Source organism: Triturus cristatus, chromosome 11 (genome assembly GCF_964204655.1).
Source record: "Triturus cristatus chromosome 11, aTriCri1.1, whole genome shotgun sequence".
NCBI classification, from domain to species: Eukaryota; Metazoa; Chordata; class Amphibia; order Caudata; family Salamandridae; genus Triturus; species Triturus cristatus.
Genome location: NC_140594.1, coordinates 828,495,677 through 828,784,034, shown reverse-complemented (window position 1 = coordinate 828,784,034; position 288,358 = coordinate 828,495,677). Strand labels below are relative to the sequence as shown.

At 45.3% G+C, this 288,358-nt stretch overlaps 1 protein-coding gene across 1 annotated transcript; it reads right to left on the bottom strand.

Moving 5' to 3' along the window:
- Window positions 1-81,218: 81,218 nt before the first annotated feature.
- On the bottom strand, window positions 81,219-228,833 carry EPHA4 (EPH receptor A4). Its single transcript, XM_085634582.1, has 18 exons — window positions 228,683-228,833; window positions 221,762-221,829; window positions 216,988-217,651; window positions 168,298-168,453; window positions 148,691-149,026; window positions 121,041-121,165; window positions 118,268-118,427; window positions 114,597-114,708; window positions 108,620-108,678; window positions 106,761-106,874; window positions 105,887-106,072; window positions 102,067-102,128; window positions 101,440-101,649; window positions 97,887-98,036; window positions 93,769-93,962; window positions 91,427-91,582; window positions 90,330-91,176; window positions 81,219-84,752 (listed from the first exon to the last, which is right to left on the bottom strand). The coding sequence occupies exons 1-17, from the start codon at window positions 228,774-228,776 to the stop codon at window positions 91,062-91,064; spliced, it is 2,961 nt and encodes a 986-aa protein (XP_085490708.1). The 5' UTR covers window positions 228,777-228,833; the 3' UTR covers window positions 81,219-84,752; window positions 90,330-91,061.
- Between the last annotated feature and the right edge of the window lie 59,525 nt (window positions 228,834-288,358).

Sequence of the window (288,358 nt, the reverse complement as noted above, 5' to 3'; positions counted from 1 at the left end):
TTACGAAATTTTGTATAGTTTGTCTCGTTCCGGAGTGATGTGGGTAAAGAGTTCCAGGACATAGGGCCGAGGTAAGAAAAGGATCTGCCGCCCATCGGAGCTAATTTGAATCTTGGGATGACAAACCTTGCTTGGGTGGCAGAGCGGAGATTTCGGGAGGGAAGATAAGGACTGACTAAGGACTGAAGATAGCTAGGAGCACAACAAGATTTGATTATATGACTGCTGCCCATGATGTGCCTGTGTTGTCTGTAAGTGAAGCTCAGTGAACCTTTTTACTATGCAAAATGCAAATCAATCGGCACTATCAGCCAAAGGTGCAAAGGGAGGGGCAGCATAGGGTGGAGTAGAAGGGGCAGCAAAGGATGGCCGAGGGGTAATGCAGTATGCAAATGGAAGCAGAACCGCAGAAAATACAGAAGCAGTGCATAGTGGAGTGCAGTGCAGGGGGCCCGGTGCAGGGTGCAAGCTGAGAGCAGCATAGAGAGGAAGATTTCATTGCACACTAACACAGGCAAGGAGCAGGCAGCAGTGTGTTAAACAGGCCTCCAAGTAAAGACACTATTAAGCAAATTCTGACCACTTCTGGGCTTCTTCAAGAGAAGGTCTGTTAGAAGCAAGACAATGGCAGGGTTAATTTACTAGACCGCACAGCTACATATATTAACCACAATGGCAGATAAAGGGCATCGCGAGATGCTGTTGGCACGAGCACTCGGGAGGCCATGGGTCCTTGATAATGCCAGCAGAACCCAAAGATGCAATATTTACACACAAGGTAGGGGTGCTCTCTCACCTGCAGTATGCCTACATTTCGTCCTTCTTGCCCCGGTCGGTTTTCAGGGGTGGTTGGAAGTGGGGGAATGCTAATACGGGCTTTCCAATCTTTCAAGCTAAAAAAAGAAGGAGTAATATGCCCCTCTTGGCAAAACAGAGACAATTGTGAAAATGAAGTACAGCAAGCATGCACAAATGACATGGGTCACAATGGGCGATGGGCAGGCACAGGGTCACACAGTGCTGCCTCCGCGCTAGAAGCAGACGAGCCTTAGGCGTTCATCTAATTTACATAGACCCACTCACTCACTCTGCCCACCACCCCAGACTTTTCTGGCAGATTCAATTGCCAAGCACGTGGCTCACTAGTCTCTTATGAAACCACCACAACCCAGGACGTGACGTTTGCACCAAGGTGCGGTGAAGTTGGTTTAATTTCAAGCTGATAATCTCTTTCCTCCACTATATATAACATCTCTTAGTTATGGATGTTTATGCTAACTTCTTTGTTCAGCTCATTTACTGAACTCAGTCTCTAATAGGATTTTGGGGAAGAGCGCAATGTAGCCCAGATGTCCTCTCACTGGTGGTAGATTCAGCCTGGTGCTCAAGCTAGGGGTCTTAGTCCTTAAAGGGGCTTTTGATCTGAGGACGTTGTCTCAGATTCTTCCTTGAGCACCATGTTGAATCTACCACCGGTGAGGGGTTCCTTGAGCACCATGCTGAATCTACCACCGGTGAGGGGACACCATAAATGTGGGAACTGTTCTACTTGCGAGAGCAGGATTGAAGGAGAGGAGTTCATTTACAGAGAATTCAGGATCCAGCATAAGGGAATTTGCAAATTGTAATTCAAAGAATGTTGTATACTGTGTTACTTGCCCATGTGAAAAGGCCTACATCAGGAAAACAAACCAAGAGATGCCCGCAGCCATGGCGCGTGCAGCTAAGAGCAGTGGGGCCCGGTGGGGGGGATTTTGACAGACGAGGGAAAATTACAGAAATAATTAATTTTCCCTCCCCCTCATCTGTCAAAATCCCCCCTGACCTGGCCCCACCGCTCGTACCTGCACGAGCCGTGGCTGAGATACGTAAGCGTATCGTTCAACACAAGTCGCATATCTGGTGCAAGATCTTGAATGCACCCATGGTACAACATTATACGGAGATGAACCACTCCTTATCAGATCTAAAATGGACAGTACTAAGGGCCATATGTATCAACACATTTCCCCATAGGCACATTTGATACATCTGGCTTTAAGACACTTGGGGGCATATCAACAAGGGCTTTATCTCTGCTTTTTTGGCTTTAGAAGCCAAAAAAGGAGAGATAAAACTAGCGCACTATCAACAACAGGGTGCTAACATGCAAATTTGCATGTTAGCACCCTTTTACTCTACGCTTCCCCTTGCATCTCTAATGAGATGCAAAGGGGGCGTTCCAGAGTAAAATAATAGGAGAAATGTCGCTAAGCGACATTTCTCCTATTATCAAGAAGGTCGCTAACCCTGTTAGAGACAAAAAAAGCAGCGCTTACCGCGGTTAACGCTGCTTTTTTACGTCTAGTATTTTTCTGACTTAGCCATGATATCCTATGGAAGGAGGATATCATGGCTAAGTTTGCCTGTCCCTATCAACAAGGTAACGTGAGATTATCGCTGGGTTTCCAGCGATAATCTCACGTTAGCCTGTTAGCGTGAGGATTTTTATCGCTATTGAGATAAGCGTTGCTAATAGCACGCTATCTAAGCGATAAAAATTCACGCTAGCCGGCGATAATTATCCTAGCGCTAAGTGCGTTTAGAGATAATTATCGCCGGTTGTTGTTGATATGCCCCTTGAGAACCACAAATTCAGAACCAATATTTCTAAGATTACGGGAACAAATGAAACTCCGCTTATGCACATAAGAGAATGGCTTAAACGTACTGTCAGAAATAGGGAATTTATTTGCACAGTAAACATATTTAAATGAGCAAGAACATAAGGGGCGCGCATACCACACAGCAGAAGAGGCAACAATGCACCTACACATTAGATAGGAAACACTGCTATTAGTTCATAAACAGACAGAGAATAGCTTAAACGAACTGTCAGAAACAGGGAATTTTTTTTCCACAGTAAACATATTCGAATGAGCAAGTACATAAGGGGCGCGCATACCATACAGCAGAAGAGACAACAATGCACCCACACATTAGGTAGGAAATGTTAAACATATGTTTCAACGCGGAAGATGATCCATAACTGTCTAAAACTGAACAAGCCATATCATCTTAGAAATTAGTCTTTTTAAATTAATGTGCTGTATATTCAATGAAACGTAAAATATTCATGAAACATGGTGAAGCACAAGTAATAACAGTATGACAAAAAATAATAATGTGGTAAGATCAGGACCCCATTATCTAGTATATGCACAATTATTATGTCTAAAAGAATCTTCAAAATTTGATCGCGATGAAAAGCTGATCAAATGTCGAATGGCGCACCAGGGAGCATTATTGAAACACCAATATGTTAAACTGGAGCAGAATGCAAAAATTAGGACTACATCACCCATAATACCTCATCTTTGAAGTATCGCCATCACACTGCCGAAGAGAGGAGTTGGCCTAATGGCTACGGCTGTCGACCTCGAATCTGGGGAACTGGGTTCGAGCTTCGGCAATGACGCCGAACATCCTGTGATTCATTCTGGGCAGAGGCGCAACTAGAGCCAAATTTTTCGGGGGGGGCTGAATCTTTAAGCAATAGGCAGAGTGGAGCTGATTTCGGGGGGGGGGAGCTGAATCTTTAAGCAGAGTGGAGCTGCAGGGGCTCTTGGAAGGGGTGAAACAACAGCAAGGCCTCATTAACATGCAAATGGTCTTTTAAAGACCTGTGCAGTGCTTGGGTGCGGCTGTGTGTGTGCCCGGGAAGCTGTCTCATCCGGGCTGCCACACACGACGGGGGGGCTGAAGCCCTTTGAGTCCAATGGGTGTTGCGCGCCTGATTCTGGGCAAATCACTTAATCTCCCCATGCCTAACAAAAATGAAAGTGTCCTCATGTAACGCAACTGGTGCTATGTAAAGCGATCTGATACCCGGTACCTTCAAGTTCCCGCTATATAAAACTTCGTAAAAAAAAAAGAGAACACACTGTTGCGATACACAACGCCAGGGGATTTAAAACATACTTCCTATACATGCCCTGCATGAAACCAGCATTAGGCTCTTCCCACATGAAACAGAAATGTTCAATGTACACTCCCATACACTTAGGGGCATACGTATCAAGAAGCCGTTTTGCGAGTCCTTAATACTGAATTTTAGCGAATCACTATTAAGGACTTGCGAAATGCAATGTATGTAGGTTTCGCAATAATAATTGTGATTCCTACATATCTCTTAATTGCGAATTGCAATTCCTTAAATGTATTCGCAAAATAGGGAATCGCAAATTTTGTGATTCTCTATTTTCGAGGGCCTTTTGGGATGATACATCCCAAAAGGCTTTTTCCCATTCGCAAACGGGCCAATTCTGAGAATCGGCCCATGTGCGAAAGGGAAAAAAGCTTCATACATCTGGCCCTAGGAGTCTAGTGGTACATTTTATTTATTTATTTTTTTAAACTACACTTGCCATGATGCTTGGAAAGGCCGTGCAAACCCCAACAGTAAAAATCTCTGCATGTAAAAAGTCCAGAGTCACTCGCAAGCACCACGACATGTTCCTTACAAAAGTGTACCTTGCAGATCTAGCTACCCCTCAATTATGTTAACAGGCGCATCATATCCCCTATGCTCAGGGTCCGAATTTATTGCACATGAGCGGCTAAACTACATCTCCCATGATTCATGGGATGGTCTCCCGGCTGAGCACCTAACGACAAAAGAGAAACAAGGCGTCTGAGTCACACGGGACCAGCTGAACCAGGAGGGAGGCTGCTAGACAAGTAGCAGGTGGGTTTACTGCCAGACAGTAACGCCAACAAGCATTTGCAATGCAATAGGTCTCGCATTTGCAAGAGTTTAAGCTATTGGCATTGTAAATGACAATGCCTTTTATTTATCTGTTATGATAATTAACACGTAAACAAAAGGCATTGTCATTCACAATGCCAATAGCTCAAACTCTTGTAAATGCAAGACCTATTTCATTTCAAAGAAGTGGCCGCCCTTGTCCTGGGCTGCTTGGAAAGTGAAAACGTAATTGACATGCTGAATGTTGCATCTTGTGCCTGAAGTAGAAGAACTTCATTAAAGAAAATAGTGCTTACAGACTAAATAAGACATATCGTGTAACAACGGAAGTAAAAGTGGCAGTCCTCATGGCAGGTTACAAATGAAGACAAGGCGGTACTAAGGAGGGACTAACAAGCCTATTAACGAATCAGAAGCCAGCATTTACCAGGGACAATGACACAAGCCAATGACAAATATGGGCGGAGAGTGGGCGGAGCTTCAAGTCCATACTCGAAAACAGCATGCCTGGCAGAGCAGCGCATGCAATGCCCAGGCTTGACCTAAAAACGGCCCTTTTGGACCTATATGAGCTATGCATCAGAGGCTCGTGACACGAGCTCTGTGAATGCACTGATCTCTTGTATACCATTCCTTCCTTAGTAGTCATGAGAGCGGTATCAGATTAGGACCTCAGATCGCTCATTACAGTGATTCACCCAGCACCTGACCCCAAAATCATTTTACATGAATACACCAGGTATGAAGAAAGTTTCCTTACTGTATGCATGAGATAAGTTATATACTGAGATATACCCACATATCATTCTCTCCTCACCAGCACCGGGCACTTACTGATCCCCAAACCAGGGTATCCCTACCCAGGGGTGAGCTTTATACAGGAGGACACACGCCTACAGTGCACAACGTAAGACCCAATTTCCAATCAGTTTTTTAATTATATGCACTGCAAAAAGCTATGGATGGCTAACAGAGCCCATTAATTCCTCTTTTTCTTTTTTCTTTCACTCGAACCAGAGTTTGAACTTATGCCAGCACCGCCTGCAGTTTGTGATCACCCATGAGGTGGCATTTATTAAACCAAAAAGAACACAGATAAGGTACATTTTTAAAGTAGGGCAACCATTGGTTACAAAACGCCATGGCATACACTTTGTTAAAACTACCCCTCCCCCTTTTTTATGCTCCACCTACAGTGTCCCCAATAACACAAAGCCCAAAAAAGACCTTCATTAAAGTGTTAGGCCTACCAAGAAGGTCGAAACATGCCAGTGAAGTGAAGGATCTGAGGGCACACAGTATCTACACAATGTGAATAACAACCACGGGATGGACTGAGAGGATTCATACCTCCCAATCCTATGGACATTTAAAGCATTTTGTGCCCCAATTCCATAGGTCCACTTAGTACCTAAAGCACTATGCACTGAAGGGTAATGATATATACCACCTGTGATATTAGTACAATATTGTGACATTAAATTCAACTAAATATAGAACACTTTAATTAAATGTTTTTCTTTTGGTCATTAAGAAAAGAGCACTGTGTATGTTGGACACTTATGTATGTTGTTTTTGTAATATAACCTAAGAAAATGTATCAATATATATATTCACTGAAAAAACCATAGGTTTCAGGGGCGTTATAGTTAGCTGGACATTTCCCTCGTACAAAACCCTAGAAATTCATCTGTTATAGTTAAGTCAACTAACTATAACTCGCGCCCCCGCAATGCACTGCTGATGACGTTACATATTACATCACTCATGACATGGTCAGTGACATCACTGATGACATCTCAACTGACATCACTGATGACATCACTGATGACATCATCCATGTGATAAATTAGAGCATCTTCTCACACCCTAATATAACCTTTGATACACCGACTCAAAATTTCAGACGGCCATTTTGAAAACCATAGATACTCCAATACCAATAACTACATACCCACTCATTAACTCTTAGGTCTACATACACCTCCACTCACTCACCTGTACAGTCACTCATACTTACAGTCACTCCGTACAAGACTATCATATGCATTTATACACCTATATAGACACTCACACACCGCCAATCATCCATTGAGGTACTGACACACCTAGTCAGTCGTGCAAGTAATTAAACACAGTCCAATTTACTCACCTATACAGTTAAACACACTCAAGTTCACTTACTCATAAAAATAGTACCACATTCTTACGCTCTTATACAATCATTGGTACAAGCACACACTCATCCATACAGCCACTCTCACAATCAAACACTCTCACATATACCCACTTATATACTCTTACACACATATATACTGCCTTTCACATATGTAGTTAGTCACACATGTACCTCTGAGATATACATTCAATCCCTAACACACCCACACATACACTCACCCAACCATACAGTCCATCACAGATGCACTCTTAAAACCATGCACCCATAGAATCACCCACTCACCCATCTATGCATAGAGTCACACACACCCTACCCACACAAACACTCAGGCACCCATACAGATACTCAGACAACCAATCAATAAGCCATATAGACACTCATATAGCTATTCACAAAACCATGCAGCCACTTATACACCTACACACAGACACATACAGACATTCACACAGTTTAGTCACTAGTCTGCAGTAAGATACATTTAATGACTCACTTATAGAGTCAGTTACGCACCTAGAAAATCATCCATTCACACACTTGTACACCCACTTATTCTTCAACAGACCTTTCCCTATATATATTAAACATATTAAAACTGTACAGAAACACATACTCACTTGATGATGTCATGAGTGATGTCACTGACCATGTCATGAGTGATGTAATATGTGACGTCATCAGCAGTGCATTGCGGGGGCGCAAGTTATAGTTAGCTGAACTAACTATAACAGGGGAATTTCTAGGGTTTTGTACGAGGGAAATGTCCAGCTAACTATAACGCCCCTGAAACCTATAGTTTTTTCTGTGATTTTCTAAGGTTTTTTAAATGCCAATTCCTAACTATAACGCCCCTGAAACCTTTGGTTTTTTTCAGTGAATTTCAAAGGTTTTTTAAATGCCAATTCCTAACTATAACGTGCATGAAACCTATGGTTTTTTCAGTGAATTTCAAAGGTTTTTTAAATGCTAATTCCTATCTATAACTCATCTCTAAAGATATCATGTTTTATGATTTTGATTGGATTTGTATATTTTTCAAATTCAGTGTGTCAATTTCATTAATTACATTTAAAAAAAAAAAAAACTTTTTTATCACCATTTTTTAAACGTATTTTTTCAATTAATTCTTTTAAAAATTACAAATTATTATTTGAACTTAATGGGTTTTTCAAACATATTTTTTTATATTTTTCAAAATATTTTTTTAACTATATGTTCAAAACTTTATTTTATATATATTTTTTCCATGTTTTTGGATCCGCGCACCCAACACGAGAGGAACCGTGCACCCAACGCGATAGGATGCGCGCACCCTGCGTGTATTTTGCTGTTTTTTTGTTTTTTTTAAAAGGGGGCCCCAGGGGGTCCTTCTGGGACCCCCTAAGCACCTCTAGAGGGTCAGAGTATTTCCACTCTGCCCCCTTTATATGTTTTACACACTTATTTCCCTTGCTTCTTCAGCCTCGCTTCTACCGAGGCAGAAAATGGCCGCCAACAGTTCATGGTTTCGAATGTAGAGAGACACTCGACAGCCAATTAGCATTCAGCGCGCGATCGGGAGGGTGCGCGCTCGGTTCTGAGAGGGTGCGCTTACGGTGCGTGTAGGGTCCGCGGATCCTCCCCGGCCATAGATATTTATGTACTTTTAACTCTAATTGTCTCAGGAACTACTGAACGGATTCACACCATTTATGCAAAAGGCACAAGTCTGAACTGATGACTACCTCTTTGCCAAATTTGGTGTCATTCCGTTCAGCGGTTCGGGCTGTAGCTGCAATGACAGATCCTATGGGAAATTGCATGGGGAAAACGCGTTTTGGGACCCCCCTTTTTCCTCGGCCCCCGCTTGACAAATCACCACAAAACTTTCAGGGTAGGAGCGGAGCGGAGCTGGCCAAAAGTGTGGTGTAAGGGGTCCCTTGTACGTACTTTACTTTTAGAAAGTTGGCATTTTGCCATAACCATTTGGAGCCTGCAGTCTGTATCTTGAGTCACATGGCTAGGTGTAGTTGGCAGATGGCCTTTGTGCATTCCTGCCAGACAGTATCACAAGAGAGGGTCTGGGTGTTGACAGGATGGGCCATCCCCACTTGATGGAGGAAGGAGCTGTCACCTATTACACTTCAAAGGCACTAGCCCAACTCACACACAAAGGACTTCACACTAGTCCATTGTGCCCCCGGATATTCTGAGACCAGGGCAGGGAGACAGGAAAAAACTGTAGGGCAAAAAACTCTAGAAGCTTCTCCAATCTCACAAGGGGCAATAGGTATAAAACTGAAACCCACTCTTCACTACACTCCTGGACTTGTGGATACTACAGAAGGACTGCCCTGCTGTCAGAGGACTGGCCTGCTGCTTAAGGCCTGACTTGCTGTCTAAGAAGGATGACTGGACCTGCACCCTTCATCCCAGGCTGGAGATACGCCAAGTGTCAGCTACAGGGACAGAGCAAGCTCCAATGGCCTCTCAGCAACTGACCAGCTAATCTGCTGTAACTGTACCTGCAAGGGCCTGCACCTGGACCTATTTGAGCCCTGCTGGCCTCTGCTGGAGTGAGTTCCTGATCCCCAAAAGGAGCACCCCAGGGCCTGGAACCTTGGTGTGGCATCCGTTGAGCTCACCCTTGAAGAAAAGGAGAAATCAAGAGCTTTGGGCTCTTTGCGACTGTTAGTGGTTCTTGACAAAGATTGTGGCTATTGCTTGAGAAGGGCTTACACCGCCTTGACCAACAACACTCCTTCTCACAGTTGCGTTATACTGCAGTTATTGCGTTAACATAACATGGCATATTACGAACAAATAGTTCTGTAATATTTTGTTGTGATATGCCATGTTACATTTGAAATGTGTTCTGTCATTTAGTGCATGGTATTATGTGATATTATGCCGTGTAATGTAGGAATGTCAACAAATGTGCCTATATTTAAGGCAAAAGAAGCACAAGGTGAAAGTGCGCTAAGAGAGAGTAGGAAACTGGGTTATTATTTGAGAATGATGAGTACCCACCTCAAATAATAACCACAATTCTTGTGTGGGTTGACCCACTAAAATTACTAAATTAACCTGAGATCAACCCTCTGGTAGCTGCGGCGCAGAGCAGACAAGCTTAACTTAGAGGCAATGTGTAAAATATTTATGCAGTACTCAAACAATAATAAAATCAAAACACAATATTAGAAAATTCTCAAACTAATTTAGAACAATAGAGTAAGTTGTACCAAATACGATGACACCAAAATAGCAAAATTCCAATTTGTAGAACTGGAGTTATGAATTTTTAAAGTTTAAGAGTCAAAATTGTGCAATAAGGCTCTTTGTGCCATGTGCAATCATCTGGTTGCGAAAGACCAGTGCAAGAGTAAGGTTTAAGACTGCAGTGCAGGTTGGATACAAGGACCAGGTGAAGATTTTGCCCTTTGAACTTAGGGCCTGATTTAGATCTGGGCGGACCTGGTCCATCACAGGGAATGTTCACCCGTGTCCATGGCGCAATAGGCAAAAGTGGCTGTCAGAGGGAGGACTGCCAGTTTATCTGTCAGGCCAATCATGTTGTGCCTTCCCGTTGACGTGACTGTGGCGATAAAAACTCCACACCTGAGTTGGTGGATTGGAAGGGATATAAGGCAGAAACTCACCCTTTCTCACTTTGACCCTTCCTTTTCCGCCATTGACCCATTCTTCCAAGTTCTGCCGCTGCTGCTTGATGATGAACAAAATTAATACCATTGTGGATCAACGGTAAGCTCCACTTTTACCTGTTATATTTTGACTTGTCTGTTAACATTTGCACTGGCCTAGTGCATTTTTAAATCTATCTTACAAATAATAGATTATCAATGTGTAATGCATATATCTGAAATGTTGACGTTTAAAAACTTTATAGAAACACACCTGTATGATCACATTGTATGTATACATTTGGTGCAAGCTGGCTTCAAACAAATGGACATGCAAAAAACAGGATATCAAGAAAAAAAAGAAAAAAGTCACCTACATGTGTGTTTAAATATATTTTGAAAATTTCAAGATGAAGAACATATGAATTACACATCATTGGGATAAATGCACTGTAACATGATGTAGAAATGGCATTAGACAAGGTGTAACCTTTTCTTTATTAATTACCTTTCAAATCAATGTCAGTCCCATATGTGAATCATTCAACACATTCATCCATGTAACATTTCCCCTTGTCTAGTGCAAGTCTTGTATTGTATCCATTTTCAATTGTTACATTATTTTATAAGGTGTAATGCATTATGTGTTCATTCTTATCAGTATTCTAGGTGAAACAAACGCACTGGAAGTAACCCTTTTTAAAATTAAACGTAAACATCTATTTGTTGGTGCAAGTGTCCATTATCATGATGAATGTCTGCACCTAAATTCAAATTACCATCACATACTATTATAACTAGTGTATGCACTTAACAAAGTAGACATTAAAACATGTTGCATTTACTGCCATAATGGTAAATAAACATTTGTCCCTCACATTTTAGTCAGAAACATTTCTAGGAATCAAATAATTGCAAAGGAAAATTAATGCCAGGACAAACTTGGTGAAAAGGAAATAAGAGATGTATTAACCCCTTAAGCGCGGCGCGGATTACCGCGCTGTGCTGAAGGGTTCGTGCGCCGGCGGGGCCATGACGGAGCGGTTCCGCCACCCGCACAGCGCAACCGATGCGCATGACAGAACCGCTCCGTCATGCGCATCGAAGGGGTTAAAATACTGAGAAACATCTCTCAAATTAGATCTTAAACACATAGCAGTCCATGCCAATAGAAAAAGGTCCAGTGCACTGTTGTGCTCTGGTACTAACCTTGCCTCCTATCTCACTGCCAAGGAGAATCTCCTCAGCAAGGGGCATCTAGTGGGCACAGAACAGGCACCCCAATTATCTTTCTTGGGGTGTGGGCTTCAGAGGAGTGGATTTTGGTTTGGGAGGAGTAGTTTTGGATTTGGAAGGGGTGGCTTGGCGTTTGGAGGGGCGGGGTGGGCTGTGGAAGGGTTGGCTTGGCATTTGAGAGGGGTGGGTTGGGGTCTGGAAGGGGTCGGGGCAAGGGCAAAAAGGGCATCTTCATGGGGAAAATGGGTTTGATGGTCGGCAGGGAGTTGGGTTTGGGAGGTAGAGGGCATGGCAGTGAGTGATGTGCATGTGTCTGTTGAGGCTGCTGGTGACTGTGGGTCTGGTGAATATGTGGTGCATGTTTGAGTGAGTGTTTTTTCCTAGGTGTATGTTGTTTGGGTGAGTGTTGGCATTTGAGTTTTGTGGGTGTGGTTTCTAATGTATGTGTAGATGGGTGTGCTGTTGAGGTGCTGGGTGTGGTTGTGGTGCTTGTGGATGTGGTGGTACATGTGGATGTGTTGGTGGGTGTGGCTCTGTGGGTGTGCTGTGATGGTGCATGTGGGTGAGGTGGTGGGTGTGGGGTCTGTGGGTGTGCTGGTAGTGCAAGTGAGAGTGGTGATATGTGCGGTATCTGTGGATGTCCTGGTGGTGGTGCATGTGGGTTGGTTGTGTGGTGGTGGTGGTTGTGGGGGTGTTTGTAGGGGTGGTGGGTGTTGGTGTGGTGGTGAGTGTGGTGGGTGTGATGGTGGGGGTGGCAGTGGTGGTGGGGAGGTGGTGTCTGAATGTTGTTTGCCTTGTTTATTGTGACATTTGTGCTTCTGTGTGGCTGTGCTCCTTATGTCTGTTTGAGTGGGTGCATGCAAAGGTGTTAGTGTGCTTGGGACAGGCCTGGGTATAGGGAATTGGGATGGGTAAGGTGCGTGAGGTGGGGTACAAGTTTGGCATGGTTGGGAGGCTGTGGCCAGTGAGGAGGCTAGACCTTAAAAAGACCTCTGAAGGCCAGACATAGGTTTTTTTGTTTTTACGATACAAGGATAGCGCAAATAGTGGATAGCATAGCATACATTTAAGGACATAATGTCATATAAACAATAAAGGATGTTGCAACATGCAAATAGGATCACTAACTTAGTTCGGCTACAATAGGAGACAGGCACGAATAAGCCCGGAAAGGAAGGTGGGCACGAAAGACTCACCCTGGATTATGTTACCTGCCTAAACGTTACATCGCTGTACATTTGAAAGGATAGCTGTATATTAACCTCTGTAATTAAGCAACAGAGGCAGTACATCAGGTGAATCATTGATAATATTAGTAGCAGATTCCTTTCTTATAGCCAATAGTATAACAGTAACAACTCTAAAGTAAGAACATGTGAAACCACTTGACTCAGTGCTCCCCTCCGATTCTCTTACCCACCACAACCAACATCTGTATTGCTTATGCCCCACAAGGGAGAAGTACTGGGAACATGTGGGTACAGGGCTTTCATAGTTAACAAGAGAGACAAACCACAGCTAGAAACCCTAGACTCCATGCCCAGAGTCTGCGCCATTGTCTGTCTCGTGTGAGAGGTTAAACTGCAGGTCTGATAAGATAGTGTCCTAGTAGCAAGCAATGGGATACTTCCTCAGTCCGAGTGTGTCCACTTTCCGCAGGTGCCCAGTTGAGCATCGAGCATGACCAGGCTACAAACGGTGGGAGCTCAGAGGATTTCCACTTACGAGTAATGAGGTGATTAGCCACTATGAATCCCAGGTGTAAGAAGCGGGAAGTGCCACTATGGGGCTTATATAAAAAAAATGTGGGAGCGCAGAGCTGTGCCAAATTTGGCAGCATCACGCTCTGACATTTTTAAAATGCATGAATGCACCATATTCAGAAGAATACGGCACAACCCTGTGTTTCCCCTAGCACTGGCGCAAAAAAAACAGCCTAGCGCCAGCACAGGTACCCTACCACCATGTGGCAAGGGTGCTTGCGCTCCTGCTCTGCAGGGAACACCTTCCTGCACATAAACAATCAGTAATGGTAATTTTCTCTTTCGAGTGTCCTGCAGAATGCAGCACACATGGAAAGAGCAAAAAGCGAGGAGAAATTATTAATTTCTCCTCGTATCGCCATTCTAAGCCTTGGTAATCCATGACATTAGTTTCTGATGCTGCATAAGCCTTGTAAATCTGGGGCAGTGTCAAGAAGCAATGGTTGTTGCAGTGGAACGCCCAGAGCAACACCCATTGCATGCCCCTTTGCCGCAGAGAACTGCAGCAGAATGGGCATATTTACAAATTGGTGTTAAGCCAAGTTAAGTGGCTTAATGCCACCTTGTAAATATGGAAAATGGCAGTACGCCACCAGAGCGTCAAAAAAGTGAGATGGTGTTATGTGGATGAGTCACTAGTCCACAACATCTAGTGGCTGGGCCGGAACAGCCCATATGGGTCTTTGGCCTTTGTCAGGACCAGAAGAAGGAAGGTCTTTGAATATAGGCCTTAACGTGAATTATGAGGGTGGATGGGTTCACTCACCCATCTTTGTCAAAGGGCACATTTTGCCCGAGACAGAGTGTGGTTATAGACGCCGTGTTTGGTCTATAACTTATGCAGGTATAAAAAAACATCATGGTATAGAGGGTGAAGGACAAAAGGTCTTAGCTTGGCTTAAAACAGTAATTTGTATCATTGCTGTGAGTGTTTCTGCATGACTCACTCCATCTATTCTGAACACCAAACCACACTAAGTGGAGATTATATACACCGCATACTGAGACCATGTGATTGAGGGTCTCAAACACAACATTCTTGAGACTCTGGCATTAAGACTGTTGTGGTTCATTCTCCACTCCTGTTTAATAAAACAATAGTACCTCCTGGAAGCTGAATGAACCTCTGCTTCTTCCTCCCTCCATTTCAGATTTTTGTAAACAGTTGGGTAGATATGGACAGGGCCATTGCATGTGTAGCAAGTCTGCGTCTATCTGGGCACAGTGAGGGCAAGCGGCATCCGCTACATGCTAATACCAATTTATATTGTCAGGAGTAAGATAAGCTCTATGTAAGATGTAAAGTTGGATAAGCTTGAACCTGGCACTACGTGGCATGTGTCTTGGGCCCTCTAGCAAAGTGGCCCAGTCCTTATCAGTGCAAGGGCATGTTAAGTCAGCCTTCCAGCCTTGTTTTAGTGTTATAAACTGTGGAATAGTGTGGGTATGAAGTGGATCAGCAAACCATCATGTTAGATGGCTACCCCTTCCCATCACGTGTAGATAATGTACCATAAGATGGATGAGTAGTTCAGTGGTTATGTCCTCCCATTGGTTCCCCAGTGTGGCAATCATAGAGTTGTGAAGTAGGAACTGACCCCGGGGTAGGCCATTCTCCTCAATCAGCGTCTTGTATGGTGCCATTGTACCGCCCTGGTATACATCCCCCAGTGTGCGCAAGCCAGCAGCATGCCATGTTGCCAGCTCACCTGACGATGTGGGTCCTCCACCCCTTGGCGTGCCAAGCAGTGCTGACCCTAGTGCGTAAGGAATCAAGTGTTTACTAAGGCCGAGGCACCTGTGATAGCAGCGATTAGCCACTGTCTGGCACACAAGCTTGTGTATAGGGGTGAAACAGATGCAGAATAGAGTGCAAACTCCAATTGGGTGAGGATTTGGCTGTATCTGATAGGCGCAAGCCCTCCAGCTGCTTAGTAATCCATTGGATTTGAGAGATGCGGTAGTACTGCTCATAATGCAGTGTGGCTAGTCCTCACCGATCTGTGGGTGAGCAGAGCTTTGTTAAATCTACCCCACACCTGGACTTGTTCCAGATAAATTCTCATATCTGCGGATCAAACGCACAAGAGAACACAGCTGGGATATAAAGAGAGAGGTTGGTAAAGAAATATAGGAGGCGAGTTAAAACCACCATTTATAATAATGCCACCCGACCCATGACAGCCGGTGGTAGCGTACACAAAAAAAAGGACATTTGGACCCACAATGATGTGACTGCACAGGTAACATTTCCATCAAAAAGATCAACCGTAGAAAGAAAAAACTCCACTCCTAGGTATTAGAATTTGTGCTGCTGCCAATCTAGTTGCGCCCCTCCAAGGACAAATCATGGATTGTGGACATCTAAGAGAAAGGGAAATAGGCAGGATTTTTCCCAATTGACTCTCAGCCCAGAGAGGGATGCAAAGTGATCGAGAGTTAAAGCAATCATGGCTGAGATGTTGTGCATATCTCTAAGATAGAGCAGCATGTTGTCCACATCTAAAGATATTGTATGCGCCCCATCACCTAAGGCAAGTGCCAGTAGTTCAATTGCCAGGGAAAACAATGAAGGAGATCGCTGGCAGCCCTACCTTCTCCCTCTGTGTATGGGAATTGATCCTGATACATGGGTTCCCGCCTTGACCCTGATTAGAGGGTTAGTGTATAGCAGTTTAACTAATCGGGGAAATCGGTGGCCGACACTGTAGCAGGGCAACATTTTAAAGAGATAGTCCATTCCAAAGAATCAAAGGCATCTTCCAGGTCTAAGACCATGCATCTGGCACGGGGCCAGTTTTGCAGGGCGTAAGTCATAACTCAAAACAATCGGCGTAGGTACAGGGAAGTGCTGCGGGCAGGGATGAACCCATTTCGATGTGAGTGAATCAGGGCAGCAACCAGTGGTGCAAGGCGGTCTGAAAGAATTCTGGCTAGGACCTTATAATTGGTGTTAAGTAGGTTTAATGGTTTGTAGGAGCTGTCGAGTAACTGGTCTTTATTTGGTTTAGGGAGCGAGTTGACAGTTGCCTCTTCTTGGAGGCTGAGAGACTGCTGATGGAGAGGGCCTCTTCATACATTGCCAGTAGGTGAGGGGCTAATTGAGGTGTGTATGTTTTGTGGAGCACTGCTGGCAAACCGTCAGGCCCTGGGGACTTGCCAGGGCTAGCGCCTTGATTGCATCTTTAATTTCAAGAAGCTTAATTGGACAATCAAGCTCCTCTCACTGGTATGGGGTGACACAAGACAGTTTCAATGTGGTAAAAAAGGAATCTGAGTCATCCAGACTTGCATCTGTAACTGACTGATACATCTGTGTGTGTTGTCATGTCAGCTCTTCATGTATGGCGAGTTGTGTGTAGAGGACTGAGCCTGGAACAGATCGAAATGCCATTATAGGCTGTTGAGGCTGGACCTGATGGATGAGCCATGCCAAGAGCCACCCTGATCTGTCGACCATGGCATGTGCACGGGCCAAGTGTGCAGCATAGTTATGACCCTGCAGTCTTTCTAACATAACATGCTTGCGCCCGCATCTGCAAGTTCACTGGCACCACTGGGATCATCTGCTCTCCGGGTTTCAAGGTTTAGGAGCAAGCACTCTATTCTAGAAATGTCCCTTGTGAATAGGTACCTCATAGTCCCCTGTGTTACCAGTGTCCCCGTGTTGTCACATTGATGGCTCCCTAGACTATACATTTTGTGCTGGCCGTGTCTGTGCTTTTGAAAAAATATTCAGTTTTCCCCAAACCAAATGAGGCTCGGAAGGGGGGTGGGGGTCTTCCAGCAGTGCTGGTTGTAAGCACCAGATGGGAATGGGAGATGGATCAACCACACATCGCAGTTGTGATCAGAGTGTGTGCAGCCCAAATAGTCTACTTGTGTGATAGAGGGGAGAAACAATGGCACACCTACCAGTCTGTCAATCTGTACATGTAGTTGATATGGAGTGGAGAAAATCAAACAGTCAATCAATCAGGGACTTCTATAGCCTGGCTGCTCACCTGTGAGGGTCTCAAGGCGCTGGGGGAGGGGGGCTGCTGGGTGGGTTTGGTGGAGGATCATTCAAAGAGCCAGGTCTTCAGGTCCTTCCTGAATTGGGTCAGTGATGCTGATTGCCTGAGGTGCAGGGGCAGGGTGTTCCAGGTCTTGGTGGTGAGGCAGGAGAATGATCTTCCTCCGGTTCCGGTCTTGTGGATCCTGGAGGCGAGGGCGAGTTGAGAGGATTGGAGTTGTCTGGTGGGTACGTGAATGTTAGGATGTTGTTCAGGTACGCTGGTCCTTTGTTTTGTAGGGCTTTGTAGGTGTGAGTGAGGAGCTCGAAGGTGACTCTCTTGTTGACTGGGAGTCAGTGGAGTTGTGAGAGGTATTGCATGATGGAATACACCTTTGGAGGTGTTGCGTGAAGGAATGCACATTCCCCTCCATGTTACAAAATCACCATATGTCGACTAGCTGCCAGTGGTGGAGCCAGTCTTTTAAGAGCAGTGTGTTGGTGGTCACAGGAGTGCAGTGAAGTGGGGGAAAGGAGCGATCGAGGATGGTGTTTAAGACAGTGTTAAAGTCCCCCCAGAAGCCACAGAATACCACTCCATCGAGATAATGTGCTCAAAAGAGCATGTAAAAAGGTGGACTGTTCAGAGTTTGGGGTATAGCTAGAGCCTATTAGTATGAAGTGGCCGTCAAGCTGGCCCGTTACTATGATATAGCGGCCTTCTGAGTCTAGTATAGTCTTGTCTGCCACAAAGGAAGTCACGGGTCTAACCACAGAAGCTCTCCACTGGCGTAAGTAGAAGAGTTGGTGACGAATACCTGTCCGTGTCAGCATCTGCAGCTTAGTGATTTCTGCATGAATTAAATGAGTCTCCTGTAACAATGCAATAGGTGTGGAGCGATGTTTCAGGCAGGACTAAATTGAGTAATGGCGTGAAGGCGTGTGCATGCCCCTCATGTTCCATGTAAGTATATTAAAGTTGGTCATGCTTGTGAAGACGTGGAGCCTGATAACTGGGCATTGCCCATACATTGGGGAGGGTATAGTGGGGTACATTGATCATAGAAATGGCTGGTGCTGGAGGGCTGAGCCATAGTCAAGGGCAGTAACTGAAAATAAATTAACATAAAAGCCTGAATACCAGTAGAGCAGAGGTACAACATGTTTCCGCACAAATAGCTGAGCAACGAAAACTGGCAAGAGTCAACCAGTTGAGGAACTGGTGGGGAAAAGCTGGGCAGCCAATGAGAAGGTGTCCCGTTCAATTAAGGCTGTACTTTCGAGAAACACTACGCTTATTAGAGCTTGACATGGCTTTATGTTGAGACAAAAAGAGTTAATGTTAAAACATACTTGAATCGGGCCTGGCGGCGGCCACGTGATGATGATCCCCACCCCTACAATAGAAAGGTAAGTGAATTACTTATAATCCAGGGAGGACATGTCAGGGTGTGACCAACTGTCCTGATTGATCTGTCAAATAGTAAGAATCAGGCAGTATAGGTATCAGATAATGTCCTCAGCCGTTTGCAGCGTTACTTCAGGTGGGGCCAGTGAGCTCGCCACAGAGGGCCACGTTGTCAAGGATCCTTCATCGCTGATTGATTCATCTAAGTTGTCTTCCAGCTCAGAGCCTGGAATAGTTTCACTTATCGCTGCAGCATTCTGCAAAGCCTGGTCTCTCTATAAGATGACTTGTTCTAAATCAGATGCGCTCTTCGACTCAGAGGAGTGAATTTACTGGAGTCGTTAGTTGTGCCATAGGCAGCGTGGCCCACTCGCACCACCCAGTCCACCGTCAACAGACCCACCAACTCCAGCCAATCCCAGGCATCTTCAGGGGCGCCGAAGAAGTGTGGTTCGCCACCAGACGCCACTCTCAGGCTTTGGGAACAGGAGTGCATAACGAATAGCAAGATTGTAAAAGCTACGCTTGACCGCTAAAAAGGAGGATATCTGCATCTGAACTGTTACAGTGTAATCCTGGAAGAACAATATCTTTACGTTCTCCACCATATTCTCTCGCATCTTCCTTGTCTCATGTAAGAAGTAGTCCTTATCACAATGGTGCAGTAGGCAGGAAAAACAACGGCCCGGGGTTTGATGCCAGCGGCATGCAGAAACATGATGGGCACTGAGAAGAACAGCAAAACAGTCTCCGGCGGTAACAGCTTCCTCAGCCATTGTTCCACGTAAGTGACAGCATTTTATCCCACCCCCACCTCCAGTAGGCCCACCAGACATACATTGTTTCTCCACTAATGGCCCTAAGCATCTTCTGCAAGGCGCTCCAGAAATTCCATTTGCTCCACCACGGTGCGCATCAGGATTCCAGTTCCGAGCCCTTGGTTGAAGTTCCGTGATGGCCAGCTCAGAGATGTGGACTTAGTCCGCTAGCTTGTTGTGATCCCGTGTAGCAGCTTCAGGTCAGCCGTCACAGCATCTAATTTGCTTTCCAGTGACGCACACGGGGTCTCAAGAGTAGTACCAATCCTCTTGATGGCTACAAGAACTGAGTCCATTTCAAGCTAATTGAGAGTGGTAGAGCAGCACTATATGAGAAGCCAGCACCACCAGTCAGTCGATAGTGGCCCGTGACGGACTTGTGGATGCATCCTGTATGATAGCACGTTGGCTCTGCACTGGGCTTGGCAGTAGAGATACTGCGTCGCCGCACAAGGCATGCTTACCAATGCCCAAGAAAGTGAGGGGCATGGCAGCATGAGCAGCCCCACCGTCTGGGAGTGAGTCAGTGTCTCTGAATCATGCAAGCTGTCTCAGGGTCAGGGAAGCTTCATTTTGGACAATAGTTCGTGCTATGTCTTTTTAATGGAGTAGCTTCAGGTCAGCAGCACTTCAATGATGCAACAGCCAGCGAGTTTTTCAGGAGTGGGGCCTGCTTACCAGTGCCAGGCAAGTCCTGAAAACGCGGCAGCACAAGCAGTCCCGTAGACGAATGAATGGGCCAATTGTTCTTGGTTCTCCAAATAGGTAGCTCAGGGGGTGGCAGCAGGCATGATGTGGGGCACTCGTGTGCAACTTCCCATATGCGGACCTCAGGGGACCGCAGAAGTTGCCAGCGAGAACGCACTGTCATTCCCCACGTGCATCCGGATATAGCAGCCAACAGACATCTGGATGTTTAGCTCATGCACCTTCATATAACTGGCTGGAGGGTCTCTTTAACTGTATTATCTACTGTCACATTGGTCAGTACTCCCATCCAGTAGTTTGACACATTTCATACCTCAAGCCTCATAGCGTCCTGCCTCTCGGTGGGCCACTGCTATTCCTTATCACGACTCACATCCATGCAGACAAGTAACATCCACTGGTGGCAGAACACCATAGGGGCCAGCACACCCCAGCACAGGTCCGATCAGCAAAACCCAGCTACAGCGAACCGGGGGCCGCACAAAGGCCTACCGCCACTCAGTAATACAGTGCGGCAAGCACACCGTGCGCTAGGCAGCCCCAACCATCCCTCCATCAGCAGTAGCATGGGTTGGGGAAAAATCCCCATCTCTTGGAGAGGGGAGCTCTGAGACCTGCCGCTCATTCCCAGCAGCGTCGCTCACACCCCCAGGCTTCATCAGCGTGTTCAGACTCTAAGTCACTCCAGGGCACCGTGGTCCGCCTTGTCTCAGGATTGCCCAACTACAGGGCGCTCCCACGGCATCTCTTTCCTGCTCCCTTCAGGGATGGCTCTACCACGGATTGGTGGCTGGAGAGATCAGGAGCGACAGATACAGGTCACAGGCGGTGATGGCGGGTTCCCAGTAGGATAACGGTCGGATTGTATTGTATTGTATTGTAATTGCATTTATATAGTGCTTAATACCCCTGACGAGGTGTCGAAGCGCTTTTTCGGCAAGTAGCACACTACTCCAGGACCCATAGAGGATTAGTGTTGAATTAGTATAGTGAAACATGCAAGTAAATTTTAAGTGGTGGATAGGTTAGTCAGTTATTTGGATTCGGAAGGATAGCAGAAGGATAGAAGAGGGAAAAAAAGGGTTGTATTTATATAGCGCTTGTTACCCCTGATGGGGTGTTGAAGCACGCTACTCTGGAAACCCATAAAGGATTAGTGCTGAATTAGTGTGGTGAAATATTAAAGTAGCACCTGTTACCCCTGATGGGTGTTGAAGCGCTTTTCTGGCGCTTTTCTGGCGAGTAGGACGCTACTCCGGTACCCATAAAGAATTAGTGTTGAAAATAAGTATAGTGAAGTATGAAGTCATTTGAGTGGTGGATATGTTATTCAGTTATTTAGATAGAGAAGGGTAGGTTGCGGGATAGAAGAGGGGGAGAGTTTTGTATTTATATAGCGCTTGCTACCCCTTGATGGGGTTTTGAAGCACTTTATTGGCGAGTAGCACGCTACTCTGGAACCCATAAGGATTACAGTTGAATTAGTATGTCGAAACATGAAAGTAATTTGAGTGGTATATATTTTAGTCAGTTATTTGGATTGAGAAGGGTTGGGGAGGGGTAGAAAAGGGAAAAAGGTTTGCATTTATATAGCGCTGGTAACCCTGATGTGGTGTTGGAACGCTTCACTGGCGAGTAGCGCGCTACTCTGGAACCCATAAAGGATTAGTGGTGAATTAGTATAGTGGAATATGGTAATTGAGAAGTGAATATGTTAGTCTGTTATTTTGATTGAAAAGGATAGTGGAGGGACAGAAGAGTGAGATTTTTTTTTTTTTAGGTCATAGCAGTAGGAGGAGGCTTTGGGATGAGTTAAAAGGGGTTTTTGAGGGTAAGAGTCAGAGGGCAGTGTTTATAAAGGTTTGTTTGGGGGGATCGGTATAGTAAATAAGAGTTGTCAGATGATGCAAGGAGGGGTAGAGTAGGAGAGAGTCTAGAAAGGGTTATTTTGGGGATCATAGTAGTGGTATGGGGTTTGGGATAAATGAGAGTGGATGTAGAGGATATATTGATAGATGTATAGGATGAGAGATGGGTAGTGCAGTGAAAAGAGTAGTAGAAAGAAGTTTGAGATGAGTCAGAAGGTTCGGCCAGAGGATACATTGAGAGAAGTACAGGCTAAGAAATAGGGTAGTGCATTTGAAATGCTAAATTAGAAGAAAGTGATAAATATATAGCTCCATAAGTACATTGAAAGTATATAGATGCATAAAGGAGGTAAGTATATATAGATTAAAGATATTAATAGAGGTACAGGATGAGAAATAGGGTACTGCATTGGATATGCTTTTTCAGGAGAAAGGTAACAGACACAAAGATCCAAGTACATGGAAGGTACATAGATGCACAATGGAAGTAAATACATATAGACCAAAGATGATTTTTATTTATTTATTTATTTACAACAACATAATTATTCTACATGTTTATACAAAGCAATACACAAAGATAGGTACATATCTATAGTGTAAATAAATGCTTAAATACAGAGGAATATGCTGTAAATTTCTGTTTGCGTATGGTGCTTATGTGGGGAAGAGAACATTCTTGAGTAGTTTTCTGAAGATAAGGTGGTTGCCGGTGGATATTATGTTGGAGGGTAAAGAGTTCCATAGTTTGGCTGCTTGAACAGAGAAGGATGTGCCACCCATGGTTTTTTTCTTGTATCTTGGAATTTTGAGGCGAGATGCCCCTTTAGAGCGTAGGTTCCTTTGTTGAATGTGTTTGGTGATTTTATTCCTGATGAAGAGCGGTCCCATTCCATGTATTGCTTTGTGGGTGATACAAAGTAGCTTGAACATGGATCTTCTGGCAACCGGTAACCAATGCAGGGCTTTCATCAAGGCAGGTGAGATGTGGTCTCGCGGTTTGATATGCAACAGTAGTCTGACAGCCGAGTTCTGAATCCGTTGTCGTCTTTTCATGGTCGTTAAAGGCGATCCATGGTAGAGGCTATTGGCGTAATCGAGTTTGGATAGAACAAGGGAGATAGTAGCTTGGACCTTGTGTGAAAATCCCAAATGAGGGAAAATTAGTTGCAGCGTTTTTGTAGTGACAAAGCTTGATCTTGCTAGTTTGTCCACTTGGGCATTCATCAACAGCTTGGAGTCCATGGTCATTCTGAGGTTTCTTACTTCCTTCGATAATTTAGTTGGTGATCCCAGTTCATCAGGCCAGGCGGCAAGCGGGTCATAATGTTCCAATCGCCACACGTGAGTATTTCTGTTTTTAAAGCATTCAATTTGAGATGGATAAGTCATCCACTGATCCACGGCTCTAAGACAACTGAAAATTGGGGATTTTTCAATATCTTTGGGGCATTCCAGTTGAATGAGTATTTGCGTGTCATCTGCATAGTTATAGCACGTGAGGTGAAATTGATTGATCAGTACCGGTAATTACTTCATGTAGATGTTGAAAAGCATGGGTGAGATGATAGAACCTTGAGGGACCCCTACTTTTGTGGAGTATGGTTTGGACCAGAAAGGTGGGGTAAGGATGACATTAGTTCTGTTTCAAAGGTAGGACGCGATCCAGTCTAGAGCAGTTCCCTCTATGCCGGCTTCATAGAGTCTTTGTTTTAGAGTTTCATGGTCAACCGTGTCAAAGACAGCCGAAAGATCCAAGAGGAAGAGCGCAGCAACCCCGCTGTGGTCAACTGTATTCTTCAGGTTATCCCAGGTGGCAAGGAGGGTATATTCAGTGCCTCTTCCCAGACGGAATCCTGTTTGGAAGTCTGAGAGTATGTCATTCTCTTCAATGAATTGTGACATCTGGGCGAACACTGCTCTTTCTATCAGTTTGCCCAGGAAAGGTCCATTTTTAATGGGTCTATAGTTGTCAGGGTTCAGCGGTTCCAAGTTTGTTTTCTTCAGTAAAGGGCGTATGTGTGATTTTTTGAGTTCTTCTGGAAATATTCCGGTAGTTAAGGAATCATTGATGATTCTTCTTACTGGAGTGGCAGCAGAGGTTGTTAAAAGAATTGTCTTGACAGTTTGTGGTGGACAGGGGTCAGAAGGGCTGCCGGCAAGCCTGCTTGCTATGACCAGGTCCATAAATTCATCGTGTGAGATGTGTTGGAAGGAACGGAGAGGCTGGGTTAGAGTATTCTTGGATTGTTGTTTTGTACAGGGGTTAGTGCTGGTGCTTTGTTTCTGTTTTAAGTACGAGTCCAATGTTTTCTGCTTTGTCTGTGTAATGATTTGCCAATTTGTCTGTGAAATCTTGAGTAACAGGATGAGTTCCTTCTAGCCAATTTTGTTTGCGAAATTCATTGAGTATTTTATAGAATTCTTTATTTGCACATTTAGCATTTTGAATTCTGTCTGAATAGTACCTTTTCATAGCTTTTTTGATAGCTGACTTGTATAATCTATTAATTTATTGTAGGTGAAGTTTGTCTTGTTTGGTGTTTGTTTTGTTTTGAGCCGGGTACGTTGCAGCTTTCTAATTTGTTGTTTTACGTCTTTTATTTCTAAGTTTCTCCAAGGCGCTTTTTTTTCTTCTGTGCTGTTGTGTGGTTTTTGATGTCAAAAGCATCATTTAGCCACTCATATTGATTTTGAACCAAAGTTATTGTTCACAGATTTGTACTTGATGTGAGCTGTGTTTCCCAGTATTCCAAACTGAGTTTGTTCCACGGCTGATAGGTGGATGGATGTAAGCTAGTTTTAGGTGAGTCCCTTTGTGTTGTTTTATGTTGGAAAGCAAGCAAGTGGTGGTCTGACCAAGTGACTGGAGTTATAGTTTGAAAGGTAACTAGTTCAGGACTAGCAAAAATGACATCTAGCATATGTCTAGCAATGTGTGTGGGTTTGTGGACAATCTGATGCAGGTTCAGTGCCTCTAGGCCAGTGATTATTGTTTTTGGACGGGTCATATTGGGTTTGTCAAACCAAATGTTGAGGTCACCCAGAATGCATAAGTTGGAGCGCATAGTTATCAGGTTTGAAACTGTGTCTAGAAGTGCATCTGGGAATGTCGCCTTGCTAGGTGGAGGTCTGTAAAGGAGCAGGAAGTTATAGGATGTAGTATTGCATCTTGTTAGAAGAGCCTCACAATTCTTTATGGAGATGTCGTCAACTTTAGTGATATGTAATGTTTGCCTGAACACAACAGTTAGACCACCTCCTTTTTTGCCTATACGATTTTGGGTGATCGTTTGATAGCCTAGAGGAATGGCTTCATGCAGGACTGGAGCCATATCCTCTCCCAACCATGATTCAATTATGAATAGTATGTTTGGTTTTGCATCTGTGAGAAGGTCGTAGATGTGATGTTTGTTTTTAGAGAGGGATCGAGCATTTATTAGTAGACAGTTTAGAGAATGGCCTTTGGTGATAGTGAGACTTTGTTTTGTAGTAGAGTGAACAATATTGTATGTGTTTGTAGCAGGTGTGTTTTTAGTGCTGGCATTAGCTGTATTAGGATAGCAATTGTGTAGCTGTTCTATATCATATTACTCATCCAGCATGCTAAGAAGGCATTTTGTTGGGTCTGCGTGTGTATGTGGTGGAGACGGTGTTTGAGAGTGAGTTGGTGTGCTGTGTTGTTTTCGTGGTGTAACATTGTCGTGCAGTAGACATGGGGAAGCAAAGTTGTGAGGTGTGGCACGTCGCTTATGTTGTTTGCGTGTGTTTATGGCATAAGGTGTATGAGTCAGGGGTGGTGGTGCAGCATGTGGGTCATGTAGTAAGGTTCTAAATTGTCCAATGGATGAGAGGCGGTTAGAAGAGAGTTGCTGTGTTGCTGTATCTGTGTTAGGTGTGGTGGAAGAGAGAAAGCCTGGCATTGGAGTTTGTTCCTTTGTGTGGTTTGAAAGGTGGGTGTGTGTTTGTATTTTGTGATGGTAAGTATTTTGACGTGTTGGGCTTTGAAGATCTTGTTGTGCTGGTGTGTGTGATATGTTTTGTTTTTTGAGGAGTAGTGAAAAGGGGTGATGGTGTATTTGTTTCATACAATGGATTTGGTTGTATAGTATTGTTTGTGAGAGAAGGTTGTATGGTAGAGGGGGTGGTGATGTGCTTATGAGTAGAGTGGATGTTGTGTGTAGGAAGGAATTGATTAGAGGTAAGAGTGTTTGTCTTAGACTGGTTTGTTGCATGAGTTAAAAAGTGTGATGGTGTGCAGTGTATGTGTTGTGTGTTAGTGTTATTATGGCAGTAGGGAGAGGAGGGTGTTGGTTGGACAAATGATGGAAGGATGAATATATGTTTGTTAGTGATAAAAGGTGGTCTGTTAGGTGTAATTAGAGCAGGGAGCGTGTGTCTGCATGGGATGTAGTTATGTATGGTGTTGAATGGGGTTGTGTTAGTGATGAGTGGATTGGTTAGTGGTATAGGATAGAGTTGTGTACTGTTTGTAGGTGATGGTGGGTATGTGTGGTAGTTGGGATAGAAGGGTGTATAGATGTGGTTTGGTTGGGTTTGTAGTGCATGCTGGTACATTGGTCTGTGCATAGGGTTGTGTGTGGTGTACAATTGGTCTGAATGTGTTACTATGTTTGTGGATGGTGTGGGTTAGCTATTACTGAATGTGAACATGGGCAGCATTTCTGGCCCTAGTCGCGACCAGTTTCGAACAGGCTCAAACAGGTAATTGCCCTTGTCCTCTCCGCCCTTAGCCTCTCCGCCCGAGCTGAGACATCCTAAGCCTTGGACTTTTATAGACCTAGTAATCAGGTGACCCCTTCAGCCAATGGGAATCCTAGACCTAACCCTATCCAATCACAGCTCTAGCCCTAAAATCTAGAACCAATACGAGACCAGGACCTTGCAGCCAATCTCAGCCCTAGTCCAAGCACCCAATAACTTTCAAAAACCCTGATCTCTACGTCCCATAGAGGCCCTTGCCCTACCAGTAGTCCCAACCCAAGTCCAAGCAACCTATGGCACAGTAAGCCCTAGTCCCTACTCCCAATAGAAAGCCCAACCCTACTCTTAGTACCACACCTAGTCCAGCAACCAATCACACCAGAAGACCTAATCGCTACTTCCAATTAAAGGCCTAACCCTAGCCCTAGTCCCAACCCTACATTGATTGAATCACAGACCCAGAAACCAATCAGAACCCTCATAAGAAGCTGGTAAGCTTATTATGGAACTTACCAGCTTATTATGGATAAGCTGGTACGAGCAATGCAGCTTACTCAAAGCACGCCCGCCATATTGGACACTCAAGCCACAGGCCTCCGCCTACTTCTGATGATGCTGAAATGACATATACCATAGTTTTATTGAATCTGTGTAGACAGAACAGATCAGGAACTTTGATCAGAAAACAGTTTTCAAGTTTTCCTATTTCACCTGCTTCAAGGCTCTCAAACTTTGGTTCTACATTAGCATAAGCTCATGTATGTAGGCAACATTTTCAGAAACCATTTGGTCACAGTTTTGTAACTCCCCATGATAGCTCCTACATCATGTCTGATCTTGTTTCTTATCCATTTTTGTGTCTCTCCGGGAACTGTTTAACACCTCTGAATGGTTGACCTTTGTTGTTTCAAATGGTGGCCCTATGTCACCAAAAAGAATATAAACTAAAAATACCTTTTACAGTGTGTTCACATGGCCCAGAAATCTGCATTATTTTCATTCTCAAAAAGTAAAATATGAATCAATATGTATCAACAAATACTGTAATATTTTAACAATAATTGTATAACCTGACAGCCTTTTTCCCTAATGTTTGGGCATTTCACAAGTAACTAAAGTATATGTCAAATGTAATAAATAGTATATGGATTCTGTAATGAAGTAGCTTATCAATGTATCAAGCACTATGTAGATACCTATGCTGTTGAAATATTAAGAACATATTGTTTGGTGGATTGAGAAATGACTTCTACAGCATAATTAAAACATAGCCTTGATACATTTCTATTGCACTTCAGTACAGAGCAAAACATTTTCACTTCTGACTCCTAAATATCTCTAGTTAGTTGAACTTTGTTTTACCATTGTGAAATTGTTTAACAAAATATGCTGGCTTTCACTTTAGCCAAATATTGGTACAACCTCACAGTAAATATTACATACACTGATTCATATATAATTTATACATCAAATATTCAAATGTATTACACAATATGCAACATAGTACACCCTGATGTGGTCTTACATTTGCCTAATGAGTCATGATTTGGGCCTGACTTGGAGTTTTCCAGATGGGATACTCCAACATATATCTGAAGGAACATTCCATCTGCAAAGTTCCCTTTAAGTATCCTCCTTTTCTACGTCATTTCTTTATCATCTGGACATAACAAAGGACATTGAACAATGTGTATACATTCCTGTCTGTGTTTCTACAAAATGTGTATGCTTATCACAATTATTTGTCTAAAAACAGATTGGCTTACATACAAATTTGTGAAGGAGTAAGACATGATGCAAATCTGTCACTGTTTACATGTGTGAAACAGTATTTTGAATTCACACACATATGAGATATGTGTTGTATCCAAAATGTAGTGATTAATTCTGATGTAACTAGCAATTTTGGCTCAAATGCTCAGTCTTGTTTGTGTAGAATCCCAACTTACCAATGAGACGTTTGGAACATCCACTGTATCATAATTCCATATTATACTATTTTACATGTAATAGGTTCTAACCATACATCATCCATAATAGTGAAGGGGCATCACACATGACATAATAAAGATTTTTGGAATGTTTAGGACAACTGCTCTTATTGACATCAAACAACCTGATATTTATTTCTGGTTTAGGCAGCTATGTGTCCACTCAGAACAGTCCTTTGGTAGTGAACAAAACTCAGGTGGTATCCTTTTCCCAAAATTAATTTACGAAGCGCATCATCATACACCCCATGCAAAAATTACACCTTCAAGAACTCTTCTACTGTTTTGGACATTTGTCAACCTTTATGTTAATGGCTAAATTAGTTGGTGTACTAAAAGAATAGTTATTTAACACGTGGAACTCACACTAGAACTTACCCTCTTGCTGCTGCTGTTGGAATCTCAACTGCCCATCAAGGTCTGGATAGCCCACAGCAAGTATACGGGCCAATAGTCGGGTCAGGGTGTGGCACACACGCTTCCCACACTGTGAGGGCTTGCTTAGGTGAACTTCTCATGACTTCTTGGTTCAGTGTCAGAGGACCTCCCACCTCTTGAAGCAATGGATATTTTTCCACTTGTAGACCCCTCAGGGTCCACACCTTCTTGAGTAGGCCTTTCATATCTCTTTTTTCTGATGGGTGGAGACCTGTATGAATACAACAAAAAGAAAGAAAAAATATGTTTTGTGACTTGTTTATCTGTATTGATGTAACACAATTGTACTAAATTGATCAAAGCAAACACAAGTAGATGATGGACGGAGCACTGAAACTTTTCAGACATTCACCCCCAGTCACAGATCTGGATTGAATTTATCATCGTTCTTTAGCTCACTTCCCCACCCCAGTTCAGACCAAGCCATATACAAATCAGTCTTAACCCTATTCCTCATGGGAAAACTCCAGCCTGAACTGCCAAGCCAGGTCTTCCTTGGACCAGAAACAGCATCCTGGGATTGGTTTCAGGGTAACACCCCTTATCAGCCAGGCCAGCTTGAATACAGTGGTAAAGTGAGCAAGGGGCACACGTCTGGGCATACTCTTCCAACTTAGGGTGAACAAAGCAAACACAAGGAGATGATGGTCCGAGCACTGAAACTTTTCAGACACTCACCCACAGTCACAGATCTGGGTTGAATCCATCATCGTTCTTTAGCTCACTTCCCCACCCCAGTTCAAACCCAGCCACATGCAAATCAGTCTTGACCCTGTTCCTCATGGGAACAGTCCAGCCCGAACTGCCAAGCTAGGTCTTCCCTGTACTGGAAACAAGCATCCTGAAACCGGTTTCGGGGTAAAATCCTCATCAACCAGGCTGGCTTAACTCCAGTGGCAAAGTGAGCAAGGGACCTATGTCTGCGCATACCCTGCCAACTTAGGCCAAGCAAAGCAAACACAAGAGGATGATGGACGGCGCACTGAATCTTTTCAGATACTCATCCCCAGTAACAGATCTGGGTTGAATCCATCATCGTTCTTTAGCTCACTTTCTCACCCCAGTTCAGACCCAGCCGTATGCAAATCAGTCTTGACCCTGTCCCTCATGGGAACAGTCCAGCCCAAACTGCCAAGCCAGGCCTTCCCTGGGACCAGTTTTGGGGTAACACCCCTAATCAGCCAGACTAGCTTGAATCCAGTGGCAAAGTGAGCAAGGGGCCCACATCTCGGCATAACCTGGCAACTTAGGGTGAACAAAGCAAGCACAAGGAGATGATGGACGGAGCACTGAATCTTTTCAGATAATCATCCCCAGTAACAGATCTGGGTTGAATCCATCATCGTTCTTTAGCTCACTTTCTCACCCCAGTTCAGACCCAGCCGTATGCAAATCAGTCTTGACCCTGTCCCTCATGGGAACAGTCCAGCCCAAACTGCCAAGCCAGGCCTTCCCTGGGACCGGTTTTGGGGTAACACCCCTAATCAGCCAGGCTAGCTTGAATCCAGTGGCAAAGTGAGCAAGGGGCCCACATCTCGGCATAACCTGGCAACTTAGGGTGAACAAAGCAAGCACAAGGAGATGATGGACGGAGCACTGACACTTTTCAGACACTCACCCCCAGTCACAGATCTGAGTTGAATCCATCATTGTTCTTTAGCTCACTTCCTCACCCCAGTTCAGACCCAGCCATATGCAAATCAGTCTTGACCCTTTTCCTCATAGGAACTGTCCAGCCCAAACTGCCAAGCCACGTCTTTGCTGGACTGGAAACAAGCATCCTGGGACCGGTTTTGGGGTAGTCCCCCTCATCAGCCAGGCTAGCTTGCCTCCAGTGGCAAAGTGAGCAAGGGACCCACATCTGGGCATACCATGCCAATTTAGGGCGAACAAAACAAACACAAGGAGATGATGGGCAGAGCACTGAAACTTTTCAGACACTCACTCTTAGTCACAGATCTGGGTCGAATCCATCATCATTCTTTAGCTCACCTCCCCACCCCAGTTCAGACCCAGTCATATGCAAATCAGTCTTGTCCCTGTTCCTCATGGGAACAGACCAGTCCAAACTACCAAGACAGGTCTTCCCTGGATCGAAACAAGGATCCTGGGACGGGTTTTGGGGTAACACCCCTCATCAGCCAGGCTAGCTTGAATCCAGTTGCAAAGTGAACAAGTGACCCACGTCTGGGCATACCCTGCCAACTTAGGGCGAACAAAGCAAACACAGGGAGATGATGGACAAAGCACTGAAATTTTCAGACATCCCCCACCCCAGTCACAGATGTGGGTTGAAGCCATCATAATATCATAATTAGGACTTTTGCTGTAACGTGTTGACTATCCTTAGCCCTTGTCATTTACTTCATCGAACTTACCAGGCTAGTGACATCACCTAGCCCAGAGGGCTCTAACCTTTCATGCAGGGGCGTAGCTTCAGGGGCGGTGTTTGGGGTGTTACATTCCCCTAACAAATATATTTTCAGATGAATGGTTTGGTGCAGGTGCTTACAGTCCAGTATGGTGAGGTGCCTTGTCGGATTTCACATGGGATTGACATGTATACACTGACAAAACCACCCACACTCTCTCTCATCTCTGTTTTGAAAGCCCTAAAAAATATTGATGATTTTGCAAAATATTGTGTTTCCCTTACATAGTACTCCTACCAATCTGCATTTCTCTCCCTTTTCAGTGCCTCTTAAGGACCTCTCATGTGCCCTGCTTGTCATATAATGTATTTTAAAATTATTTGTCAGCGTGATTGTCGGGAAATCTGAAGCTCGCACCCCCCCAATATTACTGACCAAGCTACGCCCCAGATTTTATGTAATAGGAGCCTTTTCTCATCAATGATTCCCATTGCGGCATACTGAAGACAACACAAATTACGCATTGTAACCAGAACCCCTCATGCCCAGCTAAATTGATTTGAATACTAATGTCAATAGAGCCACATACTATGGTTTGAACTACATACTATGATTAAGGGCACTAGGAAAGGGCTGCCATGTGTGTCAGCGAGAGTGTGGTCTTTGGGAATAAATGAACATGTGTGCCTATAAAGGGGATATATAGTGTATGGGTAACTGATATCCTGTGAAATTTGAACTGTTTGTGTAATTAGTAACTCTCCATTTCATTTTTCTTCCATTAAAACACATTCAAAACTCCAATTCTGAGTTGACAAGGAAGTTTTTCTAAGAGTCCAATACATCAGTGCTTCAGTTGTACACCTCTGTGACTCAGCCCCAGCCTGGCCCACAAAACTGACTGAGCACTGCTGATTGTCAGGCCCTGTTATCTGCAGCCCGATGATCATGATGCCACATAAACACAGCATTTCCTTAACTTTGAAATGAGAATATGACATTGTGTTCATTTGGAAAATAACTCAAGGGGATGTATGACGTTACAACGCACACTTTTACAACGCATGCACTTACAACGCATTTTTTACAACGCATAATCCATTACAACGCATGACATTACAACGCAGGACACTACAACGCATTTAAAAAAAATACCTTTACAACGCATTACCATTACAACGCATACTACCTTTACAACGCATACCATTACAACGCATAATATTAAATTACATTTAAGGTAAGTATTAGATAGTATAGGGGTAAAAATTACTAATCTAACTCCAGGGGGTGCAACAGTAGGTTAAGTGTTGGATAGTATAGGGGTAAAAATTACTAATCTAACTCCAGGGGGTGCATCAGTAGGGTAAGTGTTGGATAGTATAGGGGTAAAAATTACTATTCTAACTCCAGGGGGTGCATCAGTAGGGTAAGTGTTGGATAGTATAGGGGTAAAAATTACTATTCTAACTCCAGGGGGTGCATCAGTAGGGTAAGTGTTGGATAGTATAGGGGTAAAAATTACTATTCTAACTCCAGGGGGTGCATCAGTAGGGTAAGTGTTGGATAGTATAGGGGTAAAAATTACTATTCTAACTCCAGGGGGTGCATCAGTAGGGTAAGTGTTGGATAGTATAGGGGTAAAAATTACTATTCTAACTCCAGGGGGTGCATCAGTAGGGTAAGTGTTGGATAGTATAGGGGTAAAAATTACTATTCTAACTCCAGGGGGTGCATCAGTAGGGTAAGTGTTGGATAGTATAGGGGTAAAAATTACTATTCTAACTCCAGGGGGTGCATCAGTAGGGTAAGTGTTGGATAGTATAGGGGTAAAAATTACTATTCTAACTCCAGGGGGTGCATCAGTAGGGTAAGTGTTGGATAGTATAGGGGTAAAAATTACTATTCTAACTCCAGGGGGTGCAACAGTAGGGTAAGTGTTGGATAGTGTAGTGTAATATTATGCGTTGTAATGGTATGCGTTGTAATGGTAGTATGCGTTGTAATGGAATGCGTTGTAAAGGTAGTTTTTAAAAATGCGTTGTAATGGTATGCGTTGTAATGTCATGCGTTGTAATGGATTATGCGTTGTAAAAAATGCGTTGTAAAGGTAGTGCGTTGTAAAAGTTGCGTTGTAAAGGTTGTTCCCCAACTCAAGGCCGTGATCTACTCTAAACGTGTCTGGGGGCTACTGGTAGCTCCCAAACAACTTGTTGGAGATACCTGATCTAGGCTGAGTGATAATTGGGGTACTACACAAAGCAAACATCATTTTCATTTGGTATGAAATACATTATATATATGGACAGTTGTAAGTGAGATATAAATATTCTCTATTTTTACATGATGTGAAATTTCTACATTTCACATGAAATGCGTACATACTAATTTATATCTTATAATGCACACCAAATAAAATATAGGGATTAAAACACACACCTTATACTAATGTTGTTGTTTTCTCTATTCATAAAGTGCCTAAACTTTCACATAATCATTTCTTAAGGTAATGTAAAAAATAAATGACACCACGGCCATCACTACACTTCACTCAGGAACTCAAAGGGACATTGTAGGCTGTTTTGGAAAAAAAACAAGTTAGATAGATTTACAAATACATTTTAAACATGCACCTGTTCTTCTGGTGAGCCATAGAGCTGGCTGTAGAGGAACAGGGCCTCAGTTGCCAGCAACAAAAACTCTTCTGGCGAGAAGGCTGGGCCCTGTCGCCTGCTCTTCCTGGCATCCTGGCTCCCAGAGGTCGGAAACAGCAGCAACAGTTGAATAGGTCTTTTGGCTGCAGTGTTAGTAGGCAAGTGAGCTTTTTCCAAAATGCTGCACACATGTCTACGGCGTTCACAATTGTCAATGGCGACAGACAAAGGCATTGGCTTTCCTACACTGCTTTCACACACGTTAGCCTACGGCAGTGTCCATCGCTGAGTTTGCCACTCACTACCTGGTCAACTTCCTCCGTAGCCTTCTGATTCCAAATGTCCTGATAGCTATGTATGTGAATGTTAAGTGTGTCATCACCACTGAAAATGGTGGTTACTGTGTTTACACAAACAAATTGCTAATGTTAAAGAATTTTAAAAAAAAAAGACATTTATCTGTAGTGTGTTACTGGGGTTTAATGCGATGTTATTTGTATGTTAGTTGGTACTTTTTATGACAGAATGAAAATATTATGCAAATAATACATTTGAAATGTATTATTTACACATTAATTTTTTTAATCAATAGACGTTAAAAAATTATGATTGTAAAAACTACAACGAAATGTACATGTTGTGTTAAGCTATGTAAAGCATCCATATATATTTTTGGCTAAACATGACATTTCTGTCCTTTAGCTACAAAGAACTTTGTACGTTTTAAAATGTTCCAACCATTTTCAGACCTTGCTACCATGGAAGAAAGGGATATGATCAAAAATTTCAGATTGAATTGAATTGGTTTTATGTGATCAGCTGGAGCCAGATCTGCTGCCTTATAATAGAAATCCCACATCTATTATAGCAATTGTCAAACTGATGGCAGTACTTCATTTTATAGCCATAGTATCATTCCAATACACAGTGGCAGTATCTGGTGGAATGTCACCACATTTCAGTGGTTTGCTACAAGACGTTCTTTCTTCAATGATGAGATACATCAACAGCTTCATCCAGTTCCCACGACATGAGGATTTTGCGAATGTGAAGGGCAGTTTCTATGGTTTGGGTCACCACATGTGGATGGAGCGATTGATGTCACACATATTTCTTTAGTGCCACCACACTCCAGGGAACAAGTCTACCAGAATCGGAAGCACTTCCATTCAACCAACGTGCATGTCGTCTGTTTAGCTGATTCGCACATCACAAGTGTCTGTGCACGTTTCCCTGGATCAACCCATAATTTCCTTTGTATTTCGGAACAGGAACATCCCCTTGCAAATGTCATAACTTGGACCTGAGAGGGCCTGGCTTATTGGTTAATAGAATCTTACATAATATTGTTTGGGTAATTTGAAGGTGAATAATCTGAAATTAGGTTACATATTATTTTTTTCTGTTTAGGAGGCTCAGCTTATCCTAACCGATCATGGTTGTTGGTATCGCAGAGAAATCCAACAACGCCAGGGAAGTCCACTTCAATGAGGCCATGGAAGAACAAGGAGGCAAGTGGAGTGGGCTTTTGGGCTCCTAAAGGCCAGATTTCTCTGCATGGACAAGACTGGTGGAGCCCTCCTCTACTCACCCGAAAAAGGTTTCCAAATCACCATTGTAATATTCCCGGGTTAGGCCCATGTAGCCAAGTAGCTTATTTCTTACATTGTTCTCACAATAACATTTCAGCTGGAGACCTTTTGCACATATTTGAGTGCATGACAATGTTGGATTAGTTTCCCTGAAACTAAACTTGTTTACACATCTAACTTCACACAACATTATCACAATGCCCTGAACATCATGTACAAGGTCTCGTTTCGCACTATGTACAAATGTCATCTCTATCTTCATCCATGGGTCGACAGGGCTATCTACATATCCATAACATCACTAATCTATAAGCAAATCGGAAGACTGCTTTCTATTATAAAAGATGAGCAGCCCAATAGATTAATAGAGGAGGCACTTCTGCTGACACCGAGCATCCCTGCGTGCTGAGACTTCAACTTGCATCTCCTGGGGGGGGGGCCGGTTCATGACCAAGACATGGCCCTTCATTAACCCTGGGCATAGGACTACGCTACGCTCACGTAGTTTGCGTAGTTTGCGCAACTACGCACTAAGCGAATTGCACGTAGCACATTGCAAAATCTCATAGCATAGTGGGCATTTTTTGCTTGCTTGCGGTCCTCAACGTCAAGTTGGCAACCGCTAGCGAGCAAAATGACATCCCGGGGAGACTTCTCCCTCGTTCGTGATCAGCAACATCAAGTTGCTGATCACGAGCGTGGAAAATAACCCTCCCAGCGAGATTCTCAACGCAGTGAGGTCAGGTTTCAAATTGCGAGTGGGCGCGTATGCTCGCGATGAGAAACTACCAGTCCGCGTTGAGAAAACTGTCACTCAAGTACAAATCTACTTGAGCGGCAGAAAACGGCCGATTGCGCTGTGCAAGATGCCGTTTGCAGTGATTGCACAGTGCGGACCAGCATCCGGCACTGTGCAATCAGTGTGAACAGCATTTTCCCTACCGCACTACGCAGCTTGCATAGCTACGCGTAGCTTGCGTAGTGCGAAGTGCACTTCGCATAGCTACGCGTAGCATTATTACGCAAACTACACCCAGGGTTACCCTTCATTCTATCTTATCAGGTAATGGGGTTGGATCGTCCCTTGGGGGTATTCTTAGCTTTACACGTACACACACTCTAGGTACTCTTAAAGAAGGGTTCGCATAGTAAGAGTACTCTTGATTACTTCCTTGTTTTATATGCCTACATATATACACCATGGCAGAACTATATCTACTATTTACGCTTTTGGTACTTGTAATCACGTTTATCTGCTTCTGTCTATTTATCATTGCAGCACACATATTTTATGCAAGAAAAACGTTGGTTCAATAAACTTTTTGAAAAGGTTCCACTGTGTATTTTCTATATACTTCTCTGAGAGAAAGTGAGCATGAGTGACTGAGCGAAAGGATCTGTGTGTGCTGTTTCCGCGATCCCTGAGGAGTCAGGGTTGTCATGTTCAGTGGTTGCCAAAAACCATTTGCTTCCTGGTAGGTTGGGGAGCTTACAGTAGCACTGTGAGCTAGATGGTCTATAAGCCAACATATCCTGCGGGTGTCTGGAATCAGTCTTGGCACCAAGCCCCTAGTTTATGTTGTCCAAACACATGCACAGATCCTACAGATTAGTAGGAACTACACAACATCATGGGCTGCTTCATGCTGCACGACATAGGCCTGCAACGGAACATCCCTTACATCACAGAGGTTGGAGACCATAAAGAGCCACCGAGTGAGGATCCTGAAATGCCAAATGAAGTTGATAGTAGTGAGGAGGAAGCAGTTGACTTACATCAGAATGTTAATAACAACAACTTCACATGAGTGTAGTACCTCTTTGCATATTATCACATTAACTGTTAAACCAACTATTGATGTAATGAGGAAAAGTGTAGAAGTTGAAAATGTTTACAAAAATTTTACCTCATAACAATGTAAAAATGTGCCTTAATGTCAACAAAGAAAATGCGTGCCAATATAGTGGTTAGAGAAAATGTGTCTTGATTTAATGTGTAAATAGAAAAATGCTACTTTTTTCTGCAGAAAACTCCAATTCCTATTGTTCTTTTACTGCTAAGCGTCAATATATTTCTTTATTCTTTCCCTTTAGTAAAACAAATGTCTTTTTGTAAATGTTGATATAGCATTATACTAGAACTGCAGAACATGACATCTTCGTAAATTGTGCTGTTTGCTTCAAAAGTTCTTTCTTTCTTTCCTCACACTATATGAGGATAGTTTCCTCTGCCACATGCTTATAAAGAACAAGTATACTGAAGAAAAAAATGCTTGCTATTGATTTGAATTACATGATCTAAACAGGAAATGCTAGATATTAATGTTTCATTTCATAGAGTAGTCCATTGTTACACAATGGGACACTAAACAGCTAACAGAGTAGGTTTGCAAAGGTTCTCAGGGGAACCTTCCTAGATGTATTCTTTGTAATCCGCTGTAGCCGCATTCAAATAACATCACGTCAACATGGACATTTACAAGAGGAGACGACGGACCATCAGAAGATTCTTCTTCTTTGGCTCGAAATTACTTAAGCACCTGTTTTTGCAACATATGTTTTGTTCCTAGTTAGAGAGTTGTGGCAGTTGATGCATTTTATGCACATCCTTTCCCTGCCATGCCCTCCAGCACTTGACTGTGCTACTCTTATTATTATGAGCTACTGCTAACAGTGATTTTCTGTTATTCTGAACTCTTTTTGGAGACTTTCTCTTTGCTGATCATAGCTTCTGCTGTGATTATTTCCTTCTACCTGTTTTAACAGTTTCTACTGCAGCTGTTAGGGAACTCGTTTGAGTTTCCAGAACTACTCTTTATGAGGAGTCGACCTTTCATAGTTATGGGCTTGTTGCTCCACATTTTACTTTCTCTAATCCAAAAGAACTCTTTATGGGTTCTTGCTAGGATAGGTTAGGTCCTTTAGATTAAGACATGAACTAATTCTTTATGGAACATGCTGTTATTTTGTATGCTTGTTCTAACCAAATTTGTCTTGATATTTCTGTGAACTGATTTATCTGACTAACATGAATAAAAAAGACAAAAAATACAGACTAATATCTTAATGAGAAAATAAAACTTTAAGACTTCACCAAACCTCTCATCATTGACTGAACATTATAACTCTGCAAGTTAATGATTTATTTAAAAATGTACTTGGGTTGTGCTCCATTCTACCTGGGAGGCAAAGGTTCATCAACCAGAAGAAGAAATTGGCGTGGACATTAGCGACTAGCTTAGTAATGTTTCAAGATGGAGCTATTTATAAGGTTTTTTATGAGATTTTCTCACTCGCAAAAGTATGTGCTGAAGAATTTTTAGGAAGGACAAGTTCAGGGAAATCCGGTCCACAGGCCTTTATGGTCAAAGTTTTTACATACAGACTTTTGTGTTCATTTTCATTGTTTATCTCTGATTGTATTTTTTTAAATGTGTACTCAAGAAGATGACTTTGTAATGGGTCTATTTTATTATGTTTCATTACTCATCTTTTTGATTTATTCAGTTTTATGTATCTTCACCATGTCATCTTCATTTGGACATTTCAAAGTTGCAACATTTGCAGTTCAATGGTGCTGTTTCGAAATACAAAGGAACCATGAGTTGATACTGGGAAAGACACACACACACACACAGACTTTGGGTAAGCATAATTCGCACCAGGACAACTTGCACAGTGATTGAATAGAAGTTTTGAAGATTGCATTGGACTCAAACTCTGTTGTGTGTTGGCACTAAGGCAATATGTGAGCCTTCACTTGCTCCAACCCCATGTGGTAGTGGAATCAAAGCATACTAATCTCCTTTCACAATGGCTAAATTCTCATTTAGTGTAAAGTGTATGAAGCTGTTCATGTCTCATCAATGTAGAACAAACGTCTTGTAGCACACCGCTTAAACTTGGTTGTGACATTCCACCAGATAGTTGAACAGTGTATTGGAATGATCCTGTGTGCATGAAATGTAGTACTGCCATGATTTTGTCTATTGGTGTTGTTGATGTAGGATTCCTAATGTGAGACAGATGATCTAACGCCAGCTGATGACATTAATCAATAATAATTTGCCTATTGACTCTGATTGTTTTTTTTTATATCCCCTTCTTCCTTGGTGGTAAGGTCTGGAATTGGCAAAGAGAAAATGGTACTGAGTATTTATGTTATGTATGGATTGTTATGTTTGTGAAAATGTTGAGAGACAAATCTTCGTCAAGTGTGATTAATTACTAGTGCTGTGTTATTGGCATTTGTATTTTGTTGTCATGGTTGAGAACTTGAGAGAAACATTACCTACTTTCGATTCATATATGATGACACATTCATTTGCTGTTTGACATGGTAAATTACGATGGAAGGAAACAATTGAATTAATTGAGTTGATAAATACAACTATCAAATCACAAGGGGGAGAGTAGAAGTAGAAGAGGTAGGGATTCGTCCTCCACGAAACTCAATAAATAACCAAAAAGGAGTCCCTTCTATATCAAAAGGAAAAGGCATCTCTTACTCGGACTGTTGAGAAAGAAAAACTTTTCCTTTCAGATAACCCTCACATACCCGGGTTTCCCCTTGGTGGCATGCTTCATCATAGGGTCCATCCCTGCCCTCTATGGACAGGGGCGTGCTACTATCTGTGAATAAGTGGGTACACTTAATAGAAAAATAAAGGTGTCCCTGTACACCTATACACCTATGTGGTCTTATTATGAAGATGGAGTGGGTTTTTTAAGAGTGAATTTTTTTAAAAAAATATCAAATTAGGTGGCACAAAAACAACTTTATTTTCTACCCCTAAAATGATATGCTAAAATCTGGGAATATGCGGGAAAAAGCTCGAGGTGTGATTACCTACTGTGTCCCTGGTAGGTCAACTAGTTTCAAGCCCTACCCCAAAGCTTTTCGTCTGGACCTCAAAGGAGAAATGATACTCCCATTCCTGATATTGCTGTAAACACAATTATTGTGATAAACAAAAATACAAAAACAAATATACAGCACCTAATTGGTCTGTTGTAAATATCAAAAATCATGATTTAAGACCATTATTGGGCCCCATGAGTCCTTCGAGTAGTTTGAAGGGACACCTGTAATCAAACCTTCGTCAAGGCTACTACCTCTCGGCAAACCTGACTGCTCACTCGAGGCTCCGACGTATTTTTTCCTGCTGTGGCAGCTTTGCGGTGCGGACGGGGCTGCTCTGCTCACAGAGCAGGGGGAGGAGTGGATGCCACTCTGTAAGTGCGCATGAATGTTTGGTGGGCCGTCTTGGGCCGGCCAAACAGTCATGTGCACATTGCGTATTCTCCACCCAGGCTGCATTACAGCCTGGGTGGAGAACATGCCCAAGCTTCAAGGCCCCGTCTGAGCAACGAACCAAGGCGCTCAGATCAATCACAACGCTGCATTGCAGCGTTGTGATTGGCTTAGGGGAACCCAGGTGTTTCCTGTTCCGGCCCGACGCAGAGGAGAGACGCGACACTAAGGTATGTTTATTTTTCTTTATTTACACCCCCTTAGCCCTCCCCCACCACACCGATCCATGCCTGCCGCCAACCAACAAACCTTTCTGCATTACCACTTGTCATTTGCGGGTGGACTTGCTCTCTCCTGGTGCTCTTCATTCCTGCCAATTTCAAAACACTGGGGAGTTCCATATGACGGCACTCAAGCATTGCCTCTTAAACATTTATCTGGCACCACAGGGGCATTATTGCAGGAAGGGTTCACTGCATTGACCGGCATTGCGGCACACCTTTAATTAGGTGTACCATGCGCAGACCGACTCAGTGCACCCTATCACAATGAATGCACTGTCCCTACTGCAGCCACAAACTCACACCTCTCTTGGAAGTAGGTCATTAGTGAAAGGAGGACTAGTTATTTAAAGCCGACAGTCCACTTCTCATTGTGCAGAGGACGATGATTTAGCCTTTGAAAGGAGGCATTGATTTGACTGCAGACTGGTGCAGTGAGTTACTGTACCCACTTGCAGGGCTATGCATTTTCTCTGTTCAATGGTTCATTAAGATGCTATGATCATGTGTCACCTCTATGTTGCGCAGTTTGTGTGCCTCCTGACATGCTCCGAGACAAAGTATTTTCTCATTTGCATGGGGCCAAACCCACATGGAAATTCGTATAGACCCATAGAGATTGTGCCAGTGCTATATGTGGTCCAGCTCAATCACAGAAGGTGCCACGCAAATATATGTGGCCCTTTCTATAATACCAAAGCGCTCCAGGGGTGAAAACAGCAGGCGCACACGCCGATTGCACCGCCATGTCAATTTTGATATTATGGCCTCTAATGTACTTATTAGAAGCACATGATATTGGATACCAAGTGTAAGCAGATAAAACATAGATCTCCTTGAAAGTGGTTGAGGAAATCGAATCATCACCAAGATAGCGACTACCTGAAACAAGTCCCAACTGGATGCAGCACAACTGACTCTGTCTAATCTTACTTATGGGACAGGTCGATACTTCACTACTTTCTTTTTTCATGCCTGATTTCACAAGTGCTAATCCAGAAGATTTTGTGACCTATGAGGCTCCTTTGCCTCGTGAACTACAAATACTGACAAATACTTCTGGGAGTCTGTTGTAAATTCTACCAATATTCCATCAAGATCTGTGGCTTTCCCACTATCCTGTCTCATTAAAGGCTCATACATCGATTCACTTGTTAATGGTGCATTCGAAAGAGGGGTTTGATCATCAGCCATCTTAGCTCTGTCCAGTCATGATAACTATGTATTAATAATATTCTCAGATTTTTCCCTGTTTCCTATAGTTTATTAAAACATCTTCAAACTTTACAACAAGCATTTGCAATGCAATAGGTCTTGCATTATTAAAGTTTGAGATATTGGCATTGCTAAATAATGCAACACCAATAGCGCAAACTTTAATAATGCGAGACCTATTGCATTGCAAATGCTTGTTTTTAATACAAATGAAGCACTGAGTGCAGCCATTCCTCACAAAATAGCTGCTGCAGGCCACACTCTGTGCTAAAGGTGAACAGCCGATGAGAGAGAGGGACAGAAGAGAAAGGGGCAATCACAAAGAGAGACTGAGAGAGACAAAGAGACTGAGAGTAAGTAATCGAGCGACGGGGACATAGAAAGAGAGCAGGAGAGACATCGATAGTGAAATAGGGAGATACGTAGAAGGAGAGCGTCATGGAGAGAGAACGAGAGAGAAGCAGACGTGGCAGCCTCTGGGTTTCTCCACACTCCTCGAGCCCTACACAGCCCCTGGGAAATTACCGCAGCAGTGACACTGATACATCTCTGTTGCTGTCAGAGAACGTCGAACTGCTCTCAGTGCAGATGAGAACCACATCGGTAGGGCACCAGAACAAGGGGCAACACCTCAACTCGAAGACGACAGGCCATCACCGCAGGCCCTTATCCCAAGGGCCCACACCATAGGCGACGACAGCAGATGAGTGTGGACCACTCCACGGGGCCGGGGCCTGACCACGGAGCCCCTTTTTGAAGGAGCTTCATTCCTGCGACCAAAGCTTTAAGTTGAATTACAAAACTGGGAAAGGATGGGGCTCGCAAAGGGGCGTGGCCGATGTTATTAAGGGCGTGACTTAAAAACACTTCATCGGGCTCAGCTTAAGTCCTGCTTCACTTCATAGTGGTCTTCAGTTTAGGCACTTGAACACCTCACTCCCCAGGCCGCAGTGTTTTGTTCTCATTTTCGCATGTCCTCCATTTTGTCACTGCATGCATCTGCTTGCAGAGAGACACTCGGACGCTTCTCCACCAGCAACATTAAAACTGACATTTTGAAAGTTTGTAGCTGTAGGGTGAGGGAGGACAGTGCCCATGCAGCCCACACAGCTGGTTTTGCCAGGCAGGTGCTGCCGTTAACCGTGTGCGATGCCGCGGTCGCTGTTGCACCGTGAGGGCGGGCGCGGGGCCCCGCCGGGGTGCGGGTGACTAGGGCGCACCCCACTTCATTGCCTTCCCCTCTCAGTGCGAGCAGCCCTGCTTATCCGCAGACTCTGCTCGCTGGATGTGCTCAAATAAAAGGCCCCTTTTTTCGACGCTAAAGTTTTACCACCTGCCTCCCTAATTTGATTTCCATCATCTGCGCAGCTTGCTCGCTACCATTCAAACCCGAGCGGCGGGCCGTGGGCACGCTTCCTTCTGTCTGAGGCACGCCCCTGGCGCTTCCTGGCACAGATCCTTTTCCCAGACTCTCCTTATGCAGCCCACGAGGCGGCACGTCCATAGCAGGTTCGGCTATACTCGAGCCTCGTGCTATCCTGGAACTGAGGAGTCAAACTAACATCTCCAATAGGGCCGGCGCATAATCAAACTCCTGTCGTAAATGCCTGCAGCGCGGGTGGACACTCAATACCGCATCACCCACGTATTTTTTTAAATGTATTCTTTGGCTCACGTATCCTTTCATTCGCACACTTGCTCATTTATAGATTCACCCACTTAGGTATCCAGAACAAATCACATACAGAGCCCAACAAGCATATACAGGATAAAATTAAAGTAATAGAAACAGAAAATGAAAAAACTAGAAAATTGCTTTCTTTTCATGACATCTGCTTGGGCTGTGAGCGCAATTGTGATTTTATTCACGGGATGGCCCTCTTAAGAAACAGTGTAACAGAATAAAAAATCTTGTGAAAATAATTATAAACCGTGATAGAAGGCAAAATCTTTGTCATTTGTAAGTTTCCCAGGTCCGCGACTTACATCACTAGTAACGTCAGGCATTCATTTTATGTGCATTCCGGGACATTTCTCTGTGGTTTAAGAAACGAGAGGTGCGCACGCGCGCGCCACAGAAAGCAATCTATTTTCAATTTTCGCGCCCGTCTGGGCACGATAATTGAAAACAGATGTCGGCAGTGCGGGTAACAGACACCAATAGGCCATGGGCGGAGCAACGTGCCCGCCTTTGGCCTATTGCGTGCTGTCTTTCTGAAAAAGACGACCGCCAAGGCCAATACCGTGGACCAAAAGGAATCACACACGCACGAGCGTGTGCGATTCCAGGCTCCGTTTTTGGAATCCCCTACAAAAGGACTCTCGCCACGTGAGCAGGGCTGCGCACTGCATCGCTAGGCGCGTGACCTAACAAATTAACTAATGCCTGATAGTATTCGCAAAGCTGTCAGTTGTATTACTAATTACTGCCCTAGCTGTCATAAATTTTTCTCTCTATAATCAAAACGTCGAATGACTCTGGGCTGCCACACAAAAGTGACAGAAACTACTTGAAAATCTGTACCTAGGTGTTGCATTGATGCCACGCGATAGTATTTTAAAATTGATAATTTCTCACCTTGCATTATAAACCTTGGATAGTTCCTGTACCTGGATTAATCAGGCTGTGGAACTGTGCATCCTTCAAGTCGATTGTTGCTAGATAGCCTTCTCTATCTACCAATTTATGGAGCATGCTTATTTGAAAATGTTCAGTCTTTGCTCATTGATCTCACATCTAGTATAGGTATTAAGGTCAATTTTTGAAGTGGTTTCTGGAAATATGCAGAGACTTTTCACATATACCTTTCCTGTTGGTGTGACTTCTTCTATTGCTCCTTTTCCTGCAGGTGAACCCCTTTGTATGTCTGCCTATTTTGCTGTAGTGTTTGGAAGCCTTTTTGATGCATTCGTAGCAAATCTTTTTATTATTGAGTGCTAACCCCAGTTACCTTTGGTTATCAACTGTCTTTCCTGCAAAAAGTCATTCAATCTGCCCTGTATTGATGTTTTGTGTAGTGGGGCAGACCTAGGGGCATATGTATCAAGCGTTTTTTTACTCGCAAACGCTGAGAATCGCAAAAAACAACGTTTGCGAACAAAAAATCGCTAAACGGTATGTATGAGCCATGTTTCAGTGCTAATTTAAGGAATCGCTAATTTTGCGATTTCCAAACTTTTCGCAAGCATTTAAGAAATCGCAAATTGCGATTTCTTAAATGACATGTAAAAAGCACCCAAGTTGTGCGAATTATCCTTAAGAAATCGCAAATTACCACCAACTTCCAGTTGGTGGTAATTTGCGATTTCCTTTCAAAATGCACTTTTTTTAATTTTACAAAGTGCCACATGGCGCTCATACATGCCCTTAGGGCATGTATGTGCGCCATATGCACACACATGCTAATTTCAGGGGTGCATCAGGGTGTCATCATGACACCCTTGCACCTTTGAAATTATTCTCAAATAGCGATTAGCAAATTGCGATTCGCTATTTGAGAATTACTTCCCATTCATTCCTATGGGTCTCCTGGCCCATAGACATGAATGGGCAGGTATTCCTTAATTGCGATTTCGCAATTTGCTAATCGCAATTAAGGAATTTTAAGAAATCGCAAAAAGTTTGCAATTTTTTAAATACATCCCGTTTTGCAATTCTCAAATAGCGATTCTTTAAAAATCGCTATTTGAGAATCGCAAATGGTGATGTTGATTCATATGCCCCCTAGTGAGTCATTAGCTTGGAACTGTGGAGCATATCATCAACGATCAGCGATACTTAACGCAGAGCGCGCTTAGCGCGATTTTGCTTAACGCCGGCTATCACCGGATTTGATCGCCAAGATATTGCGTTATTTACAACGCTTATCTCCAGGTCAATGAAAAATCTGGCGATAGCGGCGAAATGCAGGTGTATCGCTGTGAATCCAGCGATAAACCTGCATCGATAGGGGAATCCTTAGTGATAGGGAGATGTGGATTTAGCCGTACAATCCACCTCCCAAGTAAAAGATAGTAAAGTCAGGATTTTCACAGACATAAAATACCGGCGATAACTGCGGTTAGCGCGGCTTTCAATATCGCTATATGTGTCCTGGGCGGGCTTGTAAATACCACGAAGGACAAATAGCGATATTTTTAATGTTGTTTTGCTAGGGAACGCCTACTTTGCATCTCATTAGAGATGTGATGCAAGGCGTAAGGAAAACCGGTGCTAAGACAAGGAAACACGCACTAGCGTGTCCTTGCTAATACTGCTTGATAATATGCCCCTGTATTCTCTAGAGCTTGTCCTCTTCCTCGCTCTTTTTTTTTTTTTTATATATTTTTATTTGCATTTTCGTTTTTTTCTTTATCACCAAAGAAGAACAACCAAACAGACAGATCAGCACTGGTCAGCACACCCACTTCACTTCTCGGCCACCCCCCCCCCCTCCCCCTTCCCACGAGGAGCCCGTTCAATAACTGCTCTGCTGAATGTACCATCATCCTTATTGTTCACATCCGCCCACACTCTTGACATTTATGCTAGGGTATTGTAGGTTGCTGCCACTGACTATTGTCTAAAGTTGCTAAATCTCAAGAATGGCTTTGAAGCTGTGCTGTTTGAAACTGATGATGACCTTGAATCCATCTATTGCTTGGAGTACCTCTCCCGAAGAACCCTTGTGACAGGGCAGCTCCGATGGCCCTTTTCAACTGCTTTGGGCTCCATTTTTAGAAATACATTCGCATTTGGGTCAAATAAGCGCGCTTCAATAAAAAGAGCATGTCAAAGACATATGCCGAACTTCTGGTATGGAACCTGAAGTAGAGGGCCGGCTTTAGAGATTGTGGCGCCCTGTGCGACAATCTTTGTTGGCGCCCCCCCCCAGCAAACATTTTTTGTGTTGAGTTGTATGGTTTCTCAACCGCATATTAAATATATACAGGATACGTTTTATAATATATAAAATGTATGCTCAAATGTCATGTAAATTAAATAGGGATTAGATGGGGAACAGATATTACGACACCATCAGTCAATTATAGCTTATTTTATAGCCCACAACAATATACATATCTTGTTGATGTAATTATTAACATTTTCTAACTGTTAATTTTGTAAAAACAATTTGCAAATTTCAAGAAAATGTAACTTTACGGGCTCGATTTGTTGCATATATGGCTAGGCAGGCCTGCTTCAGGGCCCTCCTTTATCTCTTCTTAGTCTTACAAGGCCCAGTAAAACGCACTCTTTTCCAAATCTCTTTCTAAATATTATCACTCTCAAAAAGTGTTTTTTCCATGTAATGTTCCTTTGATGGGAAGAGGAGGTTTCTGAGGTGGGAGTATCAGGCAACTGACACTTCTCGGGCTCCCTCTGTGCGAGCCTTCAGGGAGAATCCCTCTTCATTACTACCTCCACCTGACCCCGGACTCTGCAACTCACTCCCTTACAGGCTTGATTATCCACCACTCCTCTCCAGTGCACCTTATCTCACAGCTGACCTTGGGCCCCAGCCCCATATCAGGCACCATCGGGCTCCACTTTCATTTTTCCCGGGAAAAAAATTAGTAAAATCACCTTCAAACTTTAAACATTGGAAATAGCAGTAAATAAAATTAGCACGCACTTTAAAGTATGCTCCACAGTAGCCCTTATGACCCGACTGCTAATTAAACAAAAACAGAAAGGCCATGACAGGGCCGGCTTCAGCGCTGATGCAAAAGTCTTTTTTGGCGCCGCACCAATAACCTCTTTCTCCGTAAATAACCTTTACTACCACCTTCCAACAGTGCCCTTCATCCCTCCATGGACCCCCCTATTGATCTCCTCCTCGGATTCTCTAACTGCCACACGTGCCCCTCATCTCCCCATAGCCCCTCCCCCTCATAACCTCCTCCTCGGATTCCCTCACTGCCACCCTCCAGCAGTGCCCCTCATCGCTCCATAGCCTCTCCCCCTATTGACCTCCTGCTCGGATTCCCTCACTGCCACCCTCCAACAGAGCCCCTCATCTTTAAGTAGCCCCTCTCTCATATGTATTTCATTTGTTGTACAGCGCTACTCATATCAGTGTAGTGTGTGTCAGTACTTTACACCACGCACACATTATACAGAGACAATGAATCATACAAGTATATAAATCAGTATACAGGGAATGCCACATAAGCAAATGAGGATTACAAGGTGTATGAATCACATGTCATCCATGCTGGTGGGCCGGATATTTTAAGAGGGTTTGGTCTGGGGAAACACAACCTTAGGATTTAAAGAGTATTCCATGGTGTCGGTTCAGCTTTACTGATAAAAATGTATATCTGCCCAAACATACTCATTTTAGCAAAATTAGAATAATGAAAGACTGGGGAAGTTCCAACTATATCACAAAAAAAGAAAGCGAAGTTCTAACTATACCATTCATGTTTGTGTGCAGCTCTTTGATGACAGTTCATTGGTCACTGTCCTATGTTTGGATTGTAACTTCTGAACTGCAAGTAACAACAAGCATTTACAATACAATGGTCTCGGCATTGGTAAAGTTAGAGCTATTGGCATTGCTCATGACATTATTTTTGTTTATGTTTTTGTTTTTAAAACATGTAAAGAAACGGCATTGTCATGAGCAATGCCAATAGCTCTAACTTTACCAATGCCGAGACCATTGCATTGTAAATGCTTGTTCTTCTGAGTACCGGAACTTCTCCAGGCCTGAGGAGAGTGCCCGTACTCACCCGGGCCTGTCAGGTTTTGGGCACAACGGTCACGTGAGCGTGCACACGCGGCCAGCGAGCAGGGACTGCTTCAAATGTGGTGTGGCGTCACCCTCCACCCTGCAGGGTGGCAGACACAAATGGAATTACCTGTAAAGCATTAGTCATTGTATATTTTCCCTGATAGAGCCAGTTTTGCTTTTGCTCTGAAGACCCTAAATAATTCTTAATCCATTTTTTAAAATAAGTTTTCTTTAATTTATTTTTAGCGTGGGTGATGTATTGGAGTCTGTTGCAGACATGGCACAAAAGTGTTTGTTTTTCAACCCCATGTGACAGCCATAAAACCAGTTTCTTTTAGACCAAAACAGGACCTCACATATCAGCAATCGCAGGAGGTCTCACAGATTATAAACAATCATGTTAGTGAACTGCTGCTGAATTATAATCCTGAAAGCACACGTCACTGTTCATGAATATTAGATGTAAATACATTTTGAATTTCGAGGTGTGCCTGTGCACTGTGAGTAACATGGCCAAGGACGGCATTAAAGTGCTGAAATTATATCATACGTTTCAAAACTTACAAACGAGGCCTCACAAAATACGAGTGGGCCAGGACCCCCGAAAATTTAAAATGTCCCTGGGTGCAAGCGAACATCTCGAGGCCCGCTCGCCACTGCTAAAGGAAAGCCAGGCCCGTACTCACTGGTTCCTGCAGCTGCTGCTCCCCAGCCATGGCAGGGTCCAGAGACAGGCCCCTCAGCTCAATAGCGACTGGAAAGCTTCAACGTGGCGGAGTGCATGGGGCCTCGCTGCCGGACAAGATGCTGCGCCGGCTTCGGAAATGAGCAGCATCTCCCCATGGCCATATATATGATCGTGCCCATATATATGCTCGTGCCCTGGCACTGATGGAGCACCGATTAAGCTGATTAAACTGCAGTCAGTCATTTGAGACATCTGATGCTTCATGCGAGAATAAACTCCAGGAAAGCTTGTGTTATGTTTCACTGTGAAACATTTTCCTCTCCCCCAGCATGGCAGTAGCCCCAACTTTCCTTACCTGAGGATGGTGACGCTACCCCTCTGCACAGGCAAAAACACCACTGGCTCGGACACCCGGATCGGCTTGAACTGGAACTTGCAGCCGAAGCACAGCGCCGAGTCGCTGAAGACGGACACAGAAACGATGGGCCTTTCGAAGATGTGGATGGGGTCCAGGTGCGAGACGATGCAGCCTCCGGGCTGGTAATCGTTGATGACGAAGGAGATCAGGTGAGGGAGCAACGCCGGGACACCACCGCCTTTCTCCGAGGCACAGCAGAAAATGCCTCGGAGAAACGCCACGTCCTTTTCGGATTTGGGGGCGTGTTTTGCTGTTGTCTCCTCCCTGAGACTTCTCGCAAAAAACACGCCCCCCGATCCGAAAAGGACGGGGCTTCAACGGAGTGACTGGACCTCTTCTCCAGTGGCTGGCCAGCATTTAAGAGGCCAGCCAATGGAGAACAGGAGAGAAGAGGGGCGGGTGCAAGCCCCTCTTCTCAAAGTCATTTAATCTCGGAGCGAGACTGCGCAAGCGCAGCCTTCGCAGCCGAGACCTAAAAAGGATCTCTGTGACAAAGGCAGTAACCCACTGAGCTTCCACATAAAATACAGTTCATCTGCATTTAAAAACTACTAACAGACAAATGATTGCTTTCCAACAGGATCATTAATCACCAGCGTTATCTGGGCATCTTTTATTGTCTTATTGTTCACACACGAAGTATGTGCCCTGCTGGGCCTGCGCATATTTTAAAAAGAAAAACATATTAGTAACACATTCTCTTACCTACTCCGTTAGTCAAACTTTGTGTCACAGCCTGATGTGATAAGCAGCTGCAGGGGTCAGGAAAGGTGAATAGGAATAAACAAACTTATTTTCTCCTGCGCTGCATAGAAAAAGAAATATCCACGCAGCAGAACATTGTGGCCATTGCCATGTGGAGATGAAGGGGTGAACAAAATAAACAAAGCCTCGTTAACATGTAAATGGTCTTTTAAAGACCTGTGAAGTACTCGGGTGCGGCTGCGATAATCTCTAAAACGTTGTGTGTGTGTGTGTGCGCCCGGGAAGCTGTCTCTGCCCGGGCTGTCGGGCTGACACACACGACGTGTGCTTTGCGCGCCTGCCTTCAAGCCCTCACTGCGAGGGCCAAGGCTCATGTTTGGGTGGGCCTGGCCCACCCAGCTCACCCGCTAGAACCGGGCCTGATCTTACTCCGTGTTTGTGAAAGAGAACAATGTCCCAGGAACTCACATATTTACGGTATCCGCCATCGACGCGGATCTGAAGGAAAACGGATACCTCACCTATTCCCTTGCAGCAAACAAAACCATCGATAGCTTTGTCTCCATAAACTCCGAAAACGGCAAAATCTACGCCCTGAAGTCGTTTGATTACGAAGAACTAATGCGGCTTCAGTTCCACGTGCAGTCCAAGGATTCTGGGGTCCCCTCCCTCAGCAGCAGGGTGCCCGTGGAGCCGAGGTGTTCATTCTAGATCAATATGACAACGCCCCCTCCATCTTATCTCCTTACCCGCACAAAGATTATTTTGGCGCACACTCAATCCCTCCTTCTGTGGACGGCGGATACCTCGTGACAAAGATCCGAGCAGTTGATGGGGACAGCGGATACAATGCGTGGCTGAGTTATCACACTTGGGTCGCTAAAACCGGGCCTAAGAAGGAGGGGAGGTCACCACCCTATATTGTTTGTTTGTGCACAGTGCACATTTAAATTATTGATTGATTTTAAAAAAAGTTGACCGTCACCTAACTCACTTTATGTTGCTGCAGAGAGGAGGCTCAGTCTCTGTGCCACTGCCACTGCCAAAAATCCCGTGGACTGTCGAAGAGCGCGCGCAACCACCAGTACATAACATTAGCCGCCGGAAGAGTATCTGCGAGTTTTCCAAGGCCCGCCCCCGCCCGCATCCCGCGATGTAGGTAACGGTTTCAGTTACAGGCCAATCAAACGTTCAACACTTAGTTAGAGGCAGTCAGGCAGAGCAACTCATGGGCGGGCAAAACAAAAGCGTGCCTCCTGATTTGGTAACACGGTTTTCCTCTCTTTCCATTTCTACGAAGATACATCGTAGAAAAGAAAGAGGGGACAACCGTTTAACAGTGCAGGCAGGCTCAGCTCAGTGACTGCTGATTTAAGAGTAAGAGACGCAGGTGGCGGCCGACGCCCACCTGACCTTGGCACCCGGTGCGGTCGCACCGCTCGCACCGCCCAAAAGCCGGCCCTGAGAGAGCCATTCATGTATGCAAATTACAGTTCCAGTAGATAGTTGCTCACTGTTGAATCAGCAAGTTTCGGTGATTATTTTAAACGTGTTTGATTATGTTCTTGTCCTCTTCTTACTATGTTTCACTCTTCTGGTACTCCTCCAGTAAATGCCAAACCAGATCTTCATTTTCCTTCCACTCTACAGGCCATATATGTTTAGGAGTGAATTTGGATTTGCAATACTCCTTTGAGAAGTGGCAGCCCTTTTCTGCTAACTGGCTCAAAACATTTGCTTTCTTTATCTGAGAATGGTCCTATGCTCTCTTCTTAGCAGTCACGTTTGACATTTTAGTAGATAGAGGGTAATGTGTGAGATGCATGCAATATATAATTGCTCTTGCTGCTACCGTTTATTGAAGACCTATTCACACTGTTGTAATACACTAGGGGCCAGATGTACAACCCTTTTTTGCGGTCGCAAATGGGAGATCGGCCCCTTTGCGACTGCAAAAAAGGTTCCAGGCATGTACAAATGCTATTTTGCGAGTCACTGACTCGCAAAATAGCATTTGCCTCTCTCTTTGTTAGGAAGGGGTGTCCCTTCCTAGCAGCGAGTCACCATGCCATGTACTGTTGTTTTGCGACCTCATTTGCGGCCACAAAGCACTCACAGTTTACCACCTACTTCAAGTAGGTGGTAACCCACTTGCAAACGGGAAGGGGTCCCCAGAGGACCCCTTCCCCTTTGTGAATGTGTGTGTAAATATTTTTTACGAGCAGGCAGTGGTCCCAGGGACCACTGCCTGCCCTTAAAAAATTAAACTGAAAAGTAAAATTTTTCTTTTTTAAATGCATCTTTTCCTGCATTAAAAAAAACTGCTTTATTTAAAAGCAGTCTCAGGCATGGTGGTCTGCTGACCCCAGCAGGCCACCATCCCTGGGAGTGCTAGCGATTCGCAATGAGGTCACACATTGCGACAGCCTCATTAATATTTATGAGCCATGCAATTTGCAAGCCCATTGGGAATCGCAAACAGTGTCTGAGACACTGTTGTACATTAAGTTTAGCGAGTCGCAAATTTCGAATCGCAATTTTGCACAATTTGCAAATCACTAAACTTACTGGTCGTACAGCTTGCCCTAGGCAATTTATGTAGTAATTTATTGATTATATGTGTTGAGTTTAATATTTCCATTAAAACATGAATCTTGAGGTTCTTTTAACGTGTCATCAGTCTGCATCTTCTTGTCTTCTGTCTGCTAAATATTAATATCTGATGAAGGAATTGATCTTGAGGATATATTTCAACTTCCATGTCTGGCGAGTCGGTGTTTAGTTCTCTCAGACTGAGTCCTCCTCTTCAAGAAATTGTTTTACGTCCTGAATAATGTGTGGCATGTGTGTGAAAACACTTCTGTTACAGAATTACCCCCTTGAACCTCATTCTCCTCTTATAATGGAGATCTAGGTGGCCTATTTTCCTTCTTTGTTTACAGGGCTTAGTATTTTCCCTTAGTATTTTCTGCACTATTGGTCTTGGGTACTGGTAGAAGGCAAAAGCCTATTCAAATTATTTTTTTTATTTCAATGTATTTTTAAACTTAGGATCCCTTGAAGTCTTTTCCTTGCATGCATCTTTTGGTTCTTACCTTTGAACTTGATTACTTGTGATGAAGATGCTGGTGCTTTAACGTTTCTGTCCTCTGACATCGCTGTCTGTCAGACCCTGTTAGCGGGGCCACAAGGCAGATAGATAGATAGATAGATAGATAGATAGATAGATAGATAGATAGATAGATAGATAGATAGATAGATAGATAGATAGATAGATAGATAGATAGATAGATAGATAGATAGATAGATAGATAGATAGATAGATAGATAGATAGACATATATATAAATATATTAGGGAAAGTTTTTTTTAAAGGGTTTAGGATGGGCATTTTTAGGGTGGGTATGTTTTTTTTTGTTTTAAACATATTTTATTGGTTTTCTTAATATTACAACTTTCGCAGTTATTCGTATACATCATAACATATCAATACCAACTGATTCAACAGAGAAGCACAGAAATAATAATCAGTGAGACAAATAGCTGTGAGTTACCAGTGGCCTAATCCAGCAATTGTAACATTTATGTTTTCGGTGTGTTTAGGGTGGGTATGGGTTGGTTTAATATATAAATGATTTATTTATTTTAAGGGAATGTTTGGGGTTTAGGGTGGGTATAGGTTTTGCGGTGGCAAGGGTAATTTTACAGTTTAGGGTGTGTATGGGTTTTGGGGTGGCAAGGGTAATTTTAGGGTTCAGGATGGCTATGGGTTTTGGGGTGGCACGGGTAATTTGGGGGTTTAGGGTGGGTATGAGTTTTGGGGTTGCAAGGGTAATTTTAGGGTTTAGGGTGGGAATAGGTTTTGACGTGACCAGGGAGTTTTAAGGGTTTAGGGTGGGTATGGGTTTTTAATCAATCAATCAAGCAGTACATATAGCGCTGCTTATCACCCGAGAGGGTATCCAGGCACTGTGCTGCAGTGTCAGTCGAAGAGTCAGGTCTTGAGTCCCTTCCTTAAGCGAATCAATGAGGGTAAAGTATGGAGTTGGAGGTAAATGGTGTTCCAGGAGTTAGCGGTGAGGTGGGAGAAGGAGCGTCTTCCGGTGCTGCAACAACGGATGTGTGGTATCTGTGAAGGGCAAGATGAGCGGAGTGGAGTTTTCTGGGATGAAGGTGGAAATTTAGACGGTGGTTCATGTAGGCGGGTCGATGGTCATGGAGGGTTTTGTAGGCGTGGGTCAAGAGCTCAAATTGCCATATTTGTGGATGGGGAGACAGTGGAGGTCTTTCAGGTGCTGGGTGATATGGGTCCTCTTTGGGAGGTTGAGGATTAGTCTGGCTGCTGCGTTCTGGATCATCGCTGGTGGTGCCTGCATAGAGTGCGTTGCGGTAGTCCCACTGACTCGTGATAAGGGCCTGTGCCACAGTTTTCCTGGTATTGATGGAGAGCCACTTGAAGACATTGTGGAGCATGTGGAGAGTGTGGAAGCAAGGTGAAGAGACAGTGTTGACCTGGCATTTCATGGAGAGTATGCTGTCCTAGATGATGCTGAGGTTGCGGGTGTGGTCTTTCGGAGTGGGGGGTGGGTCCGAGTTCTGATAGCCACCGGAGTCGTACCAGAGGGAGGTGTGTCTGCCGAAGATCTGTACTTCAGTTTTGTTCATGTTGACCTTCCGGCAATTGTTCATCATCCAGGCTGAGACGTCTTTCATACAGTTGTGGAAGTTGGTCTTCGTCATGGTGGGGTCTGCTGAGAGCAAGAGGATGAGCTAGGTGTCGTCGGCGTAGGAGACAACGTGTTGTGGGCTCTGACGATGTCCATGAGTGGTGTCATGTAGATGCTGAAGAGGGTTGGACTGAGCGAAGAACCTTGAGAGATGCTGCATATGGTGCGCTTGAGTTGGGAGGTGAAGGGAGGGAGACGGATTCTCTGGGTTAGCCCCCTTAGACAGGATGCCATCCATTTAAGATCGTCTGTGATTTTGATCTGTCGCAGTTGATCCATGAGTGTGTGATGTGAGATGGTGTTGCTATGATTACTTACCGGTAATCCCCATTACTCTTAGTCCTACTCGTCCTCGACCCAGTCATCACTAATGAGGTATTCCACAAGACAGGAAACAAAACAGGAAACGCTTTTTAGGCTCCACCCACCCTCCCGTCAGGGGCTATAAGAACCCAGCCAACCAAATGCACATCCTGACATACCAAGCAACAAAGGCCTGGACAGGGAGGGCGGGCGGGAAGTATGACTGGGTCGAGGACGAGTAGGACTAAGAGTAATGGGGATTACCGGTAAGTAATCATAGCATTACCTCTACGTCCCTCGTCCTCGACCCAGTCATCACTAATGAGGCATACCAAAGCACCCCCAACAACAGGCCTTTGGCAAACCACACAGAAAACAGAGACCGAACACAAAGAGGCGTGCAGTAAAATACAGTTTAATGAAAAAAAAACACAGAATCAGGGAGGCGGAACAACCTCCACAGCACGCAACACACCACTACCGAAATTGGTCCGGTCAGACAGAGCACAATTCAAGCGATAGTGCCTCACAAAAGTAGACTCAGAGGCCCAAGTCCCAGCCCGACAGATTTCATCAAGGGAAACCCCATGAAAAGCAGCCCAGGAAGCAGAAACACCCCTAGTGGAACGGGCCTGAACACCAGAAGGGCAAGGCAAACCAGATCCCTGATAAGCCAAAGAAATAACAGACTTGATCCAGCGACCAAGAGTAAGCCGAGACGCAGCTTTACCCTGACCAGCCAAACCAAAAGTCACAAAAAGGGAGTCCGAGGAACGGAACCCCGCAGACCTTGCAACATAAAGGGACAAAGCACGCCGCACATCCAAAGAGTGAAGCAACAACTCAGCAGGGGAAGAAGGAGAAGGACAGAAAGAAGGAAGAATCAACTCCTGAGAGCAATGAAACCTAGAACGAATCTTGGGAACAAAACCAGGATCCAAAGAAAGGACCACCGCGTCATCCAAGAAACGCAAAAAGGGAGGAGAACAACGCAAAGCAGTGAGTTCACCCAACCGCCTGGCAGAAGTCACAGCAACCAAAAACGCCACTTTAAAAGAGAGAAACTTAAGGTCCACCGACTCCAATGGCTCAAAAGGAGCAGACTGCAGAGCACCCAAGACCAAAGAGAGATCCCAAGGAGGAACCGGGGAGCGAGAAGAAGGAGATGACAGAGAGAAACTTCGGAACAAACGGGAAACCAACAAACCATCCGCAGGAGTAAGAGAAGCCGATCCCGGAAAGCCCGAAGAGCAGCCCACTGGCCCCTCAGAGTAGACAAGGCATATTTCTTCTGAAAACCATCCAAGAAAAACTGCAGAACGGAAGCGATAGGACAAGAGACAGGAGAGAGACCAAGCCCCGCACACCAAGAGGAGAAAGAAGCCCAATGTTTAGAGTAGGAGGACAAAGTGGAACCCCTACGAGACCCTTGCATCACAGTGATGAGGTGATCAGGCAAACCCCGGACCCCAAGCGACAGCCGTTCAACCTCCAAACCGCCAAGGTGAGAGGGACCAGGAGGGAAGGGGAGGGGGACCTCAGGGGAGATGGATAACGTGGCAGAATCCAAGGAGGGCCCACCGCCAGGCTCAACAACAAAGGGAACCAGGACCTCCGCGGCCAGTGAGGTAAGACCGCTACCACCTGGGCACCCAACCTCAGGACCTTCAGCAAGAAGGCAGGAATCAGGGGGAAGGGGGGGAAGGCGTACAGCAACCAAGGGGGCCACTGAAGAGACAACGCCTCCACCCCCCAAGCACCCAACTCCGGGGCCCGAGACCAAAACAGGGGGAGTTGAGCATTCGCCCGGGAGGCAAACAAGTCCATCAGGGGAGTCCCGAACCTCCGACAGATCAACCGGAACACCCTGGGGGAGAGACACAGGGAGAGGGAAGATGGAAACCTGCGACTCAAGGCGTCCGCCACCACATTGTCCACCCCCCGGATATGCTGAGCCGAGAGAGCCAGAAGATGACGCTCCGCCCAACCTGCAATCGCACAAGCCACCAAATTCAAGGAAGGGCTGCGAGTACTGCCCTGGTGGTTGATGTAAGCCACAGTCACGGTGTTGTCCGACCTCACCAGGACATTGCACCCCAGCAGACGGGAATGGAAGAAACGAAGAGCCCTGGCCACAGCAGACAGTTCCCTCCAATTGGACGAGCGACGGGACTCCATCCGGAGCCAGCGAGCCTGAACAGACCACTGCCCCAACGTGGCCCCCCAACCGGCCGCACTGGCATCCGTCGTCAACACCAAAGGGGGCGGCAGGTGAATCCACATCCCCTTCGAGAGATTCGCGGAATCCAGCCACCACTGGAGATCCGACACCACCCCCAAGGACACAGGCACAGACAGAGCATAGTCCTGAACTGGAAACAGCACCCAACGCTGAACATGCCACAGCAGAGGCCGCAGATGAACCCTGGCCCAGGGCACCGTGAAGACAGTAGCGGCCATATGACCCTGAACCTCGAGCCACTGAAGAAGGGGGGCCGCAGCCTGGGACAACAAGATCCGCAACAGGGACTGAAGGCGCCGAATCCGAGAATCCGGCAGGAACACCTTGCCCAGGACGGAGTCGAAGATGGCCCCAATGAAAGTCCGTCGAGTGGCAGGAAGAAGCTGGCACTTTGGAAAGTTCAAAAAACCAAGAGAGGAATCCGAGGTCTAATCTACAACCCTTGATCAGAGATTCAAGAGAGTTGGCTAATAGCAATTTTTATGCCAATAGTAATATAGGTAAACATAACAGTTGAAAGGTGCAGAAGGTGAAGCAAAAAAGCTTGATCTAAGGATAATCAGCATCGTTTGCTGCCCACTGATTGGTGACCAATCAGTGGGCAGCAAACGTTGGTTACCTGCCTTCCTTTTTCTTTTTCTCACTATTTTAGATAGAAACACGATTGATGGGGCACAGTTCAGTACTTACGTATATCTAGTACATATCAATTGTGTATTCCGTTTTATGAGCACTGGTAAAATACAAAAACATTTGTTTATTTTCTTTGCACTCTTCTACAGACTTTCGCTTTTTTTCCTCTTCTTTTGGATGTTTCTTGAGAAGAGGATACAACTCATTCATTCAGCCTCGATACATTATGAGGACCTTGCGAAGAGTTGTTTGGTAACCCAGATGATGACACTGGGCACTTTAAGAGTGTAATGATGGGATGCTGATTATCCTTAGATCAAGCTTTTTTGCTTCACCTTCTGCACCTTTCAACTGTTATGTTTACCTATATTACTATTGGCATAAAAATTGCTATTAGCCAACTCTCTTGAATCTCTGATCAAGGGTTGTAGATTAGACCTCGGATTCCTCTCTTGGTTTTTTGAAGTATCTAGAAAGGGGGCTTAGGTATCTTTGTAGGTCTTTAAATATTTGCCCTCAGACCCTATCTGTTTTGATTTTTTTTTGACTTTGGAAAGTTCACCAGAAAACCATGACTTTCTAGCGTAAGGATGGTCAATGAAAGGTGCTGAGACATGACCCCTGGGGAGGGAGCCTGGAGCAGCCAATCGTCCAGGTAGGGGAACACAGACACCCCCCGGAGGTGAATAAGGGCCACCAAAGGAGCAACCACCTTGGTGAACACTCGGGGAGCGGACCGGAGACCAAACGGAAGGACACAGAACTGCCAATGATGACCCTCCAGGCAGAAACGCAGGAACATCTGATCCTCCCGGGCCACCGGCACATGAAGGTAGGCGTCCTGGAGATCCAGAGTAGTAAACACCCATCCGGCCTGAATCAGCGGGACCACTCGCTGCAAGGTCTCCATCTTGAACGGGATCTTCTTCACAAATAGGTTCAGACTCCGGAGATTGATGACAAGCCGGAACCCCCCCGTGACCTTCGGCACCAGGAAAACAATCGAATAGGTCCCCAGACCCCACTCCAACCTGGGAACGGGAACAATAGCCTTCTTGAAAAACAGGGCCTGAACACCGTCCCTCAAGGATTGGCGACGGGAGTGGCACAAGGGAGTCGGAGTCCGCACTACACCCGAGGGAGGCGGAGGGGACAGAAACTCGATCCGATACCCCCGGTCCAGGACATCCAGCACCCACTGATCCGAGGTCGACAGACGCCAGGCTGGAAGGAACAACCTCAATCTCCCACCAACCACGGGCGTCACTCCAGTGGGATCCACGAACGGAGGGGCATAGTCAGGAACGCTGCGGCCCAGGACCAGCATCACGAGGAGGCTTCTTCTGGAACTTCCGAGGGAAACCACGACCGGCTCCACGAGAACCTTTAAAGGAGGATTGCTGAAACCGGGAAGGTTGACGAAAAGACTTGGCCTGCGAAGAGGAAAAATCTTTATGGGAAGGTTGCCTCCGGAAGGAAAAGGAATGTTTACGTTCTTTAAACACTTTATGCAGTTTGTCTTCCAAGGCATCCCCAAAGAGACGAGGGCCAGTAAAAGGTAAACGTAAGGCCATGGACCTCTGGGCGGCATCAGTATTCCAACCCTTCAACAGCAGATTCCTACGGGCAGCGATAGAGGAACCACAAGACAGAGCAGAGGCACGCACAGAATCAAAAGCAATATCCGAAAGGAATTCAGCCTGACGATCCATAGATTCCAGCAAATCAGGACAGCAGCCACCCTCCTGCATAGTTGAAAACAAAGTCTTAAAGTCAGTCAGGAGCGATTGAGCCACATAAGCACCGTAGATACCGGAACGTATGGCAAGGTGAGAACCAGCATAGGATTTACGCAAAGCAGAGCCAATCTTCTTATCCACCACATCGCGAAGAATGTTATCATCAGCCATGGAAGAATGGCCAACCAAACTAGCGACAATGGAGTCCACCTGCACAGACTCAGGAAAAGAATCCTCCATGCCCTGCAACGGGTAAAGCTTCGACATGAAGCGCGGCAACATAATATGATCAGGGTCTTTCCACTCATTCAATAGCACATCCATCACAAACGGATGAATAGGAAGTGAAGTCGCAACAGGTTTCCGAAACTGCGGTAGAACAGCATCCGACGAAGTACTGGCCACAGCGTCCTCAGGAAACCCCATGTTCTCACGAACATGAGAAAGCAGGTCCGGCAACAACTCCCTGGAGACATACTTCCCCTTAAGATCCACCGCACTCAAAGAAGCATCATCAGAGGACCCAGAAGATGAAATGTCAGAATAAATGGCCACACCCCCACCAGAACGACCGGCAGCTGAGTGTTTGGAGGATTGAATGTCAGACAAAGTCTTTAGTATCAGAAGCTTCAACCGGTCCTCATCCAACCTGGGACGCTTCACCGCAGGCGCAGGATCCTCACTATCCGGAGGAGAAGAAGAAGAGGACACAGGAGACACATGCCTCCGCTTTCTATGATGTTTCCCCATTATAAACAGCAGCAAACCAGGAGCAGTAACCGAAGGTAAGACCAACACGGAAGTATAGAAATTGAGAAAGGACCAACCCCATCCTTTTGAAGAAAACGACCAAGACAAACCCCGCCCCCCCCAGCAGAACCGAAAGAGAGGTAAAGGGGGCGTGGCTAGCACAGGAGAACAGAAAACAACGCTGAGTTCGGCCGCCGAAGGCAGAACAAGCCAGCAACTCAACCGGAGCCCACCCGTCGTCACCAACATCGTTAAAGAAACGGGAACACGGACCCAGGAACAGCGAGCGCCCGGACCCCAACCTGGGCGCTCCAATGAAAAACAAGCCCGGAAGAACACCGAGCGCCCGGACCCCATCCCGGGCGCTCGAAACGAAAAGGCGGGCCCAGAAAGCACGAGCATCCGGACCCCATCCCGGGCGCTCGTAATAGAAGCGGGCGCAAGATTAAACGAGCGCCCGGACCCCATCCCGGGCGCTCGCAACCAAAAGCAGGCAAAAGAGAACACGAGCGCCCGGAGCCAACCCGGGAGCCCAACAGAAGCTGGTTTAGGACACACACGAGCGCCCGGATCCCAACCCGGGCGCCCGAGACTGAAAGCGGCCAAAGAGACACGAGCGCCCGGACCCCAACCCGGGCGCTCAAAACAGAAGGCGGGCCCAAGGCAACAAAGGACCCGCCCTGGACAACAAACCTGGCGTCAAATCCGGCGCAGCAGGAGCAGGAACCAGAGGAAGCCAACACAGCCCAGCAGGATCAGCAACCAGGAACCTGAAGAGTCCAGGAAGCCCAGCAGCCCGACTCAAGAAGTCCCACGGAGGTCCAGCAGCGCCCCCAAAGCCCAGCAGAGGAGGAGACCACAGGACAACAGCAACTTGTAGCAGGTAAGTGCCCGGCACCTACCCCAGCGTCCCCGTCAGGTCCACTGACAGGAAACAAAACAGGATGTGCTTTTGGTTGGCTGGGTTCTTATAGCCCCTGACGGGAGGGAGGGTGGACCCTAAAAAGCGTTTCCTGTTTTGTTTCCTGTCTTGTGGAATACCTCATTAGTGATGACTGGGTCGAGGACGAGGGACGTAGAGGTAATGAAGGCTGTAGAGAGGTCCAGCAGGATCAGGTCGGCTGATTCTCCTCTGTCGAGTAGGGTGTGGATGTCGTCTGGTACAGTGATCATGACTGTCTTGGTGCTGTGGTTGACTCTGAATCCTGACTGGGAGGGGTCCAGCAGGTTGTTTCTCTCCAGGTGCTCAGTGATTTTGAGGTTGATGGCCTTCTCCAGGACTTTGATAGGAAACGGGAGCAGTGAGATGGGACAGTAGTTCTGGAGTTTGCTGGGGTCTGCCGAGGGTTTCTTGAGGAGAAGTCTGACCTCTTCATGTTCCCAGGTGTCAGGAAGGTGGCTGTGGCGATGGAGGTGTTGAAGATGATGGTGCGCTGGTGGCTGATCTTGTCTATTCCCAGCTTCAAAAGTCAGTGTAGGCATGGGTCGGTGGGTGCTCCAGAGTGGATGGAGTTCATAAGAGTATTTGATTTTGGTGCACTGATCTGTACCCATATGGTAAGCGAGTGGTTGGCAGCAGTTGTCAATGGAAGGCTGAGGAGGTCGGTCGGTCGGTTGGGGATCGAAGTTTCTGTAGATGGTTACTATCTTGTGGAAGTGGTCAGTGAGGGCGTCGCTGAGTGCCTCTGAGTAGGTGATTGAGTTTTCAGTTGCTGACAGGTAGGTGAACTCTTTGATGATGGTGAAGAGTTCCTTGGTTTGGTTGATTCTGGTCTTGATACAGTGTGTCAGAGGCGGGGCTCCTTTTTCAAAGCTTTGAGCTGTTGGTAGTTATTGAGGGCAGATTTTAAGGTGGCTCGGTCCGTGTTGTTCCTGCTGGTTCACCACTTTCTTTTGGCGTGGCAAGGGGAATTTTTACGATCTTAGGTGGGTATGGGTTTTGGGGTGGCATGGGTAATTTTTAGGGTTTAGGGCAGGTATGGGTTTTGGGAAGGCAGGGGTAATTTTAGGGTTTAAGGTGGGTAACGGTTGAGGGGTTTAACCCCTTCGACGCTCATGACGGAACGGTTCCGTCATGAGCGTCGGTTGAGCTGTGCTCATGACGGAACCGTTCCGTCATGACCACGCCCGCGCAAGCAGCAGTCAGCACCGCGGGGGAATCCGCCCCGCATGGAAGGGGTTAAAGGATATACATATATATATATATATATATTCACTGAAAAAAACATTGATTTCAGGTGCATTATAGTTAGTTGGACATTTCTCTCGTACAAAACCATTGAAATTCCCCGTTATAGTTAGTTCAGCTAACTATAACTCGCGTGCCCGCAATGCACTGCTGATGACATCACATATTACATTAGTCATGACATGGTCAGTGACATCACTCATGACATCACTGATGACATCTCAAATGACATCACTGATGACATCACTGATGACATCATCCAGTGAATATGTGTTTTTCTGAAAATCAAATATGAGGGTCCCTGAGGACCAAACAGCCCAACAGGTATCTCCAGTATGCGCCAGGGAGCTGCGTTGCAGACAGGTGTTCAGAGGCCATGCCCCTTTTTACACCTCTCTGTAATGCAGCTCCCTGGCGCATACTGGAGGTACCTGCTGGGCTAGTTGGCCCCCAGGGACCCCTCAAGATGGAAGAGGAATAAATTCCTCAACTTAAAACGCACCACAGGGCACGTTTGCACAATGGTAAAGGAAGGGGGCTGGGGCTGGGCCTGAGGTGACATGTGTGCAAACACGCCCTGTGGCACGTTTTAAAATGGGGAACTAATTCCTCTTCAATCATGAGGTGCCCTGGGGGCCAACTAGCCCAGCAGGTACCTCCCTTCACCACTGTGTAAACGCGCCCTGTGGCCGTTCTAAGTTCAGAGATTAAGTCCCCTTGAATCCTAAGGGTCCCTAGGGTCAAACTAGTCCACTAGGTACCTCCAGTAAGCGCCACAGAGCTGCTTTGCAGAGAGGTGTAAAAAGGGGCGTGGCCTCAGTACACCTGTCTGCAACGCAGCTCCCTGGCGCATACTGGAGATACCAGTCGGGCTAGATGGCCCACAGGGACCCTCAGTATTGAAGGGGAATTAATTCCCCAACTTACAACTTGCCAGGGGGCGCGTTTGCAGAGTGCTGCAAGGAGGGGGCGTGGCCTCCGGCGCGATGCCGGTCTTTTATTTATTTTATTTTTTTAAGAAGGGGGGTTGTGTGGCCCCCCTTCTTTTTCTAATGTATTGGCCCTGGGGACCCCATCCCCCAGGGCCAGCCAATTTTGTTTTTATTTATTTATTTTTATTTGGAAGGGGGCCGCGTGGTCCCCCTCCCAAGGCCTTAATCGGCCCCAGGGACCCCAACCCCAGAGGCATGGCCTTTTTTTTAAAAAATTCTTTAGGAGGGGGGCTGCGTTGCCCCCCTTCTCAGGCCACTTATGGCCCCGAGGACCCCATTCCCCGGGGCCGGCCATTGTTTTTTATTATTTTTAGAAATTATATATTTATAGAAACACCTAGGACATGCTGGGCAAACCGTACGTACCTATCACCATGACGATTTGCGTGATATTCATCAAAAGGCGACTATGCATACAATGAATCCACGTGGAATGTATTTACACAGCTAGTGAAGCTCTGACGTGTCTGACGCCCTACCGTGCCTAATCCCGGCGCCCCCGCCGGTGGGTACTCTCCAAGTAGACACCCTTGTCGTCTATTTATACAAACATGGGTAGCTATTGCCGGGCACATTTAATACACACCAAGCCATTCAAAGGGGATTCAACAAAAATTAGACCAAAACAATGCAAGAAACTCCCCTCATGGTTAATAAAACACATCCACCGCCGGATGTGTAATACTTTTTATTTTACTCTCTGGAAAGGAGACAAACCTCACTTGAGAGTCACAGCGCGCTCCTGGCTGAGCCCAATGCTGTGTTACACCCACCAGTGCCCGCCGAGTGCCACACACCTCTGTGTTGTATTCCACCAGCTAGTGCATATGCTATGACATTCTCTAGCCCATGTGCACTGTAACACCACCTGTGAATATGTCATGCCACACTTGCCTTCGCACGGGTTATATTGCCCCATCTAACGTGCCTTCCTCGATGCCTATGTTATAACGCACAGCGCAATGCCATACATATTACAATCTGGGATCCATATCTTTGTCACAGTGCATATGCAACGTTACACTCCCCAGCACATATTTTATATTACAACTTTAGAGACTAGTTAGGTTACACAACACTGCCCTGTGCATATTACACTCCAAGGTGCATATCGCAGAGCACGTGCTAGTGCCTGTGCTATCTCGCGCTCTCCAATGATTCTGTCATTGCGCACAATGTATTGCATATTATATTTCACACCCGGTTCATCTTATATCACACTTTTTGGTGCATAGTTTATACCATACACTATATCTAGTTTTCATTATCAATCGTGCTCTCAGGACTATGTTCTATATAACACTGCGTTCACCTACCCTTTTCAGGGGCATTACATTTTGCGATGGGGGTGGAGGGTCAGAGGGTGTTTCTGCCAAGTGAGCCCCGAGTCATAGTCACAAACGTCCTCTTCTTCCTAAATAAAAGTGAGATTATGCTGCATACTTGTTCATATTTTAAGTAGTTTGCACAGACACACATTTTACAAACAAAACGTTCCTAATACCCACCTTCTCTGAACAGTTAGTTTGCTGCCCCATCCCCCTCCTCCCTATCCTCTGTTGTCTGAATCCATGGACTAGCCTCCTACCTCCTGCCATGCATGGTCTGATCTGCTGCCACTGACCTCCATTTAGCATGATGTACCAGTCCACTCCTCCTGCCCTCCATTGCCCAATTCTATGCCCCATCATTGACCTCCTGCTTAGCCTCTGTGCTTAGCTTGCTGCTCCTATTCTCCTTCCCCCTGCCCTCCGATGTCTTTGTGCATGCCCCTGCTCCATCCTTTTTGACCACCATGTTCCATGGACCTGCTACTCCTATCTACTCTGAGTGTTCTGTTGAGCTGCCACTCCCCTCCCACCTGCCTAGCATTGTCAGATGACTGTAACCTGTCCCTGCCACCTCCACCTTGCCTGTCCACATGCCATGCCCCTATCCCCTTCCTTCTGTCCTCCATGGTCCATTTTACTGCCACACCCTTCTGCCCTCCCTGGTCTGTTGTGCTGCAACTGCTCCTCCTGCCTGCCCCGCGCGGTCTGTTGTGAGGCCCCTTCCCCTGAACTCTCTTGTCTGTGCCCAGGTCCTGACCCTCCCTTCTATCCTCCATGGTCCTTTGTGCATGCCCCTGCACCCTCCTTCTTGCCATCATAGCCATTGTTCTGCCACTAACCCTCCCGCTTGCCATGCATGGTCTTCTGTGCTGCCCCTGACCCCCTCCCACCTTGCCTCCATGGTCTGTGTGTATGCCATCATAGTCTCACTGTTGCTCTCCATGGTGTGTCTTGCTTCTAGTGCCCATCCTGCCTGAACTCCATGCTCATCTTGCTGCTCCTGCCCTGCCCCCTTGCCCCGAGCCCTCTGTTTCCATGTGCAGACCCCTATTCCCTCCCTCCTGGCTTGTCTGTTTCATTGTAATGCCCCTGATCCGTCCCTCCTGCCCTTTATAGTCTGTTATGCTGCAGCTTTCTCTCCTGTCTGTCCATTATGGTCACCTAGCTACCATTGCCTCTTTCCCCTCTGTTCTCTGTTGTCCATGTGCATGGTCCTGTCCCCTCCCTATTGCTTTCTATGGATTGTTGTGCTGCACTCACGTCCCGCATGCCCTGTGTGGTGTATTGTGCTGCTGCAAACCCTGATGCTTGCCCTGCAGGGTCAGTTTGGTGCACCTCTCCATGTCCCTCCTGTCCTCTGTTATCCAAGTCCATGTCCCTACCCCAATTCCTCCTGCCTTCCATGATCCAATGTACCATACTTGCGAACATTTTAAACTTTGTAAAAGGGAGATTTTGAAAAAAAACTGGGGTATTGATTTTCCCCTTTGAGTTACATTGAAAAAGAGGAGATTGTAGACAGGAGACAGATCAAATAAAGCCCATTTGAGCTTAAAAACATAGGACATTTCCTGGCTGAATCGGGTCTGTTGGCATGTATGGTTGTACTACCACTGCCTCTTCCTTCTGCCCACAATGGTCTATTATATTGTCACAGCCTCTCTTGCCAGTCCTGTATTGTTGGTTTGTTGCCCCTGCCCCCCTTTCCACTGCCGTCCATAGTCTGTGGTGCTGCCACAGCCCTTCCTGCCTGCTCAGTGTGGTCAAATTGTTGCCTCTGCACCCTCCTATCTGCCTTCAATTTTCAGAGTCCGTGCCCCTGGCCTCTGCCTCTCAACAGTATCCTAATGAACAACTAGATTGCTAACATTCTATATTTATTACAAAAGTGTGGAACGCCTGACGTCATCTTGATGTAATCAAAACTGTAATACCAAGAGCATTTCCTTTAGAAATTACATATATGAGAGGGTCTTATTTGCATCACAATTATGGGTAGTGCTCTAAAAAACTAAAATGAGGACATATTTTCTGAGTTTTCAAATAGCGACAAAGCACTTTTAAATTATTTGTTATCTTTATGTTTTTTTATCCAGTTGACCACTTGATTAAATGTTGCACTTAGGGGAGAGGATGTGGTGTTACTTCCAGAGCTGCAGACTTTGCAACTGGGGAAACAGGTTGGAGTTTCTGCTTCAGCTCGACATTCTGTGATTCTGGTCAAATCGCTTAATCTCCCCATGTCTACAACCAAAATGAATTTGTTCTTGTGTGATGTAACCAATGCTCATGTAAAGCACTCCAATACCTGACAAGTCTGCACTATAATAAACTGCAAAAACACAATAATAAGTGTTTTGCACACTTCTGTCATTGGGCTATACTTGGGCTACAGCTGGGTGATATGTGTGCTACATTTGGGCTCTTTTGTCTCTGGTGGCCATCTTGGGAGACTTATTTGTTATGAAGTTTCCTCATTTACTACAGTCTCCTCAGTAGGAATACTTTCAGTTTTTTACTTTGATTCCATCAAGAAGGCATTCAGATGTGTCACACATTTGCCATAAATTCAGAATGTTAGCACTCTAGTTACTCATTAGATCACTGTAGTAAAGCTACTGCTCACCAGGGAAGTCTGCTGCTGGTATTGAAAGGGCATGTTTCAATCTGCATGTCAGAATTTTTTATTGAAATAGAAGAGGATTTGAGAAGTCACTCAAAATGTGCCCTAATTTTTCTTTCTGCAGCACTAATCATACTTTCTATGGCAAAATGAACCCCCTCATTTTGTTCCTTTTTAAATTAAATGTTTTAAGATATACCACTTTATTCAAATCAGGATGGCTTCAGGTGTGCCATACGTTTATCATAATTAGGACTGTTAGCGCTCTAGTTGTTCTTTGGAACACTCTGGGAAGCTGCAGTAGAACACAAAGGAATCAACTGACAGACTCTGCCCTTGTTGGATGTACATATTTTACTGAGAATGTCAGACTTCATTCTCACATGACTGAAAAAGATGATGTGAATTTACAGAAAATATGCTCTCAGTTTAGCTTATAGATCACCTTCCAAACCTCTGTGGAAAAAGCATGAGAAAATATTTTTCTCTCAATCATGATTCATAATATCCCAGCAAAAGGCTTTTTCACATGGTAAAATCACCTTAGAACATACCACAATTCCTAAAATGAGTATGGTACCATCAACAAATGATTTATAATGTAACTAAGGTCTTAAAACCTTCTATTAACTGCAATGCTTTTTAATGAGGTGCTATCATGTATATTTGTCCCAAGATGGCTGCCAACACTTCTTGGATGAAGTGCTGACAGCCAATCAGATCTCACGATGAGATGTGTGGTTAGGCTCCGCCCAGATATATATGTGATTTTACTTTTGTTTTTCTCAGGAACTACTGAACGGATTTACACTATTTAAGCAAAAAGCACAACTCTGAACCAAGGTCTACCTTTCTGCCAAATTTGGTGTAATTCCGTTAGGCAGTTCGGGCTGTAGCTGCAGCTAAAGGTCCTATGGCAAATTGCATGGGGAAAACACGTTTTGGGACCCCCTTTTATCTCAGCCCCCGCTCCACAAATCATCCCGAGACTTTCAGGATAGGAGCGGACTGGAGCTGGCCAAAAGTTTTGAAAATTTCGCAAAGATTCGTCTACGGGCGCCAAAGTTATTCCAAATAGAATGTTGCGGGTTTCCTAGGGAGAATAGGTCCTAACTATAACTACCTACTGGCGACTGCCAGTAGGTAATATATAAATATATATGTGTGTATTTACTTTACCGTGCATGCTTTTATTACAAAAATGCAAGTATTTTACAGGAAAATATACACCCTTTTATATATATATATAAAGGGTTTCTCCTCATCTGTAAAATACTTATAATTGCTTGTAAAACCTTACCACGCATATGCCCTTACCATTCATGCTTTTACAATGAAATTCGTTGTAAAGGCATGTGTGGTAAAGGCATATGCATTGTAAAGGCCAGCGGCAGCTGGCAACATTACAATATGGTGAGGCGCGATGCTCAAAACAATTATCATATATACCGGCCGCAGGGTCTAAATGTGGTCTCATTCTTGGCGTACTGGCACTCTCCTCCTCTGTACTGCCTCGGGCGGAAAGGGAGGGACTTCCTCCACTGTACAACCCGAAACCAACCAGCTCAGGATTGGTTGGAGCAGGCTCACCCAGCGCTCATTTTGAGGCTGGGTGCCTGTGGCTGCAATCCCTTGACTGTTTCCCAGCCCTGGGACTGCAGGCTCTGAAGTGCGCAAGTCAGATTGGCCTGCTCTAGACAGTAGGCCAATCTGACATGCGCACTGGCGGGGGCTGCAATAATAGTGCAATTGCACTAATCAGCCCCACCCCCTGCCCTCGCACTATAACAGTGCAAGCCTGGGACAATACAATGGTATTTAGTACATTTTAATAGTGTGTGTGCATGCTGTACTCGCAGCAGGCGAGGCGACTCATCCTGCCATGACGGAGGATCCGCCACTGGTAAAGGCATGCGTGGTGAAGGTTATGCGTGGTAATGGCATTCGCGTTGTAACGGGATGCGTTACAACGGAATGTGTGGTTCTTTCGTACATCCGTTTTGAGTCCTCCTGCTTGGAGGCAACCCCATTGCCATTTGTTATGCGACACATCATTTTGCACTAAAGATGTGTCTGGAGAGCAGCCAGTAAATGATATTACCTTGTATGGTGCCCCACGATGGGTAGAGGTACCACCAACATGGCCCAAAAGAGTTGTGGGGGGCTGTAGGAAGTGCAGAAGCCCTGCACAAGATGGTTCACAAACGTCACCCTACCTCTCCCAAGAGAGTGAATCCCTTTTATTAACAAAGCAAGGTTTTATACTGTAGTGTATGCTATTGACTGTTGATACTATTTTTATTGACTTTAATGGTGGGTGTCCCCATTGACTATAATGGCTTAACATGTAATTGCTTTTATTGATTTGGTGACACAGCTGACAAAGCCAATAGGCCTGCCTTATTGATACTGACACCCACTTATATTGTGATATTGCATCTACTATAGGAGGGGGTACAGTGATTATAGAGTTCAAACCCCGCTAGGAGGGTGTAACATGATATGAGGGTGCCACAAATGGTGTTTCCATCTATCTGAATGTATTTTTTTGTAATTTAATGTGTAGTAGTTAGTCGTGTTTTTAAAAGAAAAAACACTGACTGGGATTTATTTATTGATTGTTGTTGAGTACCAGAGATCTGGGGTTGCTAGCCCACACTACCTACCTTGAGCAAACGTTAACCATGCAGGGGATTTCCCGTTCCGCAGTTTTTGACGTCGACTTGAATGCACCATATTTGAGTCATTTTGATTCACGTTAGGTAGATGTGTTTTTGACTTCTTCACAAGAATATTTCCTGGGACAAAATCTGAAATTTTAACTACAAGAGGTAATTTCTTCAAACTGAGTCACCATATTGTACCCCTTGGCCTTTTCTGCTGCAATAGCATCTGTTGAGGACTCACATTTTTTCAACATCGATGGCTGTCATTTTTTTTTTCTTGCTGTGTACTCTTTTGTTTCTTTCTTTGTCCAGTGCGCTGGGTTTAGCGCTTTTATATTTGATAGCCTCAGGCTCAATAAAGAACAAGAGTAACAGCTGTGAGACTGAGGATCCTTAGGCAAACATAGAAAGCCAAATGATGCTGTCAGTTAATATGAGTTGTCAGTGGCAATCCGGGCATATTTAAATAAACAACTCGTCATCTTTGTGTAATTAGATGAAATTGAAAATCTCACAAAGAAAGATTTTAGAACTCGTTCGACTACCCATGAAAAAAGCATACTCCTCGAAGTCTGTCTAAAGTTGATCATATGTAACTTTCTGCGATGTGTCAGTGATTCAGCTACTCTGAAGTGAAACATTTGCCTAAACTGTGTTAACTTGTGTAAAAATGACAAAATAAGAAAGTAATACTATCTCAAAAGTGTGCCACATCACGCTGCATAATTTGCCTTTTCTTGCCACATAAGAGAACGGTGGGGCCGGCATCGGCCACGCCAAAAGTATGGCAGTCGTGCCGGCCCCCTCCGGACATGGAGACAAGCTGTTGCGCACGTTGGTGACGCGACAGGCGCGCCTCCCTATCGATTGGTCTTAGGCCCGGGGGCGTGACCCGGAAGTGATTAGAATCACTTCCGGGTCACGCGATGGGCTAACGCCAGGCTGGTTAGAACCGTTCTGGCATAAAACCCTGATAAAAGGCTGGGGCGCGCAGGAGTCTCTTCGCTCCTTGCTCCCCAGCCTGCCACACCAGCCTCGCTAGGAGGCTGTAATTTGACTTTCTCTTTGTTTTTACAGGTTCATCGGAGGATCGTCGTTTGGAGTTCGTCGCCGTCGGGGAGCCGTGTTTTGTCTCCCTTCTTTTTGTGCAGGTTAACTGGGAATCAGGACGGAGGACATCGGAGATCGGCAGGCGGGACAATCGCTGAGGGTTTCCGTCGGTGTACAGGCGATCGGAGCACAACGCAGCGGAGGACGTCAGAGAGCGAGACGCGGTAGCGGGTGAATCGTGGACGACCTACGTTGGTGAGCTGGGGGAACGCGACAACCATCCTGTGCAGGTACCCGGTAGAGGTGGCGCCTGTTTTGTTAGAGCGCTCACCCCTCCGGTATTCACCGGCTTTGTGTGCTGCGCGCATCGTTAGCATCGTGCGCGCAGCTGTTAGTGTGCAGGGAGTAGCTGTGGCCTAAAGGTTAAGGTCAGGGCCCCTTGTTCCCAATTCAAGGAGGGTTTTCTCCTCTGCTAAATTACACTGGAGCCTGCATTGCCTTGTTTGGGTTCGTGGGCTTTGCCACTATCGCTCAGTGGTTGAAGTAGTGAGTTTTAAAGCGCGATCGGCACTCCGGGTGATTAGACTCAGTCGTGGTAGCGAGCGATCACCTCATTTAGGCTGTGTTAGTTCAGTTAATTAATGATACCTGTGCCGCATATTGTTCAGAAATAAGAAACATTTATGGGTGATCACAGAGTTAGATGAGTGTTAAGTGTAAGTGCCTGGCAGCGTGTACTTAGCGCAATAGAGACAGCGCGAGTCCCATATTTGCATAGCCTCACGGGGGGTCCACACTTGATCTGTTTCTTCATGTTACAGATCCCAAGCAACATCAGTGATCACTGAGAGGACCGCAAAGTCTTCATCGGGTTTTGGACAACCGGTGCAGCACACAGACAGGCCCGCATTCCAGCGCTTCCGGGAGCCGCACAGGTTTGAGCTTCACCTGACCCACTGGATTCGCTGGTGGTGGGCACTGGTTGCGTCGATGCTTACGGCTGGTTTGTGTACCTCCAGTGTGTTAAGGTAAGGGCCTGGACCGTGGTCCAAGTCATTGCAGTACGTGGGAGTGCGTAAGTCAGGCTAGTACACGGTTTTCGCCTTTTGGCTTATTATAAGAGGCCATTGTATAGATTTGGGGTGATAGCCTGCACATTTCAATAATACTGCAGTACATTTAGAGTAATGGCTGGGAAAGCAAAGAGGGGTGACCAGCGTTCTTGTATGGAGAGGCTGATGGAGGCGATGATGAAGAAAGTGGACGAATTGGGGCATGGTCTCGCTGATCTCAGGGAGAATGTAGAGGGGTAGGAGGGGACAGAAGAGGGGGCTAGGCGCAGCACTGTGCCCCCCAAGGTAGCATTTCCTCCCCTCCCAAAAAGAGTTAGGGCAAAGAAGCGGGTGGAGAATGAACCAGTTATGCCCGTGGCCCCTGTTCCTTTAGGGGAAGTCCCACCTGTACCTCTGGGAGATGTCTCACCTGCCCCAGTACCAGTCCATCCGGTTACACCAGTTGCCCCTGTGCCAGCTCCCCAGCCAGGAGAGGAACCAGTGGTCCCTGCGCCAGCAGGGGAGGCCCCATTAGGGGGAAGCCCACAGCTCCCGGTAGTCCCTCCAGCGGGGGGGAACGCGATCCCGCAGGATATAGTTTCCCATTTGGCAGCAATCCTTCCATGGTTGGGGAAGGCAGGCATCCTGTCGTCAACAGTGGGGGCAAGAGACATAGGTACTGATTCACTAGCAGAGGCAAAGCGCATAGTTGCTCAGTTTCATACTGCACCGGTGGAAAAAACTGTTGAGGGGTCGGGTGCACCTTTCCCTGTCATTCCAGCGGGTGGTGTCAGCACACTTGAAACCAGCAAGGGATTACCGGGGAGCAGCCTGACAAAAGAGAAGCAGTCGGGTGTCAGCTGGGGCCACTCCAGTAGGTAAGCAGCTGACATTGACAATGCTGGATGTAGGGGAGTCCCGCTCAGAGCGGGAGCATTTGGGGAGACATGTCACGCAGGAGGTAAAAGGCAGGATTTGGTCTGGGGAGTACGTTAATACGTTCTCCTTGCTTATTTGCAAAATGGATAGGGAAGATGCCAGAAAAAATAAAGACTGGATGCTCCCTAGGGAATGGGCAAATAAACTCCAGAAGTACAGGGTGGAGGAAAACTTGATTAATTGGATCAGAGGTTTTTCCATATTCATGGCAGTTATGGCCGAGCGTTTCCCTAACATACAGGCGCAGATGGCTTGTTACCAGAACAGGATTGGCCGGGCACATGATAAATTTGCGCGGGGGGGGGATGGATGGAATATGACAAAAGTTTCAGGAGAACTAAGGCATCTGACCCATCTCTATCTTGGGACTGCATCGACACCATTGCATGGATAGATCTATTTGGTGGAGGATCACAAACTATTGCCAAAAGCCAGTCCCCCCAGCCATTTCAGTCCTTTCGGTCGCAGGCAACCACAGGTTCCGCCAATAATACAAATGGTGGTGGGGGAAGGAAGGGGACATGTTGGGATTGCAATAGACGGACTTGCACTAGACCCCAAGGCATGTGCAGGTTCAAACATGCATGTTCCATTTGTGCCAACCCGTCTCACCCGAGTCTAAATGTCTCAAGAAATCAAGGGATAAGGGTAAGAAGAAACAGGAGTGAGGCGGCTGCACCCCTCAAAGCAGGGTCACCCATTGATGTAACGGCACTGACACCCTGGCTCAACAAGTATCCTTGCCATCCCACTGCTAAAACCCTGCTGGACGGTTTCAGGTACGGTTTTAGGATACCAGCACTTGATTATGTGGGAACACCAGAGTGCAAGAATCAACTCTCGGTGCGGGCCAACCCCAGTGTAGCAGCAACAAAAATTGACAAAGAATTGCGACTGTGCAGATTAGCTGGCCTATTTGATTCCATCCCTGCGGAGAACTTTGTCTGCTCCCCTTTGGGGGTGGTCCCCAAGAAAGAAGAGGGTGAATTCAGACTCATCCATAACCTGTCAGCGCCATAGGGCAATTCATTAAATGACGCAATTAATGATGAGATTTGCAGTGTGAAGTATGCTTCCTTTGACCAAGCAGTAGAGATGCTCAGGTATTTTGGCCCAGGAGCCCTGATGGCTAAATCAGACATAGAATCCGCTTTTCGTTTGTTGCCAGTCCACCCTTCTGATTTTCACCCACTTGGCTTTCAGTTTCAAGGGAAATTCTATACGGACATGTGTATGCCAATGGGCTGCTCGGTGTCCTGCGCATATTTTGAAAAATTCAGTTCATTTTTGCAATGGATTTTTAGACAGGAGACAGGGAATCAATTTATCATGCACTACCTGGATGGCTTTCTTATCTTGGGGTCAACGGGTTCCCGGGAGTGCGTGTGGGCGCTGCAGGAATTTTGCACACTCATGCGGGCTTTTGGGGTCCCCTTGGACCCGGGAAAGACGGTTGGACCAGCAACAACAATAGAGTTCCTAGGGATTTAGTTAGATTCCATTCAGGGGTGTTTCAGGTTGCCTGCGGACAAAATCACCAAGTTTGGGGCAGCGTTACAGCAATGCTTGGGTAGGGAGAAGGTCACATTGCACCAGTTACAACAGACTGTAGGACAATTGAATTTTGCTCTGAGGGTCATACTGATGGTAAGGCCATTTTCCAGATCCATCTCACAGGCCATGGCTGGTCTCAATGAGAAACACCACCACACCAGGCTGTCAGCTGAGGTTAGGCAGGACATGCGGATTTGGATGGCATTTCAGCAGGACTTCAATGGCAGGGTAGTGTGGCCCGGTCTGCCCACTACTTCCGCGGAGTTAGGCTTAATGACTGACGCTGTGGGTAGTGAGGGATTTGGTGCCATACTCGGTGCCGAGTGAGTGGCACAGCGGTGGCCAGCATGGTGGGTGGAGACTGGCTTGACGGGTAACATCGGTTTCCTAGAACTGCTTCCCATCTGGGTAGCATTGACGGTATGACCAGAACAACTGCGTAATCAATCAGTGGTGTTCTGGTCAGACAACATGACTGTGGTCGAATGCATCAATCAACAAGCTGCACGGTGTAAAATGATTCTCTGTCTATTGAAAGAACTTGGGGGCATATTTACAAGGGCATTATCGCCACTTTAGCGGCACTTTTTTGCCGCCAAAGCGGCGATAATTTAATCGCCCTAATAACAAGGCGGTGCTAACATGCATTTGCGCATGTTAGCTGCCGTTTTAGTAACGCCACGTACCTTACCGTAACACCATGAAAAAAGGTCCCGAACAGGACATCACGTTATTTACAATATGGCCCCTGAACCATGAAGCAATGATGAAAGCCGCGCTAACCGCGGTTTACGCGGGATCCTTACGCCTGGTCAAAACTTGACTTAGGCATGTTTTGAATGGGAGGTGGATTCTTTGGTTACGTCCACACTCCCCTATTATCAAGCTTTTCATTAGCGTGTGAAATCATCGCTTGATTTCACACGCTAATGATGAATATCGCCGTCTATCGCAGGTTTGTACATCGCCTGTGAGCAAGGCATTGTAAATATGCCGCTAACACGGCGATGTAAACCTGCGATAGGCGGCGATATTCCAAATCGCGCTAAGCGGGATTTGCAATGTTTAACGCGATTCGTTGTTAATATCCCCCTTGTCCTTTTATGCATGAAGCTAAATATGCAATTTAGAGCCAAAGGTGTTTTAAACCATGCTGCTGATACACTTTCTCGCTTTAAGATGCAGGTTTTCAGGGCACACCTACCGGCTGCGGCGGCATATGCCACCCCCTTCCCAGAACTACTTTGGCAGATTGGTGCCCCCAACTACCGGACCTCGTGGCAGCTAGCCTAGCACCCAGGACCAGGAAAGCATATGAAGGGGCGTTTTGGGCATATTGTTCCTTCTTGGGAAGGGAGTGGGCTGACAAGTGGCATGACACGGGATCACTCCTTCATTACTTGGGTTTCTTGAAGGGGGAAGGACGTTCAGCAGCAACAGCCAAACGGCATGTGGCGGCGATCTCTTTCTTTGCCAAAATTAGAAATAGAGGGGATCCCACCAACAACTTTACAGTTCGGAAGGCATTGAAAGGCTGGCAACGCCTCCAAGGGTCTGCCCCAGATATGATACAGCCAATCGGGGTAGAGCTGTTGACATCCCTACTAGGAACCCTCCCCTTGATCTGCACTACCTCAGGGGAAGTGCTGTTGTTCACCGGCGCCTTTTCATTGGCCTTTTATGGTGCTTTCACGATTTGGGAATTGGTGGCCCAAAACAAACAAGATGTACACGGCGGCCTGCAGTTTGACCGCGTGAAGGTTCAAGGGGATGCTCTATTGATATCAATTAGGAAATCCAAGACGGACCAAGAAGCACGTGGGGACGGGGTAGTACTGCATCGGGAACAGGGTAATCCTTGCTGCCCCCTCTCACATGTGGAAGCTTACCTACAGTGTAGACCCAGTGACAAAGGGGGGCCTTTACTAGTACATGCAGATGGTATTCCACTCGCACGTTTTCAGTTTAAGAGGTTCCTGGACATGGCAATTCAGAGGGCAGGTTTGAACCCAAGCTGTTTTGGTACTCACTCTTTTAGGATAGGGGCTGCCACTGAAGTAACGGCTAGAGGCTTACCTAGCAACAACGTCCAAAGGATTAAGAGGTGGTCCTGGAATTCTTATAAGCGCTATGTGCGGCTACATATGTTGTGAATGTGATATTTTGCCAGACGCTGATGCATGTGTCCTTCTCTGCTTTCATTTACAGTTTCTCAAACCTGTCACGCAGGGGGGAAACTGGAAACGCCACGACAACATCAGGCAACTCAAGGACTATCATCGCCAGATAAAGGATTACATGTCGTTTGGATTATGGGCCATTCATATGTAAGGCGTTTGTCTAACTTTTTCCTTCCAGGAAATTATACATCTAGGAGACCGCAGGCTGGTTTTAAGATATCATTTCATGGGAAGGGGGGCCTCCGCTTTAGTCAGTTTAGGGGTTTCATACTAGATCTATTGAATAAGGGGGGGGCTCTTCTCAATATTATTATTCTGCACCTGGGAGGGAACGATCTGGCAAGCCTGGGAGGAAGGGGGTTAGTGGAAACCATAATCTCAGAAGTAGGTTGGTTAGCCGGGACATGCCACGGGTGCACTATTGTGTCGTCGCAGATGATGCCGCGATTCCAAAGGAGGGGAGGGGAATCTGTGAGAGCACTGAATCACTCTGCGAGGAGAATAAATAATAAAATAGAGAGGCTCTTCAGGGCTCCTCATCTGCAGACCATCGCCCATGGGTGCATCAGGGGAGAACCGTGCTTCTTAAAAGACGGTGTCCACTTGTCAAAGGTAGGCAATGAAGTGTTCCTAGAGAATCTGCTAACTTGGTTGGGTGACTTCAGAAGCAGGGCATGACCTCCTAGTGAACGAAAGGGGGGCCAGATAGTCGGTTAACTATGCTGGCCTGTGGCGGTAAGGTCATGATTGGTGAGCAGTAAATTTAAGATCCTTAGAGGGCAGCGCCATTCTTGAATCGGGTCACCCAAGTGGGAGGGACAAGTGGTCTCTCCGAGAACTCCAGGGGCAGTTGGGTGCAGGGGAGGAGGGAGTCACGCTTTCTCTAGGCTGGTGGGCCACCCCACACGTGCACAACGGCGCCAGTAAATGGCACAGAACTGCAAGGGCCCCTTTTATGGAGATAAGATACAGAGCGTACGGGGGTAACCGGGGGGGAAGTACCCTCACGGTAAACAGGCCCTGTGTGCATGCGCACTCCGGCAGGAGGGCGTGGTTAAGTTGATAAGGATCTGACACCAGTTAGTGACCTTGCCGTAGGCCCATATAGGATACGCAGAAAAGTAAATGCTGTGATGATTATTAAAAATATGTTAGATTTGGATAGGAAACCTTTGTATTAGAGTTATGTTAAGGTTAGCCATCTGACATCTGTACATATCAATTGTAATCAATGTAATGCACAATTTTCTGTGTAACTTTTTAAAATATTGTATATATTAATAATGTTTATTAATTTGGTTTAATAAATACGGCCGGGGGGTTTTACGCCCCTCACATCCAAAACTCCTCTCATGTCAATTTTCTGGGTCTGGTTAAGGGAGGAGGGGGTGTAGGTAGTACCTGGCCATAGAGAACGGCGGGGCCGGCATCGGCCACGCCAAAAATATGGTGGTCGTGCCGGCCCCCTCCGGACATGGAAACAAGCCTGTCGCGCACATTGGTGACGCGACAGGCGCGCCTCCCTATCGATTGGTCTTGGGCCCGGGGGCATGACCCGGAAGTGATTAGAATCACTTCCGGGTCACACGATAGGCTAACGCCAGGCCGGTTAGAACCGGTCTGGCATGAAACCCTGATAAAAGGCTGGGGAGCGCAGGAGTCAGTCTCTTCGCTCCTTGCTCCCCAGCCTGCCATACCAGCCTCGCTAGGAGACTGTAATTTGACTTTCCCACCCACTATCCCCTAAAAGCAATGTTTGTTTTCATATGTTAAGTATATGTTATGTTTATATGATGTATATCATGATTGTGTTTATACCAACTGGTTAAGTTCACAGGTCATCAATCGTCGTATTTAGTGATATTCCTTGGTCAGGCGGTAAGGTCATGATTGGTGGGCAGTAAATTTAAGGTCCTTAGAGAGTGGCGCCATTCTTGATTGGGGTCGCCCAAGTGGGAGGGACAAGTGGTCTCTCCTAGAACTCCAGGGGCAGTTGGGTGCAGGGGAGGAGGGAGTCACGCTATCTCTAGGCTGGTTGGCCACCCCGCATGTGCACAACGGCGCCAGTAAATGGTGCAGAACTGCAAGGGCCCCTTTTATGGAGATAAGATACAGAGCGTACGGGGGTAACCGGGGGGGGGGGGGGGGGGGGAAGTACCCTCATGGTAAACGGGCCCTCTGCACATGCGCACTCCGGCAGGAGGGCGTGGTTAAGTTGATAAGGATCTGACACCAGTTAGTGACCTTGCCGTAGGCATCAATAGGATACGCAGAAAAGTAAATGCTGTGATGATTATTAAAGATATGTTAGATTTGGATAGAAAACCTCTATATTAGAGTTATGTTAAGGTTAGCCATCTGTACTTATCAATTGTAATCAATGTAATGCATAATTTTCTGTGTAACTTTTGTAAATATTGTATATATTAATAATGTTTATTAATTTTGTTTAATAAATACGTCCGGGGGGTTTACGCCCCCCCACATCCAAAACTCCTCTCATGTCAGTGAAGGAGTGCTGAAATACATGGGCATTGAAAGCAAGAAGGCTCATGTGCGAATTCGGTTCCATTTAAATGCAGGAAAGCACTGGTAGGTGGTAAGTGTAGGTGGTGTGAGTGGGTGAGGGCCAGAGATATGTTCAGATAATACTCGAACAAGCGAGGTGCAGCACTTGAGTGAGGCGAGAAAGTTCTTGCAATGACTTGTGTCCAAGAAATTAAAGCGAAGAGCGCTAGCAGCCAAAAGGCAGCATATCAGCATGCAAGCAAATGTGAGCACAATTTTCTAAAAATTGCAGAATTCAACCAGTTTTAGTTGATGCCCCATAGATGCAAAGAAATTAAACAAGCAAAGAACCAGCTTCTTGTTTTTACAGCAACTACTTTATTATTTTTTAAATGCAAATGCTTGCATTTAGTTTTCTATTTTACAATTTTACAAACTAGGTATAAAAGACCATAAATAAATGACATAAGTTATGTGTACCTAAAATTCAAGGAGGGGAAAATTACAAATTAAAACAAAATAGAAAATCTATATGTCTAACTCACAGAGGAGTCCACACATGAGCGAAGAAATGCTCTGTTAGATTTTTTTCCAGTATGAACTAAATTATAATAAGCTTCATACATTCTAATTTTATCCACAGACCTTGCATATTCCAACATACTTGCAGTGATACAAAAAATAAATGCACTCTTTTATTTGTTAGCGCTCAGGTGGTTGTTTCCTGGCTATGAAATTATTATGTAAGGGAAAGTCCTGCTCATTTTAGAAAACTGGTAAGACCTAACCTTTTCCTTTTTACATGTATACATATGTAAATTTGCTTTCAATACATATACACATCGCATACAGAACACAGCAAAAACAAAAATAAAAACACTTGTGTAATAAAAAATATTTGTGAATGCAAAGAAGGCATTGAGCAAGAGAAGTTTCATCAATGGTATCTTCTGTAACTAGGAGACTATGGAAGCAAACATTGTGGTAAACTATTTTTTAATCGAAATTTAAGTTCCATCTATTGCCATACACTCATTTAATTATCTGAAGGTCCGTTGTGTCCTTTCTATAGGTGTTTTCAGTAAGCCTGGGCAAAGCACTACGCTACGCTCGCGTAGTTTGCGAAGTTCGCGCTACTTCGCACTACGTGAACTGCACGTAGCACAGTGCGAACACGCGTAGTGTAGTGTTGCGTAGTGCTGCGGTCATTTTTTGCTTGCTCGCCGTCCTCAACGTCAAGTTGGCGACCGCGAGCAAGCAAAATAACATCCCGGCGAGACTTTTTCCTTGTTCGCGATCAGCAACATCAAGTTGGCGATCGCGAACATGGAAAATAAACCTCCCGGCGAGATTCCCAACGCGAGGAGGTCAGGTTTCTCATTGCGAGTGGTCGCGTATGCTCGTAACCGCTCGCGATGAGAAACTACCAGTTCGCGTTGAGAAAGCTGCCGCTCGAGTAAAAATCTACTCGAGCAGCAGAAAACTACAGCTCGCACTGTGCAAGATGCCATTTTCAATGATTGCACAGTGCCGGTTGCTTGTCCGCACTGTGCAATCATTGAAAACGACATCTGGCACAGTGCGAACAAGGTACTACGCAGTTCGCGAAGTGCTACGCGTAGCTCGCGTAGTGCGAACTGCACTTTGCGTAGCTTCGCGAAGTGCTACTTCGCGAACTACGCCCAGGGTTAGTTTTCAGACGCAGTACATTCATCTTTCATTTTATTTCTCAAATAGCAAATATATCCAGGGCATTGAGGATGGAGTTGAGATTTAGGTAAGCATGGAATAATTAAGTGTACAATAGGATTACAAAATAAAGTCTGCTAGCACGGATGTGAAACTTGGACATGGTCAGGTAAGTATTATATATATTTAACTCCACATCGTGGCAGGGCAACACTCTGTAACCATCCATTTTGTAAAGAAGAGTGATAACGAAACAATTGTGACCCCACCCCTGAAGAGATCAATAAATATAGTGTTGGAGTATGCCGTGCCAATGCTCTCCTCAAATGCAGGGTGTGGACTGTATCCTTTGACACACACAGGGTTAACACTTCAAAATACCGGCAATAGTGCAATTTGTGGGCCAGATAATGCCCTCAGCTTGTTCCACAATTAAAGGCAATTAACAACTGTTGAAATCAGACAGCATGCAGGGATTAAAGCTATTAGTACCCGTCGCCTAACCTCACCCAACAGAGGTGAATAAATACGCCCACTTTCTCCATTTGGATCATGGCCATGACAAACCCTAGAGTGCAGGGAAGCATCATTAGTTGGGAACAGTTTTCCTTTCTATTCTGTTTTCAGAAAAAAGGGCAACGTGTACAAACTCTTACACATACCATCTCCTGAAACGCCGGCTTACTTTCAAATGACGCAATTGGAGTGTCTCTTCCGTTTCAGCATGTATGTACGACAGCACATCAATCTCCACCAACCCCACCCATCATTACCAGAAATTATATTTAGGGTTACAGCACAAAAAGTCCATGTAGCCCCCAAAAAAAGCTCGCTTAGGAATCAGCTCTACACTTATTTAAAATGTCTCAATCAGAAACTTACAATAAACTGAGAAGTGGGGTCTGGCCTACAGAAGGGACAGCCAAGGTACACTTACAATAGTCAGCCATATAGCTATGTGTACACACAATTATGCTTATCCTCTTGTTGATAGAATTTAATGCAACGCATGGTTTGGGCCAGTATCTTTAGAATAGAACCATGCTTGGTTAATTGTTACAGGACACACATTTCCTCAGGTTGGCATATCAACCACTGAGCTGCTGTGATTTAATAAGATTTGCATATACTGTTCACATTCGCAAGTATTTTAATGTCTTAGGGCCATATGTATGAACCCATTTCCCCATAGACACAGAATGGGCAAAACCCTTTGATACATCTGGCCCTTAGTCTACAGAAAGGCCACTTTAACTACTGCTAAAAATGGCAGCAGAAATAGCAGGTGTTGCCTTTCATTCGAGGGGTTGTAGTTTTCCTGGTTCTGAGCAGGCGATAATGGAAAGGAGCGATAGCAAAAGGAAATGAAGCCTTCCTCACAGATATTATCCACTACAATGCCACAGCTTCAAGGGAAATGTGGATTTACGCAGCAGCAGAAAACTCCATCACTTTAAGGTATTTTGGCAGTTTAAAAATAAAACTATAACGTTTCAGAAGTGAGATCATTTCTATTAAACATTTTCTCTGTTTTAGGGATCACATACAGGCTGACAACACTTTCCGTTTTATCTTGGAACTTTACAGCACATTAGTCGAGAGCCCATAACACTGTTGTCCGAAGATGACTGATAGGAACTCAAATGTACACCCAAAGCACGTCTTAGGTTATCTGAGAAAACACACCTCTGCAACGATAGACTCGGCACAACAATGGCACATTTTGTGTAGAAACTGACACGAGCTCCTGCAGGTAGCCGACATGCATAAGAATCTGCACTGTGGGCCTGGGTCTGGTGTAGACGGGCACAAGAACAATGTTCTGTTTCTTAAAGGTAATATACAGATGAAGCAGTGGCACACAGTAATAGAAATGCAATGTTCATCAAGAAAAATCATAAAGAACCAGAAAAAAAAGAAAATAATATAAAGTAGGGCGAACTGTTTTGATACAGAACATTCATCAAACAACAATTTGAGAACTAGATGCCTTCATGTTGAGTCTTCATTCCATGTGGCAGAAGAGGAGCAGTCTGGAGCCCTTCAGTTGCCCAATGAATGTCAATGTCTCTGCCAACCCTCTTGATGAAGAGTTAGACTTATCCAACTTCAAGTCCGGCTCCTGCTATGTCTTCCGGATTTTAACAAAATCCCCTTGTGAGGAGGTGAGAAGTGGGTGAGGAAAAAGCAGACTTTGAATCTACAACAAGAAAACCAGAGCAGAATATTAGGTGGGATGAAGTCTTGGTAATAGCAGAACAATGCATTTGACTGTTTTATTCAGCACGGTTAAACTTCTTTACAATTTGGTCATATGGTATGCGGTGCTAAAGGGCAAACAATACAGTTTTAAGCACAGACAGACATCTAGTGCCTTCTCAGGTAATGTTGTTTATGCTGAAAGTAAATAGTGCCACCTAGACCAATTGCAGTTAAGAATGTTTGTAATTGCAGGCAGAAAGTGGTATATGCTTCAACGCCTCAAATGATTACTCATTCTATTTGTACATATCCCTAACACATTCTGTGGGAAATTAGAAAAGGGACTCGTTATTGTGGAAAGAAAGTTTAATGAAATGTTACGTGTGGCGGGACTTGTTTCTCATTAAGGAATTAGTTATATGGGTGGAAAATAGAAAGTGGCATTAATGACGTTGTTGACCTAAATGCCGAAAAGGCACAACTACAAAGGTTGGTATGGAGCTGCAAGGAGAATGAGGGTCCAACATTACATGCGCCTGGGTGAGAACGAAGCTTGAAGAAATGAGTTGAGAGGCTGTTCTAGGCAAACGTCTTTATGCTGGCTTTAAATCTTGAAGACACATCTAATGGCTCTGGATATGGAACCGCTCATACAACTTGGACATAATCCCTCCAGGTGTGGGATGGAATTGTTCGTGAATGCACTTTTGGAGGCAGCATTCTGGTGGCATAAGTATTTTGTGTGTTCTTGGTAACATTATTCTTTAATCAACTCTTTGTAAAGTCATACCTGTAGGTACTCTTGGTGATATTATTTCCGTCAGCCCTCATAATGTCAACATTCCTTCCTACCCACTTTTTGTGTTCAACGAGGAAGAAGTGTGGCGCCACGGCCAGGGCGACTGACTCTGGGACCACGGTTCGATCGCCAGCGGCAGATTAGCCCAGCACCATGTGACTATGGGCAATAGCTTGCTTAATCTTCCCAACGGCCCCCAGCCCCCAGCGCCTAGAGACCCTTACAGGTGATTGTTCGCGCTTTACAAATGTGGGTTATTATTATTTTTTAATGTATGTGACTTCTATGGTGTGTTGTATATGATGGGTGCTTACAGTGCAGAAGAAGAGGGTGAGGAGTGGGGATACACCAAGGGGGTTTTAGTGTGCAGAAGAAAACGTGGGGGGTGGAGCTTACTGCAAGTGTGGGTAGTGGGGTGTGTGACGCAGTTAGAGATGTCACCAGTTCCGCAGATACCCTTGGTGGGATAATTCCTGCAGACACTCTCCTGGCATTAGACCGTCAACCAATGCTGATGACATAAGCCGCGGCCAGTGCAGGTAAGAGAGGTGGGGGGGAGATTTCAACGGACGATGACGAGGGAAAATTAAATAAATTATTTTCCCTAGTCATCGTCTGTCGAAATCCCCCCCACCACCTGGCCCCACTGTCGCACCACTCTTCTTACCTGCTCGGGCCGCGGCTGGATGACATACATTCTCGAGTACCTAATTTCAGCATTCAATCATTTAAGCAAACACATGTAAAAACATCACTTCAGCGTACACTCTTGCAGACATCATTTCAGCATACACAAGTGAAGGCATAATTTCGGCAGACACTCTTGGAAACACCATTTAACACAGAGCATAGAATAAGCATACTGCCTTAAAGGCATCATTTCAGCATCTGCTCCTGTGAGCGTCATTGAAGCACAGGGCATGAATAAGGCAAACATTACATTGGAATGATTGGAAGGTAACATTTCCTCTGAGATCTTCCTTTCAGAAAAAGCATATACTGAATTGAAAAGAAAGTACCTAGAATACATGTTCATATCACTGGTAAAGCGGAGTGTAATGTGATCTGACTGCCAGAGGACAGTCCGTAACTGTGAATGAGGTACTAGAAATTTGTCGGATCATTCACGAGTGAGCCATAAAAGATTAATAGAGAAGGGAAAAGTAAACAGTGCAGTCTTTGAAAAACCAGCGAGTAACACACACTGTTCTTTTCTGGGCCTGTTTACACTGGACAAACATCTCCACTTGATTACGGAATTTATATTATGTAGGCTCAAAGGAAGGGATGCATTAAACCTTTATGCCGCCAATGGAGCGAACACTTTCTGAACATTAGACAGCAAACTGCTGGTAAAGTCATTCAAGAAGATGAAGGTAAATGCAAGGTCCCAATCCGCAACTGCACGCAATATCTTTTTTTTAGAAAGCATAAATATATAAAATAATTATTAAACACTGATTAACCACACATATTTGCTTTGAACTCATCAACGGACTACAAACACTTAGCTAATCATTGAAACACAAACGTATCTGACCAATGCTCGGAACTAAACCTCCGCCACCAAAACCACTGAGAAAAATAAACAGACTGAAAGCAAAGCTCTATACTGGGTCTGTGTTATTTGTGCAACAGAAATCAATTGTGAAGAGGAGGAGGTGGGGCTAAGTATTCAATTAGGTTGAAAATTGGCCTATAAAGAAGTTTTTAAAGCCCAAGGGAAATGGAAATGCCTATAATGTGTCTCAAAATAAATTATATCTACCTACAAAAGATAAATAAAAAAATATTGTATTTGATGGTAGAAAGAAGAATTGAAAGATGGGTGGCAGGTTAGGCGAGGGGGGGAATTAGGACTTTACATAGGGATTTCATCATTGTCGTTCATGAAGATTTTAATATTTTATTAATCGCAATTATTTATTCTTCTTTATGTTCCTCACCAACGTTTGGCTTCTTGTTGAAGAGATCCTGATTTAGTGCAGTTTCACTAGTAAGGCCTGCACTTCTAGACTGAGTAGGTGAACGGGCAAAAGACTTACGATCTAATTAGAAGTGGGAAGTTGTCTACCGACTCCTCTTTAAACTTCTGTTTGCTCAGGGGTCGGAACTACGAGTTTGATTGTACTCAAAGCATCCAATAGCTATCTGATGCATTAAATACCTCAACCTTCATTACATTTTGGCAGGTAAAACTTGCAGACATTTAACGGGAGAAAAGCATACAGTATTTACCATATCATGTGTTTTAGGGTGCATTAAACACCAAAATCTGCATGCTATTAGACAGAAACTCCTAACAGGTGCTATTTATAATGTGCCATGAATAGCACCTATACTCAGAATCAGGGCTCAACAATTTATCTGCTGTCCAGTTCTACATGTTCTGCATTGCTAAACATGTACACAAATGTTAAACCTACAGCACAGGGACAATGTTATTTCTATTTGACAAGCAACACACGACCCCTTACACATGTGAACAAAATCAAGAACTCGGGAAATATCAATGTGAGCCCTCATCAAAGGGTTAGTTCCACAGAGAATAATCCTATCAGTCTGGTGAGAGGTCTCTTTCCTGAATTTGATTTAAATGTTAAAATGTATCTCTTTAAGAATTCTTAGAGCTGTCTTTCAAAAGCACATAGATAGCGCAGAGCATGGTAAATTCCTCTGCCTACATTTCTTTGCCCTTGTGTTTCTTGAATCTCTCAGAGAGGATGCATGCCACAAGGACTGGCAGAGCATTCTCATGAACACAGATCTGGCTGCACACAAGCACCAGGTACTATTGTCGTTAAAGTGAAAAGGCCACCTGACAACGTGGATCCATCAATTTGGCACAGTTAGAAGATAGCACTGAGAATGCCACCTGCTATCCAGAACGCCGACTTCCAAGAGGGAGTACTCTGCGTGAGATGGATATTTCTCTTGTTTGCGAGCACTGAATATATAACGTCTCTGCAATACACTGACAAGATTGTCGTTGCTGGAACGTCCGGATTGGTTTCCATAAGATTGATAATTCTTTTTGGGTTTTAACTAAGATTTTTTAAGAAGCTGTAGTTCTTCTAAAACAGATAGCCCCGTTTTCTGATTTATGTGGATAATAACTGACCTTGCCCTGAGGAAGTGTTGGGTGAAAGCCCATATAAGACGAAACATGTGTTGGCTGTGTGTGGCTATCAGTTGTGAAAACAGAGAATATGGAAACTGAAATACTCATCTGATTTGAAAAATAAACTGAGAAGAACACTGAAGAAGACCATTGTGGACTTATTGTTGGTGCTAAAACGAATTTTTGCTCAGGGCATTGATCTTGTTTGACTGCTATCCAGAGTTCCCTCAAGAAACCTCTTTCGAGATGGAAGGAAGATGCCTGCAAGGCAAAATCCTACAGGTTCCTCTTTAAGACTTTTTTCTACAGATGCATTTAAGAAATCGATTTGGAGATATTACTGATGAAGAAAACAACATCCGGGGAACGGTTGAGGCTGTGAAACAGGGCTCGGTAGCCTAACATGAAGCAAGGAAAAATGTACAATGTAAATATATATCTCGAACTGATGAAGCTTCCTAAAAATACCTCCACGTATGTTTCATATGAGAAACCAGTTAGTTGCAGGGGAGCCTGAAGAGGAAAGGAACTTTGGGTGGGTTTGTGAGGTTTAACTGAATCGTATCCTTTGCATTAGTGAGCAAATGCATCTGTAATTTCTTCATACTTGTGACAATACTAATTATCCATACAGACAACATTTTATTTAGATGGGGAAAGGGAGAAAAAAACGCATAGCCGAAACCCTCAAGCTTTTTAAAACTGAATCGACTTGGTACTACCTTTCAGGAATTATTATTTCGTGAGAGCCCCAGAACTTAGTGATCAATTCTACGAACTTTCACCAGCTCCCATTATATGAGGTCTGCTTATTTTCTACAGCTGAGATAAAAAGGCCTTAGGGAAAAACATCCTCCAAAATATCCAAAGACAAAAATACAAAAACGTGTACACTGGTAATTTTTTTGCAATTAAAAAAGATGGATTTTATATGGTCTTTTTGCTTTTCCAAATAAATCATAAAAAACGTGCAGGTCAGAATCTGCTTGAAAAATGAAGACAGATAACTGTTCTCTGGACAGGATACGTATGACTACTGTATGCCATCAGCTCGGAAGCACACTAAGCCATCAGCTCGGAAGCACACTAAGCCAGCAGAGTGCACGCACGCACACGCACACACACACACACACACACACACACGCACACGCACCGCCCCCCCCCCCCCCCCCCCCCCCCCCCCGCCAGCAGCTCACAAGCACACCAAGCAAGCAGCTCTGGGTTCTTAAGCAGTAAGAACGGGCTCCAGTTTCTCCAGATCAGGCTCCAGCAGTGACTCTTTTAAGTGCTGCCAGAAGCGGTGAGTAAGCAACTCCTGCATCACAGCGCGCCATCACAACATGTCTAAGTGTCAGCAATATTTGGACGCTTCTAATTCAAAATCATCAAATGTCTTGGCCAGACACCCCATGCTCAATGCCAAAAAGCAATGGTGCAATCCCCGAAAGAACAAAATGGGTCAAGGAAATGAATGTTTCACCCTCCACACTCACTCTGACTTTTCTCAACACTTTTTGTTGCCCTGAATAGAAATTTTAACAGAACCAGCACCTGAATTAAGACAGCACATTTTGTGACAGACCTATAAGTCAGTGAAAACATTACAGATACATTGGTAATAAGAATTTCCTGAAAGACTGTTCACTCCCACTTACCCTTCTGGATTTCCCAACCAGCGAAACTTCTTCGAATGGAAAAACAGAGGTTCCTGGCAGTTCTGCAGTTGACAATTGATTTTTCACAGCCCACTTTCTCCAATGGGTGGACATTGTCTACAGTGAGTCTTGGAAAGATGCATCCATGGTCAGCGGAAAAAGCCCCAGTGACCTTTCCGTTCACTGCCTTACAGAGCAACCCAAAAAGAAGTCACTGATTGGGGGGCACCGATAAACAGAGTATGTTGTCCATGAGTTTTCCTCGCGGTTATGCCAGCATTACTTTTTGAGCAGCGCCCAAGTCTCCATAATGTATCCTACCCCGATTTTTGATTCAAGTGAGGCATCCCTGGACATATACCCCAGTAAAAAAAAAAAGATTTGATCCTTGTAATCCAGGGAGGCGGGATCGTAACAGAAGAATGTATTTGAAAGCACAGAATCTGGCAGCGAATATTTTTGTGGCATTATGTGTTTATTGACACAGTTGGGTTTGGCAGAGCAGATCGACTGGGAAGAACTTTGTAACAAAACATCGTGCTCCAAGTATGGCTGAAAATGTTGTTGGTCATTTCGATCCCCTCTGCCAGCAGTCTAGCAATCTGTACAATGAGCGACGCTGCAGGTCTTCATTCCAACAAGGCGAGGATGATGTAAAAAAGTGCAGTTCTTCAATTAAAGTGCATGGATGAGGTAAACTAAGTTCGAGTCTTGAGTTTATTTAACACTGGCTCAGACGGGGACCATCCTGCCCTGCATCTGTTGCATTTGGGTCCGCATGCCTTGGACGCTGTTCAAGATCTTGTTCTGATGCGCGGCAGAAGCGATACCAATCCGCGATAGATCACTACGTCAAATGGGAAATAAAAGAAAGAATGAGAACTCACGTTTCAGTGGTGGATGGAGTAAAGCATTACTTAACCATGATGCACCATATACAAAGTACATTTGATGAAAAAATGCAATGACATGCTGTAGGAGTAATTCAAAATACTCCTTACATCAGAATGAAAAGTATGCACCTTGTCTAAAGCAAAAGAAAACAACTAACTCCAAAGTGCTTTACTAATGTTTAAGTGAAATAGCCAATGACTTACTCCTGGTTCATATGTACCACCGCTTCCAGAGAAGTGAAACCAGCAGCAGTGAAGTTATCCCTATACCGTTCCATCTTGATAGCTTGTAACCAATCAACAACCGTTACCACAGGAGAGAAGTCTGGGGAGCCAGGGTCCAGTAAGGCAGTGTTTGGTCTGTTTGAAAAACATTTAAAGACAAACATGAGTCTCATATTTAAGAAATGGGAGAAGAGCCAAGAAAAACACATGCACGCCTAGCATGAAAACCAAACTGTCATACAAAGCCAACTTTCAGTGTATGCAATGAAATTAAAATACAGCATGCATTAGAACTCCTAAACAAGTGGGAAACACATTTTTATATTATTTCTCAACTCAAAAATAGCACAGCCTATGGATCTGATCATGAGATCAGTAAACAATGTCATATCAGTGAATGATTTTAGACCATCTTGTTCCCTTTTTCTAACATTGTAATTGTCATCCTTGTTTTACCTCAGTTGGACGGTGGTAATATCAATCCAGCTCGCTTTACTGTAACTGGACTGTATACACTATAACTGTTAGTGTACTGGACTATGCCACTTTCTCCACTGTAAGGTCAGCAATTTAAGAATAAATTATCCTACACTTTATTCTTCCAGTTGGCTAGCTGTCAGCTGGAGGTATTTTTAAAGACCATGGTTCAGCAACGCGTCTTTTAATTTGATATCTTGATGCAGACTGTGAAAATATTCTGTAAGAATCCCCTCACTCTCACATACTGCCTAGTGCCCCCTATAGGCGGGTTGTAGCTTTGCAGGGTGAAAAGACTGCTCTTTGATGACCTGCTCTTGGCTAAGCAATGGTTTTCCAACAGATACCAGAAGTTCAGGGCACCACTGGAGACCTGCTGGTTTTGTTTTCAAAAATATTGATTTAAGTGCTCAGACTCTACCTTAACTCTTCTTTCGGCACTTCATCAAATGGATAAAATCCGGCACATAAATAAACAAAATCCAATTGCGCCACGAGGCAGGGGATCACATTTTGCACCTTTTTAAAATATGAGTGAGGAATCTAAGGGAGCACCTTGTCGCTGTTGCGAGCTTTACCAATAATTTTAGCTGAACCCCGATCTATGGTCTTCTACTAGTTATGTACCCCGGCACATTCTTTATGCATTGAGATTTCACAAGAGCATCCCGCATGGATAAAAATGGATTTTGTGCGAGTGAAGCTCCAAGGGGGATTCGACTGGAAAATATTAAACAATGAGCTCTCTGACTTTCCGCTTCTGAGAGAATTGAACCCCCGCCGATGGTAACACCCGCCAGACCGCAACTGCAATTAAGAGCAATCTGGAGAAACGTGATTAGATGTGCCTCAGAGGGCTCATAACCTGTCTATAGAATGTAAGCAGTGAGCAATAGTCACTGAGGGATATGCTAGCTGAAAAGAATCACAGCCTGCACAGAGATGTTGGCCTGTCCCCAGCAACGGCGTGAGCTGCCTCTTTAATAACTGTTCTGAGTTTGTGTGAGTGAGGGGAAGGAGAAGAGTGTCGTGCTGTCGCGAAGCCGGGTTTGGTTATGCTCAACTCATCATTTCAATCTTATTTTTTCAGCCTTAGCCTGAAAACGTGCAGATTTTATTCTTGCCCTGTCACCTAATGGTCTGGTTCAACACAAGGAGATTTAATTAGAGTTGGAAGCGGCCAGAAACCTGCCAAAAAGAGGTGGATGTCCCATCCGCTGTATTTAGTGCACTACTGACATCAAAACACTCTTAATAATTGTCCGCACCAGCTCATCTCTAAAGAAGGCTCTATATCTTTGAACCTTGGCACAAATATGTACACACACTTACACACACTCGAAAACACACACACCCTTATGTAACAGGATACTGAGGAATGCCTCAAATTGGCATTATTGGCAGGAGAATTAGTCAAAAATGAGATTCGCCTTTCAGGATGCAATCTGTATTACAGCTACAGCAAATTAGCATTTAGTTGCCTGCATCAAGCGTAGAATCAGAGCTTACTGTCACAAAAATACATTTGCACCCTGAGGTAATTTTATCATGTTCAATATATAGTAACAAGAGAGATTCAAAGTGCCAGAAATGACACAGGAGCATCAGAAATAATTTATGAAAGCTGTTTCCTGAAAATTGCAAACTTCTCACTCCAACTGGGTTTTCAGATGAGTCACCCTCAAGGGATGAAAGCGCAACATGTGCTGCGAAGAGAATCTGTTCGGTCTCGCCAGCGCTGTGACGCATGCTGCAATATGTGTCGAGAAGAGGCGATGGGACTGCGGCATGTCTGTTGCCTCCGAATCCTCATCGCCAACATCAATGCGAGAAGATGAACTCACCTGGGGCCCTCGAGACCTGTCCTCTTCAAACTGTTGGGGTTGCGGATGAGCTTGTCCAGCATGTTGACAATCTGTCCGAACTTCGGCCTGTCGCTGCGCTCCTTCTGCCAACAGTCCAGCATAAGCTGATGGAGGGAAATGGGGCAGTCCATAGGAGGGGGTAACCGGTAGCCTTCTTCGATGGCTTTAATGACCTATAAAGGGGAACAAACGCAGGAGGTTAACAAATTATTGTACACTGAATGAGGGACTCAAAATACTCTTCGACGTTGTCAGAAGAAAGCTTTTACAATGCGCGGCTGAATATAAAAAATATGAATATTTACATTTGCGTTAAAAGGCAGGAACCATATTGCAGCATGAAAGAGAAGACTGCTACAGACTCTGCACAATCGGGGAATGTGTACTCCATGGCTGTTTGCAAATGTGGCTATTGCGGTCACTACCCTACCAACGTACACTAGTGCAATACGTATTACTTACACCGCCACTCATATTTTCACACTTGTCAATTGAAAAGCAGAAGCAGTAGAGAAAATCTGCAGGTTATATAGTACTAAAGTCTTACACTTACAAACGCAAAATACAAACATAATTCTTTCCATAGGAAAACGCGTCCTTTTCTAAAAAATATGCTCCAGTTAATTGACCGGGTGATAGTAACCGTGTGTTAGGAAACAACTCCGTAAATCATATTTTGTCATGCCGTATTATTAATGTGCGTTATTATTACTGCTACACACAGTACTCATTTAATTGAACTTAGAAGGATCAAATTCAAAGCCCGATATGAATATGAACCTCTGACCTGCAAATTTTAGAACGATCTATGTAGGCTCATTTAACCCAGTGTGCTCCCTTGCAGCCTACGATGACTGTTATTCAGGGCCACTGGAATTATGCGGCAGGAGAGGGCCAAATTCTGAGGCACATTTTGGGATAGTATTTATTGATTATGTTATCATTTTTAAAATTGATGACACTCTCTGGGCATTGGTTGCAACTCACTAGTACCAATTTAACCCCCAAACACAGCAACAAGCTACAGAAAGATGACTGGTCAACCTTTGCAAAAGGCCTTCCACTGTAAGGCAACGCGTGTCGCTAAGTTTTTAGTAACTTTTGAACCATTTGATCTAGAAATTAAAAAAAATTCTGATAAAATCTGCAGATTATGCAGCAGATGATGGTTTATGTGGCAAATGCGGCAAATCTATAAGTATGCAAAAATCGCCACAGCCGCACAATCGCAAAATTCCAGTGGCCCTGCTGTTATCCAAGCAATCTAATGCTTCTGAGTTAACACAATGATCACAGAGGTCTCCTAATCAAGAGAAAAGTATGCAACATATGACATTAAAAAACATTGTAGGAGTTTGTAATCTTTAGGCCTTGTCAAGGTTGTAGATGTCTAGTTTAGGAGATACTAGGCAGAAGTTTCAACAGTGCCACAAAGAAAAGAAGAAAAGAGTTAACATGACACTGTGCAGTGCTCCGCGTACGCAGACCCCTTGCTGGTTGCCACTGAGTAATTGATGTTCTGTTCTACCTAAATTCAGGGGAGAGAGGCCTCTGCAAAAACCCACTTAGGGAAAGTACTCCATACTTCTGGTTGCACCTGGCTCTGATGTGCAAGCCTGGATGACTTCCTGTTGATACAGGAGGACAAGAAGGCAGGTTGCCAAATGAGGCATTCTATCTCAGCAGGAAATTAAATGTAAAGCCTGGAAAAAAGGATTAAATGACTGCCACATGTACACATGTTTGGATGAGTTCCAATACACATAAAGCCCAGAAAAATCTGTAAAATATTAAAGAGATATTTGTTATAATTCAGGAACCTGTCTTTCCTTCAGATCTCAGCATGGAGTAGATTTATTTTTCAGCGCTACATATGCGTGGAAGGAAACCGAAGTATTTTCAGAATCTTTTAACAAAGGGAAGTATGATCCAGGAAGGAGCCACTTTAACTTGAATGCATGTTCTGTTCTATCTCTTATTAGCCCTCCATCATAATTGATTCGTCTGACTGTAAGAGGCTCTTCAGAAATGACAGGGAAAGCGCGTACTCCCTCGTGGAGTCGAACGAAGGAGCCCAGATGGTACAGTTAAGGGGATATGAATAATTTAAAGGGGGTCATTTAGTGAATCCTTCCTCTAAGGGTCCTCAAGGGACAGTTGTCTATTGACTTGAGTTATAATTACAGTTGTTCAAGCATTAAACCATTTCATCTTGAAAATGTCTTCACCGCAAAGGTTTTAACAAGTGCAGCATAACACAAAATTCATATTCTCCTGGTGTCGCACATTTGCACTTTGCTCTATGAAAGAAAACAGAAGAATGAGTGCTCTCGCCATCCAATGATGGAATTCTCTGAGGAACCGCAGACTGTGTAAGTGAGACGGGAGCCATTGTTTTTTAAATTACTATATAATTTTAAGGTGTTTGCAGAGTGGGTACAGCACATTAAATTTCCAGAAAGTAAAGAGTTTCTTATCCGTCCAGGTTACAGTCCTGTTAGTTAGAGCTGAACGGCATACCAGGGATTAACTTTAATGGATATTCAGTTTGGTTACCAGCAGTAGTATCAGGGTGTTAAAGCTGCCAGAGAAATGCTACCCTCTTTGGAGGTGAGATGTCCTGCAGGGGTCTCAAGAAAGGGCAGAAAAGCAAAGAGGAGGACCAGAAGGAAGTGGGAGAGCTGGAGAGCGCCTCTGATGTCAAATAATTTTTTCATAGACTCATCAGATTTCTGACAACCGGTAGATCGTAGGTTCTTGTGGCAAATTGAGGTGGAGTGCTAACTCTAGCAGATGAAGACCATTTAGAGTTTGACAGCCGGGTTACTCCCTCACAAATGTGACAGATATCCTGCCCGCCATATTATCTGTGTCATAGGATATAATGCACTAGCAGTAAGGGGGAGAGGATATCCAACGCGTTCGTGATGGAGTAACCCGTCTGTTAACCCCTTGGCTGCGGCAGGAATTCCGCCGCAGCGCTGGGGGGGGTTTGGGGGCAGCGCGGTGGGGCTGTGCTCATGACGGAGCCACTCCGTCATGAGTCACGGTTGAGCTGTGCTCATGACGGAGTGGTTTCGTCATGACTCCGCCCACGGCGCTAATCGCCCGCACAGGCGGGGAATTAGTGCCGCGTGGGAGGACCGGCCGCCAACGGCCGCGGCATGACAGAACCACTCCGTCATGAGCACAGCGCAACCGTGGCTCATGACGGAGTGGTTCCGTCATGAGCGGGGAAGGGGTTAATGTCTCAATCCTGAAAAAAAACATACACAGCATGTGCGGTCCCATAGCAGAAGAGGGTTTCTTTTCCCTGAAATGCCCTTAAGTGAGAATACCAGACAACAAGGTTACAATTCTGGTATTGGAAAGAGGTACTAAAAGGTAGTGCACTGATAAATATTATTTTATTTGTGTTTTTCATAAAGTGGTACATTCCATCTTCGAAAGAACTCGGGATGCTTTGGGGTATAGGTACATAAAAAAGAAGAATAGTTCAAAGAAAATAAATGAAAATGGTCAGGAGGAAGAAGAAACAGACAGTCACTAGCGCGGGTCCTACATAGCCCATGATAGTAATGGCAAAGCCAATCGTAGGCATCTGAAACATCATGCGAGGAATGACTGTCAGCCAACAAGACAGTGACAGGAGCTCCAAGAACCCCTCGCCTGTAAGCAGAGAAGAAAGAGGCAAAAGAGACTTGTGTTCTACCGTAATGATGGAGCTGACTCTCTGCAGACTCAATATAAGCATAATAAGTGTAAGCCTCTTACACAGATGAAAGAAACAGAAACAATTAATTAGCATACATTTTTTAAGAGGTACAGGCCGCTCAAAAGCATTTTTACCAATAGCTGGCAGAAGGAAGCCAACCTCTGAAACAGAAAGAGCACCTTTCAAGGTGTGCAACCTTTTTTAAACGTTTTTAAAAATAATGCATAATCTCTTATAATGAGCACTGTCAATGTTTCCAATTCCATATATCAAAAATTGTTTTCCAAGCAAAGCAGACAGAATATGATACTCAGATGCACAAGAAAACTTTTACATTTAACTGAAAACTGGAGAAAAAATGTGCCATGTAGGTTAAACTTACATCCTGATTAGACATGTCCCAGTACGGCCTCTCGCCGTATGACATCACCTCCCACATCACAATGCCGTAGCTCCAGGCGTCGCTGGCAGACGTGAATTTGCGGTAGGCGATGGCTTCTGGCGCAGTCCACCTGATCGGAATCTTCCCGCCCTTAGAAAAGAAACAAATAATTGAGGCATTACGACAGAGGGTTACCGCAATCCTGGCAGATACACATTTCATTTCACAAACCCGTTTTAGATTTAGCCTTGCAAATCTTCAAGCGCAATCATCTGCTTATGCCTCCACGCTTGAAAAATCAAGATGGCTGTTTGATTTCAGACATCTGGATATGTCCTGCTTGTCTCCCTAACATCTCATTTACTTTGCATTTTTCTTTTATCCCTTCGAAAGCCAGCTACGAAAATTTCACAAGTAAACCCATCGTAGGAGGAGTTCTGTAACAGTGTCTCATAAACCTGCCATGCCCAATTCACGCGCAGATCAGAGTACTGTTACCCATCTGTTTCCTTTAGTCATAGTGAAGTGAACCAGTAAATTGTAAAGTGTATTTTCTCTTCTCTCGACGAGAAGCATGGGGAGAGCCCACAGGCTGTGTGTGCTCAAAAACATAACTTCATGCTGCCTACGCAATACCTTGATTATTGTCATGCTTAGCTTCTGGGACCTGCCAATCCGGCTTCGTGAAGGCAATGCCATAAACACTGGGGTTTGAAACAACTTTGACAGGTAATGCGGTCCCTTTGTGCTTGCTTTTCTTCTCTTACAATAAGTCCTACACCAAGAAAAGGTGCACCTAAGGTCATAAATACCAGGGGAAAGGAGTGCACGTGCCCCAGCCTCCAGGCTGTCTGCAGCTCTGGGGAGGAAAGAGGATCCGCTGGAACAAGATGGCGGCTGATAGCCTGCCCTCGAGGCCGGGGTTCCTAGCAGCTACGACCTGTGCTGGTGCGGGCAGCACCTATGCTTGCTGCCAGTTTACAAGCAGCTCCTTTGATGTTTATCTAATCTGATATGCCTTCAGTACAGCTGTGCCAAAGGGCATTCAAGAATTTATGGCGACGGATAATGTGTTTTTATTTCAATGGCTGCCCCTTCCCAGGGCGAAGGGGAGTGGGGACCAGAAGGGGTAGGGAGTTCATGTTTGAATTGAGAGAGTGTTACTAATGTAGGAATGACTCAAGCAGATTCCATCCCCTGCTGACGCCCCGTTGCTCAACACTGCTTTTGTGCACAGAGTGAGCAACTTTTAAGAGTTTATTAAAGCAGAATTAGCAGCGGGCGCCTGCGGCTTGCGTTGCAACGAGTGGCGGGTTTACTCATGTGAGGCAAATGAATGTTAACGGCTGAAACTGCACAAAGTTACCACAAAGAATGTATACATCTCCAAACACCAGTGAATTAATAACAAAGAAAGGGGAGATATTATGTTCTTCATGATCTAAGGGCAAAGTATGTACTTTTTATTTGGCCACGTAAAACTTGCCTTACGTCACTGTGAGGTTTTTTTAATCTATAATGTACACAGACAAGTATTCTTTAGAAGTTGAAAATTCCTTTAAAATTACCATTCGCCCATTGAACTTTATGCTATTGGATCACTGCAATGCTGTTTAGGTCTTGCCTGACCCAGCGCATGCGCTGGTCTGGCGAGACATTTTGTGAGGGCTCCAAAAAGTGCTACCAGGCCAGCCTAGAGCCACAGTGCATGTGCGCGGGCGCGCGCGTCGCGCTTTACCGCGATTACTTTCACTTTCGCGGCCGCTTTGATGTTTGATCGCGATCACTTTCACGGCCACACGGCCGCTTTGATGTTCTCCGTGAGGCTTCAATAGATTGCAGCAGTTAAAACAAGCATTGGCATAGCCAATAGGTCTCGCTTTTGGGACCTTATTAGTGTTTAGTTATGCAACTGTTGCATGGCTAAACACTTATAAGGTCCCAAAGGCGAGACCTATTGGCAATGCCAATGCCAATGCTTGTTTTACTTGCAGGCCGGTGGGGGTAATGTGCACAGGGGCAGAGGAAGTGTTCATTACCTTAAATACTAATGGAGGCCAATATTCTTTGAGTGCCTCTATCAGAAGTGTTTCTACTCTACAAAGGCTTAATGATGGGGATTTTGCTAATACGATAGTGTTTGTACTACGTGGTGGAAAGACATGAGAGGCAGGGGTATGCCCCGAGAGAGGCCAGTGCTCTTCAGACTCCTATTGGATGCCCCCGTTATCTTCAACGTGGCCTCTTGCCACCTGAACGCACCTGCAGAAGGTGCGAGATACAGCTTGGAAAATAATGCACTTTTAAGGGAAGAGTGGCACCTCTGACTGGCATATCTCTATCTTCTTATTTTGTCAGGGCCTATGGTTAAGGATCAGGGCCGGCTTTAGTACTGGTGATGCCCTGTGCGACAATATTTGTTGGCGCCCCCCCATGACCACCTCGCCACAGATTCCCTCACTACCACCATTTGACAATGCCCCCCAAGTCTCCATAACCACTGTCTCTTAGATTCATTTAGTGTTATAGCACCCCTCATACCAGATTAGGGTCTCAGAACATTTTACATCACACATACGTTTCACGGAGACAATCATGCGTGTGCAAATCAGTGTATAGGAACTGTTACCTAAGACAGAGGACTACAATGTGTCGGAGTCACGTCATCTACACTGATAGGCAGTATCATTTGAAAAGTCCTTGGTCTGGAAAAGTACAAATTCAGAATTTTACATGTAACATCATTGTTAGGGGTTTTCTTTAATAATAAGAATTGATTTCTACCCAAATGAAACCTTTTTGCAATATTAGGATAAGGAAAGACTGGGCAAAAACATGTAGCTGTAATATATTTCTTGTAGTTTGCATGAGCTCTTTGATGGCAGTTAATAGCTCACTGTTCTTATATTCAGATTTTAACTTTTAAACTGCAAGCAACAAAAGGTTCTTGCTGACAAAAGCGATAACCCTAAGACCTATTTATAGTATATGCAGAATGGGACATGTTCTTTGCAGCAGGCATAAAACCCTTCTTCGCAATGAAGAGTCAAGATTTTCACCAGACAAAGCTCCGGTCTCTCTCCAGGAACAATATTAATCACCCGAGTTATCGTCACATTTTTAATGATGGTTGTAAATTGCTGGGACAAGGAACGTGGCATCTGGAGCTTTTAAAACAATAAACATGGCGCCCCCACCCCAAGTCAGCGCCCGGTGCAGTGGCACCGATTGCACCGCCCTAGAGCCGGCCCTGTTAAGGATGTGTACCATCCTCACCCTCCCAAAAAGTCTAAAATTATTCTTAAGGCAAAACTGCTTTTGACATTCTGACATGTAACGATCCCCATTTACTGGCACACACGACCATGGCAAACATACATTTCAAAAGCAGCACACTTCAGTGAAGACGTGATGGGTGGAAAATGGACGGCACATGTGGTTTGGTTATTTTTTATATATTAATAATTATCTTGATTCCTTGATGTTCGATTTGGAACAAATGATCATAATTTTGCTGTGAATGCTTTCAGCAGCACGTCCTTCCTATACCTACCCTGGTGGTGTATGCTGCTTCGGGGTCGTCTTCCAGCACGCGGGACATCCCAAAGTCGGACACCTTGCACACCAGGTTGCTGTTGACCAGAATGTTGCGGGCTGCCAGGTCACGGTGCACATAGCTCATGTCGGACAAATACTTCATTCCCGAGCCAATGCCTCGCAACATTCCCACCAGCTGGATTACCGTAAATCTGCCGTCATTCTTCTGCGGAGAAGAGAACGGGAAGGAAAAGCAGCATTTAGCTCTGAACACACCTGAATCTCTTCACCATCCATTGCTTTTTTTAAATGAAATTCGCTGTCGTTCCCCCAACCTTTCCAACCAGAAGCAATAACTCATGGCTACGGTATGTGCTCAGAACCAAACTGTGGCTTCCTGTGATATATGGGATTCATTCAATTTTAATAAGACTGCGACATTACAACGTGCTCAGAATGGATTGCATAAATCACACGTCCCCGAGCGCACAGGAATTGCATTATATTATACCTCTTCCAACAGTTGAAGTCATGCACGTGTGCTTTATAAGAAACTTTATATATTTGGACGACATGGAATAAAACAAGTAATCGGGGGCCGGGGCTCTGCCATACACATATTATTTATTGAGTGTTCACCTACCCTGAGGAACGCGTCCAAGGAGCCATTCTCCATGTACTCAGTTATGATCATTACAGGTTTACCTGGAGTTTTCAGGGAGAAAAAAGCACAATTACAAGCTGTGTGACACCATTAGTGAGTAAAAAAAATAGATTGCACATTATTTTATCGCAGAGACATCTGTCTTGAACCATCTAATTTAATTAAACACGCCATGGTGGAGCCTCAGCTGTAGGGAACGGGAAATTAAATATTAAAGGACAACTTCAGATTCCATCTGGAAGATTAACCTCTTGATTGACTTGTTTACAAGGTCATCTGAAAAATGGTTGAGGGTCTCCTGAGAAACCAGACATGGATAAATGCTTTCGGGAGAACGAGAGACCAGTGTATTGCGGGGTCTTTTGACACCAGCCATTTTAACCATAAGAAAATTGTTAAATATAAGTACTTTAGATACAGAACTGAGATGGGCATTTGGCAGCCGTTGGGAGCAGACAACAGATATGTTTAGATTGACATAGTAGCCGAAAAAGCTAGCTACCAAGGTTCAATCCCTTAGTTCTCCTAACAGTACAGCAGGCTAGCACCATTACCATATGGAAATGAGATTTAACCGCAAACTGATTATTCGGATTACAGTAGCAAACAGAAACATTACAGAGAAATAATTAATAGTTAAAGCAATCATAACACTTATAGGTAATTTACTTTCCCTTGGGGAGATCCACTAGCTGATTTTCACTCACATTGTGGTTAGTAAAAATGATGTTTCTTCAAGATCTTAAAATAAAACGAAGCTGATACCTCATTTCCCCACCCCCCCAAGAATATGGAGTTCTGTACCCCATACCTTGGAATATCACTCTTTCATCCCACAGTAAGCCAAGAAGAGTGTAAATTACACAATTTTGAACCCGTTGCCACAATACATCATTAAAACAAAATCTAGGCCATTTTAATTTTCTGAATCAAAGCTGGGGTGTAATCTTTCTATAATAGTGCCCAGTACTTGTGTCTCAGCAGACAAGAAAGACCCACATTTTGGGAATCTTATATGACAATATTTAAAAATGTATTTATTCTGGAGACGATTGATATAGCAAGAAAGTGTTTTTAACTAAAGATGGTGCTACCTAAACTGAAAGCAAGGGCACATATGCAATATTGCATTTTAAGAAATTTCTCCTCACATTCTGTACATTAAAGAAGCTCCATAAACATTTTTTCTTTAATATTACTTAATAAATTAGCAATTTTTGTACTTTTAAATTGGAGGGGGGGGGGGTGATGGCGTGGGGAGGCACATATGTGTTGTATTTTCAAATGTAAAATTAGACTTTGTTTTCCCTCAAAACTCATATGCCACCTGACAGTCCCTAGGAAGCAAATTTGCCTAGAATGATACAAACGGAAAAAAAAGGTATTTTTTAATAGGGTGGAGGAAGGACTCCAATAAATTTACTAAAGAAGGCCAGAGCCCAGTCTGCCTCTGTACCACTAACTAGTAATTTACGTGAGTTACGTGTTATTTTAGGATTCTGGTAAGAGATGCAAGGCTACTATTTCAAAATGTTCGACTTCACCTAGGAGTTTCAGATCAATTTTAAAAATAATGAGTGAACCTGATTTAAGGAAACATCAAGAACCACGAAAAAAGGACAACGATGCCAAAAATAAAAACGATAATTAGGCAAAAATATTCAGATATGAAACAAAAAAAATAAGGTGCTTGTGACCATGATTTCCAACACAATTATTTTTTTTTGTTGGATATTCTTTCTACAAATATTTTTCTGTTGGGGCAAATCTCCTTTAAATTAGTAGGTTTTGCAGTTTTATTCCCTATGAAACCTATCTTTAGCAACATTTTTAACCATCATTTTTTCAAACTTTTCTATCTTTAGGAAGATGGTGAAGTTGTATATCGGTAATTTGTTCATCAGAAGTTGTTTTAATTCTTGCAATCCAGACTGTGGTCATACAACCAAAGTAGAGCAGCCCCAAGCATGTTAATCCACTTCCTTATTTTAAAAAAATTGCCTATGTGGGAGCTATGTCTCAGTAACGAAACACACGCCCAAAGGGGAAAAGGATCATCAACTTTTGAGAACTCAGAAGAGAAATAAAGAACAGGTTGTTCCCAAGTTTTTTACTCAAATTAACCCATCCTGGTACCATGGGTGGTGTGTACATGCTGCTTGCGATCCTATCCTCATAATCCTTTGGTTACAACCACAAGTATAAACCTCACATTCATGCTGCTTCACCAAGCATGGAGCACTCTCTCCAGGCCTTACGTATGACATCAAAACACAACACTGACTGATGTGTCTACTGCCAAAACCCTTCTCCCATCCATTCATTACAGATGCAGTTATTGAGCATCTTAGGGGCTCGACATGAGGTAGCAAAATGCTATCGACATGCAACAGTACCATACATTTTCTTTTTGTTAATTAATTGTTTTCTGTAGGATATTTTCCTATTCTGGTTGTATTCATATCCTCAAGCTATTGCATTTTCCCCATTGTTTCCCGACGTTTTGAGGGGAAACCCCTGTTTTGCATCTTTTTCTCCTTTTCTGCCCCTTAATCTGTCTTTTCTGTTTTCTTTTTACCTTCATTTCATATGCTAGCACAAATCCTATGTTTGTGAAGTAACTTTTCTTCCAAATTTATTTATTGAGATGTGTCACATGCTAAGTGTTTGTAAAACAAATAGACAGATTGCGGAGATGAATTATTTGAGACAGAAGAGACGCATATTTTTGCACCTAAACCAGATACAGCAATATGTAGACAACACCACATGGCCATAACAGTTTTAAAATGAGCTGTAGCGTGATTTGCTTCTTTTTACACAGTGCTTGTCTCATAAAGAATGCTGAAGCAGCCGCTCTTCGATTTAAGAAAAGATGATAGTCTGAGAATAGTGAGGAAAACAAAGGGCCATTCAACAGCATATTAGAATATGACACGAACAGAAATCTTATCGAATTTTAAATTTAGAGTACATTATCAGAGAAATGTCAGCTTTGCTACAAAAGTACTATAAAGACCTTCTCCTAACGGTAGTTATCTTTTTTGGAATTCCAACTAAACTCCACTTATTATCCCTGGAAAATATTTGGAAATAGTCCCGGTTACTACATGTAGGGGAGGCTGGATCACTGCCATGGCAGAGGCCTTTACAGAAGCACCATTAGCGTAGCTCTGCGGGAGGACACCACCGCGATGCAAACTTGGAACCGCCTCCCTTCATCTTAGCCACCTCACAGTGGAGGGCGGTTCGTCATGATTAGGAGCAGCATTTTGGCCCCATGTATCATTTAATGTGTCACTGAAAATGGACTCTGCAAACAGCAGCGAAGGGACGTCCAAAACAGCATGCTGAGGACAGCGCAGGAGAAAAGGCGGCTGTATCCTAAGAGCCGAAGCATCACTTGCACAAGTCACCCTTTGCAGTTCTCGTCCTAAAGCAGGGGATATTGACTTCCTTGCTAAGTGTTTAAAAATCTGTGACCATCTGCTGTCGCCTCCCTCTGACAAGCGGCTCACTCTAGCACACACTTGCAAGATGGCCTGGTGTACACAGAATAACCCGTCAGTATTCATTTTTACACAAAATCTTGAGCAAGCTGCCAGGAGATAGGGTATCAGTGGAAACCATAAACCCATTTAAAGCTGCCAACAAGATTAATGACCTGCAGTGCACTGATGTTCTTCTATTAGCTGTCAGTGCATCAAGGCCATCTGTCACTTCACAATAGAAACATGCGGAGCGAGAGTCCTCGGTGCTGAAATAAGGGAGGCTCCGCTACCAGACAACTATGACTTACATTTGGTGACCACGCCTTCTAGGTGGATGATGTTGGGATGATCGAACTGCCCCATGATGCTGGCCTCACTCAGAAAGTCTCTTCTCTGCTTGTCTGTGTATCCTGCTTTCAGCGTTTTAATGGCAACGCAGATCTCTCGCTTGCCAGGCACTTTCAAACGTCCACTGCAGACTTCACCAAATTCCCCTGCAAAGCAAATGGAGCACAATGTGGTCACAAACATGAACTTTCCAGGTTTCATCAAATGTTTTCAAAATTATGACAAGCCCACCATGCGCTTCTACAGAAAAAAAGCAGCGCTGCAAGAAAGCATTAACATTTCATCTTAATTCTTAGAAACTTCTTAGTTACAAGATTCCACTTAGCTTCATGCCCAAATAAAGTTCTTGATCACAAGAGAGGTGAAATCTATTTGGCCACATGCCTTATCTTTCATGACATTTCCATGACAGGGGTCTTCAGTAAAATGGAAAACTGGAGTTTTAAACTCTCTTTTCTCGTCAATTTCAACAATTAAGATGGGCCTCCCATTTTGGCACTGTGATATTTCTGGGTGGGAACTCAGGAGGCCTTTTCTAGATGAGCAAGGAGATGCTGACCAAGGTCACAAAGAGAAGATGAAGCAAGATGGTGTAAGGGGGGCCCGAGGCATTATGGGAGGCTATGGTGTGAAGCAGTGGCCCAAGGGGTGCTTGATGGGTACATCCATTTCTGTGTTATATTTGCAAAAATGGATGTCAATTCAGGGACATGCACAATAAATGTCAATAAAACTTTACAATCTATAGTAAGAAATGCCGAGCTAGTTGAGCATGCACGTGATGTCCAAGATCATACAGCAGAACTTAGTGGTCATTCTGTCTCATTCACTTACCAACACCAATGACTTTCTCAATCTTGATACAAGAAGCATCAATTTCTTTGGCAAATTCCCGAACTGCTTGGTTGGGATCCTCATACATAAATGGGTCGACGTATGTTTTTACACCTGTCAAGAAAATCATGCTCTCCATTTCAATTATTTCAATAAGAAGAAAAACAGCTGGACACAAACTTTGTAAACTCAAAAGAGTCTTACGCCACACATGGACTACCCTTCCATTGTCCTATACAAACATCAAGGTGACTGAAGCGAGGAGGCGGGCAAGAAGCAGGGCGAAACCAACCCTAATGTTCTGTGAAGGCATTAAACTCATGCTACAAGGCCCTCAACACCAACAGTCAATGTACTGCAGAAGGGTTATGAAGTCTGGAGGGCATGAGAACTCTTAAGTCACTCACTCATCAGCACTGCTTATGTATGGGAAGAAGCTCTGGCTGTGTTTGTTATCCCATGTGTGATCAGTCAAAATAGAGAAGAGTTGTTTTTTTATGTGTTTGGAAAAAAAATATGTACACAGTACACAGTGTCTCATTAATAGTTATTTTAATATTACTGACGGCAGGAATGACAGTAGAAGAAAAAGTGAACTCTTCACTATGAAGACATACTCAATACTCCTGTCTCCTATGGAGCAAAAATGTATTTGGCTTTTTAATATCCATCCAAGTTGACAGAATTAAGTAAGGCTCACAACATGGGTGTATTTCGCTCGTGGGCCATTTGACCTCGTTTCAATGGCTGTATAAACTATCGACACTCTGTGGAACAAGGGCTCTCAGTCGGCCAAGATCCTCCAGGCCTCACCCTCCTAGTAATTAAATACAAATATTGAAACGGGTCCCTATATTTATGTCCTTATCTTTACTGGCAGATAACACTGATAGCTTTCTGAACATTTAATGTAAACAATGTTAAGGTGATCCATGTCAGCTATTTTGTTTCTGTTTATATTTCACATGGTTTACTTACTCTTGTACCAAAATACCGGCCAGGTGGCACACAGTAGCGATCACAAAAATGTAGCTTATATGTTTAACCCACGCCTTTACTTACGAAGGCAATGCCCCTTTTAAAAACTCCCCCACTTTTTGCATCCCACTTGAATAGCTGAGTGGAACCTCTTATACTCACAGCAAAACACAAGCATCAATCCACCGCCCTACTACAATGCCAAGAATTTACAAAGCAAAGTCAACTGTGCAGGGAAGGTGTGCATGAGTGCAGGGGCAATCACAACCAGAGTCCCTGAACTCACAGGTAAGAAGCCACCATTATTGACTACGGTCAGGGCCACTGGAATTATGGGAGTCTGAGGCCACTGCTTTTTTCGCATAATTGGGGATTTGCCGCATTTGGAACATAACCTATCCACCTGCTGCATAATCTGCTAATTTTTACCCCCAAAAAATTGTTTTTAGCTAAAACGGATCAAAAGATACTAGAAATGTGGCAACATGTGTCCGCGTGCAGTGAAAGGCCGTTCCCATATGTTAACTGGTCATCTTTAACGTACTTATTTCTATATTTAGTTATTAAACTGACACTAATGAGATGAAATCTTTGCCTAAGCCCTAGACAGTATTACTGTGTGTAAAAACTATAGAATGATGAATTAATATTATCAAAAACTGTGCTACATTATGCCGCAAAATGTTCCTTCTCTTGCCGTATAATTTAGTCAACCTTGCTGCTCAATTTGATGCTCCCTTGCCGCATAATTTCAGTGGCCCTGACTATGATGCCAAAAGCTGCATGGGGCGAGTGCTTCAAGTCATTCACTGCAGCTTTGATCAGATAACTCAGGAGACAGAGATAAGGGCCGCTGTACTGAGAGCTCTGCGGCGACCTACCTTGACTCATGTGCTTCTCTTCATCCGCTTCCTGCTTCGCCTTGCTGTACTTGCTGCGCCTGTGAACAGCAAAAGTACATCGATTTAAAATCCCTTAAATGAATGATACGCATGAGAGTCAAACCATACCTGGCTCAATTTGCTTATACATTTCCGAATTTCAGTTTCTCTTGAGGGAAGTTGTCATATTATCAAGAGAGAGGCCTAGAGAAGATGGCGGGCAGAGAAAGCCTGAACCATCACCAAAAGCAGTGTGACAAGGCGCGATTCACCGGAGTACAGATAAAAGACAGACAACACGCTGAGACACTGGCAGAGTGTGGAATACAATTGTTTTCTTTCTGTGACAAAACCCAGAATGAGTTTGAAAATCAGTCTGCGGAAAGTAACCCACTAATGACTGTCCTTATACCCATTCTGCTTATTAGCCTTTAATAACACCTTCCCCGTGAAACGCTGGCCTGTAATTGCCCCCTTTGTCCCCTGCTGCTGCCCCTCCCACCGCTCAGCGAGGGCACTGGGGCTTGCATTGTCCCGGGCAGAGGATGCTCGGAGGGCCTTTATTCTCCGCATAGACGGCAGGGGGTGGGCATTGTCCCCGTCCAGCAGAGCGGCACTGTCCTCCCCGGGAGGCTCACCTGCCCTCAGAAGGAAACCTTTGTGGCAGGTTGGGCGGCGAGGAGGTGTGGAGGGAGGGAGGGGCGCTGAGGGCCAGTGATGCGTTCACAGCTCCAGGTGAGGCTGGGAGATGCTGGCCGGCGCGAGCTTCTCCTCGAGGCGTCCCCTGCACCGCCACAAAGGGAGGTATGCGCGCGCATTGTTGTGGCGCAGTGTGCGCGCGCTGCTCCCTTTACACAAGCACGCACAAAAGGAAGAATGACGAACGCGAGCTGTGAGCACACACAGGCTTTTAGAGTGTTGGGCTCTGCCAGTCACAGTGGAGGGGGGGGGGGGGGGGGATAGGCAATATGTTAAAGATAAAGTAAGTTGGGGAAAAAAGGTAAGGCCTTGTAGGAATTCAGCCTTCACTTAAGCAGCGGAAAGCAATTCACTAAAGCGATCTGATTCCATTCCGTCTAATCCCTTCAAAAAAGTGTCCAACGTTTGTTCTACAAGCTGCCACCGAGGCAAAGAGCATGAAGAGATCATATCGGTAACCGGGACCCTGGTCAGAGAGCGCAGGAGTGTAAACTGCTGAGGAAACAGACCTGAGGCAGAGAAAAGCGGCCCAAGCATTAGTTCCTGGGCTGAGATCCCGCTTCGGTCCTGCATGTGAGGAGACCGAGACCCTCTGCGTTTCACCCAGTGCTTACATTGTAAAATACTAAGGGTCTTATTTACAAGTCCCTTGCGCTGCCGGCTCGTCACTTTTAATATGGGAAAAAGTGACGTACCGGTGGCACAAGGGGCCTGTAAATAAGCCCCTAAGTGCACAGAAGCCCACAGACGACGCTAGGAATATCAGAGGTGCAGACTAAAAAGACTGTAGTTTTCATTTCATGTCAAGCCTCTTTTATCCACCACTAGACACTCCCTACGTTTATATCACTTTTGCTGTTCCGTCATCACTGCTTTTTAGGTTTTGCGTGCACAGTGCTGACCCTGTGCTTGTAAACTCTCGTTTAAAGAGAAAAAAAATATTAAATGGGTCTTAGAGCCAGCACATTACTTACCTTTACTTCCCATTTTTTGGCACCCACGTAACTCTTGTTTCATTGCTTCCCATTGGTCAGCACCTCCTCCTCGCCTCCGAAATTCTCTTAGGCTTTGAGATTTTCCTTGCTGTGGAGCATGAACCAAGTACAATATCCTCTCTGCGGCCAGTGTCCTTCCACTGGCCACAGACTCCTGCACGTATTCCTTTGCTACTTTTCGACATGCACTTTCATTGAGTGCATGTCTCTGCCGTCCCTCTACTTAACTCCTGCTCTTTGTTATGTTTCCCTCACCAGCTTCCGCTGGCCGCTGTGCAACGCTCTGCAACATGTAAAAAAACATTGATAAAGCCAACGGATTTTGCATAAGCAAAAACTATTGGCTTTGCTAATGCTTGTTTACTTTGTTGCTGTTTTGATATCTTTCTCTTCGTCTCTTCCCCTTTTGTGCTTTTCTTTCTGTTGCCCTGGGCGAAAGTCTGATGAAGATGAATAAGTGCCGGTCCCCAAAAGTGAGTCCCGGTGGGCTCCACCTGCAACCATCGTCTCAAATTAAACACACTGCCATAGTAATCAAGGGCAATGAAGGGTACTACTTTGTGTGTAGACGTGCTCTTATGAAAGGGAGAATGACGTCACTCAGACTGAAGTTAGCCAATTCCTGCAGTGGGTTGACCCATTTCCTAATGCTGTAGTGGGTAGAAGACAAATGTGAATGACACAACAATAGACCGATGGATGAAGAGGGCTGGGCGAAAGCCTCTATATGTAAATATATCATATGTATAATTTTGGTAAAATGTAAAGAAGAGGCAAATATGGCCTAATCCGGTAAATTACAGTGGGTTTGTTTGGATATCTGAATTTGAATTTCAGTTTTTTGCACAATTTTGGCTTTTTGCAGTATGGGGGAAGGATACCCACAACAATCCAATCCACACCTGTGACAACTCAAGTGCACATTTTGAAGCATCCACCTAATTTCTTACACCCACTTTTATTAATTTATGTATCATAGATGGCTCAGTGAGATAACACTCATCACTGACATCTGTTGTGATCTGGAAGTCACAAGTTTGACTCCGAACAAAGACAACTGAGCATTTCATTCTTCCGAGCCTAGTAAACTGAGTTCTATTAGTCTGGGTAATTTAAAATCCTATTGTTCACAACACTTAGTGATTGCAGGAGTGCATTTGCATATGGCATTTAAAAGGAAATTATTAGTCAAAGCATTCATTAAAACAAAATTTCTTGTAAATGGGTGCAATAAGAACAGTCTAAAAAAAAGTCTGTTCAGTGACCACATACTTGTTTTGAAGGTTGGCTAAAGAGGCCAGCTAAGAAAGTACAGCAGAGAGATCCGACCCAGAGCAACGCATGTCTAAGCAAAGTACCTTCATTGGGGTCGCTTCGCAGGTAATATGGCCCGATGGCCTATGCTGTCATTTGATTTCCCAGGCCCAAAGCTTTTTACCAAGAGCACAATGAACATTAACTACGATTGGAAGTGGTGCCGACTGGACCCAAGGGTGTGGGACAGAATCCTACTTATGTCGGCATCACAAGAGCAGTCGATGGTAAGAAGGTAAAATGCACAACTCCTTGCATTCTGCCTGCTCAAACTGCACCTTGCTGTGTGAGCGTTTGTATATCACAAGATAAAGCTAAGAGGAAATTAGAAATTTCTCGCTTTTTTTAAGACATTCTATCTCGAAGAAACTAGTTTCTTTTCAGAGTGGATGCATTTGAACCCATCAACGCCTCGATAACCTTTACCTCAGTTCCCAGAAGCACAGTGGCCCTCCCCATCTCCTTCTCCCGCCCACATGCTTTCCCATCTGTTCCTGATCTGTCCAATTTGAACACCTTCACAGTGTGATAACTAAGCAGGCAGCCAGTGTTGGCCATAGCAGCCTACCTGGCTCAGGGCGCACATCTCTGACAGCTTTATAGCCAGTGCTAAAGTCGAATCAATGCTAGGGCAAAGGGCTGACACTTCATTTTCTGAAAAGTGATCCATGGAGGGCCAATCAGCAGGCAGTGTTTATCAGCCACGGGAAGTGACATTCTCGTTATGGGGGAAGCCGGGCGGGAGGACGGTCTGCCCCGGACCACACAGCCACTCAGTTCTCTACGGTGGCAACTCCTAATTACAAATCCGATGCTTCCTGCTATTCATGCCATGCTAAATGATCAGGCAATCGATAAAAGTAGAGAGGAAATTAAGTCACGGCGCCTGACGAGGCTATTTTCTGCTGCAATCACTTTTCATATGCCTGTCTTCCAGTACTGCTGTTCCATATGGGCTCTTTCTTCCCGCCAGCTGGAGCGCATGCAGCACATCGCCCCCAGAAAGTCCCTAGAGCAAATGTCATAACTGTGCTGATGATTGTGCTGTTTCCTGTTGTCTTGAATGCACACTGATGTGGGGAGGCAAATATCAAAAAGCAAACGTCACAACTTCTGCTAGGGTCTGTACAGTATCACCTGTTGGGTGGAAACAATCCCTGTGTTTCTGGCCCCCAAATACAAGTGAGGGTGCTGTACTCACTTAACCCCTTCAGTGCCCCGCCCTTTCTCCCTCCTGTGCCGGGCATTGTATTAGCGGGCGGGGTCCTTGACGAGATAGTCTCGTCATGGGCACAGCGCAACCGCGCTCCATGACGAGACTATCTCGTCATGGGCATAGAAGAGGTTAAAACATGGGTTGTATGCTAGAATACATCATCAAACAGAAATCTCATGACCTAACTATCGTTTACAAATATATCACTCTGTTGGGTGTACATTTTATTAGTTATTAACTTCAAGAGGGATATATGCTTGTAATCTGTCAGACAATATTTAGTTGATATTCAGGTACAATACCAAAAAATAGGTGTATTCTGAGCTGGTAAATTGCTTGGTCCAGTCCACTAAATGCCAACCACTAGGCACAAAGCATCCTTGCTGCATACTATCGAGTGCCAAGACGCAGAGTCCATCAAGCACTCGCATGGTACAAATTTATGGAGAGATGTCAACGGAGGTTCCAATGGAGGAATCAAGGCAGGCACCCAGGTGGGAAAGCAAACAGGTGAATCCCACGCAGTATCCACAGAGGCACTGATGCCAAGCGGTGCAAACTCTGAGGTCACAGTGCTGGCTTTGCTCATCGGTGGCAACTGGAAAGAAGAATTCAGATCTCCAACGTGTCTCTCCCTGCTGCTGCTAGAACCCCCAAACTATACTGAGTCACAAGCGGCTAGGAGGGGCACTGGTAAACATGGCGAAGACATTTAAATATATTTTAACTCTGGGAAAAACATCTGAACTATTGAGTTCCTACCTAAAAATATAACTCACTGTGAATTCTTCTGCCCGAATTACATTTGTGTAATCAGATAACACCGGGAATTTTCTAAAACCGGGGAAAGGCAGCGATCTCTTTATCTTGCTAACACCCGATACCTGAAAGCTTTTTAGGTCTCGCCTGACCCAGCGCATGCGCTGGTCTGGCGAGACTTATTGAGAGGGCTCCAAAAAGTGCTACCAGGCCAGCCTAGGGCTACAGTGCATGTGCGCCGGCGCGCGCGCTGCGTTTTACTGCGATTACTTTCACTTTCCTTTGCATAGCAAATAGGTCTCGCTTTTGGGACCTTATAAGTATTTAGTTATGCAACTGTTGCATGGCTAAACACTTATAAGGTCCCAAAGGCGAGACCTATTGGCTATGCCAATGCTTGTTTTACTAGTAAGTGTAACTAATTTGAACTTTTTTTTTCTATTAGTACGTTTGAGTTACTCTTGCAAATTCAAATATAAGTCAGACCCAAATCTGGGGAATATAAGAAACAAATGTGAATCATGCATACTGCCTTTTTACAAACCTGGGCGATGTCAGGAAACAAACATACCCTTTGTGGCAAGTCATTATACTGTATTTACACCAAATATTGAATGGGAGAACACGTGAGAGATTTCAAGATGGAAGTCAGTGGTAATAAAGCAAACACAGTCAAGGCACAGTCAATAGAGATGCATGCTTTGACTTCCATAGGAACGTGCTAGTTTCGAAGGACACAGTGAAGACAAAGTTATCAACCAATGAGCGTAGCTCTCTGTGTTTATCGTCAACTTAACATGTGAATGTGAGTCCTGCAGGCGCTATCTTCAGCGCTTTATAGGCGTCGTGGTAACAGCCCGGGGAAGATCAAAGGCCCGAGGCCTGGGTCTTGTCATGCAAACGCTGGTGTTAGATGCTAATCAAAGAATTTGGCATTGTCGGGCGGAGACAAAAAAAAGCGAGCATGAAAGGACGTGAGCAGGAAGACTCTTACCTCCTGCTGATGACGAAGGCGGCGATGAGAATGACCACGAGGACAACACTGCCAGCCACCGAGACCAGGAGCACCGTGGGATTGGCACCGTCGCCAATCATGGCGGAGGGAACTGCAAGCGGAGGCAAAGTCAGTCAGTCATCATATCAATCGTCATCGTGGCTACAGGTTTTAGGCTATGCAATTCCCAACATTTCCCTCTGAGTCCATTTTTATTTTTCGGTCACCCCTTATTCATATGCATTCTGGGGTTTGTGGAAAAGCGAAGGTGCAAACTGCAACGTTTCATATATAGTTAACAAATGTCAACTCCCAGACGGCGTCTTTCTAGCCTAAAACCATAAGCAGCTATATATATTACAAAAATGACTCAACCATTACAGGTTGGCATGGCAGAACCCACAAGCGAGCATGTGTGCTGATATGTAACCCTTTTTTTAGACATGGCAGTCATGATTGACAGCAAAGAGAGAAACTCTTCTTCCTGCATATTTCGATTTTTAACATTAAATACTGACAAAAGAATGCAGAGTTGCTGTCTGTGTTTAAGTGCAAAAATCAACAAAAGCTGGGAGTTGTAGCATGCACCTTCCAGGACTGCAGTCATTTCCAAGCTTCACCTGATGCAGGGCACCCCAATCTATCCCCTGAGTGGCTGTTAAATACAAGTGCCTCACAGATCATCACTTGGGGCCATTCAACATGTTTGATGGGGTGCATACACATGACATTCAAGGCATGTTCAATGAGCCTCAGGTGAATGAGCCGTGTTACGCACTGCGGCACAGTTTTGACTGATAATCGCGCAAAGCACGCTTCAAACCATACGCGCCCTTCCTTCAGCATGAGTAATGGGGATTATTAAAGAGTAATATTCGCAGCAGGTTCCCTGGTGCTCACTGTGTTCTGCCGCAGTGCTTCCTTGCGCAATGAAAAGCTTTGCTGGAACAGTGAGAGGGAGTGTTGCCATACAACAACAACCTATCATGAAGGGCCCTGACAATGTCTTCAGTCCCCTAAGGGGCACTGGCAGCTTCCAAACACAACTTTACAAACCGGTGCCACCAAATATGGAGACTAAATGCTAGTAACTTTGTTAAGATTCCCTTTCTGTCAAGAGAAAGTGGCTGCAGATAAAAAGTAAGCTATCTTGGGCTAGGAGTCTATCTCTAGCCCAGATGTGCATTTCTCCACCTCTCCTCAAAGGGGATTCACTTCTGGATATAGTGTCAGCATCCTGGATTCATCATAGGCTTTGTCCTGGAAATATTCAAGACTAAGAGGACACTTGTCTCCTACTAACCGACCCACGGGGTTGAAAAGCACATCCATGGCCCACGACGGCACCACTTGGTTGCAAGCACAACCGAGTTAGTACAATTTATCTATCACATTTTAGGTGCCACTGGAACTCACACATCCTGATTCCTTGATCCAATCACAACCTTGTGGGTACCCTTCAAAGTTGTATAAAAGAATTCCAGGTGAACTACTGTTTTGGGTATATACCGAATGCCCAGGTTCTGCTGGCGTAAGGGCTGCTCTTGCCATATATAGTGTGGAGACATTAGAAGCCAAATATTCTGCAGCTGAAAGCCACCATGTCCCGGGTGTGAGCGTGTGCTTTCCAATGGCTTCCTCTGTCGAAGGAGTGGCACTGTTTTGTGTTTTGTCACTCCAGATTATGCCTGAGGGAAGGTGACACAGGATGTACAGTGACCTGATTCCCATGGACAGGACTTACGTGGCTGTTGCCATTCCCTGAATTGTGACAACAGCATTTGTGAGGATCACTTGCAAGAAGACAACACTGTGTGCAGGCCATTGGACGCTCCACAATATATATGTTTAAACTTTTTGAAAATTAGACGAAGGAGGCAACACTGCACCCCTGCAGCGAGCCCTGTATCCCCTATAGGTCCACAAACTGTGGCAATCTCCACAACCAGGAAGAGACAGCACAATGGAGGTGCCCTATTGGTGCAACTTCTGTAAGCCGTTGTAAACATGCAGAAAGCACTTCTAATTACTGGTATCCATTGAAAGCGCGGTGCGTTAAGGGAAACCATGCACCACAATTTGAATGAGACCATCTACAAGGAAGCTGCATAAAACTGCGGCACAGCATGTTGTGCAGTATTGTGGATGGTCAAGTTGTATGAGATTGGCATCCTATATGAGAGGGCGCAGTTTCTTTTCTTTCAATTCACCAGCTAAGTTGTACATTTGAGTGTAAATGTTAGGAAGCTATTAAGTGTATGCCTGGCTACATTTCGAAGACTGAATGAAAAGATCCCTCTCAAATGATCATGAAGGATGCTGCTGGGCCAAAATCTGCAAAGAAATTTGATGATCAGTGTTACTCAATTGTATTAAGCTAGAATTACCTAGACAGAAATATTATCCATCGTAAATATCATGTGTGAAATTTTGTTTACAAAAATTCACCCCATTGGGCGCAGTATTTCAATTATGAACTCTAAAGGAGAGAGTTTTTTGTAGATAACATTTAGGACACAATATAGGGCCCAATTAAGATGTCGGGAGGATTTACATCCACCCGACACTGTTGCAGAAAGGAACTGCCCGAACATAGGTCGGCGGTTCCGACCGCAGTATTATGATGCGACCGCCCATGGGGCGGTCCCAAACATTCATTTGGAAAAGGCCCGCAGCACAAGCTTCTATTGACAAATGGATGTTTGTAAACATCACTTCACTGTGTGGCAGGCACCTCATGGTGTAGGGGTGTTAAGAGGGCACTATAAGTGCCCCCAAGGCCTCATTGTTGAGGGCCAGGGGTGAAGGGGGCTCTGCTCTGCTAGGGGCCCCCAAAGACACTCCCCACAGCCCTTTAGGGTGACATGAAATGGCTGTTGGAAAGTGCCATCATAATCCAGATGGCGGAGCCGAGCCTGGCTCCTCCGTCATTAGGAGATTATGGTGCCTTCTGCCGTCGAAAGCTCCGCAGATGGTCCCTTCACCCGATATCTGCACCCGCCGCATCGTAATGCGGCAGGCGGGCCGTAGGGGCAGATGTCGGAAGCACAGCAACTTACCGTCGGTCGGTTGCGGTCCTTTCGATATCATAATTAGTCCCATTATGTAAGACGATATTCTGGTACCATATCTACCTAATGAACCTTAGAGATCTTATTCTGCGTGACAAACGATTCTTTCAATCTAACAACTTCAAGCCTTCGCCAATCTTCTGGGATGAATAAAAAATGATAGACTTTTAAGTAAAAGTGCTTACTCCCTCAGAGGGCTCTGTGGTCAGCTTTTCCTACTTGCTAGTTTTCAGACTGCAACCAAGCCAAGTGCTTCTTTTTTTCCATTCAGTGCTCTGCTGACTGTCAAATGATTGCTCTTTCTCTTTTTGCTTCATTTAATTTCATCCCAGAGCTTTGCTGCATATTTATTTGCAGAGTTGCTATGTTTTATGCTTGTCACACTCTTGTAAACAACAATAAACAGGCAATCCACACCTTAGTATTAGCAAAGCTGTCATGTAGGAGGAAGGATCTGGGCAGAATACATCTGCATAACTCTAATTAACATATGAAGAGACAGGAACAGGAGTCTGTTTCAATTCAGTGGAAAGGTTCTGCATACTCCAGTGGAAAAGCGCAAAATGTATGTATGGAAAAAATGAATAGTAAGTGACTTACCTGTATTTGTTGAAAACTCAAAAGGTGCACTGAACTCCCCATATCCTGCTGCAGTCCTGGCCCGCACGTGAAAGACGTAGGTCGTTAGTGGGTTGAGACCTTTGATATCTGCGCCGCGGGATGTCGTTTTAACAATTCGATAGCTTCGCTCATTCTGATCCTGTAAAAAGATGAACAGAGAAAGAAATAAGCTCTATAATGGCATGAACGTTCCCATGCAGGTACATAATGAAAGCCATACTTCATATTTTACCACTGATGACAGCTCTGAATTAATGACCCTCAACTTAAAGTGATATTATATGGGAGCAATGCAGACAGAAGAACTAACTATTTTGCCCAAACGACAAAAGTGTCTATTATGGAGAACATACCGAAAGGTTGTTTTTTCAGAATTATGCAGCATGTCTGCACAGAAATATATTTTGATATTGTAATTGCATTTATATAGCACTTACTACCCCAGACGAGATATCGAAGTGCTTTTCGGTGAGTGGGAGGGGAGTATGGAGAGGACAAGTCCATGAACTAAGACTTGAACACTTAAAACACTGCTGCCTTCCCTTCTTCGATCGACCCCCCTTCAATGACGGCCTGAGACCAAATTGTCTTGCTTTGGTTAGAGATTTAGATTTCAGGCCGTATTTATTTAAACATGCCTGACGTTGGGTTAACGAGGGGGGCATCACTGCAGGACTAGCTACTATAATGTCTAAAGTGCTGCTCTGAATGTGTAAGCTAAGTGCAGCTAGGGCTAAAGACCTCCATAGAGTAAATGAACTTGTGGATACAGGACGAATGACTTCAGAAGGACTTGGGCAGAGGGTCCTCACATGTTGATATTGACCACAGTCCAACTTGTATTCCTTTATTTTTCAACTCTGTAAACATCTTGGCAACTGGATACATTTGGCTAAGAACTTGGGAGTTTGAATAAGATCATTAGGGTGGGGACAGTCAGCATGTAATCTCATTTTGGGAGGGTGAAGCACTTCTTTGACACAAAGGAGATAGGTTTTTCGTGTATTATATTGTATTGCATTGTAATTGCATTTATATAGCACTTGCTACCTCTGGCGAGGCGTCAAAGCGTTTTTTTCGGTGAGTAGCCCGCTACTCCGAAACCCAAAAAAGATTAGTGGTATGTGGAAAATGGGTTGTTTGCTCTAATGGGCAGCAGGTATACACGCAATAAACACTGTGGTTCATCTTTAATGGGAGAAGGCTGCTTTTGTGGGAGATGGCTTCGCGGGTTTTGATTTCTCTGCTGAAATGAGAAGTTGTAGTGTTTGTTTATATCAGTGATACACTGGTCACTCATTCAAGATTTGATGTGTCTACTTTTGAATGAGAAGGATGGATGACTTGGTTTTTTTGCTGTGCTGTTTGCACAACACATGGATTGTTTACTCCTGCAGGTGTTCTAAAGGAGATTTATTTATCTGTGATGGGCTAGTTGCTCATGTTGGAAATGTGTTTATGAGTTGTGTGTTTCTTTTGGGAGACTAATTTTTTGCTTTTATAGGCAAGTAGCTTGCTTGCACATAATAAATGTAGGCTGTTTACTCTATGGGAAAAGTCTCATGTGTTCCTATGGAAAAAAGACTTCTCGCCCATTGATTGGTTGTTATCCAGTGCTTAATTTGGGCAGGTGCCGGCACTGAATTATCAACACCAGCACTTTTGATAGCCTGCCACATGGTGGCGCTGTTTGTCTAATTTAGAAATAATCATAACAACAGTTGTTTATTAATTCAATATACAATATAAATAATACCTGGCACCCAAGCCATTCCTCTAGCTGTGGGGACTGAAATAGTCTGCATTGTTACACTTGTAGGAGTGTGATGTTAGTAATTGTGTTGGTACTTTCATTTGGCTGTTCAGGCAGGGGCATTGGGCAGTGCCAGCTGCAGTGGCCTTCTGACGAGGGCCCGGGCATTCATTTATTTGCAAATTAAGCATTGTGTTAGCCTATGCAGAAGGTGGGCTGTTTACTACAGGGAAAAAGAGTACCTTGTTCTCATGAAGGACATTTTTGTTTCGTATGTGCTTGGGTTTTGTTAAATTGCATTTAAGGGATGCTGGAAACAGTCCAATACAGGAAAAGAAAGAGATGACCAAAGTGACATTTCTTGTGTAGCGTTCTTCGGTCACAGTGTGAAGCCCTTGAGAAATGTTGGGTTGGAAGACCACGCCTGAAAATGTTTCTCTTTACATTACTTCGGGAAAATGTTTCACGCGGAGAAGCAAACTGTGCTCTGCGATGATCCTGTACTTTTTTCTGTCCTTATTATTATACAAGAAAGTAGCAGATCATCTTCGAAAAAAGAGAAGGTAATTACTACTTGATAGGGGTATTTTTCTGCTATTCCAGAATACAAATAGCTCTATTTTGCAGCCTAGTACATGAAATTGGAATGTGATTTGAAGAAATTATGCATTTACTGCCCGCGATGCAAGGGCGTGCAATTTTCCTTTCGGAAATATCCTCTTTTACAGGCAGTCTATTAACACCAATCAAGCCACACTAGCATAGTCAGAGAAAGCAGTTATTGTGGATGCTGTATCATAGGTAGCACAGAATGGATATGGAAATGATAAGTCGCCTTGTACTATGTTGTGTTCCAGGTTCTATTTGGTATCTCTGCACTCTGATAGCATACCCTGCACTGAAATTAAAATCAATATAATTGAGCACATGCTTGAAAAGTTGTGACAAGTAAGTGAGAAAGAAAGAAGTTATAACTGTGTTTTTGTGTAGATCGCTTACCTTCTCGTAATATTTAACTTCATATTCCAGGATGACTCCGTTGGGCCGCTCAGGCTCTGGCCAAGCCAGGGACACGCTGTGCCTCGTAATCTCCTTCGACTGGAGCAGGGTGACCGGAGAAGGAGCTGCCAAAACACAAGTTTACAACATTCTAGGTCACTTCTGGCATTGGTGGAAAGTTTCCAGGTAATATCAGTAGCACTGTTTATCCCAAACAAAAAGTCAGTATGTCACTGAGCCAGCTGTTATGGAAATAGGTAAGAAATACTGTCAGCACAAGAGAGGAGGATGGAGGGGTTTTGGAGCTGGGTGTGAAACAACACAACTGATGGGGGAACACAATGCTTTCGCAAGGAGGAGTGATTTCTTGACAGAGATGCATGTGCGTCGAAGATCTAAAGCTGGAGAAATGGGTTCAAGGGTTTAGGTTGTGAAGTGATCATTTTATGCTACAGCTCAACCTCATCCTGCCACCCGAGAACTCTGGAGTCCTTTTTCACATGCAACTCATGTGCCAATGCCTCAGCAGGCCCTTGCTTGAGACAACCATTTTACTGAACAAAACTAAAAAGTTAATTCTGTCTGTGATTTTATGACTACACTTGCATTCATAACCGAAATTGGTAACTTGATCAAAAGGCAAAGGCAGGCAAAGACTTAAATGGTAACAGGTCACAGAACATGGACGTTTTTTCCATTAAGTGCATTTAAAAGACTGCTTACTAATAATCATAACGGGCCAGATGTACAACCATTTTTAGCGGTTGCAAACGGAAAATCGGTCTATTTGCGACCACTAAAAAGGTTTGTAGTATGTACAAACCCTATTTTGCGAGTTAGTAACCTATTACCGACGCACAAAATAGAGTTTACGAGTCGCTATTAGGAAGGGGTGTGCCAAGGGCATCCCTTCCTAACAGCAAGTCGCAGGGGGATGTACGATTGTTTTGCGACCAAACAATCGCAGTTTTCCCCCTACTGAAAGTAGGTGGTAAGCCAGTCGCAAACGGGAAAGGCTCCCCAGGGGACCACTTCCCCTTTGTGAATGTATGAACAAATATTTTTTAAGAGGAGCAGTGGTCTCACGGACCACTGCCTGCCCTTAAAACAAGAAAAGCAATCTTTTCATTTTTTTCTTTTGAAAGCATCCCCTTTTCCATTAAGCAAACACAGACATGTTCTGCTGTCCCCAGCAGGCCACCATCCCTGTGATTGTGGCCCATTCCTAATGGATTGCAAATTGCGACCTGCTTCGTGAATATTGATGAGGCAGGTCACTGGCAAACCCATTGGGAATCGCTAAATGTGTCTGAGACACATTAGTACGTTCCGTTTTGTGAGTCGCACAAAATCGCAATTTGCGACTCGCAAAATGGAGGGGTCGTACATCTGGCCCAAATTGCTGTGGTATAATACTCAACATTCTTTACAGCAATCAAAATGTGTGCACAAACTAGTTATGCCAACAACAGGGACCCATATGATATTTAATCTGTTTTCATCAGAGACTTTTTGGAAACATGTTTACGTGGCCTACTCACACATGTTGCTTCAATATTCTCCTGAGAGAGTTCTGCTATCATTGCTATAGTGTGAAAAAAGAGTAGCATGGAGATAAGAAGCTAAAGGAATACTGTGAAGACTATCTTTAGCCATGCGATACGTTGAAGAAAATTAAAACATAAATCCTTTAAACTATTGAATAGCAGACCTGCAGTCAAAATCGGCCAAGTCAAAATCGTGGCTTGCGTACTGTGATGAGACAAGAGAGAACATCCTTGGTGGCCTTGATTTATTAGGACACAAGGTTGGCGAGCGAAGCTCAGAACACCAAAGCTAGGTTTGACGCCTGCCCAGAACAGAGATCTTCAGGACCAAAAAAGTTCATCCATAGGAAAGATGGGCTTCTTTCCAAAAAGGTTCTGCAAGATTCTAAGGAGGACTACAATGGGTCAGAATCACAACTGTCCTTTCACTTTGTCTTGTAATACTCTTGGCTTAGACATGAATTCCAGAAGTAAGCAATTAGTACTCCTAGCTTACTCTTACTCCTGGAACTCAGGTGTAAGCCAGGAATAGCAAACACAATAAGATGATGGATGGAGCACTGAAACTTTTCAGACACTCACCCCCAGTCAAAGATCTGGGTTTAATCCATCATCATTCTTCTGCTCACTAAGCCACCCCAGTTTAGACCCAGTCATATGCAAATCAGTCTTGACCCTATGCCTCATGGGAACAGTCCAGCGCGAATTTCCATTCCAGGTCCTCCCTGGACCAAAACCAAGCATCCTGGGACCGGTTTAGGAGTTTCACTCCTCATCAGCCAGGCTAGCTTGAATCCAGTGGCAAAGTGAGCAAGGGATCCACATCTGGGCATACACCGGCCACTTAGGGCGAACATATCAATTGTTCTTTTTGGGTAAGCCAGGAATAGTATAAAACTATGGCACACCTACTTATATCAAAAGTTTGGGAAATCAGTCCCACTATGTTTATTCTAGTGCGCCACCATGCCATGGAATCAGTGCGGGTTTTAACACTCCACACATCATATGTGGACAAAAAAATCAATGCCATAAATGTACTTTTCCCCACAAAATCGACACACAGATACTTATGAATGTCTGTAGTTTATTTACTGCCTTGGAATGGCTGCAGATAGGTAGGAAAAAATTGCTATGGGAGCAGGAGTTACAAAAGAAGGAATCAATCAAAAGGTAATGAAGAGCAGATAAATGAGTTTGGGGGTGTATCAACATATAGTAGCGTGGAGAAAATGGCCGCCATTTTTGTAGCGATCATAAAAAAACTGTGTTTCGCCAAACCAAATTGAGACAATTTGGAGTTAGCAAAGAGCAGTGGGAAAATGCAGTTTAAATGGTTACAAATGTGGATAACTGTAGTTTGTGGGCTCTAGCTTACAATTAATTGAGAAATGAGAGCCACTGACGCTTAGCGCTCATAAGTGTTGACTCATCCTTTTTTGTTTTCACGACAGATAATTTAGTTTGAATCTGCACACACACTAAAATCTTCAAATCGCTGTATTCATTAAACAGGTTGGTATGGTATTTGAATAATACGAATTTGCAAAACTACTACGAAAAGTATGTACAAGTTTGAACACCTTGAAAAATGCATGCGCAATATTATGCTGCCTACTTTCAGACGAGGAAGTGGCTTGCGCCAAGTTGGCACATGGTACATGGCTGGCTTGTTAAGATTTAGAACAAGGAACTGTGACACACAAGCTAGAGGCTGAACCCTATACTCTAAATCAGTGCAAAAAAGAGAGAGAACTGTCACCATGGTATTTTCATGTGTATTATTACGCCGTCAGGGTCCGTTTAATGGTAAGCCACTGAAGGCAAACCCTCATGCACCACCAGGAGGGACATCAAGTAGCCATAGCAACATTTCCAAAGACTAGGACAGTAAAATGTCACAAATCCTTGCACCGACACTGACTAAAGGACCACTGTAATCATACCTTTTTTGATCCAAAATGGAGGAGAGTTTAAGTGAACACTTTTAAATCACCAGGGACGGACCAATTGGCCCGATGCATCGGAGGGTTTTTGCCCTACCTGCGTCTAGGGGCACATACTTTGATACAGAAGGGCCAATATTTGAAACTCATTTTGGGGCATGGCTGAGTTAAGGATGGGCCACTTGATGGTCAAACCGATTGATAGAGAAATAGATAGAACGTATACTAAATATACAATAAAGACTGAACTAAAGAAAAGAGCGGGAGCAGCTTAGTTGCTGAGTGCAGTGCTTTCGGCAGGGGAAGGCGGGCTCATAGAGGTGTTTCAAGTTTAATTATTGGCTGGTAGGACACTATGCTCCACCTTCGTCTGCACGGCACAATGGGTTGCCTGCACCGCTCAGCAGACAAGCCTGTGGAGATGTACGAAGAAGGCTGTCCCGTTCCTGATGCCGAGCTGCTGTGTGGTCACGTCTGCAGCCAGCTGTTATCGAGCCTGCCAAGGCTTCCCGTCGCTGCTATAAACGTGGGGGATGAAAATGGACAAGCAGGGAATTTATAATCTTATCTAACTAGGCTGCCTAATTGAAGGCGCTCTTTCTTGTTGTGAACAGGCTGAACATCCTGCAGAAGAGTAGGGCACTTTAAAGACCGATGAATAATGTCCCGGGAGAATAAGCCAAGTGAGGGGAACAGCTGGAACAGTAACACAAAATCTTGTGACTAAGACATCACAAAAGAAGCGATATTGGAAACATGTAGCAGCCAAGTAGTTTCAAGTTCATGACTGACACCATGATCCGGTCTGCATGATGCTCTCTGGGACTTGTAGTTTCTCCTTCAATTATGTAAACGTGGGCAAAAAAATACAAATGTTTCGGCTAAAAAAACATGACAAGGCGATATTTTGGGAGACATTGTTTACTACGAATGCACTACAACACATTCCATTACAACGTGGTTATTACAACGACGATGTTGTCTCACCGTGAACCATTACATCGCAAGTCGTTTCCTTAACTTCCTGTAGGGGGTACGCTGAAGTTGGATTTACAATCCAACACCTTCCCTGCTGTTGCACAAACTGGAGTAGGAATAGTAAATAATACTATTCCTCAGTCCAGCATGCCCCCTAAAGCAAATTGTTGTAACCACTTGCGATGTAATGGTTCACGTTGAAACAACGCGGTCGTTGTAATGACTGTGTTATAATGGAGTGCGTAGTAGCTCATTCGTAGTAAAGAGACATATTCAGTATTTTGGCACCTGGCACAGCATTTTGGCAGATGGATTCTTGAACAAGCCAGAACCCTTCTCACCCCCTCACCTTTAACATGCTTCTCCATTTTTCTCTTCTTATTGCATTTCCCACATAAAATGTATCATTCTAGATGTTTTTCAACTTGTATTTAAAATTTAAATATAAGCATCTGCTATTGGTACCATATTTTCATTCATTCAGTTTGCATGCTAAAGGTGACTCTCTTTGGCTGAAAAGCCCATCATTAAATGTATATCTATGGAGAGAGTACATTTCTTTACGTTTTCCATTCTGAAGAAATTTGAAAAGGACTTTGCATGTTTTCATAAGAGTTGGACTACTCTATCGGTGAGTGGTATCAGATGTACTTTAGGATGAAAAACCATTATTTTGGGAAAATGTCTCAGGAGATGCTAAGAACATACACTTACCGTTGCCTCACAAGCATTACAAATATGGCAAACATTTGTTTAGTTGTGTATATGGGATCAAACCGTTACTTTATGACAAATTTTGCAGCACAAATGTTCTATGAATACCCAACTAAGCACCCTTTTTAAATTTATATTAAACAACTAAAATCTGATAGTAACAGGTGATTTTTAAAAAAATATAATTATACATTATTAACTATAAATATTAACAATAATAACTATGATACTCAGAAATGCTCCATCCATCTGTTGCATAACACTCCTTCTTTCAATATCCAACTTCATAAATGTGCTCTCCCACGTTAGTTTCCTTACTATCAGTATGTCTGCTGGGTCCTGAGCAGCAAACAAGACAAGCAAGACCGTGATAGTGGAACATGTTTGAGAACTAAAGATCTTGTGATTCGCATCTGAAATGTTATTTCTTTGGATATTGGCATTATTCTATACATTTGTTTAGAGTGTTTGAAGCAATAAAGTGCCAATTATCCTGTGAGAATTTTCAAAGGCGCTAATTCTTGACTGTGCAGTGAGTCCCGGGGAAACCTCTAGATAAATTATATAAGGGAAATATGTGATTTGAAGATTTTCATGGGCTGGGTTGGAGGGTATATCTTATCTACTGCACAGAATTGACTTTAAAATGAGGCATAGAGTCATGTAGTTCCCCGCTTTCCAGTAAGAACTGCACATTTGTTGGGCAACATAAAGTAGGGATTGTGCCAGACTGATTATGTGCCGCCCTGCAGGATATGTCGTCCTAGAGGCCAGCTAGCTCACAGTGCCGCCACATGCCCCTTAACCTAGACAGACAGAGCATGGTTTAGGGAACCACCGAACATGACAACTGTGAGTACCCCTAGGAACTGTGGTAACAGATCTAGACCCCTTCGCTCAGTCACTTGTGCTGTCTTTTGCTCCTAAAAAAAATATACAAGGAGTACATAAAAGGGTATTATCAATATTTATTGAACCATGGTGATTCTTGTATAGGATTTATGTGCTGCAATGATCAGTAGCAAAAGGAATACATGATGAACAGAATGCTGAACAATGCAAACATCACACAGATCTGTGACTGGGGGTGAATATTTAACAATGTTCAACATTCCGTCCATCATCTTTATATGCTACAATGATCAATAGACAGAAGCAGATGAAAGTGATTAGCAATATAAGGACAATGAACAGAATGAAGATTTCCACCATCTTGCTCAAACAATCTATATTTTATAACAAAAAGCATCCTTCTGTTCGAGCCAAAACCTTAGTCAGGCTGACATTGTTATGATCTATTGATAGCTGTGTCACCTTATGGATGAAAACAAATAACGACATTTGCACAATGTGTGTCGAGGCCTTGTACGTGATGGTCAAGGTGTCGTGATAATGTTCTTACTCAGTGGAATTTGTAAGCAACATAGATTCAGAGAAACTAATCCTGCATTGTCACGTATGCAAATGTGTATCAAAGGTCATTGTGCGAAAGAGAAGGCAACTTAGGAATCGTGTACATGGCAAAAATGGCATCGTTGTCCCCTGGGCCTACCTAAGAAACCTGACAACAGTTGCTGCGGATTTGGTACAAAGTTAGAAATTTCAAGTTCTGTTGGTATTGGCTTTTCTCTTCACACACTTTATGTTACTTTTACCAAACTCATATCACCAGTTGCATGCAAGTCAATGGTCCGAAACAGCATAATGTTGCCTGTCCTGCTCAGCTCAGCTCAGCCGAAGCAAAAGCTTCAGTATTCTGCTAAGCAGCAACTACAACTTCTTCAGTAGTGGATGCAAACTTGAATAAATGATGTAAGAGCCTCCAGGAGTCAGTACTAGTTCAATATAAATGCAAATCATTACTGATATTGAGGTCTCCAGTCGCCGACCTTTGTGGCTGTTGAAGATGATTCGAAGAGTGGATTGGAAATACCCACCAGAGCACACAACAGGGTGTCTCTGCTATACACACGATTTGATGCCTGGTTTCGATGTCTTCAACTACAATCTCCCTGACACCAGTTGTTTACCAACGTCACTATCACAGACAAGTGACCAATGAGACACACGGAATCAGCGCAAGGAAGCAGGATGGTCAAGGTGCTGAGCCAGGTTGCTCGACATGGCCCCGGCTCCTAATTGCAAATCTTGTCCCACCTGCCTGCAGAATGTCTCTCTTCAGCCGCGGTGACCTCACTGCTTGATGTAGCTCACAGAAATCTTCTCCCTCAAGCACAGCAGAATGTGCCTAGCACGCCCAATGCGGAACCGCTTGGTTAATCAGTGCCATTCTGGGCAGACAGGCAATTTTCTCACAAGGGAATCTGTCAATTACCAGGATCTGACCCCGAGAACAGCGGATTAAAGAAAAGTTAATTGCATGTGTCCCCTTCCATTTCTACCCCTTCTCAATACTCGCTCCATACACCAGATAAATGGCATTGCACGTGGTAGGTTGGTAGGGGTCAGTGCACTAATACATAACATATCAACCGCGGGGTGGCCGAGTGCATCGAATCAGATATGTATCTTGATTGTATCGCTCTCATTAATTCAACATTAGTAGTCAGAAGTCTATAATGATTTTTTTCTCCCACTAATACGAACGAGCCAGAAGGTACGAACACAACTGGAAACACTTGAAGATCCTGGATGTTGATTGAATAAACGACATCTGTTTAACTTCTGAGATTATTAATAGTTAAAAAAAAAAATCACAAAATTCGGTCCTAATTATGAGTTTCTAATGTTAAAGAGTCTCGAGTGCGCAAGCACACTCTTTAGTCTTAACATAGATTGCAAATTAAAAAAGAAAGCATTTCGTCAAATAAAAAGAAACTACGTGTTTGGTGGCAACATTATTCTTCAGCCAGGCAAACTGCTTTTGAGAGTAAGACCCCCGAACATCGCACAAGTCAAGAACAGCATCTCCTACCTCTCCACACTCACACCTCAGGCGCATGACTTGTTTGCTTTTCGTGAGTGTTCTCTTCAAAGAATAATTTATTTTACAAAGGGGATAGAGGAGGCAGCATATGAGACGAAAAAAAATCCTTTCTTCCCTGCCTCTCCATTCATAGGAGGGCGGCCATTTTCTTTCTGTTCACTTCCTCAATAACCTGCTATTAAACACCTAAGACTGGATTTATGGCCGCACTTCGACGAGCTTTGTGGCTGCCATACTGGGAGAACAGATGCGCCGTAAAAAGACCCTACAGACGCCATAAACTGGAGCCAAGGACCGACACAAGCAGTGACTGGGGACAATGGTGGGGGGAGCTTAGAGTAAAAGAGCTGTGTGTGCATGATGTCTTTACTGGCTTAAATTAAGATGGTTGAAAAAAACAGGAAATAAACAAATGCAATTTAAAAAAGCCTGCGGGCAACCGTGAGTGAAAACAGCTACTGCACAATGGCACGGGTTTCAAAGGAGATGCCTTTACTATATACAGCGGCAGGGTGGACTTCGCTCAGACCCCCACCAATATTCAAATTAAACGAATTAGAGTTGCACAGAGGACATTCCCTCACCGGAAAATTAGATCCACAATTTGTAGCTGACCTCCAACAAATGGAAGCCAGCGGCCTGGGATGTTCTCCTTTCATGCTTTCCTTCTGCACTCGCCTTTAATTTGAGACTCTGCTTCTGGCCTTTAAATGAAATGGTTGAAGTCACCATTGGGGGTTGAAGCTAAGTACTTGTCCCCCAGGCCAGGTGATTAAATTGTTTCCCTTCATTCAAGCTAATTCAAAAGAAAACAGTTTTAATAACAGTGTCTGCTACTAGAAAGGACTTTGAACATTTCGAAACTTTTTTTTTTTTTTATAAATCAAGCTCGCCTCAGATATCCAGTTATGGCAAATCAAGATGTGCAGCAGTCTGTTTCTGTGTGTCCCTTCCTAAAAGCTAAATGATAATTAAAAAATCGAGTTGGTCCTCCTCCGTGGAGATTGTTTTGGAGTTAGAAACTGAGGCAAACCATCAACAACCATAGGCGGTCCCAAGGCCTACAAGAAAGCAGGGGAGGCTATGGATTGCGCCATTTACTACCAGACATTATTGGAGCGTATGCACGAGGAGGTATACACCAAAGATAAAGGTAGGGAGTAAAAACGTTGTTCTACGTGAGTTCCTTTGTGCGGGTCAGCCTGTTTCTGAACCATCATATGTTTGTGGCTCAGTTCACTTGTAGTGCTCTCATGTAGCGCCACGCGGCAAATGGCGCTGTGTGCAGAACAATAAAAACAAAAAGAAGCCACAAAATACCAATAAAGGACTTGATGCATTTATAAATGTCTACATTTTATAACTGCAATAGCCAGAAAAAATCAGCCTTAAATATGCCTGGTTTGTGTTCTGAGCACAGAGCCCTGATGCTGAATCTTGTTCATTTTCCAGTGTATCCTTGTTCAAAGACTTCCCGTGTCTCTGTTTAGGCCTCCAACTCGAATTATCATTTTACCCCACAAGTGATGGCAGAGTTTTCAGATTCTCGACTGGAGGCAGCATAAAGCCTCAAATCCCACACAAAATCTATTTAAGGAGATGTGGGGCAAGTTATAGGATCCATGCCAGGACTGATGGATGGCACTGGTGACTTATCTGAGTGACTGCTGTTGCTTGGAGCTGCTCAGTACCAACATGTATGCCATGCTCTTTTAAAGTAATCACAATTCTTCCCTAGAACTCAAACTTTTCCTAATTCCAAGACATGATTGTACCAATGCCCGACTTGGATCTTCCCTGGAATAGAGTTTAAACATTTTAAAGGCACAGATCATGCATGAGAGGCAATCACACCGCTTTTGTTGACCTTACCCTGAACAGGCAGGATTGGCCATTGCGCACACCTGTGACATTCCTCTCAACTACTTAAACAGGCATAATAGAGCCACTCTCCGCCTCATATTAGGCTTGTTTCTGCCCCTGGACATCTTCTCTAAACTTGTTTTCTTTCAATCACATTCCAGGGTGTTTCGCTTCTTGTAATCCTGTTTTTTCTTCTGTTTTAGGACGTGCACTACACCTCTGCTGGCAAGGGATTAGCAAAATCACATCTTAAGAAAGCATCTCCCAGCTTTAAGCCCTAAATGCCTGGTTAGAGCACAGGATGATTTGGGGAGGTTTGTTGTGTGACCGGTTTTAATGACTATGGAGGCTAGGCTGGGGTGTGTGTGCGCTTGACTCCAAGGATTCACCCTTCAAATTGGTGTCTGCAGACACACTTTCATCTCTGCCCTGCCACATCCCTTCATGCTTGAAATGCAGTTCTAATTTGACAACGTGGCAATTTGGAAACAAGGGTACAGCAGATGCAGGCAAATGACATATTATTTTCATGACTGATTTGCGGGCAGCAGCACAACAGGTCTTAGTGTTGCCAGGTTATTTTGTAAACATGAATCAAAAAGAGCAAAGGACTTCTAGGAAAACAATGCATAAATGCAACAGGAAACACCACTTTATGGTGTTTGCAAACATGCTACTCTAATATTTATTAATGAAATGTAACGTTCTTATTATGCTCTAAGAGTACTTCCGAGGAGGCAGAGTCCATCTATCGCTTCGCTTGTTGGCACAGTTTAAGGGAGGGGGAATAACATCTGCACTATACAGATATATCGATGAGTGGACTCTCAGTGACATAAATATGGCAATTTCCACCAAGGGGTTCTTGAAACATCTTGTAGGCAAGAAAGTCTCATGCTGCCTGCGATGTCACTGCAACACACCTCATAGAGCAGTCATCTATGTTTCTTATTCGCTACCAGTCTGTGAGTGACTGCAAACGCTATTCTTTGGACGCTCTTTGCACACTGCTTGTCCCAGCAATGCCTTAGGTCATGCCGCACACAGCCCTTCATGTCAACTTCAACCGGTCTGCCCTTCTGCATATAAAATGGTGACTACAGCTGTGATTTTTGAGCATGCTTACAATGCTTCCCTGTTGCATGCAGCGTCTTTAGGCCGATTAACGGACAGCTTTGATCTTAGCCCTTAGTGATGTAAAGCAAAATAATGGTGGCCTTTTAAACACTTTCATGAGGGGGCCTGAGACTCTCAACACAACTGGATTACCAACCAATCCACAAGGTGCTACGCGACCTTCTCTCTCCCCAAATAGCAGTTGAAACCACACTGTGGTTTCTGTTGCCTGTGTCAGGGTCATTCGTGAAGGGGAGTTTCAATATTGCTCCCCATATGGTGGGAGACTATCTGGAGCACAGGGACTGCTGGCACTTGTGTTATGCTTATACTAAAGCTTTTCTGAAACCATGTTTTGCGACACATTTAGTCATGCAGCAAGGCCGGGTGCGTTTCTGATGAGAGAGCAACTACAGACATATCCTTGAAAGTTTTTAGGTACTTCCACATCTACTTTGTGAAATGAAAATAGTGGTGATTAACACTTTGCATACAATTTCATAGTAGACACCGTGATTTACCAGGGTACCAAAGTACATTGCCCTTTACCTATGCACCAAGCATTACGCTTAATCATGACCAAACACAAAGTATAACTTCCCCAGGTCAGTCAAACTAGAAAACAAGAAGCCAACTGACCAAGGTCCACATCTAAATTTACTACCCGTGTGACTGTTAATGAATGAGAAGTGCAATCAGAGAACACAAAGGCAGAGAGGGATCTCAGCACCCATCCAGCTTGTAGTCTGTCTTCACTTTCACTGAACGTGAAGCGAACCTGCTGTTCAGTGTAAAGGCTGCAACAGTAACAAGCCCAGAGACAAGAAAAGCAGAAACCTGAGAAACGAGATGATCAACGACATTGATGAAAACATGGCACAAATTATTTACATAGAGTGGGCCTTGGCTCCACCCAGAGAATTATTTCACTCTCACCTCATGCGACTGGCTGGTTGGTGTATCATTCTACTGACTATGGAGAGCTTGCCTTACATTGCATGATACACTATTTAACATCTTAAACAGTACACTGATTCATCACACGACTTATTGGCTTTCCCAATGCTTGTTAAATAACCTGTCTCTATATTGAAAAGGGGAGTGGGTGTTATCGTTTTTGAGGCACTGTAGCTACTTTCTAAATATCCTACTAGCATAGGATCAGGGTCAGTCAGTTCACAATGGCCAGGCACAGACCCATACTCGGGGAGGGCAGGCAGCGTACGCCCGCACAGCTTGTTTTCTTTCTGATTATCGCAGATCCTGTTTTGTTTCACACACATGATAAATACCTACTAAAAAAGGAAAAATACCAGGAAACGGTGGATGCTTCCTGAATGAAAGAATACACTGCAAAACAACGTCGAAAAAAGGCTATTCAGGAATGCGGCTGCATGTAAAATGGAAACATTCTTTCCACAACTACAACAAAGAGAGAAGCCACTCCCACGATTACCAGAGGCTTTTTCTACAGTTAATACGTTGAAGACCATATTCTCTCTGCCAATGAACTAGAAAGCTCACATGTAAGTGCAATTACAAGGAGGAAGTTCAATGACACACAAGCAGTTGCTATAAGTAACCAGGAGGAAAACAGCAGCCATTACACACATCTCCGCAGCCACCTTTTGACTAGTAGAAATTGAATGGTTTGTGTTTGCAAAATCAGCTACTATGTCACTAATCAGAACCAATGGCGGAGACACAGAGTTGCCACGTGACAAGCAGCCATGATACAGGTGTCCAGGACTAAAAGCGAATAAATATTCCAGAGACGCAGAGAGTCCTGCTTAATCTGCGGGCTGGGGCGGGGTTTCTGCTAATCCTCAAATGGCCGCCTTAAATTGTGGCTTCAGGTAAATGCTGCCTTGCTGGCAGTAAAGAAGAATGCTACAGGAGTTTGCTAAAAAGCAATAATGAGCTTTCAGACAGCCACGGGGCCTGTCCCATGGCCTCTACGGGACCCAGAAGCGGCTTGTAAAGGCCCTGCTCTGTCTGAAACGGCCTCCTTTGTACTTTCTATTGGACTTTAATGGCTTCCTGAGGGGTTGGCGGTGAAATGATGGGGTCTGCTTCCTGTGTTTTATGAATGCAGGGCTATTTTTGTGAAAAATCTCTACAATATGTGATATTTGCTGTAGCCTTTGACATGGACTAACACTTCCAAAGGAGTGTGCGAGTCTGGAAAATAGAGGTAATTCTCAAGGAACATTGAGGTAACTCTTGTTCTACAGCACGGTTTACCACAAGTAAAAGTACTAGAGTGCCCAAATAAACCCGGGTACTCCTCGTAATCCATCTTTATTCAACACAGCGAAAGCGCAACCCCCGAAATCTGGAAATACCAAGAAGGAGGAAATTAAGGAATTAAAACATCATCTAAAGAGATGGGTGTGTCAACAGCTGTAAAAAACTGTTCTTAAGCACGTGACACGTTTCAGAGCTATCACCAGACAAAACTAGATGATCGGTTTGTATTATTTATTTCTAAGGTGGGAAACAAAAAACAGCGCGATCTGTTCAATGCAGAGTCGAAATTCTCCAGTTTTTTCTAACTGGGTCCATCTGCCATTCTGAAGAATACTAATAAGGTGAAAGTTGTTCTCTAATGACTCATCAACTTTCCAAGTGGCAAAGACCATTGTCTATCTAACAGCTCTTTTTACAAAAGTGTGGGGACTCCTCTGCTCATTTCAAAATGATATATAAGTATTTGTGATTCTACAATTTATCAGATCCTCTTTAACAGCAACATTTTGCTCTACTCTGACTTTGTGCATAAAGTACAGAATGCTGTTACACGGATCAAAGAGAGAGCATCAGCCTCATTCCTTCCCCTTCCCTGCAGTCTGCTGGTTCAATTTTCAAAGATTTTCCAAGGATACTGAAGCACAAAACTGGCATAAAATTCAGAACAGCAACACTCAAAGCCATCTCATCAACAAAAGTCAATTTCATCCATCCAAAAAGGATTTTATAGATGCAACTGAAGAAATACTGCCACTGCTACCTGTGTGTGGGTGTCTGCTATGATCTGCCACCAAAATAACTTGCACATTAAGAAGGAAGATGGAGGGCATTGGTCTACCAGACAAAATGACTTCTTTATTTCATAAAATTGATATGGTTCTGCTGTGTCACCCTGATTGCTCAAGTGTTATGCTGTACCCTGATGCTTGTTTTTCTGAACATTTTCTGAAATCTCCTAATGTAAACCATGGATTAGGTGACCGCCTTCAATGAGGGCCAAGCCAATACAATCCTGTCACTCGGAGGATCAGGAGCACAGACTGGACTTCACTCACAAGGCGAAAATGGCTGAGCCATTCTCCGAGAAGACTGCCACTAAGACACAGCTCCCTTCATCTAGTAATTTCCATCTTTAGTCAGGAAATGGTAGCATTCGGGGGTAGACTGAGTGACAGAGAAAGAAACCAGAAACGGAAAATTCCACTTAACTACCTCTGCCAAGCCCTAGACTGAAATTTCAAGAAGTTATCATGAGACCGTTTATCTCATGTTATCATGGCATTAAACGCAATTAGATTCCCATCATGCAGCTGGGGTCATTTAGGCAATCCCTATTGACAGCAGCATGCAATCAAGGGCACGCAACTTAATTCTAATGTGTTGTAAAAAGGAGGACGGCTACAAAACGGACAAATATTCAGATAAATCAGGACAGGTGGCATCAGCTAAGTGCATTTTGGTTCACTTGATCGCTGCTTTTGGTTATGTACACAATTAGCTGAAAAGAAAGGAAAGGAAAGCGCTAAAAAAGTGAGGAACATATGGATCAATGATGAACAGGGGAGCCAGGGAGAAGTTATCTGCTGGAGTAGGATACACCTCCAGGAGCATTGCTTCTTTTTGGAGCTGGTTATATCGCATGCGTTTTGTGAAGAGCAATGGCAACCCAGGGACAGCTTCCATATAACAGAGTGTAAAAACTGTAATCTGAACCTGCGATATCTATAGGCAAATGTCCACTGGGAAAACACAGGGTCGCCAACCACAACATGGCTACCTGGAGGGAGTACTGATTAACATTGCCACTTACTAACTCCCATCATTCTCCAAGCTTTATGCCAAGCGCTTATACAAAGTGATTTGCAGCAAAGTTGTTCGATTTTAATGGTATTGTTCAATTTAAATTGACAAAGATTATATTATAAAAGCGTCTCTTAAGTAAATAAGGTTTGCACAGTTCATAACAAGGGAAATCACCCTTTTCTTCATTAAAAAATGGATGGGACTTTTAAGCATCAGGCCACCATCTTAGGCTGGTAAATACATTAAAATATCTCCAAGTGGCACCTTTGGGAAAAGGAGAGCGGAGTAGCTTTCAATGTGCAATATCAAGCGAGAGCTTATGTCTATTTTGTGTCTTTTAGAAAATCGCTCAATATGTGAGCGTCTTTTCCAAAACCATACGTTGCTGTGCAAATCGAAGGTGTGTAAAATATACAATGGAATGTTGTGGTAGCTTTTACCTTTACAAATGATGTGAATGAGATGCAAGGCCAAAACACAGAACACATCGCGCATGTCAATTTTAGCCCCTGAATATAGAACAGGGGTATGGCATTTTTGGGGGACTATTGAGACACCTAAGCAGAAAACAAGCCTTTGTTTTTATCAACATTTGCAGGAGTATTTTCTTAGTATTTTAGCATGGTTGGAAGTGGGCTGAAGAGGTCTGGGGTACAGAATATTTCGTTCTTCTCCATAACAGTAGTAACGTGGGTAGATAGGCTCCTCTGAAGATAACCCATCTGACCTTAAATCAACACGTGCTTGTTCCCATGTACGATATTTGAACCTACTCCTGCAGCATACGTAAAAAGCTGGATGACCTTACAGTGTGTGTTTGCAGCCTTTCGACTTCAAAAGCAATACACAGCCAAAGACATTTCATGCTCTGATTAGCTGTCACCTTCTCAGCACAAATTGTCCTTGGTGTATTAAACGAGTGTGAGTGGGCGCCATTCTGAAACTCTCTTTCACGGCGATAAGCTTGCACTGTAGATTGTTCTAGATAAATAATATTAGTCAACGTTATCAAAACAAGTGCTTTCAGAGACTACACGCCATAGCCCAACATCACTACTTGAGTAAAAGTTGTGCTAATTATTGAATGGCTAGTCCAATAAAGTGATTTTGTTACAGGATCCAAGGCAGTGTCCTCACAAGACACAACAAGGCTAAAAAAATCGAATTCACCTGCTTAGACTGAAGAGTACCAGGACCTCAATGTTCTCTCACACAACCATATGAGGCCCAAACTCCAAGATGCAGCACTAAGAAACCAAACTGTCAAGCAATAGATGTGGCAATAATAACAGGAGAATGCTGGGTGTGCATAGGAAGACTGATTACCAGAACAAAAAAAAAGAGATTTGTTGGTACCGCTATACATATCACTGGTGGGAAATCAGCACAAGCATAGGATCCAGTTCTGGACCCAAGAACTCCAGAAGGAGAAAAACTGATTTTACATGTGGCTCAGGGTTGAAGAACAAAAACTGGGCGTTGTATAAAAAACACAAGTCATTCAAGAATCACATACATACGTATGCATTTAGGAGGGGAAGGAAGCAGTGAATTTGACAATAAGGATTGACATTGCAAAAGGGAATGAACAATACAAGAGGCATACATTCTAGATCTGCATATTATTCCTAGAAGTAGAGGTCATGTTTTAATATTCCTGAATGGCCCAGATAACATTAGAAAATATTGTTTCATGGAAAGGGTGCGGATTTGAGAGACAGCAACTTGCAATGAAAGATCTAATAGTAAATGATAATAATAGGCGTCGGGTAAATGCAGTAAAAGAGCAGAGAAAGACCAGTCGGACTCTTGGCCAACTGCAGGCACGGCAGCGGTCTGCTCCGATTAGCACTACAGCGTGTACCCGTCATCAAACCCCATGTTCATTTTGTGTAAACTGAGTTATCGCCTTCAATACCTACTAACACAAGATATGATTGTATTTTTCTCCATTAGCAATTTGTATGCTCCTGCAAATGTCTACATCCAAGTACAAACTTGTGTAACACGCACAGTAAGGTCATTTATGGCATACTACCAGGCACACTTCATATATAATAAATCAGCATACCACTATTTAATGAATTTAACAAAGAATTCGGCAAACTTGACTCACCACATTTACTCATAGCCTGTTACCACTTTGAAATATTTGAAAACATCAATTTGATCCAATCTTTATTTGGCGAAACAAAGGCACAGTCAATGCGCCCACAAATGCAGAATCATAAACAAAAAACACGCAGGAGGTTTTCCAAATTAATTTTCCCACATTAGTCCCAGGAGCAATGTGCAGCGCTCCTGCTTTGGAGATCTACACGCCCCATCACCCCTAGGCAGGAACTTGAGTGATGTTTTCTGAGGTAATCTTCCAAAATTCTGCTTCCGTCTTACCTGTCGCTTTTGATCAGCGGCGCGTAGCATTGAAACTGCACTCGGCGAGCAGGAGCCATCAAGAGAACGAATTGTTCTTTGAACACAGCTGAGTGGCAAGGTAATAGCATCTCAAGCACAAACACCTCAGCGCAAGCACCTCAAGGCCAAGATAAAAGCTGGATCGCTGAATGTACGACTGGCCACTAGGGACTCAGAAACGATGAGAAATTGCTTACAGCTGGCGAAATGTCCACGGTATGGGATGTGAGGGGGTCGAGCAGCGGCTGCCATGCTACTTTCCCAATTTGGATTTGCCATTTTATTTTCTACCCAGCGATGGCCACAAACCTCAGGATCTCTGTGCGTGTCGCATGCTCTGATCCCAATCCCCCCGCTACGTTATCTTGTTTTTCTATTAGAAGGCAGCAAACCCTATTGATGCCTAAGACAAAACATGGAATTGTATCCTCTCAAACTGCAACTTCCATTGTGAGGAGAAAGATAAATCAAGGGCGTTTCACAAGACAGGGTCTTTCTAAAAAAAAAAAATCCAATATGTTATTCAGACAAGTGCATTCTTCCCAGGGAGCCATTGTGTTTCACGTCAGCCTTCAGAAGGTCTCCATTTTATGTTTTTTTTATGGGAAAGAAAAATGATTGCATGAACCAAACAAATGAGCCACAAGCAGACAGCACTTCTGTCACACTGTGAGGAACCGTGCATGTCTGCTCCCGCGCGGTCAGCCAAGCAGAGTGAGCGGCTTTTCAACCACCATCTGTTAGTGCAATACAAGGCTCAGCTGAAAGGTGCAAGGCCGACGGTCGCCTCCAGCGGCCGGACTACTTAGATTGCAATTTTTGCACCAAAATGTCCAGACTTCATAGACCGCACAAACACTGAATCAATTCTGCACTGTTGCTGGACTATTCTACAAGGCAATGTAGTTTATGCACCTCTCAACAGGTGTAAATGTCTGAGTACAGCAGCACAGGCACTGGTGCAATCCATTTTAAAGGGAAATGTGCGTGCACAATTATACCAGTACAATCTATGTAATCTGGCCCCTGGCTCATGGTATTGATAAATACCTTCATTATTAAATCAACATAAATTCTCTGGGCTCAGTAAAGGTGACACTACTTTCACATAAAATGGTTCTGACCTGTGCTTGGAAACACCGAAACTAAAATTAAGTGGCCGTTGATCAGTGAAAATTTGCATACGCCCGCCTTTGGTCTGTGTTTTGGTACGGAGGTGAATTCCTTGATAAATGGGTCCACAGGGACGCATAGCATGCCAGATCACCCCGTGGAATATCTGACTTATACTGCATATATCAGAGGATGGTTACTCCCCAATATTGTTTCTCTCACCATATTATTGAGAGTGTTTTGCATTAGCTACCTGAATTGGAGAAAAAAACTCAATCCACTTTGCACAGTTTATTGCCCTGCATGTTCTTCTGTGCCTTAGAAGTGGCTTTACACAGTAAGTGAATGCTGCAGATTTCCCAAGCAAGGGAAGCGCTGACATGTCAAGCAGAATTTCATCTCCTTGAAGGGACTCATGCAGGCGAGAGTGAGCTGAATGCATTCCCTCTTTGCGGTTCAATAGTACCTGAGTTCAAAGGAAACGTCCGCCATATTTCCGATGCATATGGATGAGAAAATGCCCACCTCCTGTCACGGTGGATGCGAAGTGACAGCTAAATCCATGAGCGGCAACAGCATGGGGCGCGGACCGTGGCCGAAATGGATAGAATTTGATTTGATAGGAAAAAAATGGTGTTATATTATCCTCAGCACAGGATTGTAGACCAGTCAGTGATAGAGTGAGTTTTCTTAGGAAGTTAAGTGTAGCCTACGTGGCACAAGGGGACACATATTCTTTTCCGTAATGTCTACGTTCATATCATTGGCACTTGGCACGCATCTGCGGCTACAGTTAAACAACCTAGGCGGCGGTTACTTAAAAAAATGAGACAGGAACTCCATTCCCACTTGCCCCTGATCAGCTTACGCACTGCTACGAGACTTACTTTGTGGTCTGGAAATTGTGAGAAATCCTCTAAATTGCGCCACAAGGGCCTATGTGTGTGTGCGTGTGCTGTGCTGCAGTCCAACTGGCAATCCCGCCTTTTCCCTTTTCAGTACGCGCGCAAGGCCCATTCAGAAGCCACGTCTTTGTGCTACTGCGCTTGGAACAATCCTGTTTGGGGACATCAGCGGGGGGCTAATAGAAGCTTTGATACAGCTCCCTAAATCCTATAATGGCGGCTCTGCTGGCAGTCCAGCTCTGGTGTCTTTCTGGCATCTCTCAGTGTACACCGATTAATTTGGCCACTTAAGGAAGATGGATGTATCGCTCAAAATTGTAGACCGCCCAAAGCAACATTTGTGATCTGTGCTTAGAGGCAAGCTGGCCAATGGGGAGATTTCCCAGCAGGCTTGTGCCTCTCAAAAGGCTCCGGCCTTCTGGGAAACGGCACAATTGTTGTGAAGGCCGATCCGCTTCCAACTTCAGACTTCTTCACATGCATTGAGTTTGCTTCCTCATTTTGGTCTTAATTATAAAATCCTCACTCAAAATAATGTGAATAAGCTTTCTAGCAACACTGTTGAAATCTCTGCTCACAAAATTAACCGTTCAGCTGGTTGGGTAACTAAGTGCTTGATATGAGGTCACCAGGCGGATGCACCACTGTGCACTGAGTACCAAAGCCTTTCGTGTAGATAGTGAACACAATTAATTCCTACCAGAAGGTTTGGTTTTGGAGCTGCTATTGTATCTACATTTCCACCCTGTCCCTCAAAATCAATACCACAAAACCTTCTGATGGTCTTGCACGTCATATACATCGATAATACAAGATGATAATTTCACTATTGGTCTCCGTTGTTTTCTCAGCAATGGCAGGAGTTTACAGCATAAAGACACTCCTACAAGGTAGGCACGAATTAACAACGTTCTTACCAGTCTCGGAGCAGAAGCCTGGAGGTGAAAGAGCATTTATACTACATTTGCACCAGTAAGTCTAGGTAAGTACACCCAGGAAGGCAGAATCAGAGGCTCCTATGCTGCACAGGAGGCCAGTTTGCAGTGTTTGCCATCCAGCTCCTTTCAAGAATACAAACTTCACAGACATGCCGGGAGCTCATAGTGTGCGCCATCCAAAGACACACACTCGCAGACATCTGCTTGAATGGTACAAAGAGGTGCAAGCATCTTATAGGTATGGTTTCACGTTATCACCTTCTGCTTTTTTTTTCCAAACCAGTCTATTTTTTGTAGGACCAGGAATGATTTGCAATCTTTTACTAACTTAAGGATTAGCTTGGGTGGGGTCTTTGATGATGTCGAAAAAGTTATTTAAGTAATTCCAGCATTCTATACGTCAATAGCCCACACCCCAGAAGGGAGTGTGTTTGTGGTATGCTTTTTTCCCCCAGTGACAACTACGTCAGTTGCTCTTTGACTCCATTTTTTCTGCTTCTCCTTTTGGCCTCTATCCTTCTCCACTGTTGCACAGTCCCTAAAAGGAACAGCAGAGGCCTTATAGTAGTGCTAGTGTGTCACTGTCTCCCAGTTTCTCATAGAAGCGTAACTCAAGTGTGGAGCTGAAATGACAACCTTCCTAGCACCAACTTGCAATGACACATGAATCCATTTTGAAACTGAAATATCTTGAACCATTCCATATTTACCTATATTCTACCCCTTTACCCGGTCTATTATATTTCCTTTGAATCTCCTTGTGAATGGCACTGGAATATGAAAGCAGGCGAAGAGCAAGAACAGGGCCATACTGTCAGAAGGCCTCACAATGTGCAATCAAACTCAGAAGAGAAACAGAGTTCTGCATTTATCAGCAAGCCCCACTCAGCCCTTAGTAATAACAGTCGGTTGCTGAGTATTAGGGTCGCAATTTGCTGTGCACGGTACGGAATAGCTTCAAATTCTGGCAGGGCTGACTGTTTATGTCTCCTGGAAGGGAAAACACGCCCAAACTTTTATTAAAATACTGCGATTACTTCTTGGCACTCTTTGACATGCTTACTGCGCGAGCGGCCTGCTGAACCGTGAAGCTGGTTATATACTGACTTCTCTGTAAAAAGCTTTTCTCTCTCCCCTGACTTGGACTCAGGGCGCACACCATGCATACAAATTCACCAAAGTGGGTGTCTCGTTGGCCTCGGCTTGGAAGAAAGCTGGTTATTTTATACCTTTTTCTGCAATGCTGCAATTACCTCTCAGAAGCAGCTGTCAAAGCTCGCTCCACCTTCCACATTTTTGAAGAGGTGGTGAACTGAGATATATATTTGGTTGTAAGTCACCGACAGCGGCCCTCCTGAAGACGCCTTTCGATTTGTTAATCAGACGTGAGGACGTAACAAAACATGTCAGTCTCCAGGATCAGTCCAACACGGCATTAAGAGGGGCCATCTTGGCTAGGTACCATGAGTCTTATGGACGGCCTCTTTTGGGGAGTGACTGTGACTTCTTATCTGCACTCTGGCATTTGATTCCATTGATCGAACATTTACAACTAAATTGCTATTTAGTGCTTATATAGTAGAAGGTATTACGTAGTTCAAATTTAACATTTGTATTAACTCAAAAGGATGGAAAGCTGTGTTGACTCGCTGAAGAGTGGAAAGTGTGACTATCAGGTCAAACGCAGATTTCACTGAGGATGTTGAAATTGCTGTGCTTACCACTTGTTTGGTTTTCACACTGTCTTGGCCCAAAGTAAAAAAAAGTTTGTTTAAAAATAGCATCTCCTTCATCGGAGTTGTTATTTCTAAACTAGTTTTCCACTGCGGCCGCAGGGATACCTGCTTACGCAGACAATCAGAAGCAACTTTGAAAGTTGACATCTATCCTTTTGCTGTGTTCTGTAGCAAGGGTAAATCCGCAGTTTGTGGGAACCTGTTCCTTTGAGTGCAGGACCGCACAATGGCGGCGCCCAGAGCTTTTGTTGGCGTATGGCCCAGAGATGCACCTCTGCTCGAAGTAGGGGACTCTTTCCAGCTGAGCTGGTACATCTCTGAATATCAAATCAAGCTTTTCTTTAATTCAAAGATGCTGAAGGAAACTCCATTATCTAATGACATGGAATACAACTGGCTGAAACATGAAGGCAGATGACGCCCATGATTTCAACTTTCCGGAACCGCGATCCAATAATCAGAACCCTCAGCATGTGCTCGGAATTTATATTCCATTTATCTGCCTTGTAAAATTAGAAAGGGAAAAATATCAACTACGGTTTCATTGTGTATGCTTAATAACAGTTAATTATCCAAACTAGCTCACTTATGAAAAATCTTTCCCATGGTTGAGACTGCCTTACTTTGTAGAAAGTTTGAGTTGTGACAAGAAGTCCGCGCAGCACGTTCTCACTGCAGAGCCAACGTGGACTCCCACGAGGCACCCTCACTCAAGAGTGTTCTGCCAATCTTTTGAACATTCCCACCCCACCGCTCACTCACAGGCCAATGCTCCGAGACTCCCGTGATCAGCTTGAAGATTTTCAATAAAACTCTACATGACATGTACTAATGCTTCCTACACGTCACACATGTAGTATGAGTTGATCATGGCCAATGTTTTCCTAGAATTCTTGGATTGGGAAGTAAACAAGACACAATCGTGAAATTGAGAAAAAAATTCCGTAAGGCCAAAACATCACCTAATAAATAGTGCGAGATATTGCAAGGCACTTGAAAAAATATTGAAGCATAATTTCGTACTATATTGCCAGATGTGTGATGCTATGGACTCCCGCACATTCTGCAATAAGTTTGTTCTACATCCATTAAAGAACCCGAAGATTCCCCTTAACCAGCATGACTGGACACATTCAGCAGAACCAGCGCACCCAATCAGGATCAGGTCTCTTTTCTCCGCGAGACATACTACAACTGAAGGGCCACAAATGGTCCCCGCACGACACACAGCTCATCTATGTGCCCAAGGGTGATCGAACCAAAACTTTTTCAAGTTCTGAAATGACCTGAAGAAAAATGGTAGCTTCTTACAAAAATGTTTTAAAAAATGCACACAACTCAAACTCTTTCTCTAGAAAGTCGCTGGGATGTCCTCATTCATGAGGTGCCTCTGAGATGGCACACGTTTCTTGACTGACATTAGCGGGCGGCCTATCAGGATGGGTGGTGGACAGCGGGCGGTTAGGGTTCTGCTCTCTGCTACGGGCAGCTGCACAGTACAGCTTTCAACAGAGCAAGGTGGCGCTACCTTCATTTATTTACACAGTGTTACTGGTCTAATTGGCGTATTCCGTGCCCAACCAGCTCCAATGGGCCACTCAAGCCAAATTTGGGTCTGGAAAGTTAACAAGCCCACAAATCACCGGCCCGGTCTATTTACGTCTGCTTACAGGCTGGCTCCTGTAATGCCTCATTCTAACAAAAAGGCAAACATTTAAAGGAGGAAAAAAACACTTTCTTTTGACCTACAAAATATGAAAGAGAAAAGGGGGAGAAGGGTGACGCGAAATAAAGATCTTTTCATTTGCGGGCCTGTCTGGCTTTCTTCTTCGCGTCTCTCGCGTGAAGTCTTTTGACGAGAACACACAAACACCCTTTGCTTGCCTCAGCGCCGCACACACAGGGCCCTGTTCCTCACACATGGTTCCCGTGGGACGGGCAGTGTCAGAGGCGCTTTCAAACGAGGGCTGGCGGGGTCCATATCCATCTTAACTGTCACAACCACAGCTCCAAGCTCCTCTGTCTGCCTTACATCTTCCCTAAAGATAAGATTCTACATCCGGCTCTCAGTAAGGCAGCATGACTAAGCACTCTCACCCGAGAGGTCGATTTATTAAATCATTTGATTTAAACCTCGGAAAATCTCTGCAGCGAAATTTTGATCTTTTGGAGCTGAAAATAAGGACGCGATGATTCTGCTCTGTTCAGCAAACTTCCCAGCTGGACGGCACAGCGACGGGCTCATTAGCACAGTTTGGTGCAGAGAGGAAATGTGCAGCCCCCCTCCTCCCCACTGGCTCCTCGACTTCAGGCTGAAAGAATGAGTGTAGGTGTCGGGGAGAGTGGGCATAGAATAATGATGGCTGCTGAAGCTGGGGGCCGAGGGATGCGAAGACAGAGGGGAGGAAGGGGGAAGAAAGAGCGAATGGTGGAGAGAGGTGATCAGGCAGGAGTGACGAGGGCGAGGAGAATGCGCGAGAAAGATGGGAAAGGGAAGGGCGATGAGCAAGAGAGAGGTACAGAGAGTAGGTGGGGTGAGAAGAAAAAAGAGGAAAAAGGGAGAGTAAGAGTGAGAGAAGTAAAGATATGGAGGAAAAGAGATGGGGAATGGAATTTGACAAGCAAAGGAAAAGGGTGACGAGTTCTACAAGAGAGCAACAGAGAGCAATAGGGAACAGAGGGGATGCAGGGGAGAGAGGAAGAGAGTAGAGGTGTTGTGACATTGAAAGAGACAGGGAATTAGAGAAGGAAGAGGAGGGAATATGGAAGAGAAAGAAGAGATGGAGAGAAAGGAAAGAAGAGGTTAGGGAGAGAATGGAGTGAGAAAGGTAGGGAATAGAAATAAAAGACAAGCATCATGGAAAGAGTGATCTAGGACAAGAGGTCTGAGAAGGAGAGAGGGTTACAGAAAAGAAACGGAAAGAGAGGGCGATGGGGGGAAACTTAGGGAGCGAAAGAGAGGGAGACGGGGAAGCGTGAATGAGTGAGAAGGAAAGACAGATGGAGGCAAAGGTAAAATGAGGGACAGAGGCGATTAAGTAGAGGGAGTATGACAAAGCAAGTGGTAGAAAGTATCTGTGTGTGCGTGAGCGAGTGTGTGCACGCGTGTGTGCACCCTCACCGAAAGAGGGGCAGGGCTGATCCGTCATTCAACAAACCACCTAGTCTTACATTTATTTAGATACATTTGACACGTGGTACTATTGATTCAAACCAATGGGACCTGCTGCTCTGGCAGACTTTCACTGGCCCAGTGAGGTCAGGAGAACCACAATGGCTGCTATGGCGAGTGCCATACTGAGTGGACTCTTTCCTGGGGCCCTCTTGAGAAACCTTGTTGTACAGCCCATATACACAGTGGGCTTGGCGATTATAAAAGTGGACATTTTGTCCATAAGAAACGTGGGCTTTTGTTTCCTACACCTCAAATAACAAAAACAAATGTAGCTAAGCTGATCTCACATAGGTGTAGAAAAGCATAAATGTTAGTGTTTTGACAGTATGTTTACAACCTTCATCTTTTAAACTGTTGGATTTTTGGGGTATGATTGTAGCATTTTTTCAATGCATTGTATCACAGTTCCTCCAGAGTCTTTCACGAGCCAAATACCTATATTGACAAGTGCCAGCATGGCCTACGCACCAGTGGTACGACTCATACCGCACCTATGCCTGGGAAGAAATGATCAGGTTTGAGAGGCGAGCACTGTCCGAGGGACTACAGGACAGCAAACTAGCTCAGGCTCAATTTACATATTCAAATGAGCTCTTGGGTTTGCATATGAAATCAGAACTGAATAAATATTCACACGGTGGATGCACTATTATTAGGTCCACCACCCATGCACGCTTTCAGCTGCCTCTCAATTATTCAAAAACTTGTCACTTTGCCAGGCAACATACTTGCCTCATTCATCCTCACTGAGGCTGGTATTTAAATCACAGGGCGGAAGGCTTTCACACGGTGAGTGTGCTGTGCGTCCCCACCCAGGCGAAATCCACTGTCCTACATACACAGCCATGTTTAGATCCAAAACGTGCATAGTGTGCCTGAGTCAAGCTGATGGGTAAACTTAGGCCAACGCCTGCCGTGCATTCTCTGAGGCTGTCACAACCAAACACTGCTTCTCAAAGCCACGATTCACAGCCCTCATTGGAACGGGCTCTCTGTTTTGAGGTTGTGTGGACAAATTATAGCAGTGAGCGCTCAACCTTTAATCCAGAAAAATAAATTAGGGATCCTGATTACTGAGGCAGGGGCGAGACACAAGAATTGCTTAGCAAAGACATCTCATACTCTAAGAGTGGATACAGAAAAAAATTGAAGGGCACTACCTGCATGTTGCAGGTCAAACAAATCAACCAAGGGTGATTTGTTCTTCCATAACTGATCACGGGACTCCATGATTTATTTAGAAGTGATCACAGGGAGCCACTCCACCACCAGAATGTGTTCCACCAAAGTCCCTTCTCCTGGGAGAAATAAGCATCCATCCGTTCCAACCAAGATGCTGATGATGGTACACGTTATAGCAGTCAAAATATCGACCTACACATCTTCTGTGACCATATTATCGACTCTCCAACAGCGTGATGAAGGAGTGAATAATAGCTAATATAGCTACACTTACCATTGACGATATTTTGGGAGTGGATGCCATGGTTAGCATATATGTGTAGGTTGATACTTTGGAAAGTGATAATGTGAGATACAATGCTTCTGAATCACTGGAGCATGAAGGCCAAATTCCTACCCAGGTCAATTCTGCCCTTGAAAAACCCAAGCCAGATCAATTTAAAGACCTCAATGGAGGCTGCAGAGGGAGGTTTAGTATGCAAGGGTCAGCATGCACCATTGCTTTTTGAAGGAGTTTACCACTCTCCTATTGAGGTACTATTGCACAATAAACCTACAAAGCCAATAGATCCCATCTTCTGTCCAAGTGCCTCATTCACAGTCATAATGTATCTGTTTAGGTACAAGGGCTCTTGCCTTTAATCCTTTTACGACAGAAGCCAATGTCAATAGCACCTTAAAATTGATTCATATACAATATAGAATGAGTGAGTGAGTGTATGCATTTATACTACCACACACTAAACTGCATTTATGATCTTCTAATCTGAGCAGAATGGAGAAGTTTGTTCGTGACCGAGCTTAATCATGGGCATCACTATTCTAACACGCCACCAATTTTGGTACATTAAGTTTTAAGATTTCCCACACCAGTAATTGTGCCATCATCTCTCTAACTGACTATAAGCATTTGTTTCAAACAAAGCTGATTAACATTTAGTACACTTCACACTATTGCACACGTAACAGATACAATAACGGTAGCCCCCTACTGCAGACGAGAATGTGGCGGGATTTCTTACCTGCTTGATTTGTCGTGACAGTGACAGAGACAGCTTGCTCCTTGCTAGGATTCTGCTTGGACACGCCATTCACCGCCCAGATCTCGAACGTGTAGTTGGTGTGGGCCTGGAGGTCAGTGATGGACACCTTGGTGCTTGTGAGGCTGCTCTGTTGAGGTGTGTAGTGCACACCACTGCCGCATGGCCGGCAGTGGCTCAGGTCAGCCCCACACCTCTTGCACACCACATTGTATGAGATGTCGTGGCGGCCCCCTGTGTTTTGGGGGGTGCTCCACTCCAGGTTCACAGATGTCTCGTTGACATTGGAAATCAGATTCAGTGGCGAGGATGGGGGTCCTTAAAAAAACCACAAAAAAACACAGCGTTTTACCAACAGAAAAATGTTGTCAATGCAGATGTGTTAAGAATGCAAGACCTAAGCATACATATTCAAAACAACACACACTTATTACAAAAATCTGCTGGCTCCAGGCCTACGTGGCAGACAGCAGTAATTCCATAATGCCAAGCACACTGAGTAAGTAGCACTCCTCCCATGTACCAATAATTTTACAGTGTATCCAGGCCCTTCATTAAGAATGTACCTGAACCATTTCCACCTGGATCGTAAACTATAATTTTGCTCTGGCTCCAGTTAAACTAATATAAAAAAGTGAATAAGTCTTGCAAAAGTTTATAGGCGAAGCTTTAGCTAAACATTCACATGGCAGGCTATACTTGGTTTTCAGGAAATTTCACATTTATTTTTAATACTGTATGCTCAAGTTGGAACGCACTATATATCCACTCAAGCATTAAGTCTTCCTAAAGGCACAAAAATACTAGCTCTCCAGAGACACTATGTTATGTAAGAGCTTACTGTTTGTTACATTCTAGGCACTATACTAATTTTAGGGCGTCTCTCTTAAATGTTTTTTCAATTTTTGATATAGATGGAAAAACATAAATGGATTCTGGCTCATATGTTCCCGACTGTTATTTTCAAAAAGAAAAACAAAGTTTAAAACTGCAGAATCACGTTTAATAGAGGGCAAATATTAAATCATGCACTTCTTTAATGTGTCTGCAATTTCTGCCGGAAATTAAGGGCGTTATTAATAAGCAAACTGCAAGGTCAGCATCGACGGGAACTACATTCGCAGATGCCTTTCATTAAAAAGACATAAGGATTCTAGTATTTCACTGTGACTGAGAAGTAAAACTGGCATCTATGCAATACTTTTCTTTTCATGTTGGGAAAAACCAACAGAAGTTTGCTACTAAGACAACAAATTGAAGGAAATATCTTTAAAATACATCCACAGTGAGACCTACTCGGATTATGCCATTCAGATGTGTTTCCTAAATAACTAGATTTATTGCACTTGCCACATAATACATAATCTTCTGCATAAGTTTCAAATTTCACCTCTAATGAATCAAAAACTACTGAAAAAAGTACCACAAACGGTGCCCTGCTGTGCCAAATCATAAACCAAAGGCTGCTCTAGATGTTAAACTTGCACTATTTAGGTTACTTTTTTGCTTATTAAATGTGTGTACTAATGATGGAATAACGAAATAATACTGCCACGACTGTGCCACATTATGCCGCATAATTTCACTTTTCTTGTTGCATATATTCAGCCAAACGTACAAAAACCGACAATCGCGTTATTTGTTTCACATTAATTCCCTGCTTTGGTGAAATGCTGAGCCCTGACACAAGTTGCACAAGACACATAATCTTTCTTTAGTTTCCATCAAAAAGCGGCCCGCAGTTATGGAACTGAGTTTTCCTGCTAACAGCATTTCTTGGTATTATTTTCTTCTCCGCACATTCTAGAATGAAGGTTTGAGTCAGTCTAGGGTTTCTTGGATTTATTAAATCACTATTTAGTGGTTTCGTCTGCCGCTTCACGTGGGAAACGGGCGGCAGCGACTCAAGGTCCCTGGAAGCAAAGCCACTAATCAGTATGTGGGACGATCCTGGCAGTGTCCACACAGGGAAGCAGCCGAGTGGAAAACTAGGCAGGGAGGGCGCAGATGCGGGCGGGTCAGCGAGATGATCCGCCGCCGCCTCCCGCCTGAAAGGGATGAGGATTCCGGGGCACCCGCGGCCAGGCAGGGCCAAGGCAGTGTCCCTTCCTAGAGGCAGGGGGCCCGGGGGCAAAGCGGGGAGGAGAGGGCAACACCAGCCTTGGCATCTCCAAGTCTACTCCAATTATGTAAAAGTGACAACTCTGCCATCCCCTGCGATGAGCGGCACCGATCGAGACAAGCAGGAAGTCCCCTAGGGAAGAGGGGACAAAAAGAGAGATGGAAGGGGGGTGAGTGGGAGAGGGGCTCAGCCCAGTGTCCACGGTGTACCACACTGAACTGGTGCTTAACGCAGACGCCCATCCCATTAACACTCTACCGAAACACAACTATTTCACCAGAAGTTTCACTTCCAAGGGATTGATAAATAAAAACCTATATCCAGATAAAATGTGTGCCGAATAAAAGTATCAATTTTATACAACAAACGCCACGAGAGAGGAGGTGAGTATTTTTTATCCGCTGAGCATCAGTGTAGCTCCTACCCTTGCACGCGACCCAAGAGCAAAAACTATATATTCCACCAGATGCCTCCTACACATAAAATAAAACAACATAGGCCCACATTTACTAAACTTCACACCGTGTCGCATGAAAAACAACAGGGCTGTGTTCTGCATATGGTAAAAAACCATGAGGTCATTGCTGTGTTTGGTCTAGAAAGTCATTTCAGTGTTGGGTTACAGAGGAATGGCAATTTAGCCCTGTCTTACATGAGATTTGTACTTTCCCCCTCCAGAGAAAATTTCGAAATAAGGAAAATCATCCAATGATAAGGCACGTGTAATGTGTCATAATTACCCATTTCATGCCTAGGAGCATCAAGAAGGGTTCCACCTGCCCCTTGTTTGAATCTGTTTCCTGTGGTGTTAGGCTTTCACGCAACACCCCACCAGGTCATTCTCCTTTAATATATCTGGCTCTGCATGTGAAGGGATGGTTTTGTGCAATTTCCGCAATGTTTCTCCGCTAAATATACCATCGCATGAGCGCCCGCGCTAAATGGGAGTAAATCTGGACAGCGATGAGAGATACTTTCTCCTCTGTAAAATTCCCTGCTGGTGCGTGTGACTTTTTTACACGAGATATAGTATACCCCTGTTTGAAAATTTCACACAACTTCCAATCAACTCACCACCAAACAGAGGGCCGGCCTTGCAGACCCGCCCCGCCCTACCCATCGTGCAACAGCAAATGCTGATTTGTGCTGATTCCCAAGCTCAGGAGCGGCCCTGTTCAGGAGTCGCTGCCCATGCTCGTCACCTGCTTAGTCAGGTCGTCTCCTGTGCATTCTTGGCTGGCTGTAGGAGAGAGAGGAGACTATTGCTGTTTCCCTGAGCTGGCCAGTTATACAAGTTTTGACTGAGACAAACTCAGTTCAACTGTAGATCAAGGGTGTTATTAAAAGTTATGGAAGAAAAAAATAAGTGGAGGTGAAAGTTTCGGATACGTAAAAGCTCCATTGGCGGCAGGGAGGCTTTTGCTCATCAGAGGCGCGCAACTGCCAGTTCGGGGAAGAGAACACCAGTTGCACTGCAGAAAAGCTGATTTCGGTTTACTCGAATTATTGTAATCAATTAGTGTTTGTGTTCATTATCCTGTTGTGGCCACGATTGCTTTCAAATGTATGGTTTATAAACTTACTTCCAATAAACTTTAGAACTTAAATACTACTCACAAAATCTAAGAATCTCATGCTAAATTTTGAATTACGAAATGTTCTGTTTCGTTTTTCAGAAGACTGGTTGGACCAGAAAACAACATAAAGATTTTCTGCTCTAACAAGTCCCCTGAAGGCATTGCGGGGATTTTTTTACATGAGGTATGACATTGTGTGAACATTTTATTCCAGGTGCAAACAATTTTCGTAAAACTTTCCAGGACAAGAAGACACAATTGTGCACACCCTTACCTTCAGTGTCATAACAAAATTAGTAACAACTACTATTAATATAAGCAACAACACTGCTCCCACGCCATACTTCTGAGAATGATCTCAAACCATTCGGCACCTACAGTGACAACACAGCACTGTTTTGTTCCCTAGTCAGCAACATGTCAGTGTACCATTTTTTTTTACCCTTTTCATAACCCACTTTTTCTGTTATGCAGAGGCACAGCACTGTTAATAAAAGGTCTATTAATATATAGCTTAATGGTACAGAGCAAGGCCACTGAGTTTTAAACGGCTTCCTTAAGGGCTAACAAGAAGGTTGAGGGCCCATCACACACTCCTGTGGGCCTATACATTGCTTCCTATAGTGAGTGGCCACAATGGCATTGGGTAAGGTAGTTATAGATACCTTCCCTGCCAGGCAGCGCACATGATAAGCCGCCGAGATACTGCACTTTATGTTCGATGGCACTTATGCTTTGTTGTGACCTGTAAGCAGGACCTGGTATTTGATACAGTCACATGGGCCTGTGTAATGTCTGCCTATATCTAAGCATAAACAAATACCAAGTTACTGCAGCCACTGTTACGGTCAGGAATATATACACCAGAAAATGGTACAAAACTTAAAAGTAGCCAGCAACTCCAATACCATCTATCTGTTAATAACTACATCTAGCACTTAATGATTCATTGCTGGTATAATCTCTATGGCAGCGCTAGAAACGCTGCTAGGGCTCGCTGGTTGAGCGCGAGCACCTATTGGAACACGGAAAAGTCCTGCAGTTGGAAAGTGACTCCCACACTGATTGGCCAACTTACTATGACAGAAAACCGTCTTTAACAAGGTTGGGATTTCCAATTAAGCGACTCAGCTAAGGATCTTGGGTGATCTGCCCCAGTTAACACAGTGGGAACCAGGATATCAGCTTGGAGTTCTTCACTCGCACCAGACGCCTTAGTCACAGGCTCACGCCACCTCCCTAAACCACTTGATTGCAAAACGTGCTTTCCTCCAGTTGCAGCATCACTGCGTCAGGATATTTTTAATTCATCGTCTTATATAGGAGTGTAAGGCAGCATTCAGTTTCCAGCTGTCAGAAAGTCTTATACATGTCAACAATAACCTTTATCAGTGTCAGCCTCCCTTAATTCCTCCATTGTGGGGATCAATTTCATAGCTTGGGCTGGGCACGACTGGGGTTAGCTTAAATATGGGCAATGATCGATGCAAAAGCACCAATGATGTGTCTTCAGGTGCCAAGCACAGTAAATTAGAAGACAACACAAGTGTCAGACTTCATAAGAGCAGAGGACGGTGAACAAATAGTTTTTTAAAAACTCACAAAAAGGGTTAATGTTGCTTGTCTGTATATGTAATTTGTGCATGGTACTGCCTCCATGCAGAAGCCTTGACCACATTAACTGAATTCAAGAACCCCGGGGAACAGACAAACAGTGTGTTGTAATACTGGGAAATTAAGGGAAAGCTGGAAACTGAGCAAGGTCTCTGAGTGACCAGGCAGAAGGTGGGTAGGCCAGATAGGTCCCGTATCGTATAAGCGGTATTCCTTAACGTCTGCCACATGATGTTTGCATGCATGCATGCGTTCCAGCTCAAATGTGGATCAATTTTGCACTAAAACTACAGTGAATTGAGAAGATTGTTAACAGAGATTGCTGCTGCACTGAAAAGAGCTGACAAGTTTCCCGCACTAGATTACACATAAATGATACCTTCGGAGATATGGCTTTCTTTGGTTTTTCTTGCAATTGTCTACTTCCACCAAAATTGCAAGTGCCCTGAAATACATTAGGTCTCGCATTGTGCAACTCCATTTAAAATGACATCAGATCTTTAAATTGCCTATACACCTGTATGTTTCCTAAATGCTCCTTGTTCTTGGGTCCCACTCACTTTCTATATTCTTCCACTTCGATGTCTTTACCTTAGTTACTATATTTACTGTTTTTCGACAGTCTCGTGTCAGTGCTAAAGGGCTCGCAGATGTACGCAGGATCAAGGGGCCTGTGGCCTGTTCATCACATTAGTTTTTATAAATGAAGCACAGAGAAAACTTCAAGTGTAGAGAAACAGAATGGGAACATGGCAAGCTGGTGCACCCGCTCTTGGTCTCAGTTCAGCAGAGAAGGTTCTGCTTTTGAAGAATCTGATATGTCCAACAGCTGAGTCACTCAGGCTTCTTGGGGATCATGGGGGAGGGGACAGAGCACCACACACCAACTCCATAGCCATGGAGTAAACTCAGGGTCTGGTGGTCACCAACCAATAGGCTGGTGAGGTTGGTCTTGGCAAGAATTGTAGAGGACCATTTTTTCGCTTAAGGTTGACTGTCGTCTACAAACTTCTGGCAACAAAAAAAGCTTCGCTTATGTGAATATTCAATTCTATAGAAGATATACGGTGAAAGCAGAAACTCAGACACAATTTGGAAACTGAATTTCTAGGTGACCATGGAGGGGGGTCACTAGCTCACTCATGCCATTACCTTTGCCAAAAATTAGTCTCACCATCCCAACGAGTGATGCATTTGAACGGGTGGAGGTTTATAGTATCTAGCGCAGATACATGTTGGGTAACTTCTATTAATTTAAAAGTATATTGGGCTTAAAATCTCATTATGCTTTGGAAGCACTTTTTGGGTGAACAAAAGGGAGACTAATCTACTTTCAGCACAACTTGCTCGAGTTCAGGCTGTCTCAGGCAGTCCCGGGCTGCTCCCGCTTCACCCTGTTAAAGATTAATTCTAATGTTTTCAAATACAGAGCTTTATGCCACCGTACTGCAAACGTGTGGAGGATATAAAACAAGTTTTATGGCTGTAGTTTCCAGTAAGAATCATTTATCATCCTTAGAAGGATGAACGTCTTACCTCGATTTCCCAAAACACAAAACATGTGCATGAGCCAGGAATGTGCAACACATACCACCATTTTCTAATCATTTTAAAGAAACAAACCCCTGCACTGACAGGCGCATTGATGCACTTTCTAGAGCCATTAACATTTAAATACAATATATATAATGCTAAAAAATTAGTTGTATTAGAAAGTAAAATGTATGTGTATATGGCCCTATACTACTAATCGAATACAATATAAATAATATCACAGTCACACTGGCTATAATCACATTTACTCAATGACTTAAAACACGTGTCAACCGCTTGGCTCTGGAATGAGGCTGGGTCAAAGTGTTGAAGAGGGTGATACCATTACAGGGAATGGAGAAAAATACTTTAGAGGGGATGCAGGTTTAAAAAGAGGGTAGCGGTATTGAAATATATGGAGGCACGTTACTTTTTAGGGAGGGTGGGTTTCACTGGAACGCGCATGGCACCCGCAAAATGAGGGTGAGTTGACAGGTACATGGTATATGGCCTAACACACTCAACTGCATGAGTCCATTTTACCACACAGCCACGACCCACCTAAGCAGCCTGCTCATGCATACTTCTCACTACATGCCACAACATGTGCGACTCAAATGTAACAACAGATAAACGGAAGTGCGCGGCCTCACAAATACAACTCACACACATGAAATGGAGGCCGGCGGTTCCCGCGCTGCCTCCTCAGCTCACCGGGGCCACGCGCGCATCCAGGTCCCCGAGCACGCGGGCCCGAGGCGCGTGACCCTGAGTCCCGGATGCTTCATTAATCATGGGCATCTCCGGGCCTGTCAATGCGGCTTCACGTGCGGGGCGGTGAGGCCTTCGCGCGAGGGCCTTCCGCGCTAATCTCTCCTCCGCTGAAAGACAGGTCAGCGGCGGAGTAAACACGGGGGATGTGCACGGGGTTGACTCGGAAATAAAGCCCGCGCTTTCCCCTGACATTTGTGCGCTGCTGACGCCACTAATTGCTTTCGTTCAGCGGCCCGGCCCTCCCTCGCTCCCCGCTGCAGGCTGGTTTACATAAGTCCTTGCATCTTCCAGGCTGGGTCGCCTGTGTGTCCAATCGAGGTCGTTTATCATCGTAGCTGATGTGTTTTTACAACTGTCAGCTCCAAAATCAACAGTCCCGTTAAATGCAGCAGCCACTTGAAATACCAGTCATCTGTACACTACATCTGTTCCTTCCCTTTCCCTCAGTGTCTGACTCGGAGAGATTGAACAACCCGTTCCAAGATGGATTCAGTGTTCGGCCGGTAACACGAGTTACCGCCACATTGGGGCTGGTGAGTGATGCAGCGTTGACGAGGGCGGTAACACCTCAGGATTTCCAAGACATATTCACCTGGGCAAGCACTGCTAAATTTGTCCATGAAAAAGGCCTAATAGCGGGGAATTACTTGTGGAAAAATATGCGTGGGAAAACTGATTTCCACGGTAATTCCCCATTCCTGAAGGAATAACTCAGATCTAATAAGCAAGCATCCCAAAATGACTGAAGCCCGTCGGTGCAAAAATTACCAGATCGGAAATTTGGAAGCACTTGTAAGGAGGGCTTAACTGCAAGCTTCTGTGCAGGTCAACAGGACAGTAGCAACTGCCAATGTAGTATTCTTTGCGGTCTCTTCACCTCCTCGGTATGTTACACGGTAATAACACCCTAGACTGGCGGTCAGTGCATGGCTCTACCTCAGTCAGTACTTTTTCACTTCCTTTTTTCGATACTGAAGACTTCTGTCATCGGGCCACTAATTGTGCCTCCTTGATCCCCGCAGCCCCAGGAGACCTCGACCTTCTGCAGACTTGGTAGGCCCATGTTCTAAAAAAAGACACGCATCCTTCTCATTTTTAACCTCCCCTCCCACAGCCAGTAGCCAACTGTTACCAGTTCGAATTGGGGAAATAATATTTACATAGTCGTCTGTCAATGCACAGCTCTTGGTGTCTGCACAGAGCCCTCTAATGAGGCTCATTACTGGCTGCACTTGTTGTGGCTGTTGGGGCTCAGAGGCTTAAGAATTTTACTACAACTGGCAAAGTGTGGAATCATATTTACAGCCGAGCGGACGTTTCTAGTTCCCAAAACATACATAAAAGCTATAACTTTTCGTCTGGTACTTTCGTCTTGTCACTTGAGGGCTTTGTGGAATCTCTGTGTGAAGAAAAAGGCCTGGTACTAAACACTGAGCAAGGGCAAAAAAGGCAAGCCAGGAATCTGAGAACAGGAAAGTACCAGCCAGATGCATTACACACAGTCGACTCTCACTACACAGATCTGTTTAGTCTCCAACTTTGACCTAGTTCCCTTACAATCACTTCCCAGTTGTCCATCCCTGACCTTTCTGAATTCAATTACAGTATCTCTTCCCCCACTCATGCCACGAGGCAGTACCACTCACGCTGACCCTTTTCCAAAGCAAAGGAAAGTAATTTGCGAACAAGAGCAACAGTAACAACACATAAGCTGTCAAGATTTAGAGGACTAATGTACCTCATGGAACTTCAGGACAAACGCTCCATTGTGTGATTCGTGAGTCAAGGGAATCGGAGGAATTGGGGTGCATACTCACCCATTTCCTTTTCTTCTCTTCAGTTTCCCACGAGGATTCCTTCCTCCAGGCCCCCCTTCACAGCAGCATCTCCCCCCGGAAGAAAATGACCCTGTTAGCACTGAAATCCAGGTGAGTCCATTGTGCAATATTTATCCATTGAATGGACTGGGAGCAAATGGTCCAGACTCCAGCAATGGGAAAGTACTCGTAGTAAGATTTTTTTCATGTGTCATGCATATATGTACATATAACACTTGTGCAGTCGAATATACACACATGCATCGACACCAGAAAAAACATTCACCGCCATCAGAAACACTGCTGCGGGGTCAGCAGTGACATCATAATATGGCAGGCGGGAGACTGCCTAGTCGGTGGTCTTTTTGGGACCACTGCCGCGGTGGTACAATGGTAAGAACACCAAACTCGTAATCAGACCCTTATTGTGATGACTGTGGAATCATATTTTATACCTTGGGTTAGTGTGAGTTTGGAGAACTCTGCTTTGTCCTCCAGAAGCCATAATGAATCTAGTAAAGTGTTACTACACTTCGCAACAGCCCGTGGGAGTATGCTAATGCAGATCTCTATCCCACTGTGTAAGGAGTCATTGCAAATCTATTGCTTTCTGCGGGGAGTGATGGTGAACCCGGAGCATTCTCCTCTACCCCATCAAAACTATGGAGAACAAGCCAAACTCATCTCTGGTTGTTTGCTCTGTTCCTTTAGACTCGAAAGGAAGATTGTACACCCTTCTGCAATCCATTGAATCGACTGTCCAACCATAGGTTCAGGAGCACCAGGCCCATGCTCTACTTTCACTATATATGGCCACATTTCTGATTTGGAAATTCTGTACACCGGCTCTCCTGGATCTACATTGATTACCTGCGGTTTTGTTCCTCTTAAGTTTGAAAGAATCTGAAGAATTCTTGTCTACTCTGAGGAGTCAAATGTATGCAGGCATAGTCAAAGTGCTCCATGTCAATCCTTGGCATTGTGTGGCATCCCGGAAATAGCTGTGGACACACCTGGCATATGTTCGGCTTCTTTAGCATATGAGGGAAATACATGTGCACGCAATGCCAAGATCGTTATGTGTGTACTTGATAAAAATTAGAAATGGTACTTCCTAAAAAACGGAAATGGTTGTATTTCATGACAAAAATCTTTTTTTTCTTGAAAATTACAAGTTTTTGGCACAATGAGTATATTTATAAAAAATGAATCAATTGTATTTAAAAGCAAAATGTGCGTATTTTCATTATCCGTGAAGAGGAAGCTTTTTATGGCATTATCACTCAAGCTGTTTGATCTCCAATCCTTTAAGTTGAGACCGGCTGCTGTGCCTGCAGGGTGTCTGTAAGCTACGCAGTAACAGTCTGTATCCTCCTCTAATAAATGTCTAGCGCTGTTGTCTGTGTAAGGTTTATGTTGTCCACCCCTCCCCTTTCCAAGAAGATTCTCCACCCTAAAACGACTAACAATCGACTCGTAAAGGCAAGTATGAAAAAATGAGGTGGCATATTTTAATGGTAGGATAACAGTACAAGAAAATATGGACATGTATTGGAAGAATTCTGTGGATGCTACAGAGGCAAGGTTAAGTATGATGCTGGTTAGTAAAGAGACATATTGTGTGGACCCTGTTCTTTCCAGTGGGGTAGGGGCACCTTGTATCCGAATAAACTCATATCATACAAATGTGTTTTTTTCTGCAGGGCACCCATTTTTAGAACTGGGCACACAATTTTGAAAAATGCACATACATTGGCCCGTTATCGAGAAACAGTATTCCATGTCCCTGAGGGAGAATCTATAGTAATTGCTCTGTAGGTCTTTCTCAAAAGTGCCATGAAATCCATTGCACTGTTGCCTATTTATTTGTGAATAATTACTGTTAAATTCAGCGTTTTACCACATGTTTACATCTTTCTTGGGAGGGTAACTCCAGCAAAGCCCCCTAGAGGTGGGGACTGGCATGACGGTTTTTGGAATGGCTTATTCAGACTTTCAGTCTTGTCCTGTCAGGGTGGAGGGGGGACTTGTCGCAGTGTCAGGCGCATAACAAAACAAGCATTGAAAATGCAATAGGTCTCACCTTTAAGTTGAAACCATTTGCGTTGCTAATGGTATTGTATAGCAAACCAAATGGCTTTAACTTAATAAAAGGCGAGACCTATTGCATTTTCAATGCTTGTTATAAAGGGTGTTACAAAAATGCTTCTTGCACTAGGGAGATAAACAGCTTGACTTCCTGAAAGCTATTGGTGGTTAGAAGGGCAACCAAGAACTGTGGCTTGGTGAAACTACAGCAAGTGTGCACGGTGGAGGCGTGTTTTTTTCCTCTTTCTTTCGTTGGGGATCTAACATAAACCAGTTGACGAAAGCCATCCCCGGTGGCAATGGAGACAACACGAAGATTTACTAAAAGCCTCCGGTGACCGGGTACTGCAGCGGAGAACAGACACACCGCATCTATGGCTGTTATACCCCTGCAGCAACCGGTAAGAACGTCTGCTAATTCGAATAACCTCTCCATGTGATAAAAGCGTTCGGGAGCACTTTCCACTGTCGTTGGATAGGCTTCAGTTCTGTGCAGTAAATATGGATTTTCTTCTGAGTTTCAAAAAAGAGGAATGTTATATTTTTGAACAGTGCTTTCTTCAGCATTTTTCTGTGAAAATTCTTAGGAGATACAGATGCTGCAATCGCGTTCCACTGGCACTAGAATGTTGTGGCTTTGGCAAAAATAGTAAAAAAGAACTTAGCAAAGCCACACATACTACCTGGAGCGCCAGTACACCTCCGGGTAATTTCAGCGCTTTAAAAAATTCAATAACATAACATAACATAATACACACATGCCAGCATCTGTCAACAGTAGGGAAATTTTAAAAAAAACACAGAGATAGTAATGTTCTCATCAATTTACAGCGAAGTCACGACTTTGTAAGAAGGAGAAACCTAAAACATCACAATATTGTGCTGAAAAGTCAGATGTAGTGGCATGTGTGCTTAAACAAAGCATTTTCAGTTCCACGGGGAGCCCCCAGCTAAACAAGCGATGATGTGCACGCGGGGACTGCCTTTACTGGCAGCGAAATATAGTGCCTCCATCTCACGCCGCGAGTAAAGGGGCCAATCCCCGCATGCACATCTTCTGTCTTGTCTCCCCGCATGTACGCTGGAATCGTATCGATTCCAAAAGGCCTCTGCATGGCAGAGCAACGCATGCGCTGCTTTCGCCAGGGCGAGACCTAAAAACAGCCACATGAAGGTATGAAGTTAACAGGATTAAAGCTTTTATTAACAGAAAAGTGTCTCTTTAATCTTTGACCTTCGAAAGGGTAAACCGTGGTGTTCTGATCATTTGCATTCTACTTTTAACAGCACAGCAGCACTGAGCCACCACCGCTTCCACCCCACAATGCTCATCATTTCATTAGGGTTCATTATGTGGATAACTGTCAGAAAGCATTAGAGCCAGAGACCTTGAGCGATAGGGCAGAAATGGTAATTCAAAAACAATATACTTTCTGGAGGAAATACGGCTGAGCAGTAAATCCAATTAGAAAAGCCCTATATACAGACAGAGTAAGTGAGGCCCATTGCGTGGATTAAGCTTGTCTGGTTTTTTGTTTTGTGAAATTTGAAAGCTGAAGAAAAACCTCTTATAAATCTTCGGCCACTTTCCTCCCATCATCTCGTTATTTTGTGCTTTTAATAACTGTAGCCTTTTTCTGTATTAAAGATCTTAAAAGGTGCATGTTTTCCAATGGCCTTCCACCTAATTATGTTTGTGTGGCAGAGGAGACTAATTAATTCGTGTCTTTTAATCGGAGTGAAACGAAGCACTTTTCAGGCAGCCAATCAGAACTAAGCAACTTGCGGATATTGCAGTAGTTCCTGCCAGGCACAAGCGATCAACCTACAGAGAGAAAATAAGTTAATATGAAATGATTTAATTTGGAAATGTTGTGGCATAACTGTGTTAGTCTGCTCTCTAGTGGGTTTTCTCAATATGCTGTGCCTACAGAATTTATTTCAGTATTTATAATCATTCATTATTTCTGTTTTACGCAGTCTACATTTTGGAAAAATAGCGATCTTGATATGCTTGTCAGCCCTACACAATACGCAACTCTCTAGAAATCACTGCGGCAAGTTAGCGATTACGGTCCCCCGCAGAGAATTTTTCACATATTATAAATGACCCTTTCACAGCGTTTGAAAAACACTAAGATTCACAAACCTCAATGTAGACTCACAAAAGGTTTAATATGATTTTAAAAGATATGGGTCCTTTTTAAATAACATTTACAAAAAGTAATCCCTCCCGATTTAGAAGGGTAGGACAAAGGAAAAATCTCCCTTCCCTCACACATAACACCATTTCCACTCAGTGCTCCACAGGAAAATTACTCAGCTCTGGTGAGGGGAGTGCGCGATATCCGCTCCTATGTTATGTTATTTGAGTCTTGATACAGCGCACGACTCATCCCCGTACGGGTATCTCAACGCTCCTACCACAGCAAGGGGTCCACATGGCTGTCCCCATAAGAGTGGATTGCATCCTGGCCTTTTTGGAAGTCTCTGCTTTCCACGAGACACCACTAAGATTAAAACTAGGTACATGTTTATCTTAATTTGGGCAACGTTTGCTCACATAGTGCTACAGAGCATTTTCTTCTGTTCAATGCTTGCTTTATAAGGAGACAGGCTGCATCCTAATATGGGCGCGTCCCTGAGCAAATGTGCCAGACACAGCTCCAATGCGAGCTGAGCTGTGCACAGTCGCCTCAGCCAAGCTCACCAGTCCTCTGTCCCGGAAGTGGTACCATGTGCGGAAGACTGGCTAGTGCATGGCGGTGGGCATCACGTATTTGTGTAATGTTAGAAGCACTGAGGGATCAGACACAGCAAGTTTTTCAAACTTTATTACAAGTAATATTTCCACTTATATATGTATTTCCAACGTGCACATGAACACATAACCCACATTAAAACCTCATTTTCACACTAAATAAGCAAATGTTCAATGAATAAGGCTTATTTTCGAACGTAACATAATTTAAAGTTATTTTGGATGCTTGGAAATTCTGTCTTTTTCCTGCCCCTACCTTTTAGGGTTGATAGCTTACTGTCCGGTCAATCCGTGGTTACTAGGAACTGTTCTAGTAATCGGAGGAACACACTAATTCCACCCACATGAGCCTCCAGGAGACACAAGTTGTGCTGTCCCCTTCAGACTAGTCTTGTTACTACAAAGCATTCGATGAGAGACAGCATGTGAAACAGTACTGTGGGTAGCGCGCCTGTTGCAAAGGCATCTGGTCAGCTGCAAGTCATAGGATTTGAATTCTGAGTGGCTGACTTAGGGCCTGATTATGGCTTTGGCGGTGCTGCACCGGCTTTGCGCTAGCACAGCACCGCCAAAGCCGTGCATGGTCCGCCCGCCAGATTACGAGTTCAACTTGTGTCCGGCGGGCCTTTCTTTTGCGGTTCCCACGGCGGTGCCCTGAAAATGGGCACTGAAATGGGAATGTAAAAGCAGTTCCAGCATGGCATGGACTGCGAAGTCCATGCCGTGCTGGAACTTGGGGTGCATGCAAACAGGGGGGCACATGTTGTGCCCACCTGAATACATCCCCATGGCGGCGGGGGCATGGGGGCCCTGTAGAACCCTCTTTGTTTCCTCACCGCTAGCCTTTTCATGATGGGCTCACCGCCATGGAAAGGGTGGCGGTGGACCGCAGTGGTCACGCCTTGCATATTGGATACCCCTGTTTGCTGTGCCACCGCTAGGGAATGGTGGTTTCCTGGCACAGCGGTGGTGGTCTGAAAGGCCACCTCCTAATACGGCGACCACAGGACTGCCACCGCGAGTCTGAAGGACAAAGACCACCAGACTCGTAATTTGGCCTTTAGTCATCATTTTTCTGAAGTCCAAAACATGTTCACCAATGTATTACTTGTCTATAAATTACAAAAGTATACTAAGACATATCACTGTGTGGGATGTTCCATATAAAAGATCAATATTGTATTGAAAATCATCTCAGATCATCTGATGGTTCTCACAGCAAAACCAAAGAAAAAAGCTATCACTAAAAGGGTTTATTGGAGCCACTGCAGCTAATCAGAACAATGAAACCAGTGTCTTCAACGACATTCAGCTTTAGGACGTATTGTTTACGGGAACTTACCTGACACGCATTTAACAGCGTTAGCATATTTTACTGAATTACATTTAAAAATATTTTTTTTTTGCAGCCAGGGTTTTATTTCCAAATTCAGTCTCTTGTTTAGATCCTAACCCATTGCATGCAGGACTTGCAGTTCTGCTTAAGAAAGTATATTTTGCAAATGAGTCCCTAAACGTGATATTCAATCTTTGCCTGTTTCTTTGTTGGGACAGCACTTGAAAAGGAAGCACTGGCGTGCATGTACCTAGTATCCCTGTGTATCTGCTACTGAGAGGAGACACAGTACGCTCCCACTAAATGGACTGCACCAGTGACGAGAAGTGCAGGTACCACCCCCACCCCCCTTCAACTTAAGGAAGCACAGGTCCTCAGTGCCCGAAAGCACCTGTCCACTCGAAGCACTTGTTGGAAAGGGAAGACGGGTTTGCGTACAGAACCGACCAGATCCTGGCTGTTCCTCTGTTAGCCTTGCCGTGATTGGACGTTAAACCGGATGCCACGAATCCGCGGAGACTACAGCAATGGCGCCCGAGTTCTCGCCTGACACACTTCCACTGCAGTCAAAGAACAATTGTGGGAAATCAAAGCTACAAAAGGAACTCAGGGCGCCAGCAAAGCAGCACAGCACAACGAAGGGCTCAGGTAGCAGGGAGAGACAGGCCTCAATCATGGCAGTGCAACATTTCTTTGTTTAAACGGCTTCACATCGAAGTCTTTATCTTTGGAAACAATGAGCGGGGACAAGCGGCCAGTCTTCCCTCGCAGGTGGCGGGCCCCAAACCTCCAAATGATACTTTCGTTCATCTGGACTAATAACAGGTCTCCTGGTAAACAGAAATCTGATTTTACAGGCCACTGGAGCAGAGAGTATCTCTGGCGAGAAGAATGGATCTCCAAAGCTGTGTTTTATTTCTTCATTAGCGCGCCGTCACGCTGGCCGGGTACTAAACGCAGGGCTGGCTGGGAACTGCGGGGCTAAAGAGGGCATAATGAAGAGGGGCGGGGCCGCCTAATGAAGGCCCCCGGGGCAGTGGAATGGAGACGGTCACCTGGTTTAGGCAACTGGCAAGAATTGATGGCCGCCTGCGAGGGTGCCGGAAAGAGGCCCCTGTTGTTTATGGCACTGCCAGATACGTCAGTGGCAGCATGGCTCAGCGAGCTGAACGTTCCCTACTGCAGCAGGTGACGAGTGCAGCATGGCTCAGCGAGCTGAATGTTCCCTACGGCAGCAGGTGACGAGCGCGACCCGGCCTGCCACTTTAAAAGGTCATTAAACTAAGCCAATTGGGTAATAGTAACAGCTGATGGTTACTGCACACTGCAGAGGTGAATTAATGTACGTTAAATAAAAAGGTTAATTAATCTTATCGAGAGTCACTGACAACTTCTGAGCTTCCTTAGACATTGGTATCTATTTCTCCTCCTCGGAATATTCCCCGTTCATGTGACTTATTGACTGAGAATACAACATTATTAGATTTGTCAATGGGGAAGGAGGTGGGTCTGAAAACGGAATTAATTTTATTATTTAGAGAGTTTTATAAAGTGAGAACAGGATCCAGAGGTATCAGAGCACTGTACAGAAAAAAAGACCGATACAACATGAGCAAAAATAGAGTCTGACATCACCAGTGTGGGTACCGCGAAAATGCACCTACTCCTAGCATCACTGAATTCTATACACAAACTGAGCCGCACTTCTGCCAGGACGTCACTCATGATGTGCAAAGGGCTGGTTAGGCCATCAAGATGCCTTTGCTTGCTCTTGGCAGGATCTATTGCATGGTCAACACACAGCCTGGCACATCCTGCTGAATAAACACCGGTGATGGACAAAGACAAGGCTTGGCCACACCGCGGGAGGGCAGGGGAGGGCAGGCCTCCGTTTTCAGCTGCATGTTTGTGTGTGAGAGAGAGGAGGGGGTTAAACAGACAAATCAAACGGTAAATGAGGAAAACCAATCTCGAGGCCACCTCATGTTTCAAAACTCCTCAGCTGGCAAGACAAGCAACAGTAACCCCCTGCGAGCACACTGCTGTGACAATCAAAGCTGGCCTCAAGGGCATCCAGCGAAATCCTAACACCCCATCCCATGAACACAACTTCCTAATGATGGCCGTGCTAGCTAGTAAGCTGCTGGGACGTCTAGCCATCATCGACAAAAATGACAAAATACAGATTTTAATCTACAAATAAAGGCAACACCTGTATGCAACTTTAGGAAGGCATCATTTATACAAATTCTACACAACTACAGAAAGGCCCTTTACCGGGGAACCTGATGAGCGATTCAGAAAGTGGTAAACTCTCTGCCCTCAAACCTCACATCGAGGAGTCATGTCTTAACTCGGCATAATCTTTCCTGGAGTTCATGATTTCAACACTTGATTATTTTTTTGTCATTTTTGTAAGAAAGTAGTATGAAACCTGATGAAAGTTGATGGAAACTAGGGCTGGTTTAAGGGTGAAAACAGAATAAGCCCCCATGTTTTGGTGCTCACAATGTGTTTATAATTAATGAATATATTCCCCATGAATATCCCCAAATGTCAACTTTTCGCATTTGTAGTCTTCATTCTTTTTTTTAAACTAAACACGTTTTTCAGCGTTTTCTATTTTGTTTCCAGTGAGAAAAGATTCTGCTGGAGATATTACAAAAGGTAGCTGGGCACTGTTCCTCAGCTTGCCACAGAAAGGCCAACTTCTCACTGCTGTAAACTCTGCAGATATGGCTCAGTGAGAACTGCCATTTTCATCACAATTACTTTATACCAGCCAAAATGAGAGCATGCCACTTGACATCAGCACTGCAGTGCTGAAGCTAACCTAAACGAATTATGTAACCATTTGCAATGTTGGCAAGAACTTCAAAGAAGAATTGTTTCCAGATATTTTACACCCACGAGTGTGCCAAAATGACCAACAAGAGAAAAAAGTAACAGTGTTCTGAAACATTGAAGAATTGTGTATAAGAGAGGCTCAGGAGTCTAACCATGCTTCCGCTTTGGGGTTAAAGTACACATTTTAATTTATTTGAAATACCAGGAACAACATGGATAATTTTAACATTAAAATATAATTTGTTTGCATAAAAATACGCCGATTGCGAATGAGAATTACTATTGGATGTATGACGTAACAACGCGAGTCATTACAACGCGTGCAGTTACATCGAGGTCGTTACAACGACTGCGATGTTACTACGCTATGCCATTACAACGCAAGTCTCTACATCGATTTGCGCTAGATGGCGTGCTAACATTAGAAAAGCGTAATTTACTATTCCAACTCCACTCCACTTAACAGTAGGGAAGGTGTTGGGATAGTAAACTACACTATTTGTAATGTAAGCACGCCATCTAGCGCAAGTCGATGTAAAGACTTGCGTTGTAATGGCATCGCGTGGTTACATCGCGTTCGTTGTAACGACCGCGATGTAACAGCATCGCGGTGTACTGACTGCGATGTTAACGATGTTTCCCCCGTGGTCTTACTTCTAACAAGAGAAAAAAGTAACAGTGTTCTGAAACATTGAAGAATTGTGTATAAGAGAGGCTCAGGAGTCTAACCATGCTTCTGCTTTGGGGTTAAAGTACACATTTTAATTTATTTGAAATACCAGGAACAACATGGATAATTTTAACATTAAAATATAATTTGTTTGCATAAAAATACGCCGATTGCGAATGAGAATTACCATTTTGCCAGTTGCCACTTCTTGGGGTCACACTGATGAATTTAAATGAAAGCTGCCTTTACACACAGCTTGAAATGGTCTCAAAGTCCTTGTTAGGCCCTATGGCAAGTCAAACAAAAAAGTAAGGGACATTGCACACAAAAGGAGACATCCCTCACTAAGGATTGATTCTGTGAAATTAGTTGTTAGTTAGTGCAGCAAAGTCTGGTTCTCAGGATTAGAACCCACAGGTTTATCCCTTGTAAATATAAAGGAAAACTTACGAGTGCAAGGCATGGAAGCAGGGTCGTTTTCGGCTCTGAAATAGCCGCGGTCACAGGTGCAGGACTTCGAGCCTTCGCGGATGGAGTAGCTGTGTGGAGGGCATTTGGCACAGATGGTGTCTGCTGAGTGGGCCTTGTAGTATCCAATTTTACAGGCTGGAAAGAGAAAAGGAATGGAAGCCGTTATTTACACAGCACACAGTAATAAAATCAGACCTTGCAATATCAACTAAAGCAAGAGGAGACACAACCACATTTATAACAATCAGGGTCCTTTTAATAAGGAAGGAGAAATGGGCCTACTACAAACAAATCGCTAAGTGTCTTTGTTCTGCTTCAAGAGCTTCAGACACTCAGTTGAACAAATCCATAGCTTTGTGTGCAGGGACATGAGTAGCTACGAGCAATAGATGCAAACAGCAAAATGGTTTCTACTGACTCCTATTTCCATCCTATATCAAGCCGCTATACAACTCGGAAAATGGATTTCTGTTATGGAGCAAAGCCCAAGGAGAAATAGAAGCTACATATGCTTCCAAGGAAAACAATATGCTCCTTTCCTGGCATCGCATCTAGGAAAGTGTGCACACCCACGCCCACACAGAAAAAAAGGCAAATATACATATGTCAAGCAAACAGCACATCTTCCACCTGAAGACTGACTACACCAAGCTGAATCACCTGACGTTCTGTCTTTGTCCTTTTTGTACATGGTCTTAACAAAGATCTAACATGATTTTATGTCAGTGTTCATAAGGCCCACAATGCACAAATGTTGATGAACGATTCGGAGAGCGCAAGGGAAGCACTGGTTAAGAGCTCAAGAGTATCGCCTTTGGTGTGCCATGACACAATGTGTGAGAAACAAATTTGGCAAGGATAGAAAATATATCATGCAAATTTTGACATTTTATAGGATAACATGCAAATACTGAAGAAGGCAAGAAAGGATATCCACAGTGGCCGAAACATGTCATTTGCAATTTTTATTTCTGCTGAAAATTATGACTCAGTGTGGTTCCCCTTTCATGAACTGAGAAGCCACACTTTCATCTGGTGTGTTATCTGCCATTAAACAAATAGTGCGGCAAAACTGAGCATGCTATCAAGGAAAATAAAATTGAGCCTGAGCCACTCCCGCTTGAGGTTTACCTTTAATTTACTAAGCTGGAAAAACATTCCCTGCAATATTTGTAGGCTCAATGGATCTACTTCTCTCAAAGTGGAAATTAGAAGGTAACATGAGTAATACATGCTTACTGTCAAGACTAAAGAGCTTTCAGTTAAAATGTGACTGCAGCCCCTTTGCCTCCTCTGCTATAAGTTTAGTTTGGTCTGTTATCGTTTTGCTGAGTGCCTTCCATACCTCGCTGATCCTTTAGAAAGCTCTGGAACCGTTGCTTTGCTGACAATCCCCTGTTTTATAAGCATGTGTCTCTATGTGGGACCTCTCTGCCTTCCTGACCATGTTTGTTGATTCATCAAAGTACTTTGATACTGGGGTAGAGGAAGTGAAAACATCTCCCTTCAGAATCCCAGGGACATTCCAGGATTGAACCCTAGTCGCACTTTTAGCTCCTCCATAGCCCCAAATTTGCTGTTAAGGGGCCTGGAAGAAGGGCACGGAGTCTAAAACCAAATGAAGCAAACATGGCTCATTGAGCCCTTCCCACTTTATGAGCCTGATGGTGACTTCGCGCCCCCTGAGGATAGATGGTAGCAAGGACAGTGTCACAGTACCCCATAATAGACAATCATATTCCCGACATTGCCTCAGTGGCTCTGCTTTCAGATTCAGATAGGACGGGCCCTACCAACTGTAGTCTGTTTTCAAAAAGCAGCAGCGCGCCTAAACCATCTGTGGCAAACATGTACTAACGTAATATTGGTGTATTAGGCAGCAAACATAGACACGCAGACTACCCGTCTCTCCTTATATAACTGGATGGTCCAACAGAGAAGAGGGAAACTGGGGTTACAGAACCTTCATCTCACCTCCCTACCACCTACCTTTAGGGTGGATGGTACAGTACACAGGAGCTACAAAGCCCCGCTGCCCTATTCCGGCTGCTACACTCATTTCAGCTGTAGCAGAAACGTGTCTGCAGTGATTGAGTGATTCCCTGCTGGAGGCCAGGATGCTCCACTGCGAGAACATGTGGCTTGCAGGACATTCTTCACAGCCTCTATCCATTACCAGAAGCATAGGCCTCAGATGTGAGCTGCACTAACCACATGCTCAGCAACCAGATCAGATGACAGAGAAAGAAGAGCCGTCAACACAGCAGGAACAATTCTGAGACTAAGTGTCCACGATAAAACAGCTGGCGAGCCAGGCAATTATTCAGGAGCAGAAGACAGTCATTGATGTCAAGCACCGAAACATGTCTACCCTGTTTTCTACATACTACCCTCTTAGACGACAAGGCGGTATTGATTAGACTGGACAGCAACCATCTCATTCATTCAGTTTGTCTTAATGACACATACACTGAAATATAACAAGTACGTGGCATCCTTAGATCACAACTCTCAGCTTCATCTATCAAAGGCAGTTCGTCAATACCAGTGCTCTACCACAATATTGTGTTCGAAATATTGCCCTACAGAAAAATTGCTTCCACTACATTGACTAGCACTATATTGTCATGGTAACTGGCTAGTGAGTTAAATATAGTAAATATATTCTTACCTTGAGACCTAGTGGTAGACCAATGTAGTGGTTGCGATCTTTTGGTGGGTCAATATTTCCACCATGGTATAAGGACATACAACTGTCAAAGCCAATTTGTCCTCCATTGTTGCCTCGCTACCCAACCATTGAAGATCTTTCAGCACAGCTCGTACTTTCTTAAATACGGATATCACTTTGCATATTCCTCAAACCAAGGCCCAACCATTTCCCTGCCGTGCTTTACCCTTACCCCAACACCAGCTCAGAGTCAAAGGATGACGTGGCGTCCAACACCCTCTTTTTAACTTCCAGCTGATTGATCAGTGGCGGACTATTTCTAATATTATTATAAAGTTTAATATCATTACAAGGTGTCACCCAACCATGCTATATCTCACCCGCTCTTTCTTCTCCATCTTAGGTTCCACCCCTGTGTGTGGTTATTTCAAAGGCACACCCTCCCTCCACAGTGGCCTTCTTCCCGACTCAGCATATGGCTTGCCAGACACGGCCCCTGTGACTGAGAACAAACCCATAACCAGGATCACGGCTATATGGGCTGTACAGCCGACGCCTCAGAGCCCTGTGGTGTAAATGATCTTACACCAACCAATAACTGTTTGGGAAAAGCAGATATTTTCGAAAATCCAATGTAAATGTGACAACAGTGCAAAAGCATTAACAGCGTAAGTGTTGAAACGTGTGCAAACTGCATTTTCACCCACTTAACACTTATTTCAATTAGGCGATGAACATTAACTGTGGTCACTCCTCTGTTTTCAGGGCACTTACCACCAAATTTGCCCAACTTCCTAGTCAAAACATGAGCAAAATCTATTTCTGTACGCTATTCCCCATTTTTTAGCGAAGATGTGTTAACCGTGCACTAAAACACACCTGATAAACATTGCAAACTTTATTTGTTCGGTTGTGTTTTTGCACGTTAATACACAACGTTCTAAATGGCCAAATAATGGCCTTATTTACTCTGTGCAGGCACAAGCGGGCCTATAGGAAATGTACTTGCTGTACAGTGTTTACACTGCCTTATATACTAAAGGAAATATGAGGTGGAACCGTGTATCCCACAAACATATAGCCACTCCACAATGTGCATGTTAGAAAAAATGTTGTACGAACTATAACTTGTGAACAATCAGTTCTGACCAGAAGAATGCCTGTCCCTGTGCAAGCCTTGTGCAGTTCGCACAAGAACCTCCACTCTCACTTTCCCCTCACTGTACATATGAATCTTAAAGTGAACACGTTTTTGCTAATATTTATGGACAGCATGTGAATCCAGAAAAGATTTAACACTGCAAAACACACAATTAGATTAGGTTCCGCTTGCAAGGTGCTGCCCGGCTTCACTTGCAGCAGCCTCGGGGGGTGCGATTAAAACCAGACACCGAAGCACAGCAGAAAAGACACGCTCGGTTCAAGCCCAGAAGCCCCTGCAGCAAACCCAACTAGTCCCTTAACACAAATACTAATTCTCTCGATGCAGCTTGCAACTCCTGTCAGCAACAGCGAAGAACAGCTTGTGTACAATGGGCAATTCTGCCGGCACGCAGGCCAAAAGCAGCAGAAGGGTCCCCTGCATCTGCGTCGCAGAACTCAAAGAAGAGCTCAGCAAACGCCTTATGCGCCGGAGTCTGAAACATGTTTTGTTTTATAAAAATGCACAAACTGCCAATCTTCAAAAGAAAAGAAAAAATAGTAACTATAGGAGCCGCTTCAAAGGTGAGGTGTCCGCAGCAGCAGGTTTTAGATCAGAAACGCATGGAAAGATGGACAATCTGCTAAAAAGAAAAGGTTTCAGCTGGAACTCATTCTGTTCAAATGAATAGATAATTTGTATCAAAGAGGGACAAAACATGTTTGTCGGTTTATAACATTCCTAATATTGTCTAAAGGGGAACACATGAGGGGGTAACAACAATGTTTGATGTCTGATCAAAGTCTGGTGTCCTCGCCAGCAGTGTCAGATAAGCCCTCTGTATCTGGCCTTCAAAAGAGCAACGTCTGATCCGTGCCAACCCTTGCGTCATCCAACGCGCAATGGCGGATTGGATACACCGCTCTTGTAACCACCCACGCAATGTATGACTGCGTCTTCTTATAAATCACCAGCAGGTGTGTTCATCAGGAAACCTTTCCCATCATCTCTTCGTGCGCACGACTGCTGCTAGGAGTAGTTGGGTTTACGTCCTTCACCTTTAGGGTGCTTTGACCGCAACAAATCCAATGCCTGGTGGACTTGATTTTGAATCATGTGGCGTGAACGAGAACCACGTATATATCTGCTACTATTAAGTGAAAGCAGGAAGAAGGAAAAAGAAGAAGTGAGCTGGCAGGGGGCAAAGGTCGAGCTTGGCTCTGTGTCACTCCACACTTTGTCATGAAGAGGCTGAGACAGGCTCTTCTGCGAGCCCTCTAATAAGCACATCTTTCAACCAGCTGCTGCTGCGTCCTGGTGGACCTCAGACACGCCCCCTGGAGCCTCTCAAACATAGAACTCCTGTGAGCATGCAGCAAACAAGAAGGTGATGGAAAGACTGAAAGAGTTCATCTCAGCCACTACCGTCACTCAGGGTCCAGCCAATCCAGACTGAGACGCCCATACGCAAAGCAGCCTTGGTCCTGTCGCAGTACGAACAGTCTAGACCAGGTCCCCTCCAGCGGGGAACATAAGTGACCCAGACAGGGCTCAGGCCGCATCAGCGAGGTGCAGCTCGAGACCTGTGCCACAGTGCGGTCTGGACCCTTGTCTCCCTCCCTCTGTCGACTATGCAGCAGATTTTAATTATGCTCTGTAAATATTCACTCAAAACCTCCAACCTCAGACCTCTGTGCGTTTTGTAAGCACAATATTTCCTTCACTGACACGTTTTGTACAGTGGCACCTGTGTGGCCCTTCTCTGTACTGACTTTTCTTCCCTGACATAAGTTATGGAGTTGACCAGAAACTCGGGCATAACTTTAAACTCTAGTGAGAAGAATTTAAAAAAATGCGCACGTGCAATTTAGGCTTGAAAAGTTGAAGGTCCGAGCCCATGAATATTCCCCTAGATACCAACTTTAGAGAGTGGAAATACAAGCTGAGATAAAAATGAATCAAGAAGTATGTGGGTAGGGAGTGGGGTTCTTCAACAGAATTGTCAAGATGGAATTCTGATGCCCCCGCCCCTCCCCCCTCACAGGGCAGTCTTTGCAGCATACTTAAAGCAATCCTCGCTTCTCCTCTTCTGGAGGGGATTTGTTGGAGGGATGCGATGTGAATAGCGCTCCTGCGCCGCTTTAGAAAGATGCCATTGTCGGAAGATTAGTTCACATGTGCAATATCGCCTTTGAATCGAGTTTCTTCAGCGTCGCTTTAATTAGTTCTTTTTTTAAGTGCCTCGCCTTCTTTTCAGCCTGCTCGGATCACGCACACACGCGGGTGTCTCGTTATTCAACCGACCAACAAAAAGTGCGTGTCCGCAAAACTCGGCTTCAGGTTGATGCTGTCTTTGTCTGGCAGGAGAGAGTTCTTGTCCGTCGACTCGGCTGCGTCCTTCGCCTCCTGGCCTGTCGTCTCCATTGTTAAAGTTTCTCTCAGTTTCACACAGAAGACAATTTTGCGCTGGTATGCGCTCGCTTTACACCAAGAATTTGCATGTTGAAATGGTCTGCACAGGCAACTTTTTACATTCTTATACTTTCTGGTTATTCCTTTAATTATATACGTGGATGAGCAGTTTACTGCCATTTACAGTAACTTTGACCCACAGAGTCATTCCACGCTGACCCTCTGCTCCCAGGACACTGTGGGAAAAGCACTGGCAGCGACAACAATAACACTTCTACATTCCTGGCTGTTTCCTTCCTTTTGATGTCGCTGTGGTTTCTTTGCGACGGGAGTTCATGTGATAATTATAGTTTGGAAACATGTGCACGGGCATTTTGTTGAGCACTCTGACCCCCAGGCCGTGACCACACCAATGTCTCTGCGTCTGCAGACCTTCCTTGCTCCAAATGTTGGTCCGGCTTGTCTGGTGGTTGGTTCTGAGCTGGGAGTTGCACACAGAGGACGCTCCTTTCTCTGAGCCGTGAACAGAGTAAAGCCGACCCTGGGCTCTCGGTCTCGAGGCGGACAATGCAATTCCGGATCACTGCTGGAACAAGTGGAATTGCTTTGCCGGGCAAAGGGAGGGGGACATAATAGGATTTTAAAACAGAAATAAAGACGAGGCTTCTTCTGAAATTAAATTCCTCCGTCCCAGTGTAATTATTCACGTCCGTGTCCCCTAACGGGTCACAAAGTACAAGCAGGTCCCAGAAACTGGAATACTGGGGAAGGGGGGGGGGGGGCAAACCTTCTCCCCACCCGTTCAATAATTTATCAGAATCCCGTGAAACACTTGGACCTCACAGTGTGAAGTGTTGTGTGGTTCTGATTAATGTGCATTTGGGCACATGGCCCACCCTCTCCCTCTTTTGCCCGCCTCAAACAGGCCTCCCTGGAAAGTCAAAGCACCCCTCGCTTTCGGGCCATGTTTCTGACCCCCACTAAAGATGATTCAACAGTGAACCGAAGTCTTGCTCTAAGGTTTTTTTTATTTTTTTTATTTATTTGAGTTTTATATAGCGCTGGCTAGACCCAAGGCTATCAAAGTGCTTTACATGTTTTGCGAATAAATTTACAAAAAGTACTTGATGAAAGTCAAGTGGGATACGCAAACAGTGATATAGAATTTTTTTTACGTGTGGATAACTCGGATGTTGTAATGTATTTCGGGGAGTTTTTCTGCTCACTCTATTAAGAATTTGTTCAGGCAAATCAAGGTATGGGGGATCCTGCAAGAGATGGACAGCTTAACTCTTTTAAAGGATATTTTAGTCCTCACTGTCCATGCTCTTATTAAATAAAAAACAAAGTAACGGTAACTCGAAAATGAAAAATGTATATTGGCATTCCATCGACACACTTGATGCTGTCAGCAACACAAATACACCAGGCCTCTAAAAACAGGCACAGAGAATACCCCAAGGAGGCAGCAGTGTCTTTTGAAAAGACTGGGTTCACGTCAGGGCCAAACAGGGCCATTGAGTCGCCGACAGCATCGAGCCCGCCTCCAGGCGTGCCACACATCGACAAGGGGCAAAGCACGGCTATCTCGACCGAATAATGTCGCTATTTGTTTTCGAATCACAATTCTGAAATACCTGTTGAACGGGCCTGTCAGTGTCTGCAGAAGCGTGCTGTGCGAACTGATCCGGGATCCGCAGGGCCACACAACCAAATCACATAGCCCGAGGCCAGCCACCACAAACACTCCCGGAGCTACGGAAAGCGCTGACGGACACACAGATCGGTATCTTAACTCTGCTGCTCGGTGCGAGCTGTCTACATGAATGCACAACTTGCTTCATACAGCAGTTCTGAGATGTTTCAGTGCTGGAGATAACGGAAGGTACTCGTATCCAATTTAATGGGACTCAGTATACCCACCTCGGAAGGATGAAAGGCTGCATTGGCCCTACCATGATTCGGCTCGTGACCTGCAGATGACTGCATATCTTTAACTCACTGAGCCATTCTGCCAGCATAAGAATACCGACATTCTGCTTCCCAGGCTTGCGTGTGGGGGAGGGAGTGGGAACTAAAGTCGCCCGACAACTCTGTCTGTACCCCAGAAACAACAAGAAGGGTACAAAGGCAACGTGATGAACCCAAGTTGTCCTTCAATTATAAAAGGGATTTACCTGCACAACCCAACAGTGCAGCCACCACCCGCTGCACCCCAGTGGCATCGCTGCCGCTCTAACAGGCTCATGCCCAAGCACACCACTCGCTAAACCTGGCATTATGAAGTTTAATATCATTATACGGTGTCCCCCAACGGCTGGCATCAGCCCAGGCTTCAGGGAAAAATCCCTTCACCACATGCCACCAGCATGAAACTGGCAGCAGATAAACATTGCTATATAATTCTTTCTGCAGTAGTGTTTGCACTGCACTTGCTGGTATCAGTAAACACTTTAAACACCAGAGGAGTGCATAGACTATGCCATGCCTCTACATTGTTGATCCCTTGCAAAGGGCGTTTCTGTGGCCTTTCACTTCACTGCAAAACTACCACGTGGTTTCTCAGCCTAAGCAAAGTCTATTGATACTCTAGTGTTTGGAGCCCAGTTGCCTCCTAGTGAAAAGCATTACTCAATACAATTTACAACAGCTTTGCATTTCCTGGGGATGCCTCTTTCCTCCTCCTCTTTCAACGCGCCACACACTGAGAAGGCCTTGTGAAATTGGGTGGTCTTTCAGGGGGCGACCTGGGCGCGGGCAGGCCTCATAATTCAGGATGGCGTTTTTATGGTGGTCGTTTGCTTATTGATTACAAGCTTCCAAAAACGTCTACAACTGCCCACCCTGGCAACCTGGCTTCAGGAGCAAAAAGGCACACTAGTAGAAGGATTGCACAGGACCAAAGTCCAGCTAAGACAAAAAACACATACCCACTGACTGCTGCGAAAAAAGCACCCGGGATAGCAGCCAAAGTAGAGTACAGCCTTGTTGAAAAGTAATTTCAGGTAATAGCTCAGCATATCTGCAAATAGTTCCAGCTCAGCATCTCTACAACAATCATTAACCCGCCTGGGAGTTTATTAATCAGAACTGGCTCCCAGAAACCAGTCTGCATTACAGCAGGGATGTTAATTACCTCTGACAATTAGGTGCGGGCAATACCTTTTGGATAAGTTGCTTCCATCTGAGCTGGCCTCTGATGCAGCAGACAAGGTAGTCTACATAAAGTATTGATTCATTACACATTAGAGGATTATAAGCAATATCACAACTTGGTGTACAACCAGAAAAAATTATCTGCTATTTCGCACTTTTACGTTTCTATAAACTGCGGCATATATATACACACATGGGTATATATATAAAAAATACAAAAAAAGTGAATCTGACCTTGTGTAATGTAATCTGGTGCTCATGTAAAGCTCTCTAATGCCCTTGAGCCAAGTTCACGCTATATGAAAACAACGAAAAAAATACAATACACAGATACACGTCTGTGTATGTGAGTGTGTGTGTGTGTGTGTGTGTGTGTATTGTGTTTTTTTTTTCGAAGTTTTCATATAGCATGAACTTGGCTCAAAGGCATTGGAGAGTTTTCCATGAAGACCAGATTATGTTACACAAGGTCAGGTTCAGTTTTTATCTTTATTTTTTGGGTTCAGGCAGATTAAGTGATTTGCCCAGAATCTCAGGATGTTGAGTTGATGCCCGTACTCAAACGTGGTTTCTCAGTTCCTAAGTCAGTAGCTCTGGCCTTTAGGCCACACCCCTCCCCCTGTACATGGCCAGACCCAACAGTGTGCTAGTTAAGTATTCATGAATCATGATGCATTGTCTTTACTACATATTCATACAATGTTGTTTTAGGCTTGAATGAATGGTTGACCATAAAAGTATGCATTTCTTGATCAGGCATTAAAAACAAATTGAATGGGATTCTGTAATAGAGCGTGGCTATTCCGTCAGTTGTCGCGTGTCGGTGGAATCCCTGCACTTTCATAGCTGATTCCGCGCCACCCACAAAACCCATGTTGCCTCCTCCAGAATCACCTTAAGGAGGGCCAGGACTTGGAGAGTGGGAAGTCTGGCTACTGGGAGGGTTCAACGGGATGTAGCTTTGAGAATGGGGGACGACGAAAGACAGTGACAAGGAGTAGATGGGTAACCTGCAACTGGAAAGAAGGAATATTCTGACATCATAGTAGGAACGGGTTTATCTTAATGGAATGAGGACCAAGGAGCTAGAGGTCCAGATCTGGGATTATTAAGGAAGATTTGAAGATGAATGAGATGGCGACGGGATGGAGGTGCTTGGAGATTATAATACGTGTCGCTTCGAAGCAAAACGTAAGAGAACTTTTTATCATTGTGTAAAACAGACGGTTGGGCATGAGTAGGAGGGATGTTGTAATGGAGGCTAGGCATAGGCGGAAGTCTGTGGTTCTGGAATAGAAAGAGACTGATACTGTGGGACATGCTGGACCGCTTCGAGGAGTTCTAAGATGCAATAGAGAAAGTTTCACTTTCCAATGGAAGGTGATCACAATACGTACATTTATTTATTTGTAAGTTATATATAGCGCTAGCTAGGCCCGAAGGTGTCAGAGTGTTTACATGGTGGTGAGCGAATCCAGTGAATCAGCAACAACATAAACATATGAGGCGAGACTCAATAGACAATAGTACAGAACAGCAGCACAGTAACAGAAACCATGATGACAGATTCAATACATTAAGAAGACTGTGCAAATGTGACTTTTTTGAGGGTCAGATATAGAATGAGAAAAGCAATGAGGCGTGGACTGACCTCAGTGCCACTGAAGAAAACAGCAAGGAATACGGAAAAGGTCTTCTGTCTAACTACCAATCACATCACAGTTAACATGGTAAAGACACCAATGGGGGCAGGGGCTACAGCACCCATTTCCAGAGAACTAGCTCGAGTACCTATCATTTAGCAAGTTCCTAACCTAATTTACCAAAATGGCTTCCATCCCAAGGCTGTTCAGCGTGTTTACAAGTCTTCTGTGCGGAAGAGTAACAAAGGCTGCACTGAAGTCTATGCAGATCCCATCCATCACTCTTTCATTATCTGCTCCCCTGGTCAATCAGTCAAAAGATTCAATTTGATTTGTCTGGCGTGACTTTCCCCTTGTGCCACCACGTACATGAAAGGTTGGACAAGTACAATACAGTGATAAATCATTATCCTTATTTACAGACTACACCCACATTAATGTTCTGTGCTGCAGTTTAGAGATGACTTTCTCAACTAATCACAGGCCTGCCTTGCTGGAGTACACCCGTGTCTGGCAGGGAGAGAGCCTCAGGGCACCCACCCTGTTTTGCATTGCATTGCCCTGCTGGACATAACCCATTCTAATGAATAAAGCACTGCAGTCATTTTAATGATCAGAATTTGGCAGGTCACACATAGCACGTGACCTACAGACTCATGCATCCTCTGTGATCACTAACGTCTCAGGACTTATAATGTATGACTAGTGACAATTCCTGGAGTCATAAATTCACAGAAGGCATTTGTGCGTAAACTGAAGGCAAACATTTTGCATCCCTGACATTCCACGGAGCACCTCAACCGTCTGTAGTTGATGAACTGAGTAACTACAAATTTTGCACAATAACAACACTCACTTCGCACAGGGAGATTTGCGTGTGCAGTACATTGTTATTTGTTCCATACTCTGGTTTCTCTTCAAACCGAATAAATCTTTCGCCTTTTACATTGTTATTTGTTCCGTAGACGCCATAACACTTTGCTTCTACAATAAGGAGTTAGTGGGGCTTTTTTTGTTGCTGAAAATTGTAAATCAGAAATACAAAGACGCACTCTTGTCTGAAACACCAGGTCCGCACCAGGATGCGCTCTACAAAGAGTGATGCCGAGCTTTGGCATTTCCAAGGCAATAATATAGAGCTAGAAAGAACACAGAGCTGGAGGGAGCTGTCAAAAGAGGAAGTAAAGTAAGAAATCAGATGTGCGTCCATATTCATGAGCCGGATATGAGCCCTGACAGTGTCGAATCCCCGCGAGGCGGCATGTCTGGTTCGCTTCTCAGAGGGCGCGGGCACTCTATCACGGAGACATTAAACTGCCCACCTCGGGGTGCAGTGCTCGGTTACAGGTTCGGTGTACTTTGGCAGCCCTCTGCCTTCTGTGTCAAGCTTCCGTTGCTTGGGAAAAGGCAGTGTGCCAGAAAGGCTCGCAGGTAAAGTCCGCCACCCTTTCAAGTCCGCCTGATTTACACTGACGACTTGTGCGAGGGTGAATCTCTCTGCTGGTGACATCATGAATGAGGTCAGTGAATCCTCTTGCACGGCCGCCTTATAACTCACCTTTCGTGGAGCTGATGGGTGAGCATGCCTCATGAGAGGACCCTCATTTCCTGTTGACAATACTGGGTGTCAAATAAACACAATGGATGCTGTGCGTTATTCAGGGGGATATGTATCTCTGATGTCGTGAGACACAACCCATCATGAGAGGAAACAAGCAAGAACGAAAATCTGCAGGCGAACCATATTCCGCTCCAGAATTAGAGGAACGGAGACGGAATGGGTCTCGCCCCCAAATACGAGCAAGTCAACACTAGTTGACATAACTAACATTCCTTGCATCATGGAGACCTTCACATTGGGTTCTTTTATGCTGAAGAACCAGTTCCGTTGAACGCTTTGACAGAATATGTCCACTGCACCTCGCTTCTGCCTGTGAGGCATGCTTTGACTGATTTTCTTCCGACTGTGCTCTATAAAAATGACAATGATGATGAAATGAAATCTGCACTAAAGTTACTGAACCGACGCCTCTCAACTTTTCAGTATCCTATGCCTGCAAGTTCTATTCAGACAGGGTTAAATCAAAATAACAATGGCAGTGAAATCTGAAAAATAAATTGCGAGGATTATAGGTGGAGGCCAGTGGCGGCTGGTATCTATGTAGAGTGGTTGGGCGGACAAATGGGTGGTAGGTAAAAATAAAAACAACTTACCTGCGACAAACCCGACTGTGACCCCTTCCTCGCTGCACGTCTTCCTCCTGCAGCATGAGCCCATGAGAAGTGTCTTAACCAATCCTGGTGCTGCTTTCATGATGTGAGAGCAGTGCCATGATTGGAGGGAGTGGCCTTACTCGCCACTCCTAAGGACACTGGAGCCCTGCACTTACTCTTTCTAACCTAGTATTCTTAAGAAAGCCGGGTTAGAGGTTTCAAAATGCGGATGCATAAGCTGGAACCAACTTTATTACAATTTTATTTTTCAATTCTGGGGCATTTTAACCAGTTGGGTGATGATGCTCCTCTGCTCAAACGGAGGGGCCGCCCCTGGTAGGGGCTTGAGGGAAGACAACAGTCCAAGCAAAATCTAAAGAAAAAAAAGTAATTTTAAATATGGCGTGTGAAATAGTGTGTACACTTTGTGCCAGACTGAAGCAAACTGGTGCTGCAGCAAATGCCTCAATGTGGTCAATGCCTACAGAGAGCTAGGTGTGACAAGCTTGTTGGTTTCCAAGGAGCTACAGTTTTCAAAGGCTGGCATGGTCACAACAACACAAGAAGCCTTTCTTTAAATGAATTGGAAATTAAACATTGGTGCTCGATTAACCATTTTTTTGAGACGTGCTGTGCCAGGGAGATTGCTTCCTGAACTTTCCACTAACATTTAGTGCCTAGCGCACGGAGAACCAAATGATAAACGTTTTTCTTTTTAGTTTGTAAGTCAATTTCCAGACTTGCAAGATAGCGGTCATGTTGCGAAACACACCATGCACTATTTTTATATCGTTTTGGGTCTCCTGTAAGAAATCTGCCCTCCATATCAGCAAACACAGCGAACGCTGCTGTGTAATTGACTCAAGACCAGCTTGGCCAAACACTGTGCTGGAAAACGTTTATTTGTCCTTCTGTGAAGGATTTGGCCTTCATCTGCTTCCTCAGACTACACCCCAGATAGGTATGAGAGAAGGAAGGTGAAGAGGGACTCTACAGACTGCACTGCAAATGTGTGCACCTTCGAACAGTTAAACGGACTCCGCTATCCTATCCACATTGGACATCATTTTAAGAAACACAAACCTGCTGGCGCATGGTCTGTCCCAAGTAAACAACACACAGCAATGGTAAGTCTTGCTGCAGAAACATGGGGTGCCGAGTTCTTGCAATCGACTCAGTGGTTCTACTAATAAGATCCAAGCAGTGGCTCCTACAGAGCTGGAAGCAGTGCTTAATTTGTAAAATAATCAGTGGCACGGCTCTTGTTAGGAGCCCACTGCAGCTTGCACTGCCCATTGCTTCTACCAGCGCTGCCAATGACAGTACCAACACAACTACTAACCACCATACACCTAGCAGTGTGACAATTCATACTACTGTAGGCCCCTATAGCTATAAGAATGGCCTGTGCCATAGGTATTAGTCATTTTTAATGTATTTCGAATGAATAAACCAATGTTGTTGTGCTGATCTCTAAATTAGGGAAATCTGCTGCATGATGGTGCGGTCTGTTTGAGTACCGTGGTGACAATTAAGCGCTGTTGCTGACAAGTGCAGGTGCTCAGCACCAGAAACCACCGGCTCAAATTAAGCACAGTCTGAAAGTGCCCAGGGTGGTTACCGGATGTGAAATAGCTCAAAAGAAGGCAGAGTGGGTTCATTCAACCATTCAGAAACTGGGCAACCTAAACAGAAGCAGGGATGCAACCATACATGCTGGGTCATATTCAGGTCTTTAAGTGAGATGAAAAAGTGAGGGGGATCTCTAAAAGGGGTGTGGCCTACGTGATTAAGGGCGTGACTGAAACACGTAAACTAAATGTCAGTGCTTCCCATAGTGTGCCACACAAGCAGTATTTTGGTGCCTCTATAAGCTTTCTATTATTGCATATTGCTATTCAACACACCAAGTGCCGTACCCCTAAAACCAGCCAGGACTATTGGCTTTGTTAGTCATCGTTAGCTGTTTAAGATAAACTGCTGTACAAGAGTAATGTGCTACATGGAAAAAAAAATACAAAAAAGCAACATCCTGGAAATAGCTAACACTCTTAGGGAATGCAAGATTATGTAAACATGTGACATATAAACAGGAGCTGACATGGATTACCTTAATGTTTTTAACATACATTGTTCAGAAATCGATCGGTGTTTACCAGTAGTGTTAAGGACAAAAATATCGAGCCCGACAGTAACCCATTTAAATGTCCATTTTTAATTACTACCGAGTCTGAGACCGGAAGGACCCGGCCTACTTAAAGCTTGGTCGTATTTCTTTACCAGACTTTTGCAAGCTCCAGTGGGACCAATCCACCTTAGGGAACTCGTTGCAGTTAACTTTTTTACTTGCCTGCTGAAACCTTTCATTAGGCTCGCGCTAGTTGTTGAGTTAATGTTACGACAAAGGCATACATATTCAAATATTACTCAGCCTTCATCTAAAACGCGATTGTAGGTGGTCATTTTACCTACATGTTGCAACAACATATGTATGCGCAGACATTCATAATTTCCCAACACTGCCACAACAGGGATTTGTGGAAAGCCACTGTTCTGCTTTTATAAAGTGATAGGGTTGTAGCTGATCTAGCTATAATTTATTCTGCCCGGTCTTCATACATTTTCAGGCCATCTCAGAAAATGGTTTAATTTAGAAAAAAACATGTCAAACCGTTTTTTGCCCATTTTTTTAAGAGTTCGATACTAAAAAATTCGTGAAGGGGGGGGTGCCTGTAGATTAAGTTTTCTCAGGAATGTCGCTGGACTACAAGACAAAAGATACAAAGGGGTCATTCATGTGCACTAGCAGCTCTGTGGAACCTGTTTACACCACACTCTCCCTTATCTCCAACTTAAAATGGACTAGGACACCCTCCTTTAGATGCCCTCTACCCCCACCCCCAGTATCCTCCCAGAGTGAAAAGAGAGCCCCGGAGGCAAATGCTGTGATCCTCGGCAAACCCGGGCTAAACTATTCCAGATAAGAGTGTAAGCACACAAGACTCCGAAACAGGCCGCCGTTTGGGTAAATCGAGCTACAACACTGCTGGCAAGGGCAGCCTCATGGCGGCACACTTGCCAGACATGTTAGTAAACCAGCTCTGGTATATTTCACACCCTCACAATATACGGGCGTGCGTGTGCCGCCCAAAGTTTTGTGTCAGCTTTTTTTATGTGAAACACCGCCTACGAAACCAGACAGCACAATTAGGACAGTGTACTGGTGCAAAAACCTAGGGGGGTTGGTTTCAAACTTTCAATCCGAGGCCGTCTCCCAAATGTGACACGTTATTCCATTAAGATGGCGGATCATTAGACTTGACCCTGGTGTCTCCGTCTCAAAGGCATTCACTTATTTTACGCCACATTACAGCCACCAGGCACCACAAGCTCACGGCATTTACATGTGCGACAAGAACCTCCCCCAGACTGCGATCACAATTTTGATGCAAAGAACTGAGTATTGCTGACAATCAAGGACGATAATGTGTACTGCCACGCGGTAGGGCTGGAACGCAAATTTGCAAATAAACACAATTTTGAAAGTTGCTGAAATCGTTTTAAAATGAATTATGTGTTTATCAATACGGCACAGCAAGATCCGTGGGTAACATAAGTAATACCTGATTTTCATTTGGAAGCATAGAGAAAATAGGGAGTGAACGGACACTTAATAAAAGAATAGCTGCTGCTTTCAAAAAGTTAAAAGAATACAAGCAGATAACATGGGGTACTTGTATACTGAGTTTCACCTGTCAGTTTCCAACTTTTCAAGTTTTCCTTTCTTTTTAATTTTTTTTTTTTTAATTAGAAAGGACAAAATATTGTTGCACACATGAACTAGAAGTTCTTTCCTTGGGGCGCCATTTTCCCGACAATCTTGCCCTCGCCCTTGCAATAGTAACAGTGAAGAAGGTGGATGGCCACAGAACTCTCACAGGTGGTTATCTAACAGGTGCAGGGGCGTAGCTAACAATAGTGCAGAAGGTACAGTGGCACCAGGGACAAGGGCATGGAGAGGCCCACTTCACCTCAATTAGTGACTGTCTTTTACTACCAAATCAGTGGATGGGGGCCCTATGCCCTAGCTGGCATTAGGACTTGTGGCACCCTTGCCATGTCACCAAACAGCAGTAAAAGAAATGATCAACGCCAGAACTTGAAGGAAACTGTGTAAAAAGACTTGAGAACATAAACTCAAACTATAACCACCCCCCCTCACTCTACCCTGTATTTATATCAAAAACATTTTATGGGGATTCATTTTAAAGAATATATTCCCGTTTCGGATAACAGAAGGACAGAACGGGTGCGGGCACCATTATTGTTTTTAATAAAATAACTGTTCTCATTATTTTCTTGACAAAACCAACCATTTATATATGCTTGATGGAATAGGTGCCTGTTTGCGGATACAGACTCAAACCTGGCAACTAGAAAGGTGTGCCCAGATGTCTGAGCATCTCACACAGGTACCTGAATATATTCTCTCTTGCGCGGGGGAGTATTGACACAGAAAAGTGAAATCATGTGAGCTGTTACGTTAATTAAATAAGAGATTAAAGTAAACACCAGCATCGTGTAATTCTGCATGGATACATAATTAAGAGTGAAACTGGATGGAACTGGCTTGATTTAAAGAGAGAGAGTCAAGAAAAGGGAAGAATAAAGCAAATAGATTATTAGCTAACATAGCACGCCAATAGCTGCGCAGCCGTAAAGCTCTGTAGGCTGGCCTGCTGCACACAGTAAGTGAGCGTACCTCTTTAGTTTTCAGCCTTTCTTAAGCAACTTCTTCTAAATTAAATTGCCCTAATCTCCTTTAATATTATTGGTTGGCTTATCTACGCTATCTTTCGGAATGCGTGGCCCGAGAGAGCGAGAAGCACTGGTTCCACATGGATCATGCCGTGGCCTGTAGACCCCTTTGGGACTTGTTGTGGCTTCTTAAACACGCTCGACCCCAGAGCACCTACATAGCCATCCCCACCAAAAGAGTCCTTGAAATCGGGCACAAAATTGCTCTCAAGAGAGGCCTTACCACCTTCCCCTCTCCCAACACCGCACAAGTTCACACCCCGGAGTTCACTCTGGCGCTAGAGACCCATCCTTCGTAGATTAGAGGGAGGAGGGCTGTCACACTCTCCGAGATTTATTTGAAGACAACTGGATCAAAACTATTGAGCAATGTAAGCATGACTTCCGGGTCCCGGAGTCATCTAGACTACAATACTACCAACTGAGACACTGGGTGCCCCTACCCTCCAATAACCAAGGGACCGCACATTCACTCATGTCCTTTGGGACTTTGGTTCGGTCCTTCAGTGGAACAAGGGGCTTGATCGCCTGCACCTACAAAGTTCTCCAACACTCAACACCATCCAAGACTCATTCCTATCAAACTCAATGGTACGTTGATATTACAGAGGGAATCTTGCCGAAGCAGCAGAACCAGCTCTGGCAGGATATCCCCAAACTGCATAGAATCATATCCTAACACGTGACGGCATATAAACTGATGGCGCGGTGGTATTATACCCCGGAGAGCTTGCGCACTATTTAACCAACCGCTTGTCCGCTATATTGGAGATGCAATTCAGCAATGGGCGATTTCCTTCTCATCTGGTGATCCTGCCCCCTCATAGCAACCTACTGGAAAGAGGTCCTGAGCCACATCAAAGGGGTGGTGGACTACCCACTCCCTGACTCGTTCAACACAGTGATTCTGGGCATTCGATCTCTGACACTACAATGACAGATGCCAACTGGCGACTCATAATGACCCACATGTTAGATGCAACTTGGCAACTATTTTGCCTCCACCAGAAGAACGCCTCAGCCGCATCGATTACCCAGTGGTTCCAATGCCTTTTGCACATAATTACCATAGAGCTTCTTTCCCACGGGGTATCCCACACCGACAAGAAATCCCCACACAACATGGCAACCTCTGATAATCTACTTCACCCGCTTAGAACACTCTTGCTTTAACCCCTTCGCTGCGGCGCGAATTACGCCGCGGCGCTGGAGGGTTCGGGGTGAGCGCGGTGCCGCCATGCTCGTGACGGAACCACGCCGTCATGAGTCACGGACGAGCTGTGCTCATGACGGCGTGGTTCCGTCACGACTCCGCCCACTCAGTACTTCGCCCGCACAGGCGGGGAAATAGTGCCGCGTGGGCGGAGCGGCTGCAGCATGACGGAACCACGTCGTCATGAGCACACGCCGCCCGTGACTCATGACGGCGTGGTTCCGTCATGAGCGTGGAAGGGGTTAAGTCTCCTAGACTCAAAGCCCTATTTGACTACCACCATCAACGAGATGCCCACTTGCATGCAAAGCAGATGAGCCTACCCAACCGACTAGCACAATCTCAGCCACACGCATAATCTCCCCAATACCTTATCCCGAGAAGGATCTGCACACTGACTTCCTGACAAGGTATCACCAACACATACCTTACGATGACCCTTCCTAAGCTTAGATTTGTTATGTTCCTATCTTACTTTGTTCATCGGATTGGGCATTCCTCCCCTCTTATTTCGTGGTGTATTCAATTGCCAATATTTTTTATAAGTCCAGCCCTAATGTGGCCTTATCGAGGGGCCTGACTTGTATACTTGAGATGGTGCATGTTTGTTATAATGCCCTGCGGATTTCTTTACTCTTGCATCATTTTGAACCATTGTTATGGACCGGATGCATACATGTGTGAAGGCTTTGTTCTTCATGTCTTGGTTTGTTCTCAAAATGTCAATAAAGTGATTTCAAACAAAAAAAGAGGCACATTCAAAAACTTAATATATGGTTTAACTACAAATATGCATACCATTAACTCTTGATTTAAACTTCCATCATTTACCAGTTTTCGAAAAACTTGCGAAAATGGGCCAGATCTTCTACCTTCTAAAGCTGGCAGCCTTTTCTGCAGTTGGGCAGTCTTATGTTTCCCACTCTACAAATTAGAAGAAGCTAACTTTGCTTAAGTGACTGTGGGTGCGGGGTCATATTTGACATGGTTTCTTGACTCTGATCGTCTTCCAAGCATTGCGAAGAGCACTGCTTATGGTGAAGTGCGAACCAGTGATCTAATATGTTTCCTGCCATTTGCCAACCACCCAACGTGATGCATCCCGCTAGTCTAAAGGCCTGAAGCAGCCATCTCCCCTTTAAAGCCATAATTTTGCGATTTAATAGAAGTAAAGCTTTTGGATTCCCCATTCCTAGATTTAAGCCTATACTCCATTTGCCTTCCTACACATCCCATACCTGTAGCCATTCGTGCCCTTGTGATAAATGCTGATCTGGAGGAGTGCCACCTCATTTTGAATGCTTCGGCATTCCTAGCACCTAAAGGCCATACCACATGCGGCCAAGTACCCACAGACAATGCGAGACCACAGCTCCTTGTTAAATTGGCATCAGCTACCCATCATGAGCCAGCAGCGCCAACAAGGGCAGCATGGGACATCTGCGGGTTAATATGTTTCAGTCTCATTGCAGCTCTCTAAAATGAGAGGTGGTATGAAATCCATTCAAATTATTCTCACCCTCTAACTGCTAATGCGCTTCATTGCTAGTGTATTTTATGATAATTGCAGAGTTTTCAAACAGGCAATTAACTTCTGAAATCCAATTTCAATTTACATTTTCGAATAAGTATGGTGAGCCTCCAGCATTGCCGCAGACGCATGGAGGTGGGGATCACTCTGGAAAACATTCATATTTTTCCCAATCTGCCAGCGTTTGAAGATGTCACGCATGAAATTCTAAAGTTCACGTTATTCTGTAAGGTTGGCTGAACTTTCATTGTACGGTAGACTGTGATAGCTACTACGTCATACCACTGCTTTTAACAATGTTGGATCACTTCTGTATACCTTACACCAATTTTTGCTAGAGTGTACAGAAATGTAACAATTAAAAAAAAAGAATTGCGACTAATGGACCCGTTGTATACATCCTTGGGGCAGCACACAGTGGGCATACCAATGGACAATGCGGCAATGCCACAAATGTGAGCGGAGCCTGTTTCACTCGGTGCTGGCCTGACCTTTGAAAATGCAAGCAATGTGTACGCCTTAAACAGGTACCCTCCCAGGGGCCAGATGAACAATCCCAGTGTGTTCGCTAGGTGGACTCCGAACACTGCCCGATTGTCTGCCCCGATCTGAATGGTCCTCTTGAAAGATGGAACAAAGTGATGGACTCGGATTCGAGAATCCTACCCCGCCATCAGATGCCTCGCGCTGTCTGCCATGATCTCTTAACCTCCCAGCTACGGTTGGCACACAGGAATGCTTTAAAAATTAACTGGAGTCTTTGTGGACGTCAATCACCAAGTAACTTCATTTTCCACTGCAGGAATGAAGCGGCCCTGCTTTCTCCCACACTGGAGTCTTGGGTCCTGCTCCTGTTTCTGAAATCAAGGTAATTCCCGGCCTTCGCTTCCACCACCACGGATCCACATTTAACCATCAGCACATTCTGCTTCTTACCCAGGATGTCAACTGCATTTCTAGTGTGAGCAAAATTGGGATATAACAATCACGCAGGCATGAAATTGACATGGCCTCCGGTGCATACCAGGCTTTAATTCACTTGTACAAAATGCAGCCAGCATCTCAGCCCTTAAATGGACTCCCTACCCATTTGCAGTGGCGGCTAGCATGTCCCGAGGGTGGTGAGGCGGGTGAGACATAAAAAATAAAAATTAAAGTTACTTACCTGCGAGCGCAACGTCCTCCTCGATGGTCTTCTCTCCTCGAGGCGGGCGGGCGGGCTCCAAACTCCCAAGCCAATCCTGGGGCTGCTTTCACCAGCATGAGAGCAGCGCCGGATTGGTTGGAGCGGCCTCCATCAGTGCTCAAAAGAGCGTTGGAGGCTTTTGCTTTCTCTAACCCAGCTGTCTTAAGATAGCTGGGTTAGAGAGGTTTACAGTGCGCATGTGTGGCTGGCTGTCGCAAGACGGCCAGCCAAAAGGACATGCACACTTTAAACTGAAAGTGCCCTGCTCTCTCTGCTGCTGCCAGTCAGCACCAGTCCTGCCCCCGTCCTGACGCTCCGTTTGGGACAGGGTACCGAAAAATAAAATGGTAAGATTAACTTCATTACCATTTTATTTTTTGTTTCTGGCGGCATTTCAGTGGGGTGACGTTCGTCCGCTCAAACGGAGGAGCCGCCCCTGTCCAGTTGCCTGTCTAGATCCAGGCTGCTCTCAGGCTTACACTTGGTGTGCATCCAGGCGCCTGGGCACACACTAAAATGCTTGCGAAGAGCAAGCGCATGTGTGCACAAATGACTCCTGTTACAAGACATAAACGCAGTGAATGCAGCAGGGCCTTTTATATATTATTCTCCTGGCCATACTTTGCAGAAAGTCCTTACTGTAATATTGCAATATGGGAAGATGGCTTATGGTTTAAAGGTCACTGTCATGAATCACCATAAACCCTGTATCCGTGGTACCCTCAAGCCTCACCCGAAACTCCCTTCCCTTTAGAGTCAGTTTCAGAAACTCAAATGTAGAATGTGTTGGATCTGCAGCTAGAAAGAAGGCAGCTGTTGTTCTTTGGGAGTAGAGAGTCAGTATATTTTTCATACTGAAAGCAAACATTAGTTCACAAACACTTCCTCGGTGCAAAAGACTGTCTGTGGTCGTTAGTTCCCATGGCTGGCTAATTTCTTTAGCTGGCTCAGTGTCTCTGGAGGCTCTGTTGAACAAGACGTATTTGAAAACGTGTTAAATTCTCATGAGTGTGCTTTGGTTAAAAAATACACATGATTGTGTTCCAGAGCCACACAACTATGCAGAACATGTGCTCATGGTATAACAGTGTAAAGTCATTAAAGTGCAGTACAAATATATCTAGTAGCGGGTCTACAGAATCCCCCCTCCCCTGAATGCATCTCTAGTGTCACGAATGAACAAGGTAAGCAAAGATATATTTTGCATCTACAAACAACCAGGAATGGGCATTTTTTGTCTTTCTTGTTTGTGGTGCACAGATGCAAATCACAACTCAAATCCACCATTTTACTCGGATCCACTTCTGCCTACAACAGGAAAAAAGAGTCAAATGTAGATGCTTATTTACTAGTAGTCAACAAACCGCTGCAAAATGACTGGATTGTGGCCGCTCAGGCACTTAGTGTAGTTCGTGCTAGAAATTCGCACATTTCTCCTGCTCATCTGAGGAGCATCTTTGGGTGGAGGTTTTTTTAGCACAATCTTGCTCCACGGGTGGACTAAAAACCCCTAAGGCTAATTTCTTCACCCAACCCAAAAAAGAACTTGTGATAAACCTCCCCCATACTCCATCTGAATCAGCACCCTTGTATTTTCAGTGAGTGGTGTAGGCGTATTGCAAAGATTACTTCAATTATGCGTATTCTTGTTGCACACTCACTAGATCCAGGTTCTCAAACATATCTGCAGCTCATACAACTGGGAGCGAACATGGCCGTCTGTGATTACGCGATTCCACTTCTCAGGGAAGTAAGAACAAACCTTTGCACTAATATTGTCTGGCACTGGTCAATCAGGTGGGATATCCAGAAATGTCAGAGATTTAGGCCTGGTTAATTGAATAATCCATTGGACTTGTCAGTGCAAAGAAAACATAACCAAAACACTGTTCACCAAATCCTCAAGACAGATATAATTAATCTTGTTTCTTGCCTCTTGCTAAAACCCTTGACGCAGAAAATGATGGGGGGTGCAAGTTGGCACATTTCATCTGGTTTAATAGCTCCTTGGAGAGTACACGGAGCTGTAATAAGGCAGTGACAAAACACAGCTCACTGCAGGAAAATGTACATTGACAGCATGTGTGGGGAATCAATGTGGTGTATGTGGTTATGGGAAAGATATAATGGCTGCATGGCTTTATGCATTAGGCCTCAAAACAGCTCAATATCATGGACCCGGCTGTCGAGATAAAGTACCACTTCTTGTGCTTCCATAGCAAATTGTGTTAGGTTCACCACAATGTTTACTCCTGAAAAACCATTGTACAATGTGGACTTCTGACCAAGGCATTCAGTGCTTTATCGTGAAACAACTGGTGATTCAATCCCATCAATGAACAGCAAATTAGCATTGTGAGTTTCAAACATTAAAGGGGATGTTATCATTCTTTAAAGAATAGCAGGGACATTTCACCACAGATGGTTGAGCCAAGGCAAGGCAAGGCAAGCTTGCCTTCGGCCAGACTTGGGGTTCTGGCCCAACTAAAGGATGATGCACAAATTCCCCAGGGCACCGCCCCCTCCATTATGCATCTTGGTCAGGGCCACTGCAATTGTGCCATTTTGCAGCTGCAGGGTTTTTTGCATAATTATGGATCCACCGCATTTGTCAAATAATGCATAATATGCTGTATAATTTCGAGATTTTAACAAATAAATATTTGTTTCTATCTCAAACGGATCAAAAGTTGATCAAAAACGCAGCATTTTGCCGCGCAGTGGAAGGCCCTTCGTGAGGGTAGACTGGTCAGGTTTCAGTAGTGTATTGCTGTGTTTGAGTGTTAAAGTGGTATTAATGAGGCAAATCTTTCGCCAAAATTGTATTAACTTGAGTAAAACGAATACAATTAGGGAATAATACTGTCACAATATGTGATGTATTGTGCCACATAATCTGCCTTTTCTTGCTGCATAATTGAGTCAAGTCTGCCACAGAATCTGTTCCTCCCGTGCCACCTAATTGCAGTGGGCATACACAATAGTGATGGATAGAATGCTTGAATTAATCTCGGCAATCACTTGGGAGGCATCCCAATCCATCCTTATTTTGCACCCCACCCCACCTCAGTTTGGACCCAGATATATGCAAATCAGAATGCTCCAATATGAACAATCCAGCCCGAACTGCCAAGCCAGGTCTTCTCTGAACCGGATCACAAGCAGCCCAGGACCGGTCCTTGGTTGCTTGTAGGTTGCTGGGTTGAGGTGGTATGGTGGGCAAAAAGCAATGGCTATGGATGAGACCCTGAGTGATTGCCAGTGGCTGAGATGTCAAGCATTCCATCCATCACCCTGTTGTTGTTGCAGTTAATGGCTTAATTCCATTGGCCTGGTCTTGGTGCAAGAGAAAATTAAATACATACAGAACAAGAAAGTGAAAGTAGGTCTAGCAGACGTGAAAGTGCTATTGGTGGCTCACATTGTGTTATGGCTCTTGGGGTCATCCCAGACGCCATGGCTTGGCTCTTCACAGATTTACTAGTGTGCGCACCTTTACCACTTATATATGGAATGTTATGCCATCTACATTTAATTGTGTAGTTTTGGCAGTGGCTAAACACTCTAAAAAGGTGTTGCTATTAATCAATTTACTTATACTCAACTAAGTTACAGTGAAAACATGGAAGGCTGAGCTGGCCTTATTATCATGCAAACGTGTGAATTCACAGAGACACATTACAGGCATGAGCTTTATGGTGACCATCACAGAATTCACATACAAGTAAAAACACATGCATTGGCAAGCTTTTTAGCCTTGCATGACCAAGCAGTGATGACAGTGATCCAATGTGGCTGTCTTCCCTGCAGAGTAGAGATTAGCCCTGGAACAGTAGGTACACTGCCTTAAAAATCTGGAAAGGGCTCTCGGTTATCAGATCCTAGACACATTACGTGTTCTCCTTTTCCCACGTATTGAACACAAAACAATTCACAAGATGGGTGATTACTGCAGTATTCATAAACAGCTATTATTTTACATACAATTCTCTCAGTTCAAATCTTAAAACACCAAACCAGAGCAAAAACCTTACATCCAGATCTATACCCATGAGAATATAGGAGTAAAACACATTTGTTGTCCTGCAAAGCGAACTGCGCAGTTGACGTCTCAAAAAGCAAGTCATAGGCTGCGCTGTTATCGCTACAGAATCATGGTGATGAGTTTGTTGAAGTTGTGATGGGTCTTTTAGGATGCTATTAGCAACGGGAATGGACGGATTGTTGTGAAAAAGGCTTTTCAACCCTCGAAACATGACCATAATTTCATTGAGCACAGGGAACAGGTGCCAGTCTACGGTGCCTTTGTACCTCTCGCTTTCCGAAGCAGGCCTGCTGTGAAAACGCCGCGCTCGTCTCTAACAGTCGAATCAAGGGACCGACTGCTTAATCCCGTTAAGCTTGTTTTGCTCTTGTATAGTCAAGCCATCTCTCGTTGCCCGACTCTCACTGTGATCTACCTTTTAATTGCGCAGCTGGAGCCCTTGGTGCTGCGCACATCTGTCACGCAAAGATCAGCTGGACCGTAACAGTCTGGGAATCCTGACTAGAGAGTCCATACACCTATTTATACCAGCGTTTGATACAATGTTTGCATTTGGCTCGACCATTCCAAAGTAATCCTGGAATGTGCATAGGCTGCCACGTGCTCTAATGAGCATGTTTCGGTCGCCTAGTACTTCGTCAGTGAGTAATAGTCGAGCTTGTCTAGGCCTTTACTGAAGACCCAAGACCAATTACATCTTTTGACTGGAGTCAGTGTGTACGAGGGACCAATACAGAGCAACGACTGCTGTGCTTAATAGAGATCGAAGGCCCTCCCTTATCGCAGCAGGAGAATGACACCCCCTCTTACTCACTGAGAGCTTTCGATGCGGCTGAGATCTGTTTGCTAGACATGCTTGGAGCCTGCTTTCACAGTTGGCAAGGGATTTTGACAAGAAAGATGTAAAGCCTGTACAGCGCCAAGCCAACGGGAGTTCAGATTAAGCGCTACAAACCCAACATCTGCCATATAGATGCTATTTTTAAATTATTATTGGCGAAGCAGCCTTTGTTCAATCCACATTGATTACAAAGGACGATTCCCTTTAGCAACAGATAAGACACATGAAAATATAAACCTTTGTTGCACAGCAGTACAATGTGCTGCCATCTTTGATCCCGGCTAATCAGGCTCTGGCGCACGTCCACGATTAAGGATTTATTAGGGGTCCAAGAATGGAACTGTGTTTGATTATGTCTGTCTCTTTCCCCTAGTACTGCGGTTATGACTATAGCATGGTTCATTTCGCAGTCCGTCCCAGCACTCGAGCCGGCAGCCAGACTGCCAACTGGCTGCCGGACAAGTTGCCGTCACTCAGTGCCGCACAAGTACTCAGTCAACAAAGCAGTGATTAATCAACAGACCCCTTTGCATCGGGGTCCTCGCTTTTTAATAAAGGAGTAACCACATCATCTCCAGGGGTCATCCAGAAATTAGAACAGGAGCCATGAAAAAGACTCCAAATGTATTTGATCTAAGATGGACAAATAAGGCTCGCTGTTCAGAAGGTGGCCGGAACCCAGGGTTTTCTACGCTGCGAGAAAAGAGTTTAATAAATAATGCTGGCTGTTCAATGGTTCCTTTGCTTAAAGGCTACAGAGCTAAGTAAAAATTAGAATATCCTTCGTATGGGAGGCGACTATCCATGCCAATTTGATTTCATTGCTGGTGTTTTCACTATGTCTCTTTGTATTATCTTTTCCTGCTGTATAGTCTATATTTTGCTCCTTGTATATTTGATGCTATTTATTAGGTTGTACAGCGCTCTGACACCAAAATTGTGGTCATGTTCGCGCTTTATAAAACTTCATTAATAAATAAAATAAAATATATGTTTTGTAGTATTCAGTGCTGCATGCCCCAAAGGCTCTTTTATTCAGAGAGTATGATGGAGAGATGCACTGTGCCATGGCTTAAGGGGGAGGCCTATCGACGCTATCGCTTTAGTGTCAGAGAGGCGGAAGGCCTCAGCTAGGCCTACCCTCGAAGTGAAATGTTGCTATCCGTGAACTGGCGGTCGATATTTTTCTCACCTAGACTCTCATTAACCGCAACACTTCTACTAATGAGCTTACTGCCTGGAACACGAATCGCCGGCTAATGACTTGAAGGATATGCGTGCTGGAACATGTTCTTTGTTAAGAACTGTACAGGAAATGACGAAGCACACTGCTGTCAATGAGAGAAAAAAGAGCCAACGTATCTGCTAGCGATACATTGGAAAATAAACCTTTCCGGCCCCCTTCAAATGTGAGTAAAGGCCTGGGAAGGAGTGTCAGAGCAGGAGGATTATGCTGCACTCTGGGTCACTTGTTGCAGAAGCTCTTCTAGGGCAGGGTCCATACCACGGATCACATACTCAGTGTTAAGCCTGAATCAGGTAGAAAGACGTGTTATCTGCCTGTAAGGGCAGGGATCTGAAACGGATGAAACCTCGAGCAGGAAACAGTGTCCTCTGTCTGCAAATGCAGGGACCTCGTGGTGAAACAACATAATCTGACTGTAAATGCAGAGATCTGGGAAAAAAGGGACCCGATACATGGAAAGTGTAATCTGGCTACAAGTGTAGGGATCTGAGACAAAGGAGATCTCATGCAGCGAAAGGTGTAATCTGACTACAAGTGCGAGGGTCTGAGACAAAGAGGATCTCATGCAGCGAAAGGTGTAATCCGGCCATAATTGCAGGGATCTGAGACAGAGGTGACCTCATCCAAGGAAAGTGTAATCTGATTACGAGTGGAGTGATCCCATGGCAGAGGGAATCTCATGCAGTTGAGAGTGTAATCTGGCTACAAGTGTGGGGATCTGGGACAAGGGGGACCCCATGCAGTGGAAGGTGTAAACTGGCTAAAAGTGCAGGGATCTTAGACAGAGGTAACCTTGTGGAGCGAAATGTGAGCTCTGGCTGTAAAGTGAAGGGATCTAAGACAGAGGGGTCCTGATGCAGTGAAAGTGACCACAAGCTGTAAGTGAGGGGATCGGTGCCAGACGGAACATCATTCAGAAGCCAAACTAGAACCTTGTGAAGTGTTACATCTGAAAGATCCTTTTCTCTTTATGTATTCAGACATGATGGTCCAGAAGCCCTCAGCAACTTTCAGAGCCATGCTGTGTTAAATCACTGAGGACCAATCGTCCATTAAGCTTATAGCTAGTGACCAGAGGTACAATACAAGCATAGCAAGGACTTACGATCATTTTACACAAAGTATCATGTTCTGAATGTAGCTTTAAAAAATTCTGCCCCACTGAAGTTAGTAATTGAAATTCTAAACACAATGGAATGATATTTTTGTAAACAAAATTTAGGACACATTATTTAGATCAGACGATATTTTTGTCAACGATAGCCACAGATACAACCCGACTGGGAGATTCTTGCTATCTTTGTAAAAGGCTGTGGTGTCCTGCCCTTAGAGGGAAGCACTGAAGTGTGTTGCCCAAAGCACCGCACCACAAATGGAAACAAGCATTGGCATAGCCAATAGGTCTCGCCTTTGGGACCTTATAAGTGTTTAGCCATGCAACAGTTGCATAACTAAATACTTATAAGGTCCCAAAAGCGAGACCTATTGGCTGTGCAAAGCAGCTGTGCAAAGCAGCCGTGCGGCCGCGAAAGTGAAAGTGATCGCGATCAAACATCAAAGCGGCCGCGAAAGTGAAAGTGATCGCGATCACGATCAAACATCAAAGCGGCCGCGAAAGTGAAAGTAATCGTGGTAAAGCACGACGCGCGCGCACATGCACTGTAGCTCTATGCTGGCCTGGTAGCACTTTTTGGAGCCCTCTCAATAAGTCTCGCCAGACCAGCGCATGCGCTGGGTCAGGCGAGACCTAAAAACGAATGTTTCAAGGGGTTTTGCAAAATGTATGAACAGGCTGAACCAGCGGATGTCACAACCATACAGAGTTTCTAATACTAGAGCCCAAGATAAGATTGGGATGCAGGTAGCGGGTCGTCCATCAATGTAATCACATGAGCTCAGCCTAAATGAATGAGACAGAGCTATACATTGATTATGCACTTTCTGTAATTGTGCACTCTTGCATGGGATACCGATTAAATGTAGCCATCGACAAACGTCAGTGAGTGGAGATATCCAGTGTTCAAAGAAGCATCTCAGAATTGAAGAAAGGCACGGAGGGAGGAGGCTCTGACTTGAAAGGCCTTCTTAAACTGTGCTGAAGAATGCAGACAGGAATGTGCAGGTATGGAAGAGGCTGCGGCAAGAAAGCAGCGGAAGCATAATTATAGCATATTAATGCGCTCAGCTTTATCATCTAGCAGAGCAAAAAAAACACAAGATGCTGGCTGGAAAGCCAATCCCCTTCCTTCGCTATTAAAAATCAATCAAGCCTCACACCTCCACACACAGGTTATAAATAAATGTTATGTGCTGAACCAGTGTTATAAGTATCAAGGCAGCAGATACCTTTGATGTTTGAAATCTCGCCCTATTTTTTTGTTGCTTGGAAGTCTAGGTGCCACAGAATACTTTTGAGAAGCTAGAAACTTAGAATTGACCTTTTTTGTTGCTGTTATTCTGATTTTCAGGCAAAGCAGCATTCATGTGCGTAGCGCAGTATTCCGCAGACACGCTTATTCCACACCTACTCTCATATTGATCTACATTCCTTCTAATCCTCTCTGTAATTATGTAAACTGTCAAGCTTTTCATATCAGTCAAATGCCTTTAAGGCCATTTTTGGAGGCAAAGAAGCAAGCTATGCTTCTGATGAAGCTGTTCTGGCGACCGACATAACAAACAGCACGCCTCCCCGGCTCGGCGGCGTGGATAGCAGGATAGAGGCAAGAGCTGGAGAGAGGAAGACAAGGGGGATATAAAGCAAGTCTTGACCCAAATCCTTTAACATGCTAATGTGCCGGGTAGCTGCTTCAATCACTGCCTGGCAGGCACACTTCAAAAGAGACTGCTTTCAAACAGAGATGTCTTGTTTCAGCCCTAGAACACACTTAGCACATGACAAATGAATTCAGGCTTCCAGTTCACAGAGGCCGGGACAACACATTTCTGCTACGCTTGAGCCAGATATGTTTTATTTATGGGTGGCAGAAGACCCATTAATTAATGGCTGTTACAATCAGCCCTGGCAGGATCTCTGTGGGAAGAACAGGTTTTTGTCAGTGCCCTCAAATTTCTAGAAAACCACAAGAGGGAGCAGAGAGAGTGGCTTCTGTTAGTTCCCATCTGGCTGAAGTGTCCCACTAATCTTCACCCAACCACCTGTTCCTAAAGGACAAAGAATGTAAATGAGCTGCAATTAAGCTCCTGCAATGTATTGGTAGACTCAGCCACCAATCCCACAGAAGCTGCTCATAGGTGTGCTGAGAAAAATGCAACCGTCCATTCCAAATATTTATTTTAACCACGTTATGAATGGCAGGTATATTTCTGCACCAGAGATGTGTCAATTCTCTACGCAAACTACCTAAGATTTTAAGCTCATCTTTTTTGGCCAACAACAGTTTGCATTGCCATGTAAGTCGGCATCGGTGGTGCTACTCTTCGAGCCACAGCTACATCAAATGCTTCATCTGACCAGTTTGAGGGGTCTCTTTTAACTTCCCATGCTACTTTTACATCAATATAACAAAGTTTTCACAAAGAAAGGTCTCTAGAAATACACCTATTGAAACATTCTTCACCCTCCAGTATGAGATGTCAAATTTTGTGAACTTAGGTGCCCTCTGTCAGTCTTGCGATATCTTACTATCGCCAATAAGGTACCCATCCAGACACACACACCTCAGTAGAAAGCGTGCACTCTTATTCGCTAAGAGTTCTTGGAACATTTGTCACTTCGGCCAATCAGCTGGATATTGTCATTTGCAGTTTGCAAGTAAGCATGGAAACAGCACCATATCAACAAGCACAAATTGGACTTTAACTACATCTTCATTAAGGTGGATTAAATGATAGTGACTCCACTTGGGTAAAACTGCCAGACAGAGCAGCCATGGAAAAAAACTCCTTATTTGATGGCGATGACAGTTTCATGAGGAACTACCATGGCGACTGCGTCTATGATGCCGAAAGCGCAACCCAACAACATTTCTGGGGTTAGCAAAAGCCCCTTCATGAAGCACTCAGTCAGAGCTATTAAACGATCTTAAGGGGACACCAGTAAATCGACTATGCTCAAAAGACACCCAACTGATATTGTATCCCTTCAAACCTACAGTCTAAATCTTTCATTTTTCTCTCTTAGACAAAATCATGGTAGGTCTGGGTATACCTGACACCTCCCACAATAAATATCCACATTTGCTACAATGACCTGTTACAGGTTATGTGGGGAGATGAGTATTCTGTTGACCTTTGGCTCGTCTCCCTACCACACACTTTCGAACGAGGAAGACAAAGAGGCCAATCCGGAGGCTAGCTGGGCGTAGCCAAACAAAAACCACGGGGGACCAATTGTGAAGGAACCTCTTTGCTGAGAGAGAGACATTTTCCATGGGCCTCACTGTTGTGCTCGGAAAAGAGCCATGGAGACATAACACCATAAAATATCAACAAAATGGAAGTTGCTTCCTCGCCATTAAATTGTTAACTTTATGGGACTTCATGCTGAACAGCCTGAATAAAATCCAATTTGCTTTGAGGTGCATTAGTCTGTCTAACATACTGATTATTGTTTACTCGTTCGTCGCCTGTTAAGAATGGAATAAATCGCCTGGTGTTTCATAGCTTAGGAATACAATTAAGTATTGCATATGTGAGTGACACTACCAAACAAGATTATTTGGGAATTTGCAGGGGGTCTTTGTTTGGGTGCTGCGGGAAAATTCTGTACACATTAGGGAAGGATTGTTGTCAATGAGCCCGCTCCAAAGTCTGTTGTTAAAATCAACTAAAAATGCATAATTTGGTAAAGAGGATGGGGCCGTTTTCAAAGCTATTTTTGGTTACGTATGAAAATACTTCCATTTATATGTGTAAAGAGTTCACAAAAAGGATTTCTGGCAGACGTAAATGCCTTTATACTGTGGATTTCTCAAGTGTGTAGAAATGTCTAGTAGTAAATCCCAGGGAAAGGCAGGAAAGTGGGCAGTACAAGACGTGGTATGTTGGTGGGTGCAGGGCCGGGTTTAGCGCTGATGGCACCCTGTGCGACAATCACTTTTGGCCCCCCCACATCCCATGACCACCTCTTCGGATTCTCTCCCTAGCACCTGCAAAAGTGCACCTTATCCCTCCCATCATAGGATATTACTAAACACACTGCCCCCCTGAGGTCACAGCGCCCCCCCTCCACAGGTCAGTGCCCAGTGCGACCGCACCAGTCGCACTGCCCTAAAGCCGGCCCTGGGTGGGTTTTCCCAAGCTCTGAACAGACATCTTCCCAGCCTGAAAATGGTCAGAAATGTACTCCATTCGAAGATCATCGCCAAATTTATTTGGGCCGCAGGGCAAGGGGCTCCAAGTGGGGAAATGTTATACCCCAGGCAAAAACGTGAGTGTTTGCATATTGGACTGCATAACACTACACTATACAGAATTAGGTACAAGAGGAGCAGGAACCCAGTGGATTTGTCGCATGACATTCCCAGCAGTATGTCTGGTAACCTGCTCCTGGTGCAGCTTTCCAAGCTCAGGACCAGGCATGTACGCGAAACGTAGAAGTAGTAAATATGCACTTAGGAGTAGGCATGCCTCTAAGGGTGCATATTTACTTTATCTTGAATTGACCCCCATGTTGTCAAGAGGCTTTGGAGATTTACTTGATAAGTTAAGAAGTTTAGCGAAGAGACTACATAGAGGTAAAAAGTTGTTGCTTCTCAGTGACCTGCTCACAGACTGCCCGCATACATACCAAGAAACCAGTCCCTTCCGCTCTTATCCGATCAAGACAGTCCACCCCTATCAGACTTTGAACCGCTGCATCGGCTGCTGTCAGATGTTGCACAAGGGTACACACTCACCCTATCAGTGTGGCCTGAAACACAGTGACTTGAATTACAGGGCCAAACTTGGCAATCCGCGAGTCCAGTTACAAGCAGCGTTGCTGAACTACAGATTTAGAAGAGAGGTACAGCAAGTAGCTGACAAAACACACTTCTGACCATCTCTGAGAATCCCAATAGACCTATGCACAAAATCGAAAGCGTGCCCTGATGCTTTCTGTTTGAATGTTTCAAAACCACACTAAAAAACTGCAGACAAGCGTAAAGTATTAGCAAAAATACCTATTTTACGCAATTTCCTTGCTGTGGAATAACCAATATTAGAGTGAAACGAAACATGCCATGGTACCGATGTGAACATCCTAATAATCTAGAAAACATACAAGCCTCTCATCCCCTGTTATAAGCTGCACACCAGAAAACCGCCAGCCCCCTTAATAATCAGCACTCAACACAATCCCAGCCAATAGAAAATCAACATATACAATCACCAGCCACGCCCCTATCATATAAAATCTAAACATCTCCACCTTGCCGGTAATCAACTTGACAAGCAACTGCCAACACAACTACCCATTCATAATCTACACAATGTATAACACACCTTATTTAAAAAAGTACACACTCTACAGATACTATGCTAATCAGATAATCCAGAAACACACCATGCACACACATCCCTTTGATAATCTATATGCCTATACAGCCACCTCTCCTCCCTTAATATTAATATATATCTGCACTGCTGTGATAACATACACGCTGCACTATCATCAAACACCACTGTATAATATCCTACACACTCTATAGCGCTACCGAAACTTTGTGATAATCTGCACCCTTTACAGCCAGAAGAAAACTACATCAGGGTATTCGGATCCAGGAAACTTTAGCCGCAAGCGAGGTTGTTACAGTTTGTCTAATAAGAAAACCTCTGCCTTTACCCTCCACAACATGAGCTGACTTTCAATTTAGGGATTTTCTGTAAACTGTGCACTTCCCTTTCTAGCTAATGCACTTGACTTATGGTATTTCAAGAGTACATTTTCCATGCCTTCCCCCACGTGAGGGGAAACTGGAAGCCACCTCTAAGGGTAGGCAACATGTCTGTAAAAACTCTGCTAGGAACTAAAGGAACGCTAAAAGCCGGCAACCTCCTCCACAAAGAAAGCAGTCAAAGGCGGAATTCTGAGGGGCTGTAGACTGCGGCCAGCAGGGCTCCAGCAGAAACAGTCCGACTCCATTTTGAAAACTTAGGATCAGGGACAAAAAGGGTAGTATGCAGATCCGGCCACTTCTGTGTCTCTTAAACAAAAGCCTAAATCAAAACAGAAATAATTTGCATGGACTCGAAATCAGCAGGCTGTGCATAAACAGAAGGGGATTTGGCCTGGGCCTCCAAATAGGAAGCTCCTGCGTGCTTTGTGCCACGGGGAAGTGGGTGTGCTATTTTGCATGAGGGTGTATACAAGATATGCAAATGAGGATGCTGCTGCCGGCAGAAAGGGAAGCGAGCCAGACAGCTGACAATCCCCATTCATGGAGGAAAGCCTGACTGGCTCCAGAGGGAGAGGGAGGAAAGGGAAACAACGTGTTTGCTTCCCACCGAGGAGAACCGGGCTCTGAATATTCATAAAAAAGGCCATTTAGTCATGGGAGTCTTAATTGTCCTCCAGTCCTGTGAGCGTGTCAACCCCCTGAGCCCCCTCAGAGGAGACACAGCATGAAAAGCAATGAGTCTCATGAGTGTCCACACTAGCCAAGCTGATGGAAGGTAAGCTTAGGAACAGCTTGCCTCAAACTTTTACTCCCAAGTAGAATGGTAATGTTCATTGGACTTTTGGCCAAGATCTGAGCACTCTACATTTTTGGCGAGACCAAAGGCGACACTGATGACCATGGGTCGCTCTTGGACCGGTCTGAACAGAAAGCACATAACCAGCAAACACAGCCGTGCACGCAGGAGACACCAGCAACACAACCTAACCCAGCTGGCTCATTGTAAAAGTCACACAGATGGCAACAGCATCAACCATAACCAGAACATAACGAGGACACCTCAACCGCTACGGAATAAGGCGAAAGACGGGAGACATAGCACAGAATCACTGCCTCAACAATAAGTGCTGCAACACAACATTACAAGCAAGCCACATCAACACCACAATCTCCTGCAGCCAACTCAATTGAAAAAGTCATACGGATGGCAATGTGTCACTCATCAACGGCACTAAACACAAGCAGGGTGCATCAGCATCTACCAAACAATCTGAAAGATGGCAGACACAAAGCAGATTGGCTGCCACAGCAACAAATAGAGCACACACAAAACTACAGGCCAGGCACAACTCCATACTCTCTCCCAGTCAACACAGAGGCAAAAATCATATATGTGGCAATGTTTCACTTGCCAGCAGCACTAAACAAAACCAGCATGCCTCAACATCTACAAAGCAATCTGGAAAAGACACACGGCAGAGAACCACTCCCTCAGCTCTTCATGTTAGGTGAACCAGCAGCACCACCATCTCCTGCAGACGACACCACCAAAACCCATGCAGACGACAAAGAAGTGTCACTTGTCAACTGCTGCAGAAACCTGAAGGCAGGTAAATTGTAGGTCAAAGGCAGAACATAAGTGCCTTGCACGCAGCCACCCCACAGATTATGACAATAGGGGCATTGCAAAGTTAAGGTAACCATCCCTAAATTATTCCAGTAAGGTCAAGTCGGTATCATTGCTGGCCCTTTCACTAAACCAGTCGCTGCAACACTCTTAGCAAACGCTCCCACCAATGTAGCTGTTTGGCAGAATCTTCACCGTACCGGACAGATGCCAATAATGTTAAAAATGTTACCACAGCAGAGCTATACATTACAGTTGCAAAGAATATAAAATTAGAAAAAACAGAGTTCATCCACTGGCTTTGGAGTTAGTCTTTAGCTCTTTGTAAAGAAATAGTTTTTACACCACACCTACAAAATGCCTGCTCACTTTAAAACACAACATGTGGAAGCATTTTTGACAGTGTGAAACTAAATGTGGGCACCAGTGGATTCAGACTTGCAGAGTGGGACCTTTCTACACCTGGCAGAACACCCCCCCCCGACATACCAAAACCCTAATGCATGTGGAACAAGAATTTGCCCCGTCACCATAGTGTGATGGGAAATCTTTGCAAAGGATTTTGGCGTGGATCTTTCTTCATCGGGGCTGTGATCTTTGGGGTTATCATTTACCACACTGTAAGCTGTTAAGGCACGATTGGGGAACTTTTGAGTTTCCATTTGATAAAAGTTCAGAATTCAAATGTGCTGACACAACTTACCCTAAAGGCACTAGACACCAATGTGTGCCACAAGTTAAAGTAACTACACAGGCCTATAACTTGCTCATGAAATGGCTTACTTTTGTTATTTGTACTCTTTTTTCAGCCATTGGCTTGCACCATTCTTTTAGAAATTCATTACCCAAATCTCTGCAGGCTGCAATGTGTTGTTTGAGGTTCTGTTTATAATCATCCTGCATAACATCAAGATCTGTGTGGAACAGCCTGGTATACTGTGGAGATCTGTGGAGCGCAGCCCGGTGGACCCTCGAAACCTGTCGAGAGTAGCCAAGAGTAGTATGGACATCTTTGGCAAACCAGACGTGTAGTATGTAGGTCTGTGCAGTGTAACCATGTAACTATATAGAGCTTTCTTAAGACAAGACGTGGAGAATGTAAAGTTGGTCAAAGCATCTTTTTGTATTAGGAGGAGCTGTGCATAATAGCTCAGAATAGTAACCGGGTCAGTGAGAAGCCATCCCGTCTAGTGACTGATTTAACTATGCACGTATTGGTAAAATTACGCTTTAAAAAATCCAAAAAATGTAAGCTACATTAATAACCGAATCAGAACATGGTATGAGTAAATCAAAAACTCAAATTAGAAAGTGTAATTTAGTATGAATAGCTCATGCTGATAAATGCATTTTTCATTAAACTTAAGCAAGGATAAAACTAAGAGACCCATGGAAAGATGAACTAAAAGGGAGGCCTTTTCTTCTATCCTGCAGCTGTCCTTCCAACACTTGAGGGACAGAGAACGGAACACTGCTATACACCTGAGTCCGAGTAGTTCAATATAATCTGAGTTGTCACTCGGTTCCTAAAGGATAGGTGTTAGTATAATAGAGACACTTATTTGGTCCCTCTGTCAGGTACTACCTTTCAGGACGCTAAAAACGCATGCGTATGCCATACCCAACTGCAATGTGACCCACCCGACTAAGAACCAACCGCGATGCATCAGCAATAACCAGATAGAACGCAGCAAAAACAGCAAGGGAGATAAATCTGGAAGCTCTCCAGTGGGTGCAAATACAACTGCTAAGTCTCTCAATTAATTCTGTTTCATGAGATCTCGTCTACATCGACAAGGGTTGCCCAAATCTGTAGAGCCCCGCGAGACTGTTTTTAGCCTATTCATTTTGCAGATCTTAAACGAAGGGCTCAGTGCTCCCCTCCTGTGATAAGCCTGTTGCCCCTTCACCCCACCTCTCCTCCGTGCAATCCTGCCTTCATATTTTCTGAAAAGATGTTAGAAAGACAATGTTTTCCAGAAAATAGAAAAAGAACCAAGGCTGGGTTCTCCCGCCTGATACGAAAGGAATTGTTCCTCTCCCTGATCGCAGCCAGGCTTCAAAGACAGAGATAAAAGGAATCGTCTCATTCAAGTGATGGCTTCTTTAAGCCACTGTTATCAAAGGAGGAGCGATTAATTCCAAAAATGGCAATGACGGAGAAAGGCAGCCAGTCTCGCCATGGGTTTTCCGCTGACAGGTGCTCGAGTGCCTCTCCTGCACCAGCCACACTGCGGTGTCCATGAATATAAAATGTCCCAACATCTTATCCACTCCTCAGACGGATCAGATAATTTAAAAGGGACATCTTTCTGTCGCCTGGCTAATGCAGCTGGATATTACCCTGCAGAATTCAGCAATGAAACTCTTTTCTTACACGCAGTATGACGCACAAATTTGATTTTTAGGCAAATTACTGAAGTTGCTGAATTTGCACTTGAAAACAAATGCATACAATATAGCAATGAACAAAAAAACATACCCAAACTTGCGAATTCTCGTGACATCATCAGTCATCTGGGTTGTATCAGCCAAATAAGTTGTATAGCCAAATAAATTGTGCACTTTGATCATGATGTCTATCTTGTGAATGTCAAAAACGATCTTTAATGGTCTTGCAAAAGACTTGCTTTTTTTTTATAACATAGCCTGCAAGGGCCACAACTTTTGTCAGACAACAAAAATGGAGAAACTTGGAGATTAAGCCATAGTCAGAACGTAGCCAGTTGATGACCGCTCCTCACCACAAGGTCCTATAGGACATGGCTGACCCAGCACTTATAGAGGGAGAAAGGTGTGGCCCAATTTCCATGTATTTATTGTTGTCTGCAAAGAGCAGAGTTGGTATACTGCTCTCATTACAGGGGGGTGTTTAGCGTTATATAACTTGGTATCCCAGTTTTGCTTCAGTTCACTTTAAAGGGGGATGTCTTTCTCGAAGGAGAGTAGATTGGTTTCGGAGCAACAGGGCATTTAAGACCTGCTTTAAGAGGAATTGTTTGACTGATGCTCATGGTGCTCGAGTGTGTATGGGTTGATTATTTTTGCTTCAGGTAGAACGATGTCTGCTAGTGTTTGATTTTCTAGAGGAGTGTGGCAGCTTCTAGTGTTACCCCGGATTCTACTTCTAGCCAGAGGAGATGATAGTGAATTTTCTGCATTCTGTAACTGTCCCAGCAGGTGCCTTCTGGGACCTACAGTGAGTGGTTATCTTATGTTTTTAATATTTACTTTCCACTGTGTGTCTTTCGCCTTATCTTACACTATGCCCACCTTTACCAACTTTTTGTCTACTTGCTCGCCGTGGTTTTGCGGTGTCGGTTTTAGGAGGAACCTGCCCAAAGTTGCGTATATTTTTTTCTTCCTTTCATGATAAATGTGGGTTTGGAAACCTAAAATGTTGATGTGAAGTGGATTACGGAATGCTAGATGTTTAGTTGAGAGTCAAACTGCAACACATATGTTCTCCTTTATTTGAAGGGAGCGAAGTCGGCAGCTACATGCTTGGAGCACACCAGCAGCATGTATCATGATCTTGCAGCTTAAAACTATGTTTAGTTTATTTTTGTGATCACAGGGGACTTACTGCGTTCAGATAATACTTTTAGCATTCACTTATTTGCTAAGCTGAACAGTGCATTTTCCAGTTGAAATGCATGCTCTTTTCATGCTCAGTATGTCTCCTCACCCTATTGTTTACTTCTGTGTCAAAGAATGTATATGTGCATGTGTAGACGATCACACAGAGAAGCTAAATCCTAAGTCAGAATCAACACCTCCTCCTTGCTACCTGTCAATCAATAATGCTCACTAAAGGATCGAGTTGCAGACACTGGGGTCACCAAGGGAGTTTACATTGTTTTTATGGTAACTGGTAGCTCTGAGTTAACCAGAGGGCTGGAAACATCCTGTTGTGGTTGGAGATTAGCCCCTGTACTTTGCCAGACACCGGTATACCTCTTACACATTGAAAGCTTGTTCCGCCATTTCCCTCCAGTTACTTTCCTACACTTCTATTAGTACTGATTGTGACGTCTAGGTTTAGCGTTTGTACAAAATAACAGAGAAAAAGAAAATAGAAGTGCCGATGCCCTTTTCAACGCGAAATGTATATGTATTGTCCTTTTTCCTAAATTCTTACATTTCTGTTTTTATTGGCACGTGCAGCATCAGCTGGACATCCCCAAGTCAGGCACATTCTTGAGTACCCGGGGCAGCCCCATGGTATGTTCTCTGCGCATGCGCGATCATGCTAGTGACGTTGCAGAGTTGGCTAATTAAGAGGTAACAAGTGAAATGAACTTGCAGCTGTCTTTGGGCGGGTCCCCACTGCTGCGACCTTGTAAACTCTAACACGGCTTCTTATTCTTGGCCTTCATTAGCATATCGTGCTGGGGGTGAGGAGGGCGCGAGGAAGTGTCACCCTGTCCCTTGTGTGGGCACGCAGGGCAGAGGGGCCCTGGGCAGCAGCAGGCCTCTGCCGCTCGCCCCCGCACTCCAAGCCGGGCCAGCCCGGCCCACCGAGCCTTTGTCCAGCTTGAGATCTTAATCAGCCTCCGGTGACCTCGAAGTGACAGGAGGAAGATGGATGAGGAAGTGGACGACCCCTGACCTGCCCGTGTATTTGTCCGGCCGGAGGGGGACAATGGGGGCGCGCCCGGCTCAGAGTCCCCCACCTAGGCTGGTGCCCCTTTGTAGCCTTTGAAAGACGCGGGCTCCTGGCCCTTCAAGCCGGGCTAGCTTCACTTCCCATGACACAGATGTCATTCAATCCGGCTTACCGACCGGCAGCTACCGCGGCTATAGCCAGGGAAAGGGAATGCTGTGTTTACAGAAAGCGAGAAGGCCTTGTCTGTGTGATGGTGAAAGGTTTTCAAGAATGACGCTCGTGGTGCAATCTGTGAGCGATGAGGCAAAGAGTGAAAATTGGTTAACTTGAGAATGCGTCTAAGGCATGAAGTGCGCAGGTTGGAAGCCGGTGATTCCACTCAGCGTCTCATGATTTTGAGGATGATAAAACGAGTACCTGTGAGTTGGTAAAAATACATATAAATAGGCCCTAGCGCCACTTGCGTTAGTAAAATGCCCTGCGCACGTACATATACATTACTGTAGTGTCCCATTTGCGATAATTGTGCAGCTAAAGTGATCGTAAGATGTCCGACAAAGACTTAGGACTGACACACCGGAAATGAACACCCAGAGCGAAATTGGGAAGCAGCAGGAATAGGCAATGGATAGTGTGTAGAGCAAATTATCTGCAACAACTCTTGCAGCTGTAAATACTGCAACGCCAGATGCAAGCCGATTGTGTCACTGAAGCCACAAGACTCTCTAACAGGCCTCTCGTAGGCTCTGTAGTAAAAGAGCCCTGAACTAAACTACATTCTTCCAGTACAAAATAAAAAATAAGCATTGGTAAAGCCAATCGGACTGGAATTTGCAGCCCCCTTTTGGCTTTGTCAATGTTTGTTTTGTTATGGATTTTGAAAAAACTCCTATTGTAGGGAAGCTGCTGGGCCTCGTCAATCTAAAAAAGAAGGTAAAAGCAAAAATAAGTTTGGTCTCAAACGCGTCAATTGCTGTAGTAGTCACTGGTACTGAAGGCAACTTTTTGTGTGGATGTGCTTCTTGTGAAAGAGCAGAATACTGCCAGTCAAAGTGAGGTTAACTAATGGCTGAAGTGGACCAAGACTGGTGCCACGCTACCGTGCCGGCTGACCGATCTTTGAAATAAGTCAGGAATTAGAACGGAGGACGGTTGACACTGACTAACTCCCTACTGTGAGAACTCAACAATCAAATTTATAATAAACACCATATACGGCATTTGAGTCTTCAGATACATCCAGATTTTATCAGATTTTAAAAAGAGAAATCATATTTATGAATTAATTCAGCACAGACCGCAAGAAAAAGTGTTTTTTGCCCTGAAGAAGTCCGCGAGGATGAAACGCCTTGGCTACGGTCTTTTTATCTTGCTGGGAAGAAGTTATGAATAAAGAATTTGATGAAAACAACTCTGCTGAACTGCTATTTGCTCTGATGAAATGTGATTTATAAATGTATACATGAATTCAAATACTTCCTGTGTACCTTGACTGAAAATTGAGTGCTGGACCATTGTGTTTTGTTTATAGTTAATTGAGACAGTTCTTGTCTTAGGAGATTTAGGGGTTTTGGATCTCTGGTCCTCAGCACCTGGCTTGTTTAGCTAAACAATTCACTAAGGATAGGTGCAATTTTGCTTTGCCCCAAACCCCGTCCCTTTTGTATCATAATCTGTGCCCTTTGTGTTGGACTGAGAGGCGTCAGCCACTTGACAAGAGTCCCACCTGTTTACCACAAACATCAAAATATGCTTTAAATCCACGGGCCACACGGATGGCTTTTCCTCCAAGTATCAGCATAACATTCTCTGTGTGTTCTTTATGACATAGCACAGACCCAATCAGCAGCCCACACATATCTCCCAACATGCCACATAATGAAGTGCAGCCTGCTAGACTGCAATGAGCAGAAGAGAAATGTATATTAGACTACTTGGGCCTGAGGCACAGCTCCCAGACCATGGGCTCCATGTTCATTGGCTATTCTCACGGGGCCATTAACAGAGGGTTGCGATGTGATACCACCACCCACAGATGCCATGATATTTGAAGCAACTTATATCAATCCCAAAGTCAAAGTTGGCGACCGCCTCCAAGACGGAACGTGGCCTACTGCTCACTTAACATTGATTAATCACATTTAAAGAAATTTGCATCACAGCGCCGGAACATATCCATAAGAGTACAGCAACTCTTCTTTATAGCATTCTTCAAGGGTTGTATCTTTAATAATCACTCTCTTTTACATGTAGGACGCGAGATGGTGATCACAGTCCACACGCACTCTCATATTACATTAATGAGACACTTCTCAGGCCTCCTTAGAAAAGACGCATCCAGCCCCCAGATGTCTCTTTCAATCCAGATAACATATTTGCTCTCACTCTTCATGACTTGTAACATCATTCTGTATGTTTCCATCCACAGCCCACAAGCAATAACAGTATTTCGAAGCAAAAAGTGAGTTTTAAAGCTGTAAATGCATGGCTGTTGTGTTTGGCACCCTCTACACTTGTGCCAGATGCTTTGGTAAAGTAAATTACTGGGTTATCACACCACAAAGGCCACCAACACTTGTCTGAGCTCAAATACCAAACTGACTCGCAATCCTTGGCTTGAAAGGGGGACATCAGTGGAAAAATGGAAGCCCAGTAAATCACACAATCTCCTGACTGCACTAAAGGGCTGAACAGCATAAACAGAAGGACATACATCTGGCAACACCAAAGGCATGTGTGCTGTTCCGATCTCAATAGCATACCATAACTTCTGGCATGTCATGTTGAGGCCAGCTAGTTTATGGGCTAATAAGGCTCACAAAATTGTTTTAGATGGATGGACAGATACTGTTTAGCCCATCGGGATTTCTTTCTTATAACATCCGATGGTCACTTCATATGACTAGTGAGAGGTTAATGGGGTCTTGCAGAACATTAAGTACTGTCCAGTCCAGCCACAGCTAAAACGAAAACCCCAAAGTATCCTCGTGGGGAAGCTACAAGGAAGGAGAAAAGTAAGGAGAAAGACGGAGATTTACTTATCATTGATGACAGATACGTTGTGCTAAATCACGACATATATGTACATTTTGAGCCTCCGCACCATTAAAAAGTGCCGATACATCATGATAAGTTAGCGGGTAACACTGAAATATATCTGAAGGAACCAGTATCTATCCTTTGCCAAGTGCTCAGAAGGCAAACCTAAACTCCTGGAATATCACACTCAGGCTCTTGAAAAGATCAGTGGAAAGGATTTTAGTTTTAACCTTCATTGAATAGCTAATTTTTTCTTAGCCGAATTGAACAAATCCAGAGAGAGCACCCCTCTCTCTGGTATGATCTCACCCAGGGATATCTTGGGGAAAAAAAACTTTTGTTAACACAAGTCGCCAGCCCTCCCTGCCCATGGCCATGTCACACTTGTCCACAGTTTGCCCGTTTACCTCTACGTCTTCGACTCCTGCCTGTATGCACCATTTCAGTCACGCTCCGCTGTTACACTTCACCGGGGCATTGGACCAGCACCTGTCACTTGCTGGACACCAACCACAAATGGTGGATGGGTTTTCTCTGCCATCTTAAGGCCTGTGGAAGTGTACAAGACTTTCAACTGCTAATGTACCCCATACAATGCACTTGTGGCGCCTTGTACCACGCAGCATTTCACACACGGCACTAGAAGAGGGCCCAACCCATCTACTTTTCAAAGCATCGTATCAAACATTCCAGGACAAAACCCTACTACTTTGAGGCTAACACTGCAGACTGTTAGGAATGACAGGCAAGGGGGCTCCTTTTAGGCGTGAAGGAATTCTTTGAAGGTCACAGACTAGGATGCCAAAGATGATAAGCAGAAGCTGCCAAGAGAGACTGAACTCAAAACTGAATGTAGAAAACAACGATAATAAGGAACATAAAGATATTCCCTTATCATTTACATGTTCGACTGCAGCTACCTTTGTATCCTCGACTTAAGTCTTAGACGGAGCAGTGCAGTGTGTGCTGCTACCTCTGTGTGCACTAAATTTGCACTGTGATGCCTCCCCTCAGTATTTCAGACAGAAGCAACTGCTGCGAGGTAAACAAGCAAAAAACAGAAGCTGTAACATTAAAGGACCACGGACAACATCCTAGCTTACTTTTTTTAATGCTATCTTTTAGTACCACTCACCAGGGACAGTTCTCAAGAGACGGCTTGAGAACAACCCTGTATTTTCCATGTGCTTGGACGAATGGCCATGTAACGTAATGTATCAGTCAACAGGACCCAGTACTAGCCTTTAGCCTGAGACTGCAGAAACCTTCTGGTTGTGCAGCACCATGGGCCCGATCACCACAGGGTTGTGCTAACTTGCACCAAGATGTTATCCAGCCTATTTTACATGCTGTAATAATGTACTTTTTGCTCCCTTCCCTTTTCCAGAAATAGAGCAAAATGCACACCCTTCGATAAGCAGTAATATGCTACTACCCTCTTCAATTCCCCCATCCTGGGCAGTTTTTGTGTTTCTGTTGCATATAAATCAATTAAAAAAGAACCTAGCTAATAAAACAAAAAATGTATAGTTTCACCAACCAAAAATCCTCTAAATCTCTTGCTAGACTATACTGCAACTGCTCAAAAAGTCAAAGCAGCACGTTTGTAAAAAAAAGCCATGAAGAAATTGCTTTAAATGTGTTCAACAATATTTCATGAATACGCCTACTTGAGTCTCCATCAATAAGAGGCTGGAACACAAGGTAATGTAGCGCACACAGCTCTTTGGGCCCTTGCTGTATTTCATTTCTCATTTTTAATCCAAATGCTACCGCAATTTGGCGCCATCAAGACGCGCTGTGGGTTGGATGGTTACGATGAGAACATCACAACGAGGAGGACATTTTGAAGTTGCCACAGTTACACATGCAAACACACTGATCCAAATGCCATGCTGATTGCACTTTTCAGGTAAACACGTTAGTGGTGCATGTTGTGCCACACAAACCTGGCCAAAGTTGATATGCAAAGCAGTAAAATTTGGAATGCGTAATTCATGTTCATTACATTAGTTTAAATTAAACGGCTGCTCAAGGAGCCAGAAAAAAGGCAATTATCCCCCCAAAAATCCAATCAAATCAGAAGGCTTAGCGGCCTTTTCCGGAATGTCGCCTTCATCATATTCGGACTCATGAAAGCACCGGTTTAATTTGGAGTGCGGTTTACCAATAAAGACGCAAAGACCTGTGGGTGCGGGCCTTGAAAAGTAGCCAGGATGGAATGACTCTGAATGTAGGCCGTCTGTTAAATTTCTTCTCTGTAATTACAGAGCAGACAAGAGATGGAAAACAGACTTTCCTGGCCCACCCCAACACACAATGAAGACAGCAAGTTTCAGCCATGAAGATCGCATGTTATGCTTGGAGAGGATGGAGAGACACAGAGCAGTCCAGCGCCAAATGAAGATTAATTACACGGACACACACGTGCAACCAATTACACCCTCTGAGCAGTTCGTGGCCTCTGTGAGATGATAAATCTCGACTGCGACATATGTGAACACCTACACATTGCATGAATATATATGAATTGAGGTCTCAGCAAAGACAGAGAGGGGTGTGGCTGCAGCTCCCTATAAGCAAATTAGTGATCAACTCTCAACATGGCCATTTGGATTTCCGTGGTGCAAGCAGCCGCGGCCCGTGGAGAGAGTTCCGTGGGGCGGTAAGGCTGGGCGGGGGAGGGGCAGGGTGGGGGGTTCTATAAAAGGGAATATGGATAATTGCAGGTAAGTAAACAATTAAATGAATAAAACTAATTTCGTAGCACGCGCTGCATCGCATTTTGCGATGCAGCGCGCGCTAGGAAATTCGTTTTGTTTATTTAATTGTTTACTTAACTGCAATTATCCATATTCCGGTTTTTAGAACCCCCCACCCTGCCCCTCCCCCGCCCCGCCTTACCGCCCCATGGAACTCCCTCCACGGGCCGCGGCTGGGTGCAAGGCAATGATTCTTCCCTCCAATAATTTGATCTAATGTATTATCTATTCAATCAATTAAAACTTTATTCGGATACAAATTTTGTGTCCATAAAAGTATACAAAGGTTAAAAACAAAAAATTTTAAAAACTTAAAAAGAATTAATATAGATCGAGAAAAAGTTCTTGTATGTGAGTGAAAGAAACGCCAAGTATATAACACATTATTACTTTCAATTTAGATCTAATGTATTATCTATTAATAAAGCACATTTTTTATAAGTGCTGCAGCAAACGTCATGAAGATAAGCAAACCTTGAACAATCTAACTTGACAATATGATCATCAAGGCATGATTCATCGACTGGGTAAGTTGGACAAATGATGCCCGAAACACACACTATCCCTTCTCGCATCCCTTCAAGAATACCAGCATCCCCGCTGGCTGCAGTATATTAATCGCTGCTCGACCAGACCATTACTAATCACATTCAATTTTTCCAAAAGAGGACCGCCTACCTGTGCCTTCTACCAGCTAGAAACACAAGTCCGCCTGTAATAAGTTTGAGAGCTATGACGACATTGTAGCAGTAGTTTCATGCCCCATTTACAAATGCTGGATACCATAGGAAAGTACAACACGAACCCATGCAAAATCAAGGCCTGGTGAAGATGTGGGTGCTGTTAGCAAGAAGTGAGTTCCAAACTGTGGATATTGAGTACAGGGGATCAGTTGTGCCATCATTGTGGAAGTATGGGAATTGAAGAGGGCTTAGGCGAATGGGACTAGATTGAAAGGCGACCTTTTAGTGAACAGCATAATAGGGGAATGGACACATTTGAGTACAATGCATAGAAGCTGGGAGAAATTATGTAAGCTAGTGGTTGGAGAAGAGTTATAGAGGGGATAGACAGAAAGGTAAAATTTACAGAGGGAGCAAAACCATGCGCTAAAGTTTGACTACAAGTATCAGAGCTTGAGTCGAGACAGCGTATAACCCACCAGATCAACACAACATAAAAAAAATCATAAAGAATATTCAAATTCACATTGCTCCTTCATTTATCAAGACCAAGGCTTTAGCAATCAAAACGCCCAACCCATGTTCAAAATGTGAAAATGTTAATTCGATCGAGAACATTCAGTACAGATTTGCCTCATATTTCAATGATAGGAGACAGATGGATCCATGAACCACCTGTTTCTGCTTCTTTACTTAATGTGTGCATGAGTTCTGCACAGTGTGCTAAATCCAGCCAATACTAATGTAAAAGGATGCTACGCCAATGCCACTCGCCTTCTGCCGACTGCCGTGGCATCATTTGTTGTGTCAGAATTACACATGGCTAGGCCTTGCCACCTGGAGCTCTTGGACCTGCTCGTCAGACCCCTCTGTCCAACCTGATACTCTAGAGGCTCTTAATGACTGGCTTGTGGCCATTTGGTGTCATCTATAATTCGATTAATTACATGCTCGGAGCGCTAATGAAAAGTACAATGTGTATTTTCCTACCTTGGCACTCTCCGTTTCGCTCTTCATAGCCAGCATTGCACAAACAGTTGCCAATTGGTACGAGCCATTCGCCATCTGCCCCACAGTACATTTTTGGCACATCTTTCTCTTCCGAGTTGTTGACACAGGAGCCACGGACCTCGACGAGTGACGAGGTGTCGGCCCCGGTGATGGTGTCTGGAAATTGAGCCAGGTTGCGTACAGTCAACGGGCACTTTTTGTAGAAGACACGAACTGACACCAGAGCAATGCAGGCCCCCACATCCTGGAATGCCAAGTAAAAGCCCTTCCTGCTAAGTGGTCCTACATCCCGAACCTCTGTGTTTAGCTTCATGATTCGGTCTCCGATGTCCACCTGCGTGAAGCTCTCATCGGCCGCAATGGTGTCAATCTTGCCGAACTGGGTTTCACGAATAGATCGCTCCTTGTCATTGTTGGATTCATAGTAGTAGAGGTTGAACGTCTCCTTACACGTTCCCATGACGCCCGGTAAGCTGTTGCAGTCCCTGAGTGTGAATTTGATTTCAATGTACACTCTCTGTGCCCCCTCCCGCGGAATCCAGTCAGTCCGTAACCAGTTGTTTTGACTCGGCTCCATCACATTGCACACTTGATAGGTACGAATTGGGGTGTTCTTCTCATCCATAATGCTGACTTCTTCCCACTGGTGGAGAAAGAAAGAAAGGTTATCAATGAGACGTGGTTCCTATTTGTCACCTTTTTAAAGAAAATTGTAAGTGCTCTTAGCAGCAAAATCCTTGAAAGAGGATCACAACCTGCCTTGGACAACCACCTCGGGTTTTCAAAGTGAACTACCGTGGGGCAGATTTACAAGAAAGTGACGCATCTGTACATATGCGTCACTTTCCCTGCGCCACCCTTAGAAACCCTTACGCCACCATAGATGCGCCGTATTTACAATACGGCGCACTATGGTGCAAGTATTGACAGATGTGTCAGAAATTTTGACGCATCTGTTGGCGGAAAAGTCACGCATTGCTGGAGTTGTGTCGCAGGCACGACGCAACTCCAGCAATGCGTGTTGAGGCCTATTCCCACTACACTGCGTCACTACTTACACCTGCTTGAAGCAGGCGTAAGGTTTTGATGCAGTGACGTCCTAAAAGTGGCGCAGTGAAATCTTGTAGATTTCACTGCGTCACTTTTACGAGGCCTTCCTGCGTGGGAACGCCCACCCTGCATACATTATACCTGACACAGGTATAATGTGACGCAGGGCTTTACAACGTGGCCCATCTCCCTAGATGTGTCACGTTGTAAATAGGCCGCATTGTTTGCGCCGCTGTTGTGTCGAAAAAGTGACGCAACTGCAGCGCAAAAGTCACGCAAGGGGCTTGTAAATCTGCCCCCTTGTTTTTACGGGCAGACAACCACATCATTAACCTTCATAATCGGTGTCAGCATTTTAAAATCACAGCTATTACAAATGAGGAACAAGATCATGTTGATCCTTAATTACATCAGAAACTGATGTTCCCCATGCCCTTCAACTTCATGTTAGTGTCTTACTTCTAAGCATGTAAACACGGGTACTCGTGGGTTTAGCGTCCAATCAATAATCTATGATAGCCAGCACTGCTATATTGAAGGTGGGAGTTGGGACATTTAATCAGAGGAAATATTTCAACTAAGTTCCTCTGACAATTTACAATCTTGATTCTCTGTGTTATTTGTTACATTTATTGCATGCCTGATACTGAAATACACTGCAAAACAGGATATAACCACTTGACACTGTAAAGCATATGACAGACGTGGGCCACATGATTCTGATTCAAAGATTGTATGGGCACTCGACGCACATTATGCAAGATTGTCTCCCTACCCGCTGAACTTGTGCATGCTTATGCTGGTTCGATAACCCAAAAAGGACCAAGTTGTGGCATGCTAGTTACGCAGAACACAATCAATATTTGGTGTGTTGCTGGATCACTCTGACAAGGAAAACACACCTGTTGACCTTCCCATGGACGATATTAAATATTTAACAGGGACTGGGTGGGGGGGGGGGGGGGGGGGGGGGTTCAGGGGGGTGTTGGTTTCAATTTGCAACAGAGGTGTTATGGTTTCTACTTCATGATCAACATACGTGAGTCCAAGCAGGATGCTACATCACCACCTTCCAGTGGTTCTTGTGTCTAGCACCGCGCAAGGGAACGCTGATCAGTACAATTTCCAGTGGTGGGTTTCCAAAATCAGTGACCATTCAGGGACCGATTGCTCTCTATTTCAATACATTTTAGATGAAAAATGAAAATCACCTCACTGGCAGCATACAAATAATACGGTGTTTCCAATGGGTAAAGCTGCACCTTGCCTTGAACCTGAAGGAAATTACAATCAATAATTCTTTGCCAAACAAAGTTAAGACCCTTTTTGCCAATGGTCACCCATCCGAAAGTCCTAATGTGGTAAACATACTCAAACATGCAAAGATGCAACCAAAAGTGTTAGCCTTGATGATAATTAACTCTTAAAATCCAAGCCAGTCTGGGGGAGACAGTGGTAGATAAGCCCCCTTACTTTTCATGCCCCAAAGCTTTGCACCCAACTGTGAAATTTGAGGTAAATCATTAATTTACTCAATTGTGCAAAAAGCAGTCTTCTCTTGGGATAAGTCTGGTTCCTGCCAGCTAGCTAGTCCTCTGCTTCCAAATATCGAAGAGGCGACAGTGGCCACTTTTTAAAGTCAAGTAGTAATTAAAGAAAGAGAGAGTGCCTAACGAGGGAGCAGTTTATCCAATTACAAACAATGCACAAAAAGAGGCAGACAGGCTTGATTGCATCCCTCATTACAAACTAAAAACAACAGCTAGGAACTCTACTACCAGAAAATCGAGCGCTAAATATTGTCCTACAAAAATATTATGACCAGAATACTGACTACTAGAATCTATAGGTTAGTATGGGCTTAACTATCCCTTACTCCATACATAAAGGATACGTATATATGGAGTTAAGAATAGTAAATAGTTACTTACCTACAATACTACTACGGGTACCTCCCAGTCTAGTGAATTGGAGAAATTACAAGGAGAGCAAAATCCTGCCTACTGGAGGGCTGGGCGTTGCACTTAGTCGTCGATGGGATTGTTCATCTATTGACGAGCGGGATCGAAATAAGCTGTGTCTGCATGGCTGGCCCTCAGTGACATGTGAGGGAGGCATTCTTAATGAGTGATCTAGGGATTTGGGATTAACGGGGGGTGTCTCGAAGACAGAACTCTTGCAGCGTGCATGTCAAAGGACAAGGTTGATTGTCTACAATGGGCAGTGGGTATGCACCCTCTGCACCGGCCTGCCAATCACAGTGACTTGGATGCAGTAGGTGCCCTAGCAACAACCTGGAGGGATAGGCACCAGCACACTTGTGTGAGACTATCATGTTCATGACCAACAGCAGCCTGGATCAGCTCCACTTGCCGTAAAGCCATGGGATTTGTACGATCCAAAAACACAAGCAATTATATGGTTTTTCACTGAAACATTCACTTTTCCAACCAGAGTTCCTGCACCAGTTCTGTTGCATCCTAGGAAATACACATGAGCCTGGTTGTGTCTAATAATAAAAAATAAATATATATATATATAAATAATCTGCCTAATTTCAGATTGATACTGCGTGTATAGGAAACTTGAATTATATTTTTAGATATTTTTGTATTAAATGTATTTTAACCAGGATTGTTGTATTGTGTCAATATGATTAGCTTGGTCAAGTATTGGGAATGACTATCCCAGATAAAGGTGAGATATTCCACTCTGCTAGTGCGTTTGGGCAGGGTAGTTCTTTTGTATCGTATATGTGTCTTGCAAGCGGCTGCACAGCGGAAAACCAACACTTCTTGATCTGTCTCCATTCGACACAAGGCAGGACTGTGAATCTAAAGCAAATTACTTCATATGTCTTCAACTCTTCTATAAAATGCCTAAAATCGATGTATTGCGATATCTAATTTGGTGATTTAATGCGATGCTGCACAGGTGTCAATTGTGGACTGTCTAAAGTGGGTGTTTGGCTCGCTGACCTTATCCAACAAAGTATTTTTTCTGCTGCGCTGCTGTACTCTCATCAAAAATGGTATTTGCCACTCATTGTAAGCAATGACCAAGATTAAAATTGCCTCTAGTAATGTTTGCTGCATGTCTCTCCCACCTAGGCTTCGACACAGCATGCCACTTGTATTAGAAATAAACTACAAATATAAACATCATAGCATAGGCTGCCTTCTTTCAGAAAGTCAGAAATTATTTAGGTTTGGACACTTTTTCCTCCACAGAGCTATTACCTGTGGAAGTCCATCTTTGTTGATGAAGATATACAACTTTTATTAAACATAAATACATTTTGTTTCACGCAACTATTCCTTGGAAGTAAAAACCTCAGAACAGATGAACAGTTTTTGTTCCAATCTTGTGCCTGATTCGGATACCCCAATTACAGGTGCAGATTCTGGTTTGTACACCGGATCACATTTCCCCGCGGCCTTCCTACCCTTGAAGGGGCATGCGAGACAGGCCTCAGTCGGCCTCGTCATTTCCAGGCCCAATCTTGGCCCTTTTTGGTACTTGGTCTTCCATGACCAGAGCCATCCCAGGGGAGTCTAGGGTTTCTCCCACAAAAGCTAATTCACTTCATGGGGCCCTGGTGGAAATCTGACCTGCCCACCACAATCAACAATAATCGAGCCATTAGGGCTCTCCAGAAGTGCACTAATCATTCCATTTCACTGTTTGATTGCAACGCACTTACCCCGCCTTCCAGCGGACTGGCTATCCACCCGAGCTCGCCTTGCACCGATCTTGAATCCAGGAGTGTCACTGCAATGGAAATGAAAGGGAATATGATAAATGCCAATTCTGAGAATGATCAGCGTTTAATGGGTGGTAAAGCGGCCTAGTGCCTGGGTGTCCAGCATAGGTCCAAGAGGGCCAAGCCCATTCAAGATTTTCAGGAGAGGCACATATGATACATTTGCACACAATTATTGTTAACGAAACTCAATCACAGAGTCAGTGGTTATTCTGAAAAGCTGGCACGGATCTGACATTCATGGACTCCTAAATTAGTGGATAATTTGGTGGTTTTAAACCCACCTTTGGAGCTAGAGTAAACACTTTTTAAGTCTAGGCACATTGCTTGAATTCCCTGTTCCCGAAATTTCAAGCATGCATAGTGTTTAAAAAGTGTCGATATTTGTAATTAAAGCAAATGTAATGTATTGTGATTTTTATTGCTCGAGTCACGACTGCTCCATGTAACCTTGATTCAACTCACAGCACTGCCTTGTATTATGTTCACGGCTCCTTGTAGAGCTGCTTCACTTGTAAACGGATACATTTTTTTCTCACCAGAGGGGCTCACGTTATGTTTAAATTGAATATTTAGTGGGCCTAGCAAAAGTTTTACATAAACACAAAATCTACCCTGTGCCAAAAAATATAGTTCGACAGGATTTTAATAAAATTAATAAAACCTGACTCCACAAACATGCCTGAAGGGAAAATAGGGGAGGCCGCGGGCCAATTCTGTACCGTGGTAGATGTATTTTGTAGCACGTTTTCTGCAGGCACGTGACGCAAAGAGGGGCTGTCCCAAAAGTAGTTGCCTGGCAAACCCTTGGAAGGAGCTATTTCCAATAATCATACCTATACCTAAATATAAAGGCCTACTCCAGCAGTATGAGCTCCACTCCCAGCTCCGGCTTTCCTCCTACATTACAAAAAAAAGCACTAAAGTTTTGCACTTTTGCTTAGTTTGGACCTGTTCTCAATTTGTGCACGATGTATGCCTTTGTGAGATTGTTTTGATTATAAATCATAGAGCAAAGAAAAGCTTTCTCCCTTCCTATTTTTGGTGCAAGGTGTAGGCTCACAGGGAAAAGTTGCAAGTAATACGAGTGAAAATAATTTCGTCAGATGCACTAATATTTTGTGAAAATTGCACTTATTCTGTCAAAAATAACAGAAAATGATGCGCGCACCTAATTTTGTGGCATGTTCGGCTTGATGTGTTACATGAAAAAAAATCATTTTAATTTATAGCTCCTTTACGAGCCGTGTTCTAGCAGCAAGCCCCTGAGGTAAATCCGAAAGTGCCAGGCGCTCTGCGCTCTGTAATGACTCCAGCATTTCGAGCCCCAGGTCTGATTATTACCGCCATCTTTTTTTCCACACGTGCAGACATGGAGCGGCCACATTTAACTGCGCCATAAGCGCGAGCCTGACTGCAACCCGGAGGCTGAGGCCGGGAACAGCGCAGCAGCCCTGCCGCGCGCCGAGCCAGCCGATGTACAGCCGCTATCAAAGGCAAATTAGTCAAGCAGAAAGGTGACTAAAAATCATTACACCCGACCTCGGGCCAGAAGCACATTTCTTACACCTGCGAGGACGTGTCAGAGTATTTCACCCCGGAGGTGAGTGCTGACAGGGAGGCGTCTCTGTCCCGTCGCCCGACCTCCCCGCCTAGCGTCCCCGAGGAAAGTAGGTGCCCATCCGTGGCTTCAATTGTAGGGCCATGGGAGACAAAGGCCACAATGAGGCCCGATTCATGAGATGGGAGAAGGAAGAAAAGAGGACGTGAGGCGAATGAAAAGAAGCAATAAAGTGCAGTCTCTCGAGCCCAGGCCAGTGGCACTTATGGGAGCATGGCCCCACCCCCTGGAGATCATGGTCACTCGCAGCAGAAGGCCCGGCCACAGGAACATGATCACTCATGGGAGCAGGGCCTTCCGAGAGGGCAAGCAACTCACGGCACCAGGGAAATCCGGGAGAATGTGTCACTCGTAGCAGCAGGGCGCTCCTAGAGACCAAACAGCTCATAGCAGCAGGGCCGTCTGAGATAATGCATCTCTTGTGGCAGCAAGGCCGTCCCAGAGAACAAACCACTCATAGCAGCAGGGGCCTTCCTAAATAACAAACCACTAGTAGCGGCAGGGCCTTCCCAGAGAACAAACCACTCATAGCAGCAGGGCCCTTCTAGAGAACAAATGAGTCATACCAACAGGGCCTTCTGAAATAATAAGCCACTCATAGCAGCAGGGTCCATCTGAGGGCAATTCACTCATAGCAGCATAGAACGAACTAATCATAGGAACAGGGCTCTCGTAGCAGGGGTGCTCTCTGTGAGAAGACGCAACTCATAAATACAGGGCCTTGCCCTTACAAAAGAACATGGTCTCTCCACTAGCAGGGCCCTCCTAAAAACAAACAACTCATAGCAGCAGGGAAATCCAAGAGAATGGGTCTCTTGAGGCAACGGGACACGACCTTCTTAGTCAACTCAACAGTCATAGCAGCAGTCCTTCCTGAAGAATAAACCACTCACAGCAGTAGGTGGGGGCAGGCTAGAGCACAAACCATTCATAGCAGTACAGGCCTCCTGGAAGAGGTGTCATTCGTAGCAGCATCGCCCTTCTAGAGAAGAAACGCTCCTAGAAGCTGGGCCATCTGAGAAAACATGCCAGCACAGCAGCAGGACACTCGTAGATCGAAAAAGAAAACAGTCCGGGCATCAGGGCCTCCTCGAGAACAAACAACTCCTAGCAGTGGGGCCACCCGAAAGGACTGTGCCCCCACAGCAACAGGGCCGCCCTAGAGTAGGGTCCTCCCAGAGAGAGTGCCTCTCATGGCAGCAGAGACCTCGGAGGGAATGACCCACTCTGGACATCTGGTTCACCCAGGCAGCAGAGGGTGCCGGGGGTCTTTTCTTACTCATGGTGGCAGTGCCATCCCATAGAACACGGACTGAGGCAGCACCCCTCCTGGACATAACAGTCACGATAGTGCCACCCGTCGCATAGGGCAACACTATAAACCACAATCCCTCAAGAGGTTCATACCTGAGACCAGAATCTCTCATGATGACACCATGCATTACAGCAAGACCCGCACTGCTGACCATGAGGGCAGAGAGGGTGACCCCCCCCCCCTACCCCCAATAGGGAGTGTCAATAATCTAAGCACTGGCACAGAAAGCTGCAGGACCATGAAAAAGGCTGCTCGGAACAACAGCACCACCGCGGTGCACTTTGTCGTCCATGGCGTGCAATGCCACTGCGCAGTTCACTGCCACCGGGCCCTGGGCATCATGGCCGTCACGGACAACACACGATGCACTAACACCAGAATGACGTGGGTGACATATCGAAAAACAAACAACGCCAAGGAGGGTATACACAGGCGCGTACACTGCACTTATCTCCACAAGTAAGTATCCTGGTGTGGAGCCAATAAAACCGACGCTGCGCTTACATAATTCCCCTCATAATATTTCGGGGCAGGATCTCTTGCATCGCAAAATGTTTGCCCTCAACATTCTGGAGTACATTTTGGGGCATTACCTGGGGCTCTTCTTATGTCAGCAGGGCGTGCTGCCCGCTGTATAAAAGAGTGCGAGCCTCCCTCACCCCACCCCAATAAAAGGGAAATGTATGGCTCTTGTTTTCATGTTACAGGAACGCTTCTTTATCTTTGTGCAAGCTGCTGCCCTGCCCTACTTCTGGCTTACCACAGCAAACTGTGCCATACAAATGTGACCATTCCCCAACCCCTCCATTACACCTGGAGTAGGTTGTCCGTCTGGGGATACCAGTCAAGATAAAGTGCGTACGGAAGCTGATATCTGACTACTAGTATTTTCTACAACAGTCTAAAAAGGAAAGGAGGGTGCAAACAAAAATGGAAGACAGGCTTTGACGTCAAACGGGGTCTAAATGCAGAGCGCACAACTAATCATTTCTCCAATGCACAATTTGAAAAATGCAACAATACACTGCTTATTATTATATATTATTGTGCACACACACTCATTTTGCTGTCACTTAACATTGTGGATGGCGTACTAGTTGTATCGTCCTCCAAGGCGGAAAGATCGCGCCTACTTAAAAACGGCTGCCTGGAGCTTGCTCGTAAATCTATACAACAGTCGCATTGACCCACTGAGCTATTTTACTCGCGCCTCACAGTACAGCTCTATCTTGGAGCTGCCGAAGATAAGGGATTCAATGTCACAACGCGCCGCCGGCTTTGCCAGTAACACACTAACGCTGAAACGCTGACATCGGGGTCTGTTTTGTGGACGTTAAGTTCGTACCAGGTATTGCTGGTGGCTTGAATGTATCGCCAGGGATCTGTCTACTTGCAATAGATCCGGCCGAGCGCCGAATCTCTCTGGGGGCTTTAAAGCGTACATCAGTCTCACCAAAATCAAAGCGCGCAGCTCTAACGATCATTTCGGCACATTGTTGTCAATGCTGCTTGTTCACAACTGTCTAAGCACGTGCATGCTAAGGAATTAGAAGGAATTAGTTCTGCACCATGGCAAGTGGGCAGCTTTTCGTCCCACTACAAAGTTGCAGAGGGTTGAACAAGTACACGTTGAGTAGCTCTACCCTTGGCTGCTCCACTTGGTCGAAATAGCTTGACCGAGGGCAAATCCCTGGGTTAAAGTTTCATGCGCACTTTGCAACTAGTCAACTATCAGTATAGGAGCGAGGTGATCTCAACCCGGGCCCTCCACGCCCTCTGCAAAGCGCCTAGAAGTTATTCAGGTCATGGCGTAGTGCTAAACAAGTCTTGCTTACTTCACGCAAGAACAATACAAAAATCGCGCGCCCTGCATAAAACACCCTTTAGAGGGAGCAGGGAAGGCCATTGCGCACCGTTCTCCCTCTTTTGTTAGTGCAACACCCGTTATGTCACGGTGGCCCAGTGCACACCTCCTAACACAGGCGGCGCGAGGCCGACATGGCAAAGGCCGGGGACAAAGCAGCCAATACATGGAGCTGTGGTGTGCTGCGACTGCACACGAAACAAACCGGGCAGCCCCAGACTGTCTACCACAAACCTCACAACTCCAGCACCAGACACTATCCGAAGATAGCGCCTGCAACCTACGGCTGTTTTCAACATAAACACGGAGGTTAACCCGAAATAGCAATTAGGATTTGTAGACAGGCGCAGCCTCTGGCCACCATAACAGCCCCAACGCCGTCTGCCGAAGTCGGGACATTTATCCTGGTCGCGCAGAGGCCCACGGGCTCTCGGAGACCTCCGGAGCCTTTCAGCCGTGCAGAGGGAGGGTCCCGGCCACTCTCAGCTTTTGAGGCCTGTGGCGGTAATTCTGGTTTTGGACATGGCAAAAATGAGTCTCCCTGCTTGTGTGAGGCGCTGGCTCAATGCACTTTTGACCCACTTCCCCTTCTTGGAATCACATGGACAAGGCAAGCAGCCCATGGTGGAGATGATCCTGTGTGTGTGGTGATGCCAGTCCGACTGTCAGGGAGAGCAGGGGGACAGGGGGTGCGGACCAAGGCAGGATCGCAGAGTGGCGACCGCAGCTCACCCAAGCGCACAAAAAGACTCAACCAGAAACAACCTCACACAAACCTTAACATAAGGCACCCTCGGCCACCAAACAGATCCCTCTCGCTCGAAAAACGTATCTCGTGCATCGCAAACCTGGCCACCCTCCCTCGAATACAAAACAACCGTTAGCCACAAACAATACATGCATCACAAAAAGGGGCTAAAACGTAAACCCGCACCCCATCAAAATCCCGATCACCCCACCCAAAACCAAGATTACCCTCGCCCACAAGCCTGATTGGTCATTGTCATCCTAAAATAAATCACCCTGACCAAAAATATGGTAAACCTCCAAAAACTACTACGCAATCACTCAGAAAACACATCCCCCTAATGCAAAGCCGAACCATAGCTTCCTTCCCTCCACAGCCATGGCCCGATAATTCGCACCCACAAACATAGTTCTGAAAACCCCATCGCAAAACCTTATAATAAATCACGCAAAATCAGACCACCGAGGACCAAAAGACCTGGCCATAAAGCGCCCAAAACCAGCGCAGTCAAGATTGGACACATGGTGCACACCCAGTCCCACATCACTTGAGGGCTGTAATAGTCGATTCACATTTTTTTTAATGTTAAAGCATCATTTTAACAGCCAATTCGGAAAATAGCTCCAGATTAAACTCTGATCCAGCTCTTTAAAGACGTGCATCTAGCGCCTACATTCTACAAAGCAAGTGCACAGAAACCAGGTCATCTAGCGCCACAAAAAGAACACAAGCTTTCAAGCGCCTGACTGACACACCGAAAATGGTGATACCGTGCAGGTCCACACCAAAAACCTTACCACCATCGGAGAACCCCAGAAATACGACGATGAAGCATCCGGTAAGTATCCAGAGAGTACCCCGCAATATTTGGGGTAGCAGATAACATCACGGTTATTCAACACTGAGATAGGTTTAAGTGACGAAGCCAAGGAAGGGCACGAGATACTTCGGTATTAGGCAAAGATGAGCGAGAAGGAAAAATAAGGCGAAAATGTATAGAGAAAGATAGCCATGGGTGACAATAAATGGGAAAAAGAAAGGATGGAGTAGAGAGAAGCGGTGGAAAGAGACTAAATATCCCGGGGTATCTGTGCCCAACTGAAGAAGGTGGATGCGTCCAGCCCAGGTGCCCGCTGTCCTGCAAGCCAGGTTGATACCATCCATGCCCCGGTCCCTCTGCTGTCAATCCACAGAGCACTGGTTCCCTTTCGCGCATCCCAACACAAGTTGCTGTCGCGCAGCTGAACTTTATCCTCCAGCGAGAGACCTCCTAGGGGTCCCCATGTCTGGCCGGGCCCGTCCAGAGCCCTTACCTTCGCTGGCAGGGTAGACTCGAGAGCCGGTGACGGCGAGGGAAGGCCCGCAGAGAGCGGCCAGGAGGAGCAGGGTGCTGAGGGTACGGGCCATGCTTGCTGCTGCTGGAGCCGGAGCTGCTGCCACCCGAGTCGCTTCTATCCCAGTGGAATCAATGCTCGCGCTCCGTGCAGGGCTCGCGGCACTGCCGGCAGGGGCGGGACTCGGCGCACCGTGTCACGCGTCAATCAAGCTACCAGCCAGTCAGAGAGAGGCTGTCCTGCGTCGCCCCGCCCCTGGTATACCTGGTCTGGCTCAGGAAGTCTGTCTGGAGAGTAAGCTTGGGAGATGACAGGGCACGATTCACGCACCGAGACCGTAGCAAGATAAGCCCCATTGTTCCACAGCCCAGGAGGTAAAGTGCAGCTAGTACCTCTGAGACCGAATAGGAGGTACATTACAGCCGCCTACCTCTTAATACTTTTTTTTTTTGCATCTTTTATATAGCGCGAACTCGACTGGAGCGCAGCACATGAGCACTGTATTTACATTACATATTATTCAGGCACGGGGAGATTAAGTGATTTGCCCAGGATGTGGACGCGACTAATGGCTCGAACCATGGTTTCCTGCACCAAAGTCGGCCGTTTAAGCCGACGGACCCCTTACCCCTCCGACAAACCATGAGGCTCACAGTTTTTGTTGTTGCATATTTATATAGCGGGAACTCGTCCGAAGGTATTGGAGCGCTTTATATAGCACCGTATTTACATTACACATTCAGGCACGGGGAGATTAAGTGATTTGCCCAGAATCACAGGATGTGGACGCGACCTCGAGGCTCGAGCCCTGGTTTACTGCAACAGAGGCGGCAGCGCAGCCGACGGACCACATCCTCTCCCCTCACAGTACAGACCCCCTCCCCCCTCCACGACACAGCAGTTGGCAAAGTCCATGTGTGTACCCCTTCGTCAGAACACGTGATGAAGTACAGCTACTTACCTCCAAGGCGTACCATAGGGTAAAGTGAGTCTACTTGGCAGTAGACCGAACTAGGGGTAAACTGCAGTTACCCACCCCGTGACAGACCATAACTCCGTATCTCCAGACAGCGAAGCGGGCTTTCCTTTTAAAAGTCGGTCCACGGTGTTAACTGTAACCGTTATATCGGGGCACTGCTTTTATAACCATTTGACCGTTCTGCTGCTGTTCTTGCTACAGTTCAAGCAAACCTTTTTTTTTTTACAAGAGACGTTGAGGATATCTTTGGAGCTGATGGTTTCACTGGCTTTCCTGATAAATTATAAATTGGGCACATCAAAACTGTAATGTATTTGTTTCAACCAGAAAGGCCAAAATAAGAAACCACTGGATAGGACTTCTTGATATGGCCGCGCTTTATTATTTTTAATTTTTTTATATAGCGAGAATTCGACCCGAAGGTATTGGAGCGCTCTACATGAGCACCAGTTACTTTACACAAAGACACATTTCATTTCTGGTAGGCACGGGTAGATTAAGTGATTTGTCCAGAATGACATGTCGGCAGCTTTGACCGTTAGGCCACATCCTCTCTCCTGACCTTTACTACCGTGACCACCCGTGCTCTCTCTTAACCCCTCAACCGCACATGCTCTTCCTGCTTTTTTTTAGCTACCCCTCTGCCCGGCCAAGTATACGAGTTGGCCGGGCAGGCGGGGGGGGGGGGGGGGGGGGGGCATACCTCCGAGCAGACGGGCCACAGCTCTGAAGTTTTTCGGGTACTGGTCCACACCTCAAAAACTAAAACTCCACACCTCTGATGGTATAGCTCACTTCCTCTGAAGTAATAGCTCCACTCCCCTGAGGGTACAGCTTCACTCCTCTAAAGAGACAGTTCCACACCTCTGAGAATACTGATCCACATCTCTGAAGGTAGCATACCAAACCTATGAGGGTACAGCTCTACTCCTCCGGGGTACGGCAGCCCACCTCTGAAGTGCCATCTCCTCACCTCTGATGATACAGCTCCACACATCTGAAGGTAAAACTCCACACCTGGGAGGGTACAGCTCCACTCCTCTAAGCAGACACATTGCAGCTCTATGCTGACGTACAGTTCCAAATTTCTGAGAAGAGAGGCTACATCCTCACACCTTTGAGGAGGCAGGCCACAGCTCCACGCCTCTGAAGAGGCAGGCCACAGCCCCAAACCTCTCAGGCAGGCAAGAGCTCCTCACCTCTGAGGACACAACTGTACATCTTTGAGAATACAGCTCATACCTCTAAGGACACCACTCTGTACCTCTGAGAAGACATACTTTGGTTCTACACCACCACTGCTCTGAAGAGGCAGGCCACAGCCCCACACCTCTCAGGCAGGCAAAAGCTCCTCACCTCTGAGGACACAACTGTACATCTTTGAGAATACAGCTCATACCTCTAAGGACACCACTCTGTACCTCTGAGAAGACATACTTTGGTTCTACACCACCACTGCTCTGAAGAGGCAGGCCACAGCCCCACACCTCTCAGGCAGGCAAGAGCTCCTCACCTCTGAGGACACAATTGTACATCTCTGAGAATACAGCTCATACCTCTAAGGACACCACTCTTTACCTCTGAGAAGACATACTTTGGTTCTACACCACCACTGCTCTGAAGAGGCAGGCCACAGCCCCACACCTCTCAGGCAGGCAAGAGCTCCTCACCTCTGAGGACACAACTGTACATCTTTGAGAATACAGCTCATACCTCTAAGGACACCACTCTGTACCTCTGAGAAGACATACTTTGGTTCTACACCACCACTGCAAAAGAAATTCCACACAACCGAAAACAAAAATTCCATACCTCTCCAGCAAGACACACAACTCGGTATCTCCCAGATAACACAGCACCATTTTATACATAGCAAGTGGCAGAGCATTGCCGTACACATCACACAGACACAGTTCTACTCCATAATGTGATTTGATAGTGCGCAGCACCATATTCCTGAGGATACAAGGCAAAACACAATGACTTATGAGAGGGTGGTCAGGTATATACCTCCGAGGTTGTAAAACAATACTGATCCATGACCCATTGGAGAGAGTACATAGCTATGTACCTCTAAAAAGTGTAGCATAGCTCCATACTACATATTTGCTAGAGGGCCGTGTCTGTGAGGCAGGGGAGCGCCACATAGCAGCAAGAGCACCCCACACCAGACTGGAGAGCCTAGCAGGGCACATGGTACAAAAAGAGTGAGGTAGGCACTGTGGTAAGCAGGCGGATGGGCAGAGTCAGTTTGAAAGCTGGTGGAAACACAGACACCACCTAAGAAGAAAACAGTAAAAAAAAAGCAGCCATTTAGCTGCCAGCAATGGCAGACTCTAGCTCACAGGAACTCTCAAACGTTTTCAGAGAAGCCGCAAAGTGTGGGCTCTGGTGAGCTCGAGGGCTGTATTCAGGGCTGGACTAGGAACGCAAACCACCCCTGGCAATCGAGTGGGCTGCCTGCGGGGCTTACGGGGGTGCGCATGGATAACACTGCAGCTGCTTTTGTTACAGCGGGCCAATATTGCAGCTATGCTGCAAAACTGGCCCTGGTAGCAAAAAACAGCACACCAGGGGTCCAAAAACGGTCCCCACTCTGGCGGCCCACCAGAGAAACGCCCAGTGCCCACTACAGCCAGTTTGGCCCTGGCCGCATTGATGGTAGCAGGATGAGAGGGGGGCTTTGTGGGTGGTTAAATGTTGCAGGATACTTCCTTCGAATATTTTACTTAAGTTTAGTTACCTTGTAAATAAAAGCTTCTTCATTTATTTAACCCCTTCAGTGCCCGCCCCTTTCCCCGCCCTGTGCCGGCCGTTGAATTAGCGGGCGGGGTCTATGACGAGCTGGACTCGTCATGGGCACAGCGCCACCGCGGCCCATGACGAGTCCAGCTCGTCATGGGCACTGAAGGGGTTAACGTCTTGCTTAATGTTAGTGCTACTTAAGTAAACAGCAGTTCAGTGCTTCTGTCAACCCCGGAGCATGGGAAGGCCAGGAGAGCCGCAGGCGGCCCCCGGGCCGTACTTTGAGTATCACTGCTCTGGTTCAACACTGGTTGAGGGCGCGCTATAGCCTGTCGCGTGTTGAAACGCAAGACCCTCAGGGCCGGACTGGCTGTAGCGGGCACCGGGCAATCCCCCGGTGCGCCGCACGGGTGGGGGACAGTTTTGGGTCCCTAGGGGCCGTTTTTGTTACACGGACGTTTTTGCAGCATAGCTACAAAATCGTCCCTGTAACAAAAACGGCCGAAAACCGGCCCTGGCAAAGAGCTTGGCGGCACCCCAATCCCGGGGGAGGGGGGGGGGGGGGGCGGCGAGCACTTTGCAAGGGCCGGTTTTGGTTCCCAGTCCGGCCCTGAAGACCCTGCTCACCACAACGCATCGGAGCTTCTGGACATTGTGGGTACTGCCCTGCTGCCACCATCTGGGGCTGGGCACCTGACGAAGGATTGCTATACCGCCCTCCCCCAGCCTACCGCCACATAAGAGTCAGACTCCCCGGTTCCATAGGGTCCGCAGGGTTCTGCATCATACCCCGGAGCTCATTTCAATATAGAAAGGTTGTGTATGATAATACCGAGCCCCTCCTGGGTGGCTCTGCACGAGCTGCTAGTAACTAGCACCCTGGGAGACCCAAGATATCAATGCCTCCACCGTTTCTTTTATAAATTTTTTTATTCACCTAAAAATGTTCTCAAAATGTCTGCACTGCTTAACTTGATGCCCTGAGTGATCATCTATAGGGACGAGCCACTCCTGGGCAGCTTCTCAAAATACACCCCGGCTAATGTGTTATAATGCCCACATTTAATGTCACCCATGATGACTGGACGCAGCACTCATTCTGACCCGGGTCATGGGGCTTAGCTATCAACAGCTCAGGAAGTGCAGGGGGGGGGGGGGTGAGGACCTACTCCTCTCTAAGTGCAGCTGTGTTTTCTTCCAAACCAGGGGATGGGATCCAATAACAGGAACTTGTAGGGCCAGGGAACAGAGAATGCAAGAACAAGAGCGTCTCCACCGACCTGTAATGTGCCAAGGGGCATTGGAGAGCCCAAAGGGAGATGACCCGTCGTCGCATTTGTGTATAACAACAGCAAATCATTCCTATTTGAGGGAAAGAAACAGAACGAGAGAGTGTCTCCATTCAAAGCAAGGAGACCAGTGTGTACCCGCTGGTGTTGAATTCGCCTCGAGCCATTAACCTCCATTGTGAATGCACTGGGCAAATGAAGTTTTTTTGCAAGACAATTGAAAAGGGAGGGCCTCTGATGGACGCTGTTAGAGCCCGAATGAGGGACTGCCCCTCCCCGCCAGGAGCAGTTGGAAGCTCAGCGTGTCCTTCATGCATACCTGTCGGTCCCCTAAGGGAGGGTCCCCTTCGGCAAGCTTGTTGATACTCACAAGGTTTCATTTTGAGTTTACACTCCCGAATGCGAGTACATGGACACATTAATAAATGCTCTTCTAGGCATGCCTAGCTGCCTAGCACAGATCCATGCTTGGATAGCCTAGATTCGAGCAAGCAGGCATATACATGGATTACATTTTCTTTCTAAGGTGCCTACATGACTAAGCATACATATTACGCTATATAAAAGATAAATCGATATTCTGAAGCTGCCCAGAAGATTTGCCACCTAGCTCATGTGACGAGGAATCATTTCTAGACTCCACACATCGCCGTTTTATTAAAGTGTGTAAATTATTTGTTTCAGTCGCAGCAACCAAACTACAACTCCGAGACGACATTAGACTGTCAAATGAAAGCTAATGGCTGCGATCATTTTGCCCGTCTGGCATGGCGGGAGGTGACAACCCTAACTCTCAACTCACCCGAGGGTGTCGGCGTGCTTGGACTCATTGTTACCCTCCAACAACATAGAAATGTCTCCCATTGACTTCATTTGGGGTCACACGTCCCTAAATCCTTCCTCGCCTTCCGTAAAGAAATATTTCCATCTCCATTCAATGAGATAGCCTGTCCTCCAAAATCACTTGAAACCATTCACATTGAAGTGAAAACGGTTAGAGGTGTGTCAGAAAAGCTGGAATTGCGCCATTTTGTGTCATGACTTGGTGCAACCCCTTAGCTGCTCTTAAAAGGCGCTTAGTCTTAGAAGGTACCAAAAGTCATTTCTAACCATGCATTCACTGCATCTAAGCGGCATCTTGCATTGTGGAAACCAGATAGCGTCTCGATGCGATCTCGCGCCCCATAAACTGCAGCCAACCTGAAGGTTATCGGGGTGTGTGTAGAGTCACGCTGGCATGCAGCTGGCTGTGCGTCCCTGCACTAGGTGCGCCCACGGTAGAATGTAACCGGAAGTGTAATCGGTTTATTGTTTGAACACTTGAGTCCGGAACCCCGCAGTCAATGGACACGTTATTACTCTGTGCTAACAGATAGCCCCGGCATATCTACCGCTACCTGGGGATGCTGTATTTACTCCTCAAACATTGAAGCGCTCAGCGGCGCAGGGATGTGTATTCCTGGGCACTTCCGCCCCTCTCGTGTGTCTTCGGGGTGGGGGCTGCGGCGGGCGAGGTGAGGGGCCAAACAAAACACGCGCGTAAAATTCAATCAGGTGCTTTCCATATGCAGCCCCGGAGCCGTCGCAGGAAGCCGCGACTTTCAACATTGCAACGTGAAACAGAAGAGCAACGTGTGAAGTCTGGGAGTGAGGGAATTCAGAGACAGTCAGTCCAGGGCCACATGTGAGGGCAGAGGTGGACGGAACGTACCAGGGCTTATGACAAAGAAGCTAGGGGTTCGAAGAACATAAAAGGTGCACATTTGTGCAGTGATCATATGTAGAACTGTGTAGAAGCCTCATGATTCATGCACGATCAGTAAGGGGGGTGAGTGGCGGCATGTCTGCCAGCAATCGGACACTGCCAGCTGTGCATACCAACTGCAATTGGAAAGATGTGGCGGAGCTGCGGGCTTTGCAACTGTGGAACCGTGTCCGAGTCTTGGCGTCGGTTCCACACCCTGTGGTCTTGGGCAGATCATTTAACCTGCCTTTAAAAAAAATCTGATCTTGTGTGATGTAACTGCTGCTCCTGTAAAGAGAGCACTCAAGTCGAGTTTGCGCCAAATACGAATGCCAAGGGGCACACTGTGCCACCCGTGTTAACACAGCAGCAGTCTGAAATGAGACAGTGCGAATTGACTGAAAATTATAAACTGAGGCGGCGACTCAATATGCACGTGTTAGAGTAGACATGTTTGTAGCCACAGCTTGCAAGGGCGAGCAAACACGCAATTGGTCGCTAGGCAGACGCATAAATAACAAGGGCCAGAACGTTGCACCGATGCCTGCCTGGAAGCCTTACCAGACATAGTCTAGCCGCTGTGTAGAACTGGTAGTCAGACTGTTGCAGAGAGCTTTACATCCTTGCAGGCACTGCAACAACAGTCTAAACGTGTTAGCAGACCCACTGGATATTTTAGGAGAGATGCTATTGCTGCACGCATCGGAAAACGTCAGCACGTACAGCGAAGCAGGCAGCGGGAGTCTAGGAATGCGAGCACGCACCACTTAACAACACTCCAAGATCTCAAGTGGGCATGTAGTATGCAGGCATGCTGTTGCCCCGGTGTGCACCGGAATACAGGATTTTCATGCACCACCAAAATGGAACTGTCGCATGCACAGTTACAGCAGCAGTTTGATAATTTAAGCATGCGCACTGTATGTAGTATGCTAGAATCGGAACATTGTGCTAAAACTCTGCATGTGTTCTTTAGACTGCCCACACTGCAGCAGCAAGCCTAAAAACAATTCCGAGCACGTACTGCAGAAAGCAATTTGCACTCGGAAGCCGTTCCTATATTTCAATCCAATGAATCCGCCGAGGAGCTTTTTTAGGGTTGAGACTGGGTGACGCGTCCCGCTTCGGTGGGGCTTGTGGGGGAAGGGCCCTCTTGCCGCGCCTGCAACGGTGAGCCGGGACCCGCGGTCAGCTGAGGGTCTGCGCTGGTGAGTCACGAGCGCCGCCTAGTGGCTGAAAACACCGTCCTCCGAGAACGGAGGTGAAATGAGGCTAATGCTTCGGACAGAGTGGCAACGAAGCAGAAATCACTCTTACCACAGAATAAAACATTCAAGTAGCCTAATTCGTCGAGTGTGGCTGCAGAACGTTGCAGACTTATGCATAAATTCACGCACCTAAAAGCAGGCGGTTATTGCGCTTTTCAGGTCCACGTTTAGGCCAGTGGCGTAACACAAAATGATGCCACCCGACCCTCCCATATATCACAGATATTTATTGATCTAGGGCTGAATAGAAGATTCCTGAAGGTTGGGGTCCCCTCAAAGTTAGTGGGGTCCCCTTGCGCCGCAGATTTTTTTTAGCACGTTTGGTCCATGACATCACAAGCGTTCAATCCTTTACAAACATGACGCTGTAATATTTTTTTCACGATTTGCGGAGCAGATTTTCATGCAGCGCACTGCTGTGCGAATGTTAATTCATCTAGGTCTGGGTCTGCCCCTGTGCAAAGAGGGCCATATTTCCATGGTTATTTTTTTTATTAGTGAACTCGAAAAAGAGGATTACAAAAAATGAAAATTAATCATATAAACATTATGCATTCAAGAGCACAAGCAAACTTACATATATAGTATCTGCTATAATTAACCAGTCGATAGATTTAAAATATATCAATTTATAACGGTAATTTAAGTAGTGCCATATTCTTCTAAATCCCTTCATAAAGACACGTTCATTCTTGCAAGTTCAATCCATAATAAAACAAGCATTGGCATAGCCAATAGGTCTCGCCTTTGGGACCTTATAAGAGTTTAGCCATGCAACAGTTGCATAACTAAATACTTATAAGGTCCCAAAAGCAAGCCAAGCGGCCGTGTGGCCGCGAAAGTGATCGTGATCGCGATCAAACATCAGCGAAAGTGAAAGTAATCGCGGTAAAAGCGGCGCGCGCGCCCGCGCACATGCACTGTAGCTCTAGGCTGGCCTGGTAGCATTTTTTGGAGCCCTCTCAATAAGTCTCGCCAGACCAGCGCATGCGCTGGGTCAGGCGAGACCTAAACATAACAAGTCCCCATTGTTCTATTTGCGGTGCTTGTTGGTTTATCCATGCTTTCCCTATACATAGATGGGTAACCGTAATTATAGTATAGATGTGCACCTCCAAAACCAGATCCTTTTTAAGCATGTTATTTACCCTTTCGATAACATTGACCCAACATTCATTTAATTTGCGACAACTCGTAAACATATGAACTTCATTTGCATTAGTCAGTCTGCATCATGGCTAGTTTAAGTTCGTCCTTTTCCCTATCTATATAATTTCAGTGGAGCATGGTACAAACAAATAACTTGGAGGATAGTAAAAACAAATAACGTCCTTTAACTGCTGTAATTTTCAGCTGGGATTCTTGAAAGTCACACGAGGCAATGCATATGCAATGTTATTAATGATGAATCTATTTGCCATGTGACAGTCCATTCCCTTGATTTACATACACACACACACACCCGCACACGCGCGCGCGCGCACCGCCACACACACACACACACACATAGGAGATTGGACGTTTTCCAAAAATCGCAATCTATTTGTATACGCACGTTTTCCAGATTGGAAACCCAGCCCTTCATAACAAACTTTTCCTTTTCCGTGTTCCTGTCTCTTTTTCAGATACATGTTTGTTGTGGAAAATATTTTTCCAGGTAGATTTGTACTGCAGTCTCATCTAAAAATAAGCTTGATTTCCCTAGGTAGAGTTAAAGGAAAATAGTTATTGTATTAAACATACAGAGGCATATATTTTGCATATGCTGCTATAGTTTTCCTACCAGCAACTTGGAAATTAGGAATAAAGTTTGCTTAGAGGAAATATCAATCACAAACTGCATATCCCAAGTACTCTGAGCCCTCATGCTAACCAACCGTCCAATCAGACTTGGCTCAAATTAGCCCGAGGTCATGGGGTGCCACCTCCCTTGGGTGTAATTATGACTTTAGCTGCTTTTTATTGCACCTGATAACGATACCACAGGATACGTTATTTATCAGGTACGATAAGTAACACCTATTACAAGTTATTGGGGAATAACATGCAGATTTTGGAATTGTAACACAGGTTGTGGTATTTAACATATCCAATAATTATCAGACATGTTAAATAGCTATTAACCCCTTCGCCGCGGCACGAATTTTGCCGCGGTGCTGGGGGGGGTTCGGGGTGTTAGCGGCGCCGCCATGCTCGTGACGGAACCACTCCGTCATAAGCCACAGGCGCGCTGTGCTCATGACGGAGTGGTTCCGTCACGACTCCGCCCACTTGCATTGTTCGCCCGCACAGGCGGGGAAACAGCGCCGCGTGGGCGGAGCGGCCGCCAACGGCCGCAGCATGACGGAACCACTCCGTCATGAGCACACGGCGCCCGTGGCTCATGACGGAGTGGTTCCGTCATGAGCAGGCAAGGGGTTAACTCGTAATTCTGACCCATGCGTAAACAAAGGTTTATTTACAGGTCGGAGTATAATGACCAAATCATAATCAGCCCCTTTGTGTCTTTTTGAGTCTTAAATTAGGTTAGAGTTTTAGAAACAGTCCCCAAATGGTTCTCCCTCTGTCGAAATTATGCAGGCAGATACAGTCTAGCAGTCTTTTAATGGACTGTGGCCTATATGAGAGGTTCCTATCCAGGCTCCACGTGAGGCTGTAGCGCTGGACATGAAAGCACCTCAAAGGCTTTGTATTTAGGACGTCCATAGAGAAGCACGTGAACGGCCTGTTATGACGTATGCGGAAGAGGGAGTTCGTGCTGGCTCTAAGTCTGCCAGCTGACAAGAGGGCTGTCAGGAACCAGGGTATGGAGAAATCTATCCTCTGAGAGACCAGAGATTCATTTCAAGCCAGAAACCTGCTAAATACCTGGGGAATCTGCCGCTATCCACCGGAGCAGCTTGGTGCCTTTGGTTTCTTCGCGCCTGCAGCAGCATTTCGTTCCCGCCGTCGCACCTCACAGCGACCGCAGTGTGGAACTACATCCCCCATGATCCCCTGGGACCGGACCAGGAAACACGCCATCAGCGCGCCCGGAGGCGCTACATAACGCACCCTGACCCCCGCGTCGCGGGTAGCGCGCGGGAGGCGCCGGGAGAAGCCCGGGACAAGGGCGGGACCGTCTGTGGCCGTCCGGGGCCGACGGAGGCCGGGCTGGGCTATGTCCCATACACCTTGAAGCGAGCACCAGGGGCTGAGCCTGCAACAGAGGTATTTTGCATCGCCTGTGTATTGTGACATTTGTAGTTTGCAATCTGACAGGGGACACAGGCACTGGGGAGAAACTCTGGCATGTACTGAATTTGTGGCCTGTTGGTCATTGAACACCCGGCCGGACTATACGTTGACACTAATATAGAAGGTTGCGGTGCGTTACAGCCATAATATTTGCCTGATTTATAGTTTAACCCTATAAACAGGGGGACTGAAGAAGATATATAAGATCGGGTTACCATGGTTAAAAACAAGATTGCTAAAACGAGGGCAGGGGGAGGAGTTAAAGGGACATTGGATGCCTTTATTACTAGAGCTGAATCAGTATTAATACATGAAATCCAATTGGCTGAGCGCAGATTGTCCCTGGACCCCCAATTAGCAACAAAAAGATCCTCGTTGGGCAATATAGCATCTTGCGTAACGCCTTGTGCTCCGGCAGATTCAAATAAGTCTATTTCGGAGCAGTATACCCAAGCTGATATTATCAATTTACCATTAATTACAGTCCATAACTTACAGGGCGATATAACAAGTCCAGACAGGATAGGGTCACTAAATGATAACCAAGGCGCTGCATTCAGCCCACAGGATAGAGAAAGCTTACAGCTAATAATATCACAGGGAGCGAGGAAGGGGGGAGCCATAAGGGAGGAGCCCACCAATCACCAAGTAGAAGCTGAGACTGACCTGGAACAGAGCTTGGGGGAAGATGTAACCACACGCACAAAAACCCAAAAAATAGGAACGGGGTCCTCAGCGGGGGGTGGCTCAAAATGTTGTACGCGCTCCAACACAGCTAGTCGGAAGGGAGCTGCCAAACCATTTAAAGGCAGTATTAAAAACGTGGAGAAAACAGGGTGCCTTAGATGTGGCCATGAAAACGGACCTTGTGGGACCCAACAAATTATAATAGAGCTAGAAAATAAAATGGAACTGCTTATACAGCGTTTGCTAGAGCCAGTAATGGCGAAAATAACAAATATGGAAGGGACTATAAACAAACTTGCGTCCCGAACTCAGCCACAACAGGTTAGAGACCCCGGGCAGGAGAGGGAGGAGGGTAGTACAGTGTTGAATTGTAAAAACAAGGAGCCAGCTAAAAGGGGAGGCGAACAAGTAGGGCGTAGTAAAGTAGCACAGGGAGATAATACTGGTAATATGGGGAATAAGAACTGGAATGGGGAAACCCGGGATGATTCTGACACTCAACCTGAGACTAGAGTTAGCGGCCCGAAACATAGGGAACATACTAAGCATAGCGGGATAGACCGCATAGATTGCATGCAGGCCACCCCAGGGCTTCCTATATTAGATCTACCCCCAGCCTCCAGCCCATATGCAGTGGTACTAGTAGGAGTCCCGGGACTGAGTAAGGGAGTTGAGGAATCGACTAGCACCTTGATAAATAAAGCAGCACACTGGATTAAAAATAACATACCAGTTATTCGTTTCCAACATGACCACATCCTCATGGCCAGGAGGATAGCCTGGATTGGCCAAGGAGAGAAAAAGTTCCCCGGTGACTGTATAATTGTAAACTTAAGATCACAGGGATTAGTAAGAGAACTCCTAGATAATCGGCACGGGGAAAGTGAGAGAGGGTCGTGTGTAAGGATGCTCCCTTTGCATTACTTCTACAGGGATAGTGCCCGTGATCCTGGCCAGATCCGGCAAGGGTCAAGACCACCCATGAAAAATAGATGGGACAATATATACTTAGCCCCAAATAGATTCGCCACCCTCACTGACTATTCCGCCCTGGATGAACAGGACTGACTGGGGAGTGTTGGAAATCAAGTGAGGGAGAGAGTATATGATGTGGTAAGAAATGAAGGGAAAATAAAAAGTAAAATAGGACTTAATAATCAGGATGCCAACATTGATATACCTTCCAGGCAGGCAAGGGTGGTGGGAGATATAGACCCGCAAGAAATAAGCCTGGAGATGAATATAACACAAAGGATGACCAGAGACGACACAGATGGTAGGGCACGCACAATCTCTGAGTTAAGGTTGCTGTCCTGGAACACTGCGGGGCTTGCATCCAAAGTGGCAAACCAGGAATGGCAAAGTTTTATTAAGGGATATGATATTATTTTCCTACAGGAAACTTGGGACACGGATTGCAGTGGCCTGTTCTTGGAGGGCTATAAGTTGTTTCATACCCCGGCACGCAAATCACCCATGGGTCGAGCCAAGGGAGGACTAATTCTGTATGCGGCATTGACGCTGCAAGGGAGTTGGCAAGACCTAGGATGGGATTCTGAATGCCTCCAGGGCATAAGATATATCGGAAAGGGCCTTAAGGTTATTTTTATAAACTTTTATAATGCAGGACAATCAATGTCCAACTTGGCGGAACTAGAGCAGAGAATCTCTGGACTGAATGATGTGGGAGATCCCAGCGTCAGGATAATTTTAGTGGGGGATTTTAATACTCACCCATGCCCACATTTGAAATGGGAAGGAGGTTCATGGGACGCCTGTCCTTCTATAAAAGGCTGGCATGTTGAGCACTCTAGAGAAGGCACGGCACTAAGCATGATTTTAGGTAAATTTGCACTAACACATACAATGGACTTAGTCATGAATGGTGCATCAGTCTCAATGACGCCATCATTTAAGGGGCGGGGTTGCGATTCCATCATTGACTATATCTTTGTTTCCCATGCTCTAGCTGGCAGGGTCAGTCACTTTGAGATAGTCCCTAGCATCTTTAGCGACCATAATCCCCTTGAATTAACAATAGAGACCCTAGATCAGTGTGCCAAAATAGATAAAAGGCTTCCGGGGGGACAATATAAGGCAATGGACCAGGGCAGGAGGATTAAATGGTGCAAGATTGATGGACTGGCATTACAAAGAGCGCTCCTGGCAGAGAAGGACAGTTATATGTGGAAATGCCTAGATAGTAATATTGAGGGGAGCGATCTGATTACAGCATTTGAGGGCACTGCCCAACAGATTTATAGCCTCTTAAGGCGTAAGATGAATAAGCAGACAGACCCTGGCCCAAGATGGTTCGATAAAGAATGCTCGAAGGCACATAGGAATCTGAAGCAGGCACTCAAGATAGCCCCAAGGGATAGAGGTGCAATCATGGAATGCAGGAACCAATATAAAAAGGCAATTAGTAGAAGGAAGTATTGCCTTCAATCTCAAGCTTGGGAGTCACTAAAAGAAGCAGCGGAGCATCGTGACATGACAAGCTTTTGGAAAACAATAAATGATCCTTGCTTCCAAGATTCAAACAAGCCCCAGGTAGTATCCCATATCCTACCGGAAGAATGGGTAGCACACTTCTCTAAACTATACAATCGGGGCAATCCAGAGACGTTGCAATCTCAAACTCTGGAATTAACCGAGGGCGAGTGTACACCATTCACGGTGGAAGAAGTGAAACTTGGTATAGAAGGCCTGACGTTAAGAAAAGCGCCTGGACCTGATGGGATCCCACCAGACCTGTTCAAAAGCCAGGTGGAATTGTGGGCACCAATACTGGCTAGGGTACTATGCTGCCTGTCGGGAGGGCATGCCGAGATCATGGTCCACGGCAGTCATTGTTCCAATTTTTAAAAAGGGGAATAGAAATGACCCCCAATGCCATCGCCCAATATCCCTTATAGATGTCACGGCGAAAATTATGGGGAGAGTCATTCTTAATCGTCTTTTGGATTGGGCTAAAGAATATAACATCATTACAGATCTCCAGTATGGGTTTAGGAGTGGGCGTTCAACATCAGACCAGTGCCTTAACCTCTACCATCTAGTGGCCAAATACACTCTGGCCAGGGAAGGCACTGTGTACTTAGCGTTTATGGACCTCTCAGCAGCCTTTGACTGCGTTAGCAGAAGGAAGCTGTGGGAGATGCTGGCTGAGATGGGCATAGATCAGGGATTGTTGCGAATACTCCAATCACTCCATTTTGAAACTACGGCACAGGTGAGATTTACAGATGAGGGCAACCTGACGGAGGAGTTTCACTGTCGGGGAGGGGTGCGGCAAGGCTGTATCCTGGCCCCTTTTTTATTCACATTATATGTAAATGGGCTAGACAAAGCATTGGGGGGGGCTGGACGCAGACTGCCCTTGTATAGGAAGGAGAAGCATACCAGTCCTCCTTTATGCAGATGATGCAGTACTTTTGGCCCGCACAGGAAGGAGCCTGCAGTTGCTTATAAATGGATTCGTCAGGTTTATGGCGGACCTAGATTTAGTGCCCAATTTATCCAAGTCGTATGTCATGGAAGTAGGCAAAAAAACGGTTAAGAACTATAGCTTCTCAATAGACACCCATACATTGGAAAAAGTAAAAACTTTTAATTACTTAGGGATTGTCTTTGACCAAGAACTTAGCTTCAAACCCCTGGTAAGCCTGAAATGTAGTCAGTTCCCGAGTGCTGTGGGATCCATTATGAATTTCGCAACAAGACTTGGTCGCTGGTCCCCGCACGAAATCACCCAGTTATATAGCTCTGTTTGCTGCTCAAAGATCCTCTATGGGAGCGAGGTTTGGGGCTTTCGTGATATGGGGAACATTCAAAAAGAAGAAGATAAATTCCTAAAAAGGCTTCTGCAAGTCCCCATAAGCGTCTCCTCGTATGTTGCCCACGAGGAACTGGGTATGGATCACCTCACGGACCATGTTGCCTCTAACCCTATTTCCTGTTGGGTAAAAATATGGACTAATCCAGAGGCCACCCTGAGTAGATCAATTATACAGGATTGTATGAAAGGGGATAAGTGGATTAAAATACCATGGCTAAGATACGTAAGGGATGTTCTGACCAGGCTGGGTTATGAAAAGTTCTTTAACGAGCCAAGCACATTGGCCAAAAATGATAAGGGCAGCATAAAGAAAGCCTGCAGGCAGTACTTGGCTAGGACTAGAGAAGTAAAAGAGGGGTCTAAAAGTACAGTAAGATCACACCAGCTCATCAAAACTCAGCCGGGCATGGAATTTTATTTAGCAAAAATGTACAATAGACACGATAGATACTTAATGTCTAGATTTAGATTAGACTTGCTACCCCATATTTTGGCTGTCCCGGCAGGCTTTGTACATGACATAAGCACAAAAGGGTGTTGCGGCTGTGATCTTAGATCTCCTCAAGACACCCTGCACTTTGTTTTATTGTGCCCCTACTATTCTTATCCACGTTCATTGTTTTTAAAAACATTACTTAAACGTGCAAATATTGAACAGGCCAAAGTGGCCCTCCTGTTTCTTAAGCTTGCTGCTGAGCCTTTTACATTGTTCAGCATGGTACATTTTTTGCGCCTGGCAGTCAAACTGAGGAAAACTAGGGGAGAGGAGTAATGGGGTCGATGGCACTATAAATGAGCAGTAATAAAGGAACGAAAATTAAGAAAGGAGTAGAGATTAAGTGTATAGCTCTGCAGCTTAAGGAAGACAGGGAATGCCTGCTTTTTAAATTGCTTGTTTTAACATGAATTATTTATTAATGTATGGAATATTGTGTTTTATAAGGCCCGATTGTATAATATGTATCTTTTATGGCTATTTTTAATAACCGAATAAAGATTATTTGAATTTGAATTTGAATTTGATTGAATTTGTCTCTGCTTTTCTTTTGTCTGGGAAGTAAATTTCGTCTATCGTGAATCCAATCCCAGATTTACCTATGCTTTGCCTTGGGTTTGTGTTACTTTTGTAACGTAAGCCTGATGCAAAGTGCTATAGTGGGATTCACTATCCGACACAAATCTGGATTTGAGTTGGATTGTATCTCAAAGTAACACACAGTTGTGCAATTCGCTGCCTTGCTTTACTTTGCATCGATGGGGCATTCCATGGATGGTGCACAGGTGTTCTCATGCCACCACTCACTCATGGGTTTGAAGCAAATCCCTGTCTACAAAGTTCATAGAAATAGGATTTGTGCCAAAATCTTATGCCTCCTCAAGGCAGGAGTAATGAAGACATCTCCTCGCTTTTCCTATTTTGCACATGTGCTCTGTTTTACCGCACACATACAAAGTGGGAAAGTCTTCAAGCATCATTTTTGTACTGGAAGGGAAGTATCGAGTACAAAAAAAATTCTTTAGAGAACACAGATACCCTAGCACTGTGGCACAAAAGTGTCCTCGCTAGCACATGGCTGACAAAAGTGTGCAAGAGCAGGGAGAGTTTAAGACAGTGCCACATCTTAGTAGATATTACGCTGTTCTACTCACTCACTCTCACACAGCACAAGTGCTGTGTTGGACAACTTTTTAGAAAATCTGGCCCTTAGAATGTAACCTGGAGTAATTTTAGGAGCAAGAAAGGACTCTAAATCACACTACTAAGAGTGGGCTATAATAAGGCAATAACTGGAAATTGCAGACGTGCACAGCAGCTGTATTAATGCGTTGTATGGCAATTTTATATTCATGACAATTTGATATGTTCAACTTTGTGACAATGAAAACCAAAGCAGCCAAATATCCATAATATAACCACTGCCATCATAATCATTTTTAGGGACATCGACAAGACATATTTGGGGGCCCCTGTTTGAAACAACATAGATTTTGTTACTTGTTTTGAGCTAATTCAAGACATATTGGTGACATACACTACTGAATTACATATTAAACTTTCAGAGACAAGGGTATGCAAAAAAAAAGTGAATGGTCAAAAAGCCAGGCGTCCACCAGCCAAAAAGTACCAAACAAAAGGTACAACACGCATTGATAAAAACATTTATTTTACATCATCACCCCTTACAGTCTGGTTGTGCTTGAAGAATCTTGAAAAAAAAGTACCCTGAACACAGCGGCCTGGCTGTTAGTGGAAGATCCCCACTTCTAATTTGAATTTATTATTTTGTAGGTTTATTAAACGAGATAGGTTTCATATCCTGCCATCACAAGGACCATAACGATTCATATCTGTTCATAGAAGTACATTTAACTTGTACCCATTGAGTGTGCTTGTTTGAGAGCGGCAGAGGTCTATTGTCCTAGTGCTTGTTGTGAACATTTCTAAGTGCAAATTGTTTAACAAATGGCGAAACGCACACTCTTTATTGTCAGATCGGTATCAGACTCAGCACCTTATCCTCTTAGGGCACAGCACTTTCTACATTATTATATGGTGAAAGTAACTAAATGTTTCTACTCAGCCTCAGAAATCTCAGGCTAAAACTGTTGAACTGTTTATAAATCTTACATTGGCGATCGATGCACGATATTTATGTCAATAGTCACTTGCACTTTATATTGATATGCATATCAAGGCACTTTTGTTCTTAGCACTTGACAAAATGTACAATCTTTATCATTAGTGGCTCATCAGATTCAACACTATATTCTCTCTGAGTTTAGCACTTTATACACTATTGTGCCACTTTAAAATCTTGGGCCCACTAGCTCAGGTCTTTTTCCTCTGGATATCCTGCTACATGTAATTAAATGGTTTTATTCAGCTTCAGAAACCTCGGGCAAATATTGCAGAACTGGTTAAAAATCTAATGCTGATTATCGGTTCACGGCATTTATGATCATGCTAATAGTGACTTGCACTTTAAATTGGTATGCATATTGAGCGTTATCAGTTTTGCATATTTTAATGTCTCATATCTGTACATCCTTTTAAATTATTTTGCCGATACTTTAATGGACCTAATTGCCTAAATAAAGTATTTTCAAATCAGATTTATTTTCACTAGATTGTTCAAGCAACAAGAATATTTTATGTGGAAATCAGTGTTTAACGATCCAGGTCCATCCACTTTAGTCAAGAGTCCGAAAAGGTAGCATGGTCAAATATTTAGTGATTAGTTTTGAATGTTCATATATGATTCATGCACAAAGACACTGAAATTGAAACGTTGAGGGCTGGATAAATTCCCATCAGAACAGACATTCTTGCTGCAGCAGGGTAAAATCAGTGAGGGAAGAGTGTAAACAGAGAGGAAATGTACAGAAAAATGGAGTAGCAGAGCAACAGAGAGTGATGCGAAGAGCAGGAGGTAATAAAGACAGCGGATGAGATAGAGTTGTGAGGTAGAAAAAGAGACAGAGACAGAGAGGTGCAATAGAGAGATGTACAAAAAGAGAAATAGATGGTGGTTATGCGGAGAGGGTTGAAACGGCAGCCTGGATGGGAGCAGTAGGCAAATGGGGTTCTGCAGAAGAGGACACGATCAGGCATGAGGAGGGGTGGGCAGTGTGCAAGCGTTGCATATCCAAAGAGTGGGCATCGCTACTGCATCATTTCCATCAACAAATGACTTGCGCCCAACAACTCCCAACGTCGTCAACCACAGATGGGGCCTCCTGCTGAGACACACAACTCAAAGACCACCCAGGACACCCATGGCTATACAGATGACCCCAAGCGCCAGGTGGATGTGCAATTACTTGGCACTCCCATAGGGACAGCGACCACTGTAACACACCCAGCCCTACAAGAGCCATAGTACTAAACCCCCAAAACATATAAACAAATGTACAATTGCACAGGCGCCCATCAGGGAACATAACATCCTGCCCTAACCTATCTGTCCAAGGTTCCGATCCCCAGTTAAGCTGTTAGTACCGGTATTTCTAAAGACCCGCCATATTTCATGACGGTCATTCCCTTTCCAGAGGTGTAACAACACACAACACAGCACCACAAGGATACAGCAGAGCAATTAACACGCATGTTCACCACTCACTTCATCATAGTCTCCAATTACAAGTGAGAATGTAATGTTCATACAGAATTTCATGTTTGTCATGTGACAGTAACCTTGTAGATGAAAAAGAAAAGCTAATACAAAATGTTTTTGAAAAAAAGTTAGAGAAAAGAGCAAAACAGAGGGATAATGATAGATGAACAAAAAGTGGAGTTCAAGAAAGAGAGGTAGCAGGGTAGCAGTAGTTTATTCCATCAAAAGCAAGATCATATACATATAAAAATATCACAGGACATACATATTTCATATTGCATGGATAAAAAGTAAAAAACCATAATTTCTTGCTCCTTTACATCATTCTAGGTAGAAGTATGATGAAGTTACTTAAAACAGACACTTTAAAATGCAGAGTATATTGAAATTAATTAAGAAGTCTTTAAAACTTGCTGCCCCATTTGTATCAGGCTCTTATATCATGGTCCTGTTTCAGATTTGGACCTTCGCCACCACGCATAGAGCAAATATCTCAATAATGTAAAAACAAGCCATCTTGTTGAATCTGATCTAAAAACACATAGGTGCCGATTACGATCCGGTAAAAAAATTCCCCGTGCGACTCGTATCCGGTCTTTTTACCGTACGAATCGTACAAGTGCCGTACGAACTGGCAATCACGATTCGCATGGTAAAAAGACCATACGAACCGCATCGGGAATGAGTCCCCACACGTCCTCGGGTCGGAAATTGTGTCCGACATGTCCTCGGACGATTTACCGTACAAATGTGAAAGGTGAAGTCCGACCGAGGAATCACGATCCATCCCGTGCGTCCGATGTTACAACCGGACGGAAAAAACACCGTCCGCACCGAACTCCCATAACAACCATGGAGACATGTGCCCGCATACGCGACCAACACTCCCCACCGCCCCCGTACGTCCGAGACGTACCCCTCGTGTATGTACACCCCCACCCGTGTATGTACACCCCAGTACGTTCGTGTCGAACCCCCACCCCTGTACGTGTCGTACCCCCTGAACGGACACCCCAGTACGTTTGTGTCGAACCCCCACCCCTGTACGTGTCGTACCCCCCTGTACGGACACCCCAGTACGTTCGTGTCGAACCCCCACCCCTGTACGTGACGTACCCCCCTGTACGGACACCCCAGTACGTTCGTGTCGAACCCCCACCCCTGTATGTGTCGTACCCCCCTGAACGGACACCCCAGTACGTTCGTGTCGAACCCCCACCCCTGTACGTGTCGTACCCCCCTGTACGGACACCCCCGTACGTTCGTGTCGAACCCCCACCCCTGTACGTGTCGTACCCCCCTGAACGGACACCCCAGTACGTTCGTGTCGAACCCCCACCCCTGTACGTGTCGTACCCCCCTGTACGGACACCCCAGTACGTTCGTGTCGAACCCCCACCACAACCTCTTAAGTACGGAGCGCACCCCATGCCCCAACATCACGACCGCATGTACAAGTCGTACCAAGCCACACACAAGGACAGCACCGTACAACCAAATGGCCCATGTACACACCGTACACACGCTAAAAACGCACGTACACAACCAGGACAAAACAAAACAACACAAGAATACACCATTCGAATGGCACAAAGCCACTAAACATGTCCAACAACCACTAAAATAACACATTCACTGACCTGCAATTGCCAAAAACAAACAGAGGCCCAATACACCACCACTCCTCATAACACACCCACCCAAAATTCAAACACAGCCACACCCACCAATGGACCAATAAAAAGGGCCCACACACACAAACCATGAGCCTTTGCAACAGACTCACTGCTGCCAGACACCACAGACAACCTACAGCACCATACTACAAGCTACACCACACCTTACACTTGCACACCTTCACACAACCACCTTCACAAACACCCCGTCATCACATTCACACACACACACACCAGCACAACCACACCCACACACCCACAACCATCCACACCCCCCCTCCCCTCCACACCACACCATAGGTGCCGATTACGATCCGGTAAAAAAATTCCCCGTGCGACTCGTATCCGGTCTTTTTACCGTACGAATCGTACAAGTGCCGTACGAACTGGCAATCACGATTCGCATGGTAAAAAGACCATACGAACCGCATCGGGAATGAGTCCCCACACGTCCTCGGGTCGGAAATTGTGTCCGACATGTCCTCGGACGATTTACCGTACAAATGTGAAAGGTGAAGTCCGACCGAGGAATCACGATCCATCCCGTGCGTCCGATGTTACAACCGGACGGAAAAAACACCGTCCGCACCGAACTCCCATAACAACCATGGAGACATGTGCCCGCATACGCGACCAACACTCCCCACCGCCCCCGTACGTCCGAGACGTACCCCTCGTGTATGTACACCCCCACCCGTGTATGTACACCCCAGTACGTTCGTGTCGAACCCCCACCCCTGTACGTGTCGTACCCCCTGAACGGACACCCCAGTACGTTTGTGTCGAACCCCCACCCCTGTACGTGTCGTACCCCCCTGTACGGACACCCCAGTACGTTCGTGTCGAACCCCCACCCCTGTACGTGACGTACCCCCCTGTACGGACACCCCAGTACGTTCGTGTCGAACCCCCACCCCTGTATGTGTCGTACCCCCCTGAACGGACACCCCAGTACGTTCGTGTCGAACCCCCACCCCTGTACGTGTCGTACCCCCCTGTACGGACACCCCCGTACGTTCGTGTCGAACCCCCACCCCTGTACGTGTCGTACCCCCCTGAACGGACACCCCAGTACGTTCGTGTCGAACCCCCACCCCTGTACGTGTCGTACCCCCCTGTACGGACACCCCAGTACGTTCGTGTCGAACCCCCACCACAACCTCTTAAGTACGGAGCGCACCCCATGCCCCAACATCACGACCGCATGTACAAGTCGTACCAAGCCACACACAAGGACAGCACCGTACAACCAAATGGCCCATGTACACACCGTACACACGCTAAAAACGCACGTACACAACCAGGACAAAACAAAACAACACAAGAATACACCATTCGAATGGCACAAAGCCACTAAACATGTCCAACAACCACTAAAATAACACATTCACTGACCTGCAATTGCCAAAAACAAACAGAGGCCCAATACACCACCACTCCTCATAACACACCCACCCAAAATTCAAACACAGCCACACCCACCAATGGACCAATAAAAAGGGCCCACACACACAAACCATGAGCCTTTGCAACAGACTCACTGCTGCCAGACACCACAGACAACCTACAGCACCATACTACAAGCTACACCACACCTTACACTTGCACACCTTCACACAACCACCTTCACAAACACCCCGTCATCACATTCACACACACACACACCAGCACAACCACACCCACACACCCACAACCATCCACACCCCCCCTCCCCTCCACACCCCTCACCATGCCCACTACCAAGAATCCAAAGTTCAGTAACCGAGAGTTGGAGGTTCTAGTCGATGAAATCCTCAGAGTCGAGCCACAGCTCTTTGGAACATTGGTCAGAAACACCAGCATGTCAGCAAAAACAGCCATATGGCAGACCATCATCGATGCTGTGAATGCTGTTGCGGACACCAGAAGGACCAGGCAGGAATGCCAATCCAGGTGGTACGATCTGCGGAGGAGGGTCCGAGCCAAGATGCTGGAGGAACACAACCAGGCCAACGCCACTGGAGGAGGGCCCTCCCGCAGACCCGTACACTACCAGCCCTGGGAGGAGAGGGTGATGGCCATACAGCCGGTGGAGTCAGTCGAAGGATTAGGAGGACTCCGAGACCCGGGTGAGTACACAAGCAACGCACCTCACATGGGGGGAACCTCATCCACAACCAAAATCACTAACAGGCACGCAACCCCCCCAACCAATCGCATTACTCAACCACACTCCATGAACACGCACATGCCACTGCCGCCACCATGCCCCATGCACCCAGCTGGACAATGTCAAGTCACAGGCCACAGAACACACCAACACATGACATGGTAACCCGGATGGCGGGAGGGTGGGCCCCAAAAATCACACAGTGCAACTCAGAAGCAGACAACAATGCCCCCTGCCCATATGGCCTAGGTCACAGCCAGACAAACAGTGTGTACCCACACAGGAAAGACTCGCCAGCAAATGGCGGACGCCTTGCATCAACACATGGGGGTGAAGGCACTGTTTTGCACATGACAGCAGCTAATGAACACCCAACATTGTGAAAGAGTGGCAGCACACACCACCACAGCAGCAGCGCACAGACACACACTACACCCAATGGGTGCCTGGAGATCAGAAACAAACGCACATCAACAAGCCAAGGTCCATTCAAAGATCTGCTAACAGTGTGTGGCCAGGAAGCTGGGCTGAGGTGACAGAGGCTGACACACAGAGGGAGGGAGAGGGGGACAGAGAGGGAGGGAGAGGGGGACAGAGAGGGAGGGAGGCACAGGGAGACTGACAGAGGGAGGAGGCTGACACACAGAGGGAGGGAGAGGGGGACAGAGAGGGAGGGAGACACAGGGAGAGCAAATCAGCCGTGTGGTGTGTGGGAATGTCTGCTCGTCAGCCGGTAGACCGCGTGCATGTAGCCAAGGGTGGCCAGTGCCAGAACCCCCCCTCTTCCTCATGGCAAAACACAGGGCCATGTCACAACCTGTTCACGAGCACAACGACAGCTACCTGCATTATATAAGTGTGTGGATACACTCCATGTGCACATGTGCAGTGCTACACGGAAGGCGCCAATGCATGGCTCGCCTCACCTGCCCACTCCACTGCTGACTGCAGTCACACTTGATGCAGCAAGTAAGACTGTGCCACACATAGTCAAAGGGGCCAAAGTGGTGCCCAAGGGACACACCCATGCACAAGTGCACTGTGAGTGGAATGCAAGACAGATCCTAATTTCAAGAGGAAATGTGCCAACTTTGAAACTGATGAAACATGGATGTTGCATGGACCAAAATTAACATTGTCTCTCTCACACACAGGTCAACGTCGTGGTTCACCCCCCAACACTGGGGGGGAAGACTCACAGGACCCGGATCTGCAGGAGCCCGATCCCACCGGCAGCGACCACCCTCACCACTCTGTGGACGACCCCGACCGACCTGGCCCCTCTGGTGTCCAACCACCTGCAGCACCTGCGTCAGGTACAACTGTGCCAACTACCCCCCCCACTCCTGCCACATCCCAGGACACACCCAGGATCCCTGCCCCACCTCCAGAATACAGCCAGGCTGACCAGGAGGGACACGGTGTACCGGGCACCCAGGAGGAGGCAGGCGACAACGCCAATGCCACCCCTCAGGGGTCCCGGAGACCCGATGTACCCACAAGGGCAGGCCAGGTGCAAGTGGGCAGGGGTGGTGGGAGTGGAGGACGGCGGAGGCGCGAGCCTGACCAGTTGGCTGGGGAACCGGTATTTTCCCATGTCCGTAACATCCTGGACACATACCGGCAGGACACCACGGGCCTGGCCCAGGTTGTGTCTGTCCTCGAGGGGATCAAGACCCAGCAGACCCAGCAACATGCGGAGCTACATGCCTGTCTACTGCAACACCAACGGAGGATGGAGGACAGACAGGCTGAGCAAGTGACGGTGTTCCAGGGGATTCACGATACACTCCGTCGGATGGCCGACAACATGGGCAACCCTCCCTGTGCCAGAAGGCGGAGAACATCACCACCCACAGGGAGGGAGGAGGAGGAGGAAACATCTGACGGAGCTTCCCAAGCATCGTCACGGCCTGCTTCCGAGGGTTCCCGCAGGAGGCCGGGTCGCCAATGGAAAGGACCGTGAGGGTCGGCGCTACATCACCATCTCCCAGGACACCTGGCCTGGCACCTGGCCCACTGGAGCAACAGCATCACAGCATCAAGAGACATTCTCTGCCACATGGCCCTGCTGGTCACTGTCTGACCAATGTTGACAAAGACTGTGGCATGGACTCTGAGGATTTCAAATGGCAAGGACACCAACTCCCCTACTGAACTTTGGATTCCAAACTCCCGGAAAGCCCCTCACTTTTACCCCCCCCCCCCCAATAAAATATCACACCATGAAGAGAAGATGCCTGCTGGTTGCATCATTTACTTACATGTGTGTCGTAAAGTCTAAACATGCCTGAGTTCTCATTTGACTTCAACCATCCACACCCTGGGGCCTGAGTCTGGCACAGGACACACGGGTCACAGTGTATCAGGCAAGACAGACATGGAGCACCATACACACCCGTGATGGGCCCAACCAGCTGAGGGGGTGGCCGCACAACCGTGCTGACAGACACATTGAGTACAGAAACAGTCATGCACAGAGGTCAGGGATCATGTGGAGTGTCCTGGGGGGCACCCAGGTATGTGTAGACAGGTGACAGAACCATGTCCCGCAAGCTTGAGTCCGGTGGATGCAGAGAATGGGGGCCTGGCCAACGGTGGATGCATGGGGACGGCACATGTCACAATACCCACACAGTCATGGACATCATGCACAATACACAGTCTCAGCCCACACACACAGCTTGTATCTTGCTACTCGACACATCGACACATAGCCACTATCCGGGAAAAGCATGCCAGACATGCTGGATGCCCCGTGGTAACACACCAGCATTGACTGAGAAGAGGCACCTTGGAGGCATAGGGACACCTTTATTAGTCATGTTTTCGGGATTGCAGAGGCAACTTGAAGTACACATGAACACATCTTGTGGAGTAACATGTGGGTCCAACACTGGCACCCCCCTTCTGCAGCACAAATGCGTGTTAGCCATGGAACTGGCACACAATTGTCGGCTAACAGCTAAACACCCACAGCTGCTCACGGAGAGACTGCCATACACCATAGATCCGCTGATGTGGAAGTCCCACACCATGTCAAGCCAATGCTAACCGTATGTGTCCGAGGGCAGTGTCACACACATTGATGCCATCATCACAATCCACTATCCCATCACTGATGTCTGTCAACCAGTCAGGCCATCTATTCAGGTGTACACAGCCGCATGTCGTGTCCCATGGTGATGCCACATGGCTGCTGAGGAACCAAACATCTACAGGGGCAGTGTGCATACATCGTGAACAACTGCCACACCCAATACACCCCTGATGCATCCCTTACCCTAAGGAGACTTCCAAACGTGTCCGTGCCTGCAACGCTGAGTCAGCCCACGATGACGTGTCCATGAGGAATAGCAGTGCCACAACAATGCAACCAGCAGACGGCATGCGCAAGTACCTGGGGAAGAGAGACACACAAGAAGTCAGCCACGAAAAGCACAGCCACTTGCATGAGCTTTCACTCGACACATGTATGGATGACAACATGCCAGGTCACAATTATGACTGAGGAAATACAACCATCCCTGCCACCATCACTCCAGTGACACACCCACACACACCTCTGACTCACGTGCCATACATGCAGGTGGAGACACACATCACAACACATGCCACACGGGGACCAATGCGTGCACACTCAGACACTGGTACTCACCACTAAGCAAAGAAGTCGCGTATGAGCCGAGTCCGGATGTCCTCTTGCGGCTCCACATCCTCCACATCACTAGCCCCATTGCCAAGCCCTTCGTCCTCCACGGGTGGATGGTCCTCGTCATCTTGATCCAGGATGAGTGGCACAGCTCTCTCAACTGCCATGTTGTGCAGCATGCAGCAGACCATGAAGATCTTGCAGACCTTCGCTGGGGCATATGGGAGCGTGCCGCCGGTCTTGTGGAGGCACCGAAAGCGGCTCTTCAGCAGGCCAAACGTCCTCTCTATCACTCGCCTTGTCTGGCCATGGGCGGTGTTGTAGCGGAGCTGGGCCGGCGTGATGGGGTTGCGGAGAGGTGTGAGCAGCCAAGGCATGTTGGGATAGCCAGCGTCCCCTACATGGGAAGCACATGGACATGGTTAGAACTGGTGTAGCGGTCGTGCTGGCAGGCTATGCAAAATACAGGACAGACAGACTGTACCTACCAACAACACATGCCCTTTCGTTGCGCAGCTGCATCATCATTTCAGGCATCCTGCTACGCCTCATGATGTAGGCATCGTGCGCTGACCCTGGAAAACGAGCACAGACATGTGAAATCACCATGTTGGACTGACACACCACAAGGGCATTGATGGAGTGGTAGTGCTTCCGATTGCGGTACGCTACCTCCCGTGCGTGTGGTGGTACCAAAGCTACATGTGTCCCGTCTATGGACCCAATGACATGGGGCATCCCTCCCAGGGCATAGAATCCACGCTTGACCGCAGTCAACATTTCAGGGGTTGGGAACTTGATGAAGTCATCCAGGTGAATCAACATGGCCTCTAAGAAATCATGCAGCACACGGCAGAACATGCTCTGGGACATGCCACCAACATGAGCTATGGTATATTGAAACGTACCCGTGGCAAGAAAATGTAGGGCAACCATTACCTTCAGCTGGGGTGTCAGTGCCGTAGGATACCTTTGCTGTGGTAGCAGGTGTGGTGCCAGCCTTGCCGTCAACTCCTCAATCAACGGTTGGGTGAAGCGGTAGCAACGGATGCTGTCATTCTCCCGCATGGCAGCCAAGTCCGGAATTGGTCGGGCAAGAGGCGGCGCTCTGCAGTAATTAGGAAGTGACAAGAAAGAGTGAGTGCACTACGACAACAATTGATATGTACTGAGAACATGTAAATCTGTCAAAACACATATGCTACATAGGGAGTCAGGTATGTGCTACATGCCCAGGACACGTATGGCTGCCAGGTGACACTCCTACCAAGACCCAGCTACACACGGTGATTGAGAACCTCCCCATGCCATGCCATGGGAATAGCTGTGTCCCAGTGCAAGTGAACAGCCAGACGCAAGACAGGAGTGACATACGCCCACACATCAGCAGAAGTAGGATGCCGATTGCAGAGACTGGTAGCGGGACACTAGAGCCACAGGTCACATGACATTACACTAGGACAGCCCACACACCTTGCCATAAAGGTGCACATGTCATGACTCACCACACATTCATTGTGAGGATGCAGACATGTCCATGTCACGCTACTCCGTGTCCCATGCATACATGTGCACCTCACATCCGATACCACATGTGGCATGGTGTGCGGAACAGTGTGCAATGTCAATCTACACACAGACACATGTTGGTTGCTGCAACGGCTGCAGCTTTTGAGGGTGCTCCGACATCAACCTGATGGGAAGCCCCCACACATACATGACATCGTCACATTGTGCACCGTGGGTAGTGACGAAGCAGGTGTGGTAACCCCTGTACCGGGCATCAGGGGACACATCCGTGTGTTGGTGTCCGTGCCATGCCAGTGACGCTCACCCCAAGTGTGCAGTACGACATGCACACATGTCGAAGGAGTCAAGGGCATGCCTGGCACACATTGCACCGTCACACAGTACATCTGTACACATCTCATCATACATCTGGTGCCTTCTCCACTCAGGAGTAATGTTCCACATCACAGCCTGTCACACCTGTGCCCCACACATGTAGTAATGCACAGACGATGCCTTGATGTCCATTCATGGACAAGTATGTCCGCCCTATTCCTACCTGTGTGCCGCCTATCACCACCGTGATGTGTGAAAACCGCCGTACTGCTGCTAAGAGGGCCTGTGTACGTTCCATTATCACTATGGGAGTGCTGCCGTATGTGTACCCATCGTGATGGCGACCGTACAGGCATTTGTACGGTCCGTACCACTACGAGTACGCATACGCAAGAACACCCAGAGTGGTAGGGCCGTACACGCGCCTGTACGCTCCCTATCACTCTGAGTGTCCTCGCGTATGCGTACTCGTAGTGGTACGGGCCGTACACACGCACGTACGCTCACTATCACTACGAGTACGCATACGCGAGGACACCCAGAGTGGTAGGGCCGTACACGCGCCTGTACGCTCCCTATCACTCTGGGTGTCCTCGTGTATGCGCACTCGTAGTGGTACGGGCCGTACACGCGCCTGTACGCTCCCTATCACTCTGGGTGTCCTCGCGTATGCGTACTCGTAGTGGTACGGGCCGTACACGCGCCTGTACGCTCCCTATCACTCTGGGTGTCCTCGCGTATGCGTACTCGTAGTGGTACGGGCCGTACACACGCATGTACGCTCCCTATCACTCTGGGTGTCCTCGCGTATGCGTACTCGTAGTGGTACGGGCCGTACACACGCATGTACGCTCACTATCACTCTGGGTGTCCTCGCGTATGCGTACTCGTAGTGGTACGGGCCGTACACACGCATGTACGCTCACTATCACTACGAGTACGCATACGCGAGGACACCCAGAGTGGTAGGGCCGTACACGCGCCTGTACGCTCCCTATCACTCTGGGTGTCCTCGCGGATGCGTACTCGTAGTGATAGTGAGCGTACATGCGTGTGTACGGCCCGTACCACTACGAGTACGCATGCGCGAGGACACCCAGAGTGATAGTGAACGTAGGCACGCGTGTACGGCCCGTTGCAATGCATTTGGGGTGCCCTAGGGCCCCGGAACGCACCGTACCTGTGTGTGAAGCTCCAAATTACATAGGGGACACATGTGTGCCAAGTATTAAGGCCTACATGCATGCTGGTTGTCATGGAGACCGAGTTCAAATTTTGATTTTGTTCTGGGAGGTGCACAGCAGAAGGCAGTTGGAATTCTTCTACTTTGTTGCAATGTGTTAATGGGGCTGACATCATGCAGGAGAATGAAACCGATAGAGAACCCACAGACTGCTTGGTTTGAAGGGATTGGAGGAAACATAGGATGCTAATGTGAGTGACCAATCACTCTGTACTCCTGTGCATGAGATGGGCCAGCAGGGCAGATATAAGGCAGCCAGGTCCCATGAGGGAGCACTTGCCTGCACATCTCTGTATTCCACGACCCAGCTGCTGCTACTGATTCCCTGGAACCATGTCAAGGGCTGTGGAGAGGTCACAGCCATTCACCCTGGAGGAGAACATGGCTTTGGTGGATGTGATCCTCCCACGGTACCCCATGCTGTATGGGCGACCAAGTTATCAGGTGAGTGCAGTGTACACTGGCACAGACTGTGTCCCTTTTTTGTGACTGTGACTTCTGCCATTGTGTCCAGGTGTGACACACATGCAATGTACTGTAGGGGGGGGGCCAGGGTGTGGGATGCCTGATGTCTCCCAGCAGTGCCCAGACATGAGAGGGGTGGGTGCAGAGTCCTCCCAGCAGAGCCCTGAGACAGGAGGGGTGGGTGCAGAGTCCTCCCAGCAGAGCCCTGAGACAGGAGGGGTGGGTGCAGAGTCCTCCCAGCAGAGCCCTGAGACAGGAGGGGTGGGTGCAGAGTCCTCCCAGCAGTGCCCAGAGGCAGGAGGGGTGGGTGTGATGCACAGTGTGAGCCTGGCTCATTGATTGTGTAGTTGCCCTCATTCCACCTGTGTCCTTTCAGTGGCACGTACTGCTTTTGGCCTTCCCCCAGAGGATCATGTCCCTATGACCAAGGTGCAATGCGTTGGATGCATACTATGCCTTGTTATGAACAGCAAATGTGTTCTAATCTGTGTCCCTGTGACATGTTGCAGGTGTATTGATGTAGTGTCACTTGTCCATCCTCACAGGTAGACGCCTCTGCCAAGGAGAAGATATGGCTGGACGCCGTCAGTGCCGTGAGGAGTGCGGATGGTCGGAAGCGGCGCCTGTCCCAGGTGAGGAAACGCTGGCAGGATATCCGGTGCTGGACGCGGAGGATCGCACGGGTCCTGCTGGGGGACTCACCTGAGAGCCACAAGAACCGCGGGCGCCGCCGTCTCTCCCACATCCAGAAACGTGTGCTGGCGGTGGTCTTTCCTGACTTGGACAGGCGCCTACAGGAGATGCAGCAGCCGGAAGGGGGTAGGTACATGTGTGTGTTTGTTGTGTTTCACCAGCATTTGTAAGTGCACTGTTCCATGGATACACTTCCAGGGTTTATGGTGCTGTGCAGATCCTGTCACCCACAGTGTTGCAGTGCTCTCCTGCCTCCCTTCCCCTCCTTGCAATGTGTTCCCTGGTCTGTGTGTAGTCACTCCATCACCAGGTTATGTAGCCTGACACCTTCTCCAAGTGTACAATGCCTGCAGCATCATGTGTGGGGGTGGTGTGTAACAGGTTTTCTGACCTTGCCTGTGCCCTGTCCAGTTCTGGACTTGTGGGTTCCATGTCAGTTGGCACTAATGCTGAGTCCAGACATGGGAGTTAATCTCTCGAGTGCCAGGCCTTCCAGCAGGCATGTCCCATGTGGTGGCCTGTGACATGATGTGCATGAGTGTGCGTTAGGCATAGTGCAGGGATGTTAGCGTGTGTTGCAGTCATTTGCATTCAGGAGCATGGAGTTGTGTGGCCACTACTGTCCCCAGGGGCATCTTTTCCTAGGTATCATGTGTGTAATCCGAGAATGTCGACAATCTCTGTGTCTACAGCATAGGTTGTGCTCTGTGCCATTGTCCCCTGGCAACATGTATATTGACGTGAGATGTATTACAAGTGTCCACTGTACAGCCTGACCTGATTTCCCATTTACATACTCACGGTGGCCATTGCCTTTGTGTCTTGTTGCAATCATCTGATGCTGCCCATTTTTACATGATAATTTGCACAGCCGCACCTTGGGTTGTTTGTGTGCAATATAGAAGTTTTTGCATCCCATGTGTATTACACCCAGACTAAGAGATGTAGGTGCTTCCTGTGTCTCCATAGATTTGTCTCATGTAGGGGGTGGGTGGTGCGGGCATGGCCGACATGTCAAGACCTGATATCTCCTTGCTAGGACTGGCCAGTGTGTGATGTTTTCCTGGACATACACTCAAGGTGCAGTGTGCCAGTCAGGGTGGGCATGTTATCAGTATTACCTATGCTGCATGTGCCTCTACTTCCTGCCTATGGTCCCTGCTCATCCCTATTTGCTGCCACGCTGTGTGGTGCAGATGCAGTGCTGTATTGTCCCCAGGGCCTTGCTCCTCAGTCAAAATTTCAAAATCGTCTCATTTGCTATTGTGTCATGCTCTCCATAGTTTTTCCATGGCATGGTGGGTCAAATAACTGTGTCTTGCATGCCCTACATATGTACCTTTTTTTGTAGATGTAACTCTTCCTTTGTTTCAGGCTATGCACTGTAACCTACGTGGATTTGACTCATGTGACATATGTATACAGGTGTATGACAACTTTCTGTCTCTTCACCCTGCCCACAGCATCGTCGGGGGACACGGAGGGAGACATGGGCACAGACGGCGCGGAGGGACCGAGCACCAGTGCCAGCGGTGACATCGGGACTGGCACTTCGAGTGGGACTGAGGCGGTGGAGAGTGAACCCGGGGACCTGTCGACTGGCACAATAGAGTATGAAGCTGACGGGTCCGAGGATGATCACTCCGAGTGGGCGGTGGCTGCACCACCATCTGACAGCAGCCCTACATCTGGCACCGCCCCCTCCATTGGCATCAGCCGCCTCCCACGTGCTCGTGTCCCTTCCCAACGTGCCCGGTCACCACATGTCTCCTTCCTGCCAGGCACCGCACCCCCTGCCCCTGTCTCCACTGCTGCCGCCAATGCTGAGTCTGTGGACATCCAGCAGCAGTTGCAGATTGGTCAGACTGCGATCCTTAATGTCCTCCATGGCCACAGCCAGGTCCTCAACAACATGGAGGCATACTTGGAGGGCATTCATTAATCGCAGGCTGACCAACGCAACTTGCTGAGGTCCATAGACTCCACACTGACTGCAGAAGTGGGTCTCCTGCAGCGCTACGTCCCACCCCCTACCCCTGCCCCTTCCACACTTCCCACTCCCATGCCTGTCCCACATACACCCAGACGTAAGCATGCACCCACCACAACAGACACAGGCACCACACCAGCAGGGAAGGTCTGCCGCACACCTCCTGACACGCACACACAGGGTGAAGTAGGCACACCCACTGGGTCGGGGGGCAAACGTGTGACACGCAGCCAGAGTGGGAGTCCGCATTCCACCCAATCCACTCCCTCCAAATCCCCTCCCCTCAGCTCTCCTGGCCACATCTCCCCCAAAGAGTCATTCATGGCCGCTCTGTCCCTGAGCCCCACAGTGACACCACCCCGCAAGCGGTCAAGGAAGTCCACGGTCAGGGTGCTTGAGTCCCCCCCCTGTCCACACCCTCCCCCAGTGGCGCTGCGACCCATCCCTCTGACCCACCTCCGTCCTTGGGGCCTGTGGTTCCTTCGGGTGCAGGGGAGTCCCTGGAGGACCTTGCCGAGGTGTGCAGCGCGCTCCTAGAATCCACCTTTGGCCCTGCCCCACCCCCTGTGGTGGAGTCCTCCATCCCTGCACCCACGACGCCTACCCTTCACCCTCCTGTCCCTGCGGTGCCTGTTTCTTCCCCCCCACATGATGCCCTCACCCCTGTGGAAGACAATGGATTGTAACTGTGCAGGCAAGCTAGGGGACACGCATCCCACTGTGTTCCCCATCCAGCTGTGACTTCTGGACTGCCCTATGGGCTTTGTAAATGTTGAACTTTCTACGTACATACAATTTTTGGTCATGCTGATTAAAGCCATTTTTGTTTCCTTTGAACACTACTGCTTTTCTGATATTGCTGTTGGTGGGGCTGCTACATGGTTTTGGGTGGTGATCATGTGTTGGTTGTGTGGGATATGTAGTGGTGTGCTGGTCATAGGGGGGACCCTGGGATCTGCGTGCCTCATACGGTGTTGGCTACCTCTCTCCATTCATGTTAGCAGTTGCTGCATGTTGCAATTGTCCCAAGGTGTATTCCTTCCTCTGTGTACCCTGACTTCTTCCCTGCAGGGTGTCCCCTGACTTTAGCACAGAGCTGTGTGTCCATTAGCTGGGTGTGTGACCTAGTCCTTCACCTTTGCACATGCATGCTGAGCGATGTCTCCACCTGCATCATTCGTGGCATCCTTGGTAGTCATTGTACTTGTGTATGTGGCCTATTGACATGACTTCATGTGTACATGTTTTCTTTTCTGCGCTATGCATGCGTATACTCCCAGCCTCGCACACATGTGGTACATGTACTGCAGGGTCTTTGTGCACCTGACTGACATTTGTGGGCATGGTATCTGTGACAACTCCACCCTTTGAGTTCCATGGGCACTGCTGGGAGTGATAGGCACCCACCCCTCCTGTCTCAGGGCTCTGCTGGGAGGACTCTGCACCCACCCCTCCTGCGTCTGGGCACTGCTGGGAGTGATAGGCACCCACCCCTCCTGTCTCAGGGCTCTGCTGGGAGGACTCTGCACCCACCCCTCCTGTCTCAGGGCTCTGCTGGGAGGACTCTGCACCCACCCCTCCTGTCTCTGGGCACTGCTGGGAGGACTCTGCACCCACCCCTCCTGTCTCAGGGCTCTGCTGGGAGGACTCTGCACCCACCCCTCCTGTCTCAGGGCTCTGCTGGGAGGACTCTGCACCCACCCCTCCTGCGTCTGGGCACTGCTGGGAGGACTCTGCACCCACCCCTCCTGCGTCTGGGCACTGCTGGGAGTGATAGGCACCCACCCCTCCTGTCTCAGGGCTCTGCTGGGAGGACTCTGCACCCACTCCTCCTGCGTCTGGGCACTGCTGGGAGTGATAGGCACCCACCCCTCCTGTCTCAGGGCTCTGCTGGGAGGACTCTGCACCCACCTCTCCAATTTCACAATATGTACGCTCATGACATGCACGGATGTGGGTACGCTCCATACATACGCGGGTGGGGGTTGGGGTCATACTTACACTGTTGGGGTGGGGGTACGCTCCATACGTACGTGGGTGAGGGTACGGGTCGTACTTACACTGTTGGGGTGGGGGTACGCTCCATACGTACGTGGGTGAGGGTACAGGTCGTACTTACACTGTTGGGGTGGGGGTACGCTCCATACGTCCGCGGGTGAGGGTACGGGTCGTACTTACACTGTTGGGGTGGGGGTGCGCTCCATACGTACGCGGGTGAGGGTACGGTTCGTACTTACACTGTTGGGGTGGGGGTACGCTCCATACGTACGCGGGTGAGGGTACGGGTCGTACTTACACTGTTGGGGTGGGGGGTACGCTCCATACGTACGTGGGTGAGGGTACAGGTCGTACTTACACTGTTGGGGTGGGGGTACGCTCCATACGTCCGCGGGTGAGGGTACGGGTCGTACTTACACTGTTGGGGTGGGGGTACGCTCCATACGTACGCGGGTGAGGGTACGGGTCGTACTTACACTGTTGGGGTGGGGGGTACGCTCCATGCATACGCGGGTGAGGGTACGGGTCGTACTTACACTGTTGGGGTGGGGGGTACGCTCCTTGCATACGCGAGTGGGGTACGGGACGTACTTACACTGTTGGGGTGGGGGGTACGCTCCATGCATACGCGGGTGAGGGTACGGGTCGTACTTACACTGTTGGGGTGGGGGGTACGCTCCTTGCATACGCGGTTGGGGGTAGGGTCCGTACATATCCGTCCCCACGCTATGTGATGCTTGTGCGGCCCGTCCCCAGGCCTTTGCCACGTGGGTACGGGCCGTCCCACCATTGTTGGGGTGACGTAGGTGTGGGCGTGGTACGACTCGTACCCACGCTCTTCAGGCGTGGGTAAGGCACGTACCTGTCTGGTTGGGTTGGCGGTTCGCATCATCAAGGACTTCCGTTGTGGCGGTCGCTGGCTTAGCTGGACACGCCCCCACCCCCGCGTAGTGACCAGGGCCTGTGGGTCAGGTATGTCCAGGGCATGTGTGCTGTGTGACTTGGGTGGGGGTTTAGTGGCCTGCCCATGCTCCTGCCCCCCCCCTTTTCCCCCCTCCCTTAGTTGTTCTGACCTTCTGCGGCGTCTGCGTCCGAACCTGTAGAGGAGGTCGACTGCTATGAGGGCCGGGATGACACGTAGGTTCGGGTCCATGTCTGTCCGTCGCATACGGGTCCTCCTTGTTCGCGTCGTCCTGTCTGTCCGTCGCGTACTGGTACTCCTTGTTCGCGTCGTCCTGTCTGTCCGTCGCGTACTGGTCCTCCTTGTTTGCGTCGTCCTGTCTGTCCATCGCGTACTGGTCCTCCTTGTTCGCGTCGTCCAGATTTCCCGACAGTTTTTGGCAGCCGGAAAATATTCACCGTGCGGGATGACGTCGGTGCGAATCGTAATTCCTGGTTCGTGAATGGCAGGCTGCGAGCGTCCCGTCAGGTCGGCGCTTTCCCGGATCGCATTGGTAGGTTTTTTTTGTTCGGTCGGGGTTTTTTACGATTCGTACGGAAATGGTGTTCCCGTGCGAATCGTAATTCCATGTTTGTATATTTGTACGACCGGGTACGCGTCGGACGGAGAATATGCTCCGTCCGACGGTTCGTACCCGGTTTTTACCGGATCGTAATTGGCACCATAATGTATCTTTGGGGCGTGAAAAGGACAGCACCGACAGGCTGGAATAATTAATTTTTTCCTTAAATTGACATAAAAGGGGCAGACAAATATAAAATGCGATAAGGTTTCTGGACAGGCGCTACATAAAGGGCACAGTGAGGTTACAGTCAAGTTCATACAACTGCTTTTCAAAGCATTCTACTGGGAGAACCCCTATTCTGAACTGTATGTAAAATGCTCGTGCCTGGGTGGGTTCAACATCATCCATATAGGGTTCAAACTTAAAAAAACATTTAATATCTAATAATCGAGTAGTTAAAGTGCTAAGTGTCCTTGTTTCAGTGCACAATAGGTCAACAAAATCCCAATTCCTATTTTTGAGCTGGGAGCCCATTCTTTGAGTGATAGACTGCGGATCATCCCACATGAACCCCAGCCCCAGTTTATAAAAACATTGCTGTACTTTTTTAAACCAAACTAATCACCCTGTTTGCCTATGGAACATTAATAGTTCCTCCACTGCCTACTTTACTGGTATCTGAATGTTACTGGTTCAAAGTCTTATCCAAAACATTAGCACCTTTAAAACAGCTGAATGGATAACAGACCTTAGCCCAAGATCAAGATGAAGTGGTAATAAAGGCGTGTTCATTGGAAGGTTTAGAATTGCACTTAAGAATTTGTTTTCTGCCACTTCTTTTTTTCTTTTTTTCCTTTTATTAGCCATAAATGTAAAACAATATACAGGAAACTAGCACATAGGGAAATGCCATTAACAAAATCCAGAAAGGGGAAGGGAGAACAAGGGAACACAGATAGGAAAAAAAAGAAAGTCACATTATGTAATGTAGACAGTAAAAAAAGACAAAAATAGTTATAAACTCATAAATATCTTGCTAGACATAAACTCAAACAAAGCATGTATATAACACAGTTCTAGTCCCACTGAATACCAGACCACACCTGTTTAAATTTTTGCCAAGAACGTGGGCCTCTAGCTTTGGCAAGAGCCATTTCCATTTCATGTATTTCACGAAGCAGAGCCCAAAATTCATTAATACTGGGACCTGTTTTCTGGATCAAAATACAAGCAATGCACAAACGGGCACATACAATTAATATTGATACAAATTACCCCAAAAGCAACCACGATCCTGTATTACCACAACACAATTTCCTTCTCTGTCATCTGAATATCGTGCCCAGCCAAAATTGAAAAGACATGATTAACTTTAAGCCAAAATATACTCAACTCTGGACACGTAATGAACATATGTCGTAAGTCAGCGGCATACACTTGGCATTTTGGACAATATACTTTAGATGAAGATGATTGATTCGCAACCCATATAGAAATTAACTCGGGGGTATAGTACAGCATAAAAATTACCCTGTGTTGCTGTAGCTTCAGGTTAACCGATGCTACTGCTGTATCTATGGTCGCCATGGATTCCTGTATTTCAATTTTAGTTATATTGGTTTGAAAAACCTGACTTAGCTTTGCTGCAATCTGTATACCATCATCACTAACAGTAGCTAAAAGTTTCTTATAAGCTTTACCAATTAACCCTCGGCCAGAAGTCTGAAAAAGTACAGATAGTATCTCAGAGGGACTAGGTATCTGTAATAAGCCCAAACCGCATAGAAAGTAGTCCCTAATTTGTAAATACTTAAAAAATGTAGTCTGTGGCAGCCCATACTCTTCTTGCAAGGCAACAAATGGCCGAAACCCTTGTCCATCGTACAACTGGACTAGCTGTACTATGCCCCTACTTAGCCACCTACTTCCAACAGGGTCGTGAAATATCTCAGGTAATGTAGGATTTCCCCATAACATAGTATACACATGCAGCTGTGAAAAAGAAGATGCCTGAGAAATAACTTGACAATGTCTCTCACAATCTTAAATCGAACCCTCTTGTAATAGTAGGGGTCAGTGGTTTTGTATAACAGAAACCCCGCATCAGGGCCACATGCCATTTGATAAGATACTGCCACTATCAGGTCCCTTAAGCAAACATTGCATTCGACCAAAAAACGCGGCCCAAAAATCTAATTTAAAATCTGGGAGCATGAATGAACCCGCCTTGTATATATGGTAACTTAATAAAACGTAGTGCTCTCCTAGCACGCCGATATCTCCAAATAAAGCCACCTATAGCACCCTCTAAACGTTTAAAGAATGCCAAAGTTACCCTATATGGGATAGTACGAAGTAAATACAAAAACGTCTGCAGAATATTCATTTTAACAATATTACATCTCCCCACAGCGCTGATGGGAAGCCGGTGCCAACTACGCAGATTTGAAACCACCCTGTTTAGCAGAGGTTCATAATTGAGCATGATCACCTCATCTACTTGACTACAAATGCAAACCCCAAAATATGTTGCTGTTCGTGTTATCCCCAAAGCAGCCAGAGCCGCATTTGATTGGTAGTTCAGTATTGTCAGTGTTTTATTTAGATTTAATTTAAAAAACGCTGGGCTTCAAATGTAATCTCAACAATAGAGTCCTCAGGTCCATAAGAAAAAACTGCTATATCATCTGCATACACAGATAGTTTAAGCTCTAAACCATTGAGAGATAGTGGAGGGATCCTTGCATTACATAGCAAATGCAGTACAAAAGGCTCAATATAAAGCGACAACAATATTGGGGATAAAGGACACCCCTGTCATGTGCCCCTTTGAACTGCAAAAGAAGATGAAGAAGCTGTCGGATTGCTGTACAGTTTCTGGGTTACTGAGATAAACCTCCGACCAAGGCTAAGCGTTGTCATTGTTAGCCATAGTGATCCCCAGACCACCCGGTCGAAGGCCTTCTCGGCATCTAACATCAACATCCCAACACGCTGATTTAGCTGGCCGGAAACATCAAAAACAGTAATAGCTGTATTAATGTGAACCGCTGTGTCTCTGCCTGGAACAAAGCCATGCTGATGCTCTGACACTAAGACACGAATAACCAGGGCCAGACGAGACGCAAGAATTTTTAAAAAGATTTTAGCGTTGGCATTTATCAATGATATTGGCCGATATAAGCTTGGCTCCTCTACTGGTTTCCCCTTTTTTAAAAACACTATGATATTTGTAATATTCCAGGAGGGCGGAACATCCCCTTCCCCTGCATAATCTCATTACATACCACCAGAAAAACTGGCAAAAGCCTGTTTTTAAAGATTTTATAAAATTCCAATGGAATTGTGTCGCCTCCTACAGCTTTACCGGTAGGCGGAGCGTTAATTGCTCCCTCAGTTTCACATAGGTCAACATCTCTTTGTAGAGGCTCAGAGAGAGAACAAGTCAAAACAGGCATAGCACTCTCCTCAATATACCCTGTAGCAGTTTGTTGGTTAAAACAGGTTGAATTGTCGTACAAGTCAGCATAGTATGACTTGAATTGTTCAACTCTATCCTCAGATCTAGTATAGGCTAGCCCGTCTGCCCCTTTAATACATGTAATGCTTGATCTAACCCTCATATCGGCAATCTGATTAGCCAGCAGACACCCAACCCTTTCCCCATACTCATATTGTTTGGTTTTGAACTTATGATAGCTATTCGATACTTTATCCCTTAGCCATCTTTTAAGTTTAGCTCTGGCGTCTATAACCTGCTGATAGATTTGCTATTCTCCGGGGTCTTTTAAAACAATAGCTCTAGCATGCTTTTGCTCTAATATAAATAGAGCTTGTGTTCTTGTTCCATCGAGGATACCCCCTGTCTATTCTTTTTTATAATATATTGCAGTGTAGCCCTCTAACAAAATGCCTTCATACAATCCCAGACCACTGCTGTTGACGCTGTACCCAAATTAGTTTCAATAAATTACCCTAGTGTGCCTTGCATAAATTCCACATATTCTGGACTGTGAGGAGATATCTAGAGAAAGAAAATTCTCTCCCTGGCCCTTTAACCCCCAGTTGGAGCCACAAGGTCAACATCACTGGAATGTGATCTGAGGTGATCTTAGGACATACCTCAATTAGTGCCCTCTCTAAAGCCCTATTATGACCGAAAATCATATCTATTCTAGAGTATGTTTTATGGGGATGTGAAAAAAACATATAACCTGGCACCGTAGGGTTTAATCTTCGCCAGGCGTCCTCTAGTTGATGTATGTGGAGAAGTTCGAGTATAGCAGCCCTAGTCCTACCCATTCTGGACCGAGTTAGAGTATTGGTAGTATCTAATTTTCTATCCATAATACAATTAAAATCTCCCATAAGGATCAGATCGCCATCCCATTCTAATAGTTCTGAGCACAAATATAAGAACATATCAGGACAGTCAGTATTAGGGCCATACACTGAACAAACCGTAACTTTACGCCCATAGATCAATACCAGAGCAATTGCCCATCTCCCTTTAGAATCACCAGTGTACGACGCACAGTGGCCTGACAATTTTTAGATTTCAGAATAGCCACCCCCGAATAGAAATTGATTGCGAAGTGCTAACAAGCAATCGTATTCAAGCTACTTTAGGTATGCTCTATCTTTAAAAGCCAAATGGGTTTCGGAGAGTCCTAGTATATGTGGTTTGAATACCCGAAGTTTCTCCGTTACAAGACGAGGCTTCCCAGCACCATTGAGACCTGATACAGTCCAACACATATACTTTAAGGACAACATTTAACCATATTTAAAAAGACCACTCCACTTGTTCCCCCTAATTACATATCTCTTTCCCTTGTGCTCGACTAGTGCTACCTTAACCAAACTAAGGCTATTTAAACCCCTCCCTCCCCCCTCCCCGCCTGTCATTCTGTAAGATAAACCAAAAACAGCCAATGCCAAGTTCCACCTCCACCCAGCCAGCCCACCCCCGTGTCTATGGAAAGGAATCGGCCCCTTCTCTGCTGTCCCACCCTGACAGCATTTAAGGAAGACACTCCCTCCGCACACCCCCAAGAGCCCGAGCCACCACCTAACCCCACCCGCTGTATGTGTAATATAACCATCTTCAACCAACTTTGACAGAAAACTGTAAGAATATTATAAAGCAAATTCTACAAACATTCACAAGTTGATCCTAATATTAGTCCGAGATGAAAAAAAAAACATATTCCTCAGGCATTCAAAAGAGAAGAAAAGAGCATATGCCATCAATATTCAGTCCCTTTTCGACAGCAGACTGCCAATCTGAAAGAGCTTGTTGAGCATCATGTTCATTAAAAAGAAAGTGTGTTCGGCCGCCCTTCATAACCTTTAAGCGAGTCGGTTCTTGCAGGAATACTTGTGAACACAAGTTCTTGAAAGGATCCATCAGTAGGTGCAGCTTCCACTGCTTGTCCATTGTTTGTTTACACAGATCGGAACGCACAAATATAGGCATTGTGTCAATTTTTACAGGTGCTGATGGGCGAGCCTTCAAATATATCGCCTGCCGAAACAGAAAATTGCCAAGAAACACCAGAATTGGCTGTGCAAAATTAGACCGGCCTTGATTAGCCTGTGTTAAGACCAGATGCGCATGTTGGACCTGAGAATCCATGTCCCAATTTCCTAGGTCAGGAGAGGCTTTCGGAAAGAGGTTGACGATAAATGCCCGAGGATCATTGCCTTCCCTTCAGGGATACCAAAGACCCTTAGATTCTGGTGACGTTGCCTGTTCTCGAGGTCTTCCAACTTTGCTTGCATAAGCCCAATTTGAGAGTTTTGCGATTTTTCAAGATTCACTGAATATGTGTTGGCCTCCTCTACCGCTGCTACCCGCTCCTGCAGATCCACAACCTCAGAGGAGAGCTGAGTAACCTTGGATGTAACATCTAACAGAGCTTGCTGTATCTCTTTACTGTCTATTTTGGCCTGTTGATAGTAAAATTGTGCCTCCGTTCTCTGAATTAATAATGCCTGAATTATTCTAGACAGTGATGGCTCCTCACAATCTGCCGACAGATGGCCTTCAGTGGAAGCTTCCCTCGCCGATGATGTAGAACACAGGGCCGATGGTGAGGACAACAGAAAATTGAGGGCACATTTTCTGCCATTTGCACTGTTGTTACCATGGATGTTTCAATTGATGTTGTTGAAGGCCCTGCAAGTCCATTTTTCAGGATGCCAGACAGCCCCCCTTGATCGTTAATGCCGTCACGAAGGCTTGCTGCAGCCTTTGAGGGTGCTACTTGTATTGCTTGCTCATTGCTGAAATGGGTTCCTACTCCAACTCCTACTGCCGGTGCCACTGCCGCCAGACTGCCAGAATTAGACAGCCTTGACTTCGCCCTTCGTAGAAACCCATTTGCGTAAGGGACTTGCTACCGAGCCAACCTTTGCAACTACCTCCTTAAGCCGCCCCACTGTGTTAGCAACTTGAAGCTTTGCTCAGCCGCCCCGGTCCTTGGCTCCCTTGCCAATCTTCGCGGCCTTGAGACTTTTTGCTTTGCCTCCTTTCACCCCCTCGGAAATGGTAACCTTAGAATTACGAGAAGCCTCTGCATCATTAGTATGACTTCTCAGCATGTAGCTCAATGCATCCTGCTGCTTCACAAATTCCGTCGAGGGGCTAGACGGGCCATTTTCAATGTCTTGAGCAGAGCTCGGAAACACCACGTCTATAGCCAAATCATCTGTAACCAGATCATCATTTGTCATTTCTGCAGGCCCATCACCCAGATAGCTGCACGACGAACATTCAAGTTGATCTTCTGTACCATTGCTGGCGCTATTCCCTTCCTCTTTCCTTACTGCTTCATTAGACATTTCCTCAGAGGTCTGACTTGTCTGGCTTTTTGTTACTAGAAAATCTTCTATTATCAGCCTGCCCATGTCGGAAGTAGCCACTGGTTTTATTAAAGGATTTAATATCAGACTACTCGAATCCATAGTAATAACTGACGTTATTGCTGAAGTAGAAGTAGAACCCAAACAAACTCTAGGGACACTGTGCATCTCCTTATTCAATGATGTGGCAGCTTTCACTCCTCCTTTTTCCACTATATTATCGGCCAAAGTTTCTGTAGCTGACCCACCTTTCCAATCTATTCCATATCAGGCTAAAAGCAAAGTGGGTCTTTTTACCAAAGCATCCCCATCTCCAAAACCCTCCTGAACAGCTGAATTTAGCAGCTCGGCCACAGCACAACCTGAACTGGAAGTTTCTGTGCTGCAGGACTGGAGCAGTTCAGTGCCTTTCGCAGAATGCAACAGTTTCAGTATAGGCTTTCCCAGCCGTGAACCAGTGTCTTTATCTATGTCGAGAACGAGGGTAACATCACTTCCCATCAGCTCACCTGTTGTATCACCCATAGTATTGCCACCGCCGCTATTTCTATCATCTTGCCCCCCGCAGTTGCTCCAGCCTCTGCTGGTGCCTCCACACGACCTCATCCCCTTGTGGTGCTCGGCGGGGCCATTATCGCGTTTTGCGGCTCTTCCGACGTTACTGCTGACCTCCACCAGCCTCCTCAGGCCTTCTTGGTGCTTACTGGCTCAAATGGCGCCTGCTCTACTTGCTGTATGAGCCAACGAGCCGCTCGAGCAGCGCTCACCGCGGTATGGAGCTCCGTAATCCGACACATCAACTGAGGGTGTTTCTGCAAGTTTTTCACTGTTTACGCAGTATTAAGGGTGAATTTGCACCCGGGCGCCGTGACAGCAAATTGATTAAGCCAGCGGGCGGGTGGGCGGCAGTTCATCCGAGGCTCATGGGGCCAGAGCAGAGACGAGTGTCCTCAGCGCGGATTCAATCCGCCATCTTCCCTTCCTCTTGAGAGAGGAATCCCCTTTTCTGCCACGTCTAACTGATTCAGGTTCTCCAACCACCACAATTCTGCCCCATATAAGGCGCACCCTGCCCTCTGTCCCGTTTAATTTTTAAGATTGGAGAAATTGGGCGATAGGGAGATTTTTTTACTTTCTTTACTATTGCACAATCCACGTGTTGCAATGAAAGGACAGTCTTCTAAATTTGGGGAGTCCATGTCAAGTTCTCACTAATTCTGACTACTAGATAGTCAAACACCCTAACTTGATCTGGTCAATTCACCCTTGGTTGACTTGTAGGGATTGTAGACCATAAACGTAGTTTTGGTACAATTAATTTCCAGACCCCGCTCTTTGCAGGCTGCTACAAACTTAGTTAGCACCTTCTGAATCCCCATTGGAGTTTTCAAAAGGAGCAGCGTATCATCTGCAAATAAAAGGCAAGGGATTTGTTTACCAGCTAATTTTGGTGGGTTACCTCCACAATCATAAAGATCATTGAGGAGCCCATTCATATACAGGGCAACACGCATCCCTGCCGCACCCCCTTAGAAACAGTAATATTCTTAGTTAGGCTACCATCAGAGTTCCACCTGACTTTGGCATAATTGCCAATATGTAAACGGACCAGGAGATTGAGTAGCCCACCAGGAAGACCTAGCTCCCTAAGGGCAGCCCAAAGCCTGGTGCGATCTATAGAATCAAATGCTGTTTTGAGAGACGAACACGACATACAGGTGGCCATTCTTGATGGTAACTTCCTTCCAGATGAGCAACATGAACCGAAATACCTGGTGTAAGGTACTCGTAGAGGCTCTGAAACCAGCTCGAAGATGAGAGAGTATACTAAGTTCCTCTATCCAGCTCTGTAGTTGTATTCAAATCATTTTGTTGAATATTTTCTGTGATACATCTATAAGACTGATTGGTCTGTAGTTTGATGGGTCTCCCTAATCTCCTTTTTTTAAATGTGGGTATTATTTCGGCACCCTTCCAAGACGCGGGAGGTTTCCACCCTGTGTGATAGCTGTAAAAACTATTTGGAGCAAAGGGCCCCATATCTTGGGCTCAGATCGATACAGGTCACCTGGTAATCTATCTAGCCCTGGTGCCTTTTCAGACTGCAATGAACTGATCACATTCCCAGTTTTCTCTAAAGAGATATTAATGTTAGCATCTACTGGATGCTCTATATTGCAGTCACTGCTAGTCAGTACTACCATACTCTCCATCTCGGGAACCTTTCCTGAGTATAAGTTTTGAAAATACTCTTCCCAGACTTGCGGTTGTAAGTGAAAGTCAGTTTTACAGACTGGCTGTTTTACCCCTTTTGCAAGTAAGTGCCAAAATAACTGGGAGTCCTTCGATCTGGACTCCTCCATTAGTGGATAAAAAAAAAAAATGTGCCTCCCAGGCCCTTTTTGCCTCGTCCTGTACTCTTTTGTAAATTCTCCTTGTATCAATTATATCATTCCTTACACCTTTTTTAACTGCCAAGGATAAATTGATTCTGGCATACCTACAGTCGTTATTATAACACGGGGCAACATTATGGGTCACTGCATTTGGGCTACACTTTTTACTAAATATGGCATAATGAAGTTTGTTAGGTGGTGAAAAGTGGACATAATACAGTCGACATTTCTGCATTAACCAAAACATTTAAGGTCTGGGCCACCTCTTTATAGATGTTCGATAAAAGCTTTTCATCAACAATGGCCTGAGGCCATTTTATTCTCCTATTGTTGTTAGTTCTGATGACAGGAGCTGTCACTAGATTTGTCTGGAACTGCTGAATGTTAATTCCAGATAGCTTCAGGAGCAATGCATTATGATCTCTGTCCTCTCTGTTTAAGACAGCCATATCTTTAATTTGTGCCCAGAGGTCAATATCTACCAATATAAAATCAATTCTGCTCCTGGCACTTCCCCGTTTCAACGTAAATTTAGCTTCAGAGGGAGTCTGTCCATTACATGTGCAAACCCCATGAGCAAGAGTAAATGACAGGACTTGCTGTCCAGCCTCAGTACTCCTTTTTATGGCCGGTATCTGAAGCTTTTTTATACCTCTAGTTTGTTCTTCCTCCTGAACTTGTTCCTGCACATAATCAGCATGTTCATAGGTTGTGTTAAAATCACCTGCTACAATAAGATATTCCTTATCTGAGTTGTCAAGGAAGTTAGTGAGTGTTGAGATGGTATCAGAATCCTTATGGGAACTAGTAAACCGATTATATAGATTAATTATCGTAATGTGAAAATCCCCTTTCAAGGAGATAAGGTCTAATCCAAGGATCTCATGTGAGCCTATATTTAGCTGCTTGATTTTGCATCCCAGGGTTATCTTAATCCAAATTAGCAGACCTCCGGCGGGTCTACCTGCTGTTAAGGGTCTAGCTTCAATACTAAACGTGGTGTATTCCACCCTATAGTACTGTTCAGCAGCCCATGTTTCTTGGAGCAGGCATATGTGACTACTATCCACTAGACTGCCCATTTTCAGGTTATTTAATTTTGATTTTATTCCTGCAACATTCCATGAGAATATGTTTAATTGCTGAGCATCATCAGATTTATCTTGAAATTGGAGTCCTGCTATTAAATTTTCTACTTCACGACCTCGGGAACCTATTTGCTGGCCATTGGAACTAACCAAGCTTCGAGTCTCAAGGTCTTTCTGATTGTTTTCTGCAGTGTCTCTCCTTAGTTGACTAGGTAAAGCCATGTCATGGGACAACGTCCTTTTAACATTGCCCAACTTTAGTCAATCAGGGATATCCAGCTCCGAAAGAACTTGGTATCTATTGGTGGTTGCAAGGGAGAAGTGTTCCTTAAGTGCATGAGGATAATGGGCCATGCGAATGTCTATCTTCCTGACAGGATCCTTGTGCTTGAGATGTCTATAAAAGAACCCCAAAGGCATGATGCCAATCCCTTGGTCTGAGCCCCGCCCAGCATGATCCCTCCTGCCTCTGATCAGTTTCCCTGCTAGGACAGGAGACCTGCAGTTGATCACCACGCAGTCTCTATGGGTAGACTTGCGTAAGTGACCAATCCAACAAGCAGCACCCGTTAAGGAGGGTGTTAATGAGACAGACAGGGACTTACGTAATAAAGTAGTATTCTGGCTCAATAAAAATCGCCCCCTCCCGCCATCAACTTCAACTGAAATCCTATTAGTAAGGAGAGTAGATTGGGTGGGTTTTGGGACCAAAGACTTAGAGGGTGATTGCATTTTGGTATCGTTTAAGGATCCCTGGGTGGTAGAGTCCATTCGAAGGGAAGCAAGGTTTGCAAGAATGGGGGATGTTCAAACACTGGACCTTGCTTATTTTTACCCCGAAAGACATTCTAAACTCCCACCCGGCCCCCCACCTAAGAGATTACTAGACAGGAGGCGTCCAATTGTTAGATCACCTTACCGTCCCCAATACCCTCTACTTTTCAATCGTTACGGCCCCCTTTCCGACCTTGAGGATGTCGATTGACTACACCTACCAAGTAAGGTGAACAGCACTGTTGAGTGTTGTAGGGATGTAGTAACCAGGCCCGAAAGGGTGGAATCTTCTATGGGGTTCGTCGAAGAGGGGGGCCCAATGCCAAATCTTATGGGGGGGACGGTCGAAGCGACTGCTGAGGATATTTTAGAGGAAATTGTGGGGGTGGATAGTGTATGTATGACTTCCAGTTTCGAGATACGGGCAGAACCTGTGAAGGCAGTGGAGAACCAAGCCTCCACTGTGCCAATGGCTCAATTATCTAAAAGTAATGTAACAACTCCACACGATATATTAAAGGTAGCTTCCTGGAATGTGGCTGGGATTAAGGGTCGGCTACTCTCAGAGGAGTGGTTGGAATTTATAGATACTTTTGATATCATATTACTTCAGGAAACTTGGGCAACGGTCCCAATCCACAGGGTTGGGTTTATTAATTTCTCCAAACCCGCAATCAGTGGTAGCAAAGGGCGCGCTTCAGGGGGCCTATTGATTTGGGTGAAGCAGGCTTTGGGAGTCCACCTGTCTGAAATATTTGTAGAACATCAGGACCTCCTGGGTATTAAAATGAGTAAAGCTGTCCATCGGGATTTGATTATTATTAACATCTATGCACGAGGCCTACCTGGAGGCCGCTGCCCTGGTATTGTTGATGTAGTGGACAGGTATCTCGATGGGCTAGGAAGTGACAATTTTTTTGTCCTAGCGGGTGATTTGAACTGCACCTTTGAGCCGCTTCAGGCAGCTGGGGACAGTTGGGGGTCCACTGAGGATGCAGTCTGGAATATTCCGGACTTATCTATTGATAAAATTGCCAAAGGGACTGAGGCTGCTTTGAACTGGATGGCTTTATGCTTGAATAGGGGCTTAAGGGCAGCTAATGGCCGCTCCTTATCAGACCAATGTGCCTGTGATACCTATGATAATGGCTTAAGGAAAAGCCGTATAGATTATATTTTGCTAAAGTTGGAATTCTGGCAATATATGATCGACATGGAAGTGGTATCCCGCCCAGAAAGCGACCACAATCCTTTGTCGCTTAGTTTAAGGTTCCCGGGCTCAAATAGATTGAGGAATCCAGATACTTTTAGGATTGGAGATGTCACCTTGTCCAATGACAGAAGAAGGCTGAAATGGTCTAGGTTGGGGGGTGACGCCTCCCTCCTTGTAAGTATTAATAATTTGGTCACCAACACGGTGAACGAACTCATGCCCAATGTGTTTGAGGGGGTTGGCATCGATTATGTTACCGAGACTCACGAATGCTGTTTTGAGCAGCTTAAATCTCTTTTATCCTGTCCATGCTTAGAAGGCCCGCCTAAAAAACTTGGTTCCCGTCAGAAATGGTACAACGGGAAATGTAGGGAGGCCTATAGCCAATTAGTTAAAGCGGTTAAGTCTCGGGTTATGAGTGATGTCAAGTTAGCTAGGGTACAGTATAAAAAAACCCAGTGGGATGCTAAAAGAGAGTGGGAAGATAGGCACTGGTCCGATCTCCTGGATGCATCTACATCCAATAACCAGACTAAATTCTGGGAACTTGTAAAGTGGGGCAGAGACCCAGATTCGAAAACGCCTACAAATCATGTCTCCCCCGGAACTTGGGTGGATTTTTATGCTGCCCAATTTAGGTCTGAGATCTCGGAATCCTCCACCATGTTGAGTAATGAGTATACACTGTTTGATCACGGTGGGGTCCTGATCTTCTCAGAACAAGAAACTGAATTGGCCCTGGGTTTGACTCAGCGGGGGAAAGCACCGGGGATGGACCTAATCCCCGCTGACTTGTTTAAAGCCAACCAAGAACTTTGGGTACCGTACATTACCAGGTTAGCCAACGCAATTGCTAAAGGAGCTAGAATCCCAAAGAGCTGGAAGGGGGCTGAGATCCTTCCAATCCACAAAAAAGGAGATCGGTCTAATCCGGGCAACTATCGCCCGATCAGCCTTATTGATTCTCTTCAAAAGGTCATTGCACGAATGGTCTTAGGTAGAGTTCAGGGCTGGATGGTCTCTGAGGGCATTTTGTCTCCCATGCAAGCAGGCTTCAGATATGGTATCAGCACCATCGACCAGGTGTTTAGACTTTGTCTGATTTACTGGAAGGTGGTGCTGTTGGGCGGGGGAAAAATTTTCGCCGCTTTTATTGATCTAAAGGCGGCTTTTGACATGGTCCCGAGGGCTAAACTGTGGCGTGTCTTGAGAGACTTGGGTTTGCCCTTGGAATTATTGGATTTAATTGTTAAACTGCATGAGGACAATTCTGCAAGGGTCCGGTGGGGAGGTCAAGGACAAGTGACGAACAGTTTCCCAGTAACACGTGGGGTTCGTCAGGGGTGTGTCCTGGCACCCACACTCTTCCTGTTATTTATTGACCAGGTAGTAAATTTTTTCAAGGCCTTCCCCACTGATGCTCCCTCCCTGGCTGGGAAGAAGTTCCCCATGCTTATCTTCGCTGATGACACTCTGCTCCTCTCTAAGACTAGAAGCGGTTTACAGCGGGCTCTGAACCGCTTTGAGGAGTTCTGTGTCATCAATGATTTGAAGGTAAACGTGGGCAAAACTAAGTTCATGGTTTTCACTAAGAACACTTCGGTTCGGAGCTCGGTAAGGATGGGTGGGGCTAACTTGGAACAAGTAGATCATATGACCTACCTAGGGGTTACCCTAGACTTTCGCCTGCGATGGAAGGAGCAGGTTGTCGAACAGCAGCTTAAACTGGCCCGCCTAACTGGCTGTCTCCTTAGGGAACAAAGGAGATCGATCACTAAACGTGTGCTCCCAGCACTAAAAATTTATGACGCAAGGATTAACGCTGCTATTTTATATGGAGCAGATCTCTGGGCGTATATGGACCTTTCTAGTCTGTTCAAAGCACAGTGCAAGTTCTTGCGGAGTTTAGTGGGGCTACCGCAATCAACTCCATCTATACCCCTTTGTTTGGACTTAGGATGTAATCCAATAAATGAGATGGCGAGGTTTAGATTGGTAGCCCTTTGGAGACGGATTTGGTCTTCTCCCGACCTAGCCATATTTGCTAATGAACTTGTAGAAGTTAGGTCCATTGAGGGCTCCGGGAGAATTCCATGGCTACGCATGGTAAAAAACATTTTGGTGGAAATGGGATTGGAACAGCTGTGGGTGTCTCCAGGAACCAATGTGTTTCCCACCAAACAAGAATTTAAAGCATTGTACTGGGCCTCAGTTCGGCAAACCCTAGTGTCCGCTTCTAGTTCTACAAGTTTAACAGGAAGGTTCCTGGCTAATAAGTTGGATCCCTCCCGTGAGAACTACTGGGATATCATTACCAGACCCCTTGACAAGAAACTCTACCATCAGTTTCGGGTGGGAATTCATTTACTAAAAATTGGGGTACTGGAGCAACCGAATTTTGCAAATGGTGTCCTGGCCATAAGGAGACTGAGGGCCACCTTTTATTTGCGTGTCCCATGTATAAAGACCCACGTAGAAAATGGATAAAACCTCTGTTCCAACGACTTACTTGCAGTAGTTCTGTGGAGGCCATTCGGGCATTGAAGACGAATACCTCAGAGTTGTTTGTGGTGAGCACAGCGAAATTCCTTGGCTGGGTTTGGATTATTAGAGCTAACAAACAGATAGAAATGATTGCTCATCTGAATTGTATTTAAAACTTTCATTCCAAAGATGGACATTGTATAGTATTTTAAGATGGTTTTTATCGACTGATTTTATGCTTTTAAAAATTTATATAGATGGATTGTCTAAATACAAATGGGATGTTTAACAAGGGTTTTTTTAAATGTATAGCTTTTATTGTGTGTAAAAAATATTTGTAAACTGGACAGTATATGGTGATTGAAATGCATGGCTCAAACTGTATGCGTTAATTTTGCTGTCTTTTATGATTTTATTATCGAAATAAAGACATTAAACCTGGAACCTGGACCAATCCAACTCACTCTTCTTACAAAGAGACTGTCACCATTGCTAGTATTTGTACAATCAAAATTAAGGGATAGCCAGTCACAGACTTTATTTTTAAATTGGCTTGTGGTTTCTTCAGTGTTTCCCTGTAGCGTAGGGACATTGGTTAAAATCGCCACATATGGGCAACATTCTGGTGGAAGGTCCAGGTTAGTCCCATGTGAGGAAGGATACTTGTTAGGGGTATCATCTAGATGTAAGTTTGACTGACTATTATGTACCGTAACATTGACATTTTGTACAGCTGAACGCACTCTTGGGCTACTCCCTGTGTTTCCTCCCCCTGTTGAGTGATCAACATGTCTCAAGAATTGAGCTTTGGATGTGCCTTGTACTTGATCATTAAAAAGAGGAGGTTGTAAGGCTTTACTATTTTGTCTTCCTGCCATGTTAGACTGACTAACTTGATCTTCTCTCCCCCCTAAAGCAGGATCTTTCCGACCTTTAGACCCATTTTTCCCTGCCCCAACCACGAGTTTGTTAAGAGTCTTTTGAATATCACCTATATTAGCCTCCAGTTTATCAAGTCTAGCCATGATTGGTAAGAGATTCTTTAAATGTATATTGCCCTAGTGAACCTTTAGAGTCTCCATATCATGTTCAGCAAGAGCTGTAGAGGCTGATGGTGTAGGGTGAGAGCTTGGCAGTACTGTTAATGTGGTTGTGGTACTTATAGTCCCCTCCTGGGTTATCGACTTTGTTTTATTTTTTGATCTAGTACCTAGAGGTGGATTTAGATGTTTCATTTTCCTCTTCCTTTTGGCTGGTAATTCAAATGTTGGGGACGTAGTAGGACAAAGTGGGGATCGGGGCTGCATAGGGGCAGATGTTTCTGCTATTTTCTGTATGCTCGCTGGGGTCCCAGACTCTTTATCCCCAAGCACCCTGTTTGGAGTCTGATCCAAATTCAAAGCAATAAGTGATCCACCATCCATAGAAAACCGACGTTCTACCTCTGAAATTTATATATCCAAGGCTCTTGCAGCACGGGTTAAAAAGCAATCAAGAGTCGAGTTTGGAGAGACTTAGGTGTCTTAGATGTCTTAAGTGTACTTTCCATATCACCCGTTTGCTTTCGCTTAGCCATTAAATAATTGATCCCAGCCCCACAAGGTATAAGCTTTATCTTAGTTTTGGGACACAAGCAAACTTACTTGGGGCAAATTTTAGATTTCCCCGGTGAATCTCCAAGAACCCCCAAGTAACTCAGAGTCCAGTTTTAGGGGGAAAAAATAAAATAAAAAACGAGAACCAAGAGGGTAGGCCCAGTCCAGCCTCTTCTGGGCTTCGACGGGCTTCGACGGGCCAGCCCTTGACCTGGGCACGCCCACCTACGTCCCACGCTGCAGGAGCCTGAGGCAGCCTTTATGCGCCCCCCCGGTGCAAGGAGAGTGATGCTGGAGTCTCCTGGCACGTTGCTGAATGGGGGATGTAGTCCCCGGTGAGGCTGGAGGTGTCTGGCAAAAAAGTATGTTCAATTCAGCGCGGAAGCCCGAGGCAGCCTTTATGCGCCTCCTGGTGCAAGGAAAATGACTCTGGCGCCTCCTGCCCCGTTGCTGATTGGGGGATGTAGTCACCGGTGAGGCTGGCGGTGTCCGGCAAGAAAGTAAGTTCAATTACGGCTAGAGAGATGTACAAAGAGAGAAACAGATGGCGGGTAACACATGACTTGCGCCCAACAACTCCCATCACCGTTAATCACTGATGGGGCCTCCTGCTGAGACACACAACTCAAGAACCCGAGGACACCCATGGTTATACAGACGACCCCAAGCGGCAGGCAGACGCGCGATTAGTTGGCACTCCCATAGGGACGGAGACCCCTGCAACACACCCAGCCCTACAGGAGCCATAGTACGAAACCCCCCCAAACATAAAACAAATGTACAATTGCACAGACGCCCATCAGGGAACATAACACCCTGCCCTAACCTATCTGTCCCAGGTTCTGATCCCCAGTTAAGCTGTTAGTGCTGGTAGTTCTAGAGACCGGCCATATTTCATGATGGTCAATCCCTTTCCGGAGCTGTAACAGCACATAACACAGCACCACAAAGCTACAGCAGAGCAATTAACACGCATGTTCACCACTCACTTCATCATAGTCTCCACTTACAAGTGAGAATGTAATGTTCATGTTTGTCATGTGACAGTAACCTTGTAAATGAAAAAGAAAACCTAGTAAAAAAATGTTTAAAAAACAATAGAGAAAAGAACAAAAAGTGGAATTCAAGAAAGAGAGGTAGCAGGGTAGTAGCAAGTTAGCGACGGATATGAGGTAAAGGGAACAGGGTAGAAAGAAAAGAGGAGGGAAGAGGTGAAGTAGCTAATGTATGGTGAGACAAATTAAGATGTGAGTGTTTATGTGTGAGAGGAGTGGGTTAGAGAGAGACGGTAGTGAGAAAGAAGTGAAAGAAAAAGAGAAATGAGGTAGTAGAAACTGTGAGGTAGAGGGTGAGGCTGAGAGAGAGGAGTGAGTCAAAGGTAGATAGTGTTGAAGCACATAGAGATGGAAAGAGAAACACAGAGGTGAGGTATAGCAATGAGGTGAAATACATGGAGGAGAGGTAAAGGGAGGTAAAATGGCAATCGAGCAGTAAGATGGAGAGAGAGGGCTGAGGTAGAGAGTGTAGATGTAGAGAGATTGGCAGAGGAATAGAGATGAGAAGTTAGAGAGTGTGAGAGAAGCATAGAGAGGAGGGGCAGATAATGCTGCATTGAAAGACTGGTGCGGTAGACAGAGGTGAGGTAGAGCATTTTTAGACAGAGAAAGGGGTATGTTCAGAGCAATTTAAATTTAGATAAAGAAAGAGGTAAAGAGAAGGGTGAAGCAGAATAATGAGGTAAAATAAAGCAGGAGATCTGAGACAGAAATATAGGTAAGGTAAAGAAAGAGGGGTAGAGTATGGTAGAGGAAGGTACAGAGATAAAGTCTTTGTAGACAAAGAAACAAAGGCAAGAGAAGGGTGAGATTTAGTAATTGGCAATGTATGGCAAAAGAAAAGATGGAGAGGTAAAGAACAAAAAATTATGTCATGAAATGTGAGGTAGAAAGCGTGGCGATTTAGAGAAGCAATGTAGACAGGGAGGTACGGCTAAGTTAGAAGGCGGTAGAGAAGTGGATGGAGAGGTAAAAAGCGGTGAGCAAGGTAGCGAAAGAGTGATGATAGTTCAAGAGATCGTTGGTGTGGAATAGGGAGGTAGTGATAGGCAGAGAGAGGAGGAGGTAGACAGGTGAGAGAGACAGAGACCATTTTACCTGGTGACTCTTGGAAGGTACTTAAAGATCATTAACTAACATATTTCCCCAGATATGGACTGTGGGGGGTTTAGGCTCTTGCCCCTGACTCCCATCTTTATGTGCCACAAGATGTGGTATGCGGGAGGGCCTGGCCCGTGCATCTTGGGCGGCAGCTGAGGATCACCCCCAGAGGGGGACTTGGAATGGTCTTCTTCTAGAGAACAAATTGTATTGTGCAGTTATCTTTAGTGTTACCAGGCAGTTTCCTCTGACACATTAGGTATTGTGGAATGTTCTAAGAAACATCAATGCTAACCTTCACATTTGAACTTGCTGATTTCTGTAAATACATGTTGAATATACTTTATATATCTACATCTGAGTTGCCTGCGTTCTCTTCATGTAGTAATGGCAAACACTGCCTCAGCAGATCCACTGCCTATGCTGTGAATGAAAATACCTTTCTGCGAATTTCGGTGTTCTGAAAGAAAATGTAACGGTTTCCTATGTAAGGGGCTTTCGAACCCTTCTGGTCTGGACCATTCTATATAAAGCTACATATAAATAAAATACATTTTTTTTTTTTTTTTTTTTTTAAACTTGTTTTTATTGGCATTTGTTAGTACAGTTGTTACACATCAGTATTGGAGCATGGTGTCATTAAGTACATTTTTCCAATCAGGTGTTATCCATCTTGACATGTAGAGATATCTTTACTGCAATTATATGCAATGTAACAGGTGTTTGCCATATGAGTAAACTAACCAGGGAGGGGGAGAGTAAACTAGGGGCAGTCATGGACTATCAAAGATAGGGCAGCCGGACCATCTCACATGTGGTCCGTTAGGTAACTGGTGAAACAGCGCGGTGGGAACCCCCGGCCGGGATACGACTATGCAGGCGGCCATACGGCATAGGTGCAGGCCCCGGAGTAGCAAAATACATTTAATGACAGCCATTAAAAGTTGAATGGAATGAAAACTATTTAAAACCCCAAATTGCCATTTTCAAATGACTTATTTTATATTTCCCTGTAATATACACTTTTTGCACACAGATAGAATAAATCTGCTGCAAGTTGCACAACTACGTTTTGACACTACATGCTAAATAAAAGTGTGTACCATGTTTTGCAACCAGTATCCAATGTAAGTATGAATTGGAAATTAAACAGATTGTTCTGCAGAAAATTCATGTTTCTTAACCTTTCACGAATTTTGACAATTGCCCACAAATTCCAGAAATCTGGGATATTTCAGGCAGGTTTTTGTAATTTTAGAAACTAGGTTTGCTTGAATTTTCAGGCAGGGAAGTAGTGTGCAGAAGCATCAGATTCAAAGAGGAATGACCAGAGACTGCCCCAGCAGTTGTGTTGAGACGAGAATGATTCCTGCATGCTGTACAGGCATGTTCCCCTGACCTGAGTGCCTGACTGTGTGTGTACCTGCTATCCTAACTTTTATATTTGCCCTTGTGTCGTCCTAATCTAGCATGTGTGCAGACTAAGTTAGGTCGGGTCCTATCACATGATCTAGAGTGGCACACCAAGCATGCACACATAGATCACTACTCTCCCTGTTCTAGGTGTGGCTCATACAGCAGTAGTGGCAGCATACCATGTTTTGAGATTGATAGCATGAATGGATGCTTTTACCTGAGTCAATGAAGCAGCAGTAAACTTGCCCTCTTGTGTAAAGTTCCACTGTTATATGACTACCCAGAACCTTGTGTTGACATTCTGTGTGCATGTTGAGTGTTTGTATGTGTAGTGTGTGCGTGGCACATGTGCAGTAGTATGACTCTGTGGATATGAGTATGGAAGCCATTAGAGTCAATTTTGGAAATTTCTGGTTTATTATGGCACAAAATGGGGATGAAAATAACTTCCACAGACAGCGGAAGCATATTATCTGCATGCCTGTGTATGGAGGGTGGAAATCTCACACTGGCCATAGCGGGCACCAGGAGTTTTCCCGGTGGGTCAGAATGGCAGGGGTCGGTTTTGGAGCGGTGGGGACCGTTTCTGTTACTGGGGGCCGGTTTTGCAGCAGTGCTGCAATATCTGCCCCGTAACAAAAGCAGCAGCAGTGTGTTCCATCAGCATCCCCCCCCCCCCCACCCCCTGGCCAGTCCAACTTAATTGCCAGGACTGGTTTGCGTTCTCAGTCCGGCCGTGGTGGAGATGCAGGAGGATGGAGACAGGATTGCCTTATAATCCATGAAGATTTAGTTAGCAAGGGGCTGCTGATTAGTTCTTCCTGAGCATCTCCATTTGATGGATTGTAGGGCTGAAGTGTAGGACTGCATTTGCTGTTGTTCAATATGAGGACATTTCTGAGTTAGACCTGCCCTTTTGTCTATCCCTGATTACTGCTTCAGAGAAGCTAATGACAGCCAGATACTGAAATGTCACACTTTGTTGTCGGTGGTCAAGTTTGAAGACAACCTCAGGTCTGTCTGCTGTGAAAATCATTAGTTTACACAAAGGCCACAGGCTGTCTCTGGAGAGCAGCCCAAGAGAAACACTTGAAAGAGAACCACCCCAAACTTATTTTGAAGTTTGAGATAGTGGAGCCACATCCTTTCTCAAGAATGAGTGTATAAAAGTGGGATTCATCCCACCCTACTTTGTTCCAGTTTCAAGTTCTTCATGACCAAGGAAGGGAGTACTCGAAGAACTGCTGTGTGACCAGGGAGGGTGTCTGTCTGACAGTTAGTCTCTCATGGATGAGGGAGCACCTTCTAAAGTATCCACGTTCTGCTAGTGGACCTAGGGGTCTGCCTAAAGCTTGCCTTGATGTTCACATTGGCCTGCTCGGTGCTGTTACTGCCTTGGACTTATCATCGGTCAGGTTGGAGCTACAGCTCCCTTGCTGTTCGTATCTGCCCAGTCGGTGCAGCTGCCATGATGTTCACTTCGACATGGTGTTGTCTACAATTGCCTTAGTGTTAGGATTGACTCCATCGTGGCTTTAAATAGTGTGGTGTTTGATTCAGCCAGATCGCGGCTGCATCTACACTGATGACCTCACCGGCCATGACGGTGTCACAGCAGCTGAACCAGTAGATGTATGGTGGTGCCAAGACCATCCATTGCCACCGGACTAATTAGGATGGCCACGTATGGTCAGAAACGGTCTGCTTCCATCCTCCTCTGCTTCCTCAGAGTGACTCTACCCAGTCTCCAAGGCCTCTGCCTGTGGTGGGATCAAGCCCCTGAGTTTGCGCTAGTCTAATGCAAAGGACTTAAAGACTGACTTCCCACCGGTTACAGCGCAAAGGGTAAGACCGCCTGAAAACTAGTGAACTGTTTGCACATTTGAGTTGAAAGACACTAAAATCCACACCTGAGCCTTATTCATGCTACAATAAATTGCTGAGGGACAGCTTTCATATAGGATCACTCAGGTGGGACATAACACAGTGGGAGAGAAAGGGTGTAGCTCCACAAGAGAATCACGACCTGTATACTGAATTGAATTTTGTAGTGTTGAGTGCTGCTTTGTAATTAAAAAGTACTTTGTTTTCTTAAAAACAAGCATGGGCTCTGCATTGAAGTTATTGTGCATTTTGCTAGTTTCTTGAGTCCTAAATTGTTGCCCTCCTCACTACCTGAGAAGCCTTTGACTGCATGTTCCCACTACCCTGAGAGTTAAGTGTGGAAAGGTTTGTACGTGGCCCAGTTTGGAGAGCCTTAGTAGGACATGCAAAGGGACACCAGTGGCATACCTCCTCATCCACCATGTTTGGGGACTAGTAGCCTCTATCTGCTCTGCAGCCCCCGAATGGAGTCTAACAAGCTGGTATAAAACATGACTTGGCTGATCAGCCACTGCTCCACTCAGTTGCAGACTGAGCCAAGCAGTGGGATCCGGCACACTGAATCTCTGTCGGGAATCTGCCAAACCCGAGTCCCTCATTCACCAAGTGAAAGCGCTCTGCTACTCAACTGAATGTGGTAAGCACTTATTACCTCCTGGTCCATCTTCTCATTGCTTGCTAAATTAAGTTTTCCCTTGTG

Excerpts from the sequence above, each read along its gene's own strand:
- EPHA4 (XM_085634582.1), bottom strand. The coding sequence starts at position 228,776 with ATGGCCCGTACCCTCAGCACCCTGCTCCTCCTGGCCGCTCTCTGCGGG. Across the intron at positions 168,454-216,987 it reads GCGAAACGGAGAGTGCCAAG|CCTGTAAAATTGGATACTAC; the intron begins GTAGGAAAATAC and ends TTCTCTTTCCAG. Across the intron at positions 98,037-101,439 it reads AAGCAGCATACACCACCAGG|GGCGGGAAGATTCCGATCAG; the intron begins GTAGGTATAGGA and ends TTCTTTTCTAAG.